General features: G+C 40.4%; 2 protein-coding genes across 2 annotated transcripts in view; both read left to right on the forward strand.

Annotated features, from left to right (window-relative positions):
• The first annotated feature begins 6,646 nt into the window (after positions 1–6,646).
• On the forward strand, positions 6,647–240,552 carry NLGN4X (neuroligin 4 X-linked). Its single transcript, XM_032227020.1, has 6 exons — positions 6,647–6,961; positions 56,593–57,455; positions 148,010–148,162; positions 226,072–226,257; positions 230,725–231,514; positions 236,842–240,552. The coding sequence occupies exons 2-6, from the start codon at positions 56,984–56,986 to the stop codon at positions 237,683–237,685; spliced, it is 2,445 nt and encodes an 814-aa protein (XP_032082911.1). The 5' UTR covers positions 6,647–6,961; positions 56,593–56,983; the 3' UTR covers positions 237,686–240,552.
• Positions 240,553–287,393: 46,841 nt separating this feature from the next.
• Positions 287,394–288,358, forward strand: part of LOC116514998 — a 4,360-nt gene continuing 3,395 nt past the window's right edge. Inside the window, 1 exon segment of the mRNA XM_032226872.1 lies at positions 287,394–287,829. Within this exon segment, the coding sequence (XP_032082763.1) occupies positions 287,394–287,829 (436 nt within the window).

Here is a 288,358-nt window from a genome sequence, read left to right on the forward strand (position 1 = left end):
CAGGAAACTTGAAAATGTTTCACAATAAAAACAATGCTTAAGAAAAGAGTTGTTTGTGTGCAGTCAGAATGATTACAGTCCCACCAATTCCCAAAGAAAAATAAAAATAAAAACAGAGACCAGGTGCCAGAAACAATGTAACTGAAATAAGCTCTGAGCCAATGTCTCCCAGTGGTGTAAGTACACAAGGAAAATGGCACAGTTTCCATATGTGTATGAAGAAAGTTCTCATATGGCTAAATAAAGCGACGAAAATACAAAGGCAGCTCCTTCTCCTATTACTACAGATAGCAATTTTCTATCACTTGCTTGATTATTCATGCTGTTGGATACAGACAGATACTTTTAGCTGGTCCAGTCAGACTCACATGGTGCCAGTTTAGTCACCTTATTATATCATTTGTGGGTTGTTGTTTTTTTTAAAAAAAGATCAGCTTTTTGAATTTCTGGGGTGCTTAATTTGTTCCAAAGAAAAATGTCTACACTTGTTCTCCTGGAAGTTGTTTCACTGAAAATCTTGGTTTATAATCTTACTGTGGATGAAGATAAATCTGGTTAGAGATTATCTAAACTTCTAGCAACCAATGCTTTAGGTGTAAAACTAAATAAAAGCAAAAGCCTCTTAAGCCTAAAACAAATATATATCTTGGACATTACGTGAAATGATCATTGACAATCATTGAAAACAGATCCAGAAAAGGTTGAAGCAATTTTAGGAATTAATCCCACTGAATTCCTCTTGAGCTTTTGGTACAGTGCAATATCCTGAAAGATTTATATCAGAACTGGGAGTATTCCTTTTTAAATGAACTGTATAAAATATTTGTTATTTTGCAATAGGAATATAATTAGGATGACACTTTCAGAAATATAGAACAAATCTCAACTTATGCCCCATTGCTTACATTTTTGTTGTCAATGTTGTTCACCTAACAATAGTGGAACATAAATCTTCAGTAACAGAAGAATTACAGCCAATAATCCTTATTCATGATCCAGAAACTTGGCATATTAACACAAAGTTTGACAGGCCCGCTGGAGAGATGAAAAGCACCTCTCATATGGCTGACTCATCTTACATGTACATCTATTAAGGATACAACATAAAGCCAGTCAGTCTTTTACCAGGACAGGGCAGCAGGACAAGTGGCTGGATGATGGCAGTGGTTCATCAGGAGAAGAGGCCAAAGATACAACCCATCTAATTATATTGTTAAGTGTTGGGTGCCAGTGCAATAGGCCAAGTAATTCCTATTGGATGCATGTACACAGAGAACTTTTGCACTGGAGACAAATTCCTTCTGTGTCAAATCAAACTTGGCCAATGTTCTGTTCTGTTCTGTACTGTACTGTTCTTCAATATGTCTCCGACAAGTCCCAAGAAGAGGTCAGATGTGGCCAGCAGAGCTTGGAAGCAGGATCCTACAAAGAGGAGAATTGGCAGAATGAGGACCAATGTCATCAGAAAAACAATGAGGAATTCATCTAACAAGAAAGAAAGAATGACAATGAAAGTCAATGGCTGAATTGACCAGTACAGAAACAGTCAACGCAGCAACCAAACATAACACTAGCCAATAATCTGGGAGTAGCCAGGCTATCAACCATAAACCAGGTCAGGAATTGCAGACCTAATGCAGAATTGGTAGTGGTGGCAGAGGCCATCTACAAGGGAGGTGCCTGCCTGGAATGAAGATGAGAGAGGGGAAATGTAAAAAATCCAACCACCCAACCCATTCAGAACTTGGGAGAATAGCCAGGCAATACTAGTTCCATTATAAGTTAATAAATCTTATAGTAAGTAGGAGGAAATTGAAATGGAAATAATTGGAAAAATAGAGAAAAGAATTTTGAAGGGATTATAGTGATTAGTTTAAAGATATGAAAAACAAAATTAGGATCTAAAACTTTAGAATAAACATTGTCTAAGCACAGGAAACTTAAGCCTCATGTCACACCTGCCCCAGTCTGAGCCCTTAGGAAAGAAAGAGCCTCAACTTCATTTGGTCGAAGTGATAGGTTCTTTTACTAAAAGATACTGGCTGTAGTAAAGTCAGGCTAGATCTAATTGTCCTATGCTGAAAAGATACAAATGGATTTCCTCATCCCAATCCTCCCTCCATGCCCAGTGAGTCTTCAGCCAATGAAGATTCACCTAGATCAGTGATGGTGAACCTTTTTTGGCTCACATGCCAAAAGTGGGGGAGCGCAGTGACATCGTGCCCAGATGCACCATACCCATAATGCAATGTGCAACCACTCACTCACTCACTCACTCACTCACTCACTCTCATAGACCACAGAGAAAGGATTTATTTTTTAACTTGCTTCTTTGTAAAATTAATAATAATAAAATTTCCCTATGATAGTTGACTTCTGTATTGCTTGAAAAATCATCCCTCTGGTGATCAGGTTATCCCTGAGCCTCATGGCCTTTTGGAAGCACTTAAAAACTTGGTTCTGTGCCTAAGCCTGAGGCCTGGTAGACATACTCTCTTGTTTAAATTAATTGTGATTTTTTAATGATTTTGCTGTGTTTTATGTTTTTTTAAAAATTATGTGTTTTATCCATTTTATCGTAAACCATGTGGAATCACCTATGTGAGATGAATGGCCATATAAGTTGATTAAATAAATAAATAAATAAATAAATAGCACAGATTTTTAAAGTTAACACTGGATTTTTGATGCCAAACGTATCTGGAATTTCTTTATGCCAAGTTTGCAATTTTATTTTATTTTTATTTTGCAAATTTCTTTTTAAAAAGGAATAATCTACCATATTTATTACAACATGGCTTCTGTCTTCAATAGACATATTTCTTTGTTCTAAGATTTCCCAGCTGCAACACGAAGAAGCTTGTAAGACTAATGGCCCCCTTCTCACATAAATCATATATTTGATATCTGATACAGTATTACTCTTCCCATACAAAGCTGATCTATCTATTCCTAGTGGGCCAAGAGGAACAACTACAACATGAACGTGTTTCATTCATTGCTGGGGTTTTAGCAGCAGCACCATTAAAGAAAATTCTAGGATATACGGCTATGTGTCCATGGCAGAGTTTTATCCATAACAGAAGAAAACTATAACTTCTAGGCTCTCTCTGAAGCTTAGAGTAAATGAAGGTGGATTTGATAACATAAGCAGGAAAGTACCAAGCAATATGCAACAATTGGTCACTAGGTGACAAACCTTTTAACATAATTTAGCCTCTTTGAACATAATTTTCATTTTTGGATTTTTTTTTGTCCTGTTGAATTTATATAGATCATATATCATTCAGCCTATGTTGTGCTTATATTGTATCTATTCCAAGTCACTGCCAAATATTATAGACAAGGTGATTTGCTCTGGCTTTACTGTTGTTCTCCTTTCAAGATATCACCAGCCAGTAAGTAAAGCATGTTGTGGTCTGCTGGCAGACAGCAAAGCTGGCAGCAGAGTCAGACAGTGAGGAGGTTGGGGAGGAACAAGGGCCAGTCTGGGGGTTGAGGAAAGCTCAGACAAGGGCTCTGTGTCAGAGGCAGAGAGGGAGCTAGACAGCAGCAAAGCAGAGGAACGCTGAAGCCTGTTCCCAGAGTGTGCATGCGCAAAGCTGCCAAAGAACAACTAAGAAAGCAGGGTCGACTTAAGAGTAAAGCCACACCTTGGAGGTGATTGGCCCCTCCCATAGGAAATAAAAGAGGAACGAAGGGGGAGTAGGCTTTTGCAGGAAACAATTTGTTCATTCGGTTGATTCAAGTTTGGCAAGTTCTGTGTGTGACTTTAAGAGATTCTGTGCCTAGTTTGCCTTGCCCTGCGTTTGGAAACTAGTTATTTGGCAGTGCTCCAAATGAGATAAGGTGTGTGTGGATAAACATTCCTCTGAAAGATGGTTTAATAAGCCTTGCTGACTGTGAATGAAAGGAATTCACAGTCGTGTAAATAAAAGAGGCTTTGCAGGGACTTTGCTTCTTGCTTTCTAAGAAAGCCTGGGTCAGAACAAAACATTCACTTACAGGGCTCTACAGCATGATTGGGATGAATCTGACTTTTCTTGGGCTTCTCTAAGCTGCTTTAACTTCCTCTTCCCTCATCTTCAATCACTAGATTAAAATAACGTGAAATAAAGATACATATGGAAAAAATACCCCAAGAGAAGAGGAACACTGAAGAGTCATGCCACTACCTAGATGTTATACAGCAGAATAAGTAAAATTGATTAGCTGTTATGCAACTTGATCTGCTACTGAACCAAGAAGTATTTTGAAACTGATCTTTGAATTTGTCAAATTGTCAATTTGAAATCGACAAATATGGAGAAACTGACAAAATAAGAAATAACCATGTATCCCTTGTTGTTTTATGGTTTTGCATTTGGTTTCTTGAGTACAATTTACTTTAGTGCATTTCATGATGATTTAAGGTTGTTTCACTCATAGGTCGCTATGAGATAAGGACATATGAAACTGGAGAATGATTGAGATAGTGAAGGTGCAGGTACCAATGAAATTGCTTGTCCCACATCTGTGTAAACTTAAATTGATTTTTTTTTAAAAAAAAACCATGATTTCATTTTCTTTTTTATATTATCCTAGATGTTTCTAGTGATTTCAGAAAAATTCAATGTGAAATTATTCAATTATTTTACAATGAGATCATTTTCAAGATGGAGCAAATTCAAAATCCATTTCAGAATAGTCATGATAGGTCTATTATGAATTACCTCTGAGATTCTGCCCTCAGAGTGGCCTATTCATGTTTAAAAATAAATAATGTGGTGCCTGCAATAGAACATTTAGTTGGAGAATTCAACTTTTATCTACTCCTCTGCATCCACTTTCAAATTCTAAGAAAGCATGGGTCTGTCTAGAAATATATATTTAAAATATTATTCTGATACTTTTGATATTAATAATTAAAATATTACTGAAATGATGTTTCAATACTTTAAAATGAGATCATCAAATTATACAGCTTTGCAGTGTGAAATAAATAGGTAAATGCAAATGAATATTTAAAAAAAACCTGAACGCTACACGTCATCCTTTTTCTTCCTGTGTGTGTCATATTTTCTGGGGATGCCTACATTTATTACAATTTTCTGTTTCATGATTCCTCACAAGAAACAAGGATCAATTACCCTGGATCTTTTACATAAATTTCAGAACTGTGGTTCCTATTCTTTCCAAACCATCAAGGCAATGTCCAAAGGCTTGCACCTTTGATAATTATCTGTAATGTTCCACTTAACAGCCATGCTCATGACAATGTCTCAGGCTATGTGGAACCTGATGCAAAGCTATTCATAGTCACAGCATATTCCCTGATCAATGTTAGACACTTTCAAAGTGATAAAGAAACTCCAGTGATGTGAAATTCTATCAAAGATTTGGTTTTAGAAGAATCCTAAACAACACACACACACACACAACACACACACACACACACAGAGTGTTAGAACAGCTTGGCAACCTTAATTTTATTGATTATATCCATGACACAGGCCATGATTTAAGCATCCTTACCCTGCTCTTTTCTGTACTGCAAAACACCAGCTGGCAGCAAAACACAGAGGTGAGTAATGATAATGAGTAGGACAAATTATACTGGCAGTTCCCCCCACCCCTTGCCATAGCAAGGAGTAAATTCCATGTAGGATCACTATAACCCATGTTGTAGTTCTGCTGGTGCAAACAATGGAACAAATAAGGTTTATTGATTTGCAGCCTTTATTTAATTGCTTTTTTGTGTAACTTATTCCAGCATTTTAAAGAAATCACGTTTTCTACTTGCTTTTCAGAACGGAACTTTGGTCCACATTGCAGTAGAACAAGCCTGTGGAAACCCACCACTTTTTGCTTAGGGAAACCACTTTTGTACTTCCCATTTGTGAGGTGTGGCATAGGAGTAAAGTAAGACACAATGTCAAAGCAATGGGTGGGGACACGGATCAATGACAAAGCACCTATATAATAGTCCCACAATCAACCTCCAGCGATTCCAACGATGCCTCCTTGAAATGCCGAAGATGCTGCTCATAGAACAGCATGATCTTTAAAAAATTCTGTTCTCCGGTTCAAGAACGGTTTAGTGTTTGAGCAAGTTTATTAGCCGGCAGTCATTGCTGCTGTGGAAGAAACCATTTTTGAAGTAGCCCTAATGGGTTAAGAGTGTGTGGGCGCGCGCGAGTGAAGCCAGAGATGTTCCAGGGCAGTAACAGGTTCTTTTCTTTACCTTTACCTTTCAACATGTGTACAAATGCCCACCTGTTCAGCCTTCCAGACATTAACCCCGGCTAATTCTCTTCCAGTTGGTTTGGGTTGAGGATGGGAGGCTTTTCGCCTTGGTTTGTAGATGTCGATCTGGTTTCTGTAGCGATGGGCCCGACTGAGGAGATCTATTGGCTGCTGGCTTTGTAAATTTCATTCAGTTTGGTCCAATAGCAGAAGGAGAGAGACTGGTACAGCCTGGACCCTCTCCCTGCTCAATCTCGCTTCTCCTAGCCGAGCAGTCTCTCGCGCGCTCTCCCTCCCTCCTCCCTACCGCTGTCTCCCCGCATCGGCGATCCGAGCTCTTTACTCAGAGACCTAAGTCGCCTTCTTCCCGCGCGGCTTGTGCTGAATTTTCTCCTTTGAATGTAGGTCATTGGCACCGGGTTATTCCAAGCCCGGTGTGGAGGCCAGGTTTTGCGGGGTGCGTGGGTGCGCGTTGTTTGTTTGATTGCCGCTCTTCCCCACCCCCACCCCACCCCCACCCCCCTTTCCCTGCTTCCGAGGGGGCTGTTGCATTCCTCCGGACGAGCAACGATCCTTCGGGTTGGATTTCACGGACACGGAAAGGGGATGGGTGGGGGGGGGAGACGCCGAACTCCGCTCATTCCGGCGGCGTGAGATTCCGACCAAATTTCTTTCGCCGAGAAGAAATCCGCTGGAAGGTCCTGTTCCGTCTAGAACCGCAGTTCTTTCGGTAAAGGTAGGTGCATCTGGAAGTCTTTGCTTTCTCTCCCCCTTCTTGTTTTTGGTTTGCAGCCTATACTCCATAGATGTATTGCTTTGCTGCAGTCATTTTTGCGACCCCCCCTGCCCCCCGCTGCTTTGCCACCTTCGTATGGGAGGTGGGGTGGGGGCAAAGACTTTCTCTTTTCTTTTCCTCCTCTTCTCTCGCCCTCCTCTTCCCACCGCCGCCGCCTTTAGAAGATTTCATACCCCCCTCCGCGCGCGCGCGCGCGCGCACACACACACACACACACACACACACACACACACACACACACACCGCCTTCTCTTTGCACGCAGGCACTCACAATCGACCACACTTGGGCATCCACACATTCTGGACCCTGATTTGGAAGGTGGGGGACCACTTTGCTGCAGTCAGCTCTTTGGCGAAGCTTGGGGCTCTATGTGAGATGTTTACAAAGTAGTTCTGCCTCTCGGAGAAATAAAGCCAGTGCGGGGGGTGGGGGTGATATCTGCAGTACGGAGGGCAGAGAGAGAGGGAGAAGGAGAGGGAAAGTGCCGCCGCTTCACGGAGATTATGCAGGGAAGCTGGACCTCAGGGGTTGTTCTTGGGAACCGAGCGGGAATGGAGGTGGGGGGGGGATGCAAAACAGGCGGCCGGAGCGTTGCTTTAGCCCTCCCCCGCAGAATGGGGAGGGAATTAGGGACTCTCTGGAGCCATTAAGCGGGTCCTCCTCCGCCTCCTCCCCATCTCCGGAGGCTGCTTGGTGTTCTTTTTGTTTTTAATAGATGAGAAAACACACGTGATTTACGGACTCGCAGTCGGGGTGGGTTTCCCCCTTATTTATTTCTTGTTTATCTCAAAAGAGAAGCTGAGTTAAATGGGAAGAACAACGGAAATAGCTTTGAAAAGGGGAACGGGAGGGGGAAGCTGGAGCGTCTTTGCGGGGGTGGGGGGGCAATAGGATTGCTAGATCCGCCGTATGCCCAAAAGTGGGTCTTTTTCCGTTTCAATTCTCTGTACCTTCTCGTGGGGAGGGGGAGAAAGAAAACTCCGCTCTGGGCTGGAATGGTTGATCAATGTTGCTAAGGCTCGACTCTCCAGTGGAAAGTTAGCAAACCTAGAACTAAGAAGACTCAAGTGATCGAACAGCCTGTCCTTTAATGCCCGACATCAGAACTGCTTCTACCCTTTTCGTCCACCTCTTCCTTCTTCACTGCACTGCAGCTGCCTTCCTTTTCCTATGCACCCCTCCCTTTTGGTCTGCAGGGCGTTGTGAATGATGAACTGTCCCTTCTGCAGCCACCCGTGAAGGGGGTCATAAGATCGGCAGCCCAACATGTTAGTCTCCTCCCTTTCTCATCCTTTGCAAAATTGCCATCTTGCCCTCGGGCCCCTTTTCCAGCTTCCGAGGCCTAGGAGGATGTTTAAGGAAAGGATGATCCTAATTAGGAGGGGGGAGAGAGAAAGGGAGATGGCTTCATCTCCTTTCCCCACCCCCAAATCACTGCAGGGGCTTGAAAGTTCCAGATGCTGCCAGGTCGTCAGTACAGGCTCTAACTCTTTGGCACTCAGATGCTCTGGAAAGGTTGAGCAGCTGCAGCTGTCTTGTCCCTCACACATATCAGGTCCAAAAATATCTAGCGTTTCCAATGATGGACAATATTCTTTATCCTTCACCAATGTCCAAATGCCCAATTTCAGTGTTTACACTTTACAAAATGCCTCCCCACCCCCATCCCAAGTTGCTTTTCCATTTACTTAATCACAATTTTCAACCATTTCCCTAGTAATCACAGCTATCAGTGTTGAAGCTATGACCCAAGGATAAAGTCAATTGAACCTCACTTCACAGTCCATAGGTACCATCATAGTTCCATGGCCCTGCTTGATAGCCTTTCCTGAATTTTAACCTAGCTAGCTGCAAGATGTCTGAAAGTTAAGAATATCTATTTTAGACTTTGAATAGGAGATTAAGCAACATCATGAAGATATGAGGTAAAAATTCTTCTGAATTCTTGTTCTTGCCATTCTAATCTTGAGTTGATGCTCAGTTGCTAGTTCAGTTACTAAGAGATGTTCTTTCCTGGATTTTGTTTTGCTAGAAAGGGACTGCTGGGAGAAATCCAGTGCCTGGTTAATTTTAACTTTCAAAATTTAGGGTTGGAAAAGTTAGCTATTTCAACAAAAGGCCCCATTAATTGTCTGACCTGTAGGCATGTATAAGATTCTGAGAGTCTACATGAGATTTTGTCTTCTCAGGAAATCTATATATAGTGTGTGGTGTATCTGTATGAAATTAAGAAAATACTATGCAGAGAAATAGGAAAATACTATATATAATAGAAACTTTTCTACTTTTGGGTGGGGGGAGGTGATGGGAAAAGCAGGTGTTCTTACAAGAAAATTCCACAAGGTGGTAGTGTGGATACTTCTTAATGATGTGCATTTTATTTATTTTGGGGGGGAGATTTCCTCAATTGCTTGAATGTTTTTTTCCTCTCTATTTCTTCTTGTATCTTAAAAGACCCTTTGTATGTCTGTTCTGCAAACAACAAAAGCAGGATTGTTTTGCAAATTGTGATATATTCATCTAGGCCTGCTTTCCTACCCATCAGTTATGTCTCTTCTTGGGATATAGGAGGCCTTCTAAGATTTCAAAGTTCATGTATGAGAATTGCAGGAAGTGTAGGATTTGGCTTGCTTGGAACAAGATATAACAATTATGTCAACGGATATGCAGCAGAATGACGAAAAGAGAGCCCGTGCTTTGTTATAGTATACACATCCACAGATAAGACTGAACTGTAAAAGTCTATAGTTCTAATAATGAGAGACAAAGATTGATGTGTCTATTGAATCCATTACACTGGCTGTTTTTGATCAAATTCATGTTTCATTCTGTGTTATTGACAGGGTTGCAGTAAACTTATCTGGTGCTTATATAAATAAATCAATTGATAAAACATTGTCAGAAAGAAGATGATATTGCTGAAAATACTATTGTGAGTAAGAGAAGAAGGAAGAGTGTTTCTGAAATAAGGAAATCTTTTGAACCTGTACATTAGGTGGAGCATACATGTGGGAAGATAGAGAAGGTAAATCTTTAAAAGATCACATTTGATGGCTTTAAAAATCACATCTGATGGCAAAAATGTCATGAAAATTGCTTCTTTCTTATAATTTTCAGGAATTCATTTACCTAATTAGATTCATAGAAGGCAGAAATGTATTTTTTATATTATTGTAATATTGTTTCTATCCAGTTAATGCTGCTCCGTGTGTGTGTTTGTGTGTGTGTGTGTGTGTGTGTGTGTGTGTGTCTTTAGCAGAGATTCATCTTCCTGGTTATTCTGGAAGGGAAATATACATTTTTAGTTAAAATTATGAGATTCTTATACAAGAGTTGCATGCTTTATGTGGCAGTGATTGCATCAGCACAAGTAATTTAGCAATACAACAACACAAATAGCAATACAATGCAAATAGTAATAAGTAGAATCTTATGCTTGCTAAAAATTATCTAGCAAAAACTGTTTTTGTTTTTAAATTTTATTTAGTGAATCATGATTGTATGAGGTACTATTGTTTCATGCTACTTCTCTCCAAAAACATTTGTTATTTTGTAATGTAGCAAAAATACAATATAGTTCAAGGATATAGTGTACCTCCAAAAGGAAAGTTAGCACTTCATTTGATTGTAAATAGCTACCTCAATATATTGAATTTGGTCAGAATTTCAGCTCCTAAATGACCTGTGTAAGTTAATTGCTTTGTTCTCATTAGTAATATAGAATTAAAATAATGTAAATTAAAATAGGGTCATTGTTTCTGCATAATTGTGACCTCTCATTTTATTATCCCCTGCAACAAACTGACTGATCATTATTTTGCTTTAGCACAAAATGAAAAAGATCAATACGACTATAGTAATCTTTTATTGGCTAGCTTCATGATAAAGGGTTGCTCAAAAAAGGAATCTTAAAATGTGCATAAACAGTTCACATTCAGCTGTGAATGAGAAGGAAGTACTGTTTGAATCCTCTTCAGGATAGGATTTATTTTTTCACATTACCTTTTGTTATAGAAGTGCAGTGCCTGGTTCTGATGGATTATCAACAGAATGACAACATTAAAAGAGAAGAATGTTTTTGATTAGTTGAATTGTTTATTGTGTGAAATACAGTCACTTGTGTGGGACAGTATCTTTGTCTTTGAGTCATTGTTTGGTCAGGGAGGTAGAAAAGGAGGGAGGGGGGAGAGAGGGAAGGAAGGAAGGATTAATGCTTCACATTAAATACATTAAAAAAACAATAAGAAAAAGTAATATTGTGGGAAGATTACAAATTTCTGCTATTGATACTGCACCTATCCAGTTCCTGGTGTTGCAAGTTACCTTGGGGGACCTGGGCTGGATCCACCATCAGCATGAATATACCTGCCTGCAGTACTCAAAAGAATAATGAAAGATGCTTTGGCTATATTGTGGTGCTTGTAATACAAAGATAAGCATATTTGTGAGGGTCTGGGGGTCACAGACCCAGCACAATGGTCAGCATTGATTAAATTATGAAAAATTGCTGATGCCTGTGTGGTGAGCTTGTGCTCCTGAGTATGTGGGAATTATGCCTTGGAAGCAGGATAGCTGCTTAGCTGCACAATGTGGTGGGCTAAGATTGTAGGAAAAGAGGGACTTAAATTGGTCCCATATATAAAAATAGTTATATTGTGACATTTAGGCTGAAGCAGTTAGCAAATGCCCCTGTTGCTATGGCAGAGTGGCAAATTCCAGAAAGTCATGTGGCTTTGGGGTTTTCAGGTATAAAAGGACTAGGATGAGTGGTGGGAGGTTGTCAATCCGTCTCAAGCCATTCCCTTAACTGGTTGTCAGATTGACCCTCATTGCATGTGATCAGTGTTTTATGTTTTATCATGCTTTAAATTCTAATAAACCTCTGAATGCTAAAGCAAGGTGTGCTGACTGTTCAATTTTATTAAGTGCAGCTATGCTCATAATCAGGTTTCCCCCCTGACAATATTAGAAACCTGCATCTTAAACACAGGGCTTACATCAAGCCAGTGAAGCCCACAATGAAATTTAAATTTAGACTAAAGCTTTCTTCTATCACTATGCAACTCAGGTGTACTCAAGCTCTGTTTGTAAAGCACTGATATTATGAGCCATTTTGATATCTGAACCTGAGACTTTGCATTCTGCCTTCCAACCTTTTGATGAGTCTTATTCTGTTTGCTTTAGTAGTCCCCTGCTTGAATTGCAACAGAAAAAAAGCTTGTTGTCTGATGGAAATGAGATTTCATTGGCAGTTCTCTTGGAAATAATGGATAAAGAAAAAGAAGAAGGAAGAAGTTGTTGTTTTCTGAATAAAGCATTCTTAACTCAAATGCTTTGTTTAATTACACATATAAAATAATAAAGAGCAGTATTTTCAAAAAAGGAAAGCAAAACTAATATATATAGGCAAATAAAAGCAGTAACTACTTTCTCCTTGAAATCAGCTGTTTTCTGGTAAATGTGTAAGTTCCCAGGGCATTTTCATTTTTTTAACATTTTAATTAGGTTTTCTTGAAATTTAATTTTTTATTAAGATCATAAAATAGACAGATTTTATGGGACAGATTTAATTTTAATAAAGTGATGAAGTACTGAAGAGCAGTAGGCCACATATAAGAATTCTGTAAAGCAGATATAAGGAATATGGTGGGAAAGCTAAGCAATGGAGTGCCAATTGAATGAGTGAAAACATGGATGATGTAGGTTTTTCACTATTTTTGCAAGACATGGAGACTTTGTAATATTTTACATGTTGCATTTGTCATTGAAAATTTTCTAGGAAATGACATATTCAGTATTTTGCTTTCTTGAGCATTATGCTCAAATTTATTCTCTCTCTCTCTCTCTCTCTCTCTCTCTCTCTCTCTCCATACATACATACATACACACACACACACTTACATACACACACATACATACACATATACACATGCATACATACATACACACGCATATATATACACATACACACCCTTTTATATATATATATATATATATATATATATATATATATATATATATATATACAGTAAAGACACATAGATTAAAGAAGCAAATTAAACTTTTTAATAAGGTTGTAATGAAGTTTGTAATGATTTTTTTTATTTATTAAATTTATATGCCACTTATCTCACTGATAAGATAACTTTAAGGATCTTTTTAAGGACATATTTTACTTATCTTTAAAAAAGGTAGAGTAAAATACTGCAGGTGGATTACAAGAAGCAGATACATGTGTAACAAGATATAAACTAGTATATTTGAATAACAATCCTGAAACAATATATGCCTGACATATTTGCAGATAGACAGATGTTCTTGAAAAATTGCCAGCCAGAAATGGTAGAGGAAAAATAAAAATATGATTCTGATGGTTAAAACACAGGTTGGAAAGAAAATGTGTAGGATTAGAAAAAAATGCATTTAGAAAATGTTGGCATACCATATGAAGAAACTAGATTCCATTGAAAGGCATGGAAAGGACTTGGCAGGACAATGTAAAAATGATAAAAAAATAAAGAATGTAGGCATTTGCAACAGAATCACTATATTAAAGGAGTAGATAGACTAAGGAAACTGCCAAGAATGGAAAAGCACATAAAATGAGAAATTATTTTTGAAGGATAAATGCCTATTTCCATAGAGGTGAGAACCTATGAATTAAAAGCAGAATCCCCTTTTTCCTAACTTGAAATCCTGGGCAACTTCTTATCCATTTATTCTTATTGTGTATGAAGATACCTTCAGAAATCATGTTGTTTCTATAAAAACTCTTCACATCTGAGATCATCTATACATTTTTGTTATAACATACATCTGCTCCACCTCTGCTTTTAATGTACTCACATAACGTAGCTTCATTTACCTAATGTAGTAGCATTTTCTACCTTTCTCTTTCACATTTCATTTTCAGAACACTCTTCTGCTTGACAGAGGTGTTGAAACTTTTAAGAGAGCCAAGCTTTCGAAATTAATGGAGCTCTCATTAGAAGCACATTATAGAAAATCTCACAATGTGCTGATTAAATGACTAGGGTGAAGGATGAGAAAAATGCAGTCATTATTAAAATGAAAAAAAAAAACTTTTGAAATGGAAGGAGAGTTTTTTGGGGGTTTGGTAATAGCATAAGAGAGGCACATAGAAAGTAGAGCATTTGTAATGTACTGAAATGATAAAGATACGGAAAATGTAAATTATTAAAATTATATGCATAGGTCATATATTGAAGCCGTGGTAGCACAGTGGTTAAAATGAAGAAGTGCAGGCTAATTCTGCTGATTGCCAGCAGTTAGATTCTGATTGGCTCAAGGTTGACTAGCTGTCCATCCTTCCGAAGTTGGTAAAATGACCCAGATTGTTGGGGGCAATAGACTGACACTGTAAACCACTTAGAGAGTCTGTAAAGCACTATGAAGTGGTATACGTCTATGTGCTATTGCTGTATATTAATTTGTTATTTATATATCATCCAAAGCAGATTTGATTTTATATTCTTGGAATAAAATTTCCATAAGGGAAAACATTATCAAATATAACTGGAAAGATTCTGGATATTAAGGAACTCTATGAAATACTTGTTTTGGGACAGTTCATCCCATACATAATAACCAAAAGTTATTGGCAACACATTTTTGGCATTGGGGGATTTAAAAATAATAGGAGAAGATGACCTGGAACATAAAGCAAATAATATAATTGAAAGGAATTTCTGGAGCGTTTATGTAACCTATCACTGGTTCACCCATTGTCAGGTTTAGATTGTTTTTGTATTTTTTTTCATGAGTCAATCATTAATTCATCATAATTCCATGTATACCCCTTTGCAGGATGAGGACTATTAGATAGATTTAGTTGATATAAATTAAATAATAATGAAGCTGATAAATGAATCAGTCTTAATGTCAGAATTCATCATCCAGAAAGAATCAGTCAGAGGAATCAAATTATGCCAGACAGTAAAAGCAAGGGTGATATGCTTAATAGAGACAGAGAAAGGCAAAGTCAAAACTCTATAGTAATGAGCTGAAAAGGAGGTATTTGGAAAAAGCTGATGGAAGATTAGTTTAAAAATCAAATTAGAAGAACATAGGTAAATGTGAATTAATTATTTGAAATGTCGGGAAAAATAATGTATGATATAAAAACGCATATTTAGCATGTTGGGCAGACCTCAGATTTCTCAAAATTTTAATTTTGTAAATAGCACTGTACAATCTATTGCTGTAATCTATATACCAGTATAAGGTGCAATTTTAAGTTTTTTTAAAAAATCCCCCAAATTTGAAGGATTGAACTGAGCTTTATAGCTATTTCATTTCAGCAACCACGTAGATAGTTTTTCTCCATGACAATCTCCTACAAAATCTAATAAATATCCAAATCATCCCATCTCTCAGCTTTCTTCCTTTCATTGTAGTAGTACAAAATAGTCAGGATGGCACTTTTTTGGTTCTACTATTAAGCAATTGAAGCTTAACAATTATTTGGTGATTGACTTTAAAGAACCTACAGCAGATTTTGCAGTAGATGAGGAACATTTTTATCCACCCCTGCCTTTCTTGTTCTTTGAATGTACAGACCTCTGGCTGTTAACATGTCAGTAACACTGACAATCATAACTGGGATACAGTAATCCAGTCTTAGCACTAATATGGTAAATGAAGTAAAATTTCTTGGTCCTATACTTTTATGTAGGATGTGTATGTGAGTGTGTGTACACACACACACACACACACAGATACTGTGTAAGCAGATAGCTATGGATGTGAGATATAGATATAGAAATCTGAGAGCCAGTTTGATCTAGTGGTTAAGGGACCAGGCTACAAAATGGGAGACTGTGAATTCTAATCCTGGTATAGGTATGCGTGACCTTGGGTCAGTCACTCTCTCTCAGCTCAATCCACCTCACAGGGTTTTATTGTGAAGAAAATAGGAGGGGGAATGTGTGTTGAATATATTCATTGCTTTGAGTTATTTATAAAAATCATAAAGGCTAGATATAAATAAAAAAAATATTGTTCTGAATATTCAAACATCACATTTGATAATAAAATATGTGATATATCTATCTATACCTATCTTCATCTTTATATCTATCTATCTATCTATCTATCTATCTATCTATCTATCTATCTATCTATCTATCTATCTATCTATTTATCTATCTATCTATCTATGGTTTATACTAACCATATAAACCATTTAGAGATGTTTAGGGAAGGGGAAGTCAAAAATATCAAGATTAAGTGGTCAACTGTGTAATCAAAACACCTCCCCTTTTTAACACATGTTATGAATGTCACGAGTAAAAATAGTGGAATTGCAATTACATAGTGATTGCACTATGTCTACTGTCCACTCTCTTGACTTTTATCAACTCCCATCTATATTCCTATCATCATTTCTTTTTATAGAACTTCTTATCTACATTGCTACATATCTACATAGTTTGTGGTTTGGAACAAAGCTGCATTTCCTGGCATAGAAAACCATGTATTCTGATGACACCAAAGTTGGGATAAAGTGCTTCATATTTTGTCAGGAACAATGATAGATCTCACTATTGAACTTACCATAAGATATATCAGTGGTAATTAGGGATAATTGTGGTTATATGGAGACCTCTTGCTTAACCCGTTTCCTCTTATTTACATCATTCTGGTTCACCTTTTGAGTAGATAAATGACATTAAAAATGTTTAAAACTTTAAAATGGCATTAAAAATGTTATAGTTGAAAGCTTTTAATGACCAGGCTGGGGGCTAAATTAATCCCACAGGGAGTGTATAATAGGCTTCCCCATTTAACTAAACAGTAAGTCCTAAGAAAATATAATCCATCAGATGAAATATCAAATCAACATAAAAACAAAAACAAGTCTTAGTCATATTGAATATGCCTTTGAAGAGAGACATGCCATTATGCTTCCTGTCAAATAATTATGTCAGAACAAATTAATTTACTCATATTAGGCAAGCTAATATTTGAGTACATATTATGTTTCTTTGTGGGGTTTCTTTTGTTTTTTGTCCTTCTGATGTATAATTGCATTACCGTATATACTCGAGTATAGGCCGACCCGAATATAAGCCGAGGCACCTAATTTTACCACAAAAAAACTGGAAAAGTTATTGACTCGAGTATAAGCCTAGGGTGGGAAATGCAGCAGCTACCGGTAAATTTCAAAAATAAAAATAGATACCAATAATGTTTTTGAATATTTATTTCAAAGAAAAACAGTAAACTAGCGGTGTATTCAATGAAATACTTCACTCACCTCATGATGCTGATGTCCCGCTGTGATGATGATGTCCCGTGCAGCCGCGGGAGCGATGTCCCGCCTCCTATGACACACGGCACAGTGATTCCTATCATTGGATCACTGTACCAGAGAAGGTGGGACATCGCTATGTGGCTGCTTGCCATAACAAGGAGGAGGTGGGACATCGTTGCAGAGCGGCAGGAGGGGGAGGAAGGGGAATCGTAAGACAGCCCTGCATTACATTAGAACGTGAGGAGGGGGGATGGTGCGGTGTGCGCTGCGCGGCAAACTGACACAGAGGGAGGGGAAACTCACAGGGGCGCCGGGCCATTCACGAGCATCACCCAGTGGCATGGCCCCGCCCCTTTTTCTCCTCCATTTTGGGCAAAATTTTCACTGACTCGAGTATAAGCCGAGGCGGCTTTTTTCAGCCCAAAAAGTGGGCTGAAAAACTCGGCTTATACTCGAGTATATACGGTACATTTTATAAGAATGTTTTTGTTGGGATAGAATTAGGTGAGTGCAAAGAAAGAGTAATCCATAGGTATATTGATAACTATTAGAAATAGCTTCATCTCAAAGGATATATCAGCTCATTGATATATCATATCAATGATATATCATATCATATGTTTTATATTGGCTCATTCATCTCATTCAGTGTTAACTAGTCTAGCCTTTGTCAATCTACCATGTTTCCCCAAAAATAAGACAGGATCTTTTTTGACCCCTAAAATAAGTCCTTGGCCTTATTTTTGGGGAAGTCTTATTATTTTTGAGGTGCAGGAGGCAGTGAGCATGGTCACCTCATAGTTGTGCTGCTGTGTTGCAGTATTTTCGGGGAGGGCTTATTTTAGTGCATGTACTCAAAAGCCCGATTGGGCTTATTATCTGGGTGGTTTTATTTTCAGGGAAACAAGGTTTCCCATCGACTGGAGCAATGAAGGTTAAGAGATCAAATTTTTCCATTTGTTAACAAATGGTTTTGTATATCAAGTAGGAAAGGGAAGGAAAGGGAATCTCACATCCACCAAAACTGTCCAGGCAAACTACTGTATATATACAACATGCAAGCAAACCCACCTTCACTTGTCCTAATGATATTACCTCATTGGGTAATAAAATGTTTGCAAGTAAGCAGCCAAGTATCAATGAATGAGTTTCAAATAGTATGTTTCTATTTATAATTTTTACAGAGAACTTAAAACATTTATTTTGTATTTTTTAGGGATTTAATAAATTCTGTAATGAAGATTCATAACTGTATAAAAATATATATTTGTGACAATTACATCTACTTTATAAGAAATTTAAGCACCATTTATGCTTAAATATATATGTTGTGTGTCAAAAACAGAAACTAGTAAACATAATATACATATTCTCTAATGAAAATAGTTCATAAACTGTGAGGTGTACAATTAAATAGGATTATATAAATTTATTTGTGAAATATCCAGGAATAACATAAACCAGCATAATTGTATTTAGAGGTTTCATTGCAGACCATAAAATAGTCCCATCTAATTTGTGTGTTGAGTTCAGTATTGCTTGCTATAAAGTGCTTATGTTGAAGATTGTAGTGGTGTTTGTTTTTAATGTTGCTTGTATACATAGGTCTGAGAATAAACACTACTGTGGTCAAAGACTGGTTCAGTATTAAACTCTGTCTTTTGCTATGCAATAGAAATATTAGACTTAATTTGATAGATATTGATTTTCGAGATAACAATAGTTCTGAAGCTGTAAGGATCAGGAGCAGGTCAAAAATAATATATTTCTTCCCAATTACCAGCATGATATTCAACATCAACATGTGTATATCAAAAATGACCACAGGTAATTTACCCAAGGTTTTGTGAACTGAAAGCATATTGGAAGGAGAATGGGCACAGATGTTTCAATCATTTTCTCTTCAAATGAAGTTGACATCTTACAGTAACGTATCATTCCATGCCCTGAATAATATTTACAATGATCCCATGTTTCTTCCTTTCTATAGCAATCCTTAGAATTAATTGAGAGGCCATACAATAACAATATAAAGCTCAACCAATTCCATATGCAATTCAAAATATTTCTAGTCCAAAGCAACTATTTTGACCCTTCAAAAATTGCTTCTTGGTATAGCTCAATTCTGGGATCAAAGTGCTCATTTTATATTCAAAAACAGGATTGTTTCAGTATCAGAACACTTCTAGAATATTGAAACAAACTGAAGAATACTTCCTGTAAAGTTGGAGCAATCCATTTTGAACTTTGATAAAAACCCAATTATAACAATGTTAAGATAAGAAAGTGACATGTTTATACACAAATTGAAATAAAATAGTAGTAGTTTATGTTGATAATTTTGAGGCTGGAAAACTGAGGGTGCATCATTAAAAGGAACTAAAGTCCTTTTGTTTGCAGGAAATTGCAAGACTTTGGTTATGTATAAAAACATACGACTGTGTGAATTTTCTTATCTTATTTATATCTGTTTATAAGTAAATAAACTATAAACTAGGTATAAATAGACATTAACTGATGTTTGTGCTCAGTATTAGATAAAGAGAATATTCCAAAATATGCTGAAATAGTTTAGCATTGTGCAAAACATCATCTTTGGTTGCCAACCTGAGAGCATTAAAAAAAATCACTATAGCTTAGAGTTTTAGTAGAAAGCGATTACTCAGATGAATAAATTTGATTATAAGCAGTATGTGTGTTTGTGTATCAAAAGTAAGGTGACCAGATTTTAACATTGGTAAAGCGGGATACCATTGACTGATGGGGGGGGGGGGTGTTCTTGATTAATTTTTTTTTTTAAAAAATCCGGACTTCTTTAAAACACCGCGGGACGCAGGACAAATTGTTCAAAAGCGGGATGTCTGGTCACCTTAATTTAGATGCCCCTCAAAGGCAAAACTCGGGGGGCTGAATTCTACAGGGGGAGGAGTAAAGGGGGGGATTTGAGGGGCAGCCCAAAGCACCATCTGTCTAAATTTGCATCAGGCAGGCAGTATCATTTTCATAGACCATGATCAGAGGAGCAGCTGATCCTATGGAGAGACTCCTCCTGCATTCAGTCCCAGGCCTACAAGTGGAAGTACCCCTTCCTTCCTTCCTCCTTTCACCTTCCTTCCCTCCCTCCCTCCCTCCCTCTTTCTTCCTTCTAGCCTTCCTTCATTTCCATTCTTTCTCCTTCCTTCCTTCTTCTTGCCTATCTACCTTCTGTCTTTCTGCTCTTTAGATCTCTCTTTCCCTTCCTTCCTCCTTCCATCCTTTCACCTTCCCTCTTTCCTCCCTTTCTTCTTTATTTTTCTGTTCTTTCCCTTCTCTTCCTTTCTTCTTCCATTATTTTCTTCTTTCCTCCCTCCCTCCCTTCTTTTTCCTTCCTCCTTCCATCCTTCCTTCTTCCTTCATTCCTCTTGCTTATCTACCTTCACCTTATCCGTCTTCTGCTCTTTCCTTCTCTTACTTCCTTTCTACTTCCATCCTCTCTTCTTTCCTTATTTACTCCCTTTCTCCTTTTCTCTTCCTCCTTCCATTCTTTCAGCTTCCTTTCTTTTACCTATTTACCTTCTCTGTCTTTCTGCACTTTCCATCTCTCTCTTCCCCTTCGCTTCTGTTCCTTCCTCCTTCCATCCTTTCACCTTCCCTCCTTCCTATTTCTTCCTTCTTCCTTCCTTCTGCCTATCTACCTTCACCTTCTCTGTCTTTCTGCTCTTTCCCTGTCTTCCCCTTTCCTCCCTCCCTTCTTTCCTTTCTAGTTCCATCTTTTCTTCTTTCCTCTCTCCCTCCCTTTTTCTTCCTTCCTTCCTTCCTCCTTCCTCTTGCCTATCAACTTCATCCTCTTTGTCTTTCTGCTCTTTCCCTCTCTTCCCCTTCTCTTCCTACCTCCTTCCTTCTTTTCTCCCCCCTTCCACTTTTTCTTCCTTCCTTTCTTCCATCTTCCTCCTTCTCCTTCCTCCTTCTTCCTTCTATTCTTTCTCCTTCCTTCCATTTTTCTCCTTCCATCTTCTTCCCCCCTCCCTTATTTTCCTTCCCCCCTCCTTCCTTCCTTCCTCTCCTTCCCATTCTCTCCTTTGGAGGGGACAAAACCCAAGGGCTAACAGGGTCGGGGGTGGGGGGGCAGCAGAGACCAAAGAAAGTCAGATGATCTTATTAAAACTTTCCTATTTGTTGTATCGTATTGCTGCGAACATATAAACCAAATCAGGGGAACATTTTGCAACCGATGGTGCTGCAAGGAAAGGGGGGAAGGAGGTGGCCCTGCTGTTTCCCCAGTTTTGCAAGGAATGAGAAACGGTGCTTTAATCCGAAGCAAAGGATGATTGCAATCGGAACCGCAGACAGGGAAAGAAAGAAAGATCCTTGTAGCACAAAACCCACCTTTGCATGGTTGTGAGAACATAGGTAAAACAAAAAAAAAAGCACAGCATCCCTCCGCCCTCTGAATGGGACTCAGCGTGACTCCAATTTGAATACAAGCACACGGAGCCGGGCAGGAAGATAAGCACCTTCATAGGACAAGTTATTTAATTTTCCTAAATGATGTACCACTTCCCTAGATATCTTTCCTCATTCTATTTAATTTGAGATGATGATGATAATATAATTCTATTTGACTTCTTCCTACATAGAATTTGAATCCAGACAATTAATTTAAAACATAATTTCTCAACCTTAGCAACTTTAAGATGAGAAGACTTCAACTCTCAAAATTCCACAATAATCCAACACTGATATAAAGTATGGTACGTTTTTTCTTCTGTTAAAAGAAATGCTATGTTTAAAGCGAAATATGTAAGGAATTGAGATAACATTAATTTAAAAGCTTAATTAAATCAAATGTTTAATATTTAAAGTCTTCTTTTAAACTGGGTTAACTAGAATAAGACACTAAAATAATTATGAGAGTGGGATATGTTTATTTGTTATTTGCAATATATATAGGAGTAGCAATAGCACTTAGACATATACCAATTTAGAGTGCTTTACAGCCCTATCTAAGCAGTTTACAGAGTCAGCATATTGTCCCCAACGATCTGGGTTCTCATTTTACCCACCTCGGAAGGATGGGGATCTGAGTCAGCCTTCAGCCTGGGTAAATTTGGACTGCCAAATTGCAGGCAGGCGACAGAAGTAGCAGAAGTAGCAAAGAATTACCTACAAAGGTATTTAATTCCCCCCCCCCCCCCATTCAATCATTTCAGAGTCTTGAAGACTGCCTGGACAAGTCCCTACAGGTTTTTTGGCAATATTTATCAGAGGTGGTTTGCCACTGCTGCCTTCCTAGGCTGAGAATGACTGGCCTAAAGTCACCCAGCTGGATTTGTGCCCAGGGCAGGACTAGAATTCATTGTCTCCCAGTTTCTATCCTAATAACCCACTATACAAGTCTGGCTCTCTAATTATTGAAACCCTAATTTGCTTTCATTATAAGGTTCTTCTTACCTTATTTTAGTGCTTGCCTTGTTCTTTAGGAGTAATCAGGTCCCACTCTAGTTGAAAATGGCTCCTTCCTATCTTTCAGAGGCTGGTGATCCTGGTAGGATAAAAAGAACAGCAATGGAAGATGTTTTTATCTGCATGGTTTGTAATGAGAGATGAGGAATTTTCAGCACTTCCTTTGAAGAGTTCTGGTCAATATGGCATTGGGTTCCACCCAAAAAACCTTTTAAATCCACCACAAATGAAATTCATGTTCTTCTCTTCTCCCCCAGGTCATTTATGTACTGTTGCTGCTGCTGCTAAATAAAAATAAAAGCTGATTGGGCCAATTGGTTTTGCCATAGGAAATGTTGGTGTGAGCATGATTGTCAAACATTGATCTTCCTGTAGCTCTAAGCCAGAGTAGCATGTTGCTATTAGATATTCCAATATGGATCTTGATTACCACCTGCAAATAATGCTTGGAAGTAAAAAACAATATCTAGCCAAGAGGAAGATGTTGAGTATACAAGATCATACTATGCTTAGAGATAATCTACTAGAAAAAAAATCATGCCTTACTGAAAGCTATAGCTGACTAAATCTACTGCTTGTTGTAGTTTTTTTAAAAAAGAAGTATTATTAAACAGTCATTGATAATCAGCAGGATTAGTGATACCCAATATTTCTCTGCATTGGGTCTGGTTAAATAATCTTGTACTAACCTTTCAAGAATATGAGCATTCCATTTTCATGCATAGGTGTTTTGAGATTTGTCTCATGGAAGACAAAAGTAACTCTTTTTCAGATTGGGGAATGCTAATGGAATGCTCCTTGAATGAACACAATAAAGAGCTATGACTAAAGGTGATTAGCTATATTGTCATTAAATAGGGAGAAGAATAAAAAAAAGCTTCTTCCTTTTCTATACTTGGAATAAACTGTGGCTAAATTTTCCTAGTATCAGAAGAATAATTTGGGGTTCCAACTCGAGTCGGGGTGACACAAGAATAAAAATGAGATCTAGACAGCTGTGAGGAATGAAGAAATATTTATTCCTATAAGCAAAACAGTTTGCCTGGGGTGTGGAAGTGTCTTATGTGCTGAGGGTTGTGTGTGTGTATGTGTGTTCTTATGAACATACACTTCTGCTGGGAGACTTAATTTAATTAACTCTATTTGTGTTTGCAGACATTACCTTTTGACATGTGAATTACTATGTTTCCCTGAAAATAAGACCTCCCCAGATAATAAGCCCAACCGAGCTTTTGAACGCATGTGCTAAAATCAGCCCTCCCCTGAAAATAAGCCCTCCCTGAAAATATTGCGACACGGTAGCAGCCATGAGCTGACCATGCTTGATACCTCCTGCACCTCAAGAATAGTAAGACCTCCCCCAAAATAAGGACAAGCATTTATTTTTGGGGGGGGGGTCAAAAGAAAATAAGACCCTGTCTTAGTTTTGAGGAAACATGGTAGGTCTGAGTAACTTATTTTGGAGTTTGAGGAAGTTTGCTAATTTGATTAACATGGAGACATTGATTCTCAGATCATTTTAGTTTCTGTTAATATTTTAAGGGAAGGTGAAAATAGTATAAACAATAAAATATATTAGGATATAAAACTTCTCATCCAAGAGATTGAAAGAATAGCAGCAAAGAAAAGCAAGTAAACCTAAGGTTCATGTCCACAAACTCTGAGACTGCAAGCATTTTATATAAACTAAATAAAACAGGTTTTGTGACCTACATTTTGAATACTGGTTGTATTTCTATTGTTTTTGTATTTGTAATTTGTACCTTCAGTTGTACAAATTTAAGATATGATTTTTTTTTCATGCAGCCTTCATCCAAAAAATTTGAAATATTCTGAAATTGCAAAAAAAAATTATAATTATATGGAGCAAAATTTAATATCGATTTCATACAAAATACAAAGTAACTGTGTGAAGATGTCCTTTTAACAATTTGTTTTTAAACAAATTGCAGCATCCCCATGATTATGTGATCAGAACTCAAATGTTTGGCAACTGCTTCATATTTATGACCATTGCTGTTTCACAAGGTCATGTGATCATCTTTTGCAATCTTCTGACAAGCCTTTTGTCAAAGGGGCAACCTCACATAGCAACCAACTTATTGATTTATCAACTGCACTGATTCACTTAACAACTGGCAAGAAAGATTATAAAATGGAATAAATTCACTTAACAAATGTCTCACTTAACAACATAGATTTTGGGCTCAATTGTGGTCATAAGTTGAGGACTACCTGTATACAGATTCGCTTTCATTTTCATTTCTATTTAAGAATTCTATTTAACAAAAATCTGCCAAAACTATCCTCAAAATAACAATACAGAACAATTTATTGAAAATTGTAGGCGAAATACTGGAATTTGGCAATAAAATCATCTTAGACTTTTTTCTATTTTGGGTTGTTTTTATTTAAACATGAAAAATCTTGAAAAAATGGATTTTTCCTTTGTTTTCCACTAACTCTCCCAAATCTTTATCTTTATAGTTATGTTTTACTGATTCGTTATATTGCAGCCTTTTTAGACTTTCACAGAGGACAGACAAATGAAATATTTCTACTTAAGTTAAATGAACCTAAAAGAATAGCTATAAGAATGTTAGAATTAGCACTTGGATGCAGTTGTTAATGTAGCTTTAATTTTGATGGGAGTTTTGATGGGAGTTATCTTTCCAAAAATATAGCAGTTTTTACTACTACCAACAATGTTTCCTTTAAAAAATGTAATAGCTCAAGGGCATGAACATGAAATTATCATATCTAAGTGAAAAGATAGCTGGAAGCTTAATTATATATTTAAAAGGTGAGGGAAAATATATTGTGTCTTCAAATAGATTTTGAGTCTTGGAAACTACATAGAAACATCCATGTAATTTTCTTGACAGCAATTAGATTTGTTGCTGCCCTTTTTTGAACTTTCTTCAGCTTTCCTGCATTGTCTACAGCCATAATATTTCCTGGAAATCTTCCACCCGAATATTAACCAGCCTGACCTTCCTTGATCCATGATCTGAGCTCAAGGAAAGTCAGGTATTGCTACCTCTACTTAGATATTAATCAATCACACTATGACTTAAATGATGAACTCTTTCTACAAAAGCATGAATAATTGTGAATATATATATATAAAAGATTTGAAAAGCGTGAGCATTGAACATAAAATATGTTCATATTTTACCTCCTTTTCAAGGTCCCATTAAGGAAAAAAATGTTCGTAATCACCACCTTTTCTTTTATGAAAATAGTATTGGTTGAGGGGAATAATAAGAATAACCTTCAATATACTTAGGGTATTCAGAAACATTGATTTGTTACATCATGTTTGACAAATTGTTCATTGATTTCAAAACTTGGGTGCTGCTAGAATGGAGTGGTGAAATAAAAGGATTTTTAACTGATGAAACATAACTGTATCAGTGTATTTCCATGCCAAATGTAAGCAATCCACCTCAATTATGCTAATTGGTGCCCTAGAAGAAAATGATACAGCTGTTTAGTGAATTAGCAAAGTAGAGATATTTTCCTTTTGAGTAGAATAAATTTCAGAATATTCCTGCCAGAAGGAAATATGTTATGCACACATTTTTTAAAAGACAAGATTATATTTCATATTTTGACACCAAAAATTCATTGTTTCTATTATGTATTGAATATATTTTATGTTCTTAGTTACTCTGAGGATCTATATTCACTATATTTAAATAATTGTCTTTTATCTGTATAATTTCCAAACTATTAGCATAAAAATTGGAGGAACATAAGATGGAAATTATGACCATTATTTGCTCTTTAATTTTATTTATTATTGAAATAGAATTGATATGTTGCTTTTCAGCATAGGCTCTTCAGCATAGATCCTACAAGCTATGATCTTATAAAATAAAATACAATATATTAACAACTAAATTAAAAAAATATGTACTTGTAAAAGATATTTAAATAATAGTATGTATAATGGAAAATATATTTTAGTTTGCAGTTCAGACCAAAGCAGGTCCCACAGTTGAAATATTTTGTTCTGACTAAAAAAATGTTCTTGTTATAACAAAATTTTAAATATTTATAATGTTCTAGCCAGTGAAAACAATCAGTACCCAAAATAAGTTTGTTCTGTTTCTCTTTATAGGCCACAAGGATACTGTGCCTGTTCATGCTGATTGCTTAGGCATTGGTCACCTGATGGTGTGGCAGCCACTTAAAAAGGGCAGATTAATGGAGTTGTGATTGGTTGAGGTATATTGATAGATGATATATTGGGGTAGGTGGAGTCTGACCAGATGCTGTCTACATCCATCTCTGTTTCACAATCCACTGTTGAGAGACAGTATAGGACCAGAACTCAACTGAATGGTTCATCATTCATTTGCATGATGTAGCCATTCATTTGCATGATGGCCCACATCAAGCTTGGTCTCAAATGTAAGCTTTAGTATAAGCATCTGGCTTCTCTTGAGCGCAGGTACCTGGCTGCGATCTGATAACACAGATTACCTACTGCTGCCAGTGCTGATAAAAGCCCTTGGATGATGTCTTAGCAAATCCTTACATTACTCCCAAAATTAAAGGAAACTTTTTATCCTTGACATTATTATTTGTGCTTTAAACTGATAGCAGGCAGCATAGAATTGGTTTTAAAGCTTGTGCCTGAATTACTCCTATACTTTGTACACCTATTTTGGCAGTAGTTTTTAATAGCTTTCTGCTTTTATTAGCAAATAAGAAATAAGACATGATTCTGTCAAAAAGATGGACACTTAGACTCAGGTTTCTCATACTTCATTGTTATTTACTAAGTGTGCTTTTATTGACTCATTAAATCTAACTATGCTTGGTTACATAGTTATCACATATACTGTATTTACCTTATGTGACATCAATTTGTTTTGATTGTGTCACAAAATAGGTTTGTCTTGCCCTTTAGAGGAGAGTAGTTCAAAGAAAAGCAATTAGAACAATAAAATGTTATTGCAGTTAACCTTGGGGCTATATTGTTTTCCTCTAGCTCATTTGTATTCTACCCAGTGATGCTTGAAACACTTGTGTACGATCTTACTCAGGCAGAAAGTTTTCTTAGATAATTTTTGTCTTCCCTGGGGGAAGGAAGACCAAGTTGTATTCTGCTAGTATTCATAAGCATAGGAATATGATATGGTAGATATATTGGAACTCAGGAGATCTGAGTTTAAACGCCCATTGTTTATTAGATAATTATGGTCGATTTACTGTTTTTGGCTCAACTATCTAACAAGACAGTAATGGTAAAGGTTTCCCTATTCAGTTGTATCTGACTCTAGGGGGCAGTCCTCATCTCTGTTTCCTATTCTAGGGAGTCAGGTTGGTCTGAAGACACTTCCATGGTCATGTGACCACAATGACTATACATAGTATATCTAAAATGAGGAAGTTGTGAGCACCTTGGAGCAAGTAGGATAGATCAATATTGTATGCAAACCAACAATAGAAAATTCAGTTCCAAACTATGTACAAATCTTTCATATCTAACTTTATGAACCTCTGTAAAACAGTTTCACTAAATAAGTCTAACTCTTCCCTAAACATACAAAATTGCTTGCATGAAGGTGTTGGAATGCACCAAATATATTGATGTGATTTTCACTTCTATTAAATGCCTAACATATTTGGTTTGGCAGCTTACAACATTACACAAACTGCTTTTATTCCATACATCCTTAAATTTCATTTATTCCATAAACAGCTATTGATCATTTTACCTGAATTCTGCTTACCTAAATGAAAGGTTAAGAATAACATTTTGTATAATCAGAATATACCTGTCAACATGAATTCATTTATCCAAAATGTTAAAGGTGAAAATCTAGTCATGTGACTCTGGTTTAAAAGAGGTCCTGGATTTATTTGTGCATGCATTTTTAATCAATACTTATTAACATTTAAACATAAAAAGAATAAAATATTTATAGGACTGGGGACAGTGGGAATTTAACCATTATGCTCTATTGAGTCTTATTTTACACAAATCAATCAGCTCAGGGGAAAAAAATGTGTAGATAGCTTATCAAAACAGACCAACCATAAGGATGTTGGATCCTTGTGAAGGATTCCAAGATAATAACTTGGGCAAGATTTGGGATTCAAAGCCAATAGGCAAAAGAAATACAGATAGTCCTTGACTTACAACTACAATTGAGCCCAAAATGTATGTTGCTAAGTGAGACATTCATTAAGTGAGTTTTTGCCCCATTTTATGACCTTTCTTGCCACAGTTGGTAAGTAAATAACTGCAGGTGTTAAGTTAATAACATGATTAAGTAATTCTGGCTTGTGAATTTTGGTCACATGACCCTGGAGACACTGCAGTGATCGTAAGCGTAAAATATGATCATAAGTGACTTTTTTTCAGTGCTGTTGTAATTTTGAATGATAACTAAATGTATATTTTAAGCCAAAGACTACCTATTAATTACCACACCCAATTTAATACCTTGCCCCAGTTACATTAAGCACAGTAAAAACATAGCCCAGCAGCTTTATTTTTCTCTGCCATTGCATCATCCCATCCCCTATCTCAAAATCATTCTTAGCCGTTACAATTTTTAACCAATACTTATTCCTTGTGTTAATCATGGAAAAAAAATCAATATCTAGGTGGTCATTAGGAGCTGAAAGCAACTTGATGGCACATATTAAATCAATCAATATTCCTGTAATCATTTGTCAAGTCATTTCAGCTTACCTCACTTCACTAACAATTTAGTTGATGTCAAGTATCCCTGAGGGTGAGGTTAGTCTGGTACCTCTTAACCCAGAAGTGTCAAACTCATGGCGTCACATTGTCATCATGTGACTTATTGTGACTTTATCCCCTTTGCTAAAATGGAGGTGGGAGTGGCCAGTGCATGATGCATCTGGCCCGTGGGCCATGAGTTTGATAGTTTAAGCTGTGGCAGGCATGCTTTTCCATCCAGCCCCTAGGCATTAGTTCCAGAGCTATTCCGTTAGAGACAGTTTATGTTTCAATCTGGAGTTTTTTTGCGTGCATATCTTTAAACTGCTTTCTAGCTGAAAGTCTGGATTGACTTGAATATCATTTAATTAATGACATTCTTCTTCCTGTGACTGTTAGTTCTTTGGGTTGTTTTTGAACATGGGCTTAATAGGGCTAAACCCAGGTTCAGCAGAAGTATGATGTTTGAAACTAGGGTTTTAGACAGTTGTATTCAAAGTAAATTTGTTTCTCACTTCTTTAAAAGGTGACCATGTTGGTCTAGTTATCTGCCTCTGGACAGTGAATGATGGATTTTTTTCCTACCAGCTGCTTAAAACAAAGAAAACAAAATAAGTTAAATAACACCTATAACCTATAAATAAAAACATGCTATTTGCATGTTCTATGACAGAATAGGCATTGCCACTGGAAGCAGATAAATTGTTGGATATTAGTTAGCTTGGGAAAATACTTTCAGATTTATACTTTTAAATGCTTATCTGGATTTTATTATATGACCATGAAAATCTTCCCTCTAGTGCATCATGTATTTCAGGTTCTGAACTCCTTCTTTTCCAAAGAATCTGTTACGTTTACATCATCATCATCATCATCATCATCATCATCATCATCATCATTATCATCATCATTATTATGTTAATCTTTGGTGAGATTCACAGCCTTTGGGGCTGGTTGGTAGCTCAACAGCTCGAGTCCTAACCAAGGACTTAGGAACTGTTAAGGTAACGTTGGAGGATATAAGCTGTTGCAAGTAGGGTGGTTTTTTGTAGAGTCAGAATGTTAGTTTAGGTTAGGTTTATTAAACTTGTATGCCACCCTATTCCCAAAGGGCCTCAGGGCGGCTAACAAACCAAGGGGAAGGGAAACGATACAAGAACAAACACAACGAGAAACAAATTACAAAGAACAGTTTAAAAACTCACAACAGTCACAACAATTCGAGTGGGGCTGGGAACTCATCAGCCCCAGGCCTGCCGGAACAGCCAGGTCTTGACGGCTTTGCGGAAAGCCTGAAGGGTGGTGAGGGTCCGAATCTCCACGGGGAGGTCGTTCCAGAGGGCCGGAGCAGCCACAGAGAAGGCTCTCCTCCGAGTGGTCGACAGTCGACATTGGCCGGCGGATGGAATTCGGAGGAGGCCTAGTCTGTGGGATATAATAGGTCTTTGGGAGGTAATTGGCAGAAGGCGGTCTCTCAAGTACCCAGGTCCAATACCATGTAGGGCTTTATAAGTAACAACTAGCACCTTGAAGCGTGTCCGGAGACCAATAGGCAGCCAGTGCAGCTCGCGGAGGATAGTTGTAACATGAGTGAACCGAGGTGCACCCACAATCGCTCGAGCGGCTGCATTCTGGACAAGCTGAAGTCTCCGAATGCTCTTCAAGGGCTGCCCCATGTAGAGCGCATTACAGTAGTCCAGTCTTGAGGTCACAAGGGCGCGAGTGACTGTTCTGAGAGCCTCCCGGTTCAGGTAGGGACGCAATTGGTGCACCAGGCGAACCTGGGCAAATGTCCCCCTAGTCACAGCCGACAAATGGTGTTCTAAAGTCAGCTGTGGATCCAGGAGGACTCCCAAATTGTGAACCCTGTCTGAGGGGCGTATAATTTCATTCCCTAGCCTGAGAGTTGGAAAACAAGGCCAATTGTTCAAGTCTGATAAATTTAGAATTTCCAAATAGCGAGGTAGCCCTTTAGGTATTATACTATACTATACTTTATTCATTAAACATGAAACTCAGCCAACTGAACATTCAAAAATGCATTACAAATACCATTGACTGGTGCTAATGGTTGATTCATTTTGCTTCCAGTGTCCTAGGTATCAACCAAGTACCTTCTTAAAATATAAGATGTTCCGAGTAGCTCAGTTTTTTGCAGTTCTGCTAATGTTATTGCAGGAAGCTGCAATTTGTTGATGCATAATGTAAAATTCTTGAACATGCCAAGTGCCCTGATGACAATGGGTATCACTGTTACATGCTTCATCCATAGCTGTGTAGTTTCAATGTCCAGGCCGCGATATTTCATTATTTTTTCTAGTTCTTTTTCTTTGACTCTGGCATCTCCAGGATGATCTTCACCTTCTCATTTTCGATAACTTTTTCCACTTTATGTTCCCATAACTTTCTGGATACAGGTAAATCATATTTTTTACATAATGACCAGTGGATTAATTTAGCAACTCGGTCGTGTGTAGCTTTGTAATCAGTTTGTGCAATTTTGCTGCATTCACATATTACATGTGAAACAGCTTCGACTTTGTTATTAATTTTTGTATCTTCGCTTTCATGGCATTAGTTTGTAGTGCTTGTTCTTGAGCAGCCAGTATTAAACCTTCTGTTTCTTTCTTGATAGTTTCTGTCTTAAGCCATGTCCATGTCAAGTTGCCATCACAGTTTTTTTTATATTAAAAGTTTTTATTTTTAAACAAACATAGACAAACGAGACATGTAACATAAAAAACACTTCCATTGCATACAGTGTGTTGATTGGTTACAGGGTTTTGTGTATCCTTTCCATAGTCATCACTTAAACTTTAAATAAAGTCATATATTGTCAATCAAATATATTTATATACATTATTATTATTATTATTATTATTATTATTATAGTACTTCATTTGTTTGACTATCACTATTTTTTCTTCATTTTAAATGAGGTATTCTAAATATGGATTCATTTATATTATAATAATTCATTACATCATCTTCAATATATACAATAATAAAGTATTTTTATATCCTATTCTAAATCATTCTATTATTTTGATATTGGTAACATTCTTTAGTAATTTTCAATTCCATTTTTTTTATCTGACCACTGATAAAATAAATCCCATATCCTATAAGATTGTTTATCTTCTTGTTCTCTAATTTCATATGTCCTTACTCATTTCAGCACGTTCCATTATTCATATCATCAATCTAATATATATGTATACAATTATTAAGATTATTAAGCATTCATTGAGTAAAGCTATTATTATATCCTTTTTATGTGAAGTATACTAAATTTAAAGTAAATTTATATGATGACATTTCATTACAACACCCTGAAATCATCCAATGGTAATACATCTTTATATTCTGTTCTATATAGAATTGTTTATCTTTTATAACAAAACTTTTCAACATCATCTCCATAGTCCTCACTTACAGCTTATATTAAATTTCATATTATCAATCTAATGCAGTGTTTCTCAACTTTGGCAACTTGAAAATGTCTGGACTTCAACTCCCAGAATTCCCCAGCCAGCGAATGCTGGCTGGGGAATTCTGGGAATTGAAATCCGGACATCTTCAAGTTGCCTAGGTTGAGAAACACTGATCTAGTGTATATAAATGCATTATTATCATTGTTAATCATTTATTTGACTCTAACTATTATTTATCTTATACATAAAACTCAAAATTTAACTAAGTTTAACTTAATTTATATTGTGACATTTCATTTCATCATCCTGTATCCTTCCAGTAGTAGTGCAGTCCAATATCTCTTGCCATTTGTAAAATCTGCATTCTAATTGTTTTCTTAATAAGTCTTATGTGGACTTCTCTTGGCAGCTTGTTGTTCATTGCATATCTTGTAAAGACTCAAAACCCTTCATCTGTTCCTTCCATCAGCTTGCCTTTGGTTATCACTGGTGCTTCAGCCAAAATTACTCTCATTGTTTCTACCAGATTTTCTCCCTTTTCTTCTTCCATGTTTTGAAGTCTGAGATAGAGTTCCAGTTCGTCGATCTCTCCTTTCAATATTCCACATGTATCATTTCCCTCCACTCTCAGTTTGCTGTCAATGTCAACAATTTTCTTATCATTTTGTTCATATTTTTCTGCTAATTTTAATATAGGCTTAATCCGTCGCTTACTCTCTGAATATTGGTTTTGTTCTCAAGCCTTTTTAAGAGAGACAAAATTAAAGACTACTTAGATATTGGGCATTCCAAAAATTCTCATATCTAATATCTGACAGAATAATGGCAACATACAACTGAATAAACTTTCATCCGAATGCTCAATGTATTGTCATGACATAAAAAAAGAAACAATTCCTTAAACACACTAACAATATGAATAGCATGTTTAGATCTCTGATGTGTCGGTTGTTCATAAGGGCGTAACATAAGAATATAAATTCTGTTGTTTAGGAGCAAACTTGAATATCAGGTTATATACCTTTTTGAGAGAAAATAGAAATATGTAAATATGTAATTATCAGATTTAGCTGACCGTATCTTAAAAGAAAAAGAGAGAGAAATATGAAAAAAACATATTGATATGGATGTATAAAGGAACTAGACATCCAGTGACCTTACCTAGAGGAGCAAAATACACATGGTCAAAACAAAAACAAAAAAATGGATGAGGGAGCAACTTCCAAGTTCTTGCCAGCTTCCTCATTGATGTGGTTTGAGGGAAGATGGCAGGGAGCTTCCTCCTCTTCCCTTTGGAATTGCCTGCCACTGTGCTGAAGGGAAGGGAAACAAAGAGAGTCACTTAGTGTGAGGGAAACTGCTTCTTCCCAAGGGTCCCACTCCAGGAAAGAAGGAAGAAGGCTTCCAGTGACTGCCAGCACTTCCCCAGTCAGTTCTATTTCACATATAGGCATGCAAATTTCATGCTGCTCACTGCTGTTAAGAGATTTCAAATTTCAGACTTTGTTTGAAAGCAGCCAATCACTGTGCATCTCGCAGGCCTTTCCACCAACTTGATTGGGTGCAGAGGTCAGAAGAAGGTGGGAAAGAGTACAAGATATGACCATACTATTTTTCCTTGTACCATACAAAAAGGGGTGGGACGCTGAGGGTTTGCAGGAGTTTGGAAGAACCTCTAGCAAAGATTCTGTGCAGTTCGGAGAACTCCCAAACCCCACTCCTGACTGGCCCTGCCCATCCCACCCTGCCCCTTCCAGGAGTCCCCACGTGGTTCATTTTGGATGCAGGTAAGTGCAGGGTGCACGCGGTGGCTTGGTGAGGGTGAAAAATGGGCCTACCAGAAATCCACAATGGCCGGAAATCACCCATTTTTGGCCTCCAGAGGGCCTCTGGAGCCTGGGGAGGTCATTTTCACTCTCTGGAGACTTGAGGAAAGCCTCCAGAGCCTGGGAAGGGCAAAAATGCCTCCAGACCTTGGTGCAGGAGGCCAACTAGGCCAATGATTGTGAACATTTTGTGGCTCGCATGCCAAAAGCGGGGAGAGTACAGGGGGGTCATGTGCGGGCGTGCCACCCCCATAATGCTATGCACACGACTCCAGCATGCATGCACACCTGATCAGCACTCCCCCCATTTTTGGCATGCTTTTTTTGCCCTCCCCAGGCTCCAGAGGCTTTATAGGCGCATGGGGTGGGCGAAAACAGCATCCCCCTGCCCTCCCGGAGGCTTCAGGAGCCTTCAGAAGGCTTCATGTGCCCTGACAAATGGCTCCGCGTGCCACCTGCATGCCCACCTGGCAACTGGGAAGAGAACCCCTTGCTAACATTTTTGAAGCCTACCCCTGCATACAAACTTATATGTTTCTGGGAAGTGTAGCAGGAAGACATGTTAGAGATGAAGTGAGGACAACTTTCCAAAACTTTATTCCCACAAGAATCAAGGGTCCCAACAATCTGCAACTTTTCCCATTTGAGTTACCTTGATTCAGTAATTGTTGCCTTATATACCTTCTAATTTCACCCAGTTGAAGGTGACAAATAAACAGACTCAAGAGTATATATTTCATTTGTCTACTTTTCATGCATGTGGTTCCTTTTCATGCAAAGGAACATTTCATTATTTTTTCTGCATAAGAATGGTTATCCTTAAAAATAACTATGGATATGTGTTCAGGACAGTAAGACAAAGCTTAGTTACTTTTTTTTCCTGCAGAACTAAAAGCTGTATTTGAACAAAGACTTCAGTTTCGGAGGTGAAAATGAACTGATAACCCTGTGAAGTGAAAATATGACTCTGCTTCAGGGAAAATAAAATATAGAGTGATATTTTCAAAAATAACACCAGGGGGCTGACAGAGATAGGAAATTTAGTAGTGAAAGTGAAAAATGACCAACCTCAGAGATTATTTAAAGGTCACAGGAAAGATTTCTCTCCCACCTCCCCCTTCATCTATCCTTTCCTCTGTCTTAACCAATCAATGAACCAACTAATCAACCATTTCCTGATAAGTGTCTATAGGTTCCATTATTGAAATTCAAATATTAGGAGAACAAGATGAAACATGCTGAGGTGTTTCAGAAATAATGCTCACAAAACTTACATTGTAATATAATCAGATTAGCAAGTGGGCTACTCATACTATACATAGTTCCAATTTTAAGCTAAAGCTGATCCTGAGTGAGGAACTGATCTCCTAGCATAGAACCTATGGCACACATGCCAGAGGTGGCATGCAAAGCCCCCTCTATGGACACGTGTGCCATTGCCAGCTGCTCTTCTGGTTTCCGTCATGCACATGCGTGACAGACCAGGTTCTGGCATTCCGACGTACATCCTGCACATCCACACATGCTCCAGTTTGGCCACTCGGTGGCAAAAAGGTTAACCATCACTGTCCTAGCAGGATGCCTTCAGGTTTAACCCAATCCAAAACTTGTTGCGAAGTCCCAAACATTTTTTCATTTTTTTCATTTTCCCTTTATTTGTATGCCGCCCTTTTCCCTGGGGGGACTCAGGGTGGCTCACAGTTCAAAAAAAGGGGGGGGGGGAAGGACAAACAGTTTCCAGCATACAGACAATACAACATATTAAAAAACACAACAGCCACACAATTCGAGTGGGGTTAGAGTCTTAACCCTAGGCCAGCCGGGACAGCCAGATCTTTAGGGCGGCGCGGAAGGACTGGAGGGTGGTGAGGGTCCGAATCTCCACGGGGAGTTCGTTCCAGAGGGTTGGAGCAGCCACCGAGAAGGCTCTCCTCCGAGTAGTTGCCAGTCTACACTGGCTAGATGATGGAATTCAGAGGAGGCCTAATCTATGCGATCGTATCGGTCTAGTGGAGGTAATTGGCAGTAGGCAGTCTTTCAAGTACCCAGGTCCAGTACCATGAAGGGCTTTGAAGGTGATAAGTAGCACCTTGAATCACACCCGGAGATCAACAGGCAGCCAGTGCAGCTCGCGGAGGATAGGTGTTACGTGGGTGAACCGAGGTGCACCCACGATCGCTCGCGCGGCCGCATTCTGGACCAGCTGAAGTCGCCGAATGCTCTTCAAGGGCAGCCCCATGTAGAGCACATTGCAGTATTCCAGCCTAGAGGTCACAAGGGCACGAGTGACTGTTGTGAGGGCCTCCCGGTTCAGGTAGGGACACAATTGGTGCACCAGGCGAACCTGGGCAAATGCCCCCCTGGTCACAGCTGACAAATGATGTTCGAAAGTCAGCTGTGGGTCCAGGAGGACTCCCAAGTTGCGAACCCTGTCTGAGGGGCGTACAATTTGACCCCCCAGCCTGAGAGATGGGACACTTGGCCAATTCGCGGGAGGGAAACACAGCAGCCACTTGGTCTTTTCTGGATTGAGCACAAGTTTGTTGACCCCCATCCAGTCTTTAACAGCCTCAAGACCCTGGCTCATCACATCCATCGCTTCGTTGAGTTGGCACGGGGCGGACAGATACAACTGTGTATCGTCCGCATACTGGTGGTATTTTATCCCGTGCCGTCGAATGATCTCACCCAGCGGTTTCATGTAGATGTTGAAAAGAAGGGGGGACAGGACCGAACCCTGCGGCACCCCATACGTTAGGGGCCTAGGGGTCGATCTCTGCCCCCCAACCAACACCGACTGCGACCTGTCCGAGAGGTAAGAGGAGAACCACTGTAAAACAGAGATGGAGGATCAAAAAAGGGCACTTTTCCTCCTTCCTCTTGTCCTCTTTATAGAAAACTATAAAGTACTAGTTAGAGAAAACACAAAACAAAACAACCTTCTTTTACTATTACCTCCAGGAAAATAATAAGCGTACAAATATTTAAAAAAATTGCACAAGTACAGGAATAGCTTCAAACACTACTAAGCTATTGTTTGCATGGTGTGGATTTCCTTGTGCCCTAAGAGACTCACTCGGAGTTGGCAGTTCATGTGCACACAACAGAGCAGTCTTACAGTAAAGCATGTGCTCTTATTTCCTTCTGAATACTTGTTAGCATGAAAGACTGAGTAATGGATGTTTTACCCCATACACATATGTGTGCCTCGTATGTGTGTGTATATGTATACATACATACATACATACATGCACATACATACATACATATACTACACACACACATATATACATACATACATACAATATAAGACATATAATACATAATAAACAATATAATTTGTTATAAAAGTATTAAGGTGATTATATAATATTATTTTAAAAATTAAATATATATTTAAATCTATAATAATAAAATACAGATAACCTGCAAATAGAAATAAAATGACTATGGCAAAAGAAAGCCAAGGTAGTAGTAATAGTAATAGTAATAGATGCCATGGCTGCAATCCAAAACAAATGGGAGTACCATTTGAACATCATCAGCATTGAGAAATTCTCCATCAGTCAATTGCAAAAGGCAGCTTTACTCAGAACAGTTTACATCCTGCAAGGATACCTCTGACACCATTAAATATGAACATCTGCCTATTATAGGTCATTGGGAAGGACTCAATTGGTGGATAAAATGCAGTGAACATCTGGCTGACTGCAACGAACCATAATATATAAAATCAGTGACATGTGTAGCAGCATGTTGTGCACTTGTTTGTTTTAAGAATATAAATGCAAGTCCCTATAATTTTCATTATTGATAGTCTTCACAATGTATCTCTTTGTTAAAACATTTTTGCTGTATTAAGCTTAATGCACCATTCAAATATAGATACTATATAGTATATAATAATAGCAGTGATGGTATTAATGGCATATTGATGGTCAGGAGAGTTAATACGTTTATTTTTTGTTATGATTTTTAGGAGTTTAGATTACACCTTTTCAATGGAGTGTTGTAGGTCAAAGAGAACACTTCTGTAATCTTTTTTCCTCAAAGAAAATGCAATTTACAATCCTTAAGAAGTTTGAAAATGTGTATAGGATTTTCAATTATTGGTTAAATTTTCAATACATGTATTATGATATAAAACTAGGCTTGTTTCTAGCATTGAAAATGCACCATATTTGTTATATAAAATGGTAAAAATGTTGAAATAGGGAGAAAAATCAAGTCTTTAGAAATAACATTCTGATTTTATGTTGGAACACTTGCCAGACTTATATAATAAAACCACACTTTTATTGGCCACTGTTCTGTCCTCACTACACGTTAGCCAGTGGTGGGTTCTGGATTCCGTTCCAACCGGTATGGTTGGAATGGCTCTGGCATCACCCACATGGATGTGTGTGGCACATGTGCAAGTGTGTGGCGTGTGGATGCGTTGTATCTGGAAATGTGACACTCCAGCTGCTCAGCGGAGCATCGCGCAGGCACTGTATGTGCCATGCGCATGCACAGAAGCACTGACAGCTTTAAAACACAGTAAGGAGTGGGGGCGGGCCCTCCAGAGTACCGTACCGGAATGGTATCCGGTGCTCTGGGCTGGCTCCGGTATGCCTGTACCAGGGCGTACCGCCTGCAATCCATCACTGACATTAGCCTATGTGTACCTCAACATGCAGCTAAACCCTCCTATCCTTTAATACAGGGGTCCTCAAACTTTTTAAACAGGACCAATTCACAGTCCCTCAGACTATTGAGGCGGGTGGACCAGCTGGTTAGGTGTTCATTGACTGGGTGGGCATGGCTACATCATGTGACTAGGTGGCTGTGGCCAATTTACCAATTTTTTGAACAATGCACACAAATTAAACTTTAATTTGTTTTGCTCAGCCCCAAGGAGCTTGAGAAATCACCCTCTGTCTCTGTCTGTCTTCTCTGTCTCTCCCTGTCTCCCCCCCCTCTCTCTCCCCCACTATCTTCCTCTCTCCCTTTCTCTGTCTATCTCTCTTTATCTTCTGGAGGCAGGGGAGGTACAAATGGGCCATTTTTGTCCATTTTTGGCCCCCTGAGGTGTCTGTGCACCCCATTTTCACCCCCCCACCTCCAGAAACATTCTGCAGGCCAAAAACAGGCAAAAATGGCCCTGTTTTTCACCCCCCCCTCCAGAACATCTCTGCAGGACAAAATTGTTGGCCTTACCTTTCAGTTCTAGCACTTGGCCAAAGGGGCAGCCTCATGTTCCTTGTGAGCCAGATTAATGGCTTCGGTGGGCTGCATGCGGCCCTTGGGTTGTAGTTTGAGGACCCATGTTTTAATAAGTCAGACAGAAAATGTTAATCTTGATACTTCATTCAAGAATAGAGTACAGAAAAACTGGTGCTAGTTATAGAGTATAGATTTTGTCTTCAGAAGAACAAGTGTCACAGACCAAGCTGGATTCCTCTGTTACCTCAGAATGTCACAAAATTGAGTCTGTCTTCTCAGGATGTAAGGGTCCTCCTCAGGGTCAAAAATGATACCAAACCAGTGGTGGGATTCAAATAATTTAACAACCGGTTCTCTGCTCTAATGACCAGCTAGGTAGGCGGGGCTCAATGGTCATGTGACTGGGTGGGCATAGTCAACTCATTGTCACTCATGTTGATGGGCGCTACGCCTTAGCTGTTACAATATAATAAAGGTTAACCGGAGAGGCGGTTTCTGTAAGTAGGGCAATAAAGATCGGGCTAGAAACAACACCAGAATGTTGCCTTCCTGCCTTCCTGCCTTCCTTACAGGATTAGCCCTGTAAAGTGGGAAAAAACAAAAGGAGATTTCTTCCAACAACCGGTTCTCCAAACTACTTAGAAAGTTAACAACCGGTTCTCCCGAATAGGTGTGAACTGGCTGAATCCCACCACTGTACCAAACCAACCAGGGGTGTGTTTCAATTTTTTTTACTACTGGTTATATGGGTGTGGCTAGGTGGGAGGCATGTGACTGATTGGGCATGGCCAACTTGACATCACTCATGCACATTCCCGCTCAGTCATATGCCCCCTAGCCATTCCCACAGAACCAGCAAAAATTTATGTTTTGCCAGTGGGGAGGCTGGCAAGGAAGCCTCACTTTCCCCCCACCACAGCTGCTTCTACTTCAGTGCTGAATGGTCTATGCCTCCCCTACACACACACACACACACACACACACACACACACACACCATGCTTGCCGTGACGGCATCTTGGCAGTAGTAGTTGAGCAAGAGAAGGAGAGGGGCTACAGAACAAAGCAGGCTGGCTGGTGCTTTAAGGCACATAATAAAAAAGAGCAGCTCGGTTCGCCTCGTTGGTTTCAATGACTAGAGGGGAAATATTCATTATGCCAGGGCTGCACCAGAGCGAAATACCGGGGGGAAGTAAACACATATACACTTCCTTCCCATCTAGCTGCTTTGTGCAGCCGGGAGGGTGCGCACGCGTGAGGAGAAACCCCTCAAGTGAGCGCCAAAACACAGCAAAGACGTGTGGCTGTTTGTTTAAGGAGGGTCTTAACAGGATGCAAAACGATGCAGCTTCTCTCCTGCACTAAGGCTCTGGCCATTGCCTTGCCATGTTATTCCTACCCCCCCCCCCCCATGAGAGGAGGAGGAGGAGGGTCGCCGGAGCCTTACTGCAGGAGCGAAGCAGTCCTGTACCTCCCTTCACACCATATTTGCCCATAAGGTAGCCTTAGCTTCCTGATACTTTGGGCTGGAGCTTGCGCCTTCTGTGCTCAGCTGAGGAGAAGTGGAGGGGGGACATGGCAAGGTAATGGCTGGGGCCTTAGTGCAGGAGAGAAGCTGCGTCCTTTTTCATCCTGCTAAGACCATCTGTAAGTAAGTAGCCAGCCACCCCATGTGCCTTTGCTGCACTTTGGTGCTCAGTTGAGGGGGGGCCTCCTGTATGTGCGCACCCTCCCAGCCCTGCCACAGTTAGCCAGGGGGGCACAAGAGGAGAAGGAGGACAGCCGCTCGAAAGGAAGCCTCTGCCACAGCTGGCAATAAATTTCCAAAAAGAAGAAATAAAAGTAGCGAAACGCCCCAAGGCGAGCTTCCTGGCATGGCCCAAGGAGAAGAGACTCAGAAACAGAGAGAGCAATGTGTGTGTGTGTGTGTGTGTGTGTGTATGTATGTATGTATGTATGTATGTATGTATGTATTTAGTGTCACAACCCCTGGTATGCCCAAATATGGGAGGAAGCAGACTGCTTCCTTTCTCTGTCTATCGGCTCGTCACAAGAGACCATCACGACAGAAAGCCATTATTTTTACTGTTGCCTTTGTTACATTTGTGTTGCATTTGTCCTGATAAATAAATAAATAAAAGCTTTCTGTTCTTTCAACACAAATGTAACAAAGGCAACAGTAAAAATAATGGCTTTCTGTCGTGATGGTCTCTTGTAACGAGCCGATAGACAGAGAAAGGAAGCAGTCTGCTTCCTCCCATATTTGGGCATACCAGGGGTTGTGACACAAAATACATACCTACTTCCCTGGCTCAGCTGATAAAGGAGGAGAACCTTGTGGCTTAGTGGTTAACACAGCTGCTTAATATGTAATACAGCACAGGTTCAAATCCCAGTAAGGGTATGGCTAGCTGATGAGAACTAAATAGCTTGAAATAGATCTATACTAGTCTCCCTTTATTTATTTATTTATTTATTCATAAGCACAAATGCAACACAAATGTAACAAAAGCAACAGTAAAAATAATGGTTTTCTGTCATGATGGTCTCTTGTGACGAGCAGATAGACAGAGAAAGGAAGCAGTTTGCTTCCTCCCATATTTGGGCATACCAGGGGTTATACTAGTCTCCCTTTATTTATTTATTTATCAGCACAAATGCAACACACACACACACACAGATATATACACACACAGACACACAGACACACAGACACAGACATAGAGAGATGGGGGAGATCAACTGATGAGTGAGGGCTTTCTCTGAGCCTGACACCTGGGGTGAGCATGCAAGGTTTGGTGGGGCCAGTTCCCTTTTCCCACTGCCCTAAAGTCATGGCTGGCGCTGCTGGCCTGTTCCCCTTTTTGATGTCCCCTCCTCCCGGATTCCATTCCCACCCCGTCAGCCCTTGTATGTGAAGGCCAGCATCGGTCCTGGATAAGCCATGGCAGTGTCTCTGGGTGGAAAGCAGGCTGCACATCTCCCCAAATGACTGAGGCATGCCCAGCACAAACAAGGGCCAGAAGAAGCTCCACAAAAGTGAGATTCTGTATGATCAGCCCTAGCTGCTTCTCCATCCCTGCAGCTGGCCTTACCTTCTCATGCCAGGTGAGGGAGGGGTGGGGGTTAGTCAGTGATGGGACAAGGAGCCACAGCAGCAGGAGCAGTGCCAGGCAAGCGTGGGTGGGGAGAAATTAGGGGGAAGTGGGGAGAAGGCCAAGCTTCTGCTAGGGAGATATAAAAGCAAGCCAGGTCGCCTCATTGAGCGCTGCTCTTCCTCTCAGCCATCTCTCAAGGTTGGCTGGGTTGGACCCATGACTTTTGTGGCCCGCCCAGCTTCTCCTCCTCCTCTCAGAGGAAAGAGACAGGGATGCCAGCCTGAGGCTCATTTCCCTTGCTGCTTGCCACCACCCATGGCAGATGGAGTGTTAGAAGCCAGGTTGGAGCGTTGGACGCCTGCCTGCTCTCCCACCACTTTTCCAGCCAGCTGCCCAGCTGACCAGGTGGGGCCCAGGCGGCAGCCAGCAAGGAGAGGGCATGTGTGGGGCAAAGGCGATGGTGAGAGAAGGGTGCAGCAGCAGGGGAGGCTGGCCATACCCCAAGCCAGCTCTCGGAGGAAGGAGGTACAGATGCTGGCCCAGGGCTTGCTTCCCTTACTGTTTACCATTGCCACCCATGCCGGATGGAGCATTGGAAGCCGGCCCAGTCTCCCGTCTACCTGCTCACTTTCCGCTTTCCTTGCTGGCTGCCCAGTTAACCAGGTAAGACCTGGGTTTCAGCTGGCAGAGGGGGGGCTAGGCTAGTGTGAATGCTGCTTACCTGTGTGTAGGCAGGAAGAGGCAGTTCTATGGATCCACATGGCAAAGCTGCGGCATGGCAAATGTCAGAGCTGGCCGGTTCAGGGGCATGGCCAGCCAGTGCAAAAAAAATTGCTCTGTGCATGCAGAGAAGCAAAAACCAAGATGGCTGCATCATAGGTGTTGCCGGGAGAACTGGTTCAAGGGCATGGCAGCCCTGGGTCGCTGCTGGTTCTAGCGATCCAGACTGCCAAACCACTACCGGTTTGGCCAAACCAGTAGGAACCCACCTCTGAAACCAACATTATAAACATTGAAAGTTTTGTCCCCAGCCAGTAGATTTGGTCAATGTATGCCAGAGAACAACAGTAGCAATAAAATACACAAACTACATACACAAATTTTATGCTGAAGGCAAAGGCATTGCAGTCATTTTCATATGTTTTGGATTATTAGTAAGTATACCTAAAGACTCCTAAAGACTCCTAAAGACTCCTAAAGACTCTTGGGTGGCTTGGCTTTAACTCCACTGGTTTAACATTTGGAATATGGAGGAAGAAGCACAGAATATATCAATAGGATGAAAACATTCGATAGTATTTCATACTGATTCCCTTGGTAAATGTGTTCAGGATAGTAGCATTACAAACTGCCTAATAGCACTTTTAACACATTGCCTTAACAATGTCTTATAATAGTTGAACACTTTCAACAAAGAGAATAATGTGTGCGAGGTGGGAAATAATATATATTCTACTAAAATTATTTTTTTGTTTCTTGAGTTTCTGTTCTCCCGGAACAAAGATGCTGAATTGAGTTAAAATTTTTGAAAGTTCAGTGATGTACGAAATGTAATTAAACACGGGGTGACATTTTTAAATTTTATGTGTTTGGCTGGATGATAAGGGCTGTCAAGCAAATCATTTTAACAGGTTTTGCTCTGTTATTACAGAAAAGCACTGAGACAGCATGTTTTCTTACCAGGGACTTGCCATGAATAATAAAATATTCTGTTTCTTTTCTTCATTATCTGTATTCCTTTCCTGCAAAGTTGTAAAGATTTTAGGTCTCCATCTAATTAAACAGCATTTATACAGTATTTTATTTTTGTTATTTTGTGCTAAATATATCACAAGGGGAAATATTATTATTATTGTCATTTGTCCCACATTCAGCCAAATGTTTAGACTGGATTTGGCATTTTTATCTACCTATTGAGTCTTTCCCTAGGACCTGAAATAGGCAAATGCTGTTGTTCAGTGTGCTAAAGATATAATTGCAGAATGTAAGTTATTCCAAGTAGGGTCACCTTGCAAATGACTAATGGGAATTTTGTCAATGATAATAGTATTCAAGTCATATTAATTGGTAGTTTAATAATAATAATATTCACAAAACAATATGACACTATAGCTGTCAGTTTTTTAGCTGGTGTAGGCCTTTACATCAAGTTTTTTTCCAAGAGCCTAGGATATCATAATATATCAGTGTATTATTATATAGTCCTGGACTTTATTTTTTACCTGTTTATTTCCAACTTATTTGGTCTAGATTGAAAAGAATAAAAGTTTGGATCTTCAGCCACTGAAAAAACAATGCTGTGATTTTCTTTTCTTTTTTCCTTCACTTTGAATAGGGATTTAAAAAAAAAACCCTTGTTTGAACATTCTCCATCTGTTTAACTACGATCCTTATACATATGTATATGGTATCAATAGAGTCTTTAAAATTATATAATAGGACAGGATATTAAGAACAAGTACTAGAACTCTGCTTATGGATATTGTCATTGAATGATCTCTAAAATCATTTACAAAATGACTGTCTCCTTCTGCAAATCCTCTTAGCAATGGACCTTTATATGAGTGAACAATTTTGGATGTGATTTGTAGCATACTTTCTCAGAATTAAAATGAACGAACTAATGTTTTCACGTTCATACCACTTCAAGAGGATTTTGGAAAAGATGAGATTTTTGCAAACAGCAAGTTTTACCTATTTGTATAGTAAGACTAGTTGAAATGTAGTATTTTTTCTGGTTCACCGACAAATGTGCGATAGACATGCACGCCGACAAAACCGCGATGACCAAACCGCGACATCAAAATTGCTAATTGATTTTTGACAATAGCGCACTGACAAATGTGTGACGACAAAATCGCGTATACGTACGTTATAACCCTAATCCTAACCCTAAAACTTTTTAGATTTTATTGTCATCACGCTTTTGTAGGCGCAATTTTGATGTCGTGAATTTGTGGGTGCAATTTTGACGTTGCGGTTTTGTCGTCATGGTTTTGTTGGCACGCATATGTCTATCGCGCATTTGTCAGGTCACGTATGCTGTGAAGCCATGTGTAATTTGGTGCTTCAATAAAAAGAATTATCTTAATCACTTTTAATTTAATAAATAAATAAATGCAAAGTTGTATGTATGATACACACATACATGCATATATACACACATGTACAAATACACAGACAGACATGCATTATTTTAAATAGAAAGAATATGTCTCATAATCTATAACCATTGAGTAGTTTTTAAAATATTGGTACAAAGTTGATACATTGGTATATTTTAAATAGACATTGATTTGCTAGCCTCTATTCTATTATATCTAATTCTGGATGTTATTCTTTCCAGAACTGGTGCATTCATTTCAAAAAGCCTCTTGTTGGACTTGATCTAGAATAATGATAATTTTTTTTGTTTTCAATCATTATGTATTTATGACAGGTAAAATACCTTTGCTGCAGTAATTCTGTAGCTGCTGGCTCTGGTTGTTCAGCCAACAGTCCCAAAGTCCATTTTTCATCAGATATCCAGGAATTCCAACACCCAGCATGGTCCTTTTTGACCTGGGCAACAACCGAGCCAGTATGGGTTATATCTCACCATATTTTTTATGGAGAGACAGTCTTTGCCTGGCTCTTCTAATGAAAACTACAGTACGGTTGAACTGCTGGCATCTCATCTTCCTCAGAAGACCCAAACGCCGCAGCCATGTGAAGATGGTGCCTCATTGGAGGATAATTATTTTATTGCTCTTTTTATTGTAAAAATATAATTACTACATTAAATCCCTTACAATATTTGCAGTCTTCTGGTGAGGCATGTGTCAGGGTTCCAAATAACATCCAAAATTAAATCAGAGTCCAAGGCAAAGTATTGCTCAAAGTTCCAATGTATTAAGAGAGTCATGTTGGCACATCTGTGGAAACCTGAATCTGAAAGCTTCCCAGTTTTCCCCACCCAGTTGAAAGTTCATGATCTTGCCCCCAAACCCACAAGTCCATCACATGGTCCAATCTTCCGTTGCCATGCTGGCAGTTCCACCCATTCAGTTCCGGGCAGGTGCAGAGGTGTAGAAACAAAAGATGACCTTGGATACTAGAAAGAAATTTTATTTTGGCAACATCACATTCTACTCCTTACTATTCTCCCCCCCCCAAATTCCCCACTAATGAAACAGCATAGTAGAATAGAATATTAGTGTGACAGGCCAACGATCCCAAAAGGAACCGTCTGCAGGCTTAACAGCATGCTCTTAGATGGTTTCTTCTTTGAACTTCTTACAGTACTTATAAATTTTGATTGTAACAGCCATTCCTCAGATAATACATTATCATTTCTGAATTTATATTTTGTATATTTTATTTTTTATTTTTATATTTTATTTTATATTTTAATATTTTGTATTGTATTTTGTATTTCCTATCACAAAATTCAAAGACATCAAATCAAATTGCTGGTTAATAAATCTGTGTTAAAAGCAGATGATCAAAAATAAGCAAAATAAGTTCATGGCATGCTTAAAGGTTCATTATAGAGGTGAAGATATTGTATGAAATGGAATCTCAAGCTGTTTCATTAATAATGCCCTAATTGCTTTAACAGTAGAGTCCCTGTAATAGATGGACAAATGGATATGGATGATGTTGGCTTTTTAAATAACACAAATATAAACTATTGGAATCTTTAAAAGCCAGGGCCAATACTTCAAACTGACCCTGGAAATGTATGGGTCTAACTGTGTGAGATCTAAGTAATATTAACAACAGTCATATTTTATACTAAGTGAATTCATCTAAGGGAAATCACCTTTCAAATCAATTTTCAAACCATCCCTGCACAAATTACTTTACAGAAAGCCATTTCAGCTGTAAATGAGCATATAAATAGTTGGATAAAAGGCTACCTTGTCCATAAAAAAATATAAATGGCCAAACATTTGTGGCCACCATGAACATCTGAACTTCCATTTGGCCCTTAGGTAGAATAAAGTTTGTCCTAAATTTATCATGAGCTTCCATCCCCAGTGTAATTTTTATTTTACCTTAGTATTGCTGATAAACTACTTTTAATTATTGGATCAAGAGATCAACAATGTTCCGTAAATTTGTACATGGTGATTAAAATGTTGAATACACATTGAGACAAACTCTGATTGTTTCTCTGATCAATAATCACCTGTGATTATTTTCTTCACAGATTTGGTATCTGGACACAGGTTTTGTGGCATTTCCTAAAGTATAAGCAGTTGAGGCAGGTTTAGAACATACTGTAGATGTTTATCCATGTCAGTTCTTCGAGATAGTCACAAAAAGAAGTACAGGTCATGAGTACTAATGCTGCACATGCCGTTAAGGTTATAGTAACAGAAAGTTGCAAGTCTGAAAGCCTTGAATTGAATTGAAACCCTTCCATTATTTTTACTTTCCATAAAACTATAGAGAGTCCCTCTAAGCTTCTCATGCCTCTTTTCTTTCTGTGGGCTGAGATTTCTTTTTTATGATGGTGGTTCAGTCTTCTGCTCTTCCTCCTATCTCCCAAGATTATTCCCTCATATTATTCCAAAGCATCCTTCCTTCTCCATATTTAATCAATTTTGCTGGTGCCTAGAATTGTTGAGATTCTAGATTACAGTGAAACAATGCGGCAAGTGTCTATCTGTTTGAATTCTAAAGTCTCAGAGCACTTTAGTTCTTCATTTTCTGTCTATTTTGTGATCCACTAGTTCTTGCTTGGAGGTAAATTGTATATCTTCTAGATTTTTCTGTGTGCCATTATTGCTATTTTATCACACTGCTGATGGTAATCAGTCTGTGTTATTTTGCAGCAGCTAACTAGATGTGTTCCACTATCTCTTTAGCTTCTTTACAGAAGTGGAATCTGTTGCTGCCTTCTCAATTCTGTCTTTGCATATATTTGTTCTTAAGGGTTGGTCTTGTGCTGGCAGAATTAGCTTCTTTGTCTCTTTTTTTCAATTTTCCTGTTCTTAGCCATTGGCCTGTCTTATTATCTGCTTTGCCTATTTTTTTTAATGCATTGGTCATGTAATACTTTGCCCTGACACATCTCCTTTCTATTATTCATTTGATCTTCCTTGTAGGCCAGCTTGTTCTTTCTTGTATTTAATAAGTGTTCATGATATACTAGCTTCAGTGCCTCTTCATTTATTCTTCATTTATTCTTCCAATGTCTTTCTTTTTCATCTGTCTGATATACTTGTAATATTCCATGCCTATGGTTCTTGGTACATAGAAGCTGTGAATGCCAGTGCATCAATGAAAGGTATGATTCATTTTATCCTTTTTTCTGGCCTTTCTTTATATAGAGATTTTAGTTTTGCATCAGTCCAGTCAACTCTTCCAGCTGTCAGCTGCTCATTTTAACTTTCTTTGAAGCTTGTAAGCAACTGCCATCACTAGGAGGTTGGGGGTATCAGGGAAGGGAAGCATGCTGGAGATATGAACAAATGCTATGGGAAATTGGAGAGTATAGATATAACAGGAACCATAGATGCCAAACTTGGCCATCTGCCGAGCTTCAAGGATACCAGTCCTAGGAAAGGAATTTACACTGGCGCCTGAAGCACTGAGTTCCCAAAACATCAGAATGAGACCTGATTGGACTACTCACACTGGAGGGAGGATTTTGGACATTGGGGAGTGCTTTCAATATATGATTTTCATGCAATTTTTCTTTAGAGCTTGCCTCATCCATGCTGCAGTGAATATCTCTAGTAAAAGTACCCTTTTTCTAACACCTATGGAGTTGAGGGTTGTTCTTTCTTAGGGAGTAGCTGGGGCCAGTCTGACAATAAGGAAGCTCCACTGTAGCAGTCAAACAGGAGACCAACGTCTACTGAGGAGACTGAGTAAAAAATGACAAACCACGAATGTGGCCTGGATGAAGTCCCCCCCCCCCCGCCAAACTGCATCATCTCAAAGAGGAGTTTGAATGGCTGTGGAAAGTGAGCATCTACGAGAAGGCCCTGGTGGTTGCTCACACTGAGGGTGAAGGAAGAGGATATGGAAGAAAAAACACTCAGTGTAACGTACACCTGGGGAACTGTTGAGCCAGGAGATGGGAGCATCATGCAGAGAAGGACAAAGACAAGGTCCCAAGGGAACTGGATGAACAAAAAGACCTGGTGGAGCAAGTGTGAAGGGTGTTGAGAGATGCCATTGGGAACTGGCAGACCAAATATCCCTTTGCCCATCTGGCAGACCATTGATTCCCACCGAGGCTGGCAGGAGATGGCATCATAGCACAGGTGGCCACAATGGGGGGAGCAGCAGTCTCACCTGGACCTAGCCTGGCCCGAGCAGTTGGGTCACCAGATGTTAAGGCAGTATAGCCCCCTCCTTGAGAGAGGTTGTCTTCCCAGATGATGGATACAGAGACTTCCTGCCTTGGGCTTGAAGTATGTAAGAGAACCAAAACAACTGAGATTTTTCCTCACCCAGGCATTTAATTATATGCAGGAGGGACTTCCTGGGGGCGTGGCCTGTTGCCGAGGAGGGCTCCACCGAGCTCCTCAGAGATCTGGTTTGTATATCTAAATAAGATCATAGATAGCACCCCTTTTTGGCTAAGAAAGGGGCAGGGAGGATAGCTCCGTAGGCTAGGGTCTATTCGTAAGCCACAGCCTTTTTCTTTTTTTGGCTGTGGAAAGAGATTAGATCCAGCCGAAGCGGAGCTTTTATCTCCAGCCATTTCTTCTCAGCTGCCTTTTTTTTTTGGCAGCCCCAGACAGGCTAGCCCCCCCCAGGACAAAACAAAGTTTTTTCAAGCTAGAATTGATACGGGAGGGTACCACCCCTGTGAGATTTATGCTTTTATTACTATCTTAAATACCAGCACCATTCGTCTTAGAGACTTCTTTGTCTAAATAGACCTCAAAATGGCGATTTCTCTCCGTGGATGATTACTGGATGTACTTAGCCGGGTTTATCTTCCTGCAGACCGCTCCTTAACAAAATAAACTCTTCTTCTTTGGAAATAGAGGGGAGAGAAGCGCTGCTTACTTGTTTATTTATTATGGCACCCAGATCAAAGAAGCGTCTTGCTACAAATGTGTCTAAAGAATTTAAAGAATTTTTTCTGGAAACACAGCCTTTGTCTCCTACGCCCTCTACTGGAGAATTTTTAACACAGGAATATCTCTTTAAAATGTTTAATGCCTTTAAGCAAGAAATTAAGGAATTTGTATTGGAACTTTATGATGATCTAAAATCTAAAGTTAATCAAATGAAGGCGAATACGTTTGCAGCCGGGTCTGCCCTGTCAGATTACTCTGCTGAAATAGAGAACAAATTGGAAAGTCTGGAGAAGGCTAATTTTAATTTGACTACCAATATTCAAATTTTACAACAAAAAATTAGAGATAACGAAGAACAGCTTATGATGATAAATTTTAATAGGAAGGCATTTGCAATAAGAGTCAGAGGATTCCGTGAAAAGGAGCAAGAGAATTTGAAACAGACCTTTGCTGAAGCCTTCAGCCATGCGCTGGGAAGCCCGGGACTTAACTTTGATTGGCAGATTCGGAAAATCTATCGCCAGAACTCATTGATAGCGGAACAGCGACAGCTCCCGAGGGACATAATTATACATTTCTCTACAAAAGAATCTAGAAATGCGATTGTGCAAAAGTTTCATAATAACAGTTTCCGAGTTGACGGCCAGGACCTGATTGTTTTCAAAGATATTCCTTTTCAGATGCTGAAGGCAAGAAGGGACTACACCTTTTTAACTAAGGAGCTTAGGAGTCAACAGATTCGATACAGATGGGAGGCCCCTGCTGGTATCACGGTTACATTTGAGAATCAAAGATTTCGTCTTAACTCTGTTTCGGAGGCTCAAGATTTCTATTGTAGGATTCTGAAGGCGGGACTTCCTGACGCGCTTGGAAGAGAGGAGAGACAAGCGGAAGGAGAAGGCAAGCGGCTGGCCATGTGGCTGCAAGATGGAGGGGGTAGCCCCTCCTCCCTCGGAGAAGCAGAAAAACGGAGATCGAGAATTTAGACACTTCAAAATGCTTGCTAAAGTTGAGGACTGAATGGGGGTTTGAGACCTCCGGTAGAAAAAGCGGACTAATTTTTATCAGAAGGGAAAGCTGGGTGAAACTACTTTGAGCTAGATTTTAAATTAACGTTAGCATAAATTTGATAGTGGTAAACATCAGGCAAGCAAGGGATGAGGGTAAAATTTACGTTGTTTAAAGCTTATTAGAACAGAAAGCCGGTTGGGATTATCTTAAGATAAATGTAAAAAGAATGCGGAATGATTTATGTTGTTTAAACTTTGTTAGATGGGACTATTTTAAAATAGAAGGTTAACTGACTCTTGCTGAAAGTATTATTTGAATATGATCCATGCTATTTAACTTTTATTTGAAGGGAAAGTTGGTTGAAATCGCTCTGAGTTACATTTTAAACAAATGCTAGTATAAATTTGATAGTGGTAAATATCAGACAAGTAAGGGATGAGGGTAAAATGCATGTGGAATGAACTACGTTATTTGTGGTAAACATCAGACAAGCAAGGGATGAGGGTAAAATTTACGTTGTTTAAAGCTTATTAGAACAGAAAGCCGCTTGGGATTATCTTAAGATAAGTGTAGAAAGAATGCGGAATGATTTATGCTGTTTAAACTTTGTTAGAAGGGACTACCTTAAAATAGAAGGTTAACTGACTCTTGCTGAAAGTATTATTTGAATATGTGGAATGATCCATGCTACTTAAATCGCTCTGAGTTATATTTTAAACAAATGCTAGTATAAATTTGATAGTGGTAAATATCAGACAAGTGAGGGATGAGGGTAAAATGCATGTGGAATGAACTAAGTTATTTAAATCCTATTAGAAGAGGAAGTCGGTTGGAATTATCTTAAGATAGAAATTGATTCCTGTGTAAAGTAATATCTGATCTACGCTGCTTAACTTTACTAAGAAGGGGAAGTTTGGTTAGATTATTTTGAATTACTGTTTGAAAAGGGGGTAAAGAAAGATCATTTACGCTGTTTAAATTTTACTAGAAGGGAAAGTTTGATTACTTGTCTGTAAAGTTATATTTGAATATATGGCATGAACCACGTTGCTTAAATTTTATTGGAAGGGATCATGAGGTTTAGGAAGAGGAACGGGAGAATCTACAGAAGGTTGGGGTAAATAGCAAAGAAGTAAGAGACGAGAATAAAATATAGATAGAATGATTTATACTATTTAAGCATAGATAAAGATGGGGGGCTGAGATCAACGCAAAGAGTGGTTTCTCTCTTTTTTTTCTTTTTTTTCTTTTTTTCTCTTTTCTCTTTTCTTTTCTCCTTTTTTTTTTCTCTGCTTTTTTTTTTCTTTTGATATATTACTTTTATTTTTTAATCCATATGTATACAAGATATTTTAGACAGAAGGTAGTGCCAGGTGTGGGCCCTGGGAAGTCGGGAGGATTAGGGATGGGGATTGTGGGGGGTGGGGTGGGGGGGTGTTAACATAGTCTTAATAAGAACAAGAATGTATTTATATACGGTGGTTCTTTTTTTTTCTTTTTTTTTTTTTCCTTGGTTCATTTTACTTTTATCAGATCAAACAACACTCGAATAAAGGCATACACCAAGGAGGGAGGTAGAGGGAAAGAAGAGGGAGGAGTAAGGAAGGAGTAAGGGGAATGTAAGGAGGGTGTCCTGGGAGTAAGGGGAGAAGGAAGGTTTGAGGGGAAAGGGAAGTAGGAGGGGAGTGTTAGAGGGAGAAAGGAAAGTTGGAGGGGGTAGATGGGGTGTATGGAGGATGGAAGGGTTAGGTGGGGTTGTGAATGATGAGTTGTGTTTCCTTTTTACTTGTTCGTTTTATTCCCTTTTTCTTTTTTTTCTTTTCTTATAGTAAATACCCTGTATATAAATGATTGCAAATGGAATGTGAAAATTGAATAAAATATATTTAAAAAAAAAAAATTATATGCAGGAGTACAGAGCAGACATAGCCACCAAAGCAGGCCACGTCTGGTGCATGACCATAGTCCTGGAAGGCACCACTGCAAAGTGAATCGTTTTTGCCACAATGATTATGCACAGAGCTCTGAAGAGTCGAACAATTCATGATTGCCTTGTGCAAGCAGATCAAAGCCCCACTCACCCAATGCAAGGCCCAAACCCACATCAAAAACGTCCATCAGGGCTCAGAGGATTGGCAGTGTACAACCAAGAGTTTCGTGAGCTGGTGTACTGGCTGACCAATTGACCAGAGGACATTCTAATAGAATGCTTCCAAGATAGGCTCAATGATGACCTACACAATATCTGCATCTCACAGACCTCCCCCTCCCACACTTTCCACCAGAGGTACATGCTAGATAAAGAGGTTGAGATACCAACCCCTAGCTAGGTCCCAAAGCCAAAACGCTTGTGGCTGGCACCATTCTCAACCCCAAATGAATCAAGGCGGTACCCAAACATCCCCAGTGAATATTGGGATGTTTTTTTAGTGAGGAAGAGTCTGGTGCGCTTCATCACATTGGTCGTCCAACTGTGCCACTGTGCAACTGCCATAACCAGGGGAGAGGGGGCAACTGGGAGGGGAAACATCTGGAGGTGTGAGAGAATGCTATGGGAAATTGGGGAGTATGGGCACTAACAGGAGCCAGAAGTGCCAAATTGAGCATATGTTGAGCTTCAAAGATACCAGTCCTGGGAAAGAAATTTACACTTGTGCCTGAGGCACTGAGTCTCCCCCCCCCCAAATGGATTAAGACCTGATTGGACTGCTCTCAAGGGGGGAGGGTTTTGAACAGTGGGAATTGCTTTCAATATACAATTTTCATGTTGTTTTTCCTCTGAACTTGCCCCATTCATGCTGCACTTGGCATCTCTAGTAAAAGTACCTTTTCTCTAACACTTATGGCGTCAAGTGTGATTCTTTCCTAGGGAGTATCTGGAGTATTATCTGTTGTTGAGAATGACATAGTAGTAGTAGTTGGAACTAGAGGCAGATTGCTTCACTTCCATCATCTTTGGAAAGTCAAACATCTGTCAGATGTCAAAATATATTCTGGAGAAATAAATTTCTTATTTCTTATTAATTAGTGGTGCCTTTCATATTTTGAAATTAGTTTGAAACAAGTGATTTGGTTCTCACATGATTATATGTGTAACTTCTCTCAGACATCTTTTTCAGGTTTCCATGTGAAGCTGCCAAAATTACAGTTGCTTTTAAACTACATTAAAATGTATTTGGGTTTATTCACTCCTGAGTCATTTTTTGAAGCATGCACAGTCCTGATAATTCTACTCTTAAATAGGATTAATAGAAATGAGAAGGGGGACTGTGGTATGAATGAATCTGTTTTTATTTTGTTTGTAAAGAAGAAAAATATTTTCATGAATGAAAATTCACATGTAATTTTTGTTTATTTTTTCCCTGTCCAACCTTGTTAAAAAAGCAAATTTGTTTCTGCTTACTTGCTATGAATAATGATTCTGCAAAAATTACTTCATATTGTGACAGAACTAGCTAATGGTGAATATAAACAGCCATGTTAAAATAGACTATACCCTCAGGACAAAGTGGAAATACCTACCCTGATAACATTTAATGTTTATTTCCTCAAGATCCCTGGAAATTTCATTTGCTATGTTTAGGTCCTGATGTAGGAAATTACTTGAACTGACATTTCTTATTCTTACTGCAAATAGAATATAATTAAAAAGATCACTATTTTGCTTACAGGCAAAGATTAGGCTCAAATTACTTTTAGATATACCAGGCTGAGGGACGGGCAATATATAAAAATGTGCATTGGATCAATAAAAGTGATAGAAATGCTCAGAAGTAATAGAATAACAATTGGCAGAGAGGATGTTAAGTATACAAAAATGTTCAGCTTAATCCTTGAACCATTGGACTGGGCTGCAAGGATTCTTTACCTGAATTTTGGAAAGGAGCTATTGGAGGACAAGCTAGATTTTTGTAGATTTTGTAGGAGGAGAGCTATTGCATTAGTCTAGAATGGTATAAGAGGAGTCTGGAAGCACCCTTATCTGACTAAAAGATTTTATTTAAAATAATAAACTTTCATGGACTGTGGCTCATTTCATTAGGATTCATAGAGTTTATGACTGATATAGACAGTTCTTGAGATGTTTTGCATTACAACTCCCACCCACTCTATATGGTACAAACAGGAGTCTAAGTTACTGGACTACATATTTGTCCAGAGCTTGATTGGCATACTGAACTATAAGTAGTTCTTGACTTATCACCGCAATTGAGCTCAACATTTCTGTTGCTTAAACTTCTTTAAGTTTAAGTAAATTGATTTCATTATTAGATTTAGGTTTTGTACATGGCAGTTCTTCTCCAATGGACATGGTAGCTAATATTTAGTATGATTATTAAAGCATGGCTGGTCGTGACTTTCTGGAGAGGGATAGAGTATTCCACTATGGTTCATGAATGAGCGATTCTTGCATCCTTATTTTACAGTAATGGATAGAGGGGAAAAAATTGTGGCAAAATAATAAAATTGTATTTTTTTATAAAAAAAGAACTATTATTAGTAAAATATAATTCTTTGTTTCTCCCTTTTTCTTCCCTGGCAGGGTTCTCCATCATGATGGAATTAACTCAAATGGGTCCCTCAAATGGATTTGCATAGTAGGCTCTAAGTATCTGGACATCCATCTTCTTGGATAAGTGACATCAGCATTAAATACAAGAATCAAGGGATGGGCTGCAGCCAGAAGAAGTCCATTGCTGTTTGTGTTCCTGGGAACTGTCTATGTTTAATCTGCTGACATACCTACCACATCTAAATTGGGTTTTCCCTGTTTGACCAATAATACTTTACATTTTCCCTGGTAAATTATTCTCTTCCTCATACACCTCATACACTTTTCTAATTTTCACTGCTGTTTCAGTCTTTTTCTGCAAAATTTGTTTTTCTGCCTGGCTGTGAACGTCTTCGGAACCTGCTAATGCTGATGTGAAACCATGTCAAAGCCAGTGGGACTCTTATGGCTGTATTTGATTTTTACTCCTATTTGTGTCATGCTGAATTCTAATTTCCTCCTTTGGATAACTGCCCTAGCAATACGTTTTACGCTTATTGAGGGACAAGCACAATACCCAATTGTAACTACAAATTATGGCAAAATCCGTGGTGTAAGAACACCCTTGCCCAATGAAATCCTTGGTCCTGTGGAACAGTATTTGGGAGTCCCTTATGCTTCTCCTCCAACTGGAGAGAGACGTTTCCAACCCCCAGAGCCTCCTTCTTCATGGACTGGTATACGGAATGCCACACAATTTGCTGCTGTTTGCCCACAGTATCTGGATGAGAGATCCCTGCTTAATGATATGCTACCAGTTTGGTTTACTGCCAACTTGGATACTGTAATGACCTATGTGCAAGATCAAAATGAAGACTGCCTTTTTCTGAACATTTACGTACCAACTGAGGATGGTAAGTACATTCACTAACTATGAACTGGCCAATTGGCCAATTTGCACAATTTGTTGAAGCATACATTGTAGGAATTCTTCCTGAGTGATGAACTATAAATTATAGGTTCTTATTAGATTAAAAACATTATAAGAATAGCCTGTATTATTTTTTCACATTTGCTACATGCAAATCTCCTTTCAAAGAGTGCACTGTGTCAATCTCTGGTTGTTCATAGAGGAAAAGTCAAGATATATAGTTAAAGAATATAAATAGTTCTGTGGCTATTTAAACAAAAAATAAAGAAATTGTAATATTTTAAGAAATGAACAAAAATGTCTACACCTTATTTTAATAGAAAATGTTTTAATAATCATCGACTATTAGAAGTACCTGGTTTTTTTTATTACTTAGAGTAAATAATACATCTATATATCATAACAATTTTGATTTTTAAAATGTCAGAATTTTAGTAGCTCTCACTGTGTATATAGATATATAATTCTTAATTCAGACAATTGCAAATAAGCCAATCAATAACTGTAACAAAATAACCAGGAGTTATCATTAATTGTTTCAAAGAAATATCCTTCCCTAATTATTTTTCTATGGATTATTTCTATTACAAATATTTATGTTTTTTCTTAAGATTCTAATTTTAAATAACCCCTCATTAACATTCTTACCAATAGCCTTAGCTTTGATCTTTATTCCTTACCCAAAGATAGTGATTTACATAGCAAATAACTTTTTGGCTCTATTATACAGAATAATATAAAATTGTCCTGTAGATATGTATTAGTAAAATATTTTAAATGGTTCATTTCAATTTGCTTTTGTTCATAACCATAGATTTATCACCATCTATGTACTCTGCATAAATTGTTTAAGATAGCAAAGCACTTGAGGCCTCTGAATATCACTATTCTGGTTTGGTTTGGTTTTGCTTTGCTTTTTTGCTTTGATATGTGCTTATATTTAAGATTCTGTTGAGTGTTGGCAGACTGCTGGTATAATTAATTCTTACTTCATACCTTTAAAAAAGGAAAATGAAACATTACTATTACTACTGCTGCTACTCCTACTAATAATGTAAGAAAAAAACCACTTAAGCTATGAAGACTTAGCACCTTTTCCATCCCCTTTCCTATTAGCATATTACAATGCATCTATTTTTTTTTCTCCATCTCATCTGAAGGAGTTAGTAGTTCAGTCTTTCCAAGGCTAAGTGACATTCCTCTTGTTGATGGAATAAAGAACCTATTGGCCAAGATGGATTATGAAAAAGTATGACCAGTCATTTCGCAGCAAGCGAGAAGAACAAACTAGCATGATGTCACTGGAGAACTATGGTGTTGCATAGGAAGGAAGAGTTCAGTTGTGACATTATATAAAGGAAAATAAAACATTTTCAGTCAGTCTCCAATTTCCTTTTTTTATTTTGTACAAGCAAACAGAGGCAATTTTACCAGCTTGTTCCTGAATGTGAAAGGTTTCAATAAATAGCCTTTTTTTCAATTTACTCCATTTCATGCAATAAATAAGCCGAAACTGTACCTCCTATCTCATACATATGCACAAAGCAAATGAACTCTACTGTTTGTTTAATTTAATCTAAAGGAATCTTGTATTTTCACTATCATTTTGATACCAAAATTAAGGGGCTCACTTTACATAAATATTAATATAAAATCAGGTAATTTATAGATAATTGAAAATAATCCAGAGGAAGAAAATATTACCGTATTTATCGGCGTATAACACGCACCGGCGTATAACACGCACCCCCCATTTTAACACAAAAATTTGAGTAAAAATTTTTTTCATTAAAAATAAATGACTTGGAAGCTCGGAACTTAATGTTGGATTAAAATTTATAACATTAGAACATGAATTATAACATTAACTCCTCTTAAAAGGCAAACTTTCTTCTCTTCCTTCCTTTCTCCTTCCATCCTCTCTTCTTTCCTCACTCACTCCCTTCCTCCTTTTCTCTTCCTTCCTCCTTCCATTCTTTCAACTTCCTTTCTTTTACCTATCTATCTTTTCTGTCTTTCTGCTCTTTCCATTTCTCTCTTCCTCTTCGCTTCTGTTCCTTCCTCCTTCCATCCTTTCACCTTCCCTCCTTCCTATTTCTTCCTTCCTTCTGCCTATCTACCTTCACCTTTGTCTTTCTGCTCTTTCCCTGTCTTCCTCTTTCCTCCCTCCCTTCTTTCCTTTCTAGTTCCATCTTTTCTTCTTTCCTCTCTCCCTCCCTTTTTCTTTCTTCCTTCCTTCCTCCTTCCTCTTGCCTATCAACTTCATCCTCCTCGTCTTTCTGCTCGTTCCCTCTCTTCCCCTTTTCTTCCCACTTCCTTCCCTCTTTTCTCCCTCCCTTCTTCTTTTTCTTCCTTTCTTCTTCCATCTTCCTCCTTCTTTCCATCTTTTCTCCTTCCATCTTCTCCCCCCTCCCTTCTTTTCCTTCCCCCTCCCTCCTTCCTTCCTCTCCTTCCCACTCTCTCCTTGGGAGGGGTTGGGGTTGGGGGTGGCAGCAGAGACCAAATAAAGTCAGAAAATCTTATTAAAACTTTCCTATTTGTTGGATTGCCTTGCTGCGAACTTATAAACCAAATCAGGGAAACATTTTGCAACCGAGCCTGCTGCAAGGAGAGGCAGTCCTGCCCCAGTTTTGCAAGGAATGAGAAACGGTGCTTTAAACCGAAGCAACTGCAAGGAACCGCAGACAGGGAAAGAAAGAAAGAAAGATCCTTGTAGCACAAAACCCACCTTTGCATGGTTGTGAGAACATAAACAAACAAAAAAAAAAAGCACAGCGTCCCTCCGCCCTCTGAATAGGACTCAGCATGACTCCGAGCCGGGCAGGGAGATAAGCACCTTCATTTGCATTCTCTGAGACCGTGATGCTTTGCAAGCCCCGGGCTTTTTGGAGATTTTTCCTTTCGTGCTTAAATAAAAAGAACGGGACTTCTTTAAAACGCCACAGCTCTTTCAGCCTAACAAAAATGCAATCTCTTCCTTCGTCCTTCTCCGTCACTAACAGCTGGGGGCTCAGAAATCGGAGTGAAAAGTCAGTCCTCCATCTCTTCCCTCTTCCCGGATTCACTCCGAAGTTTTAAATCTTCCTTCTGTGCATAAACACTCCCTCCCTCTCCCCCTCCCTCTCCCTGTATCTGTTTGTCTCTCACTCTCTGTGTGGCTCTTTACCTCTATCTCCCCCCCTCCCTCTCTCTGTCTCTCTTGTCATTCTCTGTGTGTGTCTGTCTCTCTCTCTGTCTCTCCTCCCTCCTTGTGTGTGTGTGTATGTGTGTGGGGGATCCCTGCCACCGCGGATGGGCTCCGGACTAGTGGAGCCTCCTCTTCCTCCTTTTTAACCAGGCGATCTTTGGCTGCTACACAATCCCAAGGTTTGCAGCGCTTCAGAGAAAGAAGGCATGCGAGAAAGCCCCCCCCCCATCCCCGCTGCCTGAACATTTGAATGAAGGAGGCTGCAGGCTCCTTTGTCCTTGGCTATGCAATTTTCTTTCGTTCTCTGCTGCCCGAACGAGTGAATAAGGCAGAGGGAGAATGAAAGGAGATTGCGTCCCTTCTGTCTCCCAGTTGCTCAGAAAAGCAACTGTGGGAAGGTCAAAGTATCCATGGAGAGCGAGGCTGCTGCCGGCCGTTTCACCTTCAAGGTGAAACGGCTGGCAGCAGCCTCGCTCTCCTGCGGCCAGCGTCCGTTTCAGTAGGGAAGAAAACTTCCTTTCGCCTTCCCGGGCTTCTGCCGCCCGGCAGAAGCCCCGGGACCCAGTCAAATTCGCTGCACAAGGTGAAACGGCCGGCAGCAGCCTCGCTCTCCTGCTGCGGCTTCTGTTTCAGTAGGGAAGAAAACTTCCTTTCATGGGCGCCGGTGAATCAGCTGGAGCAGGCAGTTTGGGACCCGGCGTATCGGCGTATAACACGCAGGCAGGGTTTAAGCTTGCAATTTTAGTTTTAAAACTGCGTGTTATACGCCGATAAATACGGTATATAGAAGGAGTTCATTTATTTTGTCTCTAACTTGAAATGGGTAGATATCAAATTAATTCATCTAATTTTTGGAAATTTATTATCTCTGGCATGCATTTATGGAATGTACTGTAATTGCCAGAATTTTTTTTTTGCTAGAGCATACTTTCATGGCATTCTACTTTCATGAGAGCTTCTGCACTGGGGACAAAGTCCTTATGTGTATAATCACACTTGGCCAAATAAAGTAATCAATTTAATTCAATTTTGTCTGATACTTATTTTATAGAACAGGAGAGTGTTGAAAAAAAATCACATATAGTTTTGGAGAGTTATTTAAATACCACTGCGCCAAAATAATTGTATATACAGGTGAAATTTGAAAAATTAGAATATTGTGCAAAAGTTCATTTATTTCAGTAATGCAACTTAAAAGGTGTAACTAATATATGAGATAGACTCATTACATGCAAAGCAAGATACTTCAAGCCGTGATTTGTCATAATTGTGATGATTATGGCTTACAGCTCATGAAAACCCCAAATCCACAATCTCAGAAAATTAGAATATTGTGAAAAGGTGCAATATTCTAGGCAAGAAGTGTCCCACTCTAATCAGCTAATTAAGCCATAACACCTACAAAGGGTTCCTGAGCCTTTAAATGGTCTCTCAATCTGGTTCAGTAGGAATCACAATCATGGGGAAAACTGCTGACCTGAGAGTTGTGCAGAGAACTATCACTGACATCCTCCATAAAGAGGGAAAGCATCAAAATGTAATTGCAAAAGAAGTTATGTGGAAGGGGAAAATGTGGAAGAAAAAGGTGCACAAGCAGCAGGGATGACTGCAGCCTGGAGAGGATTGTCAGAAAAAGGCCATTCAAAAGTGTTGGGGACTTTCACAAGGAGTGGACTCAGGTTGGAGTCAGTGCATCAAGAGCCACCACACACAGACGGATCCTGGACATGGGCTTCAAATGTTGTATTCTTCTTGTCAAGCCACTCCTGAACAACAAACAATGTCAGAAGTGTCTTACCTGGACTAAAGAAAAACAGACCTGGTCTGTTGATGAGTGGTCTAAAGTCATCTTTTCTGATGAGAGCAACTTTTGCATCTCATTTGGAAACCAAGGATCCAGAGTATGGAGGAAGAATGGAGAGGCACACCCTGCAAGATGCTTGAAGTCCAGTGTGAAGTTTCCACAGTCTGTGTTGATTTGGGGAGCCATGTCATCTGCTGGTGTTGGTCCACTGTGCTTCATTAAGTCCAGGTTCAACACAGCCATCTACCAGGAGATTTTGGAGCACTTCATGCTTCCTTCCGCAGATGAGCTTTATGGGGATGCTGACTTCATTTTCCAGCAGGACTTGGCACCTGCCCACACTGCCAAAAGCACCAAAACCTGGTTCAATGACCAAGGGGTTACTATGCTTGTTTGGCCAACAAACTCGCCTGACCTAAACCCCATAGAGAATCTATGGGGCATTGCCAAGAGAAAGATGAGAGACATGAGACCGAACAATGCAGAAGAGCTGAAGCCGCTATTGAAGTATCCTGGTCTTCCATAACACCTCAGCAGTACCACAGGCTGATAGCTTCCATGCCACACTGCATTGAGGCGGTAATTGCTGCAAAAGGGGCCCAAACCAAGTACTGAGTATATATACATGTTTATACTTTTCAGAGATCCGATATTGTTCCATGTACAATCCTTGTTTTATTGATTGCATTTAATATTCTAATTTTCTGAGATTGTGGATTTGGGGTTTTCATGAGCTGTAAGCCATAATCATCACAATTATGACAAATCTTGGCTTGAACTATCTTGCTTTGCATGTAATGAGTCTATCTCATATATTAGTTTCACATTTTAAGTTGCATTACTGAAATAAATGAACTTTTGCATGATATTCTAATTTTTCGAGTTTCACCTGTAAGTCTATACCATTTAAGTGATGACTGGGTGATGTTATGAGGATACTATATCACTGTGGAAAATTGCCTCAAGTGGTTCAGAAGCTTGGAAATCTTTCTGAACCATTAGTTTACAGTTGAAATTGCTGCCCGAAAACTAAAAGATCCTAATTGTTTTTATTTTGCTAGGCATGTATTGGAGTTGCTCAAAAATACTAAGTGTCAGCTTCTGCTTTGCTGTTGCTTCAGCTGCCATGAAACGGGGAGGGAGGGCATGGTATTTGGGTGGGGTTACTCGATGTGCTGGAGGAATGTTCTGGAGTTCTCTGGATGGTCAGACTACGCATGCGTGGGTGTTTCCCGCCTGGACTAACGGCACCGACATTCCATCTTCGTGATGCCTTTTGAAGTTATCTCACACCTGACACTTGAAGGACTACGATTGGACTAGGCCTATGATGCCAGGGGGTGTGGAATGGGCTATTCTATATATCAACTGCTTTCGCGCCTAATTAATCAGACTTCGCTATGCAACCGCTCTTTAACCATTTTTAATTAGTAAAAGTACATTTGATTTTCCACGTATGGAGTCTCATGGTCTTTCTTTCCTAATTATTAAATGGAGAGGTGCTGACACTAAGAGGGAGGGAAATATTTGAATTTTTTTCTAAGATTTTTTTTTGGGGGGGGGATAGTTGTTTTCTAGGAATTTACTTGATCTATCATCAGTATTGATGAGGACAGGGCAGTAGTTTACTTAGTCTGTGTTCCTGCCATATTTTTTTCATATGGAAAACACTGAATTATTATGCAGTTGAAGTTGTTCTTATAATATATCAAGAAACATACCTTCAAGAAGAGATTGTCAAGAGTGGGGAAATGTCAGTTATTGATGGTGAAATTGGACTACGTTGATTGAGCCAAGATGCCTCAGTCAATAGTTCAGCAGAGTTTCCTTGATCTTGCCAATTGTTACATGTGAAATTATATAATACAAAATATGCATTTATATAGAATAGAAAAGTGAAAAAACTCCTAATGGAAAAGGAGAAAAGTTACTCTTAGACTTTCTAATTATAAGAACAATCAAGGATATGATCTAATAAACTCATTTTGTCAACAATAGTGGTTGATGACGTCAGCAGGATTCAACTGGACAATACTACACTTATAGATGCAAGTCACTGCAATCCATGAACAAAGACATAGTTAACAAGTCTAGATATTTTAAACCAGTAGCTGAGGTCCAATATGATATTAATGAAGATCACAACGTACTTTTGGTCTCAGGATTCACATCTGATGAACCCATACATTTTTATAATAACCTTTTTAAAATGCAGACAATATTGAAATTCAGGTGAATATTAATTGCTTTTTCTGAGGATGAAGGTTTGTCTACAAGTAAAGACCTTTTCATATTTTTAAACTACATTTTGAATTGTCTCCATTTTGGGAGTTCTAGAACAGTTTTTTTTTTTACTGTCCTAGAACATTTTTCTCATTGTGGTGAATTGCTTGAGTTTGTTTATATTGTGATCTGTATTATATGGTATTTTCCTTAGCTTGGGGATAAATTTTGCTTTATTGCTTTCACCTCAGGCAACTTGGGACTTAGGGTTTCTGGTATTCTCTTCTCTGGCAAGAGTCATTTGACCATTGAAGCAAACCAGGAGAGAAATTAATTAATGATGGTTCTCACTATTCAAAGTATGAGCATACTGTAATCTAAAAACTAAAATTCAGAATGGAATTAATGAATGGAGCATTAGATGGAGATCCAGTTTAATGTATTGGTTAAGGCATCAGAATAGGAAATAGGAGACTGTAAGTTCTAGTGAATCTGAGTTACTCACTTTCTCTCAGTTCTAGGAAAGAGATAATGGAAAACCACTTCCCCCCCCAAAAAAAAACTTGACAAGGAAATTGGAGGGACTTATTCAGGCAGTCAACAGTAGTCACCATTGGGGAAAAAAAGGTTTGAATTCATAAACATTATAAAATAACTTGGTTTGCCTATGTGGTAGATGTGAAATACCAATCCATCCCAGTAGGCCCATTCTGGATAAACTGTTAGGATTTGAAATAATTGAGTTTGAAAGAATCCTCCAACAATATTTTAAATCTTTATTTATAGAATAAGTTTGTCTGAAATAGTTGCCTACTTCAGGTACAATTATAGAGAAAAATCAAAAGTCCAATTATTGTTTTCATGGAATGGCTATATGGATGTTTTTAGTGACCCTGTCTGGTACGGTTGGAAAAATAGTCATGTTAAATTTATAAAAGAAGAATCAAGCTTCCAGAGAACCAATATAGGTAGAGATAATTTATATCTAATATATCAAATGTCATATTAAAGTTATTGGTTCGATCCTGACCAGCTCAAGGTTGACTCAGTCTTCCATCCTTCTGAGGTCGGTAAAATGAGGAACCATATTGTGGGCTGACTCTGTAGACCACTTAGAGAGTGCTGTAAACAGTGGTGGGATTCAAATAATTTAACAACCGGTTCTCTGTCCTAATGACCAGCTGGATAAGTGTTGCTTGGTAGTCATGTGGCTGGGTGGGCGTGGCCAAGTCAATATCACATGACGATGGGTGCTTCACCTTAGCTGATACAATGTAATAAGGGTTAACCAGAGAAGCAGTTTCTGTAAGCAGGGCAATAAAGATTAGGCTAGAATCAACACCAGAATGTTTCCTTCTTGCCTTCCTTACAGGATTATCCCTGTAAAGTGGGGGAAAAAACAAAATAAGATTTCTTCCAACAACCGAACTGCTTAGAAAGTTAACAACCAGTTCTCCCGAATAGATGCAAACAAGTGAATCCCACCACTGGCTGTAAAGCACTATGAAGTGGTCTAGAAATCTAAGTGCTATTTCTATTGATATTGCTTTATGCAAAAACACAAGGTACTCAGGCAATGTTTGTATATGAAAATGTAACCATGCTTTAAACTTAAAGAGACTAATTTCAACACTGTGTCACATGTTCTCCAAAGTTAGTTTATATAATTAATCAAAACAAAGTTGAAGGTAAAAAATACTTACAGGTAGACCATCCTAAACATGTTTCAGGATTTTAATGAGCTCAGTTTATCCTGGAAACTCTTGATTTCTCCCAAGCACATATTTGATTATAATGATTGGTTTAATGATCAGCCTTCTTGTGAATACAGATAATGCCAGATCAAGAGAACTAATTATACTACTCTACTATTTATTATTGGATTACATTTGACATACTATATCCAGTCTGAGCACTACTGATCAAAACGTACAGTGAGAAGCTTGAACAAGTCTATGAGCAAGATGGCAGAAAGACTCATAACAAAGCTGTGGGAGATGCAATAACAATTTAGTCTGAAGGGAGTCTGCATAGAAGATGCAGTGAACCTATTCTCTATTGCTTCAAAAAGTAGGAATGAGACAGTTGTTTAAAATTTCAATAAAAAGGCTCAGGCTAAGTATTAGGAAGAACTTAGTGGTTAATAAATGGACTAGGTGTGGACTAAAATACTGAAAGTATTTAACCCAAGATGGAATGATCATGTAGCAGAGGTGCCCAGTGGATCTGCACTAAATGTTGGTTGGACTAATGACCTTCTATGGTTATTTCCATCTCTATAGGTCTATGTCTCCTGAGTTAGACTACTTCCCATATAATTATTACTACTATTACTGCTATTATTATGGCTTTTATGGTCCTTGTTCAGAAGTCAATAAAATATTCACATCTTTCTGGAAGATAGAAATATCTTTCAAAAGAACCAATAGCTTTATGGAGGAAGGAATTGTTGGCTATCAGAGTAACAAACAGACTGACACTTGGTCACTCTGCACTCTGCTGCACAATGCAGAATCAGCGATGTTCTTGTGAACTTAGCAATTATGGTCCTGTTTCAGACCCTAGTTTCTGTCCAGAATTTAAAAGTTAATTGCTCCAGTTTCCTAGGCTTCAGTTCACCAGTTCTTGTTCTTATTGCCTTTGTTGTTTGACTTTCCTCCTCATTGTCTTTCTCCAGAAAAATATTAGTTTGAGATTTCAATGACATTAAAGGATGCTACTCCCTCTCTTCTAGATAATAGAGAACCTGTCTCTTAAAAACAGGTCAAATGATAAGCTTTTTTAGCACTGCTGCTTTAGCAGAATTTTTCAATACATTGGGAGGTGAATTTGGAAATGTATGCAAAGTGAGACTTTGTTATTATTTTGGCTCTTAGACCCTGAGGATTAATTTAAAAAATGAATGCATTTTTTATAGTCACAGTTCAGTTTTGTTCTTTAAAAAGCACAGCTAGAGCTACATCAAAATCATTCTGATTAAACATGACAGAGGTGCAGATGCTATTTTTTTCCCAACACTTCATTTGAAAGGGTAACAAATAATTCCTTGGAGTTTACTTTGCTCATCTGGTGCTAAGACATGTGAAAAAAGCTCTGTAATGTGATTGTACAAATTAAGGATGGAAAAAACAGTATGGATAGGTGTTTTTTTTTCATTTAGTCATCTAAGAGAGCCAATAAAAATGGGGCAAATAATTTTGTGCGTTGAAAAACAAGGTATCTGACAACAGAGCCCCCTGCCATGCTATTGAATAAAGATCAATGCTATTGATGAGATATACCTCACAATTAGATAATTAAACATTTATTACATCTTTAATTACTGCTTCTAAAATTATTATATTTAAATAAGTTTGTTTAGGACTATTAAATACGGCTTCCAGAAATCAAATGCTGAACCAAGGTCCAGTTTGGTGTAGTAGTTCAAGTGCTAGCCTAGAAACCAGGAGACTGAATTCTAATCCCACTTTAGACATAGAAGTAATCTGGGTAAATTTGGGCTAGTCATTCTTTCTCAGCCCAAATCACAGGGTTGTAGTTAGGAAAGAGGAGGAAGAAAGAGCATTATGTATGCATTTAAAAATTACAAAGGTAAGATAAAAATCTGATGGATGGATGAATGGATGGATGGATGGATGGATGGTAGTGTCAGACCTGCCACAAAACTAAATCTCTAAATAAAAATGATATATATCTCACAATTAGATAATTAAATAATGATTACATCTTTATTTACTATTCTAAAATATATTTAAAGAAGTTTGTTTAGGACTACTGATTTATGCAGAAAACTGAATTTCATTGCTGCCATCTGATAACTATTCAGATTTTTGCAACTCCAATATAATAGTCCTAAACTTGGTTCTTATGCTTCTGGAAAAACTCCCATGAATCTGGTCCATAACCAATACCTTCCCTTAATAACATAATAACACTTCCTCTTCTTGCTTCTATTGTGGCCTTTACAATTCTAATGTGTTGCTTGACTATGGTTTCCATTGCGGCCATCAAGGAGATTAACTTGCTTGCTGGGAGCTGGGAAGGCTCGGTTGCTCTTCCGGCGGCCGTTTTGAGCCATGTCGGCCATGTGGCATTGATACCTTGTCCCTGGGTGTTTGGGAGGCTTGTGGGCTCGGGATTCCAGCCCCACAGCCTCTTGTCGTCTCTGCTTGCTTGTGGGTGGTTTTGATAGCTGGAATCGAGCCGCGGCGAAAGCGCAGCACTGGGTTTGGGTAACTTAGCTCGGATTTTAGTATTTGGGCGAGAGGTCTTCTTATCTCTTTTAGTGTCAATCACGCCGTTCCAGTCACCCAATAGTATACAAGACTTAAAGTCCCACTGTACTAATTTAGCATGAAGACTTCGAATTGAGAGATGTTTGGCGAGAAAGAAATGCAGAGGAATATGACTTCACCTTTTTTTCTGATAGACATCAATCCCTTTCAAGGATTGATTTTATACTAATCACTAATGATTTACTTTCTAGGGTGAAGAAGACAAAGATTGCGGCAAGGATCCTTTCGGATCATAACCCAGTTTGGATGGAATTGGGAAGGGTAGTGCAGGCAAGAAGGTCTTGGAGGCTGAATAAAAACTTATTCAGATATGAAAAGTACATTAATGATTGTAAAAAATTGTTATCTGAATACTTTGTTCTGAATATGAATAAGGGTACATCTATGGAATTTGTATGGGATGCAAGCAAAGCATATATGAGAGGAGTACTGATGAATATAAACAAAATACATAGACATAAACAAGGCAAAAACGAAAAGAATTGGAAGAGGAAATTAAAGGGAAAGAGTTGGAGTTAACATTGAATCCAGGCGATTCAAAGGCTAAGGAAGCAATCACCATATTAAAATCCCAATTTGATATGTTGATCTCTGACCAGGTAGCCACTAGTTTATTATATGCAAAACACAACACTTTTTGTAATGCAAATAAACCGGGCAGATGGTTGGCTTATCAGATTAGGAAAAAAAGGAAAATTCAAAATGTATCCAAATTGTGTTATAGAGGGAAGGAGGTGTTTCAACAGGAGGAGATTCAAAAGGCATTTCGGGAATTTTTTACAGAATTGTACAAAGGGGACAAAATTAAGGGTTTAGACATAGACAAATACTTAGATAAAGAGAAAATACCTCTAGTTAGAGAAGAGTACAGGCAAAAGTTGAACCAACCAATAACCTCTGGGGAAATCCTGCAGGTAATCAAACAACTAAAGTTAGGGAAAGCGCCAGGCACAGATGGCCTGACAGCAGTTTACTATAAAAACTTACAGTTAGAAATGGTAGAACCTCTTAGAGAACTATTTAATAAAATTCAAACGGAAGGTAAAGTGCCCCCATCTTGGAAGACAGCGTTTATATCGTTGATACCCAAAGAAGATCAAGATATTACCCAACGAAAAAATTATAGACCTATCTCATTACTTAATGTAGATTATAAAATTTTTACTAAAATACTAGCAAATAGGTTAATGGTGGTTATTCAACAATTGATACATACCGACCAAACAGGTTTTATACAGGGGAGACAGATGAAGAGTAATGTTAGACTAATCATTAATGCATTAGAATATTTGGGAAAGAACAATCAAATCCCTGCTGCGTTCATATTTCTGGATGCTGAGAAGGCCTTTGATCGAGTTAATTGGCAATTTCTGTTGAAGATATTGCAAAAAATGCCGATAGGAGATAGCTTTTTACGGTCAATTAAAGCAATATACCAACAGCAAACAGCTCAAATCATAGTCAACGGAAGTTTAACAGAGTCCTTTCAAATCGGAAAAGGTACAAGACAGGGCTGTCCTTTGTCCCCACTATTGTTCATTATAACTTTGGAAGTATTATTGAATAAAATACGGGGCTTGGATGGTCTAAAAGGGATCAAGATTAGGCAGCAAGAATACAGAGTCCGCGCTTTTGCGGATGATTTGGTCATAATATTGGAACAACCGCAGGAATCCAGTATGGTTTTAATGAACACGATTTATCAATATGGTCAAGTGTCTGGTTTTAAAATAAATTTAGGAAAAACCAAAATATTAGCTATAAATATGAATACTAAACAAAAGGAAGAACTAGGAGGGATGCTAGGATGTGAGGTAGTTAAAAATGTCAAATATCTTGGGGGTCAATATTTTAGCCTCAAATGGGAAACTATATAGGCATAATTATGAACCACTTTGGCGGAGTATACAGATAGAGATGAAAAAATGGGAGAAATTGCACTTATCTTTGCTGGGTAGGATAGCGGCAGTGAAAATGAACATTTTACCAAAATTTTTATTTCTTTTTCAAATGCTACCTATACTTAAAAAAGATGCAAATCTTTTAGAATGGCAGAAGAGTATCAACAAATTTGTATGGGCCGGAAGGAAGCCGAGGGTAAAGATGAAAATAATGCAAGATGTATGCGAGAGAGGAGGCTTGAAATTACCTAACCTAAAATTATATTATGATGCAGTGGCGCTATCCGCAATTAGTGATTGGACCCATTTAACCAATGATAGAATACTGAATATCGAGGGACATGATCTGGTATATGGTTGGCATGCTTACTTGTTATTCAACAAAAAATTGGATAAGAACTTTAAAACTCATATCTTAAGAAATGCTTTATTGCGGGTCTGGAAAAAATATCAGCATAAACTAAATGATAAGTTACCCATGTGGGCAATTCCTAGACATGCAATTGAAAATATGAATATAGAACAAAAACACGATAGAACCACTTACAGACAACTTCTCACTTTAGAAAGGGGGGGTTCTACAACTAAAATCTTTAGAGGTACTGAAAGAGGAGAAGGTAGTTCAAACATGGTTCCAGTATGGCCAATTACAGGCCAGGTGGAAAATAGACCAAAAAACTGGTTTTATCCAAGTTGAGGATAATTTGTTTAAACAAATAAGAGATCAAAGCTTAATGCATATAAAGAGGATATATAATGTACTAATACAGATGGATTCGGAAACGGAATTGGCTAAAGATTGTATGATAAAGTGGGCTCAGAATATTGAAGAACCAATAATGCTGGACACGTGGGAAAGAATATGGGTAAGAAATGTGAAATTTACACAAGCACAAAACCTGAGAGAAAATTTTTATAAGATGTTTTATAGATGGCATTTAGATCCTAAAAAGCTGGCTTCTATGTATCCGAATGTACAGCCTAAATGTTGGAGATGTGGTTCTCTCGATGCTACATATTTTCATATATGGTGGTCGTCAAAAGGTTAAGGCATTTTGGATAAAAATGTGGTGGATCATGCAAAATATCTTTAAAAGAAGGATAAAATTCACTCCTCAGTTATTTTTACTAGGTATATGTACTGACTTTACAGCGGTAGAGACCAACTTGGTTCTGCACCTAATAACGGCAGCAAGACTGTTGGTGGCGCAATACTGGAAGAAGGAAGACGTGCCTACAACTCAAGAATGGACATTGAAAGTTACAAACCTAGCCAAGATGGCTAAAATATCGGCATATCTTAAAGACCACTCAAATGAGAGATATAAACGAGACTGGAAAAAATGGATTGACTATACACAAAACAAATATGGGACTAAGAAATTCCAGATAGCCTATGCTTAAGATTAGGAATAATTTAAACTGCTTAAAGTTTGTGCAACAGCAAGAAGCTGAGTTCAACGCAGAGATCTTATTGACTTTCTTTTTTTTTCCAATTTCCTTTGTTTTAATATATTTTAGACTGTGTTTGTTAAAAAGCTACACCGTGTACGGGCTCTGGGAAGTCGGGGGGGAAGGGAGGTGGGGTCTAAGCGGGGAGGGGAGGAGGGGGGAAATATAGTATGTGCTAGATTTTAAAGTAACACGATTGCACTTGTATACTGTTGCTCTTTAATTCTAGTGTAAAAATAGGACAAGCTGAATATATTGATAGATAGTAGAAATACACCGAAGGAAGGAGTAGAGGGAAAGAAGAAAGAGGGGTAGAGAGGGTGGGAGAGAGGATTGGAGGGAGGGTGAGAAGGAAGGAAGGGAGTGTATTGGGAGAGAGGAGAGATAGAGGGGGAGGGGAAGTAGGGTAGAGGGGAATATTGGAGGGAAGAAGGAAAGTTGGAGGGGGGCGAAAGAAAGGGTGTATGGAGGGTCGAAGTGGTACATTGGGTTTGTATTTTGGGGGGTATTGTTGACAAGAGGAATGGCTGTGTTTATTGTTTAATGTTATATGGCCCCTGTTATGCACAGTATATATGTGACTGTACGAAATGAAAATGGAAAATAAAACACATTTACACATAGAAAGCGCAGCACTGGGAAGAGTGCGAAGGGCAATTTGAGGCTGCTGGGCGAGCCGCAGAGCCTCGGCGGCAGCTCCTGCTTTGACAGCCAGATTTTTCCCAGGCTTACAGCTGCCCACCGTAGACCCTCCCATGGTCGCTTTGGCATCTCCTACCTGTCTCATGCCCAAGGATGTGGCTGACAACCTGAAGGCGGATGACAGAAAGACAGAGATGATGCTAAGGAAAACATTCCAATCTGTGGCCTGAGCCATCATGGCAGTGGCATCTGCATCCTTCTTCAACCGCACAGCTATCCTGTGGATGGAGAAGATCCAGGAGCGCGTTCCTGAGGATGTGCATCTTCACCAGGACTTAAACAAGTTAGTGGCGGTGGCGCAGTTTTCGGCTGATGCCACCTTGAATACAATGAGGTTCGCTTCCAGGACTCTGGCATCGTCCATCACCTCTCGTCACCATCTCTAGCTCAGGGGTTGGCAGATGGACAACAAGTCGAAGTGGCAGCTGGCGTCGACTGACTACACGGGGGGCTCTCTCTTCGGAGCCTCCCTTGACCCAATCCTCATGGAGGATAGGAATAAAAAGAAAGTCCTGCCCACTTCAGCCAAGAAGGCAGAGCAGAAATCTACGCCCTTCTACCGCAAGCCCTCATATCGACCTCAGGAGCAGGAAGCTGAGCAGAGCAGGTATTCTTCTGCCAGATCGGAGAGGCAGTCCGAGAGGGGTTACAACAGGGATAGGCCCTGTTTCCAACAGCAGAGCAAGTGCCCCTTTCAAGGGGCAGGTGGTCGCCCTTACTGCCATGGCAAATAGGTCGTCTTTGACCCCACCCATCGCCTTGCTCTCTTCTCTGAGGCCTGGGCGGAGATTTCCTCTTGATGTTTGGGCATTCAGCACAGTCACATCTGGGCTTCATTTGGAGTTTCTCTCTTTCCCCCCTGAACTTCTTCCACACGTTTTCCCCGGCTAAACATATAGAAAAATGCAGGCTGATGCGCCAGGCTATTCAACACCTGTTTGACATAGCTGCAGTGGAGCCGGTCCTGACGAACCAGGCAGGCCAGTGGTTCTATTTCAACCTGTTTCTTGTGCCAAAGGCTTTGGGGGGGGGGGGTTGGAGGGCTATTCTGGACTTGAAGCTCTTGAACCAGTATTTGGTTTATTGCAGGTTCAAGATGGCCTCCCTTAAATCCATATTGGCAGGCATATGGGAGGGTGACTACATGGCTTCTATTGATCTCATGGAGGCTTACCTCGATACCCCCATCCTCCTGTAGCATAGGCGGTTTCTCAGTTTCTCTTACCTCGAGTCCACTATCAGTACAGGGCCCTGCTGTTTGGGTTGTCATCAGCACCCAGGTCTTTCACCAAGGTGCTGGTGGTAGTGGCAGCATACTTGAGGGGGTTTCCCATTAGGCTACATTGCTACCTGGATGACATCCTCATCCTGGGGGCATCGCCAGGCCAGGTGAGGCTGGATCTTTTGCAGATCATAGATAACCTTCAGTGTTTGGGTTTTTCTGTTAATTTCAAGAAGAGTTCCCTCTCCCCATTGACTAGGATCCTTCATTTGGGGATGTTATAGATTCCAGTTTAGGTAAGGTTTTCCTTTCCCCAGACCGCAGGTCCACTTTAGTTAAAATGGTTAAGCAGGTCCATAGGGACCATTATGTTCCCACAGCCCTTCTCTCCAGCTTGTTGGGAAGCTCATCTCCTGCATCGAAGAAGTGCCGTGGGCGACTCCTGTTGTACCAGAGAGCTAACACCAGCAGCTCTGTGGCCAAGGTCCTGGCCACTCCACAGGTAGTGGTCTCCCTCAAGTGGTGGTTGTCCCTAGCCATGTTCAAGGGTTGCGACTTCAGGGACCAGGAGTGCCTCGTCCTTACCACAGATACCAATGTGTTCGGCTGGAGGGAAACTCTGGGGTCTCAGTTGGTGCAAGGCCAGTGGTCGTGGAGGGACGAATTGGCTGGAACTCCAAGTGATCCATCTGGCCCTTCGGCACTTCTGGAGTTCCGTCGAGGGTTGTCACATCCTGGTCTTGACCGACAAGGTGGCGGCAAAAGCCCACATTGATCGACAGGGCTCTGCACACCAAGGCGATGTTGCTGGGCAACTGGGCGGAGAGGCACCTGCATTCCATCCAGGCGGAGCACATCACCGATGTCGACAACCATCAGGCCAATTTGTTGAGTCAAAAGACGGACAAAGGGGAGTGGAGTCTCTCCCAGTAGCTGTTCTGGAGCATCTGCCAGATGTTCGGGCAACCAGTGGTGGGCCTCTTCACCACTCCATCCAATGTGCAGCTTCCCCAGTTCTTTTCTTGGTTCCTGGCTCGGGGAACGGAGTGGGTCGACATCCTTCGCACAAAGTGGTCAGATGGGCTCTTGTATGCTTTTCCTCCCCTTCCCCTCATTCCCGGGGTCATTCAGAAGCTAGTCAGGGAACAGACGGAGCTCATTCTGGTGGCCCTTCACTGGCTGTGGAGGGCTTGGTTTGCGGACCTCATGGTCCTGTCAGTTCAGCCCCCATGGAGGATCCCGGAGGGGAAGATAGAGTTGTATCAAGGGAAGCTGGTGCACCTGGAGCTGCACTGGCTGCAACTAGCCATGTGGAGATTGAGCAGGAGTGCCTGAGGGAGGCTCATCTGTCACACCGGGTCATTAGGACCATAGAGGCTTCATGTAGGCAGTCGACTTCGAGGATCTATGACTCCACCTGGGCCTCCTTTGTGACCTGGTGTCAAGCTCCCAGATAGTGCCTACCAGGGCTTCGGTCCCACAGATCCTGGTTTTCATTCAGGATGGGTTAGACAAGGGGCTTTCCCATGGTACGGTGAAGAGGCAGCTGGCTTCCCTCACCACGGTTATTCCCGGGGAGGGCTCGGTTTCTCTCACCCAACTACCAGTAATTAAGAGGTTCCTTAAGGGGGAATTGAACTTGCATCGCCCTGTAGTCCATAGGTTTCCCACAGGAACCTTTCCACGGTGTTGCAGGCTCTTATGTCAGAACCCTTTGAGCCATTGAGAATGGTTAACCTGAAGCTACTCAGCCTTAAGGTGGTGTTTCTGGTGGCAGTCACTTCAGCTAAGTGCATGTCCGAACTAGGGGCTCTTTCTTCCTGGGAGGATTTATGTGTGTTCCACAGCAACAGAGTGGTGCTGTGATTAGATCCTTTTTTTTTTTTGCCGAAAGTAAATTCCATCTTCCATAGTTCCCATGAGGTGATCCTTCTGGAGTTTTGTCTGGATCTGGTCAGGGAACGGGAACATCAGTGGCACCAATTGGACATGAGATGGGCCTTACGCATTTATTTAAAGCGGATGGCTGCCTTCTGGAGATCGGAGGGGTTATTTTGGTCTTTTCAGCCTTCATCACTGGGCAACCTCTTCCACCATTAGCTGTTGGATCCGCTTGGCTATCGCCCTAGCTTACGAGTTGCAGAAGTTGGCTGTGGCGGTCGGTATCATGGCACATTCCACCAGGTACGCAGCCACCTCAGCAGCTTGGGCCTCCCAGGTGCCAACAGGCAACATTTGCAGGGCGGTGACATGGGCTTCCCCATTGCCATTTATTCGGCATTATAGGTTGGATGCCTTCGCATCGGCTGATGAGGCGTTTGGTCACCGGGTCCTACAGCAGGTCCTAGCAGATCGTTAGTTTCCACCCCATGGGACTATAGCTTGGTCCCACTACTGGAGACTCCTGTCCCTCATTCCGGAAATTTGTGAGACCAACTGCCATTCTAACAATATTTTTAATGACATCATTTCATCCTTAGAACTGCCTGATGAAGACAAATCCCAACTTTCCTGCATGGGCATGGGGAAATGACTTGTTAGCGATGAGCTCCTAAATATTGTTGGTATTTGTTTGAGATTGTTTGAAATAAGAAAATAAGTTTTTCTTTATAAATAGAAAGTTGAAGTGTCAATTACACAATGTTTCTGTTAGAGGATCTTATTTACATAGTCTTTCATTGCTACAAAAGTACACAGTACCAGTTGTTTCCTGGAACATTTTTTTCTTAACCCAATTCAGAAACTATTCCCCTCCGGGGAATAGGGCGGCATAGAAATATAATAAAATCTAATAAACTCAACTGTATAACTATTGCTTCTTCTTTTCTGCATTCTTCAGAAGAACATTACCCCACTGTATGACTTCTTTTCAGAGCTTTGCAGAATCTTCTCACCACATAATAATTTGACATCTAGGAGGTTGAGCTTTTCCCTCTTTTGATTAGCCATTCTAGTTCTTCTCCAAATGAAAAGGAACAATCTATAAATGGCTCATCCGTAATCACGTTTAAGGATTTAATTTCAAACCACCCTCCCATAGCAAATTATCAGAGATTAGGTTTTTTTTACTTAAATTAGGCAGCAAATGATTCCAGGTTCTCTTCTCTCATCCCTTGCTAGCAATGAAAGCATACTACAGTATTTCACCTCAGCATGCATCCACATATGATCCTGTCCCTTCTCTCTCAAATCTGCCTCTAAGCACAGGACACTGCTTAGATCCATCTATACTTTCATCCCTCATTTAATTATAAGGGGACTTAAAGGTTTTTTTTTTTACAATGAATAAACATTATTATTTATCCAAACTGCTTGGTGTATTGCTTGAAGTCTCCTGCAAGAAGTAGCTCAGGAGACGCAGGACTTGGGCAGCCTGGAAAGAGTAAACAGATTTGTAATGGATTTAAAATGAATGCACTCAAGAACAAGCCAAAGAAATGAAGGAAGGAAGGAAGGAAAGAAAGAAAGAAAGAAAGAGTTAGTTTTTGTCCTCATTAAACCAATGCTTTATCTGCTAAATCCAGTTAATGAAGGCCTAATTTAGCCCTAAGTTATTTGATAATATTGTTATAAGCTGAAACTTTATGTACTATAAATAATGATAAAATAAGTGAGTTGTTGCTAGCTTTTGCAAAAGAACCCAGCCCAAAACAAAAACACTACCTCCCATAGGCCAAAAAGGAAAAAAAGGAAAGTATTTCATCTTTTCTCAGCACTGTTCTAAAATGGAGAGCATCTACATCTTTTGCCTGAGTCATTAATTCATAAGAGGTTGTGAATTGGTATGGCTTTTACCTTTACATGTTATTGGAACGGGGGCACATTTCTGGGTCAAACTACCATATTTTTCAGAGTATAATTTTTTGGAGAATAAGACGCACCTTTTTCCCTCAAAAAAGCGGCTGAAAATCTGGGTACATCTTATACAATGAATACAGCATTTTTGCCTTCCAAAACCCTGCCCCTTCACCAAAATGGCCATTCATTGCCTTTAGGAGCCTTGCAGAGTGCTCCTGGGAGCTGGGGAGGGCAGAAATGAGCAAAAAACCAGCTGTTTTTTGCTCATTTTTGAGGGCTCCATCCCCCTGGAGCACTCTACAAGCCTCCTAAAGGCTATTCATGCCCCCCCTTTTTTTTGAAAAAAAAAGGGCCGTTTTTGGGAGGTCTGCAGAGTGCAAAACCTTTTTTTTAAAAAATTGCCTCTTCAAAACCTTGGTGCATCTTATACTCTGAAAAAATATGGTAGGTAAACATTAATCATGAGAAATTATAGATTTACGTTAAAAATGATATTCTGAAAAACAAAACTAGTGTTTCCAAACTGTGTCAACAAATTATTTTAGCAATGTAATTGGCATTTTCATTTATTCAAATATTTACATTTAAAATAAACCTATTTCTATAACTCTAATCCGAACATTTTCATAAAAAACATTACAGCTGCTTTCAAAACAGAGAGAAAAGATCCCTTTCTCCGTGTTTAGTTTTCATGTTTTCATAATTGGTGCATGCATTTTAAAACAAAAACAATTCCTTCTTCTAAGTTTCTAAATATTTCTATTATCTGCTAGTCAGGTGTCTAAATATTTGATCAATGATATCTTTGCTTATAGTTCTAACTAGACAATTATTATTTTCCCATCTTAAATATTTATGTTAAAATAAGTCAATAACAATATTTAGTTTAAATCAACTAAGTGCTTTGTAATAAGCTACAATATCTTTCTGAAGGCTACTAGAGTAATTAGACTATTTCCAGATGTTAAATAAAATTAACCTGAATTTTAACATTCATAATTTAGCAGTCAGAGTGGGTAAGCAAAAATACAAAGTTGGTTTTTATATCATCTAGTCACATTATATGTATATAAAGTATATTCAGAAAGTATTCATATCCACTTCACTTTTGTCAATTTTGTTATGCTGAAGCTTGATTATACAGTTGTTGAAATTCATTTTTTTTCATTAATCTAACTCAATACCCCATAATGACAAAGTGAGAACAGAATTTTAGAAATGTCTGTAAAATTATTAAAAATAAAAAAACTGAAATATAATATTGGCATAAGTATTGAGACCCTTTGTAATAACACATGAAATTTAGCTTGGGTGCCTCCCATTTCTTTTGATTGTTGCTGATATGTTTCTACACCTTGATTGGAGTCTGTCTGTGGTAAATTAAATTGATTGGACATGAGTTGGAAAGGCGCACATCTGTCTATAGAAGGCCTCACAGCTGACAATGCATACTGTAGCAGAGGAATTTGACTGAGCTTGAGTGGATTTGCAAGAAAGAATAGCAGAAAATCCCCCAATACAGATGTGCAAAGCTTGTCATTTCATTCCTCAAAAGACCCAAGGCTATAATTGCTGCCAAAGGTGCTCCAACAAAGTACTGAGTGAATCATGTCCAGGTGATATTTCAGTTTTTTTTCCTTTTTAATAAATTTACAGACATTTCTAAAATTCTATTTTCTCTTTGTCATGATGAGTGTAGATTAATGAGAAATGAATGAATTTCAACAACAATAGAATCAGGCTGCATCATAACAAATTTGACAAAAGTGAAGAGGGTCTGAATACTTTCTGAATGCACTGTAGATATTTTTCCCTTGGATCAGGTGTGTGTGTGTGTGTGGTGTGTGTGTGTGACATGATGAAAGCAGCATTGCATGACTGCTGCAAGCTTCACTCATCTGTGATAAACATGTACATACAAAGGAGTAGCAGTAGTGTTGACAAGGTTTTTCTTCTTACATATCTAGATCAAACTTTAAACTGCCAGAATGAAGCCACCTTCTTGGTTTTGTCAAAATAAGTCATTATCAATAATTGTTTGTGATAGTAACTTCCATACCAGCAGATGTTCTGGGCTTTATGCCTTTCCACATTCGCATACCATTTTATTATCTGCTAAGAGCATATAATGAGCATATTGATTTTACTTTTAGGAAATCCCAACTTTTAACCCTCTTCAGGATGCTCCGAGTAGTTTAAGGGAGATCAGATCCTTCAGCCATACCCTCCATTAAAGTTATTCCCTACTGGATGGTTTCCTTCTTCCATCTTTTAATTTGATTTTATTCTTTTGTAGCCTCAAGAATATTTGTTCTTGCCACAAAGTTGTTCTGAGATCTGAGCCAGAGGCTTGGGGCACATGCCTGTTCAGAAAATGTTGAGGATCATTCTCTTGATGACAGGGTGTGACAGTACATTCATCATTCTGACACTTCTTACCTTTCACCACCCCATGTATTACTAGTCGCAGTCTTTGCAGAAATAAATGTATAAGGATAGATGGCATGGGATGCCTTCAAAGCAACCATGCTAAGCAGTTTAAATGACTTAGTATTAGTCCTTTTCACATTTGGAATAGCTTAGTATTCACTGCCTACTTATGAACAATGGATGAATAGTTTCACCTGGGCTATCTGATACATTTGTTCATTTTTTCAATATACTACATAAAAAGAAAAATATTTTCATTTTCTCTATTTCACATAGATGCATGATCACTTGTTCGTAACTCTGCATAATAACTTCTTTTCCTCCTTGAGTGATTGTTTTCTCTTTGGAAAATTTTCAATTTTAAACCAGCTACATACTCTTTGGATTATTTTTCCTTTGTATATGTAATGTTTATTATACTCAACCATGGAAGGTAATAGCAGGAGAAGCTATTCTGGCTACTGTATTCAAATGCTAGGCCTTATTTCATTAAATAATGCACTATAGTGGCACCTAGTGATACCATGTAGCCATTTCTCTGTGATAAACTAGAAATCCACAAAGGGGACAGTTCATTCTTTTTCTAACCCCAAGAAATGCACATTTATAAAAAAAAGAAATTATAGGTGCTTATTCAGGTAACCAGTCAAACAAAAGAACCAATGCTGATGTTATAAATATTGAGTTCTTTGAAAATATTATTATAAAACTCAGGCCATGTGAAAGCACTACATTTTTGAACATGAAGAAAAATTGAACTGAACCATGTGAGGAAGTAAAAATGCCCAACTCATTCTAAGTAGAAAGGGCCTATTTCAGATCCCATCGGCCAAAGAATTTCAGATGGTGGGTTTCAGGAATAGAACCTTTTCTGCTATGGCCCCTGCCCTCTGGAATATTTTTTTGTCAGAGGTGAAATCTACTCCCACACTCCTGGCCTTTTGGAAAAGCCTAAAATCAATATTTTATTGATTTTATTGCTCTGCCTGTCCAAGGATCTTACCAGGGGCCTGCTATATTGGGGATGGCTGAGTGTAGTGATGGCTGACACAGAAGATTCTCACACCCAATTATAACAAAAAGGTAAAATTAAAATAAAGCTACCAAACATCTTGGTTTTTAATTTTAATTTTAACTTTTTGTTCTATTTTAACTGTTTTTGCACTTTTAATTTTTATTGTATTGTAAGCTTCCCAGTCTCTGTATCAGTGTGATGGACAGCATAGAAATCTAATCAATCACTCACTCACTCAATCAATCAATCAATCAAATCTATAGATTGTGTTAAGTAACCATTGGTTTATAGAGTGTGGTTTATTTAAGTATTATGGATGTTGTTTCAATCATAAAGAAATCTGTTTGGAAGATGGTTTAGAGCAAGGGTGGGAAACCATAGTCCTTTGACGACTCGTGGACTTCAACTCCTGGAATTCCTAAGCAGGACTCAAGAATTCTGGGAATTGAAGTTCACAGATCATCAAAGAGCTATGGTTCCCCACTCCTGGTTTAGAGGGTAATTTTAAATTTTATTAATTTATTTATTCCCATGATTTCTTCACTATCATATTGAAAAAGTTTTGACAATTCATGAAATTCATAAAGTAATTAATTTAGAAATTAAAATTGCACACTGATAATATGAAGAGCCAAATGCAAGTGTAAATTTCAAAAGGCTTGTTGGAACAACCCATGTTGTAGCATCTTTCTGGAAAATGACTAGAGGGATTACCTTTCTAAATCAAAGAGTTATTTATAACCTCCTGAACTGGGTATCTCGCCTCTACCTTATTTGTAGGAACTCACAGGTAGAAGGTCCATATTCACAGTCCAAAAGATCAAAAGAACTCCCAGTTAACTTTTCAAACAGTAACTACAGTTATTTTTACAAGCAAAATACCTTACAGCAATTAGTTGGGGAGGGGACTAATTTCACTGGCTTAATTGGACAGTACTTTTTTGATAGATAAAAGCAGAGAAATATTGGAATGGGTCTGCTTTTACTGGCAGAGTGTAGTGAATATGATCTTATATATGTACTTGACTTTCATTATTTGTAACACAAACATGGAGAAGATATTTTATTGTCATCAATGGCATGGCAAACTTACTTCGGTAGCAAATACTGTATTCTATTTAACAGAATAACGGAAGAGACCTTGGAGGTCTTCTAGTCCAACCCCCTGCTCAAGTAGGAAATCCTATACTTCACACAAATGGTTATCCAATCTCTTCTTTAAAATCTCTAGTGTTAGAACACCCACAACTTCTAGAGGCAACTCATTCCACTGATTAATTGTTCTAATTTTCAGGAAAATTTTCCTTAGTTCTCTGTTGGTTCTCTCGATTACTTTTCATCCATTGCTCTTTGCCTTGTCTTCAGATGCTTTGGAGAATAGATTGACCCCTGCTTCCTTCTGACAGCCCCTTGGATATTGGAATACTGCTATCATGTAATCCCTAGTCCTTCTTTTCATTAAACTAGATGTACCCAATTCCTACAGCCATTCTTCATATGTTTTAGCTTCCAGTCCCCTAATCATCTTTGTTGCTCTTCTCTTCTCAGCACTGTTTCTAGAATCTCAACATCTTTTTTATAATGTGGTCACCAAAACTGGATGCAATATTCCAAGTATAGTGTCTTAACAAGGCACTATAAAGGGGTATTGACACTTCACATGATCTTGATTCTATCCCTCTGTTAATGAAGCCTAGGGCTGTGTTGGCTTTTTTTGGCAACTGCACTGCTGGCTCATATTTAAGTGATTGACCACTAGGACTCCAAGATCCCTCTCACAGTTACTATTATTGAGCCAGGTACCACTGTATCACTGTGTGTTTTGTTTTTCTTGCCTAAATGTAGAATGTTATTTTTCTCACCATTGAATTTCATTTTATTAGATAGGGCACAGTCTGTCAAGATCTTTTTGTATCTTGAGCCTATTTCTGGAATGTTGGCTATTCCTGCCAAATTGATGTAATCTGCAAATTCGATGAGTTCCCATTTGTTCCCTTATCTAATGCTTTCATGAAGATTTGGAAGAGTACTGGGCCCAAGACAGAGGTATCCCAGTACATACCTCCCTCCATGTATATCCGTTGAAGATTACACATTGAATATTGTTGATCACTGACTGACTGCCAATTATATTCATAACCCTAGGATTGGTAGGAGGGAATCATGTAATTTAGAGTGATCTCTCCCTGCTTTTGTCCATGCATTCACTAACCAAATGTGTGTGTCGTTAACTGCACATACATGAGGTATCTCAGGGTAGGAAAGGCCATGGGGAAGGGGGTCTAATATGTTCCTTGACCCACTGAGCTATCTTATGCTCTCCCCATCCTGCCCAACCAGGTCACTTACCTTATGTAGATCTTGATGATCAACAGAACTGTGTCCTATCCAGCCTGTCTGCTGCAGTTTTGCCTGGAGCAAAGGCTTGCCAAGGCCTACAGGAATGAGTGATTGCCTGCCTATAGGCTCCTGTCATTTTTGCAAAAAGCCTTTGCTAATAAGAATGGAGCCTAGGATGGCCACGTGTTTCCCCCGGCCTCCGTTCTCTTTGGCAGAGGCCTTTTCAAGCCTTTCGCTGATGAGAATGGAGCCAGGGGTGGCCATGGGTGTCCCTCTGGGCTTCCGTTCTAATCGGCCAAGGCCTCCTCAAGCCCTTTGCTGATGAGAATGGAGGCTGGGATGGTGGCATGCATCACTCCAGGGCTTCGTTCTCATTGGCAAAGGGCTTGAGGAGGCCTTTGCTGATGAGAACAGAGGCCAGAGTGATGCATGTTGCCATTCCAGCATCCATTCTCATTGGCAAAGGGCTTGAGGAAGCCTTTGTCTATCAGAACAGAGGGCCAGAAGGATGCACATGCCCCCCATTCTTGGCAGTAAAGGGTTTCACAAATATAGCAAAAGACTTTGCAAATGGAGGGAAGGTTTAGGTGCTTCAGGCCTGCCTCTGTTTGCAAAGCCTTTTCCTGCAGATATCGTCCAGGCCTCCATTTGCAGAAAACAGAGACCTAAAGTACCGTGAGATCAGATGAGAACTCATGCTATTGGTCTCGTGTGATCTTGCTTTACTTTAGGCCTTTATTCTCTCCAAACACACCAAAAGCCTGAAGCACTGAAGAACTCCCTAGACCTTTGAAAGATGGGTATGCACAGGCCTAGAGCTCCCCAACCAGCTGGGGAGGGGGGGAATAGGCAGGGTGAATGTTGCAGAACTTCTACATTCGTAAGTGTGAATGACTGCTTTGGTGCTGCAACATTCATACTTTCAGGACCATGTCGTAAGTATTTGGGGGGAATTAGGTCATAAATTTGAAAAGACGCTAAGTGAACTGTCGTAACTTGGGGATTACCTATATTTCAGTAGGAAGTTAACAGCACTTCAGGACATCATGCTGGCCAAATAACCATGGAAATATGTCCAGACAGTCTGGCTCAATGGCCTAGAAACAGAGATAAGCATTGACCCCTATAGTCAGCAATGACTAGCAGAGTGCACAGGGACTCATTTACATTTACCATTGATTTCTTATTCTCCCTTAAATTCTAGCTCTTTCCACTATTAACAAGTTTAATAGGTTCTTTAACATAATATTATCCTGATAGTGTTTATTACTTAATTCTCTGGTCATCAATATCCAGGTAGACTACTAGAAATTAAGCTATACTTCAGAACATTTAACACAGGGGTGTCAAACTCAAGGCCTGCAAGTTGGATCAACCCATAATTTTGTAGATCTCTCCCGCGGAGCCGTTCTGATAACAGCAAAGGACCGGCCCACACCTCTTGGCCTGTGCACTGACCTAAAACCCGATGGCGGCCAGTCAGACCAGAACACAGTCAGCCTTAGATGTGTGGGACTGCCCTGGACATAGTGAGGGGCTGCTCCTGCCCTGCCCACTAGGTGCACAGGCAGGAGACAATGAGTGCACATGGGGCCTGGCATTCCTGGTGACTGTCTTCTCCCACAAGCTGACTATGTTCTGAGTGCCTCTCTTTCACCCAGGATGCTAACCCCTGCATATTATGTGTATGCCTAGGGGAGTGGAGCTGAGGCAGCTTGGTGGTCCTTCACTGGCTCCAGAGTGGTCACATGAGTCGAATCTAAGGCCAGATGCAGGAACCAACATCATTGTGGCTGGAGTGTGCTGCTCGCTCACGTATGCAGGCCTTACTGTTTGAGTGCAGCAATGAAGCCTTCAGCTGAGCGAGGAGGCACCACAGGGCCAGACCCCTCACACCTACATCCAGAACACTGAAGTTTGCTATGCCAGGAGATGAATGAGACCCCGTTGTTCCACAGAGCCTGCCAGCATTGAAATGGGGTATCTGCATGCAAATGGGCACTTGGAAATGGAGTGATCTTTGAATGCAATCCTGCTGCTGTGCCTATGCTTTCTTCAACTCAAATGTAGCCAGACACCCAAGCTCCTGGTAGCAGTGGTGGGAGCCACCTGAGCAGCCATGATTCTCCCCTCCACAGCCAGCCAGCCAGCCAGCCCTGCCTGCCCTACTCCATGCCTGGCCAGCTGGCCAGCACAACGCCTTCTTGCTCTTATCCTCCTTATTCTCTCTGCTCAAGTAGCAGTGGGCTCCATAGGACAAATGGGGTCTCTCATTGCTCCCATGACGTGGTGAGCTCCAGCAGGCTGGACATGCATGTGAGAAGCCTGGCCCCTTTGTGCCTCCTCTCTCAGTTGAAGGCTTCATTCCTGCATTCAAACAATAAGTCTGGCACATGCAAGCAAACAGCGCACCTGGGCCATGGACATCATTGGTTCCTGTGCTTGGCCAATTCTGATTCCATGACAGCCTTCCTGTTTGAATCCCTACCACAGTGGTGGCAGAAAGGAGTTGGTGAGGAGCAGGAGACAGACACCACAAACACTTTTCATGAGGAGAATAAAAGTTTCTGGGTCCCTGATACTCTCCAAAAGAGGATGGGTGCCTGAATCCATGTGATGATATGGCACCAACAAGCATCCATTATTGGCACAAAAAGCATTTCCAAGCCAACTCTCATCTCCCTCCCTCAAAGGCAAAGGAACAGTGACAGAGAAGAGACAGATCTTTGCAAGGTAAGTGAGTCAATGTGGCAGGAAGGGATGGAGAATCATGAGCTGTCTTAATGGGTCGGGGAGGATTTGGGGGCCTGTTCCATCACTACCCCCCATGGCCTTCCCCAGCCTGAGAGACCTCATGTGCACTTAACAAAAGGTGCATTAGATTAGCAAATGTATGTACATTGATATTCTTAAATTGTGAGTTCTTAGGAAAGTATCCACTCCTTGTGTGTTGCAAACAGCTATTTTCAGTGGGGAGAACAGGACAAAGCAGAGTGGGGGGAAATATTTTCCTTTGCTATATTTCCAATCTAAATAGACCATGGCAGGATCCCTGCAGGAGAATCCTTTTATGGATTATGTATTATTAGGAAATCAGCTAACTTACCTTTTTTCTTAACGTGCTAAAAAACAGAGGAGCTCTGTCTGATCAACTATCACAGCCACCATTTTGACAGTTTTGCTGTACTGTTATTTGTTGGTGCCTCCACTAAATCCAAACATGGGATAAACTGAGCCTGGTTTGTTTCTCAATCTTTTAAGTGGCCACAAACTACTAGCAAAGATGGCATTTGATCACAAGGCAAGGAGGCATCGAGAAATGTTTCCCCTTTACATTTGAGCATCCAAGAAAGGACAGGAAAGGGGAAAGGGAAAGAGAAAAGACAAAGAAAAGAAAGGAAGATGGAAGATGGGAAGAGAGCAAAAAAAGAAGAAAAGGGAAAAAGAAAGGAAAAGGGAGGGAGGAGGTTATAATGAGAGGGAGTGAGGATTCGGGGGAAGTTCTGCTTAGCACTTGGCCACCAGCAGCCCTGCTGCCCTTTTGCCATCCCCTTGTCCCCTCCTCCTGACCTCATCCTATACTAAGGATGCTTTGGTTACAAAGCTGGGTCTCCTTGCAAGGAAAGGGAGTGGGCCTCCCTCTGACCCACACCCTTTCCTCTTCTAAAACACACCATGAGCAACCGAGCCAAGGAGAGCGAGCATAGCAGCAGTAACCTTGAGGAGGAGGTAAGCGTAGCAGGCACTCCCTTGGGGAAGGGAGCTGGACTGGACTGTGGGGCCTTAGTGCCCTGGGAGTTGAGGGCTGACTGGGTGCTTATCCTCTGCACTACCATCGGAGTCCCCTGCATGGCCTGAGAGGAACAGTGAGGCTCCTCTGGTGTACAAGGGTTTGGTGCTCGCCCTGCTCTAGCTTTCCTCCACTGGAGACAAGCCCCGCCCAGGTCACCACAGATGTTTGCTGACACAAGTGATGTTGATCTGCCACACCCATTCTGGCCATGCCCACTCTGGCCGCACCCACCCCAGGCCCCCAAGGTCAACCACAACCCTGATGCGGCCTCAATGAAATTGAGTTAGACACCCCTGATTTAACAGATTAAAAAGGTTCTTTAAAGTCAAAGAAAAATAGCTTTTCATGGTGTCCCAAGAATTAAGAATGATATATTACACTACATTATGTGGTTTTCTGGCTGTCAGAAATTAGCAATGTTTTTTGTGGAGACAGACCATGAAATTAGATTTGAAAAAGCAATCCTCACAAAATCTACATTTCCCAGCTTTGTTCTAATACAGATTGACAGCATCTTCTCAAACTGAAGATAAAGCAATATTTCACAGCAGCATTAATGATATGATTTAAAACATATCAATAATCTTAAAGTTTCTTTTTGTAAAAGTGCAATGCATTGTTTGGAATGTTCTAGCCAGTGTTTTGTCAAACTTGCTTTCCTTTAAGTGCATCTAACTTGTGTCATTATATAACTTGGCTGTAATAGTTGTACATTGCTACCAAAACCGCTTTTTCCTTAGGTTTCAAGGTTTTGTCTCCATTGCAGCAACAGGTTCAGAATCACAATGAGAAAAAGCTTTGCATAAAAGGAAAGAATGGAAGCTATCTCTTTGCAAATTCTCCAGCATCTATGCTGTTCTCTCAAATAAATACTTCAAAGTTTCTAGTATCTCTTCTGGAATTTCAAGGGCAAAGGCATATGTGATTCAGTCAGCTACTAAGGTCACTGGATCAGTCTTTTCAAAACATGATTACTAATTCACACTGTAAGCTACAGAGAAGCTCAGCTCTAAGTTCTCATTTGGCCATATAAACTAAAGCTTCCGTGTTCAAGGCAGTATCAGATTCAAACAAGTAAAAATTGTATGTAGTGAAGAACAGAAAAGAAGGCTATGTTATCATTTTGCTATATGAAAATATCACAACTATCCAACCAGGCAATGCTACAATCAAATTCTTATGTAGGAGTTTTCCTTGACCTGATGATGGTTGAATTTTGAAACCTCATCTTCCATGGCAATTGGCAGTGCTGGCCGTGGGTAATACTAAATAATAACAACAGAGCTGCATTCTCCAGCCCTACTTTAAAATATTTTATCTGATTAAATAGCATCCTAGTGGTGGATCAGAGCAATTGAAGATAATGGAGGCAAAGCATTTACTAAAAGGCAATTTCATTTGTTTTTCACCAATTTTAATAAAATATAGAGCGTAATTTTTGCTAGGATCTCTGAAAAATATGAATACTTTTTCATTAGAAACAGTCTTCATTAAACAAACTTCTACAAATATTGTAAAATATTCCTGATAATGCTTTGAATAGCCAGAAAAAATAGATCATAAAATAAATCAGACTAAAAAAACAGAATGAGAAACATTAGCCAATTTCTGAAGTTTATACAGTAATTCAAATAGAATGATAGGCATATAGAACATCACAACAGCAAGTGTTTTCCTATATGCGTCCCTATAATGAGATGTATATTAAGTGTTTTTTTTAAAAAAAAAACCGTTCTGGCTGGTACAACTGTGTGTGCCAATCCCTCTTTTGTCAAGCTATGAGAAATCTGTTTTATTCAGAGTCCTGGAATGTGTAGGGAAAAACCCTCCATTCATTCAGCTGTGTTTGGAGGTCTTTTTTTCAGATAATAAGAATGAACATATTAATGGAAAGAGGACTGTTATCTTCTTGACTAAAAAAAAAATCTGGAAAATCTCACACTGACATTTCAGAATTTATAATAACGCCATATAATTCAAAATCACATTCCTGCTTCTCAACACACACACAAGAACTTATTTATATAAACTAGGCACAAACTTTAGGCGTTGAATATTTTTTTTGCACAACTGCAAAATGAGCTTCACAACCTCAAACAACCTTTATTAATTTAAAATCTGCTAGCACAAATTATTTTAATGTTTTATCAATAATTCTATTTCCTCTAGTGAATCATTCAAACCAACAAGTCATCAGTTAATGTCTTTAACTTATAAATTTCCTTTTTAAAAATATTTATTAAATTGTTTCATCTTGTATGTACGTAATATTTAACTAGAATATGTAGGAGAGAAGACAATGAGCATCCCTAACTTGTCCATTTTGTAATATCTCACAGTGTTTTGTTACATCACCTGTAACAAAAATTTCTGCTTTCTATAAAGAATAAATAAATCTTACCCACTTAATAAACTTTCTCCAAAATCATATATTCCAAAACTTCAAATAAGAAACACCAATTCAAATTGTCACAGTTTTCTTTGCATCTGAGAAAAAAATCGGCTTGCGGTTTTTCATTATGTTTCTCCAAGTATTCCAACATGTCCAACATATTTCTTATGTTATCCTTTTATTGTCTTTTAGGCAAAAACCTACTGATTATCATGCATAAATTGTTGCAAAATTATTTTCAACTTCTGAGCCAAAATTATTGTCACTAACTTATAGTTGTATTCAATAATAATATCAGTTCTTGTCCCTCTTTAAGTATTAATGCTACATTAGCCTCGTTCCCATTCTTCAGCATGTTCCCCCTCTGAAAAATCAAAATTGTCATATTTTGTAAGATTGTTAAAAGTTCATCTTCAAAACAGTAATAGTAAGAAGCGGAAGCCCATCTGATCCAGGCACTTTTCCTGTTTTTTTCTTTTTTATAGCTTTGCAAACTTTCCTTATTATTATAGGTACATTCATAATCTCACTCCGTTTCTCTGTAATCTTTGATAATTTAAATATTAAATAGTTGAATATTTAAATATTCACCTACTTTCTCTAGGGAAATTTCTTGCTCTTTATCTAAATTGGAATAACTGACAAAATACATTTTTATAGCCACTTTACTCCTTCTTGTAATTTCAATATCATTTTCTTTTCTTTTTCTTTTCATAATTTGTATGTCAACCACTTCCCTGGTTTATTTGCAGACTAACTTTTTTATTTGCATAATTCATTTGTATTTCCATTTCTCCTACTGTGAACATAATAATTGTTGCTGTAGAAGCTTAATTTATTGAGTAATATTTGTTTTGTCTTTTAATTCCTCTTCTTTTTATCTCATGAAAAATAACTTGTGTTATCTTTTGCCTCTTCTTTAAGATCACTATTATGTTGTATAAAGTAATTGCTCATGAAAGCTTTGCTTGTGTCCCAAACCATTCTTAAGTCTATAATTTTATTAAGATTATTTTTCAAAAACCATCAATTTCTTTTTATAGTCTTCTGCTATTACTTCTTTTTGTAACATCATTTCATGTATAATCCATCTAAAAGAACTGGGTTTTACTTTAAAACCAAACCCATGATTATGTTCTTCGGTAATATCACTATTTTATGAACCTAGTGTTGTGCCCAGCAGCTGGCTGAAGCTGTTGGTGGACTCTGACAGCAATGAACATTATGGGACTGCTCTGGAGGATGAAGAAGACTTCATCTTCTTTGTCTTGGAGTCAGAGCAGGGACTACAGAGGCCTGTTGGCCACCAGGTGGCATCTGAGTCGGGAGCAGTGAGGAGGAACAGAGAGAAGTTGTCCCTGATATGCGTGTGCATAGAGCTGAGAAGAGAAGGGAGCAGCTGTGGAAGAAGATCGTCATAGAAGAAAATAGGAACAGGTGGCTACTGTTGTGGCCCCTCCCAAAGAACTAATAGGTGGAGTGGACGGGAGGGAAATCTTGCAGGAAACAACAGTCCACTTTACTACCATTGAGAAAGCATTCTCTAAGTCTAATCTTGGTTTCTTGAAGATAGCGTTCTAGGATCCTAGCCAAGGGATGGCTTTATCTCCTTCATTAGTCGTGGCAGACAGCCAAGCCTGTGTCTGCATATTCATTTGAATCACGGGGACAGAACACCTTGGTAGTGAAATTCTTTGAAATCCAAATCATGTTTCTTCTTGAAAAAGATTTATGAATTTCAGAAAATAATTATACTCCCTTGAATTGCTGTTTTATGTTTCTGTGCATTTGTTGTTGATAGTTGCAAAGTCATGACACACAAAGGGGGGAAGTTGGGAGACGCGCCATCTAAATACTGACACCTCTGCTTTTTAGGGAAAAGGGGGTGATCTCAGGAGGGGAAAGGAGAGGAGGGTCCGTGGTGAAGCTCTACCCCCTATTACCCATAGCTCGGTTTGGGACCCAGCCTTTCTAACTTCATTTTGGGATTTCTAAATTAGGATCTTCCTTTCCTCTCCTTGCCCCCTTTGCTGGCACTTTCGGAACTTCTTGTTGTTGGGCAGGCGATTGAGGGTGGGGGAGATATGACAACCACAAGAACCCCCTCCCCAAAGCTAGGAAAAACATAGAGGAAGAAAAATAGCAGATCACTCAGCGGAAAGCCGGATGCATTCCTGTTTTCCACAACCCCACAGCCCTGCTGTGGGATGAAACGTTTTCTTCAAATCTGCTTCTCATTTTCTCTACCTGCCCCTCCCCTCCCCCTCCCCAACTCTCTCTGCCATTTTATTTAACCCTTGGATCTACTGAATCACCAAGTCCAAGCCCCCAAACCCTTTTCTTAAAGCAAGCCTTCAGGGCTCAGTATCTTCTCTGTTGCATTTCTCTTTTTCTCTGTTTCTCTTTCTCCCTCTCCCTCTCTTTCTCCTCTGTTTCTTCCCCTCCTTTCCTTCCTCCTGTTTTTTCCTCTGCGGGGTTCCTCCCAGTTCACACTGAGCCATTTGGGGGAGGGGAGCGCAGAGAGAGAGAGAGAGAGATGGATTGGAGAACCCCAGCCAAGCGTCCCAGAGAGCAAAGAGATGGGGATGTCCTGTTTGGCAGCCACAGCAGCTGCAGATGTTTTGGTGTTTCTTTTTATTTGCTCACTCTTGGAGAGTTCCCCCCATCTTTTCTTCTTCTTTCCTGCCTGGCTTTGCAGGCACCCGCAGCTGTGGGCTGTGAAGAAGGGGCACTGAACCCTGTATTGATGGGGGGGAGAGAGGAGGCTGTGGGGGAGAGACAGAGAGAGGGAGGAGGTCTTTATGCCTCTTTCCTTCGTTGGATTTATATTAATTGTCCTTTCTAGTCCTAAACCCCGTCCTGAAGCCTCTGGGAGAAAAATGACCCAATGTGCAAATCAGAAGGTCCGTTCCCAAACTTCCGGTATTCGTGTTGGGTTGTTTTCCCCCTCCAGAGGAAAGAGGAAATGGCTGAAAATGAAGGCCAAAAATCAGCTGGCCAATACACGCATGCACACTGGAGCTGACAGGGCAATGCCTCACGTGCCCTAGGAATGGCTCCGCATGCCATCTGTGGCACGTGTGCCATAGGTTCGCCATCACGGCTCTAGGCCTTCCTGTCATCTACCATCCTCGGGAGTCCATTTAAGCTCATACTGACTGCTTCGGTGACTCCATCCAGCCACTTCATTCTTGTCATCCCCTTCTTCTTTTGTCCTCAATCTTTTCCAGCATTAGGACTCCAGTGAGTCCTTCCTTCTCATTAGGTGACTAAAATATTTGAGTTTCATCTTCAGGATCTGGCTTCTAAAGAGCGGTCAGGATTGATCTCCTCTAGGACTGACCGGTTTGATCATCTTGCAGTCCAAGAACTTGCAGGAATATTCTCTGGCACCATAGTTCAAAGGCCTTGATTCTTTGGTGCTCAGGCTTTCTTATGTCCAACTTTCACAATCATACATTGCACCTGGGAAAACTGTAGACTTGACTATAAGCACTTTTGTTGGCAGGGTGATGTCTCTGCTTTTAGTAGGCTGCCTAGATTTGCCATAGCTTTCCTCCCCAGGAGCAAGTGTCTTTTAATTCTTGGCTGCAGTTCCCATCTGAGATGATCTTGGAGCCCAGGCAAAATAAATCTGTCACTACCTCCATTTCTTTCCCATCTATTTGCCAGGAATTGAGAGGGCTGGATGCCATGATCTTAGTTTTCTTAATGTTGAGTTTCAAGCCAATTTTTGCACTCTCCTTTTTCACCTACATCAAGAGGCTCTTTAGTTTCTCTTCACTTTCTGCCATTAGAGTGGTATCCTCTGCATATCTGAGGTTGTTTGATATTTCTCCCATCAATTTTAATTCCAACTTTGATTAATCTAGTCCTGCCTTTCCTCATGATGTGCTCTGTGTATAAGTTACATAGGCAAGGTGACAGTATACAACCTTGCCAGACTCCTTTCCCAATTTCGAATCAATCAGTGGTTCCCTGTCCAGTTCTCACTGTTGCTTCTTGACCCGCATATAGGTTTCTCAAGAGACAATAAGATGGTCTGATACTCCCATCTCTTTAAGAACTTGCCACAACTTGTTGTGATCCACACAATCAAAGGCTTTAGCATAGTCAATGAAGCAGAAGTAGAACTCCCTAGCTTTTTCCATGATCAAGTGTATGTTGGCAATTTGATCTCTAGTTTCTCTGCCTCTTCAAATCCTGCCTGTACTTCTGGTAGTTCTCAATCCATATATTGCTGGAGCCTAGCTTGTAGGATTTTGATCATAACTTTACTAGCATGTGAGATGTGTGCATTGGTGCAATAGTTTGAGTATTCGTTAGCATTGCCTTCCTTGGAATTGGAATGTAACTGACCTTTTCCAATCCTATGGCCAGTGTTGAATTTTCCAAGTTTGCTGGGAAATTGGGTGTAGCGCTTTTACTGCATCATCTTTTAAGATTTGAATAGCTCAGCTGAATATTGTCATCTTCACTAGCTTTGTTGTTGCTTAGATTCCTAAGGCCCATTTGACTTCTGTGCATTAATAAACTCTAAATTGATAATTTATCTAATTTAATTTTAATATTCTTCTCAAAACTTCTGTATTCTCTAATGTCTTCACCAGAATCATGTCACATTGCTTTTAATCTCAAGCAAAATTCTTTCTCTCTCAACTTCAAAATGCCACACTATTTACACGTTTTTCCATTTGTCTATTTATAACATGTTTTACTTTCCATTTTGTTGTTAATTTGTTTTACATCTCCAGACACTTATTTACAGTTTTCTATCTTTTTAACCCTTTCTTTCATATCCTTTTTCATCTTTATAAGTTTTTCATCCATTTTGTCTTCAAAAGCTGTTAATTTAATATTAACTGATTCAGACCGCTTTTCGCCTAACTACTCATTCATTCCTGAAGGAACTCTAAAGTGAATGTTCTTTCTACAGGTTGCTCTAATATGCTCTCCTCTCTTTTTGTTTTTACTTTTCTGGTAGCTTCCATTCTAATATTGTAATCCAAAAGTGAAAGTTTATCAATTACAAGAGGGAAAGTAAAAGGCACTTCCCCCTTATTTTTTCTTTCTGTTTCCTAATTACTTTCATCTGAAATGAAATACTTTGTTACAATCACTGTTATAAACTGGTCCCTATTACCTTTATTTTTCCTTTGTAAATTGTCTATTCCCAGAAAATTAGATCTGTTTGTCTGTTTAGTTCCAATATTTTCAAAGCATCTTTCAAAATTACTGTTACATTTTATTCTTTGTAAACTTTCTCACATCCAATTCTTATTAGGTGTTTCTGCTGAAAAAAAAGGAGCAGCAGTGTGTGTAAGACATAAGAGACTGAACAAGCCATTGATCTATGTTACAGTGTTTTCCCTATTCTTTGAGGACATCTATTATGCCATAGAATCTTACTCAGATGCCTATAGATTAACTTTTTCTGATATCTTTACAGAATGAATGCTTAAATTTTACTGTGAATCATAAAGTACTGTAGTTTTTCTACCTCATTTAAGTTTGCTTGGGTTAAAATAATCGGTTCCACCACAAAACGTGATGCCCTTATCCGCGCCGACATAAGTGCGGAGGCAAATCCGCGGCGTCCGAAGCGCTAAGAAAAAAACGACCCTACCGCCGCGACAACAGCGCGGTGACAGAAGGCGTTTCTACATGCTTCGTTCTTTGCCTCACAAAGGTAGCCCTCCTCCTCCAGCTGACAGCGGCAGCGGGCACGGGGCAAAGCGGGCTGCCCAGCAGCAGCAGCCCGCGGGAAGGGTACAGCTCAGCCGCGGGGGGCAGCAGGAAGCGGAGGAGGATGCGGCGGCGGCTGAGGCTCTCCCGGGCCGGCGAAGCGGGCTTGCCCGGCGGAGGCAGGCTGCACTCTTCTTCCTCAACAACATCTCCTTGGACGGGCGGCCTCCGCTGCCGGCGCCTCCCCCGGAGGAAGAGGCAGGGCAGGCGGCGGTGGCGGCTGAGGCTCTCCCGGGGCCGGCGAAGCGCCCATCCAAGGAGATATTGTTGAGGAAGAAGAGGGCGGCCTGCCTCTGCCGGGCAAGCCCGCTTCGCCGGCCCCGGGAGAGCTCAGCTGCCGCTGCTGCTGCGTCCTCCTCCGCTGTCAGCGTCGGCGGCCCTGCTCGGGGCCCCCGCGGGCTTCCTGCTGCCCCCTGGGCTGCTCTGGCCCCCCGCGGGCTTCCTGCTGCCCCCCGTGGTGTGCTGGACCCTTCCCGCAGGCTGCTGCTGCTGCTGGGCAGCCCGCTTTGCCCCGTGCCCGCTGCCGCTGTCAGCTGGAGGAGGGAGGGCTACCTTTGGAGGCAAAGAACGCCCTTCTGTCGCCACGCTGTTGTCCCTGCGCTGTTGTCCCCGCGGTGATGACGTCGCGACTTTAGCGACGCGATGTAATCTCCGTTATTTTTGCGTAGCGCGGTTTTGTCGTGCCACGAAATAATCTAGTGTATTTTGTATTCTGTATCTGTTTTATTAAGAATTAGCTTAGTGTAATAGTTAAGGGACCACACTGGAAAGCAGGGGAGCATGAGTTCTGTTTCTTCCTTAAACAAAAATCAGCTGGGTGACTTTGGGGCCAGGCACTCACTTTCAGCTTTAGGAAGAAGACCAGGACAAACCATTTCCAAAATCTTGCCAAGAAAACTATAAGCACTAGTCCAGACTATAAAGCGAAGTGAAAATGGACTCAAGGGCATCAGATTGTAATCTAAATTTTACCTGAATGGAAAGTAAAGTCTGTGCTGGTACCTCTCATACTTAGTAATGTTATATCATTACCTTTGAATCCTGCATGACTGGGATTCTTACTTGTTCCATTCATTTATGAGTTAAGTCTTTTCTTACTCTAAAAGTTCTGGGCTTTTTTTTGGGGGGGGGGTGTACAATCCAACTTCCATTTCCTTACATTTAGATTATTTCCATTATTTCAAGGTGTCCGGTCCATCTGACAACTTGCCATGTTATAAATGAAGTGTGTTTCAAATTTTCAGATGTCACAAGCTTTGAAGAGGTCTTTACACAAGCTCTTACAAAAAAATAGCTTTCTATAGATCTTTTGGTCTGCCATAGCCATACTATAGATCAGGGCTATCAAGTTACAGCCCGCAGGCTAGATGGGTCACGCACTGGCTACACCCATACCTGGTTTAGCAAAGGGGGGGGGGAAGTCCAATATGTCACATAATTCCTCCATGATGACACCCCGGGTGTAGATGTTCTGACATCGCCTTGAGGCTCCTTAGATTTTATTGGATTTCACATTAAATATAAACTATTTATGCAAAAGGATTGTGATTATTTGGCCTATTTTCCATTTGACATAAAATTAAGCTCATATTATGACATAGTATCAGTTTCAACTTCTATGATTTAAAGATGAAATGATCAACAATAATTTTCACTCCTTTCAAAATACATATCTTTATTTATGCTCATAATCCCAATCTGGTTTCCCAATATCAGTTATACAAAATTTATTTGTTTATTTATTTGTTTAGGAAAATTTATATAGCTGCCGATTTGCTCACAATGACTCTAAGTGGCTTACAGAAAATAAAAATAGAATGTAGAAGGAATAAAAATAATAAAAATAAAAATAATAAGCTCCACCCTGCTCCTCAGGAACAACAAACATTCATATCAGCCAATTAATGGGCTCCATCCCACTCTGGGTTCCCAAGCTCACTAGAAAGCCACATGTTCAAGATCTTCTGAAAGTGTCAGAATGGGGGCCAGTCTAATTTCTGGAGAGATGTTTCCAGGGAGTGGGCGCCACCATGGAAAAGACTCTTTTTCTGGATCCCACCAGATGTACCTCCTTAGGGGACAAGATCCACAACATTCCTTGCTTATCTGTTTAAGTGGGCCATGCATTGTTTGGCAAGAGACGGTCCCTCAGATAACCTGGTCTCAAGCCATGAAGTGCTTTAAAGATGATAACCAGCACCTTGAATTACATCTGGAAGCAAATTGTCAACTAATGCAGCTCCCACAAGAGATGTTGCACATATACACACTAAGGTTTGCACAAAACCATGCAGTCCACTGCATTTTGAACCAACTGGAGCTTCTGGATGCTTTTCAAGGGCAGTCCAATGTAGAGTGCATTGCCATAGTCAAGATGGGAGGTGACTAGGGCATGTGACTGTGAGCAGGGATTGTTGGTCCAGGAAAGGGCATAACTTCTGCAAACCCATAGTTGCAGAAAGGCCCACCTGATCATGACTGCCACCTGCTCTTTGAACAGGAGTCACGAGTCCAGGAGAATCCTCAGATTATGCATTGGATCTGTTTGGGGCAGTGCCACCACATCCAAGACCAAAGGTAGCAATTCTCCATGGATCAAAGAATCCCTAGCCCCAAAATATATTTTAATGGTAAAAAAATAAATTCAAAATTCCTTCCCCACCTCCTGAACAAAAATGTATTAACTATCAAGACATTCTTAATCTTAGGCTTCTTATCCTTAAGTGATGAACAATAATTCTTTTGCTATTTTCGAGTACAACTTCCATACATGTTTTATGTGAAGTTTTATATGAAACTTCACAGTAGTAAAAGGCAAGATTGTATTTTGTAACAGGTGTGAAACAGGTCAATTTCATTGCCTTTATATCTGATAGATTAAAAGAAAGATTTTCAGTCAAAAAAGATCTATCACTGAGACATACTTTAATGAGTTCTAAATGCCCTTAAAGCAGTTTAAATCAGAAGAGCAGTTACCATAGCAGCCATAATAATATATTGGAATTAAGAAGGTTATTACTATTTTCTTTTCCTTGACTAATCTCAGAAAAAGCTACTTTCTTGGATTATTATTTTCTGGTGTCTTTACTTTCTAAGATAATAGAACATGAACATTTGTTTTGTTTCTTCAACTCTGAATTCTTTTATGAGTAATGCGCATAATGTTTTAATAGATAATAACATAAATGGACTACTGAAATAGCTATGGAAATTTGCTACATGAAATGTGAGAGATGTATTGTAAACAGTGCATTAATAGTACAATGAAAAAGAGAAAATAATTGTTATAGTTTGTAGAACTAAGAGAAGAGAAAGTTTATATTGGGGTGAGTTGATAAATACGTTCATCAAGTTTCATGTTTGTGAAAGGGTAGGATTATTTATAAATGAAGAAACTTAATATATGTTAGAATATGAACTACAATGAAATGTTGGGACTCAACTGCCTTGAAACGCATTAAATTTGGTACTCAATGCAATTTCATATGAAAATGTTGTCCTGGTATTCATCATTTGTTTGGTACTCAACAGACTTGTTGATATCGTCTGCCTTTTGACTCACTACATTATTCCTTATGGGAAAACTTTGTTCGGTACTCATTGGTTTGGCTACTCATCACACCTCCTGTTAAATATTCATGAGCCATGCTAATAGGCTCAGTTGGTTAACTAAAGTTTCAGCACCATTTGGAGGTCAGCAACAGCCTCCTCCGTCCTGATTGGCTAGGACGCGGAGGAGGCTGTTGCCGGCCGATTGTTAGCTCGGATTGGACCGGGGACTTGACAGCTGTTGCTGCCCAAGTCTCGGGCTCCTATATAGCAGTATAGCAATAGCAGTAGACTTATATACCGCTTCATAGGCCTTTCAGGCCTCTCTAAGCGGTTTACAGAGAGTCAGCATATTGCCCCCAACAATCTGGGTCCTCATTTACCCACCTCGGAAGGATGGAAGGCTGAGTCAACCCTGAGCCGGTGAGATTTGAACCGCTGACCTGCTGATCTAGCAGTAGCCTGCAGTGCTGCATTTAACCACTGCGCCACCTTGGCTCTTATTGGCTGCCTTGTTTGTATATATAGTTTGGCGCGCACCGCGCTCCCGGGAATCGCTGTCATACTTACCAGTTAATAAAGAAGAGTTATTGTTCATCCTGTGGTCGCGTCCCTCCTTTCAGTCTACAAAACTGGCGACGAGGATGGGATCTGCGATTCCGCGATGCTAGGGTGAAAAGAGAGAGACAAGCAGTTAGCTGCTGCCGTGTAGACCGGCAACGAACACTGCCTGGAAGAAGAAAAAAAAAATTTTTTTGCATGTCTTCTCATCGTCTCTCCCTTCACTTCTGTCAACATGACATCTGCTCTGCCTCCATTTGCCCCCTTTGGTTCTGCCGGAGAATCCTGGGAGGGTTTTATGGAGAGGTTTGAGTGTTATGTAATAGCTTCAAAAAATCAAGCTCAGACTGAGGAAGAAAAGTGCAGCTTCTTCCTCTCCTGCTGCGAACCTTCAATGTTCGCGTCTGCTAGAGCCCTGGCCGCCCCAAGGCCAGCGTACAAGCTGGGGTGGGACGAACTCATGGCTAGACTGAAAAATCATTACGCTCCCACCCATCTGTCATCGCACGCCGCTTTGCTTTCCGCCGGCGGGTCCAGAAACAGAACGAATCTATAAGTCAATTTTTGGAGGCTTTGCGCATGCTGGCCGCGCAGTGTGAGTTTTCGAATTTGGAAGAGAACTTAGTGGAACAGTTTGTGTGCGGGGTCCGCGATGTCAACCTGCGGAGCCGCATGTTCCGGAACCACCGCATCACCCTGCTTCAGGCCGTGGAGACTGCCAGGGCAGCAGAACTATCAGAGCAGTCCACGGCCGATATTGAGCGGCTACAGCTATCTGCGCCTGAACGCCCACCTCCAGAATCCTCAACTCAAGCCCATATGGTTGAGGACGAGATGCCTTTTGAGGACCCAGAAGAAGATGTGGTGGCACAAATGAGGACTCAGCCTAAGCGGAAGCCCAAACCACAGCCAGCGGCGCAACCGGCGTCTATAGTGCCCTGCCGGGGATGCGGAGGCCGTCACAAACGCCCGGCCTGCCCATTCCTCAATGCCATTTGCCTCAGATGCAAAGGGGAAGGCCACCTGGCAAAAGTCTGCAGGGCCCTACTGCCGGCACCCTCGTTCCTGCAGTCTTCAAGCCGATCCCAGGTGCAGCCGCGCCGCCAGCAGCCGCGGCCCGCGCAGCGGGCTGAAGATTGCTATTCCACCTGTCAACCTAGTAATTCTGACTGTGCGGCGAACCAAGCCGCTGCAGGAGCCCGGAAGGTCTCAGCCTCCGTCCAGCTGGAAGGTCAGCCTTGCCGGATGGAGGTGGACTCTGGCTCTTCACGGTCCCTCCTGCCCTGGTCCCTCTTCTCTAGACTCTGTCCTAAAGTTCCCCAGAGCCACTTGGTGCCGTCTGAGGTTTCCTTGAGGGATTATCAAGGGAGGTTGATTCCCACTTTGGGATCCTTCCCTATCTCGGTGCGCTATGGGCCATTCCAAGGGAAACTGCCCATTCTAATCGTTAGGGACGACCTGCTGGCCCTTTTGGGCCTGGATTGGTTTCCAGCCCTGGGATTGTCTATAGGGGGGGTTCACCGGGTTGTCCCCTCTTCCATCGAAGACATATTAAGGGAGTTTGCCGACGTCTTCGACGGCCAGCTGGGTTGTTATAGGGGCACCCCCATCTCTTTAAGTTTAGACCCTCAGGTTGCTCCCATTAGGCTGAAAGCCCGTAGGGTGCTTTTTGCCTTAAGGGCCAAGGTTGACGCCGAACTAGATAAGTTGTTGGCGCAGGGAGTCATCGAGCCCGTTGACCATTCTCCTTGGGAGACACCCATTGTCCTCCCAATCAAACCAGACGGGTCGGTGAGGATCTGCGCCGACTACAAGTCGACGATCAACTTGGCCCTTCAGGCAAACCCCTATCCAGTCCCTGTAGTGCAACACCTGCTCCACTCCCTGGGGCAGGGTTGCACATTCGCCAAACTGGATATGGCGCAGGCCTATCAACAGCTCCCGGTGGATGACGATGCGGCGGCTGCCCAAACCATCGTCACCCATCGTGGGGCTTTCCGTTGTCGCCGCCTTCAATTCGGCGTTTCCGTGGCCCCAGGGATCTTCCAGAGCCTCATGGAGCGGCTGCTCCATGGGCTACCGGGCGTCGTTCCGTATTTCGATGATGTTCTGATCGCTGCTTCCAGCCGCTCAGAACTCATCGAAGTACTCCGGAAGGTCCTCAGTCGTTTCAGGGGCGCGGGCCTAAAACTTAAACGCAGCAAATGCTCGTTTGCTGTCCCTAAGGTGGAATTCTTGGGCTTCATGATTGACGCCCAAGGCATCCACCCCACGCCTTCAAAGGTTGCAGCCATTAGGAACGCCCCGGCACCCACCTCCAAGGCGGAGCTGCAGGCGTTCCTAGGGCTCCTGAATTTCTACGCCCCCTTCATTCCGCACAAGGCGTCACTAGCCGAGCCGCTGCATCGGTTGCTCGACCGATCCGCGGCCTGGCGCTGGGGGAGCTGCGAAGCGCATGCGTTCGCGGCTGTCAAAGAGACTCTGACGTCAGCGGCAGTCCTGATTCAGTACAATGACAGGATGCCACTGACGTTAGCGTGTGACGCCTCCCCCTATGGAGTCGGGGCAGTCCTGAGCCATGTCCTCCCGAATGGCTCAGAGGCCCCTGTGGCCTATTATTCCCGGACACTCTCCTCGGCGGAGCGAAATTACAGCCAGATCGACAAGGAGGCTCTGGCTGCAGTGTCCGGGATTAAGAGGTTCCATGACTACCTCTATGGTCGGCCTTTCACTCTTGTCACCGACCACAAGCCACTCCTTGGGCTTCTGGCAGGCGACAAGCCGACCCCCCCATCCTCTCCCCCCGCATGACTAGATGGACGGAGTTCCTCGTGGCGTACTCGTACACGCTGCAGTACCGTCCGGGCAAGCAGCTAGGGCACGCCGATGCCCTAAGCCGCTGCCCCTTGCCGGAGACCGATACCGCCCCTGTGCCCAGTCTCTCCATTCTCTCCATCGCGTCTTCCGGCTTTCCCATTTCTGCCGCGGATGTCGCGGCCTGCACTAAGGCCGATCCAATCCTCTCCCAGGTCGCTTCCTGGGTCTTGAGGGGATGGCCCACGGATAAGGTGGCAGAGGGCTTCCGGCCCTTTACATCTCGACAAGCGGAGCTCTCCCTCCACGGGGGGTGCATCGTTTGGGGGGATCGAGTAGTGATCCCTACTGCGCTTCGGCCACAAGTCCTATCCCTGCTCCATAAGGATCACCCTGGCATAGCGCGAATGAAGGCATTAGCCCGTAGCTATGTCTGGTGGCCCTTACTGGATTCAGAGATAGCAGCCTATGTAGGCCGCTGCACCCCATGTCAACAGTCAAGGCCAAATCCCCCCGCCGGGCCTGCTCGCGAGTGGGAGGCTCCGAGAGGCCCATGGTCACGCCTCCACCTGGATTTCGCTGGTCCCTTCCACGGCCAGAATTTCTTGATTGTGGTGGACGCCTACTCCCGCTAGGTGGAGCTGGTCCTGATGGGCTCCACCACGGCTGAGAGTACGGTCCGGGCCTTGAGGAGGCTATTCGCAACACATGGGTTGCCGGACCTAGTAGTTTCGGACAATGGGCCCCAATTCATGTCCACCACGTTTCAAGAGTTTCTGGCCGAGCAAGGGATCCGGCATGCGCCCATAGCCCGTACCACCCGGCCAGCAATGGCCGGGTGGAGCGGGCGGTCCACTCAGCGAAGGAGGCCCTGGGCCGCATGGACCGGGCGACTGGCAGGAGAAAGTGGCAGCTTACCTGCTAAGCCAACATTCCACTCCCTGCCCTACAACCAACCGAAGCCCCTCGGAGCTCTTGATGGGCCGGCGTCTGCGGATTCCCCTGGACCGGCTACATCCGTTGTATTCAGGGGACAGCCGAGCAACCTGGGGGTTATCCCTCCCCGTTTGTTTAAACTGGGGGACACAGTATGGGCCCGAGCATTTTCTGGGCCTACGCAATGGTTCCAGCCACCGTAACCGCCCTGACAGGCCCCTGTTCTTTATGGGTCGGATTGGCTGATGGATCCCAATGGAGGCGCCACCTGGATCAACTAAGGAGGTGCCTCCCGCCACCGGCCGGCAGCCCGGACCAGCTGAAATCAACACCGCCTTTCCGGGGTTGCAGTTTTGAGGCCTTTGCCACACCAGGCCTCTCCTATCAGCCACCAGAAGCTCAATCCGGAGAGTCGAAGCCTTGGGCCTTCACCACACCAGGCCCGGCCTACCCGAGCGCCCCCTGCAGGGGACTCCAACAGAAAGCTCAAGCCGCCGCAGAACAGGCCCCACCTCTAGCTGCGTTTTCCCCCAGTGACACTCCTCCCAGACCTAACTCTATTATTCAGGACACGCCACCTTGTCCCAGCTTACCATGGCCGTTGAGCCCGCCTTCTGGGCCTTCTCGAGAAGGCGTGCCTTGGAGCTACACCCCCTTCCGGGAGGAGCTACGACAAGGAGGTCCACCTCCGCCGACGACTCGTGTGGAACTGCGAAGGTCGGGGCGGGTCCGGCACCGCCCCGCCTATTTACAGGACTACGCATGCTCCACCCGGGGAGCATGCGCGGAACTAGGGGGAAGGGGTGTTAAATATTCATGAGCCATGCTAATAGGCTCAGTTGGTTAACTAAAGTTTCAGCACCATTTGGAGGTCAGCAACAGCCTCCTCCGTCCTGATTGGCTAGGACGCGGAGGAGGCTGTTGCTGGCCGATTGTTAGCTCGGATTGGACCGGGGACTTGACAGCTGTTGCTGCCCAAGTCCCGGGCTCCTATTGGCTGCCTTGTTTGTATATATAGTTTGGCGCGCACCGCGCTCCCGGGAATCGCTGTCATACTTACCAGTTAATAAAGAAGAGTTATTGTTCATCCTGTGGTCGCGTCCCTCCTTTTAGTCTACAAAACCTCCCATAACCAATTGATGAGTACCAAGTCACCACTATAATGTACTTATGTTATTGAGGATACATATGGAGGTAGGAATTCATAACTTGATGAGAATTGCAGACTATATTCTAATGCATGGTGATAATGAAAGAAACAAGGATGGGTTTTGGAGAAAAACATACACAATCAATCAATCAATCAATTAAATCCATGGAAGATGTTATTTTGTTATGTGACAAATAGAAAGCAGAAAAAATGATCATATAATTCCAGAAGGAGTGTGTGTGTGTGTGTGTGTGTGTGTGTGTGTGTGTGTGTGTGTGTTAGTATTTGCTAAGAAAAAGAAGAAAGTTTTGAATGCAGAGTTTCAACATAAATTTATTCATGCATTCACATGGCAGTGGAACTCATCCAATAGCACACTGTTAACGGAAAGAATAAAAACGATGCTTTTATTTAAAATTACAAAATGACACATGCTGTGAAAAATTGCATATACTGTAGTGAATAAAATAATGGAATGCATAAATAGTAAAAAAGATATTTAAAGCAAGGAACATTTAAAATTTTAAGAAGAGGAGGAAATCCAGAGCAGACTCTCTCCCTTTCACAGGCATTGGGAAATATATATATATTTATACCATCATGCAAATGATTTGAACTCTGTAATTCATGTCATTTGTATCATATTGTCAAAATATACACAATATGTACATGCCCCCTGGCAGATGCCCATATTCTCCTTTACTATCTTTACTACTATCGGAGTTCTGGTGGCCATTTTGGAGGTTGTCATGTGTTCGGGGCCTTTACTTCGACCTGCTACATGAGTGAGGCCTGCCAAGGGACTTTTTGGCCTAGTTCCCCCACAGGCTTTTAGGCCCTGGTCCCGGTGGGGCCTTCAGAGACCTGTGTTCCTGCTCCCTTCGTCAGACAGGTGAGTGGACTATGGACGAGGGAGCGGAGATTCCCCAGGGCCAGGTGGTGGGCCCGATTGGGGTGAGGAAGCCCTGGAGCAGGAGGTGGGGCGGGGGGTTCCCCCCCAGGATCCTTGGCTGCCCAGCGCCCTTCTATGTCCTCCACCAGGGAGGAGGCCAGGAGGCATAGGGTGATTGAGAAGACGTTTGCCAGGGCAGAGAGGCAGGCCCAGTCAGCCAGGCCTTCATCCCGAGACAGGTCCAGGTCTCCCCTCGGGCCTATTTGTTCCCCTAGGGGGTTTAGCCCTGCTTCTTCCTCAAGCTCCCCCAACAAGCCTCGGGCCTATTCCAGGAGGAGGGGTTCCCCTTCCCCTTCAGGTGATTCTTTGGAGGATACATCTAGGGGCCTCTGTACTTCTCGCAGGTTGGCACCTCAGGGGCCTAGTTCTGCTTATGGGGATGTAGAGGATTTGGATAACCTCCCTGAAGGTATTAAAAGGCTTATTTCTGCAGCCATTTCACGGGGCGTTGCCCAGCGGGGCAAGGGCTCCCTTTCTTCCAGGCATGGGGGGCTAGGCTGGGCCCAGTATCGGGCTTCCTCTCCTTCCATGGTTAGCGAAGCTTTGTTATTGGGGGGGAGGAGAACCTCCAGGACATGGGCTTCTTGGATGATGAGAACGCGGCTCTTCCTGATGAGTCCTCTTCTAAGGGCCTCTTTGTTCCAGCCATGTTCAAAATCCTCTTGGATAAGGCAAGGCAGACCACCAAGGTAGGAATGGGGGATTCTTCGGTGCCCCTCCCTAGGGATCCTGACATGGCCATGTTTTTCTGCCACAGCCACAAACACGTAGAAGATTCCAGCCCCTCCCCTGTTTCTAGAGGTCTTGACCAATCAATGGGCTTGCCCCTCCAATTTCTCAGCTCCTGGGAGTAATGACCGTCGACCCTATAACATAGAGCAGACCTTTGCTCAAGCCATTCATCTGCCAGCCATTGACACCCTGGTGGCCGCCCTTGTTTCTTCCTCTCCGGTGGTATCGGGCGACACGGCGGATAAGTTGAAACTGGAGGATAAGCATGCAGAGCTTACCTTGCAGAAGAATTTTAATGCCACGGCATGGGTTATCAAGTCCGCGGCCTCGACCTCCTACTTTAACCGTGCCACTGTCATGTGGCTTAAGAAGCTCCAGGAGCGCATTCCCATCCAGGACGAGCGGCTCCACCAGGATCTCTTTAAGATCATGGCGGCCTGCCAGTTCTCCGCTGATGTGACCCTGGACACGGTCAAGTTTGCTTTATTATTTATTTATATTATTTATTTGTACGATTTATAGGCTGCCCAATCCCGGAGGACTCCGGGCGGCTTACAAAGAAGGAAAAAGAAATAATAAAAATGAAAATAAAAACAGGTTAAAAACAACACACATACATTCGTTGTGATTGGGGCTGGACCTCAACAATGAGGTCAACAGCCCCAGGCCTGCCAGAATAGCCAGGTTTTAACAGATTTTCTGAAGGCCATGAGAGTGGGTAAGGTTCGGATTTCTGGGGGTAGCTCATTCCAAAGGGTCGGAGCAGCCACAGAGAAGGCTCTCCTCTGGGAAGCCGCCAGCCAACATTGTCTGGCTGACGGCATCTGAAGGAGGCCCACCCTGTGGGATCTCACCGGCCGTTGGGAGGAATGTGGCAGTAGGCGGTCTCGAAGGTATGCTGGCCCTAAGACATGTAGGGCTTTAAAGATAATAACCAACACCTTGAATTGCGTCCGGAGACCAATAGGTAGCCAGTGCAGCTCGCGGAGGATAGGTGTAATGTGGGTGTACCTAGGGACACCCAATATCGCTCGCGTGGCTGCATTCTGGACTAGTTGCAGTCTCCGAACACTTTTCAAGGGTAGCCCCATGTAGAGCGCATAGCAGTAATCCAGCCTTGAGGTGACTAGGGCATGAGTGACCGTTTGGAGTGCCTCCCGATCCAAGTAGGGCCGCAATTGATGCACCAGGCAAACCTGCTTCCACTGCCTTGGCCACCTCTGTCATCTCTCGTAGGCTCCTTTGGCTGCATCACTGGGAGGTGGATAACAAGGCCAAATGGGGCCCAATCTTTTCGGGGAGGCCCTCGTCCCCATCCTAGTAGAGGATAAGGACAAGATGCTAATGCTAAGAAGCCCGAGACTAAGTCACGCCCTTACCGTAGGCAGAGGTATAGGGCTGCGGATTACGGCTATAACCAGCATTTTTCTTCTTTCCAATCTGATAGGCATTTCCCCGGGTCGTCCTTTCAGGACAGGAATCGTTTGCAGAACCAGTCCAGGCAGCCCTTTGGTGGAGGAGGCGGCCGTTCCTACTGCAGTGGGAAGTGACTCGAACCCGAGTCATCCCATCGGCGCCTCCTCTCCCTCTATGCAGATCAATGGGACGAGATCACGTCGGACGCTTGGGTCTGAGCCACGGTTCGTTATGGCCTCAGGTTAGAGTTTCTTCCACCCCTCCGAACCTCTTTAGGTTGTTCCCTCCGTCTCGGAGCCGGGAGCGCCGCTGCCTGATGGATCAGGCGATCGCCCACCTTCTCGACATTCGGGCAGTGGAGGCAATTCCTCTAGGGGAACGAGGCCTGGGCCACTACTCCAATCTATTCATGGTTCGGAAGAGCACTGGGGGCTGGAGGGCGATTCTAGACCTCAAGCGTCTAAACCGGTTCCTGGTGTACAGGCGTTTCAAAATGTCCTCCCTCAAATCTATCCTTCAGGGCATCAGGAAAGGGGACTTCCTGGCCTTCGTGGACCTCACGGAGGCATATCTTCACATACCTATTCTGCCCGCTCACCGCCGGTTCCTGAGGTTCTCGCACGGGACCCGCCACTACCAGTACAGGGCTCTTCCTTTCGGGCTGGCCTCGGCTCCCCGGACTTTCACAAAGGTTCTGGCGGCCCTGGCGGCTCATCTGCGCTCTATCCCTGTGCGACTCCAATGTTATTTGGACGATGTCTTGGTTCAGGCGGGGTCTCTTCCTCAGGCCGTCTCGGACCTTTGGCTCACCATTCAGAGCCTTCAGAGCCTGGGCTTTTCGGTGAACTTTGCCAAAAACCATCTTTCCCCCTCCACACGTATTCTCCACCTGGGGACGGTCATAGACTCCAGGTCGGGGGTGGTGCGTCTGTCCCAGGAACGTAAGAGCAGCCTTCGTCAACTGGCAGAAAGTGTTTGCGGAAGGCGGTTCATTTCCATCCTCTCTCTATCACAGTTATTGGGCAAGATGGTCTTTTGCATTGGGATTGTCCTGTGGGCCAGGCTTCACCTTCGGCCTCTCCAGTGGGAGCTCATCCCCTTTCAGAGGGGGTGATTGAGCAATTCTCTTCGGACCCTCCATCTCCCGGCGGGAGTCCGGGTCTCTCTGGCGTGGTGGCTCTCCCCGGCCATTCAGCAGGGCTGCTGCTTCTGGGAGCCAGACAGGGTGACCGTCACCACAGACGCAAGTCTGTTCGGTTGGGGGGCCCTGGTGGGTTCTCGGATGGCTCAGGGCAGGTGGACAGCCTCCGACCTCCACCACAACATAAATTGGCTGGAGCTGAAGGCCGCATGACTGGCTCTGCGTCACTTTTAGTCCTCGGTGGAGGGGCGTCACGTGCTCCTCCTGACGGACAATGTGGCCACCAAGGCCCACATCAATCGTCAAGTGGGGACCCACTCATGGGCCCTCTGGCTGGAGGCTCTGCGTCTGGGCGCCTGGGCGGAGAGACACCTGCAGTCCTTGGTGTCGGAGCACATCTCTGGGCTTTCCAACGTCCAGGCGGATTGGCTGAGTCGGGCGACTCTGGACAATGGAAAGTGGCAGCTCCACCCATCACTGTTTCGGAGGATCTGTCAGAGGTTCGGGACTCCTCTGGTGGATCTGTTTGCATCGCCCACGAACTCCCAACTTCCCCGGTTCTTCACCCGTTTCCAGTCCAGGGCACGGATGCCCTCAGGAGCTGGTGGCCCCCAGGCCTTCTTTATGCATTCCCTCCCATTCCCCTCGTCCCAGGGACCGTCAGCAAGGTGGTGGTGGAGAGGGCCCTGGTCATTGTGGTGGCCCCTTATTGGCCCAGGAGGCCCTGGTTCGCAGACCTGGTCCAACTGTTGGTGGACCCTCCGTGGAGGAATCTGCGGGGGGAAGTGGTCTTGCTGCAGTGGGCTCTGGTTCACCCGGAACCCCATTGGCTCCATCTGACTGCCTGGCTCTTGAACGGCGGCTTCTGAGGGGGGCTAATCTGTCCTCTGGGGTCATTCGTACCATCGAGGCTCCCCGGCGTCTATCGACAACCTGCATTTACAATTCCACCTGGACGGCCTTTGTCTGGTGGTGCTCTCCTTTGGGCATTTCTCCCGATAGGGCCACCATTCCTAATGTCTTGGATTTCCTCCAGAAGGGCCTTGAAGGCGGGCTTTCACAGAATACGTTGCGGCTTTGCCTTCGATCCTGGGGGGCGGTCTTCTTCCCTCTCTCATGTTCCCTTGATCAAGCATTTTCTGAAGGGGGCGGCTAATCTCAGGCCTCCCCCCATCCACAGGTTCTCCATGTGGGATTTTCCCCTGGTGCTCAGGGCCTTGACAGGGGCCTCGTTCGAACCTCTCCAGTCTGTTCATCTACGGTTCTTGTCTCTGAAGGTGACCTTTCTGGTGGCAGTTATCTCCGCCCAACGTATTTCAGAACTGGGCGCCATGTCTTCCAGGGACGACCTTTGCCATTTTCACCAGGACAGGGTGGTGCTTCGCCTTGATCCTACCTTCATCCCGAAGGTGAATACTCCCTTTCATAGGGCTCAGGAGATCGTCCTGCCTGACTTTTGCCTGGGTCCGTCCAATGATAGGGAGAGGCTCTGGCATCAGTTGGACGTCTGCCGCGTTCTGCAGATCTACCTCCGGTGGACCGAGGGGGTCCGTAGGCCACTGGATTTGTCTCTGGGTTCCCGGTGGGGTGCCGGTGTCTTGGACCGTGTTCTGGGGAGGCCATCACCAACCCTTCTGGGCCGCACCCCGATCATCGAAACCGGGGGAAGGGCTCTGCGGGAAGGGATTGCGTGGTGGCTTGGCAGAAGCTAGTAGAGCTGCCGTCAACCTCCGACGGAAGGGGAGTTGGTGGGTCGGACTTGCAGAGGGTGGATGACCCTGGACGGGGTGTCGACGCCATGAAGGGCAGACGGAAACGTGGTGGCCACCGGATACCTAAGGAGTTCCGATTCAAGGGGGCTATGCCTCCAGAGGTTTGGGATTCATAAAAAGGGCACCAAAGGAAATGGGTGCGGGTCATCTTGTGGACACGTCATTTCCACCGCATCCAGACCATCGGACCCTGGGGAAAGGGCCCTGCAGTGTGGGATAGTGTTGTGACTTATCAGATGTCTGCTGTGAGTCTTTCTGGGTTACAAGATTCATTATGCAGCTGGGGCTTGTTAGGGGCAGGTTTGGAAATAAAAGGACAGATGCTGCCACGCCCTAGTCGCAGGAGTCAACGTTCCTTCGTGCATACAACATTGCTTGATACACTTGGAGAAGTGCTTTGGTGTTTCCTGTAACCCTGATTCAAGGCTACACTTGGAGAAGTGCATTGCTTGTAAGAGATGGTTTGTTTTTCATTCCATTATCTAGTCAGAGACTATATTTGTGTTATTTTTGAGCTCGAAGCCAGTCTGAGCCGAGAACTGATAAAAAGACTTCCTTTTAAGTTTGTCTGCTTGCCGTTTGTTCTCAAGCCGTGAAGGGGGGACAGAACACTAACTCTCTTTAAATATACATAATGAATCATAATTAATTTCTCTCTTTTTCTCTCCTGCTGTCCTGACTTTTTTCTTATTAATTCTGTACTTAAGGTTCACTTTATCAATATATTTAAGCAACAATACTTTTTCTAAACCATTATTTTAAATTCTAAAAAGCTATCATGTTTAGTTAAATGTCTTCATGTACCTTCATATACCATTTTTTTTCTAAAACAAACTCTTGGTTTCCTGGCAGAAATCTCAATTCTTTTAGTTTATATCCAACAATATTATTTTATATAGGACTAATGTCAGCACCTCTTCATTGAGTAAGTAGGAAAGAAGACCACGAGACTCCATTGATAGAAATCAAGTGTACTTTTACTAATTATAAATGATTAGAAGCGTAGCAAAGCGAAGACTGATTATTTAGGCGCGAAAGCGAGTGATATATAAAATAACCCATTCCCCACCCCTTGGCATCCCAGTGGCAGTCCAATCATAATTCTCCCAAGTGTCAGGTGTGAGATAACTTCGAAAATCATCACCGAGATGGAATGTCGGTGCCGTTGGCCTTGGCGGGAACCTCCTCCGCATGTGCAATCCGACAGGCAGCAGAACTCCAGAATCTTCCTCCAGCACAATTAGTAAACCCCTCCCAAATACCATGCCCCCCCTCCCCATTTCAATGGCAGCCGAAGCAGCAGCAAAGCAGAGGCTGACATCCGGCCGTCCTCCAGAAAAAGGCGGTCAGGCCTGGAAAACGACAAAACACAAACAAACAGACAAACAACAAAAAACAGAAAAAGAAAAAAAGGGGGGGGAGAGAAAGTCAGGAAGGAGAGTCAATCAGGGTTTGTCAGGATAAGTGGATTAAAGCTGTCGGAACAGCTGGGGAGCATGGACATGGGACCACTGTTCCCTCTAAGGTGCGCGCCTGCGCAGCCGCGCACGTGGCTAGAAACCCCCGCGCAGAGATTTCTAACTGCCGCGCAGAGCTTTCTACCAAAGCAAACGTGGGGAAGTCCTTTGCAGGCGGCTAGAACTGGCCGCCTGCAAAGGACCTCCCCAGACTTGTTTTGATGAGCCGCCCATGGCAGTGGTGCCTCTCTCCCCACGCGGAGCACCTGAGCTGGCCCCCGCGTTATCCCTCCCCCTTCTTCCTCTGCCGTGCTTTTGAGGCCGCGGGAGCTAGTAGGAAAGCGGCGGAGGTGGAGGCTATGGCAGGGATAACCCAGAGCCCAGCTGAGGTGCTCCGAGCGGAGGGGGAGGCACCACCGCCGCTGCTTTGCCGGTGAAGGAGAAGGAGCAAGAGGACTGGCGGCTTTGAAATGGTCCCGCCGGCTGCAGATTTGATTCGGCGTAAGCAGGGGCCGAACACATGCTGAGCCGACTTTGCGCAGTGAGGCGGAGTAATTCAACCCCCCCCAAAGAACACGTGTGTGTGTGTGTGTGTGTGTGTGTGTGTGTGTGTGTGAGAGAGAGAGAGAGAGAGAGAGAGAGAGAGAGAGAATTGGATCAAAATTGGTGGCCAAAGGAGTGGAAGGAAGGAAGCCCTGCCCCCTGTGAAAAAAAACTGAAGATGGAGCAGTGAATGAATAAACCATAAAAGCAACAAACAGTTAATGCGTAAGTAAGCTGAGGAGCAAGTTCTCAACTAAGGAAGCAATATAAGAAAGAAATATAAAAAGCTCAATATGCCAAAACACTTATTTTAGTCTTCATTTAATTACTTGTATTGTAGTCTGATGTAACATGTTTTTAAAGTTAACGTTAGTTAGAAAAGATAGGGTACAAAACTTAAATAATTAAAAAAATTCTACATTCATTTTGAAAAATAAATGCAATACTTGATTAATTTCATATCTTTATTTAAAATAGTTTTGGCATGGCATATCATTTTATTGACTCAGTTGGAAATGATGTGGATGTTGTATCTGATTCTGAGGCATATATATTCTTAAGTAACATAACATATAGCATATTGTCCAAACTTGCTAGACTATTTAATTGATCTTATTACTTTAAAGGGGGAGAGTTTCATGATAAATTATTTTATTACATTTATGTTGCATTTATATATTATATTTATTACATTTATATTCCACATTATATATTTGTATTGTTATTTTAGTGTTTATTGTCAATTTTGATAGATATATTGATATATCAATACTGATTTTAATCATACTAAATAACAATTACTGCTATTATTTATCAGCATTAAATATTTACATTTTTAATATCGAGTTAGTCATATTTTAGAATAATAGGATTATCTTTTAATAGGATAACTGGCAAAATCTAATTCAAATGTGATGGGTTGCATTCCAAAGGAATGTGAGAGGACAGGTTGCCTGCAAAATGCCAGGACCCAGGACCTGTTGGTGCCATGTCTCTCTCTAGCCAGTCTAATGATCTAAAAGCTGAGCAGAAGTCTTTTTTTTCCAGGGTGAGTAGAAAAGTATAGTGTTTGAGTAGCACATTTTCATGCCTGGCATTCATCAGGCTGAAACCTCGCTCACAATTGGTGCTTGGCACTTGGAATGTTGCGCAAATGTCCAGCAGACGAGACAGAAGTTCAAACTGTTGCTCTCTTAGGTGCTCAGGCATGAAACTGTGCCGCTCAAACACTATACTTTTCCGCTCACCCTGAAAAAAAATTAGAGGGAACATTGCATGGGACTTGTCCACCCACTCGGCATAAGATGGAGGAAAATGCTTCCAAGCCACTAGGTACTGAATCCGACTCCGCCGCCACTGCCGAGAGTCCAATATTTCCCGGACCTCAAAATGCTGTTCACCATCAATCAATAGGGGGGCAGGTGGTGGGTCCACAGGTGGACGTAAAGACAAGAAACGAACAGGTTTAATGAGATTAACATGGAAAACTAGATAAACACGGCTGAGGTGCTTGGGTAGCTGCAAGCAAACCGAAACAGGATTGATGACCTTGATTATGGGAAACGGGCCCACGTACTTAGGTCCCAACTTCTTAGACTTTTGCGTAGTTTGAAGGAACTTCGTGGACAAATAAACCTGGTCACCCACCTTGTACTGATAAGGTTGTGCACGTTTCTTATCAGCCTGTTTCTTATGCGCGCGATGCGCAGCATCCAAAGTACTAAGTGCCAAAGGCCAAATATGGGACAATCGCTCACTCCACTCGGAGACGGACAAAATCTGTGGCTGCTCAAGAGGAACCTCGGGAATAGGAACAAAGTCCTGGCCAAACACAACTCGAAAAGGAGTGAATCCAGTGCTGCTATGTACGGAATTATTATAAGCCACTTCCGCGTGCGGCAACAAGTCCACCCAATCATCCTGCTGGTAATTGATGAAACAACGTAAATATTGTTCTAGAACAGAATTAGTCCTCTCGCAAGCCCCATTAGTCTGAGGGTGGTGGGCGGAGCTTAAACCCTGGGCGGAGCCAATGCGCTTAAAGAAATTCCTTCCAAAAAACAGAAGTGAATTGGACACCTCTATCGGAAATGATGCGATCAGGCACACCATGCAAACGGTAAACGTGAGAAATGAAGAGTTTAGCAAGTGTCTTTGCAGAAGGAATCTTCTGGCACGGAATAAAATGAACTTGTTTGGAAAATAAATCAGTAACCACCCATATAACAGTGTGCCCCTGGCTCTCAGGAAGTTCGACAATAAAGTCCATAGAAATCTCCTTCCAGGGGGCGACAGGGTGGGCTACAGTTTGGAGTAGACCTTGCAGCTTCCCTGCTGGCCGTTTAGCGGCTGCACAGACCGGACAGCTGGCAACATAAAGTTCAATGTCCTTTATCAAAGAGGGCCACCAAAACTGCGGTTTCACCAAATGCAGCATCTTCACAAATCCAAAGTGACCCGCTAACTTGGAATCATGAGCCCGTTGGAGGACAACGAGATGAAGAGAGGCAGGGATGTAAAGTTTCGCTCCAATCCATGGCAAATCGTCTCTTATTGTGCATTCACCTTGATGCTGCTGGAACCAGTCATCCTGGGGAAGGGCCTTTTTGAGATCAGAGAGAAAATCTTGAGACACTTCCACCTTTGAGTGTGCCTGCTGCCTAGTAACAACAGGAGCAGCGAGGCTGGATGTGGGAACCACAGGCTAGATAACACTGAGTTTAGAGCAGTTGTATTGAGGAAGTCTGGACAAAGCATCAGCCATAAAATTTTTCCCTCCTGGGATGTACTTGAGTGTGAAATTGAACCGATTGAAATGCTGAGCCCAGCGCATCTGCTTAGGGGAGAGGCGCCTGGGAGTCCTCAAAGCTTCCAAGTTCTTATGGTCAGTCCACACCTCAAACGGGTGCTGAGCGCCCTCCAGAAAGTGGCACCACGTGGCTAAAGCCCAACGTACAGCAAATGCTTCCTTCTCCCAGATCGCCCAACGCCTTTCCGTGTCCGTGAGCTTACGGGAGGTGTATGCGCACAGTTGTAAATTACCTTGGTCGTTAGTCTGAAGCAAGACGGCCCCAACTGCCACGTCGCTGGCATCAGCTTGAACGACAAAAGGCTTCTCCATCTCCGGATGCTTCAGAACCGGTTCCGCCGCAAAGAGTCGTTTCAACTTCTCAAAAGCAGCTTGACACTCCATGGTCCAATCCAACGGCTTGCTAGGCTTAGGTTTAGGCCCACCTTTGGACCTCAACAAATTAGTGATGGGAAGCGCAATTTTGGCAAAAGAAGGGATGAACTGACGATAGAAATTGGCAAAACCCAAAAATTTCTGTAATTGCCGTGTTCCTCATATGTTTGAGTGTAAATAAGGATATCATCTAAATATACGATAACGCCCTTGTAAAGGTGGTCATGCAAAATTTCATTAATTAATTGCATGAAAACTGCAGGCACCCCCTGCAGGCCAAAAGGCATCACCCAGAACTGGAAACAACCGAGGGGGCAGTTGAAAGCCGTTTTCCACTCATCCCCCTCCTTTATGCGGACCCTATAATATGCTTCTCTGAGGTCCAATTTAGTGAAAATACGGCCCTTTCCCAGTTGGGCCAGCATGTCCTTCATCAGTGGCAATGGGTATAGGTTCTGAGCTGAGATGCAGTTCAAGTTTTTGAAATTAACACATAATCTCAGGGAGCCATCTTTCTTCTCTCTGAACAACACGGGTGCTGCTACCTTGGGCCGTGCTGGCTCAATGAAACACTTTTTCAAGTTTTTATCAATGAATTTCCTCATTTCCTCCATTTCCCTAGGAGACATTGAATATATTTGGGGCTTTGGAAGCTTTACTCCAGGCAAAATATCGATGGAGTAATCAGTAGGTCTGTGGAGTGGAAGTTTATCTGAAGATTTTTCACTAAAAAACCCCTTCAGGTCCCAATACTCTTTTGGAATCTTTTCTTTGCCCTCAATTTTCTCCTGGCCCCTGGCGGCCAATGCGGGGCTGGAGCCAGCAGGCTCTGGGGCGTCGGCCTCTCCGTCTGGGGCTGTGCTGGTCCGAATACGCAGCCACCCCTCCCTCCAATTAATGCGAGGGTTCCATTTACGAAGCCAGGGGAGTCCCAAAATAAGGGGTGTGTCCATTCCAGGAGCCACAATAAAAGAGATCAATTCTACATGGGTGCCCATTTTCATCTCTATAGGTTCAGTGTAGAAATGGGCTGGGCCACCCCCTGCAATGGATCCATCGATTTGGCAAAAAACAATAGGGGTTTTCAAAGTTCTCAATTTCAAGCCCAGTTTTTCAACCATTGCAGGGTTAATCATACATCTCGAATAGCCCGAATCAAGGAGGGCGGGAAGCTGTTCTGTCTCCCCATCGGGTGGCACCCTTAACTCTATTGGGATCAACATGGGGCCTTTATTCGAACTCACCCAACGAGGCGAGGCGTCATCATCGGAGTCATCAGAGGAGCTGGTGGTGACGTCTGCTTCTTCTTCCGCCTCTTGCCGGAAACGCAGGGGGGTGTTTTCAGCAGTGAAAGCAGCCTCTTTCTTCCTCCCCTGGGTCTTGCTCGTCTTCCCTTCCCTCTTGGCAGGGGGCGGGGCGGTTGCAGGAAGTTTAACGTGGCAATCCATGGCGCGATGGCCCCCTTTCCCACAACGGAAACACGTGAAAGGCTTGGCCTTGCCGGCGGAGCTTCCCTTCCCTTCACCCCTGATGCGGAATGGGGCCCTTTGAGCTGGGGTGGTGATCTCTCTGCTTTCTCCTCTTTCACACGTTGAAGTCTAATCAAGTCGAGCTCAACGTCTGCTGCATTTTCATACCAAGCTGTAACTCGCTTGGGAAGGTGTCTGTTAACACATTGTTGGTAAATGTCCTCATTTAATCCCAATGCAAACTGGTCGAGCAGTGCATCTTCAGACCAGCCTCTCATATAAGAAGAAAGCTGTTGAAACTCCTGAATATATTCAGCCACCGGTCTATCTCCCTGTTTGAGGGCCATAAATTTCACCTTCCCCCGTTTCTCAATCAGCGGATCATCAAATCTCCTTTTTAGTGCAGTCATAAAGGCATCAAAATTCCTCAGGAGGGGGGAGTTACATTGGTGTAAGCTGACCATCCAATTGGCCGCTTTTCCTTCCAAAGAAAGTAAAACCATTCGCACCTTCATTTCATCTGTTTCTAAATCGGGCCCATAAATTTCCATAAAATTCCAAATCTGTATAACAAAGAGACCCAGGTCCCTGGGATTTCCATTATATTTTACTGGCAAGGGAGGGACTTTTGCCATTCTGCGTCTTCTTGGGGGCCCCCCTACTCTGGCAGCAGCTCTGGCTGGGGGGGGAGCTGTTTCTGGGTTTGTTTGCTCCCATCCCCCCTCGGCCTCTTCACCTTCCCTAAATTTTTGCATAGAGTACCTTTGTTCAAATTCTTCCGTTTGCTCTCTTTCCCAGGACCTCCACTCGGTCATGGCTTCTTCCCAGTCGGCTGGTTTTTTCTTTTGTTTTCTCCTGGTAACTCCAGCATCCAAAATCTCACTATCCTCCTTTTGCCCCACTCCTAAAGTCCATCAAGGGTGAACCGCAGGCTCCTCTATTCTTAGGCCAGCCAGCCTTTCAGGTAAAGATGGGTCTACAGTTTCCCTTTCAGTCTCCTCTTCATCGCTCACTCACAATGACATTTTCTTTGTTCCTTCTTGTGAGTACAACCCCCACGGTAGGTTGAAACCTCCTGGTGGGGTGTGAGTGAGTCTTCGCTTACTGTCAGCACCTCTTCATTGAGTACCGTATATACTCGAGTATAGGCCGACCCGAATATAAGCCGAGGCACCTAATTTTACCACAAAAAAAACTGGAAAAGTTATTGACTCGAGTATAAGCCTAGGGTGGGAAATGCAGCAGCTACCGGTAAATTTCAAAAATAAAAATAGATACCAATAATGTTTTTGAATATTTATTTCAAAGAAAAACAGCAAACTAGCGGTGTATTCAATGAAATACTTCACTCACCTCATGATGCTGATGTCCCGCTGTGATGATGATGTCCCGTGCAGCCGCGGGAGCGATGTCCCGCCTCCTATGACACACGGCACAGTGATTCCTATCATTGGATCACTGTACCAGAGGAGGTGGGACATCGCTATGTGGCTGCTTGCCATAACAAGGAGGAGGTGGGACATCGTTGCAGAGCGGCAGGAGGGGGAGGAAGGGGAATCGTAAGACAGCCCTGCATTACATTAGAACGTGAGGAGGGGGGATGGTGCGGTGCGCGCTGCGCGGCAAACTGACACAGAGGGAGGGGAAACTCACAGGGGCACTGGGCCATTCACGAGTGTCACCCAGCGGCATGGCCCCGCCCCTTTTTCTCCTCCATTTCGGGCAAATTTTTCACTGACTCGAGTATAAGCCGAGGCGGCTTTTTTCAGCCCAAAAAGTGGGCTGAAAAACTAGGCTTATACTCGAGTATATACAGTAATTAGGAAAGAAGACCACGAGACTCCATTGATAGAAATCAAGTGTATTTTTACTAATTATAAATGATTAGAAGCGTAGCAAAGCAAAGACTGATTATTTAGGCGCGAAAGCGAGTGATATATAAAAGAACCCATTCCCCACCCCTTGGCATCCCAGTGGCAGTCCAATCATAATTCTCCCAAGTGTCAGGTGTGAGATAACTTCGAAAATCATCACCGAGATGGAATGTCGGTGCCGTTGGCCTTGGCGGGAACCTCCTCCGCATGTGCAATCCGACAGGCAGCAGAACTCCAGAATCTTCCTCCAGCACAATTAGTAAACCCCTCCCAAATACCATGCCCCCCCTCCCCATTTCAATGGCAGCCGAAGCAGCAGCAAAGCAGAGGCTGACAACTAATTTTATAGTTAGATTTAGAAATCTACTCTTTTCCTTTGTTTTCCATTAATGCAGCATCATGCTAATATAGTTCTATGTATGTAGTTAATTGGTCCTCCAATATTAAAATGTTCTATGTGCATAATATCCCTAATTTATAATAATATTAACTCTTGCTCTTTGTAGCAGACTAGGATCCTTTCATATCTATTAAATCCATTAAAATGGATTTAGGGTCAAATGAAGGTTATTGCAAGGCATCTTATTTTACTTGTGTACTGGTCCAAAATTTATTTATTTATTTGTTTATTTATCAATTAGTAGCAACATAAAATAACAATCAAGAGTACATTGGGGAGGGAGAGTTTAAGAATTAATTACCACTTGGGAGGAGGAAAAGAAAAAAGAGGGGTAAATATTAAATTACGTTTTCTCCTGTTTTCTTCTTTGTTAAAGTTTTTTTTAAGTAATCATATTTCAATTTAACATTTGCTTTAATGCAAAGTTAGATTAGGTATACATATATGCATATCTTTCTTTTCATTTTTCTTTTTTTTCTTTTTGTTTTGGTTGTTCGTTTTACCTAATTAATAATAAAGGACAAAAAAGTATACAGTATATATAACAAAATAATCTGAAGGGAAAATGGTAAATTCAAATGCATTATGTCAAATAGTTATTTTGCTTTGCTATTTTTAGGAAGTGTGACATTTGGACTGGAAAGGAACATAAAAACAATACTTGGGAAGATACTGGAAAAATAATCAAAAATAGATCTGCAAACATCTAAAAATAAATAAAATTATAACTAGAACCCAGCACAGGTTTGTTAAAAATAAATCATGCCAAACCAATCTTATTTCATTATTTGACAAAGTGACTAAATTAATAGACCAGTGAAATGCTGTGGATATAGTATATTTAGACTTCAGCAAGGTATTCAACTAAGTAGAGCACAACCTACTTCTTGGTAAACTAGAAAAATGTAGAATAGACAGCATCACCACCAGATAGATTTCTAACTGGCTGACAAACTGTACTCAATGAGTAATTCTTAATGGTACTACATCTACATGGAGGGAAGTAAGCAATGGGGTATCACAAGGTTCCATCTTAGGCCCAGTACTCTGCAATAGTTTCATAAATGATTAGTTGAAGGAATAGAAGGGGAAGTCATCAAATCTGCAGATAACACTAAGCTAGCAGAAATAGCCAATATCCCGGAAGACAAACTCAGAATCCAAAAAGATCTTGACAGACTTGAACAATGGGCCCTATCCAACAAAATGAAATTTAATGTGGAGAAAAGTAAGGTTTTACACCAGGGGAAGAGAAACCAAAGGCACAAGTACAGAGCACGCAAAACCTGGCTCAAAAAACAATAACTGTGGGATTGATCTTGGGGTCCTAGTGGCTGATCACTTAAACATGAGCCAGCAGTGTGGGGCAGCAGCCAAAGAAGCTAATACAATCCTTGGTTGCATTAACAAAGGTATAGAATAAAAACCATGTGAAGTAAGGCCACACCTGGAATACTGCATCCAGATTGGATCACCATATTGCAAAAAATGTTGAGACTTTGGGGGGGGGAAAGTGCAAAGAAGAGCATCTAAGACAATTTAAGGCCTGGAGACAAAACATGAAGAACAGTTGCAGAAATTGAGTATGGCTAGTCTAGAGAAAAGGATTAGGAGTGACATGGTAGCAGTAGTCCAGTATTTGCCACAAAGAAGAGGACCCAACTTATTTTCCAAAGCACCAGAAGGCAAGATAAGAAACAATGGAGGGAAACTAATCAAGGAGAGAAGCAAGCTGGAATTAAGGAGAAACTTTCTAACAGTGAGAACAATTAATCAATGGAAAAGCTTGCCTTCATAATTTGTTGGTGCTTCATCACTGGAGGTTTTAAAGGAAAGAATGGACAGCCACCTGTCTGAAATGGTATAGGGTCTCCTGTTGTTGGGGGCAATATGCTGTCTCTGTAAACCGCTTAGAGAGGGCTGAAAGCCCTATGAAGCTGTATATAAGTCTAACTATTGCTATTGCTCCTGCTTGAGCAAGAGGTTGGACTAGAAGACCTCCAAGGTCCCTTCCAGCTCTATTCTGATTGAAATAAATGTGCAAATTTGTATATTTAAATCCAGATGATTGATTGAGCAAGAGAAGAATACAATCTAGCTAACAATCTAATACAATCTAATTGTTTTAGAATTTAATTCTTTTTTAAAAAATGTACTGTAAGTCTCTCTTCACCCTAGATTTTTTGAACATTTTATTTTTATAATTTCAAGTTGATGTTCTTTTAAGTTATGAAAAATTATGTTTCATTAACTAACTAGATTTACAGAAAGTTATTACTAATTACTAGTAATATATTATGTATGGATAGATCAGTATCACAATGATAGATCCGCTCTACAACTGCTGTCACTGGGCTACATTATTTTTCTAAATTTCTTCTGTAAACATCCATGTTATCCTGTGGAGTGCTGATTTACCACCAGCTTATCAGGTACTTAGGAGCTAAGGACTTGGCAAGGAAACAATAGGCAATGGATTAATATCAAGCCATCAACACTCCAATCAACCAATAAGAAGCTACACCCAACCAGGCACCACATAAATAGAACAAGTAGAATAGTCACACATTTCAGTAAATAGAAGTTCTCTTAGGATGGGCTCCAGCATGAGTCCAAAAGCTTGGAAGAATAAACTTCTGGTCTGGTTAACCGAACAAGATTGGATCCTGCAATATTATCCTGGGATACGTATATTTGCTTTCAAACTTCTTCTAAACCTCTCTCTGGAGAGCAATAATCTGGAACATGCACATTCAATTTGGATCAAAAGTGTCAACCTTTATTTGTGTTTTATACATTTCAGAATTGATCCTCACCCTTTCTTTGAAATTAGGGCATTTTATATAAGGGGTGGAGATGATTTTCCTATGTTGGCTGAAATTTAATTTTCATCCCTAAAGCACATCAGTACCCACTTATTGATAAGCTTTCGAGGTGGACCTGATACCAACTACTTAGCATCAAAATGTAGCCAGAATGTAGCTATCCCATAACTGTATAACCCTAACCCTAAAATCAAATATAATATTCAGATGACTGATAAAATCAGTTCAAATAAACTAATTAACAAATCAACAGAGGATGTCCATAAAATTGCAATTATTCAGATAATATTTTATCCCAAACTTTCTTAAAAGAACTCAAGCTAGATTTTGTTTTCTTCTATCCTCCTAAGAATATTTTGAAGCAGCTTTATTATGTTACTATATTAAAAAAAAAACCTGTTACAGAGGCAACCTTGTATCTAAAAAGGAATTTGAACCCTATACTCTTTCAATGTTGAATATTCTAACCATTGCAAAATCTTCCTTCTTAAAAATGTCACCATCTGATCTTTCATATGAATATTACGATTACAGAAATAACACAATTATAATTAATATACAGAGTGCTTGTGGTGGGCAGGGGTTGTCTTAAACATTGTGGTTGCTGCTGGGAAAATGTGCCGTTCAGTGTATATTTCCACACTAATTATGTGTAAAATTGAATAAAACACTATTTTGGCGCTTTGGTTGTATGTCTCAAGAAGGTACCAGTTTGTATTTAGAGACTTAGAAGGAGTATATTCTACCTTATGGCAATGTCCATCTAGATAGGTCAACAACATTCTAATATTCTAACTTACTGACAAAATGCGATGTGTGCATTGCATTGCGACGGGTTACATCACTGGTCATAACATGATGTAACCCAACGCAGCATGATGTAAGCATCGTGATACATTGGAAGTTTAAAGAAACAATTAAAATATAACATTTAAATTGTAGCTTAGGAAACTTTATTTCTTTTTGTTATTATTGGCATGCGGGGTTTTAACAAATACACAGCATTTAATAATGCAGTTCTGAAAATGATTATAAATATATGTTGATTTCAGAAATTATGAAAAATGATTTTTAATGGTTAGCTGATTGTGAGGGCTGATAAACTATATTGAAGTGTGTTACAATGCTTATAAAAGTGGATATTGTTATATAAATAATCAACTTGTTTTATAAAGTAGATTATCAGATGGAATTAATGTTTTTATGATACTAATCATCATATGGCTGAATGTGCTGCTTGTCATATAATTGAATATCAAAGCACTGCTTCTTAATAGTGGTAATGTACCCTAAAGCTTTTCTCCAGTTCAATTAAGCCATGTTGAGTTGATCTCAATAGACCTCAATCGTGTTTGAGAGTCACTCACAGAAGGGTCTGGGGACAATTCTTCATGGCTACACGACCCTGTCCATTTCACCCTGGATTGAGCTACCATGGCTCTTTGTCCACGGCTGGTCCTCCACTGCTGATATACTGCCACCACAACTTCTTTTTTGCTTCTCCGAGGCTGCCAATTGTGGCCGATGCATTGCAACCCAAATCTTCACAGCCAATTCCCCTCATAGACAATTAAATATGCCTCACATTCACCAGCAGCGTTTGGATGGCAAAGTGAGGGGATGAGAGAGAGGCTTTACCAGCAGCCTTTGGATTGTGTGTGTGTGTGTGGGTGGTGGTGGTGGTTACAGAGAGCCTTTGTCAGTAGCATTTGGATAGTGCATGGTGAGACATAAAGAGAGTGACTGAAATCTACTATTCTTATTATCAGGATCTATTACCTACTTTTCTAGTGAGAGACACACACCAACATGCACACCACTTCCATGGGTTTCAATTAAACATTAATGTTTAATATTTCATTTGTTTGTTTGGCTGGGATGAATTTAGGGGTTGGCCCATGGAAGAGTGTGTGTGTGTGTGTGTGTGTCTTGCTGAAAAAGTAGGTTTCAGGTTGCTGCTGGCTTACTTTAAAATGATTCACAATTTCCCTTTTTTCTTTCTTTCTGGCTTCCTTTTCATCAAAGTTCAGCAGTTGTGGCCATGTCAATCTATCAGATTTTGGTAGCCAAGTAACTGGGATGCTCTCTCTCTCTCTCTCTCTCTCTCTCTCTCTCTCTCTCTCTCTCTCTCTCTCTCACTCACACACACACACACACACACACACACACACACACACCTTTCTCTCTCACACACACACCATTTTGGAGCTATGGCTGTGATTTAGCACAACAAGAGAAGTCCCCTTTATTCTCCCATCCCCTGCCAACTTCTCAGGTGAGATCTTCGCTGAGATAGACTCCCAGAAATTTAAAGGAGGAAACTCTCACCACGCACACACCCTCGATGTAAAGTGGGGCAGGGGCCTCTCTCTAGTTTAACACCATCTTCTTTGTCTTGCTGATGTTCAAGTGCAGGTTGTTTTGTAAGCAGCATGTGAATAGTTTTTGAACCTCCCCCATGTACGCTGTTTCATCTCCACCTGTAATAAGACCCAATACGGTGGTATCATCTGTGAACTTAATGATCACAGTGGATTGGTCAGACGATACACAATCATGTGTGTACAGTGAATACAGGTAGGGACTGAGCACAAAACCCAGTGGGGAGCCACTGCTAAGCTTCAGGGAGGTGGATATGACAGACCCAACCCTTGCTGTTTGTGGCCAGTCCCTCAGAAAGTCTTTGATCCACTTGCAGATGGAAGAGGGAAAATCCAAGTCAGTCAGCTTTTTGATAAGGATGCTTGGCAGAATGGTATTGAAGGCCAAGCTATAATCTATGAAAAGCACCTGACATAATTTACGGGTTTCTCCAGATGGCTTGCTACAGAATGTAAAGCAGTAGCTATGGCGTTGTCTGCCGAACCTATTCCCCCTGTAGACAAACTGATGTTTGTCAAAGTCTGGTGGGAGACATGTCCTAAAGTGTTGGATGCGATTTCTCCGCGGGTCGCCCATGAGGCCAATGATGAAGGAAGACACGGACACAAGTCTTCTCGGGATGAGACGACCCAGAGCAGAGTCCGGAGGCCTCTTTTATTGAGTATACATAAAGGAAGGGTTTAGTTTAGAGTTTAGAGTAATGTATTTATATGCCGCCCTTTTCCCTGGGGGGACTCAGGGCGGCTTACAACTCAAAGGGGGGGGGGAAACAAACAATTAACACATAAGACAGTACATCATTAAAAGCACAACATTCATACTATTCGGGTGGGTTACAGTCTTTAACCCCAGGCCTGACGGGATAGCCAGATTTTAAGGACTGTGCGGAAGGTCTGGAGGGTGGTGAGGGTACGAATCTCCACGGGGAGATCGTTCCATAGGGTCGGAGCTGCCATCGAGAAGGCTCTCCTCCGCGTAGTTGCCAGTCGACATTGACCGGCAGATGGGACTCGGAGGAGGCCTAATCTATGGGATCTAATTGGTCGGGTGGAGGTAATTGGCAGTAGGCGGTCTCTCAAGTACCCAGATCCACTACCATGAAGGGCTTTGTGGGTGACAAGTAGCACCTTGAAGCGTACCCGGAGATCGACCGGTAGCCAGTGCAGCTCGCGGAGGATAGGTGTTATGTGGGCGAAGCGAGGTACACCCACAATCGCTCACGTGGCCGCATTCTGGACTAGCTGAAGTCGCCAAATACTCTTCAAGGGCAGCCCCATGTAGAGCACATTGCAGGGTGGAGTTGCAAGGTCTATGTAGGCCAATCATGGTTGTACAAGTCTATGGTATATGGTAAATCATCTATTTGCCACACAAACCTCTGACCCTAGTAAAGCTTATAGTCAGCAGATAAATCTTTTACTGGCACACAAACTTCTGACCCCATAATGCTCAGAGTCAGCAAGTTGTAACCTCTGCCCTACATAATGCTTAAAGTCATCAAGTTGTAACCTCTGCCCTACATAATGCTTAAAGTCAGCAAGTTGTGTTACTGACCTTATGGCATAGTAAATCATTACTGCTGTTGTATACGTGTTCCAGCATACCTATGCATGCCTGCACTGATGCTACAACATCTCCTCCTTTGTTTTAAATTTTGAGGAGTCAGAAAGGAGTATCGTCTTCCTCTGGTCTGTCATCAGAGAGGGCCGTTAGCAGGGCTTTGTGTTGCGAATCAAAGGTTGCTGTGTTAATGTTTTTGCTCTGTGTCATACTTTCTACTGTGGACTGAATGATGCTTCAGAGCACTGGGATTAAGCAGAGCAAAAGGAGAAACCCTAGGAGCGCCATGCCTACCATGAAGGCGGCTTGCTTCCAATTGCGAAAAATTCCTCCCAGGAAACCTGCATCATCCGGTAATCCTGTCCATTTTTGCACGGGTACGTGTACCAATTTCTGCAAGTCCGTGGTGAGATCGGCCACTACCTTGCCAGTTTCATCAATTTGAAGACAGCAATTTGTAAAATTAAATTTCCCACATACCCCCCCTCCTTAGCCAGTAAATAGTCTAAAGCTAGATGATTTTGATAAACCGCAGTACGTAACTTATCTTGCGCTGTAGCTATAGCAGTGAGTGCCCTATCAATACAATTTCCGGCTAATTCTAAGACAGCTTGCAATCGTATAATCCTATTAAGCATATATATAGGGGTGCGGTACCCATAAGAGCCGTCCTCTGCCCAGGTGGCGGGGTCATAATACGCTATGATGCGCTCTGGTGGCCATTCATCATCTTTCCATGACCCCACCCGGACGCCCCCAAATCCTCCCGTTTGGTCTACTGCTCTGCTCTCTTATTGCGCCAATCATCGTAAACCAGGATGCCCAAATCCTGCCTAACGGTTAGAGGTAGCAAGAAAAAGGATGGTTTAATCCAGGCCAGGATACAGGAACCTCCCCAGTCAGGGGGAAGGTATTCATAGGCGAAATTCCCACAAACCCAGTACATGGGAGCTATCCAGTTATGGTGGGAGGAGGACAGGTAGGAGAAGATGGAAGCATTTAACTGGGGGGGGGGGGGTTGAGTGATATTGGTGGGAGAAGCCCAGGTGGAATTGTTCCATTGTCCTTTGAAGAGTAGGTTGCCGACGGCTATAGAGCCATTGCGGAAGTAACAGTTAGTGCCTATGATGTTGGTGGTAAGAGTCCAGGTGGTGTCAGAAACTTGTGGCCTGATGGTGATGTTGCCGGATCGGGACAAATTGTTGAGTAACACTGGGTCGGCTTCCAGGGCTTCCCAAGGCCATTGTTTCCCCATATTAGTGCCTCTGCAAATGAAGCAGTTCCTGACACCTAATGTCTGGGCTATTTCAGTGGCAAATTCAAGGAAAAGGTTCCGAGCCTTTTCTGACACGATGGGTTTGGAGTGGGTTTCAAGTTTCTCTATAGTGTCATATACTGACCACTGGATGTGCCTTTGCTCTTTAAGACTGTCAACTCGGACGGTAATGTACGTGAGGGGATCTTTTCCTGTCCCATCGATCCCAAGACCATAGGCATCAATCTTCGGATGGTCCTTGGGAAAGGTGAGTGATACTCTGTTGCTATTGGGCAGGCGGCGGAAAGAGTCAACAGTGCGTTTGACAGTGTTCAAAGGGTTGTAGCACCCTCAGTAGCCGCCACCAGTGTAATCACAAACTCCGCGCCAAATGGTCTTCTCTGGGTCTCCCCATGATGCGCAGGGGTGAAGAAGGTATTCAGGGGGGGTTGGCATGTTACGGGTGCAGTTGGTACGGCGGAGGCGCGTCCGACAGCAGGTGGGTGGTATGGGCGGACCCCTCACCCCGGAACCCATATGGTGGTGTTACCATGTTGTACTGCTGCGTAGCCTCTTCCCCAAGCAAGGAGCTTCGGGGTTCCTTTCCAGTCAGATACAGGGGGCTGATGGAAGTAAACAAGAGGTCTCATTGGGTCCGTTGTTGGCGTAGTGAAATGTCGTTCCGCCGCTGTCGTGGGAGGGACTCCCGTTACATTTAAGAAATTAATGGTGTGAAGGCATAAGTTGAGAAAATTTTGGATGGCCGGTAAATTTGGAGGATTTAAAGACCCTTCGCCGGCGAGATGACAGTTCAGGGCAATTTTTAAGGTCTGATTAGCCCGTTCAATCACTGCCTGCCCTTGCCTATTATAGGGTATGCCGAATTTGTGGATGGTGCCCCATTTCTTAAGAAAGGCAGCAAAGGCCGAGCTTGTGTAAGCCGGCCCATTGTCGGTTTTTAATTCCTCAGGGCAACCAAGCACCGAGAAGGTACGTAGGCAGTGATTAATGACATGTTTAACAGTTTCCCCTCTCTGGGGAGAAGCCATGATAAAGCCTGAATAGGTGTCAATGGTAACATGCAAGTAGCACCAGGGTTTGAATAGGTCAAACCGGGTGACATCCATCTGCCATAACTTGCATGCCTTCGTCCCTCTGGGGTTTACCCCCAGGGGGAGGCTATGACCTTGCTTGCTGCATGTGGGGCATTGTTGAAGAATCACAGCAGCTTCAATTGTGGAGAGTCCGAATTGTCTCATTAGTGCCTTTTTATTCTGATGAAAGTATGCATGGCTCTCCCATGGGGTAGATTGTGAAAGGGTAAAAACCTCTGCTGACGGAAAAAGAGCGGAGGCTGCAGCATCAGCCCGTTCGTTGCCCATCGTAAGGGGCCCAGGGAACGGCTGATGGCTGCAAATATGCGCCACGAAAAAGGAGTGGTGACGAGTAGCTATAAGCTGTTGCAGTGCTAAGAAAAGACTTAATAGAGCAGGGTCAGTGGAAGGGGAAATATAGGCTTCATGGATAGTCTTTACGACCTGCGTAATGTAAAGGCTGTCCAGTATGAGGTTAAAAGGCACAGAGGAAAAGTGTTGAAAGGCAAGAATAGCAGCTGAGAGTTCTGAGCGCTGTGCACTGGTTTGGGGACCAGTTGTCCTGGTAACCCAAGAGCCGTTTTGCAGCCAGGCGCAAGCTCTGTGAGTCTTTCCCCCATCCGCAAAGACGGTGGGGTCGGAAGGCAAAGGAGCGGACAAGCAAGGCCGTGAGACAGAGATCAGAAGTTGTATTAAGAGTTTTAAGCGAAAATCGCTCGGGGAGTGACATGAGACAGTCCCACACCACTCATTTGTTGCCCATTGCAAAGGTTCAGAAGTGGTCAAGTATTGCTCCCATGCGTGAAATGGGAAAGGAATATATATTACAGTTGGCTCTTTTGCAATCATCAATTTAGAGCGGAGACGGCCCTTTATTACCAGTTGATCAATTTGATCAATTTTAGGCACTATAGTGTTTCTTGGAGTGTGAGCTAGATGTAGCCACTCCACTATTAGTGCCTTAGTGTCAATTTTTTGGATGAGCGCTCCTGTGGGCCGCAATGGGGTATTTAAAATAACCAATTCAAGCGGTGTGTTGTCCACGCAACAGTCCACCCAATTTTTGCTAATCGCTTCCTGGACCAGCTGTAAGGATGCAAGTTGGTCTTCTCCCAGCTCAATTTTGTCAGCGGGGTGCTTCCCCCCACTGAGCGCAGCAAATAAGGGGGTCAACTGGCTTGTGGTGAGCCCCATATAGGGGCATGCCCAATTGATTGTTCCCAGATATTGTTGTAATTGCACCAGGGTGGTAACCCTGGGGAGAGCAATCCTGGATAATGTGGGAACTGACCTGGCCAGTGACAGGCGGTGACCCAGGTATGAGAACGGTGAAGTGGTTTGAATTTTTTCAGGGGCGACTGTCAATCCCCCCCGTTCGAGAATGCTGGCGAGCTCTGGGAAAATGGCCTCGACTGAGCCCTTTGGGCCGGGGGCCGCCACCAGGATGTCATCCATGTAGTGGTACACCAACAGTTGGGGGTACAATTCCCGGAAGGGCAACAGGATTTGATGCACGTAATGCTGGCACATAGTGGGGCTGTTAAGCATTCCCTGGGGAAGGACAGTCCACTGGTAACGAGCATTAGGCATGGAATTATTTGGCTCAAGAAGAGTAAATGCAAAGAGTTGCCTATCTTTAGGACGTAGAGGGATAGAGAAAAAGCAGTCCTTAAGATCAATGACCATGAGATCGTAACTTTGGGGTATTAGATTGGGGTTGGGTAGCCCACACTGCAGGGGGCCCATAGGCTGTATGACCTTATTAATAGCCCGCAGGTCTTGTAACAAGCGCCATCTGCCGGATTTTTTCTTTAGCACAAATACCGGAGTGTTATACGGACTAATGGAGGGTTCCAAGTGCCCTGCCTGTAATTGTTCCTCAACGAGGATTTTTAAGGCGTGTGATTTTTCCAAAGGCAACGGCCATTGATCTACCCAGACTGCTGTTGAAGAGGTAAGGGTAAGGCGGAGAGGAGAAGGCAGAGTCATTCAATAGTGAGAGTGGTAGTTAACTGAGACATCAGGTCTCGTCCCCATAGGTTGACGTGGAGAGGCAGAACAACAGGTTTAAGATAAATTACAGAGGAGGTGTTAGCAGAGGATACGGTGAGCCAATGGCGGCTGGTGCGGGCGGGCTGGGATCCCCCCACCCTTTTCACCGGGGGGGAAGGTTCAGTGTCCCAGTCTGCAGGCCATTCCTCCGAGCGAATGACAGTAACATCCGCTCCCGTGTCAAGCAGGCCAGTAAAAGGTCGGTCATTAAGCAAGAAGGTAGCAAATGGCTTAGCCGCTTTTACGGTCTGTTCAATAGCAAAAAGCTCCGGGTTAGGGTATTGCATAGCCGGGGTGATAGGGATAGCATGAGCAACCAATTGGCCCGCCGAAATAGTCAAAGGAGTGTTAATAGTAAAGATAAACCCGATGGAGGTAAGATCCTTTGGGTCAGTTAGAAAAGGGGAAGCCAAAATGCCCTGGGTAACAAAGTCCCTATCGGGGAAAACCAAAAGCGGTAGCAAAGGCAGCGGAGAATCAGAGCATAGCGGCAGGAAATAATTATGACCCGACAGACTGACAGAGATAGTTTCCGAGGCCTTAAGGGGTAATCGCTGTGGAGTGGGTTCAGCCTTTGTAGTGGGGCTAGCTGAAGGCCCCACATCTAGTTTCCCTGGCCCGCGCTTGGTATTGGATTGGATCTGCATTGATTTGCCCAATGGTAACCCTTTTTGCATCGGGGGCAGACCGTTCTGGGTTTAGTTCCTTCGTCACGGCGAGCGCCCGCCCCCCTGGCCGTGGGGTTTTGTTGTTGACGTGGCGCTCGACATTGACTACAGAAGTGGCCAGGCTTCCCACAATTGAAGCAGTTTCCGTTCCTGCTTGTTGTTTGCAATGCTGCCGCAAGAGCCTCCATTTGGTATGCCTAGGTCCCAACCACTCGGCATGCTTTGATAAAGTCGGCCAGGGTGGAAGCAGGGTTGGCAGCAATGGGCCGGAGGACTCCCTGACAGTCACAGTTAGCATTTTCCATGGCCAATTTCAACATCAACTCAGCTCGGGCCTCTACGTTGTCAATCTGTCAGGTCAATGCTTTTTGCAACCTGTCAATGAACTCCGGGTAAGGTTCGTTTGCACCTTGCATTATTTTTGAGAAAGACTTTGTGGGGCCGCCTACGTCGTCCACCTTTTCCAAGGCGGCTGCCGCAGCTTGCCCCAACAAGTCCAGTGCTTCACGAGGGGCGGTAGCTTGTAAGGGACCGGTATCAAAACCGGCGTTCCCCCTAAGATGCCCCGCAGTCACATTTTGCGGGAGAGGGCCCCTTGCTACAATTTTGTTAACCTCCCTGTGGTATTCAGAATTCCATATAGCGAATTGAGATGGAGTGAGTATCATGCCAAATAGCAATTGCCAATCTGCTAGCACCATGGGGGGGGCAGTCAACAGACTTCTAACTAAACCCCTGGTGTACAGGGATTGCACGCCATACAGAGTAGCGGCGTTTTTAAGTGTCTTAACAGTTTTAAAAGAAATGGCTTTGTAAACCAGGACCTGGGGTCCCTGTGGATTAGCCTGGTTAGGCGTGTACTCTACAGGGAGGCAATGCTGAGCCAGATCCATTTCCCCTTCTTGTGCCATTTCCAAAGCATCGGCAAAAACGCTCCGCCAAGGCATAGGGCAATGTAGCGATGGTGGAGGGGGAGAGGGATTTTCTGGGGCGGTTGGCACAAAATGAATTTCAGGGCCTTCGTATGGCGGCGGGGCTGCGGGGGGTAATGGGGGCGGCAAAGGCTTCACAGCCTCTGTGACCGTGACCAGACCCTCCTCGTGAATTTGGAGGCATTTGATAAGCAAATGCCATGTTGTTAAAACGCCCGGAGGGGCTCAGGGTTCCTCATGGAAGTAGGTGCCCAATTTTATCCATAAGGAGAGCTTTAAAGACCCCTTTTCCGGGTAGATTGGACAGTGATTTTTGACATAAGTCAATAAGTCAATTAAATGCTTTCGGGGGGGAACGGGAAGCGACTTGCCCGTCGCTTGAATAATTACACTAGAAGATTTACAGATATCCCGAAGTTCATGAAGGTGCGCTACCTGTTCCTTCGAGAAACCCAACCCCATACTCACGAAATGAGAGGGTGCTTCATTCGCCGATGGCCGTCCCTGGGTGCGAGGCTTTCCCAGCCGGGGGTGAGATGACGCGGATCATGTTGGGGTCACCAGATGTGATTTCTCCGCGGGTCGCCCATGAGGCCAATGATGAAGGAAGACACGGACACGAGTTCCCTCGGGATGAGACGACCCAGAGCAGAGTCCGGAGGCCTCTTTTATTGAGTATACACAAAGGAAGGGTGGAGTTGCAAGGTCTATGTAGGCCAATCATGGTTGTACAAGTCTATGGTATATGGTAAATCATCTATTTGCCACACAAACCTCTGACCCTAGTAAAGCTCATAGTCAGCAGGTAAATCTTTTACTGGCACACAAACTTCTGACCCCATAATGCTCAGAGTCAGCAAGTTGTAACCTCTGCCCTACATAATGCTTAAAGTCAGCAAGTTGTGTTACTGACCTTATGGTATAGTAAATCATTACTGCTGATGTATACATGTTCCAGCATACCTATGCATGCCTGCACTTATGCTACAACAGTTGGAGACCGATCTCTCGAAGCATTTCAGAACTACAGACATTAGTGCCATTGGTTTCTAGTCATTTAGGCAGTTAATTGCTGTTTTCTTTGGGACTGTGGCAATAGTGGCTGCTTACAAGCATGATGAAACATTGGCTGTTTGCAGGGAGATGTTAAAAATCCTTGTCAGGACCCCTGCTAATTGATCAGCACAATTCTTTACCACTATCCCCAGCACGTCATATGGACTTGCAGCTTTGCTAGGATTCACAGTCTTCAATATAGCTCTCACTTGGTGTTGGTAAGGAGTGAGTGGCTGGGAATCAGAAGGCTGGTGGGCAGAGGCTATGGGGTCTGGTCTTTTCACCTTGTAGCAGGTGAAGAAGTTGTTCAACTCCTCTACAACGAGGCATCAGTGTTGACCATGTTCATCATGTTGCCCTTATGATTAGTTAGATGTTGCAGTCCCTGCCACACTTTCTTCAGGTTGTTGTTTGCTAGATGGTTCTCCACCTTATGTTTGTCTTGTTGTTTTGCCCTCTTAATGCCTCTTCTGAGGTTTGCCCTGCCTATCTTTATATATCACTGTCCCCTGCCTTAAAGACAGAATCCCTGGCTCTCAGAAGCAACTGTACCTTGGCAATCATCCAGGGTTTGAAATTCCCATAGACTCTGATGTGCCTGTCCACTGTTACGTTGTCAGTGCAAACTTTGATATATGAGAATACGGTATCGGTGTATTCATGCAGGTCTTGATGTTCTATATACATCTATATTTCTCAGCATTGAGGACACCATTGATCCTGTCCAAAACTCCAACTCCATTTTCAGAAATGCAGCTGCAAACTTGCAAGGAACACCCCCCACACTTCACTGTTGCTTGCAGACACTCACTATTGTACTGCTCCCCAGTCCTTTGAGGAACAAACTTGCTCCTGCTGCAGCTAAATACCTCAACTTTGACTCATAAGTTCAGAACTTCTGAACTTTTTTTTTGCACCCCAGTTCCTATGTTTTCATGCATAGTTGAGTCGCTTAACCTTGTTTCCATGTCAGAGGTATAGCTTTTAGGTCACAATTTTTCCATGAAGACCACTTCTGGCCAGAATTCTCCAGACAATAGATGGGTGTATCTGGTTCCCTCTGGTTTCTGCCAATTCTCTACTGATGGCACTGCTGGACATATTCCAATGTCAAAGAGAAGTAAGCATGATGTGTCTTTCATCTCTTCTACGTCTTCAACATGGCCTGTTTCTTTGTGCTTCTCCAAAAGAGCTTGGACAGCAGATCTTGAAACCCCAATCTGCTTTGAAATCTTTGCCTAAGAGAAAACTTATTAATGCGGTATAGCCACTTTTTGTCTTTTCCTGTGCTCAGTTTTGCCATGGTGTATGACTTGTGGCATGAAACTGTCTTCCATAATCTGACCTTGGTATAATTGTTTAATCATACACCTAACTCTAATCCTACAAAATCCCTGACTTTGTGCAAGTGTAAGAATTGATGCTGTTTTGAAGGCAAAGGGTAATACAATACAATAGCACAGTTGGAAGGGACCTTGGATGTCTTCTACCCCCTGCCTAGGTAGGAAACTCTAAACTGTTTCAGACAAATGGCTATCCAACACTTCATGTGATCTTGATTCAATCCCATAGTCACATCAAATATTGATTTGATTTAAATTTCTGTTCATTTACTTAATAAACTATTAACACTTCAATTTCTGAAAACATTCTTAATTTACAGTATTTTTGCACATCTGCCTAACACTTTTGCATAGTACTCTATGTATGTTACACACAGAGAGACAGAGTGGTACCTCCATACTTAAGTGCTTCAAAACTCATCAAATTTGGTACTCGGTGTATTTTGATGTGAAAATGTCCTGGAACTTGTTATTTCTTGGTACTCAACACACTGCAATAGGAAGAGGGGGATGGGCATTGAGAATGGACAGGAAATTGACCAAGCCAGGAAGATCACTATAAAAAGAAGTGCGGAATGGCTGTAGAGGGTGGCCAGGAATTTGGCCAGGCTGGGAAGATTGCTGACATACAGAAGAGACAGATAGGAAGTCCTTCCTGGTCAAAACACCCCCCAAATAATCACATGTTATCTCACATGGTTTCTTTGATGCATATCTTTTTTAATATTCATCATGCTTCCTGGAAGCAATTAACATTGAATACCAAGATACTATTGTGAATACACACACACACACACAGACACACACACACACACACTTATAATAACAGAATCCTACTTAACAATGAATTTCATGTGCTTATTTCTATTAACTAAGAAAAGGATTTCAAAATAATTATATTAATATTATATGAAATTTATCATGTATTCTGAACAATAAGCAGTGTAGAAATATATGCATTTCGTAAGGGTGTCTTTTTAAAATACAGATGCATGGGAAATGGGATGACAAAGACATGTGATAAACAAATAATAGAAAAATCATACTGTATTTTCTTTCTGTAAAATGATAAGGTTCTGATAATTTGAAAACAAATTAGAAATGTAATTAAATATGTGAACAGTGAGGCCTAACCAAACAATAACAATATAACTACATTAAGAATAATTATTAGATCCACAAAAATAGAATGCGGATAAATTAACAGTAATGAGAAAATGATCTCACAGTCAAAGGTTACTTTGGGAATAAAAATGAAATGAGAGACACAATAAAAATTAAATATTAAATATTAGTTATACTACTAGCTGCACAATTCATTGATTACTAAACAGTACTAATAAAAGACTATGCAATCTCTGATTTTTGAGCAATAAATAGTATATAACAAAAGATAAATAAACATTATCAGGCTATTAAAGCACAATTAAAAATGCTGTAAAAGCATGTTTGGCACACATATTAATAGAAACTGCTTAAGAAGCCCATTATGGTTTGTTTGTTTGTTTGTTTATTTGAGTATTATTGTATTTTCTAAAGAAAATCACAGTATAATTTTATCTACAACAGGGTAAATTAAAATTCATCTCATTTTATAACAGATTTATATAGACAGAAAGAGACAGACAGACTAATCAACAAAAAGACACAGACTCATTTTTCATTTTCCTAAAAGAATTTCTACATGATTAAGCAAAGAAAAGTAGGAAAGAAATGATAAATTAATGTACAAATTGTAAAAATGAATTGGCCCTCTAATGTTAAATTTTGAAGTGTTGGCTCCCAATGCAACAATGTGTATATACTACACAAAAATAGTAGCTCTACACCACACTAAGATGGTTGATTAGAAAACATGTCTTTAGTTCGGGGCATACTGGTTACCTGGACTAAACTTTCTGGATATTGGATGCAATTACGTCTCAACTTTAGCTTTGATCCTGATATCCCATATCCTTTTATTTATAAAAAGCAACTGGGATCTTTAGAACAAAGGAGTCAGTTGACTTTTTCCCTGCAGTTTCTGGTTTGTCTCTCTCCTGTCACTTTATAGGCTTTTTCAACCCCAGTTCTAAGCTGCTTATTTAGCTTTGTCAGATTCACTCTATGATAAAAGCATACACACAAATCAGTATTGAAACTGGAGTGCCTTATCTCACTCAATAAAAGAAGGATAATCCATCATAGACAATCTTCACTTTGAAAAAAGCACAATAGCTGTAGTTTCCTAGTAGTCTCCAAATTTCCTGAAGGTCATTTTAATAGCTTGCTTGCTTATTGGTTTGTTTGCTTGTTTGACTAATATTAGCTGTCCATCTTATGCACCATACCCACGGGTGGCTTTCAGACAATAATTAAAACAAAAGAAAAAGTAAAATCAGGAGTATCCAATGACATACATATCAAATAACACTGGTGTCTGTATATCCAGTCTGTTCCAACCATGTTAATGAAGGGAAAGTTCTTTATAAGCAAGTATTTCTGATTGAATGTATGTTTTCATAGCTGCTATTTATTGAGGAAATGTTTCTCAGTAATGGTATAGAAGATAATGAATATACCATGTCACTATTCCCACTGCCAGATTCCTCTGAGCAGAACTGAAAGCACTCTCTGTGATTGCTGGTAATCAGGGCCGAACTGGATTGTACTTAAAAATCCTGAAACTGAAATTGCAATCCCCATGCTTTAAAAAAATGTTTCAGTCCCATATTGCATTATCCTCTTATTTGGATTTGTTTTAAAAATGAATGTTTTTACTCCCTTTTATTATGCTCATATGTATTTTCATAGTGATCCAAAGACTTAAATAGTCTCAGCAAGAATTTTTTTTTCTGATCAGAGGTAAAGTCAAAATACTTTAATGAATGGCAAAAATAAAATTATGATTGAACACAGTGCTATTTCTGAACAAATTGATTTTGATTTATTGGATTTTATTTTTATTTCAGTATAAAATATTTGGAAAGTCTTCAGGTGTTGAATACTGTTGCCAACTTATACAACAAAAATATTATACAATGCCTATCTTCTACATAAGAGTAAAGCATTTTATATTATTAAAAATAATAACAATAGCACTTGGACCTATATACCACCCCATGGTGCTTAACAGCATTCTCTGGATGGTCTACAAAGTCACCATATTGCCCCAATATGGGTCTTCATTTTACCAACCTTCGAAGGATGGAGGGTTGAGTCTACTTTGAACTCCATCAGGATTGAACTCCAGGATGTAGGCAGAGTTTGCCTGCAATTCTGCATTCTAAGCATTGCACCGCCAGTAAATCATTTACCTATTTATATATTCCACATTCATTTTCCTTTACATGTTTTTAATGTTGGCATTGTTTTTATGTTGATGTGTGGCACTAAAGCAGTCCATTCATGTAATCTCTTTGATAATATAGAAATGAAATTCTATGAAAAGGCTATATGAGGCAGATAGGATTCAGATTTTTTGCTACATGAAAGTCTCTTTGGTTCAAGATTAAAGTTTAAAATGTACACACAGAGATAAATCCATCTATAAGAAGACAGAATAAGGATGGGTGTTTTGACTGAAAGCTTTAACAAAGATATAAAGCATTAGATTGGAAGAAATTGTCATAATTACCTATCAAAGGCTATAGTTTAGTTTTGAAATGTTTCAATACAATAGAATTATACAATATTCTCCACCTTATGTAAGGTGCTGTTTTTAGGGGATTGGTTGCACGTGATTGTGTTTTGGTTATCATAGTTAAGTCACATCTTTTCAAAACAAAGTGCATTAATCATGTGAATTCAATTCATTCATATTCAGATGTGTTTCTGTCTAAAATCAGCTTTGTAAAATAGATTTTGACCTACAAGTTGTTGATACAATAGCTAATAAACTGTCTATGATTTTTTTTATTATTTTCAAATACTGTAGGTTTGCCATGAAATTAGGATGGCAACTTCTTGTAGTTCTTGGGATCCAAGTTCAGTGTGGTTAGGGTTAAAACGTATATTGAATAACTGATATTGAATTTCATAGGTGTTTTCATCATGTCTCCATATCTTAAATAGCTTTCATAAAAGTCCATTTGATCTATCACGTACTGAAAATTGAACTCTTAATGTGAAAAATAAATATATACATATCTTTTACCAATCACATTTAATCAAACTAATGGCACTAACACAAGATAAACAGTTTTTCCTCACTAGCATTTTTAAAAAATTGTTGGGATATTTTTAGATTTATGTTTCTATGGAATTTGCAACCATTATTTTTCCAGTACAAATGTTGACTTTTTTGTGTGTATTACATTTTTTTCTTTTGCAATTTCCGGATCGTTTCTTTAAATTTTGGGGAATTTGCCATTTTCAAATTATCTTTTTTCCCTTTATTCTCCTGCTCCCTCTGAACCTAGGAGCCAACACAAAGAAAAGCGCAGATGATATAACCAGTACTGATCATGGGGAAGATGAAGGTATTTTTGTTGTTTTTTTCCCCCCAAAAATGCAGTCCTGATATGCATGAACATAAAAATTTTCCCCTCCTTTATTTAATCACACACATTTTGGTGTGGTGTTTTATTTTTGTCTTATCTAAAATCCACCTTCCTTTTTTTCTAAAACACAAATTAGCATTTAGATTACTGCAATTCCTATTTGAGATAAGAGTTCAAATTATCTATAATATCTGTGAACTGAGTAGCATAAATGTTATTTACAATCAAATGCTTATTCCAATTCCCAACTTTTAAGTGGGAAGAAAAGAAATGGAACCGAAACCTTGCATGTTCTGTATATTTTCTTTTCCCTTTTAGTAGCTTGTAAATTCACCTTCACATTATTTTTCTTCTCTTTCTGTTATATTGGATGCAATTTCACTTCCCTTGGGGTTTTTTTTTCTTTTCTTTTTCTTATCTTCAATATGTAAACAAGTCAAGGAAATTCAGGGATGCTTTCTAACTTGCTTTGTTTTATTTTTTTAAAGTTTCCTTCTTTTGCATGTAATTGGGGCAAAATTGCCTCCACCATTTATTCCCGCATTTCTCTTGAAAAAATATTTTGTGAGTTTATACAATAGTCAACAAATGATAGGTGTCCTATTTGGGATTCTATCACTTGCATGTTATTGTAAAATTGCAAGTAAACCTATTTCTGTAAATATTTTAATAGAATCTTTGGGATGTTATGAGTACAGCTGCTCAGGCAGTATCAGCCCTGAGAAACTGGTAGGGGTGTGTTTGTGTGTATTCTTTAAATTACTTGATAATAATCAACTGCAAAGGATTTGGAACTTTCCTAAGGATTTAGTTAATTCTTGCAGACCACTATATTGTACTATGCAAAAATGCCTTTCTCTAAGTAAAATAAGTCAGAAAGTTATATACATTATAGTAGGCTAGGCTTATTTTTTTTACCTGCATACTTTTTCAAATTTCTGTAAAAAAAGTAATCCAGCCAAAACCTTTCTAAAATATATCTCTTTGGTATATTTTGATGGTTTTACAGACTTAGAATAAACATGGCCAACATTACATTTCATGATAGAAATTTGCACTGAGTGGCATTGTAAAAGTACCAGTATTTTCTATCTATAGTTATCTTTCCATGGAATGATTAGTTGAGATATGAAGCGTGCAGAGGATCTATGAGAAATTAGGATTGAAACTTGTACCATAAATGTAAAATTAAGGGAAATACCCATTTGTATTAGGAATGTGTACTTTTGACATCTTCTCTTGGTATGGTCTTGTTTTACGACTGTCACCTGATTTTTTTCCTCAATTTTCATATCTGATACATTCTACACCTATATATTAATTTGTCTTTCTATTCAATTCCATTCAGAAATGTGTATAGTATGGTGGGATCACCTTTTAATCTCCTGTTTCTCAAGATACAAAATGATTCCTATTTTTTAGAAATGTAGCTGCTAAAATATCTGTTTTTTGGGTAATGCAACAGTTATCTTATTTTTCCTTGCAGTCTTCAAGTATTTTCAAATAATGAAACTAGATGTTTATTTCATATTCAAATATAGGCTTGTGTGATCCAAGGAACAACTTAATTTTCCAGAGGAGGGGGAGGGAGTGGTCACGTGTGGGTTTTATCTTAGCCTGATTGGTCCCAAAGACTGAGAGCAAAGCTTTAAATACTGGTGCCTTCCAATCCTGCCCCAGATTCTCTCAGTCTTTGGTCCAAACACTGTTAGAGAGATATAGGTAGGATTTATTGTTGTTTTGCAATCTGGTTTCTATTTGGATTAATTGGGCACTTTAAAACGTTCTCCTAAATTCCAAATTGTGCAGCTGCGGCCCCAAGGGACAGTCATCTGCCTCGGGCGGTTGGGGAGGGCCCTGTGGAGCGTTCTGCCTCCCCCCTGTGGGCCTGGAGCCTTAGCCCTATCCCCGGGAGTGCGGGGGTGTCAGCTCCTTTTTCGGCGGCTACAGTGGCAGCTGCGCAGGCCATAAAGCCTCGGGAAGCAGCAGCGGCGTCGCAAGGCGTCCCCTAGCCGCTCGCGGAGCCGACGATCGTCGGATCAGCTTCTGCATTCATTTCTGGGCATTCTCTGGCTGCGAGTGGCCTCTGGGGGAGGGGGTGCGAGCCTGAGTGCCGCGTGGCCTCCCCCGTCCTCTCTGGAAGCGGCACGGGCATCTGAGCACCCAGCTGAGCCACGGGAGGCTTGATTTGGCTGCTGGGCTGGTCCGAAGAGATCCGGCGGCCATTTTTGTTGCTGCCACATGCGCGAGGAGCGCGCTTTGATCTGCGGATGCCCAGGCCTTATTCCCTCAGCGTGCTAAATGCCTCGGTCCCGTTGGGGCCTACAGTGCCTTGAAGCCCTCGTTCCAGCATCGGACACGTGAGTAGGCATGGATGAGGAGCCTGAAATTCCCCAGGGCCAGGAGGTGGGCCTGATTGGGGGTGGGGAAGGCCTAGGGCAGGGGGTTGACCAGAGTATTCCCCCCCCCCGGATTCTGCGAAGGCCCAACGCCCAGCTAGGTCCTCCACTAGGGAGGAAGCCAGGAGGCACAGGGCTATTGAAAAAACTTTTGCAAGGGCTGAAAGACAGGCCAAGTCTACTAGGCCTTCATCCCGGGATAGATCCAGGTCCCTTCTGGGCCCTCTTTCAGCACGTTCTGCCCCTAGAGGATTTAGCCCTTATTCCTCCCCCTCGGTCTCTCCAGATAGGCCTCGTTCCTACTCCAGAAGGAGGCGATCTCCCTCTCCTTCCCCTTCTAGGGATCCCTTGGAGGGGACGTCTAGGGGGCCCTGTCCCTCATGCAGGTTGGCCCCGCAAGGGCCTAGCTCTGCCTTTGGTGATGTAGAAGATTTGGGGCACCTTCCTGAGGATATTAAAAGGCTTATTTCTGCAGCCATTGCTAGGGGTGTTGCCCAGCGGGACAAGGGGTCCTTTTCTTCCAGGCATGGGGGACTTGGCAGGGCCCAGTGTCGTGCTTCCTCTCCTTCCATGGTGAGCGAAGCTTCTTTCTTTGGGCGGGGAGAGCCTCCCGGACATGGGCTTCTCGGATGATGAGAATGCAGGCCTTTCAGATGAGCCCACGTCTAAGGGCCTCTTTGTTCCAGCCATGTTCAAGATCCTCTTGGATAAGGCGAGGCAGACCACCAAGGTTGGAACGGGGGACCCCTCGGTGCCCCTGCCTAGAGATCCTGACATGGCCATGTTCTCCGCCATGGCAACTAACAAGGAGGAAATTCCAGCTCCTCCCCTGTTTTTGGAGGTCTTGACCGATCAATGGGCTTGCCCCTCCAATTTCTCTGCTCCAGGGAGTAATGACCGCCGGCACTATAACGTGGAGCAGACCTTTGCCCAGGCCATTCAATTGCCTGCCATTGACACCCCAGTGGCCACCCTTGTTTCTTTCTCTCCGGTGGTTTCAGGCGATGCGGCGGATAAGATGAAGCCGGAGGATAAGCGTGCTGAGCTTACCTTGCGGAAGAATTTTAATGCCACTGCGTGGGCTATCAAATCCACAGCCTCGACCTCCTACTTTAACCATGCCATTGTTATGTGGCTTAAGAAGCTTCAGGAGCGCATTCCCATCCAGGGCGAGCGGATCCACCAAGATCTCTTTAAGATCATGGCGGCTTGCCAGTTCTCTGCTGATGCGACCCTGGACATGGTAAAGTTTGCGTCCAGTGCCTTAGCCACCTCTGTTACCTCGCGTAGGCTTCTTTGGCTATGCCACTGGCAGATGGATAACAAGGCTAAGTGGGATTTTTCAAGGGGCCCAATCTTTTCGGGGAGGCTCTTGTCCCCATCTTGGTTGAGGACAAGGACAAGAAGAAGGTCCTTCCCACTAATGCTAAGAAACCCGAGGCTAAGTCTCGCCCTTTCCATAGACAAAGGTATAGGGCTACAGATTACGGCTATAACCAATGCTTTTCTTCTTTCCCAACTGATAGGCAATTCTCCGGGTCATTCTTTCAGGACAGGAATCGATTCCAGGGCCACTCCAGGCGGCCCTTTTGTGGGGGAGGCGGTCGTTCCTTCCGCAGGGGGAAGTGACTCGAACCCGAGTCGTCCCATCGGCGGCCGCCTGTCCCTCTATGCGGATCAATGGGACAAGATCACGTTGGACGCTTGGGTCCGAGCCACGGTTCGTCACGGTCTCAGGTTAGAATTTCTCTCCACTCCTCCAAACCTCTTCCGGTCATTCCCTCCGTCTCGGAGTCGGGAGCGCCGCCGCCTGATGGATCAGGCAATCGCCCACCTTCTTGACATTCGGGCGGTGGAGGCGGTTCCTCTAGGGGAAAGAGGCCTGGGCCACTACTCCAACCTCTTCATGGTTCCGAAGAGCACGGGGGGCTGGAGGGCGATTCTAGGCCTCAAGCGCCTGTTTCTGGCGTACAGACGCTTCAAAATGTCATCCGTCAAATCTATCCTTCAGGGCATCAGGAAGGGGGACTTCCTGGCCTCCGTGGATCTCACGGAGGCCTATCTTCACATTCCCATCCTGCCCGCTCATCGCCGGTTCTTGAGGTTCTCTCACGGGTCCCATCACTACCAGTACAGGGCTCTGCCCTTCAGCCTGGCCTCGGCCCCATGGACCTTCACAAACGTTCTGGCAGCTCATCTGCGGTTTGTACCGGTTCGTCTCCAGTGTTATTTAGACGATGTCTTGGTTCAGGCGGGGTCCCTTCCTCACGCCATCTCGGATCTTCGGCTCACCATTCGGAGCCTTCAAGGCCTGGGCTTTTCGGTGAACTTCGCCAAGAGCCATCTTTCCCCCTCCACTCGCATTCTGCACCTGGGGACAGTCATAGATTCCAAGTCGGGGGTGGTGAGTCTGTCTCAGGTACGGCAGGACAGCCTCCGTCGTCTGGTGGAAAGCATTCGTGCAAGGTGGTCCACTTCCATCCTCTCTCTATCACAGTCAAGATGGTCTCTTGCATCGGGATTGTCCCGTGGGCCAGGCTTCATCTCAGGCCCCTCCAGTGGGAACTCATCCCATTTCAGAGGGGACGATTGAGCAATTCTCTTCGGACTCTCCATCTCCTGGCGGGGGTCCGGGTCTCTCTGGCGTGGTGGCTCTCCATGGCCATTCAGCGGGGCTGCTGCTTCTGGGAGCTGGATAGGGTGACCATCACCACGGATGCAAGTCTGTTCGGGTGGGGGGGCCTGGTGGGCTCTCGGATGGTGCAGGGCAGGTGAATGGCCTCGGATCTCCACCACAACATAAATTGGCTGGAGCTGAAGGCTGCGCGACTGGCTCTGCATCACTTCCAGTCCTCGGTGGAGGGGCGTCATGTGCTCCTCCTGACGGACAATGTGGCTACCAAGGCACACATCAATCGTCAAGGGGGGACCCACTCGCGGGCCCTCTGGTTGGATGCTCTGCGGCTGGGCTCCTGGGCGGAGAGGCACCTGCTGTTCTTGGTGTCGGAGCACATCTCGGGGCACTCCAATGTCCAGGCGGTTGGCTCAGTCGAGCGACTCTGGACAACGGCGAGTGGCAACTCTACCCATCGCTGTTCCAGAGGATCTGCCAACGGTTCGGGTCTCCTCTGGTGGACCTGTTTGCGTCACCCGTGAACTCCCAGCTTCCACAGTTTTTCACCCGTTTCCAGTCCAGGTCGGCGGAGGGCACGGACGCCCTCTGGAGCCGGTGGCCCCTAGGCCTTCTTGGGCCTCCCATTCCCCTCATCCCAGGGACCATCAGGAAGGTGGTGGCGGAGGGGGGGGGCTGGTCATTCTAGTGGCCCTGTATTGGCCCAGGAGGCCCTGGTTCACGGATCTGGTGCAGCTGTCGGTGGCCCCTCCGTGGAGGATTCCACGGGGGGAGGTAGTCTTGCTGCAGGGGGCTCTGGTACACCCGGAACCCCAGTGGCTTCATCTGACCGCCTGCCTCTTGAACGGCAGCTTCTGAGGGAGGCTCATCTGTCCTCCGGGGTCATTCATACCATCGAGGCGGCTCGGCGGCCATCGACAACCCGCATTTATAACTCCCCGGGGCGGCCTTCGTCCGATGGTGCTCGCCTAAGGGCATTTCTCCCGATAGGGCCACTATTCCCAATGTCTTGGATTTCCTTCAGAAAGGTCTTGAGGACGGGCTTTTGCAGAATACCTTGCGTCGACAGGTAGCAGCCCTGTCTTCAGTCCTGGTGGGGGGGGGGGTCTTCTTCCCTTTCCCAGTCTCCCCTGATCAAGCTTTTCCTGAAGGGGGCGGCTAATCTCAGGCCTCCCCCCGTCCACAGGTTCCCCATGTGGGATCTTCCCCTGGTGCTCAGGGCCTTGACAGGGGCCCCGTTCGAGCCCTCCGTACTGTTCATTTACGTTTCTTGTCGCTGAAAGTGGCCTTCCTGGTGGCGATTAAATCCACCCGACGTATTTCTGAACTGGGTGCCCTGTCTTCCAATGACGACCTTTGTCTCTTTCACCAGGACAGGGTGGTGCTTCGCCTTGACCCAGCCATCATCCCGAAGGTGAATACCCCCTTTCATAGGGCTCAGGAGATTGTCCTGCCCGACTTTTGTCCGGGTCCCTCAAATGACAGGGAACGGCTCTGGCATCGGTTGGATGTCGGCCGCGAATCTACCTCCGGCGGACCAAGGAGGTCCGAAGGTCGGAGGCCTTGTTTGTCTCCTTCCAGCCGGGGTCGCTGGGGTCGAGAGTGTCTTCGGCGACCATTGGCCGTTGGCTACATCAGGCCATTGTGGAGGCTTACGGGGTTTCGGGTTGGCCAGCCCCGTCGGGGATCACGGCCCATTCTACCAGGAGTGCCGTGACCAGGGCGGCTTGGGCCACGAGGGCCCCATTTGAGGACATCTGTTGTGCGGCCGCTTGGGCTTCCCCGATGTCTTTCATCCGACATTATCGTCTGGATGCCTTCGCGTCTGCGGACGCGTCCTTCGGTCGGAGAGTGTTGCAGGGGGTGGCAGCTGAGGCTCCCCTTGGGCCCTACTGGTTCCTGTTCTCCCTCCCTGGGACCTTTAGCTTGGGTATGTCCCACACGTGACCATTCCCTCCCCCTCCTCTGGAAAAAGGACGTTGGTCTTACCTGAACGTCTATTTTCGGAGGGGGGGAGATAGTGGTCACGACCCGCCCTGAGTCGTGTTCATTGGGGCCAAGGGGAGGGCCCAGGGGTTCCCAGGGTTTGTTGTGTTGTTGTTTTTTTGTTGTTTCAGTTCTACCATTCGGCTTCGAGAATCTGGGCCAGGATTGGAAGGCACCAGTATTTAAAGCTTTGCTCTCAGTCTTTGGACCAATCAGGCTAAGATAAAACCCACACGTGACCACTCCCTCCCCCCCCTCCGAAAATAGACGTTCAGGTAAGACCAACGTCCTTTCTAGTTATAAGACTACTTCACCTCCCTTTAAAAATTCTTACATGAATATAATAACAGTATATTACAATAGGTGATACTCCTGGAAAAAACATGCTTTTTATTTCAATCTATAACTACTGTAAGTAAACATAACAGAACTGAACTATTAACTGGTAATATATTGTCCAGACAAATACATCTTTGTTCCTTTTGATTGTAATCCAAAGTTACTTCTAGTTAATAAATTCATTGATTGCAAAAGCAAATAAGTCTTCAACGAAAGATGTTCATCAAATCCGCAAAGCCAACTCTTTGCAATGCTTAGCAATCAGTTGTATGGCTATTTGGAATAGATTGTGAAATGTGTCTTGATCTTTATTTATTATGCTGCTCTATGTAGTATAATGTAGTCATTCAAACCAATGCCACTACCAGGGCTTGCTTGAACTAGCATGTGTGTGTCTGGTACATTAGGAGAAATTAATGGTCAAGAATATGTAAGAGAAATTGTTCTGGAAAGGCAATTTGGGGAATAAGTGCTGTTTAAATTGGCTTTTCTTAATTGCACAAAGCATTTTTCTGACTACGTGAAATTATCCATTATATTAATTGCATTATATATTAATTCCATTATATTAATTGGTAGTAGAGATGGAAAACCTAAGCAGGGTTGGATATGGTTAGTTGTTGGATGGAGGAATACCAGTAAAGTAGAGTTAGAAGTTGAAAAGAAGATTCTAAAAGAAGGCAATGGCAAAATGTATTTATTACACAATGTACTGTTAAACTCTTCGGTGTCTCTAAGTAGCTTATGTTACATGGAAATATAGTGTGCTTTGAATGAAAGAATAATGTATCTGTCAAAACAAATATTCTGCCCAGATTTTTTTGGAACTTTGAATGTTAGTTTATGGGGAGAGGGGCAGTAAGAATGTCAGTTTGTTGTGTTCAAACTATATACCTTCTTTATTTCATAAATTGCAAAAAAACATGTTTAATAAGCCAACTGAATATTAGAAATGAATATTGCCATGTGGATTTTCTAACAGCAGTTGTTAATCTATTTTTATTTGGTTGGATATTTGAGTATTGGGAATATTCTGTTACCTTTTCAGTCCTAAAATCAACTGTATATAAGTGATACTTAGGTATTTTTCCCCAAAGTTCTTCCAGAAATCATATTTTCTTTTTGTTATTGGTTATAACCGTGATCATATAAGAAATACATTTGAAATGAAAAAAAAATGCAAAACAACTAATTAGCTCTTTGGAAGTAAAAAAAAACCTATGATTTTTAAAATTTAATACTTGTATTACTTTCTTGTGTTTTCCTTACTTATATTCTTTTCAGATATACATGATCAGAACAGCAAGAAACCAGTGATGGTCTATATTCATGGTGGATCATATATGGAAGGTACAGGGAATATAGTTGATGGCAGCATACTGGCAAGCTACGGAAATGTCATTGTTGTAACCATCAACTACAGGCTAGGGGTCCTAGGTAAGTGATTGTTTTCCCCTCTTATTCCTCTTTCCCCATCAACTTGTCTCCCTATATCTCTTTAAAAATCATTTGTTCCTGATTTCTTTTATACTTAGCATCACTGGGGGGTTTTGCCTGATAAAATTTAAGTGTAGGGACCCTTTTTATGACTGTTGATGTGGTATGGTGAAGATTATGCTTTATCATGTTGGAACGTTTGGAGTCTAAGATTTAAAATTATGACTATATCTTCTTATGACTGCACCACATCGTTGCTCTTGTGTTTTAAGGAATAAAGACTTGGTCCATGTTTTATAAAGTCAACTAAATAATCTTGTTGTTGAACCCAGTTTTGCTCAACTTCTTTCCCGGTAATTTTCCACTTTATTTCCATAATTCCAAGCTATAATGGCTCAAGAAGTTGACAGCAGAACATTTCAAGGAATTGTGGAAGAATAATATAGCTTCTTTGTGACTTTTTTTTGTTTTTCTAAAGTGCAGAAAATTGATTAATGAAACAATTCATATTGTTGAGAATAGTCTCCCTCTGTGGCTGTTTTGGTGCAGAACTCACAGGCTATGTGGTGTAATGAAGGTTATCTTGACTTATGACCATTAATTTAGCAAACATTTGAAGTTCCAATCGCACTAAAAAGGTAACTTACAACCAGTCCTCACATTTATGACAATCAAAGCCTCCCTGCAGTAATGTGATTGCAATTCTGAAACTTTGCCATCAGCATGTATTTATGATGGTTGTAGTGTCCCAGGGTCAAATTATTGCTTTTTGAGACCTTCCCAGCCAACCTCTGACTATCAATATATATGAAGAAACCAACCCGAAAGTTAAAATTTATTTATTTATTTATTTATTAGACTTATATACCGCTTCATCGGGCTTTCAGCCCTCTCTAAGCGGTTTAAAAATGGCAATAATGTTATGTATCATGATGATTTACTTAACTGACAGAACTGATAGAATTTTTTTTTAAATAGTCTAAGACAATTAAAAAAAAATTCTACCAACAAGTTAAAATAAAACCATTTTAAAGTATTCCACACACAATAATTTAAAATAAAACCAGTTAAAAGTATTCCACACACAATAAATTAAAATAAATCATTTAAAAAAATTCTATACTCAATATTTTTAAATAAAATGATTTTAAAAAATTCTATACACAATATATTTAAAAGTATTGAGTATAGAATTTTTTTTAATGATTTATTTTAATTTATTCTTGATAGAATCTTTTTTAAATAGTCTAAGACAATTAAAAAAGATTCTATCAACAATAAATTAAAATAAAGCATTTTTAAAAATTCTATACTCAATACTTTTAAATAAAACGATTTAAAAAAATTCTATACACAATAAATAAAATATTCTTTAACAAAAACATTAAAAGCATAAAAGAAAAAAAAAACAGGTCACTTACCAGCAGACAGAATCAGCAGCTCTCTGATGCGATGGATGCAGCAGGGAGCAGGCAAGCGACGAGGCAGCAGGTAAGCTGGACTGAAGTTACAAGGGACAACTGGGTCAGCTAGGCCCACCACCTGGCAGGCTTAGCCAGTCAGGTGAGGCTGGGGACTTGGGGGGAGGGGGATAGCAGGAATCTGCTGAAAGGTGAAGTGAAGGGAGGACCTGATCAGCAAGCATGATGAGACAGCTGCTCGGGATGTTGGCCGTTGGCGCTGCGCTTTTAAACAGGTGTTAGAGGCAGGCGGGTTGACTCCAGCCCGCTCACTGATTGGCTGAACTCCAGCCAATCAGTGAGTGGCGAGCTGGGCTAGTTTAGTGCAGACTGGAGGGAGAGAGAGAGAGCTGCGATGGAACGGGCAGGGCAAGTGAGTGACAGGGCCAGGGCAGGAATTCCGGAACTTACTTCCGGGTCCACTGGTGGAACCTCTTCAACCGGTATGGTAGATTTGACGAACCTCTTCTACCGAACCGGTTAGAACAGGCAGGAATCCGCCTCTGATGTAAATGCTATAAATATAATAATTAGTCAATATAATTGTGACTTAGAGCCTAGAACATAATTTGTATCCCAAATGTATCATTTAATTGTGTCTAATTAAAAAAAACTGTGCCATCAGATATTTATAAAACTCGCATATAAATTCTTAAATGTAAAGGTACATTGATATATGTTTCCAAATTTTATCTATAACATGCAACAGGAAAGTAAAAATTTCACAGAAATGGAAGAAAGACTGGTCTGAATTATTCAGTAGTCAGTATCTATAGCTTCAAAAACTGAAGGATCTATGAAAACATTATGACTAACTTTTAAGTACAAAAATGAGTTGTATATGTGAGACAACACATTCAAGAAAGACCCAATGGATGGAGAAGAGGGAGTGATTGAAGTTAGTAAATCTCAAATCTCCCAACACTATGATTTAGTTCAACTCATCAGCTTAATTCAGCAGAAGACTCACAGACATAGATAGGTTAATTTCAAATCTTCAGATGCACAAATGCAATACTCATCAATCGGTTTCTCACTGCTAGTGCAAAAATGTATTATCCCATCCTTCGAAATTAATACTTGGTATGGAGCTTAGTGTTTTGAAGCTGAGCACCTATATGTTTACATAGCTACTCTATCTAGGTCCTCCCTTACTGTTGTATATTAATCTCAATTTTGTTTTTGTTGTGGTTTATTAAGTAAAAAATGAAAATACAGAAATGAGGGTTGCTTTTTTTCCACTATATTGGCAATATTTATAAAATTTTGTGTGCTTTTTTTCTTTCACACAATTTTATGTTAAATAGAGAGTAGGACTGTCTTTAGTGCTAAAACATAAATGTTTTAATAATTTAACCTAATGTAAACCCAGTTGCTTCATTTCCTGATATTATGAAAATATTAAACATTGATATATGCTTGCCATTGTTTCTATATTTTGTTGTGTCAAAACATACATGGAATATATTAAATTGTTATCACTTACTTGATATTAGATGTGTGTTTAGGTAGCATAAAGCTTGATTAAACCTATATGTAAATACTGGACAGAATGCCCTTTATTCCATCCATTTATAAAACTGTCTATAGTCAATTCATCCAATATAATATGAATTATCTCTAGTAAAAGTTGCAATTCATTATAGTGGCCAATATATAATCTTATTTGACAAATGAAATTTCTCATATACTCTTTAAATATATGAATTTATATTCAAGGTAATTTGAATCACCCATTTACCTATAGAAATCAATGTATCCATTAACGAATTAAATTCATCCACCAAAGACAACAGTTAATATCATCATACTAAAAATTACATTGAGGAGTCATTTTAATCCATTTTGATTTCAACTTCATAAACATTAATCTCCCCTACCTACTTACTGAGTGAAAGTTGATTTTTTGAATCAAATTATTATGATTACATTGTAATTGCAAAATTTAACCATATTTTATCATTTCCATAAAAGTGTTCACTAAACTTGTATTTAAGCATTGAATTTTATTTTAAAAATTGCAAATGTTTAAGCTGCTCAGTGCTACTAATGAAAGATATACAGCACATTCAGAAAGTATTCAGACCTTCTTCATTTTTGTCAATTTTGTTATGCTGCAGCCTGATTCTACAGTTGTTGAAATTCACTTTTTCTCATCATGACAAAGTGAAAAGAGAATTTTAGAAATTTCTGCAAATTTATTAAAAAGAAAAAAAACCTGAAATATCTCATAAGCATATGTATTCTTACCCTTCACTCAGTACTTTGTTGAAGCATCTTTGGCAGCAATTACTGCCTCAAGTCAATTGGGGTACGATGAGACAAACTTTGAATACCTGGATTGGGGAATTTTCTGTCATTCTTCCTTGTAAATCCTCTCAAGTTCAGTCAGGTTGGATAGTGACTATTGATGGACAGCCATTTTCAGGTCCCTCCAGAGATGTTTAATAGGGGTCAAGTCAGGACTCTGGCTGGGCCACACTAGGACATTCACAGAGTTGTCCCTAAGCCACTTCTATATTCTCTTGGCTTGTACTTAGGATCATTATCATGTTGGAAAGTGAAGATCCTGAACACTGTGAAACAGGTTTTCATTGAAGATATCCCTGTACTTTGCTCCATTCAGCTTTCATTCAACCCTAACCAGTCTCCCAGTCCCTGCGGCTGAAAAACACTCCCACAGCATGATGCTGCCATCACCATGCTTCACTTTTGGGATGATATTGGGCTGGTGATAAGTAGTGCCCGGTTTCCTCCAGATATAATATTTAGAATTGAGGCCAATTGGTTTCACCAGACCAAAGAATCTTGTTCATCACAGTCTGAGAGTTCTTCAGGTGCTTTTTTGCAAACTCCAAGCAGGCTTTCATGTGTTTTGCACTGAGGAGATGTTTCTATCTAGCCACTCTGCCACAAAGCCCAGATTGGTGGAGGGTTACAGTGATGGTTGTCCTTCTGAAATTCTGTTCCGTCTCCACACAGAATATCTGGAATATCTGAATACATTATTCCTGCAAATCCAATCATAATATCTAAGCTGTCCTCAATGTATGCATCCATGTATTTTACAAAAATGCACCCATGTTTAATAGATGCTGAAAACTGCCAAATTTCTAAAGAAAAAAAAACAGCTGCTGGAAGAAAACAATGCATTTGAAAACATATTAGCCTGTAATCTTCGTTTCCTCAGCCCTTCCACTTGTAATGCTTTTAAAGCTTCACATCCATCTTCATTCTCTTTGTCTAGACATTCTTTAATTGTGTTTTCAAAATGTCTAAAAAACTGTGCTGCATATATGGCTGATGGAGAATAATATCTTTATCTTCTTTACGTTTTGCAGTACTACTTTCACAGGCCAGGCCTTTGAGGGATCATAAATACTAAATGCTCTAAACCATAACTGCATTATGAGACTTGTAGAGGGAGCTGCTTAGCCGTATAGCTTAGTCATATACTGAGTTATTGCACTGAAGTGACTTACATTGTACAACCAATCCCCAGACTGTTTGAGAAGCTTAGATAGCTGAACTACTGAAGAAGATAAAGGGGGAATTAAGAGGTCTTTTATTTCCATGTTATGCTAGAAAGCAAAGACCATATTAAAAAAAATCAATACAGGTGATGTACATTAAAAATACCAATAAAGCACTAAGTTGAAATTCAACACAGATTTGCACTACGATATAAATCCTTATCAGAGTGAATGCCCAGCCTTACTCTTACAAACTTAGTTTATGTGGAGTGCAAATTTCAAACTAATTCATATTAATGATTATAAAATAAGTTGGAAAATAGTTTCCAGGATTAATTATTATTTAAGATTTTTATAGATTTAGGCAAATCCATGCTGTCATTTTATCCCAGTGCAAAGATAGCCCACTAAATGTTTCATAAATATGTTTGAATGCCTTTGCTGTATCTCAGTGTTGTACAGCTTAGACAGGCTCAAGATGTCTTAAGTTGACATAATGTGAATTGTTTTTTTTCTTTAATATTCCAAATCAAGATGCTGGGTATGGAAACTGTACTAATAGTAATATGCATCAAGGAAGTTGTGTAAAATAATGAGTTTTGTGCTGGCAGTCTTGGAAATTCAATTTGTTCTGCCAGATTCCTTTAGAACCATCTCCTTTAGTCTTGCCCTGGTCTATTTGCCTAACTTGAGCTTCTTTTAGCTGAAAGGAAGACCAGAAGTCTGAGGGGTTAGTAGGTTGGTCATATGCTTGACCTAGGAAGTCAAGACCTAGGCCTTGAAACTGATTCAAGCATCCTAATGTAACACATTAGTTGAAAAAACTCAGCTTTTAAATTTCTGAAGTCTATTCAAATAATTATTTCTTAGAAGTCACTACACCTACAAATTTCTTATTTCTTCTTCTTATGTTAAGTATGTTAATAAACAGTTCCCAGATTGTTCCCTACAGCTATATTCTTTTCTCAATTTCCAGCTCTTCAGTAGCACTTCCCATCACTTGCATTTTATAGATACAAATTATGAACAACCACTAGATAGCTGATAAGAGATACAACTCTCTCCTCCAACTGTTTTATGCCAGCCAGAATTGTTATATCAAACTGTCAATTGGGTGATCTATAGTTTGAAGAAGAAGATGGTGATCATGATATTAAATTAAATTGGTCAATTATGAAATGGGAAAGAAGAAAAAAGAGCATAACCAAAATGCATATATCAACTGGAAGTACTTGGTTAAACTCATATGTCTGTTAAATCTGAATGTATATAATGCACATTATTTTAGTTCTTTGTTTAATAATAAAATTGCATTGATTTATATAAGTCAAATGCCATGAATTGACACAAATGATGAAAAAAAAAAAACACAAGAGCATTGCGGAGCAGGGCCTATTTTTAACCTTTACATCAGCAATATTGATCTCCAATAATGTTATACATCAACTTGTATGGATTGTTTTCCATTAGGACCTTTAATAACATGAAGGATATGCTGGGTTTTTGAACAATTTAATTAAAAGCCAAGTCATGTTGTGTTTTTTTCAGATTCATCATGTAAAATTATTCTGCAATGTCTCTCATATTGAAGACCTAACCTGTATTACTCCTATTCTTAATCAGTTCTTTGACTGGCATCTAATTTTCCTGATGATAAAGGAAACATAGTTTTTACTGGAGGCAAATTCTTCTGTCCAGTAACACAGATTCCTAAAAGCATGTTGCATAGTTAATTTGACCCCTCCCCCCACAATATTTTTCATTTTGTTTTAGCTTTCATTAAAATTATGTACTACAATTATGTACATTGGTAATTTATTCATTGAGGAAGAGTATACACCCTATTTAACAAATAGATTACGTTCCAAGCAGTTGTTTGTAAGTCTGTTTTGTCTAACAATCATAAATCTATGCCCAGTGTAGACCCTGCCTTGCGTGGGTAGCATCCCAGTGGGCTTTAGGTGGTGGCAGGAGAAGACATAAGAGGGAGTTCTGGGAGGAAGTTGGTTTCTGGAGTGCTGCTTACACACACATATGCAGTATGCAGGGAGCTGCAGAACCAGATGCTATTTTGAGAAATTGTGATGGATATGTAAATGACATGTCTACAAAGATTTTAAAAAATAGCTTATGGTTAAAAAAAGAAGTTATAGATTGATTAACTAGGGTTTTCTAGATCTTCCCTGATCATTTCACCTCCTGTTCTCAATACAATACAATAGCACAGTTGGAAGGGACCTTGGAGGTCTTCTAGTCCAACCCCCTGCCTAGGCAGGAAATCCTATACCATTTCAGACAAAGGGCTATCCAGCATCTTCTTAAAGACTTCCAGTGTTAGAGCATTCACAACTTCTGGAGGAAAGCTGTTCCTCTGATTAATTGTTCTAACTGTCAGGAAATTTCTCCTCAGTTCTAAGTTGTTTCTCTCCTTGATTAGTTTCCACCCATTGCTTCTTGTTCTATCCTCCGGTGCCTTGGAGAATAGTTTGACTCCCTCTTCTTTGTGGCAACCCCTGAGATATTGGAACACTGGTATCATGTCTCCCCTACTCCTTCTTTTCATTAAACTAGACATACCCAGTTCCTGCAACCGTTTTTCATATGTTTTAATCTCCAATCCCCTAATCATCTTTGTTGCTCTTCTCTGCAGTCTTTCTAGAGTCTCCACATCTTTTCTACATTGTGGCGACCAAAACTGAATGTAGTATTCCAAGTGTGGCCTTACCAAGGCATTATAAAGTGGCATTAACACTTCATGTTTCTATCCCTCTGTTTATGTAGCCTAGAACTGTGTTGGCTTTTTTGGCAGCTGCTACACACTGCTGGCTCATATTTAAATGGTTGTCCACTAGAACTCCAAGATCCCTCTCACAGTTACTACTATTGAGAAGGTACCACCTATACTGTATCTCTGCATTTCGTTTTTCTTGCCTAAATGTAGAACCTTACTCTTTTCACCATTGAATTTCATTTTATTAGAGAGTGCCCAATGTTCAAGTTCGTCAAGATCCTTCTGTATCTTAAGCCTGTCTTCTGGAGTGTTGGTTATTCCTGCCAGCTTGGTGTCATCTGCAAATTTGATGAGTTCCCCATTTATTCTCTCATCCAAATCATTGATGAAGATGTTGAAGAGTACTGGGCCTAAAACAGAGTCTTGGGGTACTCCACTGCATACTTTCCTCCATGTAGATGTAGTTCCATTGAGGACTACACGTTGAGTGTGGTTGGTCAGCCAGTTACGAATCCATTTGGTGGTGATGCTGTCTAACCCACATTCTTCTACTTTATCTAGTAGTAGGTTATGATCTACCTTATCAAATGCCTTACTGAAGTCCAAGTAAACTATATTGATGGCATTCCTCTGGTCCACTAATTTTGCCACTTTGTCAAAGAATGCAATAAGAGTAGTCTGGCATGATCTGTTTTTTACAAACCCATGTTGGCTTTTGGCTATTACTTTGTTTATTTCTAGGTGTTCGCTAATTCGTTGCTTGATTATCTTTTCCAGAATCTTTCCCAGTATTGAGGTCAGGCTGATAGGTGCTCACTTACCAATTTCTTCCCTATTTCAATTTGTGATGCTGTTTTTGATAGGTTGGACTGTTTTATCCTTTTGTGTAAAGACAGATGCAAAAAAATGAGTTAAACAGTTCTGCTTTCTCCCTGTTGCTTGTCACCTTCAGTGTTCTTAATTGTAGTATTACTGTTTGTAAATGAGAAATTGTACTTTGACTCCAACATAAATAGGCTTTAAATTATAAAACATCTATTGAGAAGAATGCTGACTGATCTTACTGATTAGTACTATGTGCTATTGAGAAAACAACATAATTTAAAATAGTAAAATCAGCAAAAAAAAATGCAGTATATGTGTATTTTGTGTAAATCACCAAATGTAATATCTAATCAGCTTTCTAGAAGTAATTTGAAGTTTTATGGAATGAATTTTCTTCATAAAAGTGCAAGATCAGCGTCAATTAGAGAGCATTCATATAATATGCATGATGGTATGTTTTACTGTATATTGTGTACTAAAATACATAATATATCCTGCATATTATTAAGCATTTTATATTGCTTCAATATATATAATAAAGAAAAACATTCAGAGTATAGGAAGAAACATTAAAAATTCATAAATTAATGCTCATTTAATCAGGACATTAAATATAAAATGAGATACATTTCCAGTAGACACTGAAAACTTAACACTATAATCATAAGGGGGAACGTATTTTATACAGGAAAAATATTACTGTAGTTAAAATCAGTCATTGTCAATTCATTAAATAACATTCTTCACAATTGATGGTACCAGTCAAATATGTTTGGATAGCCATAACAATCTAATAGGCTTATAGTATTAATGGGACACAACGGCCCAGTGGCTAAGATGCTGAGCTTGTGAATCAGAAAGATCAGCAGTTCGACGGTTCGAATCCCTAGCGCCAAGGAAAGGAATGAGCTCCGGTTACTTGTCCCAGCTTCTGCCAATCTAGCAGTTTGAAAGCACATAAAAATGCAAGTAGAAAAATAGGGACCACTTTGGTGGGAAGGTAAGAGTGTTCCGTGCACCTTCAGCATTTAGTCATGCTGGCCCAATGACCAAGAAGATGTCTTTGGACAGTGCTGGCTCTTCAGCTTTGAAACAGAGATGAGCACAGCCCCCTAGAGTTGGAACAACTAGCACATATGTGTGAGAAGAAACTTTACTTTTACCTTTATAAATGGGACAGTAATATTTCACGTTAGTCTTCCTTGATTGTTTATGGATAAATGTGCCAACATGATAAACATAGTTTGATACAAAATAGTTAAGCTTATGCAGTTCCTTGAATCCAGCTATATGAGCAAGTGGCCTATCAATAGTCATGCCATTTCATTAGTTCTGATTTAAAGAAAAACCTATTGAGAGCTTTAAAGTCAAATTTTAAGGATATCATTTTGAGGTTATTTAAAATTTATCTAATTAACATAATGACATCTAGTGTATCATTGTTTCAGAAAGAACATAGTTGACATACAAACCAAAATTAACTTTAACCTTCTTATCAAAGTCATCAGAATCTCCATCAATTGTGTAGATGCACTCCTAAAGTCATTAGTTTGTAATGGTTTGTGCAACTGCAAGAGTGCAGGTCCCACATTGATAAGTAAAGTGCTTTTACCCAGAAATGAAAATAATAACTTGCAGGCATATTGAAATTCAAACTCAACCAGTTCTGATTAAGCATCATTTTCTGCAAACATGGGATCAAGAGGTGACATAGAAATCACTACATGACAATTCCCCAAAAGATTCATACAAGCGTTTGATGCATTGGAAATTGAATTTTACTTTGTGGCAGTCTACATTACAACTGCCAACATGTCTGGATGAAAATGGATCCAAGATTTCTAGTTTAATATTTGTGGGAGGAGAGATTTGATAAAGCCAGTGTACCGATGAAGCCTATCCATTGAAAGTCATGTTTGAGCATGATGACAAACTAGTCATAGTGGTCAACCCTTTGGTGACATCTTGGTTCACTGTCTTTATCCTTTGGATAAATATTTTTATTCCCTTATTGATTTTAATTATTATTATTAATTAAAATAATTAGTATTTTAATTATAAAATAGTGTGTTAAATAGTGCATTAAAAATCAATATGGTGAGGTCCCCACATATGTAGCTTGTATGTGTTACCAATTGTATTAGAAATATGTGGTTTTTCTAACTGCATTTTTGAAATGTACAGTTTCAGGATTAGTCTTGTCTTTTATTTCTATTTTATTACAATATTTTTCAGAATGATTTAATATACAATTCATTAACTTAAAAATAATTATCATTTAACTTCATATTATGGATAGAGCCGAGGTGGCGCAGTGGTTAAATGCAGCACTGCAGGCTACTGCTAGATGAGCAGTTCAGCGGTTCAAATCTCACCGGCTCAGGGTTGACTCAGCCTTCCATCCTTCCGAGGTGGGTAAAATGAGGACCCAGATTGTTGGGGGCAATATGCTGACTCTCTGTAAACCGCTTAGAGAGGGCTGAAAGCCCTATGAAGCGGTATATAAGTCTACTGCTATTGCTATTGCTATGGATGTATACATATTCGTTTCATTAGTTACAGAAAAAACTTATTATTGGAAGTAACTCCTGAATAGGAGTTCAAGAAATGTGCGATATTAAGGAGACTGACTCTTTATACCAGGCATAAATGAAGATTCTTCAACTCGTGTTATGTGTAGTGTTGAAGAATATAAATATCAGCAGAAGTGTTTTGGAGTCTGTGAAGTGAACAGATATTTTTGTTAGAGTTGTAGTTTGATGAAGACAGTGTCATATAGCAGATTAATTTCTGCTTTCCACTAATATATTCAAGTACTTTTTTCTGACTGAATAGGGCACATAGCATTTGGGATTTCATTTTCAAATTAAATAAGGTGGTTAAAAAACTTTTCAGCATAGAACTAGTAATTTTTTTTGTTTAATTGATTTTTGAGATTTTGTACATTTGTCTATTTAAAGATCACAGCACCATAAATTATATACCCCATAGTTATAAACTCATAACCCATAATAATTTCAATACAGTAATGTCACTAATCTTCTTTCATGGACAGGTCAATACATTATTTATCAAGTCCTTAGGATTCTCAAAACCAACTGTCAATAATTCTTACATCTTTTGATTTTCATTTAATATGGTCCTAAGAGGCAAGCAAATGACCAAGCTCATAATGTATCAAGAATTTCACAGTTCAACCCTGACCTACATATACTTTCTTCTATTGGAATGGTAAGGCTTAGAATGCTTCTATTCTAAATAATAAAAGCCACCATGCCTTTTCCTCTCATCTATTTCCAAGATATTCTGATTCTTCCTTCCTTTCAGCAAACTAAGCTCAGTCCTTATCTAAAGTAGTAGTTTGCTCATTGCATATGTGTGTATGTGTATGAGTTAACACTACCAAGAGAATTTATTATATTTTGACTATATATTTTGTCTAGCTTGGGAAACTACTCTCTGAAAAAAGTTGTTTTATATATTTTTCATATGTGTATGTGTTTGGCATTTACTGTAATTCAATTATAAGGAGGTAGCAATAGCACATAGACTTATATACCATTTCATCGTGCTTTATAAATCATTCTAAGTGATTTACAGTGTCAGCATTTTGCCCCCAACAATCTGGGTCCTAATTTTACCAACCTCAGAAGGATGGAAAGCTGAGCCAACCTTGAACCAGTCAGGATTGAACTTGTCGCAGTGAACAGTGTCAGCCTTCAATACTGTATTCCAACCACTGTGCCACCAAGACCCTTAGGTAACAGATCATTGTATTCATGATTTTTTTTCTAAAACTATTTTTTGTCTGTTGAACATTACAAGAAGTTTATTAGTTAACTCTCATGTGATTTATACACCAACCTTCAAAACCTTTGGAAAATTCATTACAATTTGGTTAGGATTTGCAACTATACAGCATCTATTAAAATAAAGATATGCTCTGCTTATTTATTTTTTTACTAGATGACCCTTCATAGCAATTTCCCAATGTGTACCTGAATACATTGGAATCTGAAGTTGCAGAATATAACAAAACTGTGTGGGATGGAAGGAATTAGCTTTTCCTTAATAATAATCACTCACTAATTCCCTTCATGCTCAAATTTAATCATTATGCCCTTTAACTATCCTTTTTCAGTCAAAGCCAGGGAAAGGAACATAAAATGCTGAAAAATATTTCTTATAATATTAATATATGTGCAAAACACAACTAGAATGATACCAGAAAATTAATTATACTTTTAATATATATATATATATTGGTATCACTGCCTTTGTACAAAGAAATATGTTAGGCTCTTAAAATACCATTGATTCTCATATAACAATTATAAAACATTTTAAAAAGCATTTAAGTATAGTGCTTGTTTCTTTTGTCTAACTCCCAAAAAGTCATCCAATCCCCAATCTCAAAAATTCTGGGTTTTTTTTTATGTTTACAAGAATGAAAAGTGGAATGAAACCATTTTCTTACTAATCAGTTACAATAATTTGAAACATTGTTTTGAGTTTGAAATATTTATAATACACTTGATCATTTAATGATTTGTTGCATTACAAATATCACAATGTTTACAATAGGTTTTCATTATTGTTTTTCATACTGCTCATAAATGGTATACAGATTTTTTTTCATCTTAGTTTTTAACTCCTGCTATTCCTTCCTTGTCTTTTCACTCCACTATTTCATCACTTCTAGGATTTACAGATAGTCCTCAAGTTACAGCATTCCTGTCAACTGTCCAGTTGTGTAATGGCTCCTCTCCTAACTTAAGAAAGTAAAGACTCTTGAAACAGATTGTTTCAAAAGGAACCTTTAATTAAGCAGAATGGAAAACCATTAGAGGCAAAGCAGCATCTGAAGCCCTTTAGGCAATGCAAGTGGAATTAAACTGATAATGACCCCTCCCCTTTGTCAGAATGCAGATTCTGGCCAATACACAAGTGTGAAGATGTTTCCTTAACTCTTCTGCCCTGAGAGTCTAATAAAACACACATTTTCCAGTGGAAGAGAGGGAGTGGTCACGTGTGTGTATTCTCAAAGCCTGATTGGTCCAAGACTGAGAGTAAAACTTCTTAAATGCTCCTTCCTGCCTTTCTAGCCTAGTTTCCTCTCAGTCTCTTGGTCCAAGAACTGCTTGTGTTTTGTGAGTAGAGAGTTAGTGATATTTGTTGTTTGTTTCAATTGGCTTATTATATTCGGTTTAATTAGACTTTTAAATTTACTGAAAATTCTATTTGTTGCTGTGGCCCAGGGGTTTCTGCCTCTGGCAGTGGGAGGGGGGTCCTGTGGGGTGTTCTGACCCCCCCATCTGTGGGCCCGGAGTCCCAAGCCTATCCCTGGGGTAGTGGGGGTGCGGTGCTCCAGTGCAGCTGTTGCGGGGAGCTTACATTTTCGGAAGAGGCCGGCAGAAGGCTCCTATAGCACCACGAGGCACCCACATAGTTGTGGAGCCGCCGTTTGCATCTGGGCGGCTTCTGCGTGGTCTGTTCGAGCGCCCAACGCAGTTTAAGCTTCGGAGGGGAGTGCGAACCTTGTGCTGCAGAGCCCCCTGGATTGCCGAGCACAAGTGAAGAGAGGTGGGCCCAGCCGTTGCGGTTCATTTCAGCCCCTGATTCAGCCGCACCAGCCGTTTGTAGTTCCGGTGGCCATTTTGGTTGCCGCCACATGCGCAGGCCTTTTTTTGCCAGCACTTCCTTCGCAAGGCCCAAGCCAGGGATGATCGGCCTAGCCCTCCTTCTTGTCATGAAGGGCCCAGGCTCCGATTTTATTCCCAGAGGTATAGTGCAATCGAAGATTGTCTTCTGAAGACAGAAAACAGACAACATTCCATACAGTATATTTAGTAATAAAGCACTTTGTCTGGAGGCTTTCACGAAGAATCACCTACAATTTTAGACCTGGTGACCTTTCTCAATTTATTTTACAATATATAATATTTAATCTAGAAGAGTTACTTTTCCATCCAGAGAGTACCTGGGTTTCTGTAGTTTGGCTTTGCTTCCATAGTTACATTGAAGATATATGTAAATTTTATTTTAAAGACAGATAGAATTTCTGTAGAATATGGACTAATCTATAACATTATTTACATATCTAATTTTAATCATAATATAACTATAATAAGAAATCTTATTAAAATTTACCAAGCTGGCTAATACTAGTCATTCAATTAATCATACATTAGAGTCTTTTCATTTGTTGTATTATGATTTGTATATATGTAGTACTATAATTACACTGAACTGTACTTTTAGTTATTCAAACCCCTATAAGCCCCTAAAAAAATGTAGGAATAAAGCTTTGATCTACTTATTTTCCAAGCTGTGCAATTTTTTTTGCAAAATGATTTTAAGCATATGTAGCTAAGTCCTTCCTTCAATATGTTTTATGCATAATATACCAAGAAATTTCATATACATGTTGAATATAAACAGTGTAATGGCTATAATTCATTCACTCATCCATCCATCCATCCACTCATTCATTAAACATGAAATAAACAGTAGCAATTCCATTTCTGGAATTATAAAATTGACCAAATGATAGGCTCAACAAATTCAGTGAATTTGACACCATTGCTGGCAGATTAGTTTCTGTTCATCAGATTCAAATTGAAAAGTAGAATGCTAAAACTAAGATTAATTCACATGCCTATAACTTTAAGACAGGTTTAGGTATTATATAATCACATTCCTGCACCTCACAAAGCACTCCTTTAGATAGTGGGGAAAACACTGGATTTTCACAAGGAAACCTGAGAATATTGATATGTGCAGAGTAAAATAATAAGAAAGAAAGAAATATGCTATACCATTTCAGAAAAGTGAATGTCCAGTCTCTTTAAAAAACCTCCAGTGACACCCACAACTTCTGAAGGCAAGCTCCTCCATTGTCCTCACTGTTAGGAAGTTTCTCCTTAATTCCAGGCTACTTTTCTTCATTAATTTCCATCCATTGTTTCTTGTCCTTCCCTCTGGCACTTTGGAAAATAAATTGACCCCTTCTTTTCTCTAGAGTAGGCCAAACCCAAATCCTGCAATGGTTCTTCATATATTTTAGTCTCCAGGCCTTTAATCATCTTAGTTGCTCTTCTCTACACTTTTTCCAAAGTTTCAACGTCTTTTTGTAATGTGACCAAAACTAGATGTAGTATGCCAGATGTGGTCTTACTAGGGTTTTATAAAGTGGTACTAACACTTCACATGATTTTTTATTCTATGTCTCTGTTTATACAATCAAGGATTGTATTAGGTTTTCTTTGGCTGCTGCCGCACCCTGTTGACTCATGTTTAAGTGATCGTCCAAGGTTTCTCTTGTACCTTTGGTTTTTCCTGCCCAGTGGTAAAGCATTGCTTTTCTCCACATTAAATCTCATTTTGTTGGACAGGACGCAGTGTTCAAGGTCTTTTTAGATTCTGGGGTGTTGGCTATTCCTGCCTGCTTTGTGTCATCTGCAAATTTTATGAGTTCCTCTTCTATTTCCTCATCTAAGTCATTTGTGAAGATATTGAAGAGTACTGGGCCTAAGATGGAGCCTTGTGGTACCCCACTGCTTACTTCCCTCCATGTAGATGTACTACCATTAAGGACTGCTCATTGAGGATGGTTTGTCAGCCAGTTACAAATCCATCTGGTGGTGATGCTGTCTATCCCACATTTTTCTAGTTTACCAAGAAGTAGGTTGTAGTCTACTTAGTGGAGTACCTTGCTGAAGTCTTAAGTAACTTTGTGTCCACAGCATTTCACTGGTCTGTTAGTTTAGTCACTTTGTCAACAAATGAAATAAAATTGGTTTGGCGTGATCTGTTTTTAACAAACCCATGCTGGCTATTAGTTAGAACTTTATTTGTTTCTAGATGTTCACATATCTGTTTTTTAAAAAAATAATATATTATTTTCCAGTATCTTCCCAGGTATTGATGTAAGGCTGATTGGTCTGTAGTTTCCTGGGTCTGTTTCCCCCCTCTTTTTTGAAGATGTGAACTACATCAGCTCTTTTCCAATCCTCTGTTAGTTTCCTGGTCTTCCAAGATTTTTTTAAAGATATGATACAATGGTTCTGAGATAACATCTGCCAGCTCTTTCAGAACTCTGGAATGTAATCCATCAGGTACCAATGATTTATCTTCATCAAGGTCTTATAGGTGTTCTCTTACCATTTTCTTGTTTGTTTAAATTTTTATTTCTACTCTCTCTTTTAAAATTATGTTTTTGATAGGTTGGGCTACAGTTTCTTTTTGTGTGAAGATTGATGCAAAATATGAATTAACCAGCTCTGCTTTCTCTCTACTGCCTATTAGTTCCTTGCTATCTTCTCTCTTTGATTTTTTTCTTCTTATTTATATTTTGAAAGAAACTGTATTTATTATCTTTGAGTTTTGTCTTTGTTGATTTTGAACCTTTGCTTTCCTGACTTTATCTTTGCAGACATGGGATATCTGCTGATATTTTACCTTAGTTATGTGTTCCTCTTTCCATTTTTTGTACTTTTCCTTTTTGTCTTTCAGTTTATCAGAGAGAACTTTGTGCAATCATGGTTTCTTTATGGATTTTTTTTTTCATTTTCAGTAGGATTGTGTGGACTGGGCTTTTATGATCTTATTTTTCAGTGTTTCCCACACTTCTTGAGTTGTTTTCCCCTTTAGGATTTTTATGCATGAAATTTTGCTTAGGCATTCTCTGAAATTGTTAAAATAAGATGTTTTAAAGGTTAAGACACTGGTTGAATTATAGCGATTGCTTGTGTTTGCATTATATTGAATTCCAGTGTGAAGTGGTCCAGTCATGGGTTCTGGATCCCGTTGCAACCGGTACAGTGCAACGGGGCCCGGCATCCACCACATGAACGTGTGCAGTACACGTACACACTTGCACAGCGCACACATACCTCCTGCGACACCTCTGCGATGCTCCAGCTGCTCGGCGGAGCATTGCGCAGGCACCATATTCTCTGTGTGCATGCACGGAAGCACCAAAGAGCTCAAATACTGGTAAGGAGCCCATACATGGGCGTACCAGTCGTAACCCACCACTGACGTGGTCACTCTCACCAAGGTTCTGGCAACTTCAACTCCCTCTATCACTTCTTCTTTCATAGTAGGTCTGGTATAATTTTTCATTTAGTTCTAAGTTGGTTAGGAATCTGTTTGATCTCACACTTGTTGCAGAGTTTGCCTCCCAGTTGATATCAGGTTAGTTAAAGTGTCCCATTACACTGTGGTATGTTTCCCATGTACATTTGTCCATTGATTAGCAAAGAGTTCATCTATTTATTCGGCTTGGTTGGATGTCCTGTAGTATATGCTTATAGTCATGTCATTTTTTCCCCTCCTTTTATACTTACCCATATGGATTCTAGGAGGTTTTCATCCTTGGTTTTGTGTATTTATGTAGAAATGTAGAGATATATAATGCAACTCCACCTCCTCATTTGTTTGGTCCGGTTTTTTGAATAGTTTGTATTCTTCCATCAGTACATTCCAGTCATGAGTTTCATCCCACCAAGTTTCAGTAATGGCAATTATATCAGACTTGCCTTCATGTACTAATACTTCAAGTTCACCCTGTTTGTCCCTAAACTTTGAGTGTTACTGTATAGGCATTTGAGTCCTACTTTAGAAATATAGAATAACAGAGTTGGAAAGAACCTTGGAGGTCTTCTAGTCCAACCACTTGCCTAGGCAAGAAACCTTACACCACTTCAGGCAAATGGTTATCCAACATCTCCTTAAAAACTTCCAGTGTTGTAGCATTCACAACTTCTGGAGGTAAGTTGTTCCACTGATTAATTGTTCTAACTGTCAGGGAATTTCTCCTTAGTTCTAGTTCTCCTTAGTTCTCCTTGATTAGTTTCCACCCATTGCTTCTTGTTTTACCTTCAGGTCCTTTGGAGAATAGCTTTACTCCCTCTTCTTTGTGGCAACCCCTGAGATATTGGAACACTGCTATCATGTCTCCCCTAGTCCTTCTTTTCATTAAACTAGACATACCCAGTTCCTGCAACCATTCTTCATATGTTTTAGCCTCCAGTCCCCTAATCATCTTTGTTGCTCTTCTCTGCAGTCTTTCTATAGTCTCCACATCCTTTTTACATTGTGGCGACCAAAATCGAATGCAGTATTCCAACTGTGGCCTTACCAAGGCATTATAAAGTGGTATTGACACTTCATGTCATCTTGATTTTATCCCTCTGTTTATGCAGCCTAGAACTGTGTTGGCTTTTTTGGTAGCTGCTGCATACCGCTGGCTCATATTTAAATAGTTGTCCACTAGAACTCCAAGATCCCTCTCCTAGTTACTATTATTCAGCAAGATACCACATATACTGTACCTGTGCATTTTGTTTTTCTTGCCTAAATGTAGAACTTTACTTTTTCCACCACTGCATACTTCCCTTCATGTAGATGCAGTTCCATTCTCTCACCCCTCATGTTCAACATATATATGAAACCACTGGGTGAGATCATCCATGGTTTTGGGGTATGGTATCATCAATATGCTGATGATACCCAACTTTTCATCTCTACCCCAAACCACCCAAACGATGCCCTCAATGTGATGTCTCGATGCCTGGAGGCTGTGCGGATCTGGATGGGGAGGAACAGGCTCAAGCTCAATCCCTCCAAGACTGAGTGGCTGTGGTTTCCATCATCCCTATTTGTGCATCTTGTTTCATCTTTGATGACAGTGGGAGAAATTCTAGCCCCCTCAGAGAGGGCCCACAATCTGGGTGTCCTCTTGGATATGCGGCTTAGTTTAGAAGAACACCTGATGGCCGTGACCACGGGGGCTTTTACCAGGTTCGCCAGGTACGTCAGATGCGCCCCTTCCTGCATTGGGATGCTCTGTGCACAGTCACTCATGCCCTCGTCCTTTCTCGCCTGGACTACTGTAATGCTCTCTACATGGGGCTGCCCTTGAAGAGCACCCGGAGGCTTCAGCTGGTCCAGAATGTGGCTGCGCAGGTTATCATGGGGCATCTAGGTGCTCCCATGTTACACCCCTTTTAGGCGGCCTGCACTGGTTGCTGGTTGTCTTCTGGGTGCGATTCAAGGTACTAATTATGACCTTTAAAGCGCTCCTTGGCTTAGGCCCAGGATACCTGCGAGACCACCTACTGCCACTGGTAGCCTTCCACCATCCAGTGCGATCCCACAGAGTTGGCCTCCTCAGGGTACTGTCGGCCAGACAGTGTCAGCTAGTGACCCCCAGGAGGGGAGTCTTCTCTGTGGGAGTGCCTTCCCTCTGGAATGAGCTGCCCCCGGAGCTTCGTATAATCCCCGACCTCCGGTCCTTCCGACGTGCCCTAAAAAGTTGGCTTTTCCAGCAAGCCAGCCTGGCCTGAACAAAACAAAATAAATTATTGATCATTGTTAATTTTAATTCATTTTTTTAAAAAAATGTTATTGTCAATTCTAATTGGGTTTGTTTGGGATATTCTATTTAATTTTTTTTAACTTTTGTATTATGTGTTTCTTTTAATGTTGTATGCCGCCCTGAGTCCTTGGGAGAAGGGCGACATATAAATCTAATAAACCAAATCAAACCATTGAGGACTATACATCCAATTTTAGTTTAAAGCCCTTTTGATAAGATGAGCCTGTTATTTTCTGAATATATTTTTTCTAGTTCTTGTGAGGATTACTCCATCTCTTGACAGTAGTCCTTCATCTAGATAATGCAGGCCATAGTCTAGGAAGCCTAAGTTAGAGTATCTTGATGACACCAGTTTTTAAGCCAGTGGTTCATTTTTAAACATATGATAACTAAACAACATATAAGATGACTTAACAATATCAAAAAATATTAAAGGACTGTTCTTGGAGTAACTCTTATAAAAAGTTATTATGGAGTAGCTATTATTAGAAATAGCTATATAGTGGTAGAATTTAAGTTCAACTCAATGGCACTTAATTAACATAGTTGCATCTATTTAATTACTAATATTGATAGGTTATATTTAAATCAACAAAATATTACATTTGGCAATTCTTTTTTCAGTTTCAATAATACTTGAATAAAAACTAGTCAAGTACTGTAACCAAAATTAAAATTAAGTACTGTAACTAAGTACAGCAAGCACTCACTGCCTTTACTTTCACTTTCCTTGTGGGTAATTGCATAATACTCCCTGAGTAAATTTTGTACAATATTGTAGTGGCACTAAGAGCTCTTAAATTGCAACTTTAAATCTTAAATTGCAAATCCATAGCTGGCAATTCAACTAAGACATCCAAAGAACAAAAGACAATATATGAAGTGGTATATGAATGTGACGAAACTAATAATGTGTTTCAAGGCTAACAGACAGGTATAATAAACAGGGTGGGTTTAAGCTAGCTTTAACTATGTTTCATTCTTTTTTATCTTATGATTTTAATGTATTTGGCATTTTATTTTTATTCATTTTCTCTAGTTGGCATGACACATTAATTTGATTGATATGGTTATGGATTCTTTCATTTGAGAAGGTATGTTGAGGGGGGGAATCCTATAGTATACCTTTGATAATATTTTACCTCTAAATTTTATATATGAGCAAATTTTGTTTTTTCAATGTAACTCTTTTCTAAGAAATAAATTTGTTCAATTTTACCATAGAATATAATGTATGGTAATCTATATCTATCAATGTATGAAATTAAGCACTTAACATGGATATTGGAACTTGGAGCCTTCCTACATATGCCCTGTACTTATTGTTAACAATCTAGTTGTTTGATTGATAGCTATACTTTAGAATGTGGTTATTAATCTATTTCAGGTCAAGGAAAAATTTGATTTGAATATACTGAATCTGCCATGTTCTCTACTGATTGATAAGTTGTTAATTATATTTTCTTACTAAATCTTGAAATAATGCTTGATGATAATCTCCATCGGTCAGGAATAACAATTGTGTAAAATCAAAACCAAAGTATTATTAAACAAAATGGACTGCTGGGAATTAGATCAGCAAAGAAATAATTAAAAATAAGCTGGAAAAACTTGTTTTATACATATACTCAGGACTGAATATTAGTGTCTCATGGGCTAAATCTAAATGGCCAGATATTGCCCCATCACTTGACAGTGACCTTCTTGTAATAAAATAAGCTTTGGGAAGACTGTGAAATCTCTCTGTAGCTATTAGTGGAGCCATTTAGGGAAGCAAAAATAGGCCATGTATTGCAAGATTAGATTGTGATTATTACATTGAAATAAAACCCAAGAGAAATAAACTGGCTGCAATTTAATGTGTATTATACAATACATTTAAAAAGTAATTTTAATGAAAATTGGCATACACTAAGTGATATAATTCCATAAAATATGGGGTATTTGAATGTACTAGGAATTTTGCACTTAATATTTAAAACAAAATATCTCAAAATTTAAGATGACTTCTGTAGTAAATATGAAACCATCTTTTAGATAACAATAACAAATCTTCCCCAAATCTGCTAAAACCAATTAAGATAAAGGCTTATTAAACTATAGAAACATAATCAATAATCAATGCATAAGCCATCAATTCATAGTTATTAATGCATTCAGTTTTGTTCCATGTTCTTTTAGAAGACATACTTTTTCATCATTTACATGCGGCATTAAATGGGAAGGACTACTTCAATACCACTTCATGAGCAGTACATATAGTGGAAAATATTAATTATGATACAACTTTTGCAAGATGAAGAAAAATACCATTTCAGACCAGAGTTAATTCACATAATGTATTCCAGAAGCTGCATCTGATGCTCAAAAACATGGAAGATTTCTTATTTATATATGTTTATTTTATTTTTGATTGTTTTAGATTGTAGGATTTTTTTTCATTTTTGTTGTATACAATGTCAGAGTCACATTACTGTGAGATAAGCAGCTATATAAATATAATACATAAATAAATAACACTAATGGAATTGACAGTAAAAAGTAGATTTTCTATCCTACTAGACTTTTGACATTTACAGAGGACAATATGCGACTATTAAAAATACTAAACATTAGAGATCAGACAACACAATTCAAGTGCACTAATACTAATTTGAAACAAATGGATTTTATATCGCTGGGGCGGGGGGGGGAGCTACTTTCCAAATTTCACACAGAGAATGAAAAATTGGAAGAGAGGAAATCAGGTTTTATTACTGAAAGCTTTACACTCTATCCAGGAGGTAAGTTTAGCAAGATACTTCCTCAACAGTATCTTTGAAAGGAATGTGGCAGAAACTTATGAGGAGCCCAGGCCTTCTAGATACTGTATATCTTTAAGATATTTAATTGACAAATGGTTAAGACAACTACCTACTCATTGGGTAGTTATTACTGAAACCGAGTCAGTAAGATTATTTCTTGAGAAGATCAATGCTGTACAGCTCAATTTTTGTTCTCATATTTTCTATTCTCTACTTTCACTCTAAATCCCCCCCTTTTCTTACTTCTTATTATATCTTCAGGAATGAGACAGAGGCTCGTGTCCGGTAACTCTGTAACCAATTTATTTTAACACAACTTGTAACAGTAACAGGTAACAACCAGGCAGGGTGCTGGTTTAACAATGTAGCAACAGAAGGATGATCTGTGTAGAGAGAGAGGCAGAGAAGCAGCTCCAGCTGGACTGGAGTGTTCGTCTGCTCTGGTGCTGAACAACTGACAGTTTGAACGAGTCTGCCTTTTATAGTTCCTCAGACTCGCCCGGCAACTGACAGGCGCGTCTGATTGGCTAAGACGCGCCTGGCTGCTGCCGAGCTGTCATTCGTAACAGCGAGGACTAACTTTTACTATACAACACTTCTTCCCCCCCAGCTGTGCGCATGCGTGATGTTTGCGCACGCGTAGTCCTGTAAGTATACAGGAGAACGGCGGACACGCCCCGAACGCCGCAATTGCATTGCAGGCGGATCATCGCATTGATGTCCCTGTCTGAGCTCCTCCCCTTGGGGAGTGAAGCTCCAGGTGACGTCTGATGGCAGAGGAACCCTGAATGGATGACTCCCACTGAATGGTAAGCTGGGCGAAGGGGGCGCGGCCGAGGATGTTGACGGCTTATGACTAGGCCGGTAGGCGGCCTCTGGAAGGGGAAGGCTAGGTCTATGTTGGCCTAAACGTAATGGGTTGGGGTTTTCAACTCCGGATTGAGAAGCACTGCTGGGCTGTGATACTGAGCTAGGCTGCCCTGGATTGGAGAAGGCTGGAGAGTTGTGGTTATTTAACTGCGGTTGCGGGTTCAGGTCTGGCTGAGAAACGGTTAAGCCAGGACCTTGCGTGTCGGCTTGAGAATCATTTTCTGATGACCGTCGTTGTCTCAATTGATCCAGGTGTCTTCTCCAGGTTGATCCATCTGAAACTCGAATCCTGTAGGAAACGGGCCCTGTTATTTCGGTTATAATTGCAGGCACCCATCTCGTCTCTCCTCCATAGTTTCTAGCCCAAACCAGGTCCCCAGGCTTAAAAGTGCGGGAGGGGGTTGGAGGCCCCAGGTTGCCAGACTGAATTCCTGAATAGACGGGATGCAATCTATTCAGGGTGGTCCGCAGGCGCCTGCCCATCAACATCTCCGCGGGGCTTTTCTGTGTCAGGGGGCAAGGTGTGGAGTGCTGTGCCAATAAGTAAGCATCCACCCTTGCCTGCCAGTCTCCACGGTTTAGACGGCCCAAAGCCTCCTTGGCAGATCTAACCGCCCTTTCCGCTCGGCCATTGCTGGCCGGGTGGTAAGGGGCAACCAGCGCATGGCGGACCCCTTGCTCGGCCAGGTATGTTTGGAACGTTGTAGACGTGAATTGCGGGCCGTTGTCGGACACTACTGTGTCCGGCAACCCGTGGGTTGCGAACAATCGTCGCAAGGCTCGCACAGTACTGTCAGATGTGGTGGAGTGCATGAGCAATACTTCCACCCATCGAGAGTACACGTCCACAACTATAAGGAAAGTCTGGCCGTAAAAGGGGCCAGCGAAATCTATATGTATTCTAGACCAGGGACCCCGAGGCATCTCCCATTCCCGGGAGGGAGAGGAAGGAGGAGATGGTCGGGACTGCTGGCAGGTTTCGCATTTGGCGACCCAGGCTTCGATCTCTGCATCTAACCCTGGCCACCAAACGAAACTGCGAGCAAGGGCCTTCATTCTGCTTACTCCGGGGTGACTTTCATGGAGACGTTGCAGAATCTGTTGTCGGAGGACCGTTGGGATGACCACACGGTCGCCCCACAGTAGGCAGCCTGAATGTATAGAAAGCTCCCACTGTCTGTTCTTGAAGTGCTTGAACTGAGGTGGTAACTCACCCGCAGGCCAGCCTCTCAGGACCCAGTTCAATAGCTGTGACAGTGTGGGGTCAGACCGAGAGTAGGCGGCCACATCGGTAGAAGTCAATGGCAATTCTAACTGAGCAATTGCCAGAACAGAACGGCAAGGAACCGCTTGATCTTCCGTGTCCGGAAGAGGGCAGCGACTAAGGGCATCTGCATGCCCTATTTGCTTGCCCGGACGGTAGCACAGGGCGTAAGAATAGGCCGCTAAGAACTCCGTCCAGCGGGTCATCCTTGGGGACAGGATAGGAGGGGTCGGTCTATCACCAGCCAGTAGCCCAAGGAGTGGCTTATGGTCTGTGAATAGGGTGAAGTGCCGCCCGTATAGGTAGTCGTGAAACTTTTTGATTCCAGACACTGCAGCCAGAGCCTCCTTGTCAATCTGGCTGTAGTTCCTCTCAGCCGAGGACAGTGTTCTGGAATAAAAAGCTATGGGGGCTTCTGAGCCGTTGGGCAGGACGTGACTCAGAACAGCCCCCAAACCAACGGGGGAGGCATCACATGCTAGAGTCAGGGGCATCTTGTCGCTATATTGCACTAAGACTGCCTCTGACGTCAGCAGGGATTTGACAGCCGCGAATGCATGCGCTTCGCGGCTGCCCCATTGCCAAGGCGCGGATCGGTCGAGCAACCGATGTAGCGGCTCGGCTAGTGATGCCTTGTGAGGGATGAAAGGCGCGTAGAAATTTAAAAGCCCCAGGAACGATTGGAGCTGCGCCTTTGAAGTAGGAGTGGGAGCGTTCCTGATAGCTGCCAATTTAGAAGGGGTAGGATGAATTCCCTGGGCATCAATTGTGAAGCCCAGGAAGTCCACTTGGGGCACAGCAAAGAAACATTTGCTGCGTTTAAATTTAAGACCCGCGCCCCTGAAACGGTCGAGGACTTTCCTCAGTACTTTGATGAGGTCTGAGCGGCTGTCAGCAGCGATCAGGACGTCATCAAAGTAAGGTACCACTCCAGGGAGCCCATGGAGCAGACGTTCCATGAGGCTCTGGAAAATCCCCGGGGCAACGGAAATGCCGAATTGAAGGCGGCGACAACGGAAAGCCCCCCGGTGGGTGACGATGGTTTGGGCAGCCGCCGCATCGTCATCCACAGGGAGTTGCTGGTAGGCCTGCGCCATATCCAGTTTAGCGAAAATACGGCCCTGCCCCAAGGAATGGAGCAGGTGCTGTACAACAGGGACTGGATAGGGGTTTGCCTGAAGGCCAAGGTTGATGGTCGACTTATAGTCGGCGCAGATCCTAATGGAGCCGTCGGCCTTCACCGCAATCACAATGGGGGTCTCCCAAGGTGAGTGGTCGACGGGCTCCAGTATGCCCTGCGCCACGAGCTTATCGAGCTCAGCTTCAACCTTTGGCCTTAATGCAAAGGGCACCCTGCGGGCCTTCAGTCTGATTGGTGCAACCTGGGGGTCCAAGCTAAGGGATATGGGGCTGCCTTTGTAATGGCCTAGCTGGCCATCAAAGATATCAGCATAGTCTGACAAGACTGCTGCTATGTCTGGGGGCGTGTCCGCAGTAGAATGAATCCCCTGAAGGGAGATACCCAAGGGAGAAAACCATTCTAACCCCAGAATTGCTGGTAAAGGTTTCTGAACAATTAAAGCAGGTAAAACAGCGCAAAACTTGCCATAAGAAACCCTCAAGGCATATGAACCTAGGATAGAGATATGGGAGCCTTGATAGTCTGTTAAAATTGCGTTAAGGGGTGACAAGTGACAACGTTTCACGTGGGGGCACAACAGAGAAAAAGTGTCCCAAGAAAGAAGGGATTTTGAGGAGCCGGAGTCCACTTCCATCTGACACGGCTTCCCTTCAATCAGTATTTTAATATTGATTTTGTCCGTACCCTGTGAGGATGAGTTGATGGAGGTGTCATGCAGGGACGAAGAAGCTTGATTGATGTTAAAGCATTCGTCTTGACGCTGAGCAGGTTTCCGCTGCTGCGAGCTCTTCGGCGGGGGTGGAGGAGGACCATATGGAGGAGGTGGCTCGATTGCTGCAGAAGGAGTAGGAAGTGAAGCCTTGCAGACATGGGCTAAATGTCCTTTCTTTCCGCAGCGGCGGCAAACCGCTGCCTTGAAGGGGCAATTAGCCCGGGCGTGCGCTCCGCCACAGCCAATGCAAGCAGAGGAGTTTGAAGGGAAACGGCTGATGGCTTGACTCTGTCGAGGCTGCTGACGGCGGGGTTGTGCTCCAAGTCTATCTACCTGAAGTTGTTGTAGATAGTCAGGCAGGGGGGCTAGCTCATCAATTAGATTTGTAATGTACGTTGGCTGCTGGAGCGGAGGAGGAGTTGGAACGGTTGAGGCTTGAGTGGCAGGTAACCCTCCAGCAACCGTCATCTGCGCGAGGTAGCATTCTATTTCGTTGGAGGATGAATCTGCCAACTCCGCAGCGCGAGCCTCGTCTATGGCATAAGCTAATGTGACCTTAGGCTTGCCCAAAAGTCTACGCCTGAGAAAAATATCCTTTAGGCCACAGACGAATTGCTCTGCGAGATTTGCCTCAAGATCTGGGAACTCACACTGCGCTGCAGCAACTCTCAAGGCTTGCAAAAATTGATTTACCGTTTCTGCAGGCTTTTGGACTCGCCTGCGGTAAGCGAAGCGTCTGGCTATTTGAGATGGAGTAGGTGCGTAGTATGCCTGCAATCCGTCTGTTAGTTCTTGCCAGGTGAGGTCGTACACCGCTCTAGGGGCGGCAAAGGACCTTGCGGTGGCAAACATTTCTGGGCCACAAGCCGTAAGGAAGAACCCACATTTCCTCGCTTGAGACTGACCTTGACGGTTGTTAGCGATTAAAAAGCATTCAAACCGTTCAAGAAATGCCTCCCAGGTTTCACCTCCAACCCCAAAAGGGGCAAACATTGGCATTCCGGCCATAGCAGTTGGTTGGAGAAGTGGCAGTTGGTTCCTTTTTCTTCTGGTTACAGGTCCCCAGTCCTCGTCGCCAGTATTATATCTTCAGGAATGAGACAGAGGCTCGTGTCCGGTAACTCTGTAACCAATTTATTTTAACACAACTTGTAACAGTAACAGGTAACAACCAGGCAGGGTGCTGGTTTAACAATGTAGCAACAGAAGGATGATCTGTGTAGAGAGAGAGGCAGAGAAGCAGCTCCAGCTGGACTGGAGTGTTCATCTGCTCTGGTGCTGAACAACTGACAGTTTGAACGAGTCTGCCTTTTATAGTTTCTCAGACTCGCCCGGCAACTGACAGGCGCGTCTGATTGGCTAAGACGCGCCTGGCTGCTGCCGAGCTGTCATTCGTAACAGCGAGGACTAACTTTTACTATACAACACTTCTGCACTACTGATCTGCTCAGAAGAGACTGCCAGAAGAAAATGCCAGTCATATGGAACAGTTCCCAATAGATTTGAGTATTAGTGAAAAATAACTGACTTGCTGAAAGAAACTAGTCTAGTGGATTCAATTGGATATTCTTTGTGGATCACTACCTAAATTAATTTTCAGATCTGCTGATGTAAAAATTGCCATATCCCATTTCACTGCTGTTTTCAGACTTCCAAGGTAATTGTGAACTCTAATTAAAGAAATACAAACCAAGCAGTTACTCCAATTGTAAAAAATAACGGAACTCATTTTCCATGGCCCACCCTATTTCATCCTGTAATCTGCTTTATAGTGAGACCAGTCCAATTACAATTGTTTGCTTCCTTTTAAAAATATAGCTGTATAATATAGATTTTCAACCCATATCATTGCTATAGTTTTTTTAATGTTCAGAATCACATTTTAAGTGACATTAAGTATTAAAATCATAGAGAAGAGAGAAAGAAGTGAAAATCCACACTTTATTAATCTGGTTAATAAAAGTCTTGCTATCTATAAGGAATTTCTAACACACACTCTATGAGGCACTTCAAAGGGGTGCTTTGACTCCATAAAGTTCTGATTAAAGCAGTGTTTCTCAGCCTTGGCGGTTTGGAGATGTGTGGACTTCAACTCCCAGAATTCCCCAGCCAGCTACGCTGGCTAAGGAATTCTGGGAGTTGAATTCCACATTTCTTCAAACTGTCAAGTTTGAGAAACACTGAATGAAAGCATTCCTTCAAATTCAGCACTGAATCAAAGTAGCACTTTAATGCAACCTTAAGTAAGCTGCCAGTTAGTCAGGATCCCAGGTACAAATGTCCCTTTCAACCAGAATGAAATGGTGAGCTCCATTTCAAGTAATTATGGTTAAATAATTTCAGTTTTTTGAAAATTGCTGTATCTCATGCTGGATTATTCTATGGCCTGAACCTGAATGAGGCTTCAAGGTGGGGTTGACCCATTTAGTACAGGCCTCATTTCTATAAAATTGAAGCAGTTGCCTGAATCAAGATGACATGCTTTAATTCAGTGCCAACTTCATTTATTAAAATACCAATAACATTGTAACAATTCCCTTAAAAATTTTATTTTTTCCACATGTGTCTTACTATTTATGTTTTGTACATTGCTTTGCTGTTCTCTTTTCTGTATTTCAGCATTCCACAATTTGCATAGATTTGGAATGTGGGAATTTTTAAGTGAGAAGTCCCCACTTAAAAATAAATGGCATCTCTTTTTCAGTTTCTGAACAAATGTTTCTGGGTTATAGGAAGATCTTTGTAGCATTTTATAACTGTAGAAATGGGTTGGAAAATATGTGATCTGGATTTCTTTCTATAGTCTCAGTTATTCCTATGAGATTACATTTATCATTGCAATGTAAATATGTCTTTGTAGAATCATCTTGTTCTTAATTGAATTAGCAGGACTTTGGAGGTCAAGCCTTTATGTTGATATTCTTGAAGAAGGTTACAAAACATAATTATTGCATTTGTTACTCAGTTACTTACTAACATACAACAGGCAGAACCTCAAACATTTTCATTGCAAAAATCTCTTTTGTTGTACATGAACTTTTAAGTATCTGACATGTGTATGCACATACATTTGTAAAATTACTTGAATTCAAATTACACAAATTACAAAAGAGTTGTGGCCAAGAATATTCAGGAGCAGAATATTTATATCTAGCTTTGAGTCAAAATACAATAGGATAAAAAAGAGATATGGACTTGCCAATACATTCTGATTTCAGGTTATGCTCTGCAAACGGAATCAGGCAATCCTGTGATTAGGCTAAATTTAATTTCAGTTGTTATATACTTTAATACTAGCTTGTTTCAGTTTAATCCAATTTACTATCATAATGGATAATTCAAACAATTAGATTGAGTTCCTTTTGCACCAACGAGCCCTTAATCTGCTTAAAATTGCAAAATTTCTCATTTTGTAATAAATTAGGACATAATAAAGGCTATTTTAATATGCAGGTTTGTGCTTAAGTTAAATAAGCACAAATCTGTTTAGGTTCATTTCTCTTCCTCAGCCCATCACTATTATATTATGCAGGTAGTCCTCAACAGTTCATTTAGTGACCATTCAAAAAGTGACATAACCATTTTTCATACTTACTGTTAGATTGGGTAATGGATAGGCACACACAGGCTTAGCGGTAACAACAGTACAAGTGAGAACAATCCAGCGAAGGCTGAGTCTGACAGCAGTCCTTCGACCAATAGGATTAAACCTCTGTTCCCGCCGGAACAGAGGACCTTGGTGGAAACCACTGTAGTTAGAGTAAATATCTAACACTTACCATCATTGAAATATCTCTCTGTGTGTGATCCAAATTCAGCCTTTCTGAAACACAGTAACCAGAAATCCAGACTGGAGATAATATTGAAGAGAACAACACAGGTATACTTCAGCTTGATAGCTGCTGACAGCAGCACATTTTGCCAAAGCATTTTCAGCTATGCAAATGCCTCATCATACCTTATTATAGAGTAAAAAAGCATACATTGTCAAAGGCCAGTAAACATTTCTGCATGTGGTGGAGAAAAATCAAGGCAGTTGCAAAGACCAACAGAAATGTTTACTCCTTTTGGGAATGTATCTTACCTTAGTTCTTTGTATAATAGTTTTGTCTTAGAAATCATGTTATTCCTTTTGGGAAAGGAATTTGTACCATATTTTTAATTGTTCTCATTTAGTTTAATGTGGGGAAGGATGCATTTCTTTCTAGTGCCATTTGCTGCTGGAAGGATATAAATTAACTAAACTTAAATGCATTTTTGATTAAATTAGCGAGGCAACATTTTTTTTCTTTGCACCTACCACAGTTATATGGCCTTTTATTGTATAATTAAATCCTCTTCCTGGATGAATCTGAATACATTAAAAATAAGGTAAAATAATTCTTTTGTGGGAGTTCTTTCTGTTAGATGCCTGGAAAAAATAGAAAAAAACCTACATTTAATAGTAATAAAATATGATCAGGAATATTGCTGAAATGCATTCTAAAATCCTTTAAACTTAGGCACAAAGTGGAAGTTTTTATAATATGAAGACAAAAATAAAAGTTAATTGAAATTTTAAAATGTACTGCAACAAGTTGTTTCTCTGTTCTAATTTTGTTAGCCTTCAGAACCATTCTGTTAATGTATATTAGTTCAGAAATCAATTAGTACAAAATTGTATAAATAAGAGAAAGTATATAGTAGTACTTTATACAGATAATTCTCAAGTTATGACAGTTCACTTAGCAACCATTCAAAGTTATGACATAACCCCCTGTTCATTTTGCGAAGATCTAGCAAGCCTTTAGTTTCTTAGCCTGTTTCAGTGCTGCAGATCTTCAGTTCATTCACAGAGAATGGAAGCCTAAAATAGTGCAATATCACATGAAATCAGTAGAGCGAGATTTTGGAGGCCTGAAAGAGATGTCGCAAAAGGCTTTGCAAATGGAAGAAAGGCCTGAAGGACTGAAGCCTTCCCTCCATTTGCAAACCTTTTTGCCATCTTTGCAAAAAGCCTTTGCCACCAAAAATGGAGAACTTTGGGCCTCCGTTCTCATCACCAAGGGCCTTTCCTTAAGTCGTTTTCTGAAGAGAACAGAGCTTGTGAGGGGTGCACACATCCATCTGGGCCTCCGTTTTCCAGTGGAAGAGAGAGAGTGGTCACGTGTAGGTATTCTTAAAGCCTGATTGGTCTAAGACTGAGAGTAAAACTTCTAAAATGCTCCTTCCTGCCTTTCTAGCCCAGTTTCCTCTCAGTCTCTTGGTCCAAGCATTGCTTGAGTTGTGAGTAGAGAGATAGTGTGTAATTTTTTTACTATTTTTGATTCAATTAGCTTCTAAATTCGGTTCAATTGGACACCTTAAATTGCTTAAATTTACTTAAAATTCTTTCCTTGTAGCTGCGGCCCAGGGGTCAGTTCTTTCTTTCTCCGGCGGTTGGGGGGCCCCTGTGGGGCATCCAGGCCCTCCCATCCGTGGGCCAAGAGGCTCAGTCCTATCCCCAGGGTTGTGGGGGTGTGGTGCTCCAGCGCAGTTGTTGCGAGGGCCGTGGGCCTTTCGGCAAGCCACCAAGAAGCTCTGCTAGTGCCACGAGGCGCTCACGAGGTTTGCGGAGTCGGTGCTTGCTTTCGGGCGATTGCCACGCGCTGGGCTTAAAGAGCCAACGTCACCTGAGTTTCAGGGGGGTGCGAGCCATTGGTGCCACCGGGCCCCCTGGATCGTGAAGGGCTCAATTGGGGTGATCAGAAGAGCCCATTGCTGTGATTTCGGCCTTTCTTTTTGCCGCATGGGCCTTTGAAGAGCTCCAGCGGCCATTTTGATTGCTGCCACGTGCACGAGGCCTTCCTCGCTCGAGCATCCATTGGGAGGCCCAGGCTGGGGGTGATCAGCCTAGCCCATCTACTTGCCTTTGGAGCCCCAGGCTCTGGTGGGGCCTACAGAGGCTTGCTTTTCCTCCGCATCTTCTGGGACACACAAGTGGGGAGATGGAGGAGGGATTGGGAATCCCCCAGGGCCAGGCAGAAGGCCCGTTGGGGGGAGAGGTGGGCCTGGAGCAGGGACCCAGACCCAGAGAACTGCTGGCAAGGCCCTTGGCAGCCCAGCGCCCCTCTAGGACCTCCACCAGGAAGGAGGCCAAGAAGCACAAGGCACTTGAGAAAACGTTTGTCAGGGCTGAGAGGCAGACCAAGTCTGCTAGGCCTGCCGCTACTAGCAAGTCCAGGTCTCTGATTAGGCCTCCTTCTGGATGTTCTTCTCCTTGAGCCTTCAGCCTCTCTTCTTCCTCAGGCTCCCCAGCCAGGCCTCACAGCTACTCCAGGCGAGGGAGGCCTCTTTCCCCTTCTCCTCCAGCTTCCCCACATCTGGCAAGGGACAGCTATGAGGACCCCTTGGAGGGGACATATATGGGGCCTCGTTCTTCGCACAGGCTGGAGCCTCAGGGGCCTAGCACTGCTTATGGGGACATGGAGGATCTGGAACACCTTCCTGAAGCTATTAAGCGGCTTATTTCTGCAGCCATTTTGCGGGGCATTGTTCAGCGGGACAGGAGTTCCCATTCTTCTAGGTTGCAAGGGGGGCCGGGCTGGCACCAGTATAGGGCTTCCTCCCCATCCATGGTTAGTGAGGTCTTGGTCATGGGGGAGAAGAATCCTCATGACATGGGGTTTTTGGAAGATGAGGATGCAGCCCCTCTGATCCTCCGTCTTCCTTGGGTCTGTTTGCCCCAGCCATGTTCAAGACTCTCCTGAACAAGGCTAGAAAGACCACCAAAATTGGAATGGGGGACCCCACGGTTCCTCTGCCTAGGAACCCAGACATGGCCATGTTTTCCAACACAGCTACCAACAGGGAAGAGATTCCTGCCCCCCATGGTTTATGGAGGTCCTGACCAACCAGTGGGCCCACCCCTCCAATTTTTCTAATCCAGGAAGCAATGACCAGCACTTCTACAATGTGGAACAGGTCTTTGTCCAGGCCATCCAGTTGCCCACTATTGACACTCCCATTGCTACTCTAGTTTCCTCGTCCACGGTGGTATCCGGGGATGTGGTGGACAAGTTAAAACCTGAGGATAAGCGAGCTGAGCTTACCCTGAGGAAAAATTTCAATGCCACTGCATAAAGTCTGCTGCGGTGGCCTTTTATTTCAACCAGACTACTGTTATGTGGCTGCATCATCTCCAGGATCGCATCCCGATCCAGGATGAGCGGCTCCAACAGGATCTGACTAAAATCATTGCGGCCTCTCATTTCTCAGCAGATGCGACTCTGGACATGGTCAAGTTTGCGTCCAGTGCATTGGCCATCTCAGTTACCTCGCGCCGGCTCTTGTGGCTTAGGAATTGGCAGATGGATAACAAGGCCAAGTGGAATCTGGCAGCTTCCCCCTTTAAGGGTCCCAATCTCTTTGGGGAGGCTCTCGACTCTATTCTGGTTGAGAATGAGGACAAGAAAAAGGTCCTTCCATCCAACACGAAAAAGCCCGAGACACGGTCTCATCCATATCGTAGACAATTATAGGCTCCTGACTATGACCATCACCAACGTTTCTTCTCCTTTAGGTCCAACAGGCAGTATTCCAGGTCATCCTACCAGGACAGGGGCAGGTTTCAGCACCAATCATGGTGGCCCTTTCAAGGTGGCAGTGGTCGCCCTTACCGCAGAGGGAAGTGACTCGAACCTGAGTCATCCCATAGGTGGCCGTCTGCTCCTTATGCAGATCATTGGGACGACATCACATCAGACACCTGGGTCCGGTCTACGGTTCGACACGGTCTCAGATTAGAGTTCCTCTCCACTCTCCCGAACATCTTCTGGTCGTTCCCTCCATCCCGGAGTCTGGAGCGCTGCCGCCTGATGGATCAGGCCATAAAACACGACATTCTGGGGGTGGAGGTAGATCCCCAAGGAGAAAGGGAGCGGGGCCACTACTCCAACTTGTTTGTGGTTCCGAAGAGTTCGGGGGGCTGGAGGGCAATTCTGGACTTCAAGCAGCTGAACCGATTCTTGGTTTACAGACGCTTCAAGATGTCCTCCCTAAAGTCTATCCTTCAGGGCATCCAGAAGGGGGATTTCTTGGCATCGATAGACCTGATGGAGGCCTATCTTCATATTCCAATTCTCCCGACTCATCGCAGGACATTCCGGGGGGGGGGTGTTGTTTGGTTGTATCTGTTGCAGTTATGTTGTTTGTCTTCAAGGAAACTGTGCTAGAAAGGCAGGAAGGAGCATTTAAGAAGTTTTACTCTCAGTCTTGGACCAATCAGGCTTTGAGAATACCCACACATGACCACTCCCTCTCTTCCCCTGAAAAGACATGTTCAGGTAAGACCAACGTTCTTTCTCAGCAGCAAATGACTTGAGGAAAAGCCCTTGGCAATAAGAATGGAGGCCCGTGGCCTCCATTCTCAGTGACAAAGGCTTTTTTCAAAGACAGTTGGGGCCTATAGGGATTCAATCTCTTGTCCCTGCAGGCCTCAGCAAGCCTTTGCTCAAGGGGAAATCATGATAGAGAGGCTGGAGAGGAGACAGTTCCCTTAATCATTGAAATCTATATAATGTAAGTGACCCGGTTGGACAGGATGGGGGAGGGAATGAGATATCCAGTGAGTTAGGGGAGGCCTTGGGTGATCGGAATCACTACTCCCCCATGGCATTCCCCACACTGAGATACCTCTTGCACTTAACAACCATTCCCCTCCCCACAAATTGTAAGCCGCCCTGAGTCCCCTCAGGGAAAGGGCGGCCTATAAATAATAAACAAAACAAATCAAATCAAATCAAATGTGAGGGTGAAAGCAGGGAGTAAATGAGCAAACCAGTAGTATAAAAAAAAAAGGAAACCCACCACTGATTCAGAATATAAAATCCTCATCATATCTAGCTTGGTATCTAGCACCCTAGTTTTCCACTTGCCAGCAGGAGAGAAGCATGATAAGTTTATTGAACTGCAACAGATTCGGTTTATTAATCACAATACACCAAAGGCTGTATTCATTTATCACATTGCACTGAAAATAGTATCGGAAATGTGAGGTAATTACTTGATGAGAATTCTTAGGGCTCCCAAACAAATCCATAATTAAGGCAATTAATACCTTGTGATTACTATTCATTCTAATGCATAAACTTTTCAGAAAAGAGATTCACCATCTGGATTTCACTATAAATACTGTAGCAGGGGGTGGAGGGAAGGAAGTTAAATTAAGGTTATACAACTTTAAAAGATGATATGGTATAATTCCATTTGAGAAGGTATTTATAATGCCAAAAAACTATTTACTAGTGAAGATAGTGTGGAACTAGTTATCTATGTACCAAATCTTCCCTTTTCTGGACTTTGCCAGAATTGCTAAATAAAAAAAAATAAGGGAATGCATTGATTAGCTAATGCTATTTTTCCAAATAGTCATAATTAAGAAATTTTTTAAAAAATTCCAAGATAAATACCCTAGAGATATATGTTTAGAAAAGAATTCACAAACTATATACATTGGAAAAATATGCAAAGAAGTACATATCAATTTTGCTTATTATTTTTAGTGAATCTTGAAACTGAAAATCCAAATGAAAATAATTTTGTTTCAGGATCTAATGTGAGGTAGCCACTAGGACCAAAGGTTTGTTATTCCAAGCTTTCAGACTCATGCTGGAGTCCATCCTCAGGGAACTTCTCTGTCTCCAAGATGTGTACATTGTGCTGTTCTTTGCATAATATTCATGTGGGATCTAGTTGGGTGGGGCTTTGAATTGTTGATGGTGTTGATAGCCATCTATTAAGTTGTTGATTGTTGTTTCCTTGTTCTACCTGCCTGAGTTCGGAAGTACTTGTTAAGCTGATGATAAATTAGCATTCCTGTTGACTGACAAGGGGCATGATTCTCAGGCTTCGGTCATTTCTCTGACGATTTTTGTTCCTGTTTGGCCAACAATCTTAGTAGCTGCAAAATTGAATGCATGTCCTTGTTCATTGCAGGCTACCAATAAGTTTGAATCTCCTCTTCTAACTACTTGCTTGTGTTCTTATAACCTTGTTACATAATCATCATAATAATAATTTAATAATAATTGAAAATTGCCATTGGAAGTGAAGAGAGCTAATAGAATACTTTTCAACCATTACTCTGTAAAAGCCAGGTCATGGACTCAGACTTAATGAGGCCCGATTCCAACTGGACTGCCAGCACTAAGCAAACATGAAAATTATTGAGAGGATTAGCCTGGAGAAATTTTGACTGAATCTGTTCCAACTTGCTACAATTGTTTAAATGTAAGTCTAAAAGCAATACTGCAGTTGGGCTACACCTTTAGCTTCAAAGCCTATAAAAGCTAACAGAATATCAGGTCCAAAATGAAAAAAAAGTATGTCTAGATAGCTGAATAGCTGACATTTATGTCTTGAAACTACTACATTATTATCTATTCACCATTTATATTTCAAAGATCTTTTAGCAAACACTGTCACTTGATCTTGCAATAATTGATGGTCAGAAATTCCTGCCAGCTGTTAGAAGCAAATTATAAAGAGCTCTTCTCAGCCCTATTAGAGTTCACAATACAAGTGCTGCATTGTCAGCATGAAGTAAGATAATGACATGCCTCTTGTATAATTTAAAAGGATGGAAGTCTGGATTGTCCAAACAATCCACTAATGAATTAATATAAAGATTAAATAGTGTTGGAGCTAAAATAATGGTATTTTCTTGTGGCTTGTAATGAATTTGACAGCATGCCCTAAGCTACATATCTAACCCCAAAGATATGACTGTAAAGCTAGCAAATGAGCAAAAGAAATCATGTCAACAAAGAAACCTAGAGGCAGCGTTAAATGCAGATTTATATTCTATAGAAATGGTATCAGGAAGAAAGGCTGAAACTTTATCCAAGATAGACCAGTCTATTCTAAATCTTGTTTCTTTCTTGTCCAGGAGGCAACTGGGAATCAATTTTGTAATAGTATTTACAGAATGAATATGCCTGAATGAAAATGATTTTTTAAAAAAAAAAAAAGTATGATGGATAGATCCTGATCCATGGTCATGCTAATGGCTTGATCAGTGCATGTGCTGAGCTTAGGTAACACTTAACAATATAAGATACTAAGATATAATATAATTTACTAAGATATAATATAATATAGTATAATATGACAGTACAGTATAGTACAATACAATACAATACAGTACAATGCATAATAATTCTTTCAGAAGTCACCAATGATTGCTCACTCTTCAAGGATAATATAATTTATATTTATATTATCATCATTCTAGCCTTTGCCTATCCACTGCAGGATGAAGTTGTCTTCCAACCAATATGGTCTTGAGCTTTCTTTTACCAATTGGGTGTATAATACTTGCTGATGTCATTGATCCATCTTGTTTTAGGTCTCTTTTGTGGATGCTTTTTATCAAGTGGAATCCATTCTATGACTGTCTTGGTCTACCTGCTTTCATTTCTTCTTCCTATGTTACCAACCAATTTTCATTTCAATTATCTTACTCTTATTCTCTTGATGATATTCTACTCTAACACTACACCATTATATTATTATATTATTATATTATATTATATTATATTATTATTATTGTTGTTGTTGTTGTTGTTGTTGTTGTTGTTGTTGTACAATTGTATCACAGCAGCCAGTTGTTTCGCCGGATTTGGCATGTTCATGCATGTTCTTTAAGTTACTAGCATCTGCCCTTAATTTTTTGATTTTTTGTTCTAAACGGATTTTCCACTTTGGCTTTGATGCTTTTTCTGTTGTGTGACTAGATAGTTTAATTTTAATGCCTAGTTCATTAGTGACTATTACAGCTGCGCTGTACATTAACTGGTTTGTTTCCAAGATGGATCCCGGTTCAATTGTTGAAAACACTGCATTAACCATTTTCATGATAGGGGCCAAAATTTTCTTAGGCACAGTTTTTAGTGATGGTAAACGTTGCCTTTCCTCATTAAGCAGAAAATGCTCCATGATCTTATCCTTCAATTCTTTTTGTTTTGAGTTAGTTCATCAGTTGGTTCAGTGATAACTGGTTCTAGTGGTGGTGATGTTATTTCCTCCCCGAGAGCTTCTTCTGGGAGTTCTACTATAATGTCTTTAGTTGTGTCTTGAATATCAGTTATTTCCGCTTGTGATATTGTTTTTGGGGTTTTGCAATTTGCCTGAATTTCCTCATGTTCAACTTCACTAAACACTTTATTCCGTATAATAAATCGCCTTTGATCTGCTAGTCGTTGTTCACTAACATTTGAATCTGGATATTGTTGTTTCCATAATTCATACATTCGCTTTAAATAGCCTCTTTTTTCTGGCTCTGAGTTGTAGTAACAGGCCATTATGGCACGGTTTTCATCTGCACTATATTTTTGTCGTTTTGTTGGCTGGTCCACTTGTAGCCCACTTGTCGACGGATGTCCAGGGACCCCAACATCCGCCGCGGCCCTTGTTAACCCGCACGACGACCGATGCGGTATGGAATTCTTATTCGTTTTTTTCACCATATTGTTTGGGTTGGCGGGGGTTTTTTTACGGGACCAGATGCCAACCTGTTCCCAACCTTCCTCCTTTCTCATCCGGGCTTGGGACCGGCAACGGCGGAGTTATTATTATTATTATTATTATTATTATTATTATTATTATTATTATTACACAATTGTATCGCAGCGGCCAGTTGTTTCGCCGGATTTGGCATTATATTATATATAATATAATAATATTATATTATTATTATTATTATTATTATTATTATTATTATTATTATTATACAATTGTATCACAGCGGCCTGTTGTTTCGCCGGATTTGGCATTGGTTACTAGTCGGGCCCCACCCAGGGGCCTAGGACGTCGTAACGTATTTTCGTAATATGCGTGCAGATCCAAGCAGTGCGGCTTTTTGCATTTGACTGATGGTGATTTTGTCAATTTTTAACTGTTTTAAATGTAATTCCAGTGCTTTCGGAATAGCAACCAGTGTGCCAATTACCACTGGAACAATCACTGCTGATTTGTGCCATAGTCGTTGAATTTCGATTTTTAAGTCCTGGTATCTTGCGATTTTTTCATGTTCCTTCTCGGCGACCCTGCTATCACCTGGTATTGCGATGTCTATGATTGTGACCTTATTTTTCTCAACCAGTGTGATGTCTGGTGTATTATGCGCCAGTATTTTGTTGGTTTGTATACGGAAATCCCACAAGATCTTGACCATCTGATTTTCGGTGACTTTCTCATGCTGATGTTCCCACCAGTTTGTTGCTGTTTTAATATTATAATTTTTGCACAAATTCCAATGGATCATTTGTGCTACTGAATTGTGCCACAATTTATAATCAGTCTGCGTGATTTTTTTTACAGCAGCTGAGTATGTGATCAACAGTTTCATCAGCTTCTTTGCAAAGTCTGCATTTGGCATCATCAGAGGATTTTTCGATTTTGGCCTTAATGGCATTTGTGCGGATAGCTTGTTCTTGCGCAGCCAGGATTAGTAACTCTGTTTCTTTCTTTAATGTACCTGTTGTTAACCATAACCAAGTTTGTTCACTGTCCACTTTATCTTTTATTTTTTCCAGAAATTGGCCATGCAGTGCTTTGTTCTGCCAACTCTCCATTCTTGATTTTATCACATCTTTTCTGTATTCTTGTTTCGTCTGTTGGGCCTTCAGTAGATTTTTGTTCTTTACTTCGATTAATAGATGTTCTTGACTTTCTTTTAAATAATCAGCCAGTGCATGATTTTCTTCTTCAACTGTTTGCTTCACTTGTAATAATCCTCTGCCACCTGATTTTCGGGGCAGGTAGAGTCTATCAGTATCACCATGTGGATGTAAACTGTAGTGCATTGTCATTAGTTTCCTGGTTTTTCAGTCCAAAAGGTCCAAATCAGCTTGTGTCCAGTTAACTATACCAGCTGTGTATCTTATAACTGGTATTGCCCAGGTATTTATGGCCTTGATTGTATTTCCACCATTCAATTTAGATTTCAAAATTTTCCTAACTCTGTTGGTGTACTCTCGCCTGACAATAGTTTTTACTTCTCCATGCTTGATGTTATCCAACTGCAGAATGCCTAAGTATTTGTAGGCTTCATTTTCTTTGCATTTAATTAATTGGCCATTGGGCATTTCAATTTCCTCACATGCAGTGATTTTGCCCCTTTTTATGGATACAGTGGCGCATTTTTCCATGCCAAACTGCATTGAAATATCGGTGCTGAATACTCGGACTGTGTTTGTCAATGATTGGATTTCTATTTCTGACTTTCCATAGAGTTTCAAATCATCCATATAGTAAATGCGAAATTTTTTCAGCTTCTTTGGCTGTTTGGTAGCCTAATTTCATTTTTTTTAAGATTACTGATAGTGGGATCATTGCGATGATGAAGAGAAGAGGTGAAAGTGAATCACCCTGGAAAATTCCTCGCTTAATATTAACCATTCCGTAGATCTCATTCCCTACTGCCAACTCAGTTCTCCATTGTTTCATCGCCTTTTCAGTAAAGGATGTAATATTTTTGCTAATGCCAGTTGTTTCTAAGCATTTTATGATCCAGCTATGTGGCAGTGAGTCAAATGCCTTTTGTAATCAATCCAGACCACATTCAAGTTCGTTTTTTCTGTTCTTACAATTTTCTAATATCATTTTATCAATTAGGAGCTGATCTTTTGTGCCCCTGCTCCTTCTTTTGTTGCCTTTTTGCTCTACTGGCAAGATGTTGTTTGTTTCCAAATAATCCATCATGTTATCTGCAATAATGCCTGTGAGTAATTTGAAGGTTGTTGGCAAACATGTTATTGGTCTGTAGTTTTCAGGTGTTGTTCCTTTAGTTGCATCTTTCTGAATCAAGTATGTTTTTCCAGTTGTCAACCATTCATCAATTTGGCCCTTTTGTAAAATTTCATTCAGTTGCCTGGCCAATATTGCATGTAAACTGGTCAGATATTTGAGCCAGAAACCATGTAAATTGGTCCTTTCCAGGTGATGTCCAATTCTTTACCTTTTTAACTCGATTTTTGACCATCTCAGTTGTTATTTCTAATACTTGCATTTGTTTGTTGCCAATGCTTTTCTCAAAGTCATGTATCCACTTTGCTTCCTTATTCTAGTCCTTTGCATTTTCCCACAATTCTTTCCAGAATTCAACTGTGGCCTGCTTTTCTGGTTTTTCACTTTTGGTGTCACCATTCACATTAAGACTTTGATAAAAACGCCGTTGGTCTGATCGAAATTGCTGATTTTGTTTATATTGGATGATTTGTGCCTCATATCTTTCAATTTTTCTAGCTGTTGCTGTTATCTGCTGTTTTACAATCTCTACAGCTTCATTGATGTTTCTTGTATCCAATCTATATCTTCTGATTAGCCGATCTATGATTTTGTTGTTTTTAAGCCGTTGCTCATGCATGTTCTTTAAGTTACTAGCATCTGCCCTTAATTTTTTGATTTTTGTTCTAAACGGATTTTCCACTTTGGCTTTGATGCTTTTTCTGTTGTGTGACTAGATAGTTTAATTTTAATGCCTAGTTCATTAGTGACTATTACAGCTGCGCTGTACATTAACTGGTTTGTTTCCAAGATGGATCCCGGTTCAATTGTTGAAAACACTGCATTAACCATTTTCATGATAGGGGCCAAAATTTTCTTAGGCACAGTTTTTAGTGATGGTAAACGTTGCCTTTCCTCATTAAGCAGAAAATGCTCCATGATCTTATCCTTCAATTCTTTTTGTTTTTGAGTTAGTTCATCAGTTGGTTCAGTGATAACTGGTTCTAGTGGTGGTGATGTTATTTCCTCCCCGAGAGCTTCTTCTGGGAGTTCTACTATAATGTCTTTAGTTGTGTCTTGAATATCAGTTATTTCCGCTTGTGATATTGTTTTTTGGGTTTTGCAATTTGCCTGAATTTCCTCATGTTCAACTTCACTAAACACTTTATTCCGTATAATAAATCGCCTTTGATCTGCTAGTCGTTGTTCACTAACATTTGAATCTGGATATTGTTCTTTCCATAATTCATACATTCGCTTTAAATAGCCTCTTTTTTCTGGCTCTGAGTTGTAGTAACAGGCCATTATGGCACGGTTTTCATCTGCACTATATTTTTGTCGTTTTGTTGGCTGGTCCACTTGTAGCCCACTTGTCGACGGATGTCCAGGGATCCCAACATCCGCCGCAGCCCTTGTTAACCCGCGCGACGACCGATGCTGTATGGAATTCTTATTTGTTTTTTTCACCCTATTGTTTGGGTTGGCGGGTTTTTTTTTTTTTACGGGACCAGATGCTAACCTGACCCCAACCCTCCTCCTTTCTCATCCGGGCTTGGGACCGGCAACGGCGGAGTTGTTGTTGTTGTTGTTGTTGTTGTTGTTGTTGTTATTATTATTACACTGTATCTTATAATATTGTCCCTGAATTTTAGGCAATTATCTTAGTGACTTATGAAGAAAGAACTAAGGGCCACTCCAGGAGAGAATACCAAATGGAAAAAAAATTAATATCTACAGTATTTGTCTATTTAATATGGCTACCCAATCATCTGATGGCATGTAACATCACAAATACAGAAGGTATTCACAAACCATACTGTATATGACACAATTTGCCCAAAGGCAGATTCCCAAAGGCAAATTTGTATGTCCAGGATCCCTGAATTGTTGATTTATTTTTTTAATCCACTTAGGATGACCTAACTACCTTTTTTGTGTTCGAAATTTGCCTTGAAACACTGAGTTAATAAATTCATAAGCTCTTAAAATTGTGAATTATATGCTTTTTGTTGTGATGCATTTTTTAAAAAAAGTTTTTTGAATTCTATGATTCTTAAAACCTTCCCTACAATTGATTCTCTATACTTTCTGTATCAACATATAGCTCAGAGAGTTTACTGGCTTTGATCAGCCAATCAAAACAAAATGGTGGACTGACAGATGACCTTCACAGATATCCCTATAAGAATATTTCAGGATTAGAAATGAGTTATTGTTTAACAATTATTAAATAATTAACCAGTAAATCATCTAATAAAGCTGATACTATAAACTAATAATATATTTTAGAATATATCCAATTAGTAAGGACACCTAAAGCATGCCATTAAGCAAAGGACTGTCCAGGCTGCTCAACAGTGAGGCCTACCTACAATAAAATGACATGGTATTATTTAAGGTGCATCTCTGTAATGAGGCAAGATATACAGTATGATCTTGGGAAAAGACATCTGTGATGGCAAGGAGACACCAGGTTACCATTAGACTTTACATCAGGGGTGACATTCAATTTTTTTTCCTATTGGTTCTGTGGGCATGGCTTGCGGGGAGGGGGTTTCCTCGATGTCACTCACGGCCAAGCTCACTCAGTCACATGACCTCCCCACCAAGCCACACCCACAGAAACCGGTAGGAAAAAAATGTGTATGAGAATGAGAAGAGCTCTTAGTGAATGCTGTGGCAAAGAGAAGCCAAACTTTTCTGCCTCCATTCACAGCAGTGCTGCTGCTCCCTTTATAATCCCCCACCCCCTCCCTTCCAGGGACTAACTTAAAGGGACAGGCTGCAGCAACTCCTCTGTGAATGGAGGGAGAAACATTCAGATTGGGTAGGTGGGTTGAGCAGCTGGAAGGGCCGAGCGAGCAGAAGAGGTGAGCGGCAACCAGGCAACTGACCAGATGACTGGATGGGTGTGGGTGGGATTAAACAGGGTGTTTTTTACTGGTTCAGCAAACTGATTCAAATCATTCCTACTGGTTCTCTCGAGCCAGTCCAATCTGGTCAAATTTCACTCCTGCTTTACATAATTATAATAATAATATTTAAATTTTGGAAGGCAGATACATATCCCAAACTGTTATGTTGTTATGTATTATATAAGGGCAGCATTTAAGCAATTGGGTGTGTGTGTGTGTGTGTGTGTGTGTGTGTGTGTGTGTGTGTGTGTGTGTGTGGTAAATGTTGATGATGAGAAAATAAATAGGACTATAAATCCAGACTGCATCAAACACCAAATGTCACAATGTGTCATCTTGGTCCTTTTTTGGTATAGTCCAGTAACACAATTCCTCTTTGTATCTAATTTTCTTAATACTCTAGTTAAAGGGAGAAAATCTATCAACATAAACATAAACCTTCTGGGTAAGCATAATATTAAAATTGGAAATATTTACTTCTTCCAAATCAAAGTATTCTATTAAGGAATGAAACATTACCTTAAATGGTGTGAATTAATTCATAAGGTTTGCCCCCAGCAATATCTTTGCAGAAAGATCTGATGACACTGTCAGCTGGGTAGAATGCTCTAAGGGAGCAAGGGAGCTACTGAGCCAATGACATTATGTGAAAAGTTTCATTTGGACTCAACCAAAGACATACTGTAGCTCAAAGGAAGCTCATCTGGAAAATATAGAGATACTACTTCTTGCTGCAAAAGTTTTATCCTAACAGATCTGCTTATAATATGTGGCATAGAATAAACTTAGGTCTTAGGGTACTCTATTTCTATCATCATAGGGTTAAGCCTGGAAAATTTTGATTTTTCATTTTTGTTAAAGACCAGGATAGCCATTAGAGACTTGGCTACTTCCTGTGATATATTCATTTTATTGGAAATGTCTTTTAGCCTTCTAGCTACACACACCCACCTTTTAGTGTATTGAAATATCTCTATTTGAGATAATAGAAGTACTTGAATACTTTTGATTCAACCCACATGAATTAATGATTAGGCTAAATCATGTGAATGACAAAGTCACTGTCCTGGAATAAAGGGAAAAAGAATATCTTGAAAAAATATGCAAGTTCTGTTAACAAAAGCAAAGAGGGCTGAAACATTCTTTAAATGCTAGGAAGCAAGATAGTATTTAGAAGTGACTCAGCAGGCTCTTCAATGATTTTTTTTTTTAATATAAGGAGGAGAGCGGTAAAACACAATCAGACTTGCATGATTATGATATTGTAGCAAATCTCAATAAAATATTGTTCTAGTTCTTGAGTTGATTTTCCACTCTGTTCAGTGGGGCTAACACATTTAGAGAGTTCCTTCTGAAGAACAGCTTTCCCAACTTGATATTGTTTAGCAGTATTGGAGTTCAATTCTGATAATGATTGTTCATTAGAACATAATAATGGCTGTTTAATAGTGGAGTAAAAGTCTAGTAATTCGGCAATGAGGAAGATGATCATTTTTTAAATGCAGCCATTATAAAAGTAAGCCTTCCTAATTATTGCCAATAATATTTATAGAGAAGAACTTAATTATCAAACATCAGAGGGATGGCGAAATATTGATGGGTTTTACTAAAGTCATTATAAATATCAAAAGATTTTTCTGATCAAACAAACTGCAACTTTTCTTGTTGCACATATTAAAAGTATCTTCATAATTGTTGTTCCAGATATTATATGATATATTTACCAAATATTTTTTTATTATTACATCTTCAGTGAAAGATTATAATCAATATTTTCATAGTGTGCATAGATTATTTTATATATTCATAAGCTCAGTTTCTCCACTACCAGCAGCAATAGAGACCCTTAATATTGAACGCTGGTATCAGGTAGAGTTCTCAAGAGAGATTTTGCTGATGTAATATGATCTGGCCATTATCACAGCAACAGGATCGCTTAATATTATTCTGTTCTCCCTAGAGTATTATCCTCAACTCCAGTCTTGTGTATGCATGAACATAAAAACTTACCAGCTTTCATGACCTTATGGATTTTGAAAAAGAAGATGTTTTTATTTTTCTTTTAAAAACTGAGGAAGAACACTGGAGTAATTCACACATCATTTTTTTCTAAAGTCTTGAGTCTAATGAAAATACTAGAGCTCCATTGATCAAAATAAAAATGTACCACAAGCCTTTTAAATGTATGGTTCAGTAACACAAAGGTCCAAATAGATCAGCTACTCCTATTTCCACTTCTAATATGTTTAGATTGTTTGTGTATATGAGCATTGCAAAAATAAAATTCAGCCTCAAATCCTCCATCAACTTGCATTATTTTTTATTTAGAAAATGATTTCTTGGTGATTGGGGAAGGCATTACGGCCCTTGTAGCAAAAATGAGCAATAGTGACCGAAAACCTGGGGGGGAAAGTTAAAATCATCCTTTAAAAAAGAGAAATTGATACGTAATCAGTTAGATACATAATATATTATCTTCCATCCTATACTTTATTTTTAATGACATGTCATAGAAATTAATTTTAATATATTAATTTTTGACACTAAAAAGATTCTTTACTCACAAAGTATAGAATTACTTGCCAAGTACTATGCTTTCTGAACAATGTGCCAATATTTAGTGCATAATTTGGGCCACAATCACTGTTCCCCATTTATTTTGGAAGATGTTCCTTAAAACTGAATAGTATTTACTTCTGAAACCATTGAAAATAAAATCAATATGTACTCCATATAATGTTACTCTCTTTTATGAACCCTTCAATTCCCATTAAAGAATTTGGAAAAGTTCATCATGTAGACTTTAACTAAGCTATACATTTTAATTTAGAATAAGTTTTTCATAATATCAGTTGCTGATATCCCAAGTGAGTTCCCATCCCAGGGAGGAATGATAATTTTCATTGACTTCCCATTGAAAGATGTCAGGGAGTTTGAGATTTTTACTTTTTTTGTCTTATTTTTTTTAAAAAAATTGACCAAAAAGTGCCACACTAAAAATACTGAATACATATAAATCCAAGATTCTGCATGAAAATTTTATAGAAAAGAAACAGCAACATAGATAGCTCATTAACATATAGAGAGCTGTTAGAAAAAGACATGGAGAATACAAGATAAGAAATCAAAAGAAGAATTGACTGTAGAGGTATTTCGCTTTCTTTGGTTTTCATATGCATGGTGAAAAGGAAGATTTAAGATAACAGGACCTTTGGAATTCAACAGCAAAAGACATAATCTGTAATTGAATTAAGTAGAAGTGATTGATATAATAGCTAAAATATATAAACTTTTGATTAAATATGAAACAAAAAAGTGAAAGAATGTATGACAAAATGGGCTTAGTACAGGGCGGGGCATAACCTTTTCCTAGGGGGTCACAGCAAGATCGACAGCAGTTTACAACTTCCGCGACACCTCATTTTAAAGCCCATAAAAAACTGAATTGAATGAGCTATTAAATGTTAAATTTGCTTTAAGAATGGCTGGAAAATTCGATTCGGAAGAACAAAGGATCATTGACAGAATAAAATGCATTGCCTTTCGAGAGGCTCGCGATGCTGGAGCGACGTTTATCAATCGAAAATGGATTGCAAACAAATTGAAACGTCATCCGGATTGGGTTACTGATAATTGGAACAAAACAGCCCAAGAATGTTTCACAAAATTTGGAGAAGGGCGTCCTCTGCAACTGTCCCAAGAAAGCAAAGCCATCATTGCAACTGGCAGTCGCAAACAACGAAAAGGAAACCGAAAAGTGGCCCAAGAAATCCTTCAAATTCGTGGAAAACGAGTTGATCAAAGGACAATCGGTCGATATCGAGAACGAGAAGGTTTGAAGCCATTCCACGTCGTTTGCAAACCATTGAAAACTCAAACACACGTTCAAGATCGGCTTTGGTTGTGCGATTGGTTGTCTGAATGGACCGAGGAAGATTTTCTTCATTTGGCGCCATCTGACAAATTCTTCGTTTATGCCATTCGAAAACCGAATTTCCAGAACGATCGAATTTGGGCTAAAGACGTCGACGACATCGCCAAACATGAACGATATCGACAAATCGTTCGCAATCCGACTTGCATCGGGATTTTCGTCATTTTCACAGCCAAGAAACTGCATTGGGTTTTGAAGGATAAAGGGGAATCCTGGGATGGCAGTTATTTCCGTGAGAAAATTTTATTGGAGAATGTCATTCCATTTCTCAGTGATCCAGACAATGTCTTGGTGGTTGGTGAGGCTGTCTTTCTTCATGACAAAGCTCCTTGCATGCGTGCAAATGCGACTCAGCAATTGTTAAAGGAAAACAATGTCGAATTTTGGGGCAATGACGTCTGGCCGGGAAATTCGCCAGATCTCAATCCGGCAGAGAACATTGGGGCCATAATTAAGGATGAAGTGGAAGCTCTGATGATTCAGGAGCAAGGTCAAAATCGATATTCGGTTGAAACTTTGAGAATGAATTTGGATACTGTGTTGAAAAATCTGGAAAATCGAACGGAACTGTTTGAAGATTTGTTGTGTTCTTATCCACCTCGTTTGAATGCTGTTCGAAGGGCTAATGGTGGTCATACTGACTATTAAATCGTGTCAATAAACTCAGTTTTTGATGGGCTTTCGAATGGTGTATGAATTATTTGTGTTGTTATTACAAGTGTTGCTGTGACCCCCTAGGAAAAGGTTATGCCCCGCCCTGTACTTTGGACATAATATACTGATGGAACAGTGGGAGAATATGTGCTTGAAAGGACTGAAATCTACATTATGTTATAAAGAATTATAAAGAGAATTATATAGAGAACTTAAAAGAGAATTAAAAGTGATTTACCATTAACGCATGACTCCAGAGAAATACTATATAATTTATAAAGATACTTAAAAGCTATGTGGAAAATGTGGAAAACAGGAAGGGTCATTTTATGATGCCTGATGTACTGAAAACTAAAAATTTAGGGGTTCAAAGAATGTTATATAAACAACTTTAAAGATTAATATTCAATTGAAACCATTTTTTTCTTGCTGGGACTGTTATACAATTAGAAAAGAGTTGTGAAAGATTGTTACATATATTTAACCTCTGCAAGATTATAGGCACAGAAATGGAAACTTCTTAAATATCCACTATGGAGGAATGGCTGGTGAAGATGACAGAATTAGCAGAAATGACAAAATTGATTTCTCTGATTACAGAAAGGGTTTATTTAATAGTAACTAGAAACCCCTTGTAAGACCTTTGTTGAAAAAAGAAAAATATGAGTGTGATTTATGGGTTTGATGATTAGAAAGGATAGATTAAGAAAAAAAAGGAAATTCTGTTGTAACCTTAGAGAAAAATATAAATGAACTTGCAATTAACTGCTAACTTTTAAAACTTTTAAAAGTTTATTTATGTATAAACAAAATCAAAAATAAATATACTATAGGAAAACTTGCTTTTATGGCTAACTATTTTGTGCATCTCCAATAGCTTTTCTATTTATATATTCATTTCTAGATATGATTCTTGGGGTTGGTGTGGGGTTGGTAGTATTTTCTTAATATTTCTGTGTGTGCGCGCTCGTTCATGTCCAAGCACAGATATACAAAAAAATGTTTCACAACATTGAAACAAATGAAACAAAAGCAGGCTCTTCTTGTGTACCAATATGTTATAATTTGATAAATCTGTAAAAAAATGTTGCCCAATAAATTTCTTCTCCATTTCTGTGATAATGAAGGCAATTTCATGAGGCTTGGTAATTAACAATGAGCCTCATTTTAATCAGGAAGATTTATTGTGCTGATTCCAATTATGATTATGGTTGTGCAGCTTAAGCTTAATGACATAGCAATGTCGGAAAAAAGTGAGGAGAGTATTCCCTAACTGTTCTCTAGGATTGGGAGAAAGTACTCGAGGCCCAGGTCATATATACCCAACAAAGCCTTTTTAAAGTTTCTAATTATAATTTTAAATGTGGAAGAAAAAAGATTGGTAAAGGATGTATATATTATGTTCTTGACATAATATCCTGTTTTTTTCTTTTGCTCTCCTCTAATTGTTGCTTCTTGATTTATAATTTGTTAACATAGCATATGTAAAGCTTAGTGAAATCATCAGTTATTTTATTCAGTACTCTATGATGCAATTGATCTTGTCTTGAAGATTTTAACCTAGTCAAAATAAGTAGTATTTCCTGACTGTTTCTATCAGTCCGAAGCTACAATCCTTCTCATCAGTCAGACCTTTACAATTTCTTGATACAATACAGATTCTTCATCCATAGAAAATTGGAACAAAATAATGGTTATAATAGTTGAAAAATTCTTCCTTCACTTCTCCATTTGTGTGTGAGAGAGAGAGAGAAAGAGAGAGAGAGAGAGAGAGGGAGGGAGGGAGGGAGAGTGAAAGTGTGTGGCACATCAGCAATGATGCACCTTCAAACTCCATACAGCCGATAAACATGCTACACAAATATCTTGATCAGAATCTGGGCTGAACGAACCTTCAGACATGCGATGAAGTGTGCTTGCTTTGAAAACAGGTCAACCACTATCCAAATCATGGTACTCTCATTACTCTCAGGAAATTCTACTATAAAGTCCATGGCGATTTCTTCCCATGCTCTGCTGGGGTTGATCACAGGCTGTAGAAGTCCAGGAATCTTTCCTGGCAATTATTTCATGGACATGCACACTGGAAGCTGGTTACATAGTTTTCTATTATTTTCTTTTCGGGCCGCCAGAACTGTCTTAGCCAGGTGAAGAATCTTTACAAACCTGAAGTGACCTGCTTGCTTTACATCGTGGCTTCTTTGTAGGATCTGGGTTCTCTGGCTGGTTGGAACATTCTATGCCTGCTCCTCCCGCATCGTCAGCTCATCTTTGTGGTCCTTGAACCATGCATCTTCTTTCAGGGCTTCCTTTAACTACTGGGTCAGAGCATTATCAGCTCACTGAGAAGTGGCTAATGGCTGCCGCTTTACAGACACCTGCCTTGCCAATTGCTGGGAGAGGATAATAGAGTTGACTATTTCCTCCCAGGTCCTTTTACATTGGCAAGGAAATTCTTTCACCCTGGCATGTATTGAAGGTTGAAGATGAACTGATTAAAATACTGAGCCCATCATACTTCCTTGGAGGATAGTTTACTTGGGGCTTTTAGGGCTTTTACATTCTTTCTTTTTTTTCTCTGTAAATGTGTTTTTATTTTCCATTTTCCATTTTCATACAGTCACATATATACTGTGCATAACCGGGGCCATATAACATTAAACAATAAACACAGCCCTTCCTCTTGTCAACAATACCCCCCAAAATAGAAACCCAATATACCTCTTCGACCCTCCATACACCCTTTCTTTCGCCCCCCTCCAACTTTCCATCTTCCCTCCATCATTCCCCTCTATCCTACTCCCCCTCCCCCTCTACCACTCCTCTCTCCCAATACACTCCCTCCCTTCCTTCTCACCCTCCCTCCAATCCTCTCTACCACCCTCTCTACCCCTCATTCTTCTATCCTGCTACTCCTCCCTTCTGTGTATTTCTACTATATGTCAATATATTCAGCTTGTCCTATTTTTACAGTGTATAACTACATCTCAGGGAAGTTGCTTCTGTTTTGCCGCCCAAGAATTAACGCGATAAACTTTATCAATCTGCCAGTCAAAGTTGGACCCCGGTTTTCCCAACAGACAATCAAAAGCCTCTGAAAAAATCTGTTTCAAGTTCTCCTGTTTATCCTCACGCAACCCCCTGACTCTTAATGCCAGCTCCATCTGCCTGTACTGTATCATAATAATTTGTTTTTCAGCATTTTCAACTTTTTGTTGCACCACCTCAGTTTGGGATGTCAAATTGGTATTAGCTTCATTAAGAACCTCTAGGTTATCTTCAATTCCAGAAACATATTCTGTCAGTACAGTTACAAGTCCCAGCATATCATTTATTTTGGCAATCCTAGTATCAAGTTTTTCATATAAGTCCGCCTTAAACTCTTTTATTTCGTCCCTCATCTCCTTTATCTCCTCTCTGAATTCTCTGAAGGTTTCCCAAAAAAATTCTTTCATTAACACCTCTCCAGTAGGGGGCATAGAGGGTGGAGGCTGCAACTTTGTGCCAGGTATTGGGGATGTGCTTCTAGGAGGAGGTTTCAGCCCAGGATTTAATTTTGATGCCATTATAAGTCTTATCTTCCAGCAATTAATCAAGCTCTACTGGCCCGCTGTGCAGCTTACGGGGAAAAAAAGGGTATTAAATCACCCCTTTGTTAGCTCTTTAGGATTTTTCAAAAGGTTTCAGAAAAAAAAGCATTGTAACGAAGCAGCTCGGCATATTCAGTGCCATTTTTGACTTCTCTATCTCAGAAATATATATTAGCAAAGTTGATAAGAGAAAAGTCTTGTAAACTCTTCAGAGAAGTGAAACTAATTAATAAGAAACTGCTGGCCGGCTGTTCCTCCCTTTGAACTTTTATCACTGTTCTTTGCAGGAGAATTAGGAATGTGGCATTGTTACGGAGAATGCACAATCGCCATTTTAGGAGCCTTTAAAAAAAAAATAACCAAGTACACGAAGGGAGCTCTTGTAAAAAATGAAGCTAGGATTTTTTTAAAAAAGCAGATAAGGTTCTCAAATACGGACTCTGCTTGTATTAAATTCAGATAAATAGTTCAAATATTGTCCTAAGTGGAGGGTTCTTACTTTGAGCTGTGAAGAACAGCTAAGGATTTCCGGCACGGAGATGATGATTCAGCCTCGGCTGGCCCCCCTTCTCTTTGCGGACAAAAAGCTGCAAACTTCAAAGGAAAAGCACTTGCCAGCTGGATCTCTCTCCCCCTCTTCTTTGCCTCAAGAGTGAGGTATCTGCCAGATGTCTAGGCAGATAACGCGACCAGAAACCTGGGAGCAGCTCTATTGAGCTGCCACCATCAGCAAGGTCCCGCCCAGGAAGCCCAGGGCTTTTACATTCTTGTGGTTGGTCCACACTTCAAAAGGGATCTTACTGCCCTCTGTGAACTGTCTCCAACAGCAGCGTCCATCGAATGGCACATGTCTCTTTTTTCCACACCACCCTATGTCAGTCAGTTTCCGGGAATTGTACATGCAGGGTTGCAGCATCCCCTTGACATTTCTTTGGATCAGGACAGCCCCCACCACCACCTCACTAGCATCAGCTTGTATTATGAATGGTTTCTCTGGGTTCAGATGTTTAACAGTTGGCTGCCCCACAAAAAGCCATTCGACTTTTTCAAAAGCCACTTGGCATTCCGTAGTCCAGTTAAGCAGCTGGCTTGGCTTGGGCTTCACACACACACACTGCCCATCTTTAGTAATTCAGTGATGGGCAGGGCTATTTGTGCGAATGAGGGGATGAACTGGTGGTAAAGGTTAGCAAAGCCCAAGAAACTCTGTAGTTGCTTTCTGGTCTGGGGGGCTTTACACTCTAGTATTGCTTTCATCTTTCCAGAGCCAATTTCCTCTTCCTCATTGGACATGCAGTATGCCAAGTAACCCAGATTGTTTTTGTGGAAGTCACATTTGGGTAGTTTGGCATAGAGTTTGGCTTTTAATGGTTTCCTTAGCACTTTCTGCACCAACTTTACATGTTCTTCCATTGTTTCAGAATAAATGAGGATGTCACCAGGTACCCCAACACCTCCTTATAAAGGTACTCATGCAGCACATTGTTTATTAATTGCATGAACACTGCAGATGCTCCTTTCAGTCTGAAAGTCATTAACCATAACTGATAACACACAGGGGCAATTGAAACCTTGTCACCTTCCTTACTTGATAGTACGCTTCTCTCAAGTCCAACTTGGTGAACACCCTTCCTTTGGACAGGTATCCCAGCATGTCCTTCAGAAGGGGGAGGGGGTACATGTTTTCCATGCAGACCCCAATCATTCCCAGAAAATCCATGCATAATCTTAAAGAACCAACTTTCTTTTCTTTGAAGAGTACCAGAGTTGCCATCCTAGATTTTGATGGTTGGATAAAGCTTGTAGCTAGATTTTTATCCATGTTCTGAGCTCCTCTATCTTCATTTGGGTTATTGAGTATATCTTTGGTTTGGCTAATATCACCCCGGACAGTATTTCGATAGCACAGTCAATAGGGCAATGGGGAGGGAGTATGTCTGATTCTCACTTGCTAAACACTTCAGCTAAGTTCTAATACACTTTTGGGATGCCTGGCCCCACTTGCTCACTCTCAACTAGTGCATTCACAGGCTCTCTCTTCCCCTTCCCCACCAATTGAGTTTTGCCAACTTTGTGCATCATCCCAACTCGTTGCAGTCCACCTGCTTTACTTCTCAAGTTCCACATTATCTTTTCAGTCAACTTCTGAATTCCACTTTTTCAACCATGCCAACCCCGATGTTGTAGTCTCTGCCATTGTTTGGGCTACTATAAATCAAATGGTCTCTTCATGGCTCCCGGCTTTCAGGGTCACTGGATTGGTTATATATGTAGTGGCCACTCCCCATGAGTGAACCATAAATTGGTTCAAACTTCATGGGTTGCCTCGGTTTCGTAAGTCTCAGTCCCATATTTTCCACAGTTCATATGCTGACCAAGCAGCAGGTACAACCCAAATCTACCCCCTTGCTCCTGAGTGGGGTACTAACATCTTCATCTGGACAGTCAAAGTGGTGATGGTTCCACTTACCATTGGGTCATCTTCCCCCTCACTGTCACTCTCATAAGGACCAGGTTAGGCTTGATGACAGGTCAGAGTTCCCTTCCCTTTGCTGCAGAGGAGAGAATCTTCCATGACCTGTTGTGGCACCAGCATCTTTTTCTTCACCTTCTTCACATGTGCTGTGAGGCTGGGCAATTTGAAGCCCAATGGCCTTTCCCACATCAGAAGAAGGCTCCAGAAAGGTGCCATGGCAGGCATCTGTCTTGGCCTTGCCAGGGGTGACCCTCATACACTATATGCTGCCAATATTCCAACAGGTCTAGCTCCACTGGGGTCAACAGCTGATACCATGCCCGGAGAACATCTGGGATTCCCTGGGGCAGGCAATTTTGGTACAGTTCCTTGTTTAATCGTAGACCAGCAATCACTCCAGTCACCCCCTCAGCTTCCCAACAGGCTGTGGAACTGCTGAATGTATTTGGCAATTGGTCTTGCCCCTTGCCTTATGGTTCAGATTCCTGATTCTGCTTGGTGGGCTTGTGCGGGGTCTCCAAATCTAGTTCAAAGCTCATCCAGGAAGGCATCCACATTCTCCAACTCTGGCCCCCCTTTGCCATGAAGAAACACAGCCCAGTCTGCTAGCCTCTCCTTCTAGATTCAAAGTAAGTGCTTTATTTGGCAACTTCATCTAGGTACATTTCTCCATATCACTCCAAGTAGTTCCACATCTCATTCAGGAAATAGGCTAGCTTCTCCAGTTGTCTGTCAAACATGGCCTTCAGGGGAGGGTGCTCTTGGTCATCCTGAACCAGCATGTATTCCAGTGGCAGCCCCACAGCCTGTGGGGCTGCTGGAGTATGAGTTCCTGCCACTGCAGGGACTTCACCTTGGGCTTATCCTATGCCTGCTGAAGAGAAAGCAGTCACCCCTTGGGGAATCCCAGCTCCTTGCCCCACATTCCCTGACCTGGTCAGTTGGGATGGAGATGGGGACAGAGTTGCCGATGCTTGGCCAGTCCCAAGCCCTGCTCCCAGGACTGACAATTTCGTCAATGCTTCCCCTGCATCTTCATTCTGACAAAACTTTCACACAGGTTTTCCACTGTAGGATTATGGCATGCAGTCAGGAATTTCCACTCCACTGGTTCTTCCCATTCCACAGCCATCCTGGCCTTTCATTTGCTTCCTTGAGTCATGGCAACCATGCAGGATCAAGCGCATTCTACTTTGGCTGCTTCACTACTCCACTTGGCCACATCTTCGGGTCAGGGCATAAACTTTCCACTCTGTACCAGACATCATTATTTCATAGCTCTCTCAGAGGGATTTGAATAGGCTGTGTTAGGTTAATGGAGAGCTGATTTAATGTCGACTGTGTGACTAGTAGACCCAAAACAAGGAAACACTCTTGGGTGCTTTGAATTCCCAAAAGTACAATTTTATTGGTTACACCATTTTGGTACCGAAGAATCAAAACCAGCTCTGGTTTTCCCATGCAAATTCTTGCTTAGTTAAACAATAGCTTCCCTTTCTTCCCACCCATGGGTAATCACATTATCAAATTTTGAGATGTCATTTTGTTAGGGAAACAATCCCTCTCCTTCTCATTGGTTTTGGTTTTGGTTTTGCCTTTATTTGTATGCCGCCCTTTTCCCTGAGGGGACTCAGGGCGGCTCACAATTCAAAAAGGGAGGGGGAAAAGACAAACAATAGACAGTGCAACTGCAGCAGTGACCTTGATAGTTTCCAGGCTCTAAATTTGTACTTAATTACTCAGTATTCCATTCCACCCTTCTCTTCTCCCAGCTATTAGCAATTTGAATAGTGATATGTTTGAAAGAAGCAAAGCAGTTCAATCTTGACATCATCCTTCTTGATTGGCTGCACTGGAAGCTGGCTATTTAGCACAGCAGATAGATGGGGGAGGAGATGCTGGGAACAATGTGTTTGTATCCTAGCTGTGTGTTTTCTGGTTTTTGTAATTTCAACCACACATGGGTTTGACACTGTGCCTTGACTTGGATTGTGGCTTGGAAACTGGACTTTTCTTGCTTCATGAACTCTTTTATGTTGTGGATTTAAGTTTGCCTCATGGATTTATTTTGATTGAGAAACTTTCAAGTGCCTTGTGGACTCTGGCCATTGCTTTGTAGACTAGCATTGTTCTGCTCGTGGCTAGATTTAATTGGGACAGTTCTGGTTTTGGGGGGAAGGGAATTGACGGAGAATATTAATAAACTCACTAAACTACAGTAGTGTGTGTCAGTGAGTCAGCAGACAGCTAAGGTACTGGACAGCATCCTCAAACTTCCAAACTCTTTTAGGAAGACACATAGATGGACTGTTTTACCCCTCTTTCAAACCAGTGGACCTCTCTATCCAGAATGTGGTCTTTCCTTTCTTCAAAAGAGTTGCCTTTGTCTTTCAAATGCAGCCGGACTACCTAATATTATCCTGGTGGGTTTGTTCTCCTATGTTCTGCCATGCATTTGTGAAGTAATCGTTTTGTTTCTCTAATGAACAGATTAGGTCTCACTGGAATGTATTGTATATATCATATTGCTCACTTTGTGTCTGGGTATTTTATCCAGGAGGTGGACAAGTTTCTGCCAATGTATTCTTTTTTTTTAATGAAAGTTTTTTTTTCCAAAACAAACATAAAATCCTCCTTTTTTACATACTATAGAAAGTTTATCAGTTGGTTACAAAAGACTTTCATGTATCTCTTCCACAGTCATCAAGCATAATTCATATTAACTCAAGTATTTTAACTCAGATATTTATATGTGTTACCGTCATCATATCTCCATTTTCATTTGACTATAGTTGTTTAAATGTCCTTCATCATACAATATACGAAGATTTAATACATAACCACATACTGGCATTTCATTTACTATTTCTAAAATCCTCCAATGACAATAAATCCTTATATCCTATTCTAGCTAAACATCCATAATATTTAATAACAAAGTTTTCTATCCTTCTTTCCAAATCATTGTTTACAATTTACATCTCATTTCCTTATATTGTACCCATACATATATATACGTTATTATCATTATCCCTGCTTTATTTGACTATATCCTGTATCATATCATTTTCCCCCTAGTAATCAAGACTTAACTGAATCTAACTTAATTCTATTATACAATTGTATCACAGCGGCCAGTTGTTTCGCCAGATTTGGCATTGGTTACTAGTCGGGCCCCACCCAGGGGCCTAGGACATCGTAACGTATTTTCGTAATATGCGTGCAGATCCAAGCAGTGCGGCTTTTTGTATTTGACTGATGGTGATTTTGTCAATTTTTAACTGTTTTAAATGTAATTCCAGTGCTTTTGGAATAGCACCCAGTATGCCAATTACCACTGGAATTACCACTGCTGGTTTGTGCCATAGTCATTGAATTTCAATTTTTAAGTCCTGGTATTTTGCGATTTTTTCATGTTCCTTCTCGGCCACCCTGCTATCACCTGGTATTGCAATGTCTATGATTGTAACCTTGTTTTTCTCAACCAGTGTGATGTCTGGTGTATTATGCGCCAGTATTTTGTCCGTTTGTATACGGAAATCCCACAAGATCTTGACCATTTGATTTTCGGTGACTTTTTCAGGCTGATGTTCCCACCAGTTTGTTGCTGTTTTAATATTATAATTTTTGCACAAATTCCAATGGATCATTTGTGCTACTGAATTTTGCTACAATTTATAATCAGTCTGTGCGATTTTTTTACAGCAGCTGAGTATGTGATCAGCAGCTGAGTATGTGATTATTATTATTATTATACAATTGTATCACAGCGGCCAGTTGTTTCGCCGGATTTGGCATTGGTTACTAGTCGGGCCCCACCCAGGGGCCTAGGACGTCATAACGTATTTTCGTAATATGTATGCAGATTATTTATTATTATTATTATTATTATTATTATTATTAACCTTTATATAAAATCCAAAATGGTTTCTAATCTTCCTTTCATGGGTGCCATTCAATATTCATATCCAGTTATTACCTATCATAACACTACACATTATATACATAATTATCATTAGCAATTATTTATTTAACTATATATATATATTATCACTAAATTTCGCTAAGTTTAGCTAGTTTTAAATTATACTCTTCCATCTATCAACCAGTATCTTTCCAATAACAAAACCGTGTCATACCTTCTGCCATTTGTTGCATCAGTCCTCTAATCAGCTCCTTAATCAGCTTTGTATGGACTCCTCTTAGCAACTCTTTGCTTATAAGATCTCTCATGGAATTTCGATGTCCTTCTTCTGTTTCCTTAATCTGCTTATCTTTGATTGTCGGTGGTGTTATCAAAACTATTGCTAATAAGGTTTCTCTCTTTAAGTCCATAAATTCTTCTATTTTTTCCTCTTCTGTATCTTCCCATCTGGGGTAAGTTTCTCCTCCATTTAATTCTTCTTTCAGTATTTCACTCTTTCCATTTTCAGAAACAAACCAATCAGCATAAGTATCAGCAATTTTAATTTCTTTATATTCATTTTCCTCTTCGATTTTTTGGATTTTAACCACTACTTTTTCCATTTGATGAACATCTTCAACTTCTCCATTATATTTTACTATTAGATGAACTAAGTACTCCAACTTCTCTATCCTCTCATTTGTATTTGATAATTTCTGTATTTCTGAGAATATCTTTTGCAGATTTAAAACTTCTTTCTGGTGTTGAAATTGTGCCATGATTTCCAGCTGACAAACACTGCTACTCTAGCTTAGAAGGTTTTAGCAGAATTAAGCATCACAATAACATTTCACCTTTCTCTGGTTAAGAATCTACTTTAAAGGAACAGTCTATGTGTTTTTCTTCTTCTTCTTATCACACTCTATAAACAAGCTGTGAGTCCTTGAAGTGCCAAGCCAGGATAATCAGTGAAAGAAGTATTTCATTTCCAATACACAACCATCTAGTTTCCGAGTAGCAGCAGCGTTACAATGTTAGAATATTACCACTTCTTTGTTTCTTTTTGTATCTTTTTGTACTTCAAGTTAAGAAAAAAAGTCCAATTCTTAAATGAGTTAGAAAAACACCCACAGTAATGAAAGAGGAAAGTTTAAGTCCATAGATTACGGAGAGTAGTAAAAGAAAAAAAAATAGAAGAAGGAAACTTAATCCGTTCGTTTTAAAAGGCTTGCATAAATTCCATCTGTAAAGATAGCATTTAAAAAGTAAGATAACCCACTGTTCAAAACCAGTCCAAATTTAATTCTGCCGCTTATTTCTTCTGTTCTCCAATTTAAATTAATTTTAAGTTTTTTTATAGGCAGTCACTTTTAAAACAGTAAAAATTCCTCACAGCTGAAATCACTTGCTCTTTCCGTATCCTTCTGTTTTGGAGCTGCCCCGACCTCATCAGCCATTTGGCTGGAATTTTTGTCACCGGCTTGAAGAACTTCTCTTGGATCAATCTGGGTCTTTGCGATGTCCCTGTGATCAGCAAGATGTATTCTTCCTGTTCACCATCTCTACAGGATGGTTTAGGTCCGTTTGGACCACCCAGAGACAAAAGTGTCGACTGCGATCTCAGAGCATTGAGATCGCACGTCATGTCGTTACGACTTCGGCTCCTCCCCTCCTCTGCCAGTGTATTCTTATGTTTAAAGTGTGCATGTATGTTATGTTGGTTGAAAATCCTCCTGAGCTTTTCAGATATTCTTCCAACGTATGGAATGACAATGTTGCTTCATTTGTTATTCTCTTCTTTGTCTGTTGTGGAGGAGCTCATGCTTGCATCTTTTTCTGGATGAAGGCCCACTTGGGATAGCCACAAGTTCTGAGTTCTGTCTCTTGTTCTTAACATCTTTTTAAACTCTCCTTTACAAAACTGGGCTATATATAGCTATATACATGTTTTGGGTTTTTTTTAAAAAGAAACTATTTCGAGGATTTCCTTCAGTGTTTTTTTTTTCATTTTGCCTTTGTTAACCACTCAATGTAGGCAAGATTAAAAATCAGGCACAGCAGGGATTCCAGGAATAATTCTTATTGTAGAAAAATAGAAGAACAGAACATTGAAAGTCTGCTGTATCTCTCTTTCTGTCTTGCTTATACCAAACACAATCAAGGCAGAGTATTTTAAATTTTATTTGCAGACTTTCTCCTTATAAAAGGGATTGAATAATAAAGCTAGCTGTACATTCTATCACAGACTTTGATTGTTTCACCCTGATCTCCAAGCTCTTGAATTACAACTAATTTCCTTGGATATGTCATTTCATTCCAGGTCTCCATACCCCTTTCCCCATTAGTTTCTCAGCCAAAATTAAATTATAATAGCTCTAAATGTATTGTTCTTCAGTTGTTATATTCTACACATGTGACTAATCCTATCCATTCTCCAATCTAGCTATTAAATCTGTTCTGTTTGTTGTTGTTTTTAAAAAAGGATTGAAAAACTTTTAAAAGACAATGGAAACTATAAACAGAAAAGGAAAGAAAAGAGAAGAAAAGAGAAACAAAGAAAGTATAGGAAAAAAGAACATAAAGGAAAAAAGAAGAAAACAAATATTCAAGTGATTTTTGATCTTTGTTTCCTATAAGGTTACATCAAATATCTCTTTATTGCAATAGCTCATCCCTTATGTGTCCATAAATCCGTAAATCATCAGTGTCAGAATACAATACATAAAATCTCTGAATTTTGTAGCTTACTTGGCAAAACAAATCAACTTTGCACTTGGTTTTGCTTCTAGGAATCTGAATTTCCTACATATTGTAGGACTTGATCTCTCTTTGAATTTTCTTTTTCCTATCACAAAGACTTTCTGGGCTTTAGCCACCTCTTTTGTAAATCCAGTAGGAAGTCCCTGTCCAGCTCATTCATTTTTATTTCCACTTTAACTGTCATCTCTGTTTTATAATCCACATTTTTTTCATTTTCCAGCTTTTCAACAGTTGTTTTATATTCTAATTTTCTACATCACAAAAGGCATTTTTAGCTCTTTATTCTTAGTTCTTAGAAGAAGGTACAGATAATCCTCAACTTACGACCACAATTGAGCCCAACATTTCTGTTGCTAAGTGAAACAGTTGTTTAGTGAGTTTTACCTCATTTTATGACCTTTCTTGCCACAGTTGTTAAGTGAGTCATTGCAGTTGTTAAGTTAGTAACATGGCTGTTAAAGTAATCTGACTTGCCCATTGACTTTGCTTGTCAAAAGGCTGCCAAAGGGGATTACTTGATTCTGGGCCACTGAAACTGTCATAAATATTAGTCAGTTGATCACATGACCCTAGGGATGCTGCATCAATTGTAAATGTGAAAAACAGTCACAGGTCACTTTTTCCAGTGCCGTTGTAATTTTAAAAAGTCTTTAAATGAACTGTTATACCTGTATTTTTTTTCAGGTCTGTCCTTTCTTTTGTAATAGTTTTAGACACAGAATAGCAATAGCAATAGTAGTTAGACTTATATACCGCTTCATAGGGCTTTCAGCCCTCTCTAAGCGGTTTACAGAGTCAGCATATTGCCCCCAACAATCCGGGTCCTCATTTTACCCACCTCGGAAGGATGGAAGGCTGAGTCAACCCTGAGCTGGTGAGATTTGAACAGCCGAACTGCAGAACTGCAGTCAGCTGAAGTAGCCTGCAGTGCTGCATTTAACCACTGCGCCACCTCGGAATACCAATAGAAGTATGTAACATTCCTGACATCGTAGCTGCAAGTAGTCTGTCCCCATTCTTCAAATATCTCTTGAAGTATTTCTACTATTTTACTACTTTATGTCATTTTGTCCCAATGCTCACAAAAAGGTCAGTTCTTCCCCTGCCTCTTTTCTTTTGTCATTTATTTCATTTTTTTAAAATTCCTAAGTTTATATCCATGTTTGTTCTAAATGAATGAAAAATCACCAGGCAGCTTTGCAAATATGCTATTTTGAAGACCTCTATTTGCTTCAAACTAGTAAAGTAGATAATTTCTGAATCTTCTGTCCTCTCCTTATCCAAAGGCATTCCATGAGGCTGAGCTACTCATAATTCGTTTTGTTATCTTTAATCATTTGGAGATTTGCTAGCTCACCATTCTTCACTCAGAAAACAAATCTTTTATATTTTCATGTACTAGAGTTCAGGTTCATCTTACTGATTTATTATATTCAGATATGAACAAATGGTAATTTTGACTTTTTATTTACTATTTGAATGTTATGAGGTTTCTACTGTCTTTTATTTACTTCAGGAGTCTTCAAGGCTATAGGATTCATTTTAAAATCTTCCTGTAAAATGCACATTCTTGGCTAAACACATTTTTATTATATATTATGAACTACAATGTGTCTTGTACCAACTGTCCATCATCCAGGTAAACCAAGAATGTTCTCAGACATCAAATCTCTTCCATTAACACAATTATATCTCATTTACTTGCAATACTCCTATTTTCCTTCCCTTCTTTCCATGGGTGTATACAGAGATGAGAATACATCTGAACTGCCATCCATCCCAATGGTTTCCAATCTTCCTTCTCAGATCTTTTGTAGTTTTCAATAATATCATTGTCTCCAATATAAAATAAAGAGGAAAAAATCATTCTTAGTAATTCTTGATAATAGTAACTCCATAAAAACAAACAAGAGGAAATAATTAATTAACCTGATCTCTCTTTGAATTTTCTGTCTGTTCTAGATACTGTACAAGTCATAGTGTATAACCACTAACTCCTTACAGCTTTTCTTGCAGACCTTAGTTATCTGTCTTAGAAACTATCTTCTTGTTTAAAGCATCATCTTTTCTTCTCCTAAAGCCTTCAGAAGTTTTCTTTTGTGAGTATAAAAGCTATTCTGAATATCAATTGTAGAGAATATCTTTGAGATTTCTTTTTTTTTTTCCATCCATGAGTCCATCCATTTTCCATCATAAATTGGATAAGAAGGTTAGTTTCTTCTTTACTGGATTTTTCTTTTGGAATGTTGTTTTTTCTGCCAGTTTCTGCTGAATGTCTCAATTATTTGTTCTGATAAATCTTTATCTTCTTTACCCTTTCATGAACTCCTGAAAATTGTGCAACATTCATCACTGGTGTCATTAGTTCCTAAAAGCCTTGTTCTCTATTACCAAATGTCACCCTCCATTCCCAATCTGCAGCATGAAACTAATGTGATGAAATTAGAGAGAAAGCTTTTGGTTCTCCCCTATTAAAATACAATGTTGATTTTTTTTTTTAAACTGGAAGCATTCCTTTTTCTCGCTAACTAATCACAAAGCCGGTGTGGCATCAAAACACTGCTAGTAGCTGTTCATGTAATGATAAACTTATACTTGACTGCTTCTTTACACACTTGATTACACTGGTTTTAGGGAAGTTTTTGCCGTCTTCAAATAGTATCACATTTGGGACATGGTGTTTTAAACATTCCATTTCAAATGGGAGTTATTTTTAAGCTTGTCTGAAAACATGATTATGCATTATTAGGTCTTAACATAATGCTTTAGAAAAAATCAGTTTGGACAGATGTTGATTTTAAAAATGCCATATGGAAAGTTATTGTCTAAAGGTTATATTTAGCAATATAGAAAGATATTGGTCTATTTGCCTAGACTGCCCAATAGCAATTCTCCAGTATCTCAAGAAGCTTTTTTTTCCAGGACATGTTACCTAGTTGAAGTCACTCAAGCAGAGCAGTTAAAGGTCTTTCTGTGAATACAATTGAAGCCTGACATTATTATTCAAATACTTGCTTTTTTTTCTAGTGTTGGTATTAAAGATCAATGTTTCAGGCAATTCTTGTAGCAAAATTGTATGCTTCCCTCAGTAAAATGGCATTGTTGATCTGAAGGTCATCTTTGTTAACCTTTTCATCTGAGGGATGTTCAATTCAGATGGTTAATTTGTAAGGAAAAATATTTTTCCCCCATTTTTTTTTCAGTGCAATAAGTATGCCAAATCAGGATTTCATTACTGATACACATTTTGTAACTTCTATTTGGATTACCACTTTTGGCTAACTATCAGGTCTGGATACTAATCATCAGTCTTGATGCAGGGGAACAAGGAAATTGGCTCCTACAAAATTGAAGCATTGTGTATTGGTCAGAGACATTGGTCCTGCAAAGGATTCTTGCTCAGCCCTATTTGGAAATTAGGGACTGGAGGTAGAATGTTTTGTATAACACAAATATATTTTGATGCAAAGATTTTGGTATCTTTAGAGGAAGAAATATTGTTATTGTTATCATCCTTATCCTCATGGTTATACAAACCACCATCCAATATACCTTCAGGTAAAGGTAAAGGTTTTCCTGTCCTGCCACGCCCGACTCCAGGAGGTGGTGCTCATCTCTGTTTCTTAACTGAGGGAGTCAGCATTGTCCAAACACATTCCCGTCATCATGTGGCCAGTATGACTTTATGCCAAGGTGCACAGAAAGCTTTATTCTATTTGTTAAGTATCATGTTTACCAGTCAATAGTTATTAATGTATAGCTTTGCTTTTCTTGTCTATAAAAAAAACCCTGCCATTTGGCATTGTGATTAATATCCCATAATCTTTTACTTTATAAGATCCTTTCCATGACTAAAACTCTGAATTAAGCTTAAAATCTCCATTTCGTCGGATCTGCAGCAATTGCTGTATGTGTGTATGTATGCATATGTGGATATGTCTGTTTCTGTACAGAATATTATTTTTTATTAAATTGATTATTTATGAACAATTCAGGATAGCACAAGTAAAGAATTTATTTAATCATGTAGTTTTTATTATAGGAAGATGCCCAGAGGTGAGTTCCTACCGGTTCGGACCGGTTCTCCTGAACCAGTAGTGTTGGCTCCAAACAGAGAGCAAACCGGTTCTCTGTTTTTGTTAAAAGAGGGTCCACCTCTCTGCCCCTGGGCTATACTTACCTTTATTCCAGCTTCCGAAGCCCAGTTGATCTGGAGCGACAGCTTGAATTGCCACTTCTCAGCTGTTTTCCCTTTTTTCTGACTTAATGTTTTGCTCAACTGCGCTATGTGCGTGCAGCGTACGTTTGGTGTGCATGCGGTCAGCAAACTGGTAGTAAACCGTTTAGGAACCCACCACTGTAGATGTCATGTTAGTCTAGGCTAGAAAAAAAATATCAGGATGTTTCTAGTAACATTGTTTCTGACTAATACAAATTATTAAAAGTTAAAAGCTTTTGTGAGCTTTATCAGCTCCACACAATGGCTAGATTGGGTGGTGTAGGATTTAAATTGATGAGGCAGAAGGAAAGAAAAGGGCAAGAAACATATGTTGGTTATATAGCTGTAGATTACAGAGAGACAGGTTATAAGTAATTTATCAATTAATAGTTGTAAAGCATTAAGAATACTTTATTAAGATCTTCTGAGATTGCCTTTTGACATTGATGATGGCATGTACAGTTCTGGTATAGAGTATTTTGGAAAGTTGAAATACTACAATACCACTTTATTTTTGTTTTGTACTTTGATACTGTATAAAATTTGTGTTTATACATACTTTTGTGCAAAGTTATTCCATTTGTTCCATGCAGAATCCAGAGGGAAATTCCTGGGAGATGATGGCATGTATATCATTAGGAAAGAAACATATGAAGGCAGGTGTAATCTTGTATGTGTATATGCTAGACTCTATGACGTTATTGTTGGGATACATATGGAGCCTAAGTTGACATCTGGATTTGTTGCAGATCTATTTAAGAGCTGTGGTGGTGCAGTGGTTAGAATGCAGCACTGCAGACTGTGTTGCTGACTGCCAGCTGCTAGAGGTTTGGCACTTCAAATCTCACTGGTTCAAGGCTGACCAGGCTTACATTCTTCCAAAGTCGGTAAAATGAGGACCCTATTATTGGGGGCAATATGCTGACTCTGTAAAGCATATAGAAGGGGCTGTAAAGCACTTCGAAGCAGTATATAAGTCTAAATGCTATTGCTATTTCCATTTTGCATACTTTCCTATGCTCTCAAAGTTCTATTCACTAGGAAAAGGGAAAAAATAGTTTTCCAATCTTTTTAGGAACTTAAGTTTTGACCCAACTTGTAAACAACTTTCTTAATTAAGTGTCTAAATTAAAAGCCCTTTAATCAACAAATGGATTCCACTTTTCTAAACTAAGACTCTTACCACTGTTTTGTTAATAGCATAAATAATTTAAAATGAAATGAAAATATAACTTATTTCTTTTTCTTTTTAATAAATATTTTAATAATATACGCATGCAGAGAGATAGGTAGATTACTATCTCTGAAGTCATCCTATGTTTTGCAATCCTTTCCTTTTATTTTATTTTTAGTGAACATAGTAGTAATCTTAAAATATTAAAAATAGATAATATCTAAAGCAGGGGTGTCAAACTCATGGGCCAGATGTGTCATGTGCTGGCCCTGCCCTGCCCCAATTTAGCGAAGGGGGAAAAAGTCCCAATATGTTATGTGATGATTGTCAGTCTTGGAAGCCATTTTGGGCCTCAAGCCTGCCACACATTCTACTGTGGGAAAATGGGAGCGGGGATTGGATAGAGCAGATCATTTTGCCCAGGACCTGGACTGACGTGGATGGGAGAAATCTTCCTTTGTGGCAGTGACTGATTGGACTATGTGATGGACTTGTGGGTGTTGGGCAGGGTCGTGAACTTTCAACTGGGTGGAGAAAACCAGGAAGCTTTCAGATTTGGGTTTCCCCAGATGTGCCAATCTCTGATAAAATCTAACTTTGAGGAAATCCAAGCCTTGGAGTTTTGTTTCATTGGGGATGTTATTTGGAACCCTGGCATTGATGCTGTGACGACATGAATTTGACACCCCTGATCTAAAGCATTGAGATTACAGACTCATCATTCAATTCACTGACATATGCGTCTGTCAACAAACTGAAATTTAGAGAAAGATTGTTTTGTATGATAGCTGTTGAAAGCCAAATAATTTAGAAACTCTTCTGATTACATTTGATAATGACAGCTTTATGTAGTATCAACTTTTCTTCATAAAGCTAAGGATTAAGTTCCATTGAATTATATGTAGTATACTATAATAGAATAGTATTTACAATGATATGTAATTATTATGCATTTTAAAATCTTTCTAATTATTAATATAAGTAGAAATAGTTAGTTTACGTAATTTGAATTTGAATACATAATCTTACCCTGGCTCTTAATGTTCTTTTTTAATATATAAATATGATTTTGTATTCAAACCATGAAATGCTATAGAGCCTCATCTAGAGGAGAAATATTTGTTTATTCATTGGGTGTCAGATAAGACTGACTCTTTGCTTTGATGATTAGTTTTTAAATTAAGAAGACTTATTCTTGCAGTTAATGAAGATCAGCACAGAACTACTGAAGGAAAAAAACTCATTTGTTAAACATGAAGTAGTTATTGATGGGGGTCTTGCACAAATTTAATATGAAAGAAACTGAAAATTGAAACTAGAAATATATCCCTAGCAGTTAATCCCATCACTACTTTAGTACCTTTCAAAAAGTTTCTTTGGTGATAATTCTGGGAACGTTAGTTTTAAGTATATCTTGGATGGACCAGTTGAGAAAACAGAATTAAAAGCTTTGAATTCTCCAAAATAAAAGAATCAGAAATTCACCTTACACAAAGAATCTATAGGCCTAGTGCAAAGACCAGTGACATGCGGTGAGGGTTACCGTTGGTGAGGCAAGACCACAGCAGCGGCAAGAAGCAACATCCCCGCCTCTGTGTCCGACAGGCGTCTCGCGTTTATGGCGGACATAAACGTGAGACGCCTGTCGGACACAGTGGCGGGAGTGTTGCTTCTCACCGCCGTCATGCTCCACCGCCTTGCCCCCCTGCCTCCTCCGACGAACAATCCTGCTGCCCTGGCCTGCAGCCAGCCCACCCACCCCCCGCCCGACCTGCTCCCTGATTGGACTCACCGTTCTTCTTCTTCTTCTTCTTCTTCTTCTTCTTCTTCTTCTTCTTCTTCTTCTTCTTCTTCTTCTTCTTCTTCTTCTTCTTCTTCTTCTCCTCCTCCTCCTCCTCCTCCTCCTCCTCCTCCCCCCCACTTGGTGCTGGGCTGGCTGCAGGCTGGGGCAGCAGGATTGTTTACCGGAGGAGGTGGGGGGGCAACGGTGGAGCACGACGGTGGCGAGAAGCATCTCAGATGGAGCCGGGACACCCAGAAGGCAAGCCGGCACTTTGGCATGCCTTTAAGTGCCGGCTTACCTTCTGGGTGTCTTGGCTCCATCTGAGATGCTTCTCGCCGCCGTTGCGCTCCACCGCCTGGCCCCCCCGCCTCCTCTGACAAACAATCCTGCTGCCCCGGCCTGCAGCCAGCCAGCTCACCCACCCCCCGCCTGACCTGCTCCCTTCCTGGACTCACCGCTCTTCTCCTCCTCCTCGTCCTCCCCACCCACCCAGCCCATTCCTCCCCCCGCCACCACTGTGTCCAACAGGCCAGGCGTCTCACATTTATGGCAGACATAAACACGAGACGCCTGGCCTGTTGGGACACAGCGGCAAGAACGTCCCTGCCGCCTCCACGCTCTGCCGCCTCACCCCCCCGCCTCCTCCGACCCTACCAGACGGCTGTGAAGAAAGAAACACACACACACATACACTCCACAATAAAAAATTACATATTTAATTTGAATCCCCCCCTCCCTCTGTCCGATCCACATACCTTTTCCATCTGTGGAAACTCTCTCAACTCTCCTCTTGTCCACCCAATGTAAGCGTGCTCAACGTAAGCATGCTCATAAGGCATGATTTGCTGCTCCCCGATCAGGAGGCAGGAGAATCAGTGCCTCTTTTGCATATGAAAGTTTTCACTTTTTAACTCTTTCTTAACTTTTAAAAGGCGAAAAATTCCTTATGCAAAGGAGGCCCCGAGTTCTGTGGCCTCCTCCTAGTTAATACTGAGAGCAGACACCAAGCCACTGTGACTTGAAATCTGGTAGCAACTACCCTGGCTTTAATTATTTAAAAAAAAAAAAAAATTCTTTCCTTTCCCTGAGGAGACTGGTGAGGCCCCGCCTCCCTTGCCTCTAGTGACTGCACATCCCTGGCAAAGACAAATCTATCATTCCTTCCTTCCTTCCTTCCTTCCTTCCTTCCTTTTTTCCTTCCTTCCTTCTTTCCTTCCTATACAGTTATTATCACATGACAATCATTCTTAGGATATTTTTTTTAAAATTTGAATGATGTAATCAACTTATTGATTTGCAAAACCAGTTAAATTCTTTAAGAAACTGGAACTGAAACAATGTTCAGAGTTATTTAAATCTATTCTCATATGGTAACAGAGCACTAGTGCCCATGCTGCCAATTTTAAACCTTTTGCTGAAGTTTCACATGTGTTCCAATTCCAGATAATAATTAGAACTCTCAGAAAAATCTCTTCGCTACTAGTTAGTGGATTTTTATAATTTATATAAGGTAATGCCAAATAAATTATTTGGAGGTTTAAATCAGCAGCTGGATAGACGGCAGTCTGACACAGATTATTATATGAAATGAATAGCCTTACTTGCATAAAACTGGAAGTTTGACATTAATTTCATTGTATTTCAATATTGTTCCATTCATATATTTCTTTTGTTTATTTTTGTTAATTTGCATTATCATTAATACAAGAGGTAAAATTCAAGATATTATTTATGTTCTAGAATATTGATGATCATCATTATATTATTAAAATATTTGGTTGTTATTTAATATACTTTATTAAATTTCAACAAAAGATAAAATAGAAAAAACCAGAAAAAAAATTAAAAGGGGAAATATAAGGGAGAAAAGTACAAGGATTAAAAAGAAGGGGGGGGAATTATAACTTCCACATTTTCCCCATCTAGTTCCAATTACAAAATACCTTAACCTTTTGTTTTAAAATTCAATAATACACAGTATTTATATCACTATAAACTATTCTAATTGTCAGATATCAAGAGTAAAGTTTCATTATTTTTTGGTTTCAAGTAAAGTATCCGACATGAGTTTCCAAGTAGAAACAAAGCTAGACAAGTTGTTGTTTTTTTAAATCAAAGTAGTCAGTTTCACCATCTCCACCAATTTCATTGACTTCACCATCCATATTTGCATTGAGGGAATCTGTATATCCTTCCATTTCTGCCCATGCAAAGGTTTCCTGCTGTTATCATATATAGAAATGAAATCCTATGTTGTCCCAAAAGTGTTTTTTCAAAAGATAAGTGGACTTCCTTTGTTTTTTCTTGAAGACATTTTGGTTCTCATCCAAAAAGCTTCTTCACTTCCCATATTCTTTTTTTTCAAACTGCTAATCCATCAAATTTAAAGAAAAACCTTGGATTTCGTTCGGTTGTACATTTCTATAAAGATTTCTCTGAATTAAAATACATATATCATCCCAATAATACTTAGCTTTCTTACATGCCTGTCAAAGGTGATAAAAAGTATCTTCAGACTGATTAAATTTCTAGCATGTATTTTCACATCATTATACATCTTTGATAATTTATCAGGTGTTCAAGACCAAAGATATATCATCTTATAAAAATTCTCTTTCAAGTTATAATTCAGTATGAATTTGAATTCCTTACTCCACATATACTCATATTGATCAAACATTTTATTATGTCCATTTTTACCCATTTAGTGTTACAGTATTTAACATATTCTTCCCCCGTATTCATTTTCCATTATACATCTTAGCAGTAGCATGTTCATAATTGGTTCATAGATCCAGGTCAGAATCAGGGTTGTTTCCCATTTGTAAAGTCAAAATTCTTCTTATCCAATTAAAATCTTTCTGTCAACTGAGCATAAAAAAATCATGGGCAAAGTAAAAGTAAAGTAAAAGACTCCTTTTCCAATGCTTTTCTAAGTTCTCCATCAAAAAATATCAATTAATCAGTGTAGGTCAACCAAGTTGGTGTGAATATCATTTATCTTCTAAAAAAAGGTTCTTGGAATGACAATCATAGAAGAATTTTGGGATTCAATCTTGCTTTAAACCTGTTCCAAAACTTCAATATGGCATGCCTAACAAAATGATTTTGAAAATGTATATTAGTCTTAACTTTGTGTTGTTACATTAGATAGGCAGGGCACCTAAATTTCAAATAATGTCCTTTCAACTCAAATAATCTCCTATTTCTCAGAGTCACCAATCTTCCATCCATGTCAAACAACAAGCAATAACATTAAAATATCTCTGTGGAACAGAAAGCTCTCAAAAATCTCTTTAGCTTCCAGTTGACAGCTTGCTCTATATTTACCGTTATGATAATTTACAAATGCTAATTGATGACACCTTTTCAACTGTTGGGTGCCTACAAGTGTTTCAAGTGGGAGTGATGAAGTCTGAATTTTCCATCAGTTACATTACGTTTTATATCAATGCAGCAATTCTGAAAGGGCTTGTAGAAATAATGCCTGTGAAGTAAAAAAAAAGTTTTAAAATATCAAATGAGAATTTGATAATAAAAATGATAAATTAGGACTTAGAGAGCTATATACTGTGAAATTCAAACTGTTCCAAGCGAATTGCTTTCAGCAAATCCAAGAAAATCTGAAGCTTATGAATTTGACAGCCTTATGAATTACAAGGCCACCTGCAAACATGGCTCATTTCCATTTTCAAAATCTGATAAAAAGATAAAAGTGTAAATGGGGTTTGCATGACAGGAAGCCAGATGCTTTTTTACATTTTCCCCATCCTCTGCAGAAAAAAAAACCCAAAATCCTTCTCATTTGTTAAACTATGAGATCTCTGAAGTCTGAGTACCCAAAGTGAAAAAGTTAGCTTCACCTACATTCTTGTTCAAAATCTTGTCCTATTCAATTAACTGTGCAGTACTTGCAGGTCTATTCATCATTATTTACCTCTTACTAAGTCCATAAAGAATTGTTATTTTGTGCATTATTTAAGAAGATAGAGAATCAAATGAATTTATGAATTATTATTCTTAGCAGCTAGGGGTTTTTTTGAGAATTTTTTTTATTGTTTTAGTTAAACAAAAACACACACCAAAAAAGAACCATTTTTCGCTACATCTTGTAGAAAGCGTATTGGTTACAAATATATTCCGTGTGTTTCTTCCACAATCCTTACATATACTTCATTCAAATCGAGTTGTACATTTTAAGTCAAGAAAGAAAAATTATGTATTTTACTATCCCTGTACCACAATTCTCATTTGGTTACCATTATTTAAACATGTTTTTATCTAGAATCATTTATATTTAAAGACACAACCACCTACTGGCATTCATTTGCAGTTTCAATAGATCTCCAATAACATTACACCTTTATGACATATTCTAAAACAAATTCAGTTAAGTAAGATATCTAAGCATCCCCCCCCCATAACACACCTGTATGTGTCATTAAATATTATCCATTAACATTTCCTTGTTATTATTGTAGTTGACTAAAAGTTATTTACTGTTTATCTCACCTCTCCTCTCCACAGGCCTGCAAAATGTTATATCTTTATAGCCGTCTGTAAACAATGATTTATTACTAAGATTTATTTATAGGACTTTTCCCTCAATCCCAAATTAGTTAATTATGTACTAAGAAAATAAACATTAGACACCTAAGACAATCTAAGAGATGTTAACATTTCTCCTTAACAATCACCAAAAGTATACATTAGCATTTCTATGGCCTGGTTATTTATCCTAACTAAGGTTATCATTTCACTATTAGTATCATAGTAAATTATATGTTAACAAAAAAACTTTCAATGATAGTCTAGGACAGTCTATAAAGTACTAAGATCTCTACTTATTAATCATCAATAATTAACTAGCTTTTTTCCATCAACTAGCATTATTAACCAGTGTCTTTCCAGTAACAAAATGGTGTTTCCTCTCTCGCCAGCTGTTGTGTCGATTCTCTTTCCAGGACCATTCCAGGTTTAAGGCTTCTCTCCGCACTTTGTAGCTTAAACAATCTCTCATGTAGTTTTGTTGCCCTTGAGTTGTTATTAATGTAAGCTTAACTTTGGTTGTCAGGTTTATTTCTGAACAGATTTGTCTTATTAACGCCATCTTTTTCGCTCTTTCTTTTTCTCCTGCATCTTGGAGTTTGGAGTGACGCACCAAATTATCAAAGTCACTTTTCCAGCTTCCTTTCTTTCCATCTTCACTCACGTTTATTCCATTCATAAGTTCATCTAACTTCTTATCTTTGTTTTCTGTATTTTCATTCATTTCTTTAGTTTCTGGGGCTGCAACCCCATCATCTTTTTTTGTGACACCCCATAGTCTGTCCCATTGTCAAATCTCTCAAGTCCTTCTGAGATGTTTTGAAGTCCAGCCAAAATGTTTTGAATTATCGAGTTTTCTTCATGTGAGTTTTGATCCAGTTTTTAGAGTAAAAAGAAATATAAAGAAAAAGCAAAGAAAGAAATTTGGTACTTTCTGCCACTCTAGCCTGTCACAAATTTTGAAGAATATATCTATTTTTATTTTAAATCTTAAGCAAATGTTCTTTTATGGTTTTCAAAGAAGGAGGGTTCTAATCTTTTTCTTTTCTTTTTCAATTCTTGCCAAAATATTTTCCACTCACACCAGCAGTAGACTTATTTGTGACCTTGGATCTTTATCAGATTTTAAAAACAAGTTCCAAACACTTCTGTTGCAAAGTCAGTGTAGTCAGATAGGAGTGAACAAAGGATACATTGTTACAACAGCAGAAGGAAAAAAACTTCAGACTTGGGCTTCCAAGTGGCAGATTCAACTATTTTAAGAACTTTTTCCTTAAGTATCTTTAATATGATATTGTAACAAGTAGAAGGAGAAATTTATTAAAGTAAAAAAAAAGTTTTAATTTAAGCCAAAAAAGTTAAAGTAGTAAAAAGAAATAGAGAAAAAAAAGATCCCTTCATCTCAAGCAGAGAAACAGGAAAAGTTGCAATCACTTCAATCCACAAAAGATCGTTATAAGCAAGAGCAAAAAACTTTCTAAGGCAGTCCAATAGGGATTAAATACGCTTGTTCTTGCTTAAGGGACTAATTTAGCTTAAGAAAAGAGTTTCTTGGGGCAATCTTCTAAAAGAAAAGAAAAAAAACTCACCAGATGGAAACACTTTCACTTCTCTTTCTGGAGCCATCTCCAACTATGTCAGCCTGGGGGCTGCCTGTTTGCCACCAGTTGGAAGCGCTTCCCTTGGGTCGATCAGGGACTTTGCGATGTCCCTGCGACCAGCAAGGTCTTGTCTTCCCAGTCACCATCTCTTCGGGACGGTTTAGGTCCTGCTGGACCGTCCAGGGGCAAAAGTGTCATTGGCAGATTCGGACTGTTGAGTCCGCACCAGGGGTGGGTTCTTGCCGGTTCGCACCGGTTCTTGCGATCCGGTTCGTCAGTGAACCCGGAAGTAATTAACTTCCGGGTTCCTAGCTCCTAGCCCCTGTCGCTGGGTGCCTGCAGGGTTTTTCTTTTTAAAAAACGCCTCTCTGGATGATCTTGAAAACCTGCAAGGTTGCTTTGGAAGGGGACATATGGGCAGCATTTTCCCCTGCCCCCCTCCCCGGGAGCCTGCAGTTTTAAAGCAAGCCTTTGCACAGTAAAGAAAATCTCACGAGCGAGAGAAGTTCTTACTTGCTTTTACTGTGAAGTTGCGGAAGCTTCCAAGGCTATAGGCAAGCAGAGATGGGGTGGGGGAATCCCTCGCAGGTTTTCAAGATCATCTGCAGAGAGGCATTTTTTAAAAAGAAAATCCTGAAAAGGATTTGGAGAGATTTGCAACTGGTCTTTGGTGGGGGGGAATCCCCAAAACCAGGAGTACAGCCCATTCCCCCTCCCAAGAAGACTGTTTTCTTTTTAAAAAACCCCTCTGCAGAAGCTTCTCTGTGGAAGCTTCCAAGGCTATAGGCAAGCAGAGATGGGGTGGGGGTTTTCAAGATCGTCTGCAGAGAGGCATTTTTTTAAAAAGAAAATCCTGAAAAGGATTTGGAGAGATTTGCAACTGGTCTTTGGTGGGGGGGGATCCCCAAAACCAGGAGCACAGCCCATTCCCCCTCCCAAGAAGACTGTTTTCTTTTTAAAAACCCCTCTGCAGAAGCTTCTCTGTGGAAGCTTCCAAGGCTATAGGCAAGCAGAGATGGGGTGGGGGTTTTCAAGATCGTCTGCAGAGAGGCATTTTTTAAAAAGAAAATCCTGAAAAGGATTTGGAGAGATTTGCAACTGGTCTTTGGTGGGGGGGAATCCCCAAAACCAGGAGCACAGCCCATTCCCCCTCTCAAGAAGACTGTTTTCTTTTTAAAAACCCCTCTGCAGAAGCTTCTCTGTGGAAGCTTCCAAGGCTATAGGCAAGCAGAGATGGGGTGGGGGTTTTCAAGATCGTCTGCAGAGAGGCATTTTTTAAAAAGAAAATCCTGAAAAGGATTTGGAGAGATTTGCAACTGGTCTTTGGGGGGGGGGAATCCCCAAAACCAGGAGCACAGCCCATTCCCTCTCCCAAGAAGACTGTTTTCTTTTTAAAAACCCCTCTGCAGAAGCTTGAATTCCAGAACTCTTCCATGCCCTCCCTCCCCGTTTCATGGCAGCCGAAGCAACAGTGAAGCAGAGGCTGACACTCCTTGTTTAGGTAATTCTGAGGTGGTTGATGGTTCTGTGAGTGCCTGTCCTTTATAATTTTCCACATTGCCTTGATGGTTTTTATTCCAGTGACTTTGTCTTCCCTGTTCTTAGGCTTAGGAAAAAAAAAACTGGTTTCATTGGCAGTCTTTTTTTTTTGGGGGGGGGGATTTTTATTTTTTTGGTGTTTTCCTAGCACTGTCATAGTTTGTGGGTGTGGGTGGGTGTGTAATGTCCCGCAGTTATCTATGCATTAATAATGATCTAGTAATATTAATAATATCTAGTAATTAGTAATATCTAGTAATAACATCGTCTTGGCCACTCCCACCAGGTCACATGGGTGGCAAGCCACTCCCATCTGGTCACATGGGCAGCAAGCCACTCCCACAAAGGAGGCCACGCCCACAGAGTAGGTTCGAACAATTTTTGAAACCCACCCCTGGTCCGCACAATGTAATGTTGCAATGTTGGCTCCTCCTCCCCCCATTAGCAGCTAGTTTTATGTTCATGCTGTCAGTAGGTGTTTTAAAGACTGGGAGCAGGCTACAATTAGAAATATAAAATGAAAATAGAAAAATCAATAACATCCCTATAAGAAGAATATGACATCACGAAATAGGCGGAAAAATGATCAAGTGTCCCCAAAAGCTCATAACTTTTCAAAATACCTGGGATTTTAATCAAGGGTGGTATTCACTTATCTTCCCTACTGGTTCACAAATCTGAGTGCACATCTGTGCATGCTTTCAGCCTTCTGTGCATGTGCTTTGGCTTTAAAAAGTGCCTAAATGGGATACCATACAGCCAGGGCGGGGCCACCTGCAATTTCCACTACTGGTTCATGTGAACCGATCCAAACCAGCAGAATACCACCTCTGGTTTTAATGTTCCAAGGCAGAAGACTCCCACTAAGAACTTTGAGTATAGAGCCCCTTTACATAGCTTTCCTTCAGATGGCAGACAGTTCAGACTTCATTGTTGTTAACTGGTGTTACATCTGCTACTGTGTGCTGAATCAAAAGGTTTCCATGCAATTTTCAAGAGTTGACTGATATAAAACAAACCTTAATGGTCTTGTCATTAGATGACAAGATCACAACCTAGAGAAAAGGGGTTGTTTTTCACAACTGGTACAAAGCATATGATTGTGAAAAGGTCATAGTCTCTATCTGCTATTCATGTTTGCTATAGGAGAATAAATGTGAAAAAAATAAAAATTGCCACACTTCATTTTCCTGACGGAAAAAATAATTGGGTCCTTAAAGCTTGTATTAATTACATTTAAGTAGAACGGTAAGCTTTTGAAAATCAGAAGAAGAAAATATTTTATATGCATGTCCAATAACTCATTCCTTGACCAGTGAATATTCTTTCCTTCCTTCCTTCCTTCCTTCCTTCCTTCCTTCCTTCCTTCCTTCCTTCCTTCCTTTCTTTTTTTTTAATTTTTAGGTTTCCTAAGTACTGGAGACCAAGCAGCAAAAGGCAATTATGGATTACTTGATCAAATTCAAGCTCTGAGATGGATTGAAGAAAATATTGGATCATTTGGAGGAGACCCCAAAAGAGTTACTATTTTTGGATCAGGAGCTGGAGCATCTTGTGTTAGTCTCTTGACATTATCTCACTATTCAGAAGGTAACCATTTTCCATGTTAAATAATATAATTGTAATAGTCATAAAGTAAGAATGGATTGCAAAATCAGTAGGAATTAGTTCCAGAAATCACTACAGGTAATGCTCAACCACAATTGAGCCAAAAATTTATATTGTTAATTGAAATATTTGTTAAGTGAATTTTACCTCATTTTACAACTTTTCTTGCCACAGTTGTTAAGTAAAACAGTAGTTTTTAAGTTAGTAATGCAGTTGTTAAGTGAATTTACTTTATCAGAAGGTCGCTAAAAGCGGTCCCATAACTCCAAAACACTGCAACATTCATAAATGCATGCCAATTGCCACGTGTCCGAATTTTGATCACAACTCTATGGAGTTGTGTTGGGTCATAAGTAGAAAATGTCATAATTTATTTTTTTCAGTGTGTCTATAACTTCTAATGGTCACAAATGGTCAAGGACTACCTGTATTTGTTTATTTTATTTATTTATAATTGAATTTATATTGCTGCCTATTCACCCATGGTGACTCAAGGTGTTTTACAAAGTATAAAACCCCATTTAAAACAGTAAAACTAATAAGACTCCAATAACTTAATATAAGAGACATGGTGGCTCAGTGGCTAAGGCGCTCAGCTTGTCGACCAGAAACGTCAGCAGTTCAGTGGTTTGAATCCCTAGCGCCACGTAATGGAATGAGCTCCTGTTACTTGTCCCAGCTTCTGCCAATCTAGCAGTTGGAAAGCATGTAAAAATGCAAGTAGAAAAATAGGAACCACCTTTGGTGGGAAGGTAACAGCATTCAGTCATGCCAGCCACAAGGAAGTGAACCAGAATAGCACAAGGCCTTCCACTCCCATCTCCCGAAGCCGCTCCAGGAGAATACCATGGCTGATGGTATTGAAAGCTGTGGAGAGGTCAATTAGAGTAAGGATAGATGCACTACACCCATCCCGCTCCTGCCAGAGATCATCCAAAAGTGTAACCAATGCCATTTCTGTCCCAAACCCAGGCCTGTATCCTGATGGGTAAGCAGTCAAGGTAACCCATTTCATCCAGAAACCTCTGGAGCTGCTGCACAACCACCTACTCAACAACCTTCCCCCAAAAGGGGAGATTGGAAACAAGTCGGAAATTATCCAACTGGGTGGAGTCCAGTGATGGCTTTTTAAGAAGAGGGTGGACCACAACCTCCTTAAAATGATGGGACACTGCCCCCTCCGGCAGTGTCCCATCATTAATTACTGTCAGAGTCCACCCACCTGTCATCTCCTGTGAAGCTTTCACAAGCCAGGAGGGGCATGAGTCTTAAGACACAGGTGCTTGCACGCATACTCGCTAGGATCCTGTCCACTTCCTCAGGAACAACAGGGTCAAACTGTTCCCAGATAACAGGGCAAGAAGCTGCCTCAGGGGCTTCTGCCAGACTAGCAACCCTGCTGGCACCTAACTGGGAATGAAGTCTAGCAATTTTGTCTTCCAGAAAATCTGCAAATTCTCAGCGCATCCCTTCAGGTGGACCTCAATCTCCTCCTTCCCCAGGAGGAGGAGGCTCATCTTAAAGAGGGTTGTTGGGTGATTATCTGCAGATGCAATTAGTGTGGAGAAGTATTTACACTTCGCTGCACGAATCGCCATGAGGTAGACCTTAATAGCAACTCTTGTGCGTGTTTGATCAAGTTCATCCCCTTGTTTTCCACTAGTGGCGTTCTAGATGTCTCCTCATACATTTCATCCCTCTTAGTTCCTCTGTATACCATGGGGTACAGAGAGGTCTATGATTGAGGAGAGGTTGCATGGGTGCAATCCTATCCAGAGGCTCAGTCACCTTCCTATTCCAAACAGTGACTAAGAGCTCGGCAAAACTGCATAGTAGATCTGCAGTTATAATCCCGAGCTCCTTCTGGAACCCATCCAGGTTTGGTGTGGACCAATCTAATAGATCCTGTCTCCCTGCGGGGGGAGGGGTTCAGCTCTTGAGAGACTCATTGCCACCAGACTGTGATCTGTCCATGACAAGGGGACCAAAGACAGGACAACCAATTCCAGGTCACGTAGGCACTGTTCTGACAAGAACACCAAATTGAGTGTGTGACCACTATTCCTAGTCGGGCCCTGGATGACCTGGGACAGGCCCATGGAAGTCATGGTTTCCATGAAATCTTGGGCTACTGCTGCCCCCAACCCCAGGGATGACAGGTTGAAATCCCCCAGGACTATGAGCCTGGGGAATTCCACCTCTAGCCTTGCGGTGAGGTCCAGGAACCTGGGTAGGGAAGCTGCCACGCTGCTGGGTACAGCAGTGGCAGCAATGCCACCTGATCCCTTGAGCCAACCTAAGAAAAAGGGTCTCACAGCCAAGCAGTGCCCCTGGATGTTACTAGAGATTCTCTTATAACAACAGCCATACCTTTCCCCGGCCCTGAGATCTAGATTGGTGCTATGCTTGATAACCCACTGATTACATTTCTATGAGGGGCAAACCTCCCTCTGGGCCCAGACAGGTCTCGGTGATACAGGCCAGATCAGTCTTCTCTTCAAGGATCAAATCAGCAGTAAGGCTAGCCTTATTGCAGGCTGATCTGACATTTAAAAGCAGCAGCCTGAGACCAGGGCCACCACAGATCTGCTGACTAGGTAAATGAGGTGAGTACAAGGGGGCAGAACACAAGACTGTGTTTCCCGTTGTGAGATCTAAAATCGAAAAATTCTCACAATGCAGAAAATAAGTCTGGTTTACAATTCAAAGGTTTATTTAAGAAAAATGAAAAAGTGGTTGCAATTGCAGCCTCCTAGTCTCTTCCCAAATTGGATTGAGAACAAGGAGAGCAAAAAAACAATACTCTACATTTTATACTTTCTACACAATGCATGCTACGCCTAATAAGCCCCCCCATCTACTAAATCATTCCTTTAATTTTACACTACAAAGGGTCAGCGTGACCCTTCCTGCAGAATCCCAGTGATTTTATCTTTGTTTCCTTGTGGCTTCACTCTATGCAATGAATGTTCCTATCTCACCAAATGGTGACCTTGCCTCAGCGTATGTTTCTGTTTTTCAACGGAAGTTAGTTTTTTAGCAAGTCATCACGTACTGTTTTACTGAGCACATTTGTTAGTTAATTTGTCATAGGAAGAATTCTATAGCTTATTGATATATTTAATACTTTTATAAAGGAGCAACTCATTATTTATTTCCTTCAAATCCATCCTTTTTTCTTTTTTACCTGAATTACTCTTTTACACTTGCAACATTTCATAGCTTCCTATTTTCTCTCTTGGCTTATGCCGAAACAAGATTTTATATTCCAAATCCTCTGTCCCTAGCCTCTGCCATTATTAATATGGCTTCCTTTCTCCCACTTTCTATTAACGTTGTTATTAAGGTCATGCTACTCATGGTCCTTTTTATTAACATTTGTATGAGGGGAATCAAATATGGTAAAAACATAATATCCAGGAATCCTAATATTGCAAATTTTACTAGTTCTTCCCAATTTTTATATCACTTGGTTGTACAACTCATTTTTGCTCAGACCTTATTTGATCAAACATCATATACAGTTAGTTTTTGTTCAATGGGGAGAAGGAAAAAGCTTGGCTTTATTATTCCTAATATACAAGATCTATACCACCCCTTGGGTTGATACCCATAGGTATCTCCTTGCCCTATGATGCACTAGTTAGAAGGTCATGAGAATAAGTGTTTTTGTAATATATGGATTAAATAAATAAAACAATAAGAACCAAATGATCTTCATAATTACTAAGTAATTCTGTCACATAGTGAAATTCCATTTTAAAAAATACAGCATCCAAAAATATTTTGCCACAATTATTAGACTGGTCAACCATGCATATTGCAAAAGAAAAGAAGAAGATATACATTTGTGCTAGCCTGCACAATATTCTATTGAAATATTCTACTCCACTATTCTATTTGAAATTGACGATTGGATCACTCCTTTGAGTAAAATCTTCAGACTCGATTGTCAAATCAGTTCTCTGTTTTGAAGTAACTTATGTATAAGAGATTTTGTGAAGTTTAGCAAATCCCAGATATAAATGTCAAAAGCATTACAGGGTTTTTAAAAAAATAAAAAAAGTTATTGTTGCCAGATAACAATTGCTATCAACGTGTATCTATGTTAGCAAGAGGCAGTAACATCTGGCTCCGTAGATGGTCTCAGTGAAAATTGGAGTCAATTATTTCAATGTACTGTACATTTCAGAAATAATTTCACCCCCTAGATATTCACATTGGGGTTTTCATTTTTTTATATAATGAACATTGAATATGAGAGGAAATATAGCTACCATTTGGCAAGTAGACTGCAATAGTGTTTTGTTGACATTGTTCTAAGCAAACTGAACTGTGCTTTCACTTAATCGGTACTTCTTCTTGATATTATAAATATTTCTTTTGCTTTGTCAATTTTGTATCTGTGTGTGTGTGTGTGTATTTTAATTTTCACTTTTGCACCTGCAGGTCTGTTCCAAAAAGCAATCATACAAAGTGGAACAGCCCTGTCCAGCTGGGCAGTGAATTACCAGCCTGCCAAGTACACTGCAATTTTGGCAGAAAAAGTGGGCTGCAACACTTTGGACACTACAGACTTAGTTGAATGTTTTCGGAATAAGAACTACAAAGAACTAATTCAGCAAACAATCACACCAGCTACATACCATATTGCCTTTGGGCCTGTGATTGATGGGGATGTAATTCCAGATGACCCACAGATTCTAATGGAACAGGGAGAATTCCTCAACTATGATATAATGCTAGGTGTAAATCAAGGAGAAGGTTTAAAATTTGTAGATGGAATTGTGGATAATGAAGAAGGCATATCTCCGAATGATTTTGATTTCTCCGTATCTAATTTTGTGGACAATCTATATGGTTATCCAGAAGGGAAAGATACTCTAAGAGAAACCATTAAATTCATGTACACAGATTGGGCAGACAAGGAGAATCCTGAAACACGAAGGAAGACCCTGGTAGCACTTTTTACTGACCACCAATGGGTTGCACCAGCTGTTGCCACAGCAGACCTCCATGCTCAATATGGTTCTCCAACATACTTCTATGCATTTTATCACCATTGCCAAAGTGAAATGAAACCCAGTTGGGCTGATTCTGCACATGGTGATGAAGTCCCTTATGTGTTTGGTATCCCCATGATTGGTCCTACTGAATTATTCAACTGCAACTTTTCAAAGAATGATGTCATGCTCAGTGCGGTTGTTATGACCTATTGGACAAACTTCGCCAAAACAGGGTAGGATGACACCTAACATTTTAAGCATATCATTGCTTTATAATGATATAGTTATAATGATAACATCTTCTCTTTTGATATTTTTATAAAACCCTTCTCATTGGACCTGCCCTTGTTTCACAGTGGACACCTTGCTATAGAAGGAAAGCAGTATTTTCCCAATATAATGTACAATCAAGGCTAGCTTAACGTGATGTAGATTTTTGGGACTATGACCATTATATATGTGAAATGATTAGGAGTCATTATTCTTTCTTTTTACAAATTATTCTGAATAGCTTTCACGACCTTGGAAGGTACAGTCCATACCTGTATACAGTCAAATATAATCATCTTTATCGAAAATAGGCCTTGTTCCACCAACCCAGTTTAAAAGAGGCAAGGCAGTAAAGCAGATTCATCATTCATAGGTATTATTAGGACTACAGATCATATTTCTTGCCATTCAACTTCTGGCAATAAAAGTACATTTATTTGGAAGAATTGCAATACAAAATATAATTCAGTAATCAAACACATTTGATTTCTGTAGACAGATATTGCTATGGCTAAGAGATACCTTTGTCACATTAAATTGTTTCATAGATAGCAACAATGTGGTTAGTTTGTCTATTTCAGCCTTGTTTTCTCACCATTTCATATTCCCATAACACCTAGGGCATATGATGTGTTACAAAGAAAAAAAAAAGATTTAATCAAGACTGCCACTATGGTTTCTTTATAGAATTAATTGGTTGCCTTTTTAAAATTAAAGGGTAAAAGATCATATATATGTTTGCCTTCATCTAGGTATATGATTAATTTTAAAATTAATATTTAATTTCTTAAATGTGAAAGCTCCCAATATATTTTTAAAGCATATGAAAGGAACATAATGCTACAATAGATCAGAGGAACTTACCAGTAAAGCTAACAGAAAACATTTTATATAAATATCTTAATTAATGCAGTATTTTCCCCTCTAGATAGGAGTGATGGTTGTTGTTTTGTTTCAGGTTTTGAAACTTTCTTTTTCGTTCTCTTTTCTTGTCTTAGTATTGAATTTTAAGAAAGGTCCTTGCAGTGCACCAAGGGCCAATAAATCTTTCCAGTGAACCTTTATGGCAAATCCAAGCTTTCTGAACAGCAGCTCTACTGCAGTGCAGAAAATGGTACGCAGCAATATTGGACAGTTCAGAGAAAAACATAGTGTCCTGATTCATTCAGGAGCTTAAGTGGCTTTCATAGGATTTAAGAAAGTCAGACTGGCATAGTACATACCATCAGAAAAAGCAAGCAATTGTTTCTGTTCCACAAAGACATCAGGAGAGAACATATCCTTCTCTACATTAAAAAATGATATATACTTCTTCCTTGACTACTAAATTTAAGCAGCATTCTTAAATTTTGGATGGATGGAAAAATGGATGTATGGATGAATGGACAGATAGATCAATCCCACTTTGGCCTCTAACCATTTTCCCCATAAAAATAATAAATAGGGAGATATTAGATTTTTTTTCAGAATCTTCTGAATTTGACTGGCTGCTTCCACCTAACACAGGAGGGATACCAATTCTGCTTGTAGAATGTATATTACTTGAGTTAGGACAAAGTGACTGTTTTCCAAAATAGATAGAATTCTTTGTTGAGGAACATATACACTATTTGCATATTTTAAAGCAAAATGCATAGATTAAAGGAATCTTGTCCTATGCAGATAGTTCTCAACCTATGACCACAATTAAGCCCAAAATTTCTGTTGCTAACAGAAATTGTTGTTAAGTGAATTTTGCCTCATTGTATGACCTTTCTTGCCACCGTTGTTAAGTGAATCACTGCAGATGTTACATTAGTTACATGATTTTTAAGTGAATCTGGCTTCCCCTTTGACTTTGTTTATCAGAAGGTCACAAAAGGTGATCACATGACCTGGGGACAGTGCAACCATCATAAATGGATGTCAGTTGCCAAGCATCTGAATTTTGATCATGTGACTAAGAATGCTACAACAGTCGTAAGTGTGAAAACAGTCATAAGTCAGTGTTTGCAGTGCCATTGTAACTTCAAATGGTTATTAAACAAACTTTTGTAAGTAGAGGATTACCTGTTGTGAGTAACTCAGATATAAGCACAATGAGTTACTTTTGAATGTTAGGAGATCTTACTTAAAAGGAAATTTTCATTAGATTAATATACAATGTTACTAAAATTTAATTCTAGTTTTAATATTAGTAAACAATAGAAAACCTTGAGAGAATTTTATAGTAGTTATGGATATTTCAAACCACAAGTACATTTTACATACTATACAGAAGCGAGGAGTGAGAGAGAGAACACTCAGTGCAATTCAGTGTAATACATTATGCATCTTACCACCTTATTGAAAAAGCATTTATATGTCAAGAGAAACCAGAGGAAAAAATAATAAAGCTTATAACAGAAGACAGAATGCTGCACAAAAGTTGGAATGCACCAAATATAGTCACATATTTGTCCAATTTTAAAGAAGAATCTGTAATTGTTCCCTAAGCAACAGTATTTTATAAAAATTGTCTTTTTTATAAAATACTAATACAATACAATAAAAAATATTTTGCTTCAATTCTTCAAAAACAGGATGAAGCTATTGTTACTGTGGCTAATAAAAGGACATCATAATGAATCCCATTGATCTACTTCATGGAATTTTCTTCAATTTATGTAGAAGAACATAGCAAGAGTTCCTTGTTTCCCTTTCATCTCTTTTACTCAACTTGTAACTAAAGCTGACAGCACTTTGTATCTAAGTGAAATCATTCAAACATACTAGGAGTTCTATCTTGTTTCCAGAATGCATTTTAAAGTTGCTATTACAAGCTTCTTCTTAAGTAAATGAGATGTGGGAAACCCAATGTAAGAACTCTCAAGACATCCCTAACAATGATAGAGCTACAAATTGAAGTTGAAATATTCCTTCCTCTCTTTGGGAAAAAGATAGAAACTTTGGTATCAGAGGGAGTGTTTTGTTACCTTTAAATTTTGACCCACCCATTTGTATCCACCCTTTGTCTTTCACTCTTAGAAGAAGAATTTGATTTGAGCAAGAGCCATTTTGTCCAGTTGAAGCTGAATTAAATTCTAGGGATTAATAAAAATGTGAAAATCCACAACTATTTTTGTATATAGCAAAATTAGTATTGTGCATTTGTGTGTGTGTGTTTGGTAGGTAGTAGGTTGGCAGATAGATGCCATTTATTTATTTATTTATTTATTGTATATAGTCAAAACATGGAAATCAAAGCAAGGAACTTGAAACCTTTTTAACAATTAATAGAAACTGTACAAAACCCTTTTATATTGAGCAGTGAAACCATTGTAAAAATATTTAGGATGGTATGAGAATATCCCATCAAACTTTCTTATAACTGTTTTTGTATAGGAATATGTAACCAAGGACTTTTTATATCACATCCATACTTTTTACTGGATCCAATTAAAGTAGAGAGTGATAGTCCATAGTACACCAGATCAGAAGGTAGAATACGATTTATATATTTACCAGAAATCTAAAAACCTAGATCTAAAAATCTATAAATCTAAAAGAGAAATTCACATACACTGCATTTTTCCCCCAGTAGCAAAATCTAATACAGATATCCACAATGTACAATCCAATTTCAGAAGGGTAACTTAATGGAAACGTACAATGTAGCCTGAATAATTTCAAATGAAGTTATATTTGTACAGTATTGATGGTGATTTGCATTATATCATGTTTGATACCTTTGCCTGAAACAATTTGTTGCAGAAATATAGTTGTAGCTTTTATACCAATTTATACTTGCAGGTCAAATTATTGACATTGGAAACATGTTCTGTTTCAGTAGCCATTAATACAAATTACTGCTGTTCCAACAAAAGCAGTAGTGAACACAACAAAAAAAGGCTTGATACTTATTGTGATTTGCCTTAACAACCCTCTATAATTAAAATGATACCCCATTGGGGGGGGGGGAACTAGTTTTCCTATGACAAGGAAATGAGTAAAGACTATGTATGTATAGAGAAAATAGAAAAAATCCATTCTATTCTCAAAACATTTAATGTTCTTTATTTCAAAATTCTTAGTTTTTACAAGGGAGATATCCAACACCGTAATTACAACTTTCAAGATTTGACATTTTTAGCCTTTAAAAAAGAGATTTCTATGTTCATAGGTAGTTGATGTAAGCCACAGTAATAACTGAATGACTTTACCTTTAAAAACGTACTTGAAGCGTCATTTAGTACAGACTGGATACTTATCTGTAGTTATTGTTTGGAGCATGTTATGCCTGTACTGTGAGTCCTGCATTAACTGCCCGTTAGTTTGTAGGTAAAATTTAAATTGTTGATGTTAATGCTTTATGACTTAGTGTCAAGCTATCTAGAGAGCTGCATCTTCCACTGTACCTGTTACAATCATGTTTAGGAGAAGCAGCAGATAGTTCTCCACTTTCAAGAAGTCATGGAGAGTTTTCAGAAGTAATGTTTTTCAGTGGCAGTTCTGGCCCTTTGGAATGACCTCTTGCATGCGGAGGTGGATGTGCCACCTTCTGGAATATGTTTCAAACTGGGTTCTTTCAGAAAAAACATTTAAACCTCCTTGACATGTGTTTTATGGTTATTTATAAACATATTTTTAATTGGGTGTACGTGGACAACTGAGAATCTGTTAGATTGTGATGAGATAATAAGAAGACAAAGAAATAATTTTGAGGAAACATACCACTCAACATAAAAAATAGCCCCTTTTCACAATTATGTCACAATTTATAGTTCATCCCTTTATGTAGGAGAAGGGATGGCAAAACCTGGGGTTGAGTGAAAAGGGGAAACATCCTAGAATCCCTACATATCCATAAAGAAACTAAGTCCAATTTCTTTTGAGTGTCATTGAACCTTATCTAACTCTTAAGTAGGTGCATAAGCTTTTAGCAATAAATTAGTTTGATTGAACCTTCTCATGTAGACTTGGTCCTTCACACCTAACACTTTACCCACTTTCTGGATGCCTGTGTCCATGCCTATTATTGAAATCTGCATTTGTGAGCTATTATTGAAAATTCCTGAAACGTTGCTTTTTTTAAAAAAAGTAACTTAAGGTATTACTTTCATATGTTAGACAAATGTACAAGTATTATAAAATGTATCCAGAGCATATATTTTGGGCAAGTCTGATCTAAACAGATTGTGCTTTTTAGTCATAACCTTGAAATTCAAAATATCATCAAGTAACGATTGTAAGGAAATTGACTTTAGCTCTTGTAATGCATTTGAATATGTAAGATGATTGTTTTTAATATTATTTATTTGTATATTTTTAGGGATCCAAACCAGCCTGTTCCCCAAGATACAAAATTCATCCATACAAAGCCTAATCGTTTTGAAGAAGTTGCTTGGTCTAAATACAACCCAAAAGACCAACTTTATTTGCACATTGGTTTGAAACCCAGAGTTCGAGATCACTACCGAGCAACAAAAGTCGCTTTCTGGTTAGAACTTGTACCACACCTGCACAATTTGAATGAAATATTTCAGTATGTTTCCACTACAACCAAGGTGCCACCGCCTGATATGACATCATTCCCTTATGTTACCCGACGTTCTCCTGGGAAGTTTACCACCAAACGCCCATTAATGACTCCAAGCAACAATCCAAAGCATTCAAAAGACACCCAGAAAACCTCTCCAGAGGATACAAGTGTTCTGATAGAAAACAAGAGAGATTATTCTACAGAGCTAAGTGTTACTATTGCTGTAGGAGCATCATTATTATTCCTCAACATTTTGGCATTTGCGGCCTTGTACTATAAGAAAGACAAGCGACGTCATGAGACACACAGACGCCCCAGTCCCCAAAGGAACACAACCAATGATATTGCCCATATACAGAATGAAGAAATTATGTCACTGCAGATGAAACAACTGGAGCATGATCATGACTGTGAGTCACTACAAGCTCATGATACTCTGAGACTCACCTGTCCACCTGATTACACCCTGACTCTTAGAAGATCTCCAGATGATATTCCACTCATGACACCCAATACCATAACCATGATTCCAAATACATTAACAGGAATGCAACCTTTGCATACTTTCAACACTTTCAGTGGAGGACAGAACAGTACTAATTTGCCTCATGGACATTCCACCACTAGAGTATAGCTCAATCATCACATACCACCTGGAAGATTAACCATAAGAAAAAAAGGGGGGGGAATTCATATTCTCCATCAAGAAATTTGTGGAAATGAAAAGTTAAAAGGTGAAGGAGCAGAATGGTCATAATTTTCTTCAGATCCTTTCCATAGGAACTCTGATATTCAAGAAAGATCACCCTTTCAAACCCTGTGAAATGTGAAATGTGTACATTGCTATTAGGATTCCGCTTTAATATCTCAACCACTTTGATTGAAAATAAAGAGTTGAGGCCTGAAGAAAGTCTCCTAGAAAAGGATATATATTGAGTGTAACAAACAGAAACAGAACTTTTGAAACACAAAGCCAGTGACTGTATAGGGTTTCTTCTTCTTTTTTTCCTTTGAATAATAATAATAAAAAAACAATGTTCTATATGTGCCATACCATGAATGGCCCTTGTTATACAAAAGACGTCATCATGGGCTTTTACCCATCCTAAGAAGCTGTAATCCAGAATGGGGAAATAAGATTTTATTATTATTAAAAAAAAATAGGACTGACTATGCAGTAAATATGTATAGTTCTGTGCAAAGAGATGACTTGCCAGCCTGAACTATATTTAAGGAACTTTGTAAAAAAAAAATTGTACATAGCTGTGAGTTTTAAAAAAGAAGCTTTTATTGATGTTTTCAGTTTGAAAAAAGCTTTTAGAAAGATTGTGCTTTCAGTTGTGATCTATGTGTATAAGCATTAATCATACCACCTATGTTTCCTCCCAGACATAAGGAGGGTGTTCTTCTTAATTACTACTGATGATCCAAACATGAAAGATTTTTTTCCTAATGTTTCATTTCTGGGAAAACATGTTGTATTGTACAAAGGACACAGATGACTATGTGGCCTGCTAGATTTTCCTTTACAGGCTGAATAGATGCATGTTAAGGCATCCGTAGATAGGAAACAGGATTTTATTTTTCCTCCCTTAAAGGAAAGAAACCTCTCCTGCTACCCCATCCCATCATTTTCCTTCCTCCTTGTGTTAGCGTCCATTATATTGCAACACAGAGACAGATTGGAAGAATTTCAACAAGCTTGTTCAGTTGATCTAGGAACTTTGTTCTTGGTATCTGATGTGCCATGAATCTTGGCTTCTTTCAGACAGCCTATTTTCTAAAGCAGTTTTTTTTTCTTTGATAAGATTCTGCCTGCTCTAGCAGATGGCAGAAAAGGTTATGCAAAGAAGGGAAATTGATATAGCTACATTGAACAGGGAGATCACACAAGTTAGACAAAGGGCGATATTATTTTCCTATTAATTAAGTTCTTGCTGGATCAGTAGCTAAAACTTTTGACCTATTTTAATCAAGCTTAGGCTTGATATCACAGAAAGCAAGTGAGAAACCCTATTAATGTATAATGGGTGAGTTGTTTTGAAGAGGTTGGATCATTTCATAATTCATCATTATTCTATAAGAAAATATTATTCACATCATCTACAAATGCAGGGAAGTGTGATGTGAAATGCAGCTGTTCCAACAAAATGCCTGGCATCTCTGTATAGAGTTGAAAGACAATTCTAAAGAAAATCAATCAAAATAAATTAGACATTATAAAAGTAGAAATTGTTATTAGTGAGTTACAAATGGTTTATAAAAGTAGAAACCAAAGATATTTGAACAGAGTTGCTCTGCACAAGATCACATCTTTCCTGGGGTGTACATTCTATTGTTTCTCTTTTATTGAGGAAGGCACAACACTGCTATACTATCATCTTTGTAATAATAAATATAAATGTGATGTGATGTCACATAATGTTAACACAGGATGCCTTCTGCTTTAAAATAGATAATTTGAGCTATTCTAACTTATAGCTACTTTGATGTTTTGCTGGGTATGGAGTATGGAATATATGTACAGCTTCATGCTGATTCTGAGACAAAAAACAGGTTCCTAGAGTAGCAAACAACAGCTGGAGACCTAATAGAATTGTTAACATGATCTTCCATCTTAGAAAATTAAATTAGTACATACTTTCCTTTTCCCTCAGGGTAAAATTTTAACAGTTCCAATTTTTACCCAATAGTCAAAGAAACTCAATGCATTCCTTGATTTTTTTTAAAAATGTAATTGTAATGTATTTATTTTGTTAGTTTTATATTTCACTTTCCCACTAGGAGCTCATGGCAGCCAACATAACATTCCCTCCTCCAGCTTTTCCCCATGAAAACAACCCTGTGAAATTGATCGGTCTTAAAAGTAGGAATTGGCACAAAGTCACCTAGTGAGCTTTCCTAGCTGAAGGCAGGCTAGAAATTGAGTCTCCTCCATCCTTGCCCAGTATCTGAATCACTTCGTGACACTGGCTGTCTAAAGCTGGATCTTTGCCATCATGACTAAAACATAACACTTCTTCATGACTCAGAGGGGAATAATAAGGAAAACGATGGCATCTTATTCAGATGGGTATGTTTGTTATGTGAATTATGGTATTTGTTTAGTACTTCCAGTTGTTTTCTGCTAGCAATATGTACAGTAATGTGTCGGGCTTGTGACATTTGGATAAAACCATTTCTGTAAGTGAATGATTTTAGCTTTTAAAAATCAATGAAGATGATGTCACTTTAATAATTTAATACATCGGGACAGATGTATGATTTATAAATGGAAATTTTTAGGCTCTTCAAAGGATTGTATTATAATAATAACAACAAAGGATACTTTAAAGAATAGGAAAAAAAATCCCAGACTTTTCTTCTTAACCTTAAGAGGCACACAGGGTTTCTTTTATTATTATTTCTTCATTTTTTTCTTTTTGGTTTGCCTTAAGTAAGGACAGAAGATATATATGGCTGGACACATATGTATAAACTTTTCAGCAGCATTTTTAATAATAAAATATCACAGTATTTTCTAATGCTTTGTGCAAAGAATTACGTGTTTATCATTTTTGTAAAACTATCATGTTGAATATCTGTGTGAGCGTGTGCACATGTATGTGAGCATATGGATGTAATGTGTGCACTTGTCAACATTTGAAAAGTGTTGAAATTAACGATAAACCTAGGTAAGTGTTGAAATGATAACTTGGATAAAGATAAATACTGTAACCAATCTTGCCAAGACTTTGCAGACAACTTTATGGAATGCCAGTTGCTGACATTTGGACCACTGAATACAACAAATTCTATCTATAATTAATGAATTTTCCTTTCCTAGCTGAAGGTAGATTAGTTGGGCTTTCTCAGTCCTTGCCTAGTATCTTACAGATTAACCAAGTTGGAAGTGACCTTGTAGGTCATCTAGTCCAATCCCCCTGCCCAAGCACACCCTACACCATTTTTGACATATGGCAGTCCAGTCTCTTCTTGAAAGCTTCCAGTGATGAAGCTCCCACAACCTCTGGAGGCAAGCTGTTCTATTAGTTGATTGTTCTCACTGTCAGAAAATTTCCCCTTATTTCCAGGTTGAATCTCTCCGTTTTCAGTTTCTACCCATTATTCCTTGTCTGGCCTTCAGGTGCTTTGGAAAATAGCTTGACCACCTTCTCTCCTCCTCTTAATCACTTTGTGACACTGGCTGTCTAAAACTGGGTCTTTACCATCATGACTAAAACATAACACTTCCTATTATTTTCCTTAGTTACATTCTGTCATGTGAAAAGGGATACTAAATATTTATTAACCAGTTAACCAGTGCTAGCCCTCACCACGTTAAGGTAGTAATTAATTCAAATGAAAACTTCTTGAATCTCTTGAACCAATAACTTTCTTACTTCTGATATTTAATATGCAACTTTATATAAATATATGTAAACCATATACCAATTGGTTTCTTTCTACTCCATTATCAGTTCCATTATTTCAACCCTCTTCTTCAATCCTATTGAAAAACCTCAAAGACTGATCACATGGAAAGAATGTGGTCTACCAAAGAGTACGAGATCCTATAAAAGAACTATCCTGTCTTTCTAAAACCCATGAGACTTCATACAACAAACTAATTTCAGACAGAGTTCCACAATTAATAAATTGATTGTTTTCTGTATATATCACTAGGTTTACAAAGTTGGATATTTAATGAGTACTGTAATGTATGTAAAATGATACTAATTATTATTTCTTAGAAAAGCATATATGAAATATAAACTATGACTGAAACATTCTTTCCTTTTGGGAAAGCAACTGGATCTAAAGGAAGCAATCAGAAAACTATTTCGTTGAATTATAATTTTTAATTTAATAATGATTAACTGGAAAAATCTTATTTTGAAAATTCTGATCTTTTTCTATATATATATAGAGGTGGGGTTTTTTGCTGTGCATGTCTGTGATCTTCAGAGGTAAATCTCTGGATCAGAGCTACACATATTTTGTTGCTGTGTAACTCACAACATTGTATGTGTGAATGTATGGGCTTGTGTGCATGTTTAGGAAAATATTTTTATTCTTGATAGTTATTTTCAGCCTGGATTAATTAACAAGTTATAAGGCAACTTTTTTTTTTAAAAAAAAATACACATCTAATCAAATATATGAGTAGTGGTAAATTTACACCAATTTATTTCTTACACAAATGTTATGGTGGGGCACACTGTAAAAACAAACCAAAATTTCACTGTATTTCCTGAGATAAGCCCTTGAATTGTCCTTTACAGAAGATCAAACATCAAGAGAGATACATATTTTATAGGTGTTAAAATATTCTTAAATTATTTTAAGGTTTTATTATTTGAATATGTATTTTAGACATAACTTTTTTAAGCAAGCACTCATGGTATCTAATAAAAATAAAACATTGAATACAAAAAAAGTTAAAATATACGGTGTGGTGGGTACTAACAATAAATAAAAATTAAAATCTAAGATTGTGTGTGTGTGTGTATGTGTGTAGGTATGTATGTATGTATGCATGCATACATGCATACATACGCCAAATCCATTATGGGGAAAACAGTACCCCATATAGTCAAAGGATAATACAAAATTAAGCTCAGACCCACATATTTTTTAAAAAGATCTGTTAAAATGTACTTAGTGACTTTCAAGTTCCATATTAAAAATTCTGCTTATATAGTTTAAGAAGCAACAATAGACTCAGAAATTAATATGTAACAACTTCTGGGGAGACATGATTAACTAAGCATATTTATGAAAGAGTAGAGATGATGACTACTGCAAAGAGCAGGAAGTAGGAGGAGAGCAGAGGAAAATGTCCTGTGGATGGTAGTTACTCACAAGAAAACTACAAGACAGCAATCTCCCATGCACTTCAGGGCCAGAAGATGAAGGAAAACAATTGCATTCTCAACTATGGTAGAACCTTTTAAGGACACTGGGTTAATTAATCTCACTTATTAGAAGTTGAAATTGCTTATTTAACTATTCTAAGATTATTAGAGATCTTTCGAACAAGAAGTTTTAGTTTACCTTCTTTCTTGAACAAAAGATAAAATAACTTTTAATTAGCCTACCAATAAATTATAATGCTTGTAAATTTGTTTGGTAAGACATCAATGAACTTTAGTATCATTAAAGAAAACTGTACTTCTACCTTATGTTACATTCCACCAATCTGATCACAAGCTGTTTGACCTTTTATCTAAAAAATAAGTATAGATCAGAAAGACGTATTTTTACTCTTAAATACAGAGCCTGTGCTCATAGCGTCTTTCCCCCAAAATAAGACCTGGTCTTATATTGTTTTCTCCAAAATAAGCACTAAGGCTTATTTTGGGGGAAACACAATTTCAGGTGATCAGCCCACTTAGGCAGCCCACCTCCTGACGTGTGCACAAAAGGCAGTGTGGGGGCCGACAGTGTCCAGTAGCTGCAGCCCATGCAGCACAAGTGCGTTGATTACCTGTCCAAGCAGCAGATGGCAGAGACACAGTGGGGGAGGCATGCAATCCACACAGGCTGTGGAAAGCCGAGAATTGGTAGGCCAGAGTGGGCAGGCTCATCTTCATGTGGTGGCACCAGCAGTAGGCAGAGGCAGAGGCACGGGGGAAAGGTATACAATCTGGACATGTCATGCAGACCACAGGCAAGCCAAAAGAGGGAGAGTCGGAGTGGGTGGCCAGCCATGGGAAGCTCATCTTTGCATCTCTTGGCTTGCCTGCAGCCAGTGTGGCACATCCAGATCACCTGACTCCCCATGACTCTGCCTCCGCCTGCTGCTTGGACAGATAATCAATTCACCTGCACTGTGCAGGCTGTGGCTGCTGCTGAATACCATTGGTCCTTGTACCCTTGTAGCCTCCAGTGTTGGCCATGCCCACTCACCCCTGGGCTGATGACGATCTTCACTTTGGCTTGTTTTGGGGGTTTTAGGGCTTATATTAGGTGCATTCTTAAAAATCAGGCTAGGACCTATTTTCAGGAAAACATGATAGAACCTTTTTTATTTTCAATGTATAGAAGATGAGAAATTGCCAGGCTATACTTAGCACATGAGCTGCCTATGTCATATTTATTATAGGGGGGAGGGGTTTGCCTTAAGTGGCTGCCTGTTGTAAAGTTCTGCAATATTTCAGATTTTAAGAGAAAAGGGTACTTAAATCATTAAAAATATGGAGAATATCAAAGTTGGAAAGGCTATTCAAACATATAAACATTTTATAACTCATTCAGTTGTTGCCTGATAAATTGAAAAACTTAAAACTCGAAAGCTTGTCTTCTTAGGTGCTGGGGAATTACACAAACATTGGAATGATGGCACTAGTAAAGTACTGCATTGTTATGTATCTAACTATAAGGGAGTACAAAGTTTCAGATATGCATTGTTTGAATGAAAATAATTTTATTACAATTGGCATGTAGCCGAGGAGAAGGAGTCCCAAAACCCACACTTTCCCACCATAATCCTATTCACTGAACTACTGTCAGTCCACATAGACATATAATAAGTCTTTCCAAATCTCTGCTAAATAATTTTCAAATTCTTGGTCCTCTTTATTATTGGAATCGATAATCTCAAATTTTCAAGCTGTCTTTGTGCATTATGGAAGTGAAGAAAGCCCTTGTGAAAATGCATAAATATAAAACTGAAACTACCGGAGCCATTTCATTCATCATGAAAGCTGCTTATGAAGATTCTCAGTCATTCAGATCATGGTTGTCCCAAAGGTGCTTTTTAAAGAGACAACTGGTTCTTTTTTTAACAGACATTTTGCTTCTCATCCAAGAAGTTTCTTCAGCTCTGACTTAATGGTGGGGAATGGAAGGATTTATGCTCCTTGCAGACAGCTGGTCATTTGCATTTTTTTAGCAGATCGTTAAGGTCACCTGGAGGTTTATCTGTGTCATCAGGGTCATCTGAGTGGTGCAAATTGATGTGGAGCCTTCTTGGAACTGTTGAAAGGACTGTGTTACAGATTGGAGATAGATGATGTCATATCCCTCCCCTTCTGTTGAGAGAGGGCTGTTCAGTTTTGACATAGATGGCCTCTAACCCCTCTTTCAAACCAGTGAGACTCTCTGTCCAAAATAGGGACTATGTTGTCTTCAAAAGAGTGGCCTGTGTCTTTTAAATGCAGATGGATTGCTGAATCTGATGTGTTTGTTCTCCTATGTTGTGCCATGTGTTTATGGAGTGGTTATTCCATTTCCCCAATGTATAGATCTGCACATGGCTCACTGCATTGTACTGCATATACTACATTGCTCAGTTTCTGTCTGGTTTTGTCCTTGGGGTGGACAAGCTTCTGCCTTAATGTATGCCTGGGTTTGAAGTGTGCATGTATGTTATGTTGGCTGAAGAGCCTCCTGGCTTTTCCGATATGCTGCAATGTATAGAATGACAATGTTGCTTTGTTTATTATTCTCGTCATTGTCTATTACAGAGGAGCTCCTATAGGGTCTTTTTTGAAATTTGATGAACCCACTTGGGATAACCACAAGATCTGAGGGTTTCCTTGATGTCTTTATGTTCTTTTTCTTTCCCATCTTTGCTGGCAGCCAGGCCTTCAACTCAGTGATGTAAGGTCCTGATGACTCCCATTTTGTGCTGCAGTGGGTAGTAGGAATCAACATGTAAATATTGATCTCTGGGTGTGGGTTTTCTGTAAACCTCAATGCTACGGCTTCTGTCTTCTTTAATGTGGACTGCACAATCCAGGAAGGCTAGACTATTTTCTTTAACATCTTCCCATTTGAATTTGAGGTATCTGTCCATAGAGTTGATATATTTGGTGAATGCTTTCAATTCCTGTGTTTTGATCGTGACCCAAGTATTGTCCACATACTTATGAGTATGAGTACCAGTGAGTGGGTAAAATTCCTGTCTAGGGTTTTGGTTTCTACCTCTTCCATGTAGAGATTGGCTACAATGGGGGACACCAGTGAACCCATGGCACAGCCGTGTTTTTGTCTGTAGAAGCCTTCATTTTATTTAAAATAGGTAGTGGTCAAGCAGAAGTCCAGCATGGCACATATGTGTTCTGGGCTGAGGTTGGTTCTGTCACCTAAGGTGCTGTCTTGTAGCAATCGTTTTTTCACTACCATGGCAGCTTCGGTAGTTGGAATGCAGGAGAAAAGAGAAGTCACATCATAGGAAACCATGGTCTCATCCAGGTCCAGTTTTAATTTCCAGACCTTGCTGGTGAAGTCCTGTGAGTTGTTGATGTGATGGGTAGTGTTGCCAATTAGAGGAGCTAATAAGATGGTTAGATGTTTTGCAATATTGTAAGTGACAGAGTTGATACTGCTGACAATTGGTCTGAGTGGAGTTCCCTCTTTGTGGATTTTGGGGAGTCCATATATGCATGGAATGGCTTCCCCAGGGTAAAGGGGGTGATATTATGACTTGTTGATGGCATTGTCCTTCAGTATATGTTGCAAGAAATCAGTGACCTTTTTCTTGTAACTGCTGATGGAGTCTCTCTTATTAAAACTGGACAGACATTCCCCACCATCTAGTCAGAGCTGAAGAAGCTTCTTGGATGAGAAGCAAAACATCTTCAAAGAAAAAAAACCCAGAAAATTCAATTGCCTCTTGAAAAAGCATCTTTGGGACAATCATGAAAGCTGGTACTGAGAAAGAATGTAGGTTCCAAACTGCATGGAGCTCTAGCCCAATCAGCAAAGATTTTCTTCAGTTATTGATTCTGAGCATGCAAATTCCCATCTCAGGCTCACCAAGAGTGGAATTCATCAGTTTGTCATGTTCAGTGAGCCTGTTATGGGTTAGATTCACTTATTGCATAACCCAAGAACCCAAAAAACTTCAGTTCAAAACTATACATACTGAAAATTGCCATTGTTGTTGTGGCTGCTGCAAGATTAGTTGTTCATCAAGGGCACTTTCTAGGGAATGACTATAGTACCGTTTTGAAATGTTCTTCTTTCTTAAAGAAAAAAGTGTGCAAGAAAGCTAATGATGCCCTGCAAGAGGAGGTTTTTGGGAATAAAAGTCTTTTGGGAGGGTTTTTTAAAACTTTTATTTTTACAGGAACAAGTATTGCATAATAACTTGGTGCAGTCCTTTGGGGAAAGAGGATATATTGCTTCATAAAATTGTTCTTAATAATTTGTAAGATTATTGTTTTAATTATTCAGTATGGGTTTGTTCTAAGTGGTAATGTGTGCATTCCTTTAAACAAGTCTTCACTCATGTTTTGGAAATATAGGCATACAAGTCTGGGATCATGAAAGCTATAGATACGTCTTTGCTCTCTGCTCAGAGAACAGGAATATTGGCTTTCTTCTTGACAAATATGTCATTCCAAATTTATCTTCTGAGCAGAAGATAAGAAACTGAAGTGTTCAGATGTTGTAATATTATTAAAAATTATTGGTTTTAAAATAACAGAAAATATCAAAAGAGGAAAATGAAAAATAACAGAAAAGAAATTTTCAAGCATCATAAAAATGTTAAAGAATTTCAAAATAACAATGGTTTGATCTGCATATTAAAATGTTTTATATACATCTGAATATTTAAGAAGTATGAAAGGATGTTTGAAAGCTAATTTGTTGTAGCAATTAAGAAACCAGAAGACTGTAAATTCTCTTCCTGCCTCAAGCAGAAAGCCAGCTCAGTGACTCTGGCTTAGCCCGAGGATGGAAGCAATGAATGGCAAACTACTTCTGAAATATTGCTTAGAAAATTACAGGGACTTGTCCAGAAGTCACAATGAATTAATACTGACTCAAAGGTACAAATAAAATGAAGTAATTAACTGTAGACAGTCTTTTTCAAATTATAAATTACAAACTGAGATAAAAGAGCTGTAATAACTTTAACAATCTGGAAAATCAATGAAGAAATTATTTTGGCAAAATTGGGTAGCACAATCTATATCAGAAAAAAAATCTAAATCCTTAAAAGGAGAGAGGATAATTACATTTTATTAGAGGCAGTTTCATGTATTTCTGGGACTTAATCTGGACCACATGAAGATCTTTATAAAATTTACAAGTACAAATTAAAGGGCTAGCAATCCAACTGGATTTTAGTGTTTTTCTGCTTGGAAAAACTGACTTGATCTTGAAGAGTCATATGACAAACGAGTGTCAGAAATCATCTGCAGCAGTAGCCCAAAGTGTAACATTATGAAGCCTGCTTCTGGGATGTCCATGTTACCTCAGTCATCAAGTGCTTCCCTTGAGTTATATGTTGAGTTGGTAAAATATAAATCCTGCTCACAGAACACACCTAAACAAGTCAATAATGGATTAAGGTTTTTTTGTGAGAACATCTAAAAAAGGATTAATTTGTGTAGTCAACTAATCTTGGGAAATAGATTAAATGTAGACTGTGATATCTCCATCTATTCATCAGATGTATCAAGGGAATAGCTGGATAGAATGTTTGTTTGGAATGTTTATTATAATTTATAGGCCGCCCTTTTCCCTGAGGGGACTCAGGGCGGCTTACAAAACACGGGAAAGGGGGTACAAAGACAAAAGACATAAGACAATACATAATATTAAAAATAGAGCACAACATTCATTCATCATTCGGGAGGGGACAAACTAAGATTTTTCAGATAGATAGAATAAACAAGTACCTTTTGGATCAATTAGCAACAGTTTTCCTACTGTAACAGGGTCTTAGTCAGCTTGTAAACTCTTGGCAAGTGCTGTTGACTGTAACTGTAATCAATTAAATTGTTACCCACTATACATTTTGGATCACAGATGATCCAAGCAATACAGACAGTTACATGGGAACATTATAACAATAGCTTTCCTGGTGGAGTGGGATGACTCGTAGTGGCCAGGTTGGTGTGGATGGGTGGGTGCAGCCAGGTCAGCAGGGATAGGTAGGCATGGTCAGATCAGCATGAATGAGTGGGTGTGGCTGGTCAGCATGAATGACTTGCTGTAGATGACTTGCTATAGCCAGGTCAGTGTGGACAGGTGGCTGTGGCTGGGTGAGTGCATCTAGGTGGATGCCACTGGGTGGATGCCAGGCCAACTGAACCCATGGAAAACTCAGTGCCCCACCTGAAGAAACATCAGTCCCTAATGTGCCAGTCTGTGGGATGCAGGGAATCGGACAACTTGCAGAGAGGGAAATCACCAGCATGGGACAATTCGAACCAAGCAGGAATGGAAGAAGCACTCCCACACATACACCAGAAGAAACATTGTCCCATTCCAAGTCCAAGATGCAATGCAGCGATGAGCTCATAATTAAGAGCTGAACTGTCCTGGCAGGTGCCTTCCTAACTCCCAGGATGGGAAACATGCACCTGGACTGTGTGCCATGACAAGCCTCCATCCTCCGTCCAGATTATGGCCATGCTACTGCCGTTCTAGAGATGACAGCTTGGGGTGTCAGCCAGAGTGCTCCACAAAAGGGCTGGCCCTCTGCGTGCAGCTTTCCTTAAAAATAAGGGGAGGAGGAAGTTTCAGAAATATGCTTCTGCAGGGGGAAAGGTAGCAGTAGCTCAAGAGTGGCTGGGCAACTGCAAGGATCCTAAGAAATCCTCCCATCATCTTCTCCCCCATGAGAAGATTTGCTGCCCTCTCACCATCCTCTTCCATTGTGAGAGTTGCAAATTTGCACTGTCACTGCTCCCTGCCTGCCGAACTGCTGACAGCCAAGTGCAGGGTGGTACTATTTTGTCCCACCCCAGTGCCACAGCCTCAAAGGGAGAGAAATCCATGAAGTCTCCTGGAGGCTGTACTGAAGCTTAGTTGTGGTCAATCTGCTACCCCAAAGATCACTTTCATGTTGCCCTCCTTCTTCTTTGTGCCCAAGATGGGACTAGAATTCACCATCTCCTGATTTCAAGCCTGGCTGAACTTAGTGAAATGAGAAATTTGCAAGTAAATGAGAGAAGAAACTATGTTGAGTTGTCAGTCATACCTTAACAACAGGCACTCAGCAAAACACTTCAGAGAAATTCAGATAAACTGCAGGAGTTGCTCATTTCTTAAGAAAATTTGAAAATTGGGCAGATGTGTTTTTGACAAATCTTAGAATCCCCTCCCCCAGCATGACTGCCCAGCAGGAAGAGTTCCCAGCTTGTATCCTATCCCACCCTAACTACCCCCCTCCCCAAAGAAAACAGCAGTGTGATCTTGGAGCCCTGAGATCCTAACCTGATTTGCATGTATAAGAATCTGCAGAGCTCTGAGAGGGGATACTTGGCGATTGAGCCTCCCAGTTGGGGCAGAGCCTTAAAGTTTCTTCTTGAAGTCCCTGCAGCTTTCTTGGTGTGATTTGCCATTGCTTGCTTCCTAGGGCTGAGAGGGAGTGATTGCCCCAAGGCCACCAAGTTGGCCTTCTGCCTAAAGGAAGAAAAAAAGAAGACACGAGGAGAAAAATAGGGAGGGAGGAAAAAAGGAAGGAAGGCCTTAATTCCTATTGGCAGTCCTGGTTATTGGCCCAAGTTAATCAGCTGGCTTTCATTCCAAAGTTTTGACAAGAGCTCACCATCTGCTGCTGATTGGCCAAAGTCACTCAGATAGATGTCATGCATATTGTAGGCTGTGCCATTTGCAGGACTAGAACTCATCATCTCTGGATTATTGGTCCAAAGACTCAAAGCTGGCTTTCATATATAAGGTGTCTACTTGTAATTGGCACAAAGTCACACAGTTTTCATGCCAAAATTTGACTATAGCTCCCCAACTCCTGATGATTGTCCCTCCAGCTGTCATCCATATTGGAGGACTAGAACTCACAATGTCTACTGCAGGACTATAATTCATTGTCTCTTGGTTACTGGTCCAAAGTCACTCAGCTGCTTGTCATCCGTATTGCAGGATGAGAACCTACCATGCCTATTGCAGGACTAGAAGTCACATTCTTCTGGTGATTGTTCCAAGGTCACTCTGCCACCTTGCATATTGGAGCATTAGAATTTACTGTGCCTATTGCAGGACTAGAAGTTACCATCTTCTGGTTAGTGGCCCAAAGTAATACGGTTGGTTTTCATGTGTAAGGTTCCACTAGAAGTCATCATCTCCTGGGGATTGGCCCCAAATAATTCAGCCTCCTGTCATGTGTATTGCAGGACTACATCTCACTGTCTCCTGGTATTGGATCAACATCACACACAGCAGATTGTGAGTATTCCATGACTAGAACTTGCCATCTTCTGGATATTGACCCAAAGTCACTCAGCATCCTGTTGTGCATATTGCAGGACTAGAACGTATCTTACAAATGACAGAACTAGAACTCACCTGCTTCTGATTATTGGCCTAAAGTCACTTAGCCCCCTGTCATCTGTATTGCAGGACTAAAACTTACCATGATTAAAAGTCACTGTCTCCTGGTGATTGGCCCAATGTTGTTCAGCCACCTACTGTGCATATTGCAGGACTAGAAGTCACCGTCCACTAGTGATTGGCACAAAGTCATTCAGCTGCCATTCCTGTGTATTGCTGGTCTAGAATTCACCATGTCTTTTTTTTCATGACTAGAACGTACCTCCTCCTGGTGATTGTCCCAACTTCACTCTATTGGTTGTTATCCATATTGGAGGACTAGAACATACTATGCCTACTATAAGACTAGAAGTCACTGTTTCCTTGTTATTGGCCAAAGTCATGGAGTTGGATTTTGTGCCTAAGGTTGGGCTAGAACTTACCATCACCCTGTGATTGGCTCAATGTCACTCAGCTGTCTGTCATGTGTATTGTAGGACTAGAAGTTACCATGCCTATTGCTGGACTAAAACTCACCATCTTCTGGTTATTGGCCCAAGGTCACTCAGCTGCCCATCATCGATATTGCAATACTAGAACTTAACATGCCTACTGCAGGATTAGAGCTCACCATCTCCTTGTGATAGGACCAAACTCGCACAGTTGTCTTTCATGCCTAAAGTTTAACTAGAACTCACCACCACCTCATGATTAGCTAAATGTCCTTCAGTTACATGTCATGCAATACTAGAACTTGCCATCTCTTGGTTATTGGTCCAAAGACACATAGCTAGCTTTCCTGTATAAGGTTCAACTAGTACTCACCATCTACTGTTGATTGGCCTGAAATCATTCTGTGGCCTGTCATGTGTCATGTGTATTGCACGTCAAGGACTCACTATGCCATTTGCAGGACTGGAATTAACCTTCTCTTCGTGATTGGCCTAAAATCACTCAGGCGGCTGTTGTACATACAATATTGCAGAGCTTGAACTTAATATGCCTATTGCAGGAGTAGAACTCACCATCTCCTGGTTATTAGTCCAAAGTCACTCTGCTGCCTGACATGCATATTGCAGGATGAGAATTTGCCATGCTTATTGCAGGACTAGAAGTCATGGTCTCTTGGTTATTGGACCACAGGTTTGCAGCTGGCTTATATGCCTTTGGCTCAACTGGAACTCACCTTCCCCTGGAGATTGGTCAAATGTCACTCAGCTGCCTGTCATGTGTATCGCAGGACTAGAACATAACGTGCCTATTGTAGGATTAAAACTCACCATTTCCTGATGATTGGTTTAAAGTTACTGAGACAACTGTTATGTGGTTGCAAAAGTAGAACTCACCATGTCAACTGCAGGACTAACAATCCTCTGTGATTGTTCTTAAGTCACCAAGTCAGCTTTGATGCTTATTGCAGGGCTAGAGCTCACCATCTCCAGATCATTACCTTGACCTCTAAACATAATTGGTGGCATTTTGGGATATTGTTTGTGCCAACCTCTCCCAACTGGCTGAATAACTCAGCATGTGACTGGTAACCTCCTTGAAGTGGAATGTCTGTCTCTCTACCTAAGGGGCTGGTGATTATGCAAGTGAAGTGCATGGGGTAAACTCTTCTATGATGCCACAATGAAGGGAGGGGAGGGGATGAAGCAGATGGGTCTTTGACTGGCAGGGAAGACCAATTTTTCACCACTCAGGGCATTTACCTGCAGGAGTATTGGAGGACCAACATCACCATGTCTATTTCAGAACAAGAACTTACCATCTCCTGGTGATTGGCACAAGTCACTCAAATGTCTGCCATGCATATTGCAGGATTAGGATTCACTGGGTCTGTTGCAGGCCTCTAACCCACTGTGCCTATTGCAGGAATAGAACTCAATGTCTTCTGCTAATTGGCCTAAGTAACCGGGGCTGCCTTTCTTGCCCCAGGTGGGAGTAGAACTCACCATCTCCTGGTGATTGACCCAAAGTCACCCAGTTGGCTCACCTGCCTATTACAGGATCAGAACTGCCCATCTCCTAATTTCTAGCCTGCTACCTTGACTTCTAAACAAAATTGGCTCTCTTTTAGGAGATTGTGTGTGCCAACTTCTCCCAAGTGGCTGAACAGATGAGCACAAGGTGCCAGTTGCTGGCAACCTCCCTGAAAAGGGAGTGCCTCCCTACCACTGGCTGATACTCATGCAAGTTCCCTTTGTGTGGTGATCTCTTCTATGACATCATAATGGAGAGAGGGAGGAGGAGGCAGGAGGGATTATAACTGTCAGGGAAGACCAAGCCTTCATCACCCAGCCCAACTCCCTGTTGCCTGAATCTGCCTGCATGGTTGCCCAAAGTTTTCTTCTGACCTCCTTTTTATCTCCTTGGGGAGGGAGTGCAAAGTCCCCACAAGCAGCAGCTATCTTTCAGGAAGCCCTGGAGTCCATGCAGTGGGAGGCCTACTGGGTACTGCTGGTGATCATCTGGATGGCTGCTGTGCCGTGGCCTGAAGAATCCTCCATTGTCTATGATGTAAGCCAGTACTGGGGAGAGACACTGCCCCAGATCCCTGGTGCCTAGGAGGAGAAGTAGCAAGAGGGGGGGGAGATAGATGAGCCTTAGTGGCTGGGACTGGAAGGCATCTTGCAAGCAAAGAAGAGGGACCTAGTATCCCTGGTCTCCCTGAATCCAAGAGGAAGAGAAACTGATCACCACCCAAAACAGGTTCATATGATATATTGAACCCTATTCCCAGCCCAAAAATCTATCTTGACTGCATTTACAGGATATGGCAGACCCAGAGAGTTAAATCTTATTGATATAAAAGAAGCCTAGGGGCTATCAAACAAATGCAAAAATAATAAGAAACAGATTTATTTATTTATTTACTTAAGATTAAAAGGTTACAATAAAATTAACATGTCACAAGTCCCATAAGATCACCAACTTAAAAATTGGACACACACAAACACATATACACAAATACACATGCAAAAGTAAATCAGGTAGAAAAACTGATATTTTTTTTTGAACAGAGAATAACAGAATAACCATATTGGAAGGGACTTTAGAGATCGTCTCGTCCAGGGGTGTCAAACTCAATTTCATGAGGGCTGCATCAGGGTTTTGTTTGACTTTAGAGGGCCAGGCTGGGCCTGGCCAGGGTGGACCCGGCCAACTCAACATCACTCTTGTCGGGGCACCTGTGGTGGCTCAAGTGCTCTGCCAGTGAAAACAGGCTCCCAAGCTCCGTTTTCAACTGCGACAGTCTCTACCTGCAAAAATGGAGCTCGGAAGGGCCATGTGCAGCCCTCAATTTTCTCTGGCAGAGGCACCGCAGGCCAGTCCATCGCTGCTTCCAGGGCATCCCCCGGGCCAGATCTAAGCACCCCGTGGGCCGGATCTGGCCCCCAGCCTTGAGTTTAATACCCCTGGTTTAGTCCATCCCTCTCCTCGTCAAGCAGGAGACCTTGTACCATTCCAGAAAAATAGCTGTCCTATCTCTTTTTAAAATCTTCCAGTGAAGGATCACCCACAACTTCTGGAGACAAGCCATTCCACTGATTCATTATTCTCACTGTCAGGAAATTTCTCCTTGATAAATTTCCATCCATTGCTTCTTGTTTTGGAGAAGTTGATCCCTTCTTTGTGACAGCCCTTCAAATATTGAAACATTGCTGTCATGTTATCTTGGTCCTTTTCACTAGACATACAAATTTTCTGCAACTGTTCTTAATATGCTTATATGAAGAGAATAGTGTATATGATTAGGAAATAAGTAAGGAATTTTAACTGCTCCAATTTACCTGCTTTAATTTAATTTAATGCTACCTTCCTTCCCTAGAACTATTCAGCCCAGCATATAAAAGACCTTCAATGAATTGGGGAAGATTTTCTCAATGGCAGTAACTTTAAGATGACAATTCATGAAATTGTCCATCTAATATGCTTGCTGGAGAATTCTGGGTCCACCTATCTTAAAGCATGCTGCTTGGTAAATTCTGGGAAGATCACCAAAAGGCTGTGCTTCAAAACCCCTAAGTGTGCCTTCTTTTCTTCCACCAACAGGCACCCCAAAGGAGACAAAAGAGGACAGTAATCTGCTAGAAAGTAAAAATTCAAAATAATTGGTTGGGACTCCACTGGAGACAAGGGATCTAGAGAATGAATTGAGTTGGATTGAAGAGGATCCCAAGGGATGATTGGAAATCCCCAGCAAAGTGAAGAAAGCAAGGGATCCAAGGAGGAAAATTGAAAATCTAGTGGAAATCCAAAGATCCTGAGAGGGGATTGAGAACAAGCTGGAAAGAAGGGGATTCCTGGAGGAGATTGGCTCCCCCTTCCTGCATATGGAAAACAATCCAACCAGGTGGAAGGTCAGCCATATGCGAAGCTCTGGAGCACTGTGGAGAAGGAACTGAAAATGCTGCTGTGCTTTTGCTGGTCCTCTGGGTCAGGTCCCCTGCGGATGGGTTCCTGGTCCCTGCAGTTGAGGAAATCATGCCCCCTCCAGCTACAGAACTCCCCGCAACCCTGCAGTGGAAGAGACCCTACTTCCCCCCCAAGAGCCACCAACCATCCCAGCCAAGGAGACCACAAGGCTGCCAAGCTCTGGGCAAAGTCTGGCTATGATGCACCTCATCATCTGCAAGCTTCCCAGAAGCACACACCAAACACGGGTTGAAGAAGGTGGGGAAGGAGCAGACTGCACAAATAAACTCTGTGCATGATCAGAGCCTGTTTTCCACAACTGGTTGGGAATCATAGCAATGATCACGCCATGCCAAGTGTGGCAAGTGAGTGGCAGCAGCAGCTGGCCTCTAAGAAAATTGGGCTGAATTGACTTGGAAAGGACAGGAGACAACAAAGAGATCTCCAGTCTGCCTAAAAGAAGCAAGGATGAACAATTTCTACGTTGTGGCCTAATAAATTATGAACAGGGGTCTGAAGGACTGCAGGTTGAAGATCTGGCCTCACTTGGCCCAATCTAAAAATGCTTCGTTGACTGGTGACTGATCTGTGAAGGCATTTAAAATATTCCACCAGTATCTGGGTGCTTATAATGTATCATGTTAGCTCTAAATAGTTAAATTCTAAATCACCCAGAGTTGCCTTATAGGAAAATGGGCAGAAGAAGAATTAAACAAACAAACTAACAAATATAATTCTATACATAGTTTTCAATATAATGAAATATGGGACATTTGTACAAAAGTTTAATATAAGATAGTTATATACATTAGAAATATGCATGTACTTGTATAATAATTCTTGTTTAAAAAGCTAAGTAGAGCATCACAGAAATTACTGTTAAACACACTGTACAAATACAGTATAAACATATACAAGATAGTAAATAAAGGGAAAAAATAAAGGGCAAATCTGAAAGGAGGCAAAAGAGAATAGAGAAATATTTCGTTTACAACTTTGCTTTACAAAAGAAAATTCAGGAGCAAAATTGAGAAAATAAATACTTATATCTAAAGAACAGTTGTTTTTTTAAAATAAAGGCTGTAGGATCATTGAATTTATAAGTAATAATTTCCCCCCCACACACATTTTCACCCAGAAACAAACTGGTAACCAATTGGTGTTACACAACCTGTGCTCACCAACATACAGGGGGTGAATTTCTCACAAATGGGAGCAATATTCAAGGGCCATATCAAGGAAAGGGAACTGCAGTCATCCAACTTTAATCTGGCAGGCAATTGAAGCAGTTTGGGACAGGATTTGTCAGTGGGGTTTCATAAAATACATATACACTTTTTTTGCATGAAATGTAGGTAGCCCTTGACTGACAATCACACTTGAGCCCAAAAATTATGTTGCTAATTGAGACAGATGTTAAGTGAGTTTTTCCCCATTTTATGATCTTTTGTGATATAGTTATTAAGTGAATCACTGCTGTTAAGTTAGTTGCACAGTTGTTAGGTGAATTTGGCTTCCCCATTGACTTTGCATGTCAAAGGTCACAAAAGGGGATCACATGACCCTATAACTCTGCAACCATCATAAATATGAAGCAGTTGCTAAGTGTCTGAATTTTCATCACATGACCATGGGGATGCTGCAATTATAAGTCTGAAAAATGGTCATAAGTCACTTTTTTCCAGTCCCGTTATCACTAAACCAATAAAGTGCTTTTTATCAGGGCAACTTGGTCTACCCAAATATGGAATGGCGCATACTCTTCCTGCTTTCGCCTTTCAGCCCCAATCCAGGAGCCCTGAGAGGCAGTCGCTTTTGCGACAAACTATTTGTGTTAAATTTATATTTTACTAACAAAGAAATAAAGGGAGCTTAGTATAGATCTATTTCAATCTATTTAGCTCTCATCAGCCAGCTATACCCTTCTGGGATTCAAACCGAGGCTATTTATATATTAGGTAGATATATTAACCTCTAAGCCATGAGCTCTCCTTCCTTTGTCGGCTATATCATGGGCATGATTAAGTGCATTTTTAATCAGGGTAACCTGGTCTGCCAAATATAGACTAGAGCATACTGCTTCCGCTTTATGGTGGTGGTCCTCATTGCCCCTGTCCCCAGTGCCCACATTTTCTCCCTGCCTTTTAAATGTGCTCTGCAAGCCCCCCATAGCTGTTTTGCAAGTGAGAGCCAGATGCAGGTCACTCAGAAGCTCCAGCTTGACAGTGTGGGGTGGGGTAGAAGAATTGGGGAGGTATCCTCCCCCGCATCCCAGTTTTGATGGGCTTTCCTTCCTTCCTCTGGGCATGGGCAGAATTAATCTCATTTGATTACTGTTGGGAAGCAAGGGAAGGTGTAATGCCAGCTGGGCCCCCTTAAACTGACCCCTTGAAGCCCCCCAATGCCCCCCCCACCAACACACCCTGTTGATTTACATCGAGTGGATTATGTGAATCCAACTACTGGGTCTTCCAGCCACCTGAGTAAAGGCAGTCCTTGACTTGTGATCACAATTGAACCTAACATTTCTGTTGCAGTGCCAGTTAAATGAATCCTCCACCAACAGGCGATGCAGATGACTCAGCATGGATGACTCAATGAGATCAGATTGGTGCAGTCAGCGGGTGCGGAACAGGTTGCCCTGGCCAATAGGACATGGGGACAACCTGGTTAGGCCTGGCTGGAGGATATGGAGAAGGAAAAAGGGGTGATAGAGAAGAGGACAGTTGGTGCTTCACCCAGCTATGTTCACCTGTTTGCACCAATCTGTACATGCCGAGTCATTTGCATCAACTTACCTCATCCACTCATCCATGCCGACCCTGCCATGCCCACCTGGCCACACCTACCTGGGTTCATTGACCTGGTCATGGTGAGTTGTCCTACACCCCTTTCCTTGAAAATGGCCACATTCTATTCACCATTTCACCTTTCTCATCAAGTGATTTGCTCTAAATTAGATTCCAAGTAGTGTTAATGATTTGAAGGCCAGTAACTCAGATGGATAGTTTTGACATTCCTTGATTATATTTGCTATTCTGAGGACTACAATAGTTTCTGACATACTGGTCATTAAGTAGAAGCATCCTCACATGAATTTGGACAACTGTGGGATTTGTAATAGAAATTCTCTTAGTCTTGCATTTAACTTCAGTGAACATAATTAGAAAAGCAACATTGGCACTACTGAACCATTCAGAAAGTTCCTGACTCTCAGATATCAGCCCCTAATTGCATTTTTCCAGCAGAAAATGTAGAATGCTACAATTGGTAACCATGCTTCTTTGACATTAAATAGCAATCTGCCTATAGCACAGATATAGCAGATAAAATGGGTTTAAAATGAAGTGTATACCTAAAATTGTTTGGTGAACTACATTTCAATAAAAACTATTAGGTAGGAATCTTTGAGCCATTTATCATACCTATCATTTACAAATATATTTTTAATAAATGCAATATTAAAATATCTTAGATATCTATCAGTTTGAAGTAAGTAAGTATTACATGACAGGACTGAGAAAGCAAAGTATATTATTATTTAGCCTTGAGAAAAGACAACTGAGAAGAGATATGAGATCAGTCATCCAATATTCACATCTATTATTTGTCCTTTATCATCCCATAATCTACAGCAGAGTGGCTGAATTTGGTAAAATGCTAGGGGAGGGAAGCCTCTGATTAGTAAAAGCAGTTAGACAGTAGAATCAATAACTAAGGGAGATGGTGAATTCTCCTGAACTGCATATAGCCAAAGAGGCTGGATAAACATTTCTGACAGCAATAAAGGAGAATATTTGTAGCTCAGGGTTGAAGTGAGGGGTGCTCTTTATCAAAATGATGATCACTCAACCCAATATGGCACAACCAATGCAAACCCTAAAAAGAATTGCACTGCCATACATCAAGTATATCTCAGAAACCACCAACAGACTTGACAGCCACATGGAATCAGCATTGCACACAAGCCAACTAAAGCCCTTCAACACCTCCTAAGCAGACCAAAAGACTCAATAACCCCAGAAGAAAAAATACATCTAAAACATATAATGTAAGGATTGCAATAACCACTATGTAGGACAAACAGGCAGAAGATTGGCACAACACATCCATGAACACCAACTGGTAGTCAGAAGACATGATGAAAATTCTTTAATTTCACAACATATAGACAGATTTAACCATAGTTTCAATTGGGAAGACGTAACCATCTTAGGCCAAGCCAAATACAAAAATGCCAGAGAATTTCTAGAAGCCTGGCACTCTGGCAAATCAGCCATCAATAGACACTTAGACATTAGCAACATCTACAGACTATGCAAAAAAGATCACCCAGCCCAAAAAGGAACAAAAAGAACCAAGTATTTCTAAACCAGCAACAGCACCCAGATCAGCATAGATTAACTCCAAGGTTAATTTCAGACGAACAATCAAGCAAACAACACCCCAATCAAGAAACTGCAAAAGTAACCAACAGCAAACAGCCCAACCCAAAATCTCTAAGACCATCACCACCAGAATATAAACTGGTAGCAAACTGCAGTCCTTACTAGCATTGATTATGTTACCTAATTAGGGTAATGAAATGTCTGCAAGAAAACAAACAAGCTTAGAGAAGCACCAAGGACTCCTCATGTCTGGAACATTTATATATTGATTTCTATACTGAGGGCATGTCAAACTCGATTTCATTGAAGGCCACGTCAGGGTTGTGTTTGACCTTGTGGGCCAGGGTGAGTGTGGCCAGCTTGACATCACTCATGTTGGGAGCACCTGTGGTGGACTGAATGCTCTGCCAGTGAAAACGAGCTCCCAATCTCTGTTTTCCACTGGGGTGGTCTCCTGCAACCCTCTGTTTCTGTGTTTCTCTTGTAAAATGCCCTGGGATTTGCATAAATTTAAAGTGGGAAATCAATATTTTAAATAAACAAGCAGATCCTCTATCATCATTTTGTAGCTAGAAAGAAAATTCAGTTTGAAAGTGGATGGGCTTTTTCACTGTTTTTTTTTTAATGCTATCATTTAAAAATTATGTAATTAGGATTAGGATTCTGCTGCACTCTGCAGACTTGCAAGATTAGAGTTAGGGTTAGGTTACAGGTTAGGTGAGGATCTTCAGATTCCCAGAAAGTACTTCCATGATTATTCTCTGTGCTAGCCATATTGATGCAATTATACCTAGGGTGACCAGACGTCCCGCATCTGGCGGGACAGGCACGACTTTTCATCATTTTTCCCGCGTCCCGCCTGGGGCTGCTTTTCCAGCCTCCTTTCTGTGCCCCCACCCCAGTTCCACCTCCTCCGGCTGGCGGCCAATGGGAGGGAAAGGCAGGAGAAAGAGCAAAGGCGACGATGGCGCTGCTCTTCTCCGCCCTCCACGTGGTGTTGGGCCTTTTTTTCGCCATCAGCGGGGGATCGCCAGAGACGCCCACCGGCAGATGGTGAGCGTGGCACCTCTGAGGCGGGAGGGGAAACTAGTCCGGGTGCAGAAGTAGGGAAGGGAGGGAGCACAGCGCTAAAGGAGGATGCTCTTTCTCCGTCACAATCTCCTCTTTTTATCTGTGACCACGAGCCGTTTCTTGTATGCTGCAAGGAGAGGCAGAAGCCAAGAAGAGCTGGGCCTGCCTTCTCGCTACCCCCACTCCGCCCCGGTCACCAGGGATGGGGACAGCTCTCCGCTAGACTCGCTGCCAAACTGGACGGGGAAAGGAGAAAGCTGTTCCCACCAGCCGAAGTTTGGAGAAAAATGGTTTTGTGTGTGTGTGTGTGTGTGTGTGTGTGTGTGTGTGTGTTTGATTGAGCGAGGGAACTGCACCTATTTAGAAAAGGGTTATGATTTAAACATGATCAGTCGAAGATAAGTATGGGGACAGGTTGGATGGTAGAGAGAAAGTGATAAAAGAGTGGGAGAGAGGAAGAAAAAAGAGGGGAGAGAGACAGAAAGAGACAGAGAAGGAGAGAGAAAGTGACAGAAGAGTGGGAAAGAAGGAGAGAGAAAGAAAGAAAAAGAGAAAGAGGGTAAGAGAGAGAGAGAGAAAGAGACAAAGAGGAGGGAGAAGGGAGAAGGAGAGAGAAAGTGATAGAAGAATGGAAAAGGAGGAGAAAGAGAAGAGAGACAAAGAGAAAGAGGGTGAGAGAGAGAAAGAGACAAAGGAGAGAGAAGGGAGAAGGAGAGAGAAACTGACAGAAGAATGGAAAAGAAGGAGAGAGAAAGAGAAGAGAGACAAAGAGAAAGAGGATGAGAGACAGAAAGAGACAAAGAGGAGAGAGAAGGGAGAAAGAAAGAATAAGTGAAGGAAGAATGGAAAAGAAGGAGAAAGAGAAGAGAGACAAAGAGAAAGAGGATGAGAGAGACAGAGAGAGAAGAGAGGAGGAGGAAAGAGTAGGAGAGAACATCTCATTTCAATCCTGAGGTGCAAATATTCTCTTTGATTGGTAATTTTATTTGCCCATTTACTATCCAATACTCTCATTTCTCCTTAAGTTCATGAAGAATTCATGAAGAGTTCATGGTCATGTGATCACAATTTTGTTTGGCAACAGATTTGTATTTATGCTGGTTTCAGTGTCCTGGGGTGACCTTTTGACAAAATATAAAATTTTTAATCAAGCCCCCCCCCCCCCCCCCCCCCCGGTCAATGGTGTCCCTCTTTACCAATCTGAAAATCTGGTCGCCTTAATTATACCATTACAAAAGAAAAAAATACGTAACGTATTTTTCAAAATGATAGCAATCTGATCTGATTGTGGAATATGAGATTCTGGGATACCACCATATAAATGGCAAATTCATGCAGCTCCAATCTTTACAGGTTCACCAACACAGATTTCTCTGGAGGTAGTAATAGTAGTGGAAGAGATAGAAAACAAGACACTAGAGGAAGAGAGAAATTTGCAGGAGAAGAGGTGCATTAACAAAGGTGGGATAGAGAAGAATAGGCAGCAGTGGTAGTGCCCATGGGGAGAAAGAAAAGAAACAGATGGGGATCCCACAAGCCACTTTATTTCTCTGCTCCAAGAACTGACAGTTTCAGTATTCAAAATCATTATACTTGCTAGAGCAGTATATATCTGGACCATTCTCCATATTTCATCTTTTTTACAATTCGCAATGTTTTATCCATGGAAATATCTTGGTGTTTTGTGTCACATTAATCTTGTTTGCTAGTTGCTGTAGTCTTTGCATTTTTTACTCTGCTCACTTGCTTTAGTGAGCTTTCCTTGTCAATCATTTTGGTAGAGGGAGCCACAAACACCTTTTCTGTAAATCTACTGAGAGTTTTGGTTCACCTGTTACAGTGATCTCAAGTAAGAGAGAATTAGATGGCACAAAATCAAAAAGAAAAGTATTCACTTGAAAGTATATGCATAAGCTGGGTAAGATTTTATGCCTTTTCTTAGTTGTTTTCTACATTTTAAAGAATTCTAGAATATTTTGTTTCTATCAGATGCAATACTCCAAGGGTATTTGATTCTTCTCCACCTTTGCTATTCCCTCTATATTTAGCACAGCTAGATGGGAATATGCCACAAAGTATTCCTTTGCCCCTGACCTAGTTTTAAAATGATCAGGATAATCATTCATTTTCAGCCCCTGCTGCCATTCTTTATGGTTCTGTCAAGTCTTGCAGCATGGCAGGTTTTGAGTGATTGAGATATGCTATGCTTAGAAATTCATCTGTATAGCTTTCACATCCTTTATGTCTATTTTCTCTCTATAGTCCCCCCTCCCATCTTTTTACCTACCAAGGGCGGCTGTGACAGGCATTGATCTGCCTGCCTTTCCTTCATTTTATCTTGCCAACAGCCAAAGCTGTACTACTACACATTCAATGCGTGTTTGCTTACTGATCTTTGGTAATGCAGTTAACAGCAAGATGCTGATATGTGCTCTTGACACATACTTATTGAAGCTTAGTTTCATATATGCAGTTGCTTAACCTTATAGATTTGACCTTACTTATTTCTTCCTGAATGTATCTGTTTAGCAAATGCCACTTTGGATGAAATAAGCAATACTAGTAACAGTAACAATTAAGCTCAAGTATTTTACTCCTTAATAGTCTTTAGTGATTAGGACAACAAGACATGAGCTACTGAAGGGAATGATATCTTATTCAGCTCTTAAACTTTCATGCATTGGCTTTTTGGACTCCAAATTATAGTCCTTGTTAAGCAACTACAATTGGGATTGGCAACTTGCTTGATCACTGAAGCAGTCGCTAAGTGAAACTGCAACTGTGGTAATCTTAGTTCATCTTTCTTTTGCTTCACAGAATGCAAAGGATGAAAATGTAAGGTTTTGTTACAAAGTTACTTTTTTATGACTGTCATAACTGCAAAAATTGTTAAATGAGGCAGTCACTAAACAGGAACACTCCATGTGCTGCATTTAGCCCAAGTCTTTAGAATAATTCTTGATGTTAAACTAATCATCCTAAACAGAATGATTATTACACTAGGGATGAAAAGGGGTTAAATGTTTGCCAAATATAAGGGAATTACAGTATATTAGAAATGGATATTATTAAGCATGGGAATTCTCTGCAAAGTATTTTAAATCCATAGTATGTATTGACCCTGGATGAAAACGTCTGACTAAGATGGAGAGGTGGAAGATACTTCTAATGTAATTTACCAGATCCCCTGAATGGATTGCTCCTGTGATTGTGTGGGACAGACAGGAAGGAAGCTAACCACTAGATTGCAAGAAGACAAGCGAGCAGTCAGACAAGGAGACCTGAACTCATTGGTAGCCTTGCATTGCAATGAACAAGGGCATACATTCAATTTTGCAGTGGCTAAGATTGTTGGCTGTGGAAGTACAAAGATAGCCCGGGAAATGATTGAAGCCTGGGAAATGGGTCCCTTGTCAGTCAATAGGAAGTGCTGATTTTTACCACCAGCTTATCAAGTACTGAAGAGTTGAGGGCTTGACAACACAAGGAAACCACAGCCAATAGCCTGCCATCAACCCACCAATCAACCAATAGGAAGGCACCACATAAATGCTACTCATAGAATAGCCCAAAGCACAAATTCCAGTAGAGAGAAGTTCCCTGAGGATGGCATCTAGCACAGATACGAAAGCTCAGAAAACTAAACAGCTGGTCCCCATGATCAATTCAAATTGGATCTTACAACATTATCCTGGGATATATATTTGCCTTCATTTGTAAGATGGAACTTACCCAGGGGTGGGTTTCAGCCGGTTCTCACCGGCACGCTAGAACCTATTCGTGAAATTTAGCGTACTTTTTGCAACCCATTCGTCCAGTGGCACAGAACTGGAATGCTCCCTTCCGCCTGCCCCCCCTCACTCTCCCCCTGCCTGTCCGGTCACCACTTGCTCACTCCATCCATCCGCACCATGTTTTCCCCGCCCACAGCTCACTGATTGGCTGGCTCACAAATCGCCCCACATCTGAGAGGCAGTGGGGCAGGGCTTTCTCATATGCATTCTTTCTTTCTCTGAAGGTGTGTGAGAAAGACCACCACCCCCATTGCCCGGCAGGGAAGTGAGCCTCGGGGCTTATCTCTGCCTGGCCTCTCCCGTTATTGCACCCTTCACTTGCCTTCTACTCGGAGGCTCTCCCGTTATTGCACCCTTCACTTGCCTTCTACTCGGAGGCTCTGCCAGCAGGGTGCCTCCCATTTCACCTCCCAAGAGAAGCCCCAGAGAGATGCGCAAATGGCTGCAACTCGAGGGCGGGGGAGGCTGGAGTGGGAGGTTACCCGGTGCTCACAGCCATGGCCACTGCTTGGGAGACAATCAGCTGGAATCTTGAGCAAGAGCCACAGGGTGAGACACAAGCGATGAAATGGGTCACCACGGGCATAAAAGCGGCTGTCAGATCGCCTCCCACGGTCCGAGAACCAACCAACCAAATAAATAAAGTTGGCTTCACTTCCTTGTGCAGCAAGAGAGAAAGTTGCCTGAGATGCAGCTGAATTTTGCCTTGAAACTTGCTGTTCCGGCAACCCGATGATGACATTCTCCCAGCCGCGTCTCAGGCAACTTTCTCTCTTGCTGCGCAAGGAAGCGAAGCCAAATTTGTTTATTTAACCTTCCACTCCAGCCTCCCCTGTCCTACTACATTAACATCCCCACACTTCCCATTCCTGCTGGGAGCACGCAGGCCATACGAGCGAGCAGGTGCATGAGGCCCCTCGATGATCTGAGGGGAGCCGGGAGGCACCAAACTGCGCCCAGCCATCCTCACTCCCTCCCAACTAAGGGTGGGAGCACCTGAGATGCTGCTAGAAGAATGTCCCCTTTGGGTTGCCGGGACAGCAAATTTCAAGGGAAAACGCAGCTGCTGGAATCGGTGTGCCACTGTGCCTGCAACTTAATGCTCTCCAAGAAGCCTGTGTTACTGGGAGCAGCAGAAGGAGTCCAGCATCCTCCTCAGGAGCCTCGAGTTGCGGCCATTTGCGTGTCTCTCCCGAGCTTCTCTCAGTAGGTGAAATGGCAGGTGCCCCGCTGGCAGAGCCTCTGGGTGAAAGGCGAGTGAAGGGCACAGTGATGGGAGAGGCTGGCCATCCCCGAAGTCAGCTCTCAAGGAAGGAGGCAGAGATGAGGCCTGGGGCTTGCTTCCCTGCCTCCTTCCTCCGAGAGCTGCAGGCAGCAGGAAAAACAAGGCTTCTTTGCCAGCTTCCCAGCTGGCAAAGCATAAATTTTCACCAACTGGAAAGTGTGTGTGTGAGAGGGGGGGGACGAGAGAGAGAGAGAAAGAAAGAAAGAGTAAGAGAGAATAAAAGGAAGGAAGAGGGACAGAGAGAGAAAAAGAGAGAGAGAGACAAAGAGAAAGAGAGAAAAAGAAAGAGAAAGAGTAAGAAGGAAAGAGAAAGTAAGTGGGAGAGAGAGAGACAAGAAAGAAGGAAGGAAGGAAGGAAGGAAGGAAGGAAAAGGAAGGAAAGAAAGAAAGAGGGAGAGAAACACACAAGAAAGAAAGAATGGAAGGAAGGAAGAAAAAGAAAAGAAGGAAAGAAAGAAAGAGGTAGAGAGAGATATAAGAAGGAAGGAAGGAAGGAAGAAAGAAAAAGAAAGAGAACTTATGATCACAATTGAACCCAAAATTTTGGTTGCTAAGCAAGTGTTGTTAAATGAGTTTCACCACATTTTACAAGTTGGCCACTCCCACCCGGTCACATGACCGCCAAGCCACGCCCACAAAATAGGTCATACCTACAGAATAGGTTCTACATTTTTTTGAAACCCACCACTTTACTTACCTCAAGTAAATCTTGTAGGAGTGCATATCTTTTTTAAAAAAATGAAAGACAGAAGATCATTATATGAAAGTTAAATATGAGTGTTTGCAGTAAGGTCCAAAAACTGAAGGTGGCAAAAGTAAGTATGAATTGTGAAACAATGTAAATGATTTATGAAATGGTATCTGGCCTTACTTGACATTTCTCCAAAGTTTTACTTGAAGAGGTATACTTTTGCATTCACTTTGATTTATTGAAAGTCTAGTGAAGAAGCAGGACTCTGGCTAAATCCTCGTGTCTTACCATGGCTTTTATGAACCACCTTTATATTTCTCTAATTTTTCTAGGCAAAAAGAAAAGAAAACATCAGTGGCAACTAGAGAAAACAACAACAAAAAGTATTACTACATGGCAATATGTAACTCTGTGCTTATTTCTCATGAGCATAATCTGAATTCTTGTTGAAAAACTACAGCATGTGTGCATGAACATTTTTTAGAATTTTGTGTTTGAAATGATATACCTGAGAATATTCAAAAATAACATTTTCATATGCTACTATAATAATTTTCCTATCCAGATTCTAGCAGTTAAGATTTCTGCCCTTGAGCATGTATTTGATAAAGCATTATTTCAATATACCATCAGTTAACTCCCAGGACTAAACATGTTGCTGCCTAAGGCAAAACAGCACATGGTGTGTTCTGTGTTGTCAAGATGAATAGTACCAAAGACTAGCTGTAATATTTTTGTAGCCCAGAATGAAATCACACAAGTATCTTTCTCTAGGTATAATGTAATTATAATGAATCATATAAGCAACCATTAACCATTTTTCTATTCACCAAATTTAACTGCTATTGCAAACACCTTGTTTTTTGTTGCTGAATCGATATTCCAGTTCCCAGATCCATTTTTTTGGGGTGGGTGGGTATGAGGAATGCCCTAGGTTCAATTCTCAGGATAATAAACTTTATTCTTTAATAAAGTTGAAGAAAAAAGAAATTATCGGAAACTCTGGAGGACTATTGCCAGTCGTAGTCAACAATGCTAACTAGGTGGCTAAACAAATGTAGTAAAACAACTTCCTAGAACAGTGTCTCTTTTGTTTGCTTGTTTGTTTGTTGAATTTGTTGAATTAAGTATGCATTTCAAAACATCAATCATCAATCTAAGCAGACACCACCAAATCACACTTAGAGCAAATAAGGTGCCATTGGTCTGAATGACTGATATTTTTCATTGCAAACTTAAAGCCAGATATACAGTATATAAGCACCATTCTACATGGTCATTTGTTACTAATTATTGGTATAAGCTGCTGTGTTTGCTACTCAAGATATTGCTCTTTTTAAAGGCAGATTATTTGATTATATTAACCAACACAGCTCTGGAAGTGATATTCTAAAACATATTTCAGTTCATTAAACTATATGAAATTCACAGCAAATTAAACTGGAAAACGTATGTGGAAATCCAGTTAAAATGATACTGAAAATATGAATAAAAGCTGTCTAAAAAGTGGCATCAAGAGGTACAGTTGAAGCAGCATAATTCATTTGATATTTTAAGTTGCTTAGAACTTGTTAACCCTAATTGTGAAGCCAGAATTAAAGAGTTTCAATAACTACTATTTCTTTTTAAAAAGCCTTCATTTTGTCATCTACCTAAGCAACATTTTGTGATTAAAATCATTTAAATTTCTTTTTTGTGTTAAATCAGATCTTGGATTGACTGTAAAATGTTTGATTTGCTGGTGAAATTAAGCTGGATTTCCACTTACATAGAAAGTGTACTGCAATGTAAAGTACACTTTCTAAAAAATCATTTTATGAAGATTGCTTAATTCTGATGGTTTTACAGTCAGTAATTAGGGAAGGATCAGTCTTCTAGTATAATATGATATCTCAATGTTTTTACTGTATCTAATAGTTCATTAGAATACAGGACAAAGGGAACCAAGAAGAACTAACTGCATGCTGCTAAGAGCAGAATGCAATCAAGACAACTGAAGTATTAAATAGTGAGAATTCCCATTTGCATGATATTAAAATGAAATATAAGAAAGATGAAATCCATACTGTAGTTTGCTGTAGTGGTTAAGGTATTGGCCTAGAAACCAGAGACTGTAAATTCTATTCCCACTTTAAAAAAAAATTAAAATACTATTTTTTTAAAAAAACCTGAGAGGTTTGTGGAGTCAAAGCATCAGATGCACTAGAAAAAACTTGTAGAATTGAATTGAACAGTGAAATCTAAGTATAGTGAAATATGCTTGAATTTCTTTGGTGATGGAAACCAGTTTCTTGGTGCTTAGCCAAACAGAGGTGGTGACCTATGACTGCTATTGGAAGGGACAACAATATTCACCAGTTAACTGCAGCAGAATCGAAGGTGCAGAATTTTTACTTGACACATGGGACATTTGCGCTCAGGTGTGTGTCTATGTATGTTTGTGTGTGCATTCATCTGATGTCAGTTTTTCAAGCAACATAAATTATATATCCAGGACTATAAGGAAAAGTTCCCTTTTAAAACTTTATCACCTGTGAATTTGCATAACTTACAACTTCCTTTACATACTGTTGAAAGCCAACATGCTGAAGAAAAAGTTTAAATTGTATTGTAGGGTTTCTTTGAAACTGCATCATAACTTGGATGTCACTTGTATTCTCCGGCTTTAATGGTTTTTTTTAAAAAAACCATCTTTGCCTAAGTATGACTGTCAGAAAGCTGAGATAGAGTAATGAGGACTTCAACAAGGGCAAGCCGTCATGATGCCATGGTTAAGAATGCAGTACTGCTCACTCCAGGAGTTTGATTCTGAATGGCTCAAGATTGACTCAGCCTTCCATCCTTCTGAGGTCAGTAAAATGAAAGCCCAAATTGTTGGGGGCAATGTGCTGACTCTGTAAACCTCTTAGAGAGAGCTGTAAAGCATTGGGAAGCAGTATATAAGTCTAAATGCTATTGATATTGGTGGGGGTAGGGAAGAAGCTGAGCATTGCACAGGATGTTTCTATGCTTTCCCTTTTCTGGGAGATAGAATGCCATCTGAAAGCCAGGTTTTGAATTTTCCCTTTTGGGATTAAAAAAAGTATCATATAAATATATCTTGAAGACTGCAGACTAGAAAGGGAGACAGTGCTACTATGATCATCTCCCAGTGGCAGAAGATGCTTCAATCTCATGATTCCAGAGAATGTAGAGGTTGATGGATTTGTTTTTATTTCATGTATCTAGTCACAGGCTGACATTCTTGCTTTGTTGGAGTGCATACAGAAGATTAAAGATTTCTGTCTAATTGTTATGCAGAATGTTGCGTGTGGCTGTAATCCATACCTTGACTTATGCCATAAGTTATGTGCATGACATCAAGGTCATACATAACAGATAAATGCTTTAAGTTGTCAAATTTATAGTAATCATTTTTAGCCAAAACATTCATACAGACTCTCTTAGGAGTTGTGCATCTGTAATGGTTTCAGCGGAAGAATATATATATATAACCTATGTACATTTTTTAGACATAATGCTATTGCACACTTTAATGGACAACAGTATAGGGTGATTCTAACTGTTATATGCATCGGGAGAACAAAAAATGTGATTTGTTTTATTATGATATTTGCTTTATTGTGGTGGTCTGGAGAATGTTCAATATCTCTGAAGTATCTCTTCCAGAAGTGATGCTTCTTCTTGACTTGGTCTTCAGTGCCCAGAATCCCCAAAATGGGAAATTGATTCAACTTACCTATAAGGCACCAATTGAGAGAAGGCCTTGTTAGAATTTTTTACTTCTGCATTGGTGATATTCTATGTAATCATATTGGATAAATGCTCTTCAGTATGTGATATCTCAAGTGTTGCCTAGGAACCAAAACCTCTTGATGTGGTGGATTTGAAACCGTTAAACATGAGTTTTGGGAGATAGATATCTATAGAAATGAGTACATGAAATATTAAGCAGGGGGATTTTATTTTATGTCATTAAATGTGGAACTCTCATAGCTTGGCAATTTCATCTCTCAGGAAAAAAACAGAATAAACAGCTGGCCTGTTGCAGTAGGGAAATTGAACAAAAACAAAAACAGCAACAGAAAACCTGTTATACTTCCAGGCTGGCTAAAAGGTCAAAGCAGAATTTTAAAAAGCTATATTTGAAAAGTCACAATGCACTAAAGGAGTGTAATAATATTACAGAGCAACAGAGGAGCACCATTCATTTAAACTGAGCTCTAAGAGGAGATTGATTGATCCAGTGGCAGCCTGCTAAAAAATAGAAGCAGCAATTTGAAAAGGGAATTATAAGAAGATTTATCTCATATTTTGCATTTTCAGCTAAAGAGAGATATACAGCAAGAAAACCTTCTATAAGTGTGTATCTGTGACTGGCCAGGCAGAATAAGAATTAAAGTAGATAGAAAATTATATTAATGATCATTGGAGAGGTGCAGCAGACTCCAATTTCTCTTTCCTATATTGCCAGTTTATGTAAAATATTAAATGACTTTTACTTGGGACTAAGTATTATCATTTCTGGGAAAGCTCTTAAACAGGTACCTTAGGGGACAAGGGGATGGACATGGACAAACATACACAAAGACACTTAAGGATGTCAAATTGAAATGGTATTTTTTCTTTTAAAGAAACAGTTCATTTCTCATAACTAGCTCATCTATTTTGTTAAGCAAAAAAAAGCTTTTGAATAATGGATGAAGATATATAATATGCTAGAATTCTTAAAAACAATCCATTCTAGTCATTTGTGATATTAATACAATGTCAGTTTTGAATATACTGTACATATCGGACTCAGCTGGAATTTCCTTGCTTTTCTTCTCTGACTTTCTGCCTCTTCTTTAAGAACGCAGACAAGGCAACCTTTGAAATTCCCTGAGGCTCCTGACATTCCTGAAAATAAGCTGTTCTGAATTTAGTGCACTGGGTTGGCTTGTGAGTTTCAAGCAAGGTCATAGGTGTAGCTATATGAACAGCTGAGACAGCTGTGAAGTCAAACAGCATTGGTAAACAGCCATTATGAAAAAGGTTCATGCATGGATGTTGAGATCATGCAGGAAAAAAAGAAAAATATCATGTAAATCATTGCTTCCATTTACTAGATTCCATAGAAATTATTTCAAAAAGTGGAAATAACAGGCCATCAGTCCCATATTATTACAGAATTAAAATGCTACTCATTAGAGTTTGTAAAATTAAATGGCACAACGAACTGATCCTCATAGGCAACTTTGCAAAATCTAGCAAAATAAATCAATTATAATTTTACTTCATTGTATCTAGTATGCATGGTGTATGCCTAAATAAATATATTCTCAGTAGCAATATTTATTTTCACTGTTTTAATCCCATTTTTAGATGCAGCTTTCCTTTTTCCATTCTGCTTATGTATGTAATTAATATTTCACATCTCTTAATTTCTTTCCTGGATTTCTTTCCTTGAGTAATTTAGTCCCAGTAACACTTCAGGAGTGGAAAAAGCATAAACTCTGAAAAGATTGCTTAATTGGATAAGTAGTTAATTTGCTATTATTGCAAACCTCATAATAGTCAGCAGACTTTAACCTTTTAAAACCCATTTGAAGGTTTATGAAGATTAGGCCGCCGAAGTATTGGCTGTCTTTTAATGCCAATTGTTTTCTATGAAATGCATGAAAGAAAGAGGTAACTCATGTATTTATATACTTTAGTTTCAGCTTTATGTACTGCTAATATGCAACAGCTCCCTAAAGGCAGCACTTTTTCATCTAATATACTTGGAAATCATAGCTATCTATCAAAATCTTAGTTTGACCAAAAAAAAATTACTCTGCATAGCCATTCATGGGCAATTCATAAGCACAGCAGTACCCATTCTATACCTCCCGGGAAGAACCCTGTCAGATGTTTAATCTGTATAATAAATTACAAGTTGCTTTTTCCTTTTTCCTTTCCTTTTCAAGCTTTTCTCTTCATCAAAGATTGATCTTAACTTTGCAACTGCAGCATGATAAAAGTCTGCCAAATTACCCATGTTTACTTCATCAATAAAAGCATAGAAACTGACTTCCTTTGCCATTGGCCTTTTAAATAAGGGGATTCTTTTGTTATTGCCACATGGCTAACAGGAATGAACCAAATGTTGCATTCTATTCAACAAAAATTCCAAGTACCTATATCTGCATTATTTGCTCCCACTGTATAATTAACTGTGTATATAAGTTGTCCTGTACATAAAATATTCTCCTCTGTTCCACATTACCGCATGCTTTTATATGAACTATTTTAATTTAAAGTGATATTTTTCTTATGTATTAATCATTTTAAAGTTCTTACTCATGCAGGTCTTTAAGCTGATTTTACACAAACCTGTACACAGTATACATATTTTAAGTGGAATAAAGGTGATTATATTGAGGCTTCTGTTTATCTTACCAGATGTAATTACTCCCCCAGATGCTTCCCCAGCTACCTTTCCAGAAGTCAGCTCAGAGGAAGATGAACCAGTTATGGAGGGGATTTGGTCAATAGCTCCAAGCAGCCACCTGAGAGGGATTTGGCTGAAGCACATGGAATTGCTAGGGGATTTTAATGAACTCTTTAAACCACCATTACATATGCATGTGAGTGAGCGGAACAGCACACCTGATCCAACATGGTGGGTATGGTCCAGGTTCCCTCTATTTAATAATGCCATTGTGTGGGACTGAGAATCTTCCCTGTGGCAGCATCTGTCCTATGGAACAGCCAGAAGGTACTGAAACTTCTAGTCTTCTTGAAAGCTAAGAGGACCTGGCCAAACACTTGTTCATGGTGTAAGTGAAACCATATATGGTGCCTTGTTTATTGTTTTATGGTAATGTAAATTCTATTTTGGGGGTGAGGGTGTTTATTTGATTTGTAGAGGTTTTCTATATTGTTCTTAATGTTTATTCTTAGCTGCCCAAAGTTCATATGTAATATGGAGAGCTATGAAGTCATAGCTATAACACTTAGACTTATATACCACTTCAGAGAGTCTTTATAGCATTCTTAAAGCAGGTTAGAGTCAGCATATTGCCCCCAACAAAATGGATCCTCATTTTACCAACCTTGGAATGATGGAAAGCTGAGTCAACCTTGAATGGATTGAACTCCTGGAAGTGAGCTCAATTAGCCTGCAATACTGCATTCTAACCAATACTTACATACATATGTACATACACACATCTACTTCAAGGCCCTTTTCTGTACATGTGTGCATCACAGCTCTCTAGGATCTTGAAGCTTTGCCTTGATTCAGTAACTTCATCAGTGTGGTACCTTGAGCCAGCCATTCAGTCACTTCAACTCAATATTTACAGTAGTCATTTCTCTTGGATAGCCAACTCAAAAATGTATCTAGGCAGCTTCACAAAATCCAAATAATTAAAAAATAACAACCCTGAGTGAAAAACATTCAAATCTTTCACACAAATAAGCACAATCAACTACAAAGGATCTGCCTGAAGTATCTCAACCAAAGACAAAGGGGTGAATGGGGAAAGCAGATTTGAAAAGATCACCTGAAGGCAGAAAGAGAAAACCCATGCAGATCTCCAGGGAAAGGCACAGCAAAGGAAAAGACTTGTTTCCTATGTAACATTGCTTTTAATTGATGGACTAAAACAAGTCAACTCTGCTGGAATGCTTAGGGCAGGCAGGCAGGCAGGCAGGCAGGCAGGCAGGCAGGCAGGCAGGCAGGCAGGCAGGCAGGCAGGCAGGCAGGCAGGCAGGCAGGCAGGCAGGCGGTCCATCAAATAATTTTACTTTTATATCTTTAGATATTTTAGTCAGAAAGTTCATTTAAATAGTGCAATTTTTACTTCTCTTTTTCTTTGGGTTAAATGAAATCAGGAATTCATAAACAGGAATGTGAGATAAAATGCAAAATGATAAACTAACTCTAGGCATTTATGTTCTGACTGTTAATTACTTCCATTAGTGAAAAGGATTGATCCAGGGGGTAACTTTCTATGCTGTCTTTAGAAAGACCCTCTCCTGGGGTGGGGGCACATGTTGAGCAATTAACAAACACTTTGCTCACAAGCAAGTATAAAGGGCTTTAATGTAGATTGGGTCCATCCTATAAATAAAAGGATAAATTAAATGTTTCTGGCTCTATTCTGTCCCAGGACTGCCTCTTAGCTGGGCTCCATAATATAATAATTAAAAGAGGGATTGCTACAGTACTTTTCCTTTCACAAATTTTAATTAGTGAAAAGAATTACCTGAAAAATTTCTGAGTTTCTTCTATTTTGCTGTAAAGCAGGGTGCCAAACTCATGTCATCATGTCATCGTCATTTGATCTATCATGACTTTTTTCCCCTTCGCTAAACTGGGTGTGGCCAGTGTGTGATGCATCCAGCCCATGGGCCGCAGGTTTGACAGCCCTGCTCTAAAGGCATCAAACTACATTTTGAAAAAAAATGATGAAAATAAATTTAAAAAAATGTTGCTAAGTGAAAACAAATTACGTAGATTTTTTTCCAATGTCCAATATGATGTTGGTTAAGAATTCTGGTTTTACAGACATACAGTACTGTAAGCACTGAATATGTGGGTACTACTAATGCATGATAATACATGAATTTACAATTCTTCTTTGTGCATCTAATTACACGTCTTTAAAGTGATAGAAATAGAGATAGAGACATTCTTTTTTATTGTGTATGCTTGGCTTATATATTTCTGAACATATATATCTGCATATATATTTACAGGGTTAATATTGCTGGTTTACTAGTGGGCTTCTTTATGAAACCATGAATGCATATAATTAAATCTTGCCTTACTACTGAAGCTCTCCAGAAAATAGAAGCTTAATGTTCTAGGTTCATCAGTTCCAGCAGGATTTCCTAAATAGCTTCTAAATGCTAATTTCCCAGGAGACAATAACTTACTATGTTTGTTTAACAGTCCCATTGTCCTCTATTATAAAATAAACTTTACTCAATCTTATTAGTGTTTGAGAGACAGCATGCTTTCACATAATATGTTCTAACATTTTGAAGAAATATGTGACTTTTTTTACTAGTTACTAGTTCTGAAATTATTAAATATATATTGTTTTGTTATAATTTTTTAATAGGATTCCACTCCAAAGTCTCTATGAATACCAAATGCAGGTCATCCTCAAGTTACGACAGTTCATTTAATGACCATTCAAAGTTAGAATGGGACTGAAAAAAGTGACTTATGACCATTTTTCACACTTATGACCATTGCAGCATCCCCATGGTTATGTGATCAAAATTCAGACACTTTGCAACTGGTTCATATTTATGACGGTTGCAGTGTCCTGGGGTCATATGATCATCTTTTGTAATCTTCTGACAAACAAAGTCAATGGGGGAATCAGAGTCACTTAAAAATTGTATTATCAACTTAACAACTGCAATGATTCACATAACAATTGTGGCTAGAAAGGTCATAAAATGGGGCAAAACTCACTTAACAAATGTCTCAGCCACATAATTTTTGGGCTCAGTTGTGATTGTAAGACGAGGTCTACCTGTGTCTGCCTGCATATTTGTCCTAATATTGCTATAATATTTTCTACTCCTTTTGTAGATGTTTCTTGCAACCAGCTCTTCTCTTTGAATATATTCTGACATATTTCCATCAAATATACATCAGCAAGATTTTTTAAATGCATATTTTAAATCAATTTATTGAGTTGCTTACCCTGAATTTTTCAGCTGCTTTGGTATTTTCTCAAGAATCTGCTCCAATCTCTTGTACTCTTGCACTTGGCTCTAGTTCATGAATTATGCCTGAATGAATTTTGCATCCCTGTAATGAAAACTCTGAAGGAGACTAAGCCATGTTCAGGAATTTAAAGCTGTGGTTTAATAAGCCTCATGCCCTTACTTACTTACATACTTACTTATGGAAGGGGAGGCAAAAAATACATGTAAATATACTTATATTTCTGTCTTCTTTGAGTGTCAGTGTGTTCATTGGAAATATGTATACATAACAGAAATTATTCTACATCACAATAGATTTTTGAAAAATCCATAATCTTAAACCCAGAGGAACTAATTCTGAGTAAATGTACATAGAACTCTCTTCTTAAAAGATATAAAATAATCTCAAGGGGAAAGTTGATGATAATTTCAGATTTAATATATTGTGTGGTCAATAAAAGAGCAATTCACACTTCAAATGAATTTCTAATTCTAATACGTTTGAGAAAGGTAATAGATCAGTAGCAAATTTAATTTTAAAATAGATGCATACTTATCTACTTAGTCTTACAATAGATTCCTGTGCATTTTTCTTGAGAAATAAACCTCACTGAATTCAGTGGAATTTACCAAATCAATTAATATAGGACCCATTCTAAGGATACCCCTGATTTTTGCAACCTTAATGGCATCAAATGAAATTTACTATTTAATTTACCTACAGATTTGGCACAGTTTATAAATCCTTGCATATATATTTTTTGTACCAAGAACCTATTGGCTGAAGGTATAGTTGTTTATTTTTTAATAATATTTATGAGTTTATCTGCTGATTTATAATTTCCCCTTTATTTATTATAGTTCTATGCAAAACAATTACAACCCTATTCTGACATTTTCAACCATTCTCGCTCAATTAAGAAGAGAAGCACTGACTTTTTTCTTCTTTTACGTACAACATAATTTCAGTGGGAATAAGTCATACAGCTGAGTTGTGATCCACCATATCTGAGCAGCTTATTAATGACCCCACTGTTTTAAAGCTGAATTTCTAAACATCCCAAACAACAATAAATTTTATTTATGAAATTTAAAAATGGCACTGAGTCTACAAAATCTTCTCAGAATGCTTCAAGCAAGGTAGATCAGTCATTTATACAGAAAAACTATTTCCTGTAAAACTATTAGTCTGCTTATTCCAAAGGACTAGCCTTTGAAATATGGCAATTTTAATGGATGGAGGAGAAAGAGAGAGAGAGAGAGAGAGAGAAACTGGAAAATTAGGCAGTGTAATGCTCAATGTAAATCCATCCTATTTTTTCCTTATATGGCTTTTTCATAATTACTTTTATGATCTTTTTAGATTCTATATATAGAAGCCAGTCCCACTTCTTTATGCTTCCATATTTCAAAATATTGTCATAAAAATTTCACAGTCCCTCTCCTTTAGTGAATGAATTAATTGCTTGGCCTGCTTCCTACTTTAGCATGACTCATGTTTTCTAATAACATTTTTGGCTTCAGCTATGCAAAGAAATAGGTTGGAGCATCTTTAAGGTTTACTCTGTGGCAGCTTCAAATACTAATTGGAATTTTTCTAAAAGAAAAGGAAAAATCCATCACATATTTTCTCCTCTTAATCTGAGATAAGGAAGAGTTAGGAGTGAAGTTTTCCGTTTCTGTCAGCTTTGGTACATCTCATTGATTTGTTGCTATTAATTGCTAATACTAATTGCTACTAAGTTTGTACCACTTATTGTTCCTACTACTAGCAACAGCAATAATATTAAGTTCATTGATTTTTGCCAGCATGACTATACTTCCAGATCTATCTGCATTTATTTACTGACAAATAAGTCAAAGACATGCTATTTATTTCATAATTTCTCACTGACACTGAATACTTTGTAGATGTTGTAAGAGGAGAGACATGGTAGCCTATGGTAGCAAAAAACAGGAGTTTTATAGCTATTCTATGCATTTAATGAAGTGGGATCTATTATAACGTTTAACAAAATATGCTAGTTGAAGAAGCACCCATGAGACTCTCTTGATTTTTTTAAAAAAAAACAAGAATTGTTAGTTTGCTGTTTATTCATGCCCCTATTCATTCCTCTTTCATTGCTCCAATCCTTTCTCTTTCCTGATCTTTCGTATCTTCATCCGGATATCATTAATTAACAGTAATAGGCAGCAAATAGTCCTAGCTAAACAGCATTGGATCAGTTAGACAGATAGAGACACATTTCCTCTACTATTGATAGACATTTGGCCACTGGCTGTGCAGAAAACTATGTTCTTTGCTATCAAGAACCTCCCCTATTACCGTATATGAACCTAAATATCCAAAGAGGCATGGATGTTGGGACCGGAGGAAATTCAAAAGATTCAACTTTTAAAGATGCAGCACATATTCCATGACAGAAATAGTCCCTGCTAGAGTCCAGATGTAAAGAAAGCTTTGCATATAGAAGGGACACTGGTGCCACCTCCTGGTTCTACTTCCCAACACCGATTTGTTTGGCTGGCTGAATCTAGAATTCTGTATAAATCTCCTAGGTATTTATGTTCCACACTTAGATTTTGAAAATAAAGTATTGGGGGAAAAACTGCAGGGCTCCTCAAATGCCTCTTCTATATGTACTGCTTCCTATATCTGGTTAATACAAAGCATTCTACTACATCACCACCACTGCCACCATCATCATGGGACCACAAAAGAGATACAGTAATAGAAAATGTAGAGGCTAAAGTGCTCTGGGAGTTTAGAATTCAAACAGACAAAGCATTTGCTACACAACATTTCAGACTTAGTAGTTCCTAATAAGAAAGACAAAAGAAAAGTATGTAGTGAACATTAGAATACCTGAAAACATCAGAATAGAAGAGAAAGAGAAAATCTGGAAAAAATCACAAAATATAAAACCTGCATATGCAAGCAGAATGACTGTGGCAAAAGAAGTACCAAGAATGATAATAATGGTAATGGTGTCTTGGGTATAACATTTGGAGCACTACTTGAACACCACTTAAAATGACAAAATTATCATCAGTCAGTTGCAAAAGACAGTTTTACTTGAAAAGCTTACATTCTGTGATAATACCTTTAGTATTATGAAATTAGGATCTGCCTACCTCAGGACTCTGGGAAGGACTAAATAAGAGGACAAAACCCCCAAATCCAGTATAAACATTTGACTGACTGTGCAACCAACCATAATAAATGATGGTTACATAGTAAGAATATTGATTCACTCTGTTATCTTTCATCAGGTTTGTTATGGAGCCTGTAAAATGATTAAAAGAAATCCGCCTTGTTTTGGGGAAGGAGGAATAGAGAAATGAGATGAGATGAGATGAGATGAGATGGGATGGGATGGGATGGGATGGATAGACAGACAGACAGACAGACAGATAGAGATAGAGATAGAGATAGAGATAGAGATAGAGATAGAGATAGAGATAGAGATAGAGATAGAGAAAGAGTGATTGAGAGATAGAGAATAGATTACATTCTTTGAATAAAATTAAACAAGTCAAGCATATCTGACATTTCTCAAAATTGGTCATGCTGACTTCTGATTTACTGTATTTAATAGCCATTCATCCATGCTTTCAAACTGATTCCCAGTTCATACCTTTGCATTTCAGATTGTGTAAACAAGCAAAGTAACAAAAGCTATTATTTCCATTCTTTGCTGTTGATATCCTCAAAGGAAAATCCACAAATTCAAATGTAACATGTTTTCAATATGTGTATCTTAAGGATCTCTCTCTTAATTTCATCCTATATCAAAATTTGATGTTCCATGTGCTAGAAATTTGGACATAACAAATCTTATTTAAAAATGTAATTACTAGACATATTATATCTAGTCTGCCAAAATCCTGATGGCCACTTGATGGCAGCAAATAATTAGAGTTTGGTTCTCCTATAAGAAAAGAAAAGAAAAATGGAAACTATTATAGGGAAAATGTATTGGTTTGGTTTTGTTCCCATTCATTTATCACCCAAATCCTATAGTGTCTCATTATTATTTCTGGTGCTTTGCCTAAATAAACAAGTACAAAACCATCCTTAGGGATATATTGGAATCATACAGTATTCTAGTGATGACCAGAGACAGAAACAAAAGTGGACATGGTCACCTCACATAGTTACTTATCTATTTATAAATATCATATACAGAATAATGTGTTATATACATTAGTTATCCATTTTCTCTTTTTCATCTCAATCCTAGACATACTTACACACTTTTTACTTTCCATTTCTTCCGTGCAGTTCCTAGGTGGATAGGGATATGGATATGCCTTCCATTTAAATTGCAGTGAAACTTAGGGTTTCTAACTTTAATGCAAATTCAGAGCACTGGGCATCATGACAGACCAATTGAGATCTGGATGAAAACTTCTTTGCTTTTTACCTTTAACACCTTTAGTTTTGCATGATTGTGTGCTAGATGGGGGGAAAAGACTAGCAGAGAGTTGGGGAAGAAAAGACAAGGATATAGAGCAGGGCTGTCAAACTCAAGGCTCACAGGCCAGATGCATCATGCTCTGGCCACACCCACGCCCAGTTTAGCAAAGAGGGAAAAAGTCCAGATACATCATGTGACACCACCATGACAACATGGGTTTGACACCCCCGATGTAGAGGAAAGGCAGTATGTAAATCACTTAGATAATTTTATCCAAATCACGAAGATTCCTAATTGCAGATACATAGCATTAAGCTAAAAAGCATAGAATGGGAAAACCAGACTGAAATTCCCACCCACCCACCCATGCAAAGTCAACTTCATTTTTTTAAGGCACACATTTTTTTACAGATGCAGTTTGAAATAAGAATGAAGGTGGTCTAGTCATTAAAAGTGTTGGGTTATTTATTTATTTATTTATTTATTCAGCCCTCTCTAAGCGGTTTACAATTTTTTTAGCAAATTGAGTCAGCAACTTGCCCCCACAGTCCGGGTCCTCATTTCACCCACCTTGGAAGGATGGAAGGCTGAGTCGACCTTGAGCCGGTGAGATTTGAACCGCTGAGCTGCAGATCACAGTCAGCTAAAGTGGCCTGCAGTACTGCACCCTAACCACTGCGCCATCTCGGCTCTAACCCTCTTCTGGGTTAGGACCCAGAAGACCCAGGTTAATTCCACCCTTAGCTGTGGACTTGGGAAAATAAGTTGGATTAAGACCTATCTATCTCAAAAGGTTGTTGAGGGAAAAAATAGAGACAGTTCATGCCTCTTTTATTCTCCATACAAATATGACTTGAATATGATTTATAACCTTCTCATAGTCCTTGACTGCAAATGAATTTCACTTTTCATACATAGAAAATGATTAGAATAATCTTAATTAGTGAAGTGCAAAACATCTCAAAATAATTTGAATAATCCATATCTTGCATTTGCTGCACCTATGAAATATATGAATAATTCAAACTTCACACCTTGTCTTGAATTCTTCAGATTTAGAGAAGATAATAGCACTCTGCTATGTGTGATCATCACTTCTTATATTAGAAGTGGCCTCTGCTTTAAATGAATGGGTCATTTTGCACTGTTTCTGTGCAAAAAAGGAAGCTACTTTAGACGGTATTAGTGCTGAGTTATAGATAGGAAGGTGTCATTTTTTGTGTCATTTGAAATTTTAATGCTATTCTCGTGATAAATGTGAAAATCAGCTGTGGTTAGAATGACTCATATTTGCATAATTCAATCATCTAAAAGCAGTTTCCTTTTACAGAATTTCTTTGCTTAGAGATGGACTTTTCATCTCAGCTTTAAATATTCATTGAGCAACATCGTTCCAATGCAGCAAAGGACCATAATATCAGTATAATTTTACATAAACATTGCAGGATGTTCATATAAGAAGAATGACATTCTGCATATTTTCAACAATTTGCTTTCAAAGGACAAAGTTAAATGGTTAATTCAGTAAAATTATTTACAAAATACTTATATTCAATTGATTCTTTAAAATTCATTACCTATAAAATTTGGGTGTGATATAGTCAAGATGTGAAATACAAGTACTAAATACTCATTATGTACATCTAAGAATCTTCCCTGCAGTTCCTTTCTGCCTTAAATACTAAGCTAAGCCAAAAGATGGAGAAGGTCTCCTTCCCCAATTCCTGCTTATTCCATTTATCAAATTGGCAGTGGCTCTACTAGGGCAAAATAAATTTCAGGGATAAGCAACAAAAAAAGAGGAAATGGGGTTTTTTTCTTAGTAGCCTGGAAAAACTACATTTCTCAAAGACTACTTATTCTGTTGTATATTAGGCCATGGTATGAACTATGGGTAATATGGATAATCTTTTCTTCTTCTTTCTCTATCAGATGTTTTGAAAAGTGATGATGTTGTTCAGCCTAAAAAAAAGAAAGAAATATCTATTAAACTTTAATAATAACACACACTGTGCCCTTTAAAGTAGGAGACATTGAGGAGGATCACAAGATATTCTGTAAAATATTAATTTGGGGATCTGACAGAGGAATCAAAAGAGCCGTTGATAAGAAAAGCATAGAAAAGAATCTGGAACTGAATGAAGTTATGGCTGCTGAAAGCAGAGATGCATTTATACTGGAAGACAAGCACCAGATTAGCAACTGTTAGTGAAATGATGCTCTACGAACTATTTTTCGTAATGTCCCAAGGGAGCTTCTCTCTTTCTTTGTATTTCACTATCTGATCTGGTTACTTCTTCCCTTCTGACCTTTAATTGCAATTGACTTACCAGTACATTAATGAAATCTCTCCTCAGTTTCTGTTATGTATTCAGAATGGTCTACCACTTTGATCACTCTATGGCTTCGGGGGGTGGAGCTGCCGCCGTCGGGAGCTCAACAAAGCTCCTGCCAGGACTCTGGTTCGTATATCTTATAAGATCTATAGATATCTCCCCTTTCTGGCAGAAAGGGGCAGGGAGAAGGTCAGTCGTTAGGATCTCTTTGTAATTCATAGCTTTTCTTTTTGCTGTGAATGGAGAAGAGGTTCAACATTAGCTGAGCCTTTACTCCGGCCAGTTTTCCGCGCTGCCTTTTTTTTGCAGCCTAGGCAGATTGCCCCCCCCCCCCAGGACAAAGCTAAGCTATTTAAAAGTCAATCCGGGCGGGGACCATTCCCGAGGAATTTTTATTACTACTAGCTAAAATACCAGCTTCAATTTCGCAAAAGGCTTCCTTCCTTTTTTTAGCTGCGTCACAAGATGGCGATCTCGTAGTTTTTGTGTTTGATGCGACGTACTTAGCCAGCCCTACCCTCCTGAAGGCTTCTCCGTACTAATTGCTAAAAGATTAACTGAGGGGAGCAGAGACTTTGATTTTTGGCTCGCTTGATTGTTTGTCTTTTATTTCTACTTTGGAATGGCTCCCAAATCTAAACAGAAGCGCTTCCTTAATAACATATCTCTAAAAACTGCTATGAAGCCGCTACCCTTGCCTCCCACACCCTCCACGGGAGATTTGTTAACACAAGAATTTCTTCTCAAAACGCTTAATGACTTCAGACAGGAAATTAATCAACTGATATCGGATTTATATGATCAATTTGATGCTAAAATTGCTCAGGCAAAGAAGGATATGATCGGAGTAATGACAGTCATGACAGATTATATTGCTGAAGCGGAGGACAAATTGGAACTTTTGGAAGAAACTAACCTTAGCTTGATATCCAAAATTCAAACGTTACAACAGGAAATGGAAAATGCCCAGAAACAACTTGTTATGATAAATTATAATAAGACTGCCTTTGCCATAAGAGTTAGAGGACTGCGTGAAAACCAACAGGAGAATTTGAAACAGGTCTTCTTTGAGGCTTTCAGCCGCTTGGTGGGAAGTCCGGGATTTAACTTTGATTGGCAGATTCAAAGAATTTATCGCCAGAATTCCTGGGTAGCAAAACAGCGACAGCTTCCGAGGGACATAATAATATACTTTACCACAAGGGAATCCAGAAATGAGATAATACAGAGGCTTTACAGCAAGAGGTTGAGAATTGACGGACAGGACTTGATTGTTTTTAAAGAGATACCATTTCAAATATTAAGAACAAGGAGAGAGTACGCTTTCTTAACCGAAGAACTCAGAAATTCTCAGATTCCATACAAATGGGAAGTCCCAGCTGGTATTACAGTTACATTTGGCAACCAAAAACACCGCATTAATTCTGTCTGTGAAGCCCGAGAATTTTACTACGAGACCCTGAAGGCGGGACTTCCTGATTCATCCGGACCTGGAGAGAGACAAGGAGAAGGAGAAGACAAACAGTGAGACACGTGGCTACAAGGCGGAGGGTGTTGCTTTCCTCTTCCGGAAGGGCAGAAGACTAAAGAATAAAGACTTAGCGATGTTCTTAAAGCTTTATGATCTCCGTCTGGGATAAAATGGAAAAGTGGCATATCGATGATGAGACATGGAGACTGAAAGAAGCGTTGCTGATTGTGGACATATATTGTACATAAGATTTGTCTGAACTCTAACTCAAATTGCGCATGAACTATTTTCTTAGGCGAGGAGAGCGGAAATTGTGATCTTTTTGAGCTGTGGTTTGGGACGAACGGAGTTGGGAGGTGCGTGGGAGAGGGAAGGGTAGCGAAAGCTTAATTAGATTACCTGGGGCTAGAATGCAAGCTGATGTTTGTTTGAGTTGCTATTTCAATATAAGGTCAAGAAAGATTGGTCGGAGAATCTTCAGGAAAGTGGAGTAAATATGGGAGGAGCAATGAATGTGGATAAAATATATATGTGGATATGGATAAAGGCAGGGTGGAAGGTAAAAAATTTATATGTGGAGGTGGGTAAGGATAGAAAGGGAGGTGTTGGAAATGAAAAATGAAAGAAGTACTTGAGTTTAATGGTGTTATAGAAAGGTTTGGATAATTGGATAAAAAAGAGATAAATTAAAGGTCTGAATAGATAGACAAAGCAATGAGACTTTTAGTTGGGGAATCCTAATTGATCAACTTACCTGGCTCTAATACAGTTTGAAACCCTGCAAGTAGCAAAATAACCGAAATTTGGAATGAGCTACATTGTTTAAGATTTACAGATAATGGGAAGCTGTGTTAACGTAGTGGGTTTATTGACCCTTTTTGTTTCTTTCTTCTTTTTGTGTATGAGTGTGTGTTTTTTTTTATTTCTTATTTTCTACTATTTTTCTTTTTTCTTTTTGGCTTTATCTTATTTTTTTAATTTCAAAGTTAGCTGGCCTTATTATACTCAAATGCTTGTTAAAGAATTATGCCGGGTATGGGACCTGCGAAGCCGTAAGGGGGTTAGGGAGGGGGGATTATAGGGGGGAGGGGGGAGAGTGGAATTACAGTTTCAATCCTTAGAACAATAAGAATTCACTTGTATACTGCGGCTCGTTTTCCTTTTTTTTTCTTTTTTTCTTTTTCTACTTTTATTTTAAAAACAAACTGAATTGTATGGATACACCAAAGTGAGGAGAAGAGGGAAAGAGAAGGGAGAAGTAAAGAGGGAGTGAGAGGGAATGTAAGGAGGGTGAGATGGAGGGAGGGGGAGATGTCTGAGGGGGAAGGGAAGTAGAAGAGGGAAATGCTGGAGGGGTGAAAGGAAAGTTGGAGGGGGAGAAGAGAGGGTGTATGGGGGAATGAAGTGTTATGTTGGGTTTTTTTTTTCTCTTTTTTTTTTTTACGCACAGTATATAAGTGATTGTATAAAATGAAAATGAAAATGAAATAAATAAAATGTTTTTTTTAAAAAAAAAAAAAGAATGGTCTACCACTTTAAATGCATTACATTCTAGCCAGCAACAGCCTCTTGCATCCTGGTTGGCTGGGACGCAGTTGAGGCTGTTGCCGGCCACACCTAATTAATGATTGGTTACTGTATATACTCGAGTATAAGCCTAGTTTTTCAGCCCACTTTTTGGGCTGAAAAAAGCCGCCTCGGCTTATACTCGAGTCAGTGAAAAATTTGCCCGAAATGGAGGAGAAAAAGGGGCGGGGCCATGCCGCTGGGTGACGGTCGTGAATGGCCCGGTGCCCCTGTGAGTTTCCCCTCCCTCTGTGTCAGTTTGCCGCGCAGCGCGCACCGCACCATCCCCCCTCCTCACGTTCTAATGTAATGCAGGGCTGTCTTACGATTCCCCTTCCTCCCCCTCCTGCCGCTCTGCAACGATGTCCCACCTCCTCCTTGTTATGGCAAGCAGCCACATAGCGATGTCCCACCTCCTCTGGTACAGTGATCCAATGATAGGAATCACTATGCCGTGTGTCATAGGAGGCGGGACATCGCTCCCGCGGCTGCACGGGACATCATCATCACAGCGGGACATCAGCATCATGAGGTGAGTGAAGTATTTCATTGAATACACCGCTAGTTTACTGTTTTTCTTTGAAATAAATATTCAAAAACATTATTGGTATCTATTTTTATTTTTGAAATTTACCGGTAGCTGCTGCATTTCCCACCCTAGGCTTATACTCGAGTCAATAACTTTTCCAGTTTTTTGTGGTAAAATTAGGTGCCTCGGCTTATATTCGGGTCGGCCTATACTCGAGTATATACGGTATGTGATCGTATAATTACTTTAAATACTGGGCGTGCTTTTCCTAGCCAAGCTAGCTAGCACCTTTCTTTTAATGTTAAATAATAAACTTGCTGCTGTTTGTAATCCTGGCTTCTGCGTTCCTGCCAAACCACAAAACTGGCGACGAAGGTGGGATTCTTCGCAACGAATGCTGACCGGCGGAAGGGAAAATTTCTGGCCTTTTCTCCGTAAGTCCTTTTCGCATCTAAGCCACGATGACTTCTGCCTTGCCTCCGTTTGCTCCCTACGGTTCGGGGGGAGAATCCTGGGAGGGATTTATGGAACGTTTCGAGTGTTACCTCATTGCGTCCAGGAGCCAGGCACAGACCGATGAGGAAAAATGCAGTTTCTTCCTTTCTTGTTGCGAACCCTCTATGTTCGCCTCCGCCCGAGCCTTGGCCGCTCCAAGGCCGGCGTATAAGTTAGGCTGGGACACTCTAATGGCCAGGCTCAAAGGACATTATGCACCGACACCCTCAAAGATTGTCTGCCGTTTCGCCTTTCGTCGTCGGGTGCAGAGACCTAATGAGTCAATTAGCCAATTTTTAGAGTCCCTGCGGACTACGGCTGCCCAATGTGACTTTACCAACTTAGAAGAAAACCTGGTGGAGCAGTTTGTATGTGGTGTGCGGGATGTAAACCTGCGAAGCCGTCTGTTCCGCCATCAGGACATTACCTTACTCCAGGCCGTGGAGACTGCTAGAGCAGCGGAGCTCTCGGAGCAGTCCACGGCCGATATCGAGCGGCTACAACTGGCTTCGTCTACCCACACCTCTGCTGGCCCCTTCTCGCAAACGAGCCTAGTTGATGACCTGCCACCCTCGGAGGAGCCAACTGATGAAATCGTGGGGCAGCTTAGGACGCAGCCGAAGCGCAAACCTCAACCGCAGTCGGTTGCGCCTCCAACAGCTGGCGCTCCTTGCCGTGGTTGTGGCGGTCGCCATGCCCGTACAGCCTGCCCTTTTTGCAACGTAATCTGTCGCCGTTGTAAATGGCAAGGGCACATCGCTAGGTTTTGCCGGGCCTCGCTGCCTGCTCCATCCTTCCTGCAAACCGCTGTTCAACCCCAAGCGCAGCCGCGCTGCCAACCACCGCGGCCCGCTCGGCGGGCTGAAGACTGCTACACCATTGATCAATCGCAAGCCTTTGACTGCTCTCTTAACCAAGCCCCCGCCGGAGC

This window comes from Thamnophis elegans, chromosome 11 (genome assembly GCF_009769535.1).
Source record: "Thamnophis elegans isolate rThaEle1 chromosome 11, rThaEle1.pri, whole genome shotgun sequence".
Taxonomy (NCBI): Eukaryota; Metazoa; Chordata; class Lepidosauria; order Squamata; family Colubridae; genus Thamnophis; species Thamnophis elegans.

What these genes read in the sequence shown, in the direction of transcription:
- NLGN4X (XM_032227020.1), top strand. Translation starts at nt 56,984, where the DNA reads ATGTCAAAGCCAGTGGGACTCTTATGGCTGTATTTGATTTTTACTCCT. An exon ending in TTACGTACCAACTGAGGATG is followed by an intron (nt 57,456 to 148,009) that starts GTAAGTACATTC and finishes TATTCTTTTCAG; the next exon opens with ATATACATGATCAGAACAGC. An exon ending in ACAAACTTCGCCAAAACAGG is followed by an intron (nt 231,515 to 236,841) that starts GTAGGATGACAC and finishes GTATATTTTTAG; the next exon opens with GGATCCAAACCAGCCTGTTC.